This window comes from Perognathus longimembris, chromosome 2 (assembly GCF_023159225.1).
Source record: "Perognathus longimembris pacificus isolate PPM17 chromosome 2, ASM2315922v1, whole genome shotgun sequence".
NCBI lineage: Eukaryota > Metazoa > Chordata > Mammalia > Rodentia > Heteromyidae > Perognathus > Perognathus longimembris.
Genome location: NC_063162.1, coordinates 84,915,309 through 85,203,666, shown reverse-complemented (window position 1 = coordinate 85,203,666; position 288,358 = coordinate 84,915,309). Strand labels below are relative to the sequence as shown.

The following is a 288,358-nucleotide window of genomic DNA, read 5'->3' as shown; positions in this document are numbered from 1 at the left end:
TTCTTTGATTTCCCTTATTAGATTTTTTTTTTGGGGGGGGGGACCAGTCCTGGGGCTTGGACTCTGGGCCTGAGCACTGTCCCTGGCTTCTTTTTGCTCAAGGCTAGCACTCTGCCACTTGAGCCACAGCGCCACTTCTGGCCATTTTCTGTATATGTGGTGCTGGGGAATCGAACCCAGGGCCTCATGTATATGAGGCAGGCACTCTTGCCACTAGGCCATATCCCCAGCCCGCCTTATTAGATTTTTATAGTTCTCATTAAATAGGTCCGTCACGTCCTTGGTTAGGTTGATCGCTAGGTACTTTATTCTTTTTTTGGCTACTGTAAATGGAATTATATCCATAATATCCTTTTCTGTTTGTACATTGCTGGTGTACAGAAAAGCTGCTGACTTTTGTGGATTGATTTTGTATCCTGCTACTTTGCCAAAGTGGTTTATTAGGTGTAGGAGTTTGGGGACTGAGTTTTTTGGGTCCTTCAGATATAAGATCATGTCATCTGCAAATAGGGATAGCTTGATTTCTTCCTTGCCGATGTGGATCCCTTTGATGTCTTCCTCTTGCCTTATTGCTATGGCTAGGGATTCCAGCACTATGTTAAAAAGAAGTGGGGAGAGTGGGCATCCTTGTCTTGTTCCTGAGTTTAGGGGGAATGATTTTAGTTTCTCCCCATTTAATACGATATTAGCAGTTGGTCTGTTGTATATGGCTTTTATTATATTGAGGAATGTTCCATCTATTCCTGTTCTCTCCAGAGCTTTTAATAAGTATGGATGTTGTATTTTGTCAAAGGCTTTTTGGGCATCGACTGAGATAACAATATGATTCTTGATTTTAGCTCTATTGATGTGGTGAATTACATTGATTGATTTATGAATGTTGAACCATCCTTGTGACTGTGGGATGAAGCCTACTTGGTCATGATGTATAATTTTCTTGATCAGTTTCTGGACCCTGTTAGCTAATATTTTATTGAGGAGCTTTGCATCTGTGTTCATTAGTGATATTGGTCTGTAGTTCTCTTTTTTTGTTGGGTCTTTGCCTGGTTTGGGGATGAGTATAATATTAGCTTCATAGAATGAGTTTGGGATTTCTCCCTCTGTTTCTATTTCGCAGAAGAGTTTGAGGAGTATTGGTATTAGCTCCTCACTAAAGGTTTTATAGAATTCGTTGGTGAATCCATCTAGGCCTGGGCTTTTCTTTGTTGGGAGGCTCTTGATTACCCCCTGTATCTTGCTGTAAGTGATTGGCTTGTTTAGTTGATTTATTTCTTCTTGGTTCAGTCTGGGCAGTTTATACTTCTCTAAGAATTGATCCATTTCTGTAAAATTATTATTTTTTAGTGAGTACAGGTTCTGGAAATAGTTCCTTATGGTTGTTTGAATATCGTGTGTATTTGTTGTAATTTTTCCGGTGGAGTCCCTGATTTTACATATGTGAGTCTCTTCTCTTCTTTTTTTTTTTTTTTTTTTTTTTTTTTTGCTTTTTTTTTTTTGCCAGTCCTGGGGCTTGGACTCAGGGCCTGAGCACTGTCCCTGGCTTCCTTTTGCTCAAGGCTAGCACTCTGCCACTTGAGCCACAGCGCCACTTCTGGCCGTTTTCTGTATATGTGGTGCTGGGGAATCGAACCCAGGGCCTCATGTATACGAGGCAAGCTCTCTTGCCACTAGGCCATATCCCCAGCCCCTCTCTTCTTTTTTTTTGTAAGTCTTGCGAGGGGTCTGTCAATTTTATTTATTTTCTCAAAGAACCAGCTTTTAGTCTTATTTATTTGTTGAATGGTCTTTCTATTTTCAATCAGATTTATCTCTTCTTTGATCTTTGTGATCTCTCTCCTCCTAGTCATTTTAGATTCTATCATTTCTTGTTTCTCCAGTTGTTTTAGTTTCATTGTGAGGTTATTCACCTGCTCTGCTTCCATTCTTTTAATGTGAGGGCTGAGGGCAATGATCTTGCCCCTCAGTACTGCCTTAGCTGTATCCCATAGGTTTCTTTGTGATGTATTTTCATTGTCATTGTGGCTTATGAATTCATTAATTTCATCCTTAATTTGGTCTGTGGCCCAAGTGTTCGATAACAGTGAGGAGTTTAGCCTCCAAGAGTGTGTATAGCCTCTTTGGTAACAGTTGTTATTGAGGGTTACCTTTATTCCACTGTGGTCAGATATAATACATGGGATGACGTCAATACTTTTGTATTTGCTGAGGTTCTTTGTGTGGGCTATGACATGGTCTATTTTGGAGTATGATCCATGGGGTGCTGAGAAGAAGGTATGTTGGGTCTCTGTAGGGTGAAAGATTCTGTATAGATCTGTCAGATCCATTTGGGATATGGTGTTACTTAGGTCCTCAGCTCCCTTGCTAATCCTCTGGGTGTTGGATCGTCCCTTGGAGAGAGTGGGGTATTAAAATCACCCACTATGATTGTGTTTGGGTCTATCTTGTTCTGTAGTTCTGTGAGAATTTGCTTGACATATGTAGGGCCTCTTTTGTTCGGTGAGTATACATTTATAACTGTGATGTCTTGGTTCTGGATTTTTCCTTGTATTAAAATGTAGTGTCCTTCTTTGTCTTTTTGAGTTGATTTTAATGAGAAGTCCAACTTCTCTGAGATCAGGATGGCTACTCCTGCCGTTTTGGTAGGTGTATTTGCTTGGAAAATCTTGCTCCATTCTTTCATTTGGAGCCTGTTTTTAATCCCTTGCTGTAAGGTGGGTCTCTTGTAGACAACAGATGGCAACTTTTTGTTTGTGGATCCACTCTGCCAGTCTACTCCTCTTTATGAGAGAGTTTAAATCGTTTATATTCAAAGAGATCAAGAATAAGGGTGTTTTTTCCCCTTCCATTTTCCTGTTAGGCTGTTTTTCCTCTCTCTCCCTCTCTCTTTTTTTTTCCTATCTTTAATGAGCTGCTCTTTCTGTTGGGCTCTGGGTATTACAGTTTCTTTCTGTTTCTGTCTGTGTGTCCTGTACGATTTCTGTTGGGTGGGGTTCCCCTCTTAGAATTCGCTGTAAGGCTGGTTTTTTATTCACATACTCCTTTGCTCTGGAAAGATCTGGTTTTTCCCTCGAATATGAATTGTAGCTTCGCTGGATATCTTATTCTGGGTTGGCAATTGTTGGCCTGTAGGACTTGGATCCTGTTCTTCCACTCTCTTCATGCGTGGTAGGTTTGTGTGGAGAGGTCTGCTGTTATTCGGATCCTTTTCCCATTGTAATAAATCTCTTTCTTCGCTTTGGCTGCATCCAAAATTTGCTCTTTATTCTTTATTTTTTTGGCCAGTCCTGGGCCTTGGACTCAGGGCCTGAGCACTGTCCCTGGCTTCTTCCCGCTCAAGGCTAGCACTCTGCCACTTGAGCCACAGCGCCGCTTCTGGCCGTTTTCTGTATATGTGGTGCTGGGGAATCGAACCTAGGGCCTCATGTATCCGAGGCAGGCACTCTTGCAACTAGGCTATATCCCCAGCCCTGCTCTTTATTCTTGAGATCTAAAGTCTTGATTATTATGTGCCTGGGCGAGGATTTTCTAGGGTCTGGTCTGCCAGGCGTCCTATAGGCTTCGGTTACCTGGGTGAGGTCCCTTGTGAGATTGGGGAAGTTTTATTGAATCACTTTATTGAATCACTTTATTGAAAATATGTTGAAGCCCTCTGCTCTTCTTCTTCTGCCTGCTCTGCCTTCTTCTGCTCTGCCTCTTCCTTCTTCTATTCCAATTATGCACAGATTATATCTCTTGTCTTTGTCCACTAGCTCCTGGATTAGTCTGCCCTGGAGCTTTTCTTGGAGTGTGATCATTTTTGGTCCTTGTCGGCTGCATTGTCATCCAAGAGAGAGATTCGGGATTCAATATGGTCATTTCTTTGTGCAGTGGATTCAAGTGTGGAGTTTATGGATGTCAGGGAGCTATTTATGGTTGCCAGATCAGCTCTGATGGTGGAAATTTCTTCCTTTAAAGCGTTGCATTTTACATCTATTTTTTCATGCATTTCACTTCTCAGGATGTTAAGGTCTTCTTTAACAGAGGTTTGCACTGTATCCATTTTTGCTTCCATTTCTTTCTTGATTTCCTGAAGGTCCTTCCAGGCTTCCATTCTAAACTCCTGGAATTGTTCTCTGAATTTGTTCCTGAGGATTTCCATTATTTCTGCTATCATAGCCTGAGTTGGTTTTTTATTCTCCATCTCCTCTTCAGTCGTACTGCTTTTTGGAGCTGGTGAGCTGGCTTGCCCTTTGATATAATTTGTAATATTTCCTTGTAATTTGCACATCTGGAGATCTGGAGTATGTGGCTTCCTTGGGTTGGCTTTGTGCTGTTCCCACTGGTCCATCAGTGGGAGAGTTGTTTGTGTCCTGGCTCTGGGTTTGAGTTTGGCTGTTGAACTTACTGCCCAATGAGTGAGTGTGACCATCCTGGTTGTTGCCGGGGCGGTCACCCTCCCTGCGTTTGGGGGTTGGTAGGTTCTGTGTCTTTCTCTGCAGGATAGTGACTTGCCGCTGTGTTGTGCTGACCCTAGTGTGCCCCTGGTGGGGGTTTGCGGGTCGCTGATTCAGCATGGCATAGAGTCTTTTCTCTTCTTTGGTTCTTTTTTCCACTCAGTACCTTGGTTAGAGGAGCTCACGTCTCAGATTGAGATTTGCCGCTGAGAGGTGGCTCGCCCCCGTGAGTGGGTGCTGTCGCTGGGGGGCTCTGCCCTCCTGTGCAGTGTGCGCCTATCAGAGCGGCCACTGCCTTTGGCGGGGGGGGGGGGGGGGGCTGCCCACCTATGTGGAGTGCGCCTATCAGAGTGGGCGCTGCCGCTGGAGGGCCCTGCCCACCTGTGCGAAGTGCACCTATCAGAGCGGGTGTTGCAGCTTGCCAGCTTGTGCGTTCCTACGGAGGTTTGGGTGGGAGATCCTCCTGCTGGGGGGCTAGCACGCTGGCCCACACTGGCCCTCCGGGGGGCACGTGCATGTGCACTCTAGTGCTTCCTTTGGGACGTGTTGTCCCGAGTTGTTGGAGAGTGCTTGTGACCTCTTGCGAGTTTGCTGTTGGGGGCGGTATGCATGGGCCCCAAGAGGATCAAGTGTCTGGGCATGGGTTGGTGCCCACAGACTCTGCACCTCCGCTGTGAGGGGGGGCGTGTGTTCGAGCCCAGGTGTCCCTGTTGGGCTGGTGTTGCATGCCAGCGAGCCTGTGACTATTGTTCAAAAAGTCCGTGAGGGCCAGGAGCCTCAGGTGGGGCTTCCAATGCCTACCAGTCCCTGGGCCCCTGCTGGGGAGTTGGCAGGGCCAGTGAGGCCAGGTTCTGGCTCCTCTGTTGGGGCTTTGGGTGGGGGGGGGGATGCTTGGCGCTGCTCCTTTGTTCCCTCGGTGTAGGGAGGGGGAGGGAGGGAGCTCTAGCTTCTTTGTAGGTTTTGGGTCTCTGAGAGCTGGTCTCCTGTTGCAGCGGGGGTGGGGGTGGGGGCAATGGAGAACTTACTGGTCCTGGATTGTGTGTGTGTCCCGCGCTGGGGTGTGGCGATCGGTCATTTGGTGGTAGCGGCCCCGGCTCTCCCCTTCTGCACCGCCTGGTTCCCCTGCCGCTCACGTCTGATCCCAGCTGTGCGGTCCCACACCTCTGGTCCCTCGCTGGTCTGTCTTGGTCTGTCCGTGCTCCCCCTGGGGTCCGTAGAGTCCTGTTGTCTGGGCTCTGTGCTCCTGGCATGACTTTTTGGCAGTTGGTTTGCCGGCGCCAGATCCCCTTTCCCAGCCTGGCCCTGTTCGGGCCAGGGTCGGCGGGTGGGGTGAGGGTACCCCAGAGATTTTCCAGCTCTGTGCAGCTTATAGGCTCTTCTTTTTTTGTTTTGTTTTTTTCATTTCCTATGTTTCTCTGTTGCTTCTGGCTGCTGGGTTTGCTGGGTTCTTGATGGGGTGTTGGGTGCTGGAGTTCCCAGCTCGCTATTCCATTGGAGCGAGTTGGGGTACCTCCCTACTGTGGCGGCGCCATCTTCCCTCTCTCCCCTAGAATGAAAATTGTGGCTCAAGTGGCACAGTGCCAGCCTTGTAAAAACTCAGGAACAATGCCCAGGTCCTGAGTTCAAGGCCCAGGATCCCTCTACCAAAAAAAACCCCAAAACAACAAACCACCACCAACAAAAATCCCCAAACCAAACAAAAATAAAACAAATGACTTGCTATAAAAGCCTCTGACGTTGTATATTTTAAAATCTAGACAGTATCCTATAAAAGACTGGGGTTAGGAAGTGCAGCTGTGGCTCAAAATGGTAGGACGCTAGCCTTAAGTAAAAGAGCTCAGGGACAGCGCACAGGCCCTAAATTCAAACTCTATAATTGACAGATGAGAGGAGAGGGGTGTTAAATGATTATTTTACAATCAAAGATGATTACAGAAGATTTCTATTTTTATGACTGGATTTTAGAATACAGTCTATGAAGCATGTATTAGAGTAACCTCTCTGAGATCTGATCTGAGATCAATAATGGAATTGCACTTTGTTGGCAGAGTTTTGGTTTCATTAAATGTACTTGGAACATAGACTTTTACTATGTTAGAACTAACAGTAACCTGGAAGATAATCCAAGGTACAAATGTCTTGGGCACACCTTCATAGATAAGAAGCTGAGCTACTGTGCAGGAAATGACTTCCCTTTTCCCCTGGCTGACAGCTCTATGGCTTTCATGCTGTTTTTATTTCAGGAATTCTGGCTATCTCACAGCTCTCCAGAGGCTGCTTGTGGACTGATTTGTGTAATTTGCCAGTTCTTGGTCAAGAGATTGCCACCAAGGAAGGGTCAGCTCATTTCCGTCGCTGAGGTTTCCTATTTGTTCCCATGACTTTTTGTTTCATTGTCTGAGCATTTGAAAATCCATGAAACCAACATACACTGGAGGAGCCAGATTTAGGGCCTGTGTCCTGGGAGTGAAGTCACAAGGAGTAGACCAGGGCAACAGTGAAGCTTTGGAGAGGGTGAAGATAAAGCAAGGCAGGGAGGGACCTTGGCCCACACTCGAGGAGGAGGCCGGGAAGCCAGACGAGAAGCAGAGCTCTCTACTAGCTAGAGAGTAGACTGTGCCATGTCTAAGGCACCCCTCTGGGTCTATAGGAAAAATGGTTTTGAAGATTTACCATGGGGAAAAGAAACCAAGACATTGTGGGAAGATAACATTTATTTTATTTGATCTGAGGTTTAAGACAAAGCAAACCTCAGCCGGTTCTGATGCATGGGGCACTCTGAAAATGCAGGCTCCACTGTAGGCCTTGCTGTGAAATGGTTATACAGGCACACAATCTCGCTCAGCCCCAGCTTCTTCATCTGAAAAATAAATGGGGAGGGAGGTGGTGGAATCCACAGGTTCCTAATACCAAGGATTCTATGAGTTTAGGGAAATTTATACAGACTGTTTACTATAGAAGGAAGTAAACAACATAAAATTCCTGAATTCTGTCCTACTCTGATCAGAACTAGGTTACAGCTTTATAAAGCTGAGAGGCATAGGTAATCAGACTTCCCAGTAATTTCCTTTCCTTTCTTTCTCCTTCCTCCCTTCCTTTCTGCCCCTGAGCTTTGGTGCTCAAGGCCAGCAACCTATCACTTGAACCATGGTTTTATTTCTGGCTACTTAGTGGTTAATTGGAGATGAACGTTTAATGAACTTTCCTGCCCAGCCTGGCTTTGAATTGTGATCTTCAGATCTCAGCCTCTTGAATATCTATGATTACAGATGTGAGCCACCAGTACTTGGCTTCTTTTTCTTTTCTAAAGAAGAGAATGAATATTTATATTTTATTGTCTTTTAGGCATTTTTGTTAGCTATTAAAATAATGTTACAGCTTAGATATTACTCCTTTCATTTTATAAACAAGGGAGTTGAACTCTTATCACACATTGAAAGCAGTGGTTCTGGGATTTGAACCTGAGTCTTTATGAGCCAAAGCCCAAATTCTTTCCATTTTACCATTTCAAGGCAACTTTCTATTAGAAAAATCCTTATATAAGAAATATAAGGATATAAGAAATATCTTGCAAAGAAGCCTTTCATAGAGACAAGGTCCTCAGAGTCATCTTCCCTATCCACCACCAATCCCCTGGGCCCATTTTATTTGCTCACTTACTTTCTGTCTTAATTTTCCAAACCATCACATTGTCTGCTGTAGGAGTTGAAGTTCCTGTTGTTGAGTGCAAAGGAAAGAACTAGGCGCTCTAGTAGAGCTAGTAGACTGGGTAGTTTTCTTAGAGATGCTCTTTCAAACTGAATGCAGCTGCCTTTGTGCTTCTCTTGAACAATTTTCTCGTAATCCAGAGTAAAGCAGACATCCCACCATTTCCTGAGTTTTCAGCAGCACTCACTCAGCAAGCCATTTCCACTTCTATTTTTCCTTCCTGCTCTGTCCAAGTCCCTCTCCTGATCACAGAAGTGCTTGACAGTTTGACCTGATTTATAAACCTTCAAACAACAGACCTACTCAAGTAAGTTCAAGAAGGAAGTCGTTTGTGTAAGGATTAATATGAAACTTCATGAAATTTAAACAACATAGTTCACACAGAGAACTGGAGGACATTCCAGGATATAAGGTGGTTCTAAGGGTTTATGATGGCGAGTTTAATGGGCCCTGGCCCTGCAGTTTTCTGGTGATCTTCTTCCATAGTCAGGATTTCTGCTCATCTTTATCTCTGATTGCAACTGGATCCATGAATTTATCCTTGAAATGAATTTATAGTTTTTATTTTCTCATAGTTTTGGCTCAATCATAATTGCACCCTGGCAAGGTCCCTTATAGCCCCTACTCTACTTCCCTCCTTTAACTCCAATCCCACCTTCTCTTCATATATCCTTTGCACTTCTATTCTTCCTGCCAATTGCCTATATGTCTCCATGTTTCCCTAACAAAATCTCCAAGGAACTGTCCCATCTTAACTTTTACATGAAAAATGTAAATCTCCCTAGTCTTCTAGTGACCCCCCTTCTCCCATCAAATATGTAACTTGGCTCAGAGGGCACAAGTCATTGGCCAATCATGACATCTAACATGACCCAAATGGAAATATGAGTTGGGTTCTCATCAAAGAGAAAGAAGTTGAGAGCCAGGCACCAGTGGCTCATGTCTGTATTTCTAGCTACTAAGGAGACTGAAATTCGAGGATCATGGCTCAAAACCAGCTTGGGCAGAGAAGTCTGTGAAACTCATATTTACAATTAACCACAAAAAAGGTGGAAGTGGAGCTGTAGAGAGTGGTAGTGAAAAAAGCTCAGGGATAGAGCACAGAACACACACACACACACACACACACACACACACACACACACACAGAGAGAGAGAGAGAGAGACTAAAAATAAGAATAAGAAAGGAAAAAGAAAAAAGGAAGGAAAGAAGTTGAGGTATGTGTGACCTTCTTTATATGGCTACTTCATCCAGAGTAACTTTTCCCAAAATAAAAACTGTTCATCAATAGCCCTACTTGGTGCACATTTGAGGTATGAATTCAGGTTTCCTAGATAGATGTTTGGGCTTCCAATATAAAGTAATATGCATTGTGACTGACTATGTGGGAGAAAAGAACAAGGTGTGTTCTTACAATGTTCTCCTGAGTTCCAGCCAGCAAAGAGTGGCAACTGACCTGATAAAGCATCCATACCTGCTTGGTCCCTCCCTGCCCTGCCTCCCTACTCTGCTATTGCTACATCCTGAAACTGCTTCCTAAGTAAATTATTTGCACTTTCATCCTTGACTCAACGCCTATTTCTAGAAAATCCAAACCAAGACATGCCCCTCCCTTCCCCCCCCCCACTGGAGGCAGGGGAAGGGAGGGGGGTAAAGAAGGGACCATCAAGGCATCACATCTACTAACATCCAATAAGTCCAAAGAATATTGATCTAAAGTACACAAGAGCTGGAGACAATGACCCTCATCTCAGAGCATTTTATTTTCCTGAGATTTGTGGATAAAATGTATGGCTCAAGCATCTTTGACTCAAGGTGTTCTTCATTGGTAGTATTATGGCATCTGTGAGGATATTTGGAGCTTAAATGTGTAACCATTTCATTTTTAAAATTTTAACTCTGTGTTACTCCCTCTCTCTGTGTGTATGTGTGTGTTTATGTATGTGTGTGTGTATGTGTGTGAAATATGGCGTACATTGCATTCTTTTATATCACTGCAACTTACGAGGAAGACATTTTTTCCTCAGTGTGGCTGTAAATCCTTATTGTGTTTTTTTTTATTTATTTGTTTTGTTTTTGTTGCCAGTCCTGAGGCATGGACTCAGGCCCTGAGCACTGTCCCTAGCTTCTTTTTTCTCAAGACTAGCACTCTACCTCTTGAGCCACAGCACCACTTCCAGCTTTTTTTCTATGTATGTGGTGCTGAGGAATCAAACCCAGGGCTTCATGTATACGAGGTGAGCACTTTACCACTAGGCCATATTCCCAGCCCCTTATTGTGTTTTTGAGACTGGCACATTTTAAGTGTTATTTTGGGAACTCTATGAGCTACTTTGAACAGGTTTATGATATTAACAGATGATATAGTTTCGCCCATCTGTATGAGAATTTTCTCCAATGTAAAGCTAAAATTATAATGGTTTTCTTAGACTAGGTTATCCAAAACTTCAATCAATAGTTTTATTTGGAAACCATTACATTATTTTTATTTCCAAATTTATAATCATATATTATTTTAAAATATTGAAATGACAATAGCTATATCCATATGATCCTATAAAATAATATTTATCAAAATGAACTCCAAGAAAGGAAACAGGTGTTTTTTTTTCTATTTTACTTTGTCGTTGGTTTTGTTTTCTGTACCTTTTGTCTTGTTTTGTAAGCTTATCTGTTTTGGGGAGAGTAAGAGGGGGGCACAGAAAGGGTGGGACAAAGGGTGAACAAATTCAGCAGTGGTACTCACTAGACACTTGTTGAAAATGAACTATAAAACTTGTGGGTGGGATGGGAGAGAATGCCTGGGAGAGAGTGAGGGAAGGGGTGACATTATCCAATGTACTCATTACCTGACTTACATAACTATAACCCCTCTGCATATCATTTTTACAATAACAATAAAATATATATTAAAAACTCGGAGATGGTTTTATATTGAACCCTTCAGATACTTTCAGATCTGAAAGCATTTTCAGATTTTAATTTGAGAAAATAAGGTGTTTCAATGGAATTTTATGCCTCTATCAGAAAGAATGACTTTGCCCCATTCATAAGGAAATGGAAGAACTTGGAAAAAATTATACTAAGTAAAGTGAGCCAGACCCAAAGAAACATGGACTTTATGGTTTCCCTCCTAGGGAATAATTAGCACAGGTTTAGGCTAGTCACAGCAGAGGATCACAAGAGCCCAATAGCTATGCCCTTATGAACACATAAGATAATGCTAAGTGAAATGAACTCCATGTTATGGAAACAAGTGTTATATCACAGTTGTAATTACTTTCAATATGCCATGTGAAACCATAGCTTCTTTTGTTGATGATCCTCTTGTATCCCCTTCCTGTGGTTGTACTCACACTATTACTGTATCTTATCTGAGTACCCTGGATACTGTATATACTGGTATTAGAACTAGAGAAGTGAAAGGGAATATCAAAATCGAGAGACAAAGGATAAAAAGTCAAATGACTTCAAAAGCAATACTTGTAAAACCATTGGGTGTAAACCAACTGAACAACTCATGAGGAGAGAGGGAAAGGGGGAGGGGGAAGGGAGAATGAGGCACGAGGTAACAGTACAAGAAATGTACCCATGGCCTAACGTATGTAACTGCTACCCCTCTGTACATCACTTTGACGATAAATAAATAAAATAATTTTTAAAAATAAGGTGTTTTTCTTAAGGATGATGGAGCTTTTCACAAATATAGTAGCATCCTAAACGCAGTAGGCAATTGAAGTACACTTGACCAGTTGTAGCATAACTTTAAATGCCCTTGAATAGAGGTAAATATTTAATTTGTTTACCTGAACTAATTTCCTAGCAGGAGATGTTTGGCAGCTAGTTTAAGAAATCACAACTCAGCTGTTTTAAATAAATGTAATTCATTTTCTTCTATAGTAAAAAGTTCTGAGAACTATCTCTGTCCTCAATATATTGGCTTCTTCCTGAGGCTAGCTGACCTTATGATAATGAGGTCATAACACCCATTAACAAAAGTAAGAATGTTTCTTATTGTCCTTCACTTTAAAACTGAGGTACCCTTCCTGAGAAAATCCCTGATAGACTTTTCCCTTGAGTTTCATTGTGTAGAATTGTGCCACATACTTCTTTCAAAACCTGTCACTGGAGGAAGATGGCATGGTATCTTGATTATGAGGGGAAAGCAGATCCCGGGACTCAAGGCTTTCAGCAAGAAAAGGTGGAAGGGCCTCATTGGGCAGCCAGCCCCTCAGGTTCATTACTATCACAATACTATTTCTCTCTAGATGGCTGGTGTGAGCGAGTATGAAAAGTAATAGTTTTGAAAGCACTGTCTTCTGTAATATCTATACAAACAAAATCCAACCAGCCAAGCAAACAGAAAACCCAGACTATTAAAGGATTAGCCGTGATGAACTGTCTCAGGCGGTGACATAAAAATGGCTACTGAGGGGACTGGGAATGTGGCTTAGTAGTAGAGTGCTTGCCTAGCATGCATGAGGCCCTGGGTTCAATTCCTTGGTACCACATAAATGAAATAAGTAAATAAAATAATAATAAAAAGATGGCTGTTGAGCATCATCTGTATTCTTCCAAACTCCATTCTTAACATTGAGTTTTCTGTGAAGATAGATGACCTAAGCATGTTACTTGACTTTGACAATGAAAGCCTGACCTCAATCAGCTTCCTGAGTCTTAGTTTTATCATCTGTAAATAGTGATAGTGTGCTGTAAAGACTAAATAAAATTGTATGCAAGGGGAAAGTGCTTTCTGAACCATAAAGTGGCACACATATGATGGATTTTAGTTAATTACTTTTAATTGGTCAACATTGTTTGTATATAAATGTTTTTCTTTTGTTGTTCTTTTGGTGCTGTTCCTGGGGCTTGACCTCAGGGCCTGGGCATTGTCTCTGAGGTATTTTTGTTTTGTTTATAAAGGCTAGTGATTTCCCACTTGAGCCATAGCCTCATGTCTGACTTTTTGGTGGTTAACTAGAAATAAAAAGTCTCATTGACTTTTCTGAATGGTCTGATTTTGAACCAAAACCTTCAGGTCTCAGATTCCTAAGAAGCTAGGATTATAGGCATGTGCTTAATTGACAGGGCATTTTTAATATATGTGTGGTTTGGAGAAGGGCTAAACCAAACCAATTAATGTATCTATTGTGTCACATATGTGTCTTTCCTGTTGGAAAGTGGGAAGGAGAGCACTTAAAATTTACTGTCTTATGATCACTTACTTATGCAGTACTTGTTCTTAACTATAGTTACAATGTTATGAGGAAGCGTTTTTAAAAGAAGAACAGTGAGATGTCATTTGTAGAAGTGAAATGCCATACTGAACTTGGCTGTGAACTTGCAAAGGGGCCAAAGAAAAACAGCTGGCAAGATTAATGGATTAATTTTCAATGATATAAATAAAACTGATCTATTAACAACCTAAAGACACTCAATCTTAGTTTTACTAACTTTAAGTTAGTAAGTGCAGGAGGCAGTTTAGATGTATAAATGTATTAGCTTTCCTTCCTTCTCCAAGGCCTAAGGGTGACCAATACGCAGGAAGGAGTATTCCATGTGAAAGTAATGGTGGAGTGTGCTGACTTGTATCTTCACAATTAAAATTGGATTCCAAAGCTCCTTATCTCTATGGAAGTTTGATTGCTCCTTGTATTATGGCAAAGTTCTCACTCAAGTCTGTTCCTGTGTAGGAAGGCTCAGTCACAGATAGTCTTCTATCTCACTCAAACACCCACAGCTAGACTGTTATGCCCAAGTCATGAGAAGACCACCAAGAAGACCACCGAGAGCCAGACGTTCCAAAATGCAAAAGCAAGGCTTTATTCAGGTGAGGCCTCGTCCTACACTCCGACTCAGTGGAGGTTAGGAGGCAGCCCCGAACTGTGATTTCACAGAGCTTATAAAGGCAAAAAACAAAGTTACAGCAATCAGGTGTTCAAGCAAGATTAGGATACGGGTACAAATCTGATTGGCTCAGGACTCGAGGCATTCTGGGGGCGGTTAGAGTTAAGCATTCCCAGGTGGTTAGAGTTCTTGACTGGCTGGGCCCTAATAAGCTTGTCCTGGGTTTGCTCTCAGGGCCTGCTTATCTCAGGTTTGCGTGGTAAAGTGGGGCCTGACTTCAAAATGGCTTTAGTCTGGCTCTTCAAGACCTCCAGAGGGCCGGCCCATCAGAAAAACACTTTCTCTTAGTACATAAATGACTGTGATTCAGTTTCTCTCCAACTCCCTTGTCTCTTCAGAGCCTGAATTATTACTCCTCTCTAGTCTGAGTGCAGGGCTCAGGCTTCCCTGGTTGAAGAAGTCTCTGTTGACCTTGAGCTGGAGAATATGTACATGTTATAACACGGATGCCATTAAAATATAACATTTACCTGCTAAGAGCAACATTATACTATTTATGAAACCATATAATTTCAATAACTAAACTCAGCAAGATTTTATTGCTCTCTCCACCTGTAATCCCAGAAGTGCTGAGTCATCACCGGCGGCCGCTGCTCACCAGTGTGTGGCTTCAGGAAGATTCTGTAGCCATTCTTTCATTCATCATTTCTAGGCAACATTTTCCTTGGTGGGGAGAGGAGAGGTGCTCATCAAAATATTCCCTTTTAAAAAGGTTATAATGAATGAAAGGCTCACATTAACACCAGGAAATCTTTCATGTTACAAAATTCTCAATGCCTCTGTGGTTATAGCTATATTTTTAATATCATGATGATAAATTAAAATTCATGAATGTCTTTAAAATTTTTATAGGTATTTTAACAGTCAATTTCACTTTCTCTGAAGATACGCTAAAAGAAGAAAAGGACTTCTTGAATGTACTGAAGTGGTTTCTTCCCCTATTTTCTTACCTGCCAATCTAGCTTATTCATTTTTGTCTACTTCATGTTACAGTCACCCCACCCCCCACAACACACACCACATGCTGCATACTTTTTCTTCTAAATAGCACTTTTTACCAGAATGCTTCAGTGAACTTGTAATTTTCGCAAGAGCCTTCAGATACACTCAAATTACAACTTATATTGTGTTACCTCTTCATTGCCCTTCCTAAAAGGAAGAGAATTTTTAAAAGTGTAAGCACTTCATGTAACTGTAACCCCTCTATGTATCAACTCTACAATAACAATTAAAAAAATAAGGTGTAAGCACTGATAGAATTAACAATTGCTACTGTGCTCTGGTGGCTTACGTCTATAATCGAGGATCAAAGTTCAATAACAGCCTGGTCAGAATAGTCTTTGAGACTTATCTTCAATTAACCACCCCCAAACCAGAAGTCGAGCTGTGACTCGAGGTAGAGTAATAGACTTGAGTGAAAAAGTCAAAGGAATGCCCAGGTTCTGAGTTCAAGCCCCAGTATTGGCACCAGAAAACCCCCCTGCTAAATAGCACTCTTAATCTAAATTTTGTTTTTAGTAAACTTTTAAACTCAATCACCCTGGAGTAGTTATTTCCACAGATTAATGACATGTTATATAAAGAATGATTTCTTTTTCATTCTTGGTGAATCTCCTTCATTGAATTTAGTAACCATTTTGTCTTATGTCTTAACTCTCTAAAGATTGATAAACATTGATGCCTCTTAGCTGCTTTGAACTACACTTCAACCTTATAAATGGAATTTGCTGTTTTCTTTTTGAAAAGGAAAGTCATAAAGAATATTTGATTATTTTAGTAAAGACAGACTTCCCTTAGTAAAAGAGATGGTATGTAATGGAATGACGTTTATAACCTAATGTTATTTAGATAAAGTGAAAAGAAAAAAAACCCACCAGGAACTCAATGAAGGAAGAAAATCTAGAAAATAAAGAAATCTGATAAAACATAGAGCTCCTATTTTTACCTGGCTGAGTGGGCCTTGTTCTTACCTGCCTGGAAAGTCCGTTCAGTAAGAGGCTAAAGGCTGGCCAGCGATTTATTCATCTTTTTAGGAAAAAATGAAGACCTCCTTCTAAGACAACACCCTCTCCTCAGTTTCACGAAATCTTTTTAGGTTTTACTGTTAATAAGATTAAATAGGAGATGAGCAGTAAAGATATTGGAGTCGAGTTTATTATGAGAAAAAGTACACATGAAACATGGGCTCCCCCCACCACTTAACTCAGCACTCTGTGTACACATTCTTCCATTCAGATTTTTTTTATTGCTGTTTGCTTAGGGGAAAAAGTCCCCACTGAAAGAATGTGGCAGGAGTACATTAGTCGTCTTCTCCAGGGCTCTTTCTCTTGGTTGGGGCCATGGATGCCTCCCAACTTTGTAGTTCCCTGCTAGTCAGGGCTGGAGGCCATTGCTGGCTGAAACCCAATCTCCTGGCAATAAAGGAGCCATCTGACCACATTATATTTGCTGGAGCCTCTTCTGAGCCAATCAGAGCCTACCCTTGACAGAGGGGATGAGGAGAAGTTTATAATAGGATCACTTTTGTTTGCAATTTGTTTCTAATAGATGCCAATAAGCCAGTTAACTAGGCTCCAGTTAATGGACATTTTATTGTTTCTTGCTGCACCCCCTCGCCTGCCGTACACATGACCTTTCCTTAGAAGCATTTGGGATGCCTGAAAGCAAATATGGGCTGCCCTGTAGCTGGAGGGCTCTCTCTACTCTAGAAAACTTGTTCCCCGGCCCCGTGTGGCCTACCAGGCCCCAATACTTTGATCATCCTGTCAGTGGGAAATTTACAACAACATTCTGGCTTTTGTTCCATGTGTATTTCTCCAAATATAATATCTCCCTCAAGAAATCAATGATAAGCTGTTAAACTAAAGAGCATGGTAACATCCACAGAGCAGTAAATTAATGGTCTTTTGTGGATAGATGGTTACAGATTTCATCATAAAAAATGGATAAAAGATTACATATCACGCAGAGCGAAACTTTTAATAACTCAACATGACTTTTCTTAATGGGTTTTATTCATTTTAATCATTATAGTGTCAATGATGATTATAGCCTTATTAGATTGTAGTGATTGAGGGGCCTGTTTATGAGATATTGAAAATCTCAGGCTGCTCAGAATAGCCTGGCGGGCTGTGTGGGTTTGATGTGCAACTTTATCTGGAAGAGCAAGGCTTGTCAGGAGAGTTTCAATGAATACTTTTGCTAAATTGCTCCTGTCTTGAGTGACCTAGGTCACAGATGACTTAAGGATTCCACAACATCAGCTTTTCAAAACAGTTGAGCTGCAGCAGTGTAAATCATAGGAGGCTATGAGTAAGCGTGTGTGTTTAAATAAGGAAGGGCCAGGAAGGGCCTTTGGCAAAGTGGCATACATCTCTCCACCTCTTTGTTAGCTTTGATGGAGCCTCCCTAGGACAGAATATTTAATAACATTTTAATAAACAAATTAAAAGTTGACCTATGAGATTCTAGAAGAATCTAGAGGTTCTCAGGGTTTTTTTCCCTCCATATCTGAACACATGATCCAAATTAAAGCCAGGTTTCTATTAGTAATCAGAGGAGAAATGCATCAGGTATAGTCATTCTGAAGAAAAATACATAATAAAGGTGTCAATGATGTTCTTAAATTAAAAATTACATTAATAATAATAACCTTCCTACTAATGAATGCTTCAATGGAGCCAAGACAGTAACACCTTGCAGCTGATATCCCCTTGATTCAATATTGATTCTTCAGAATGTCTATTTCCACCATATGCAATTCTGTCACCTAAAAATTATTCCAAATGTTTCACTATAATAGGAGTCATCTATAACAGGCCTGTGAGTAGCAGTCTGTCTCAGTGTGATAGTGGGAGACCTGGGTTTGAAATTAGGCTATTTCCTTTACTGGCAGTGTGGGTATTTTTTCTTTTTTCTTTCTGTGTTTTGGTTTTACTTTCCTAACTTCTATTTCTTCATCAGTAAAGTAGGAAAATAACAACAACAATAATAATTAAATGTTTTGCCTGTTTTCTTCATAGGACTAGAAGATTACTAAAGAGAATCAAGTGAAAGCTGGGTGTAGTGATACATGCTTGTTATCTCAGCACTGAAGAGGCTAAAGATTGTGAGTTAGAGGCCAGTGAAACTCTGTGTCTCAGAGACCGAAGTGCTGGAGATAAAGCTCAGTAGTAAAGCATTTGCCCAACATGTGTAAGACCCTGGGTTTGATTCCCAGCCCTGGAAAAAGCATTACTATGATTTTTTAAAATAGGATCAAACTCATATTAATCCTAAAGGAACTGTTTTTTCCAGTTAATCTTTATATTTCTACTAAGCCAAAAGGCCAGGCGACCAGGTTTTTTTTAAAAATAGGATTATATAATATTAAATAGAAAATATCAAGAGACTGTCATTTACAGAAGTCAAGTACAGTCAGAATACAGCGATTTAGCCCTATTCATTTGAAAAAGAACAAAATAAGTAAAAGGAATCCACCAATGTTCCTCTTTCTTTTTATGTGAGGAGACTTAACTAGTAGAATTACAAGGACAGGAGGATCACTAGAAATGTCTTTGAAAAATACAAGGATACTTGAATTCTCTGTCAAATGGGCAAACCTTGGCATCTAAATCTCAATAAGGGAAAAAGGGGAGGCCCAGAAATTTAGAATGGAAAAGAAAGAGAAGGAAATGTATTAAGGAAACAAAGAATCTGAAAACCCCCACAATATTAGAAGAAACCAAGGGTAGAGAGCTGGGCACTGATGAATTGAAGCTAGGTATGGAGTACCAAATGTGCCTGTTCACAGAGAACACCCTGGAAGGAAGGAGGGTTAGGGAGGGGAGAATAGGGACAGACTAGGCCAATCCTTCTCTATTGTTATCATGACAGCATCCAGCTGCCAGCTCTGCTTAAGATTCACTCACCTACCAAGGATGTGCCCCCTGAAACCAGTCACATATCATCTGCTTGGGATAGATCTAATCTAGAGACCAGTTGAGGACACTCACATGACTTGAAACCCTCATTGCCTCTATCTACTTCTCTTCTTGATCTACACTCTCTCCCTAGGAAGTCTCATTCAAGTCTAAGCTTCCCTGAATAGCAAAGGTTCCAGCTTTCTCTCTGTAGCTCAAACTACAAGAAATGGCTGCCAGAGAGATGCTGGTGGCTCATGTTTATAAACCTAGCTACCTTAGGAGGCTGTGATTTCAGGTAGGAAAGTCTGGGAGACTCTTATCTTCAATGAACTACCAGAAAACTGGAAGTGAAGCTATGGCTCAAAGAGGTAGAGCACTAGCCTTAAACAACAAAGCTCCAGGGCTGGGGATATGGCCTAGTGGCAAGAGTGCTTGCCTCCTTTACATGAGGCCCTGGGTTCAATTCCCCAGCACCACATATACAGAAAATGGCCAGAAGTGGCGCTGTGGCTCAAGCGGCAGAGTGCTAGCCTTGAGCAAAAAGAAGCCAGGGACAGTGCTCAGACCCTGAGTCCAAGTCCCAGGACTGGCCAAAACAACAACAACAACAAAGCTCCAGGAAAGTGCCTAGGCCCTGAATTCAAGCCCTGACACTGACAGAAAGGAAAAAAAGAGATAACTGTCTACTACCCTGCTTGTTATTTTGACTTAGATGTGTCCTACGTCTATCTTTTTCTCATTAAACAACTTTTTCTTCTCCTTCTCCTTCTCCTCCTCTACCACTTCCCCCTCTTCCCCCTCATTCTCCTCCCCCTCCTCTCCTTCCTCTTCCTCCTCCTCTTCCTTCTCCTCCTCTCTTCTTTCTTCCTCCTTCCCTTTTCTTCCTCCTTCTCCTCCTTCTTCATCTTCTTTTGTATGTGCCTATACTTATGCTTGAACTCAGGGTCTCAAGCTTTCTCTTAGGTTTTTTTTTTTTTTTCCTCTCAAGGATGGCACTCTACCACTTGAGCCACATCTCTGCTTCTGGCTTTATTGCTGGTAAATTGGAGATAAGACTCTCACTGATTTTTCTGTCTGGGCTGGCTTTGAACTGTGATCCTCAGCCTCCTGAGTAGACAGACTTAGAGGAACAAGCCACCAGTGTCTGTTTTGTTCTTGATTTCCATAACTTATTAACATGCCCACTGACCCAGATGACTAAATTGAGAATTGTCTTTCACTCCTTACCCTGACTCTCCATAGCTAATCAATCATTAAACCTCTCTATTCTGATTCCTAATTGTGCTCAAAATTCTTTGTTGGTACTATTCAGAAGTGGGTATATCTTCCCCTGAAAAGTAGGCTCCTGTGACTATTTTGACCCTTAGATTGGTGACAGTGACACAATGTGGCTTCTGAAGCTAACCAACAAACAGATTCATCTCCTACCTTGCTTTGTCCTTAGTATCCCATGGTAAGAAAACCACAAGCCCTCCATATTGTGAGGAAACCCAAGCTAGTGCATGGAGAAGAGTCACATAGCTGGGTCTGAGACTACTTACACAGAGAAAGGCCTGTCAGCTCCTCTGCTGTTCCAACTCCAACCACCATCTGCTTATCACTAGAATAGACCCCACCAAGAGGGCAAGCTAGTTTAGTTCTTTCCAAAATTACAGAAATAATGGAATGACATCATGATTGTTGTTTTAAGCCACTAAATTCTGGGGCAAACTATGACATTCCAGAGTGATCTAGAATACTCACAATCCATCCTTCTCTTCCTTCCCACACCACAGCTTAGGTCATCATCATCTTTTCTGTCCCAGTGGATTGCATTCAGGAGGCCAAATCAGCAATACTGGTGAAGGAAAGTTGACTCTGACAGTGGATTCTGTGGCTGAAGTTAGGATCTTGAATCTAATTAGGCCAGAATTTTGCCACAATAAATTTATCTCTGTCTTATAAAACTGCTGATGTAGGACCCAATGGGATCCAGGAGCTACTGCGAAGATACATGCCTCCCTCAGAAATGAGATGACAAGGAAATGGGATAAATTGCAAGTGATATTGATGTTTTTAAGGTTGTTCCAGATTATTCTTTTATTCCAATTTTTGTCATTATTGTGGCTTAGGGGTTAAAGTCAGCTGGGCACTCATGTCTTTACTCCAAAAAAGGTAATACAAAGGTTGGCTTGTGATTCTGTTCTCAAACCAACTGGGTGCTTCCCAGTTTCATTTGGAGACATTTAAGATTCAATATCTGATAATCCTTACACAACACTTAAAGGATCTGGAGAGTTTATGATTTATACATTCAGTGAGAAACAGCCTTACAATCCTTACAGTCTTTTTACATGCTCCATTTTTCAATTTTATCTATTGCAATGTAAAATTTCATCCTCTTTTTAAATTATTTATTAATGTTTAATTTTTTTCATCATTGTACTGTGATGAGATAACCACAATCATTACATAGAACAATAACAGAAGATGCATTAACTATCACTGGATGAAGCCCCAAATAGATAGCAAAGGTAATATATATGAAAAATAGTCTGTCAGACAACGTCAGCCTCAATGAGCATGAATTTACAGTTGCATACAGTAGCTGCAATGGCTCTCATTGTTGATTCATCTTCTGATTATTCCATTTTTGCTGCAGACAAAATTGTCCAAATGAATACCAAGTTAATATGTGAACTATCTATCACCTCTCTTATTTTTATGCCAAGCTAGAAGAACTGGCAGAAAGAGAACAGTAAATGTAGATTCCTGCTGGTTTTGTGTCATAGGGCCCTTTTAAAACACTGAAGGTGTTGTGAATTATTGAAGACAGAATAGAAAGGAGGACTTTGCAGTTTTACTGAAGCTTAATATTCCTCCCCTCCCCATTCCAACCCCAGCCATCTCAGCCTACAGGATTCTTATTGTTGTTCAAAAAATAACTACCACAAGAATGTTTGCTTTCAGTAAAATAGTGTCTGGTGGAGTCAGGAATTAATGAAAATATCAAGAACAGAAACACATACCGCAGATGCAGGTTAAGAACTCAAAAAGATACCTTTGGTTCATCAGAGAATCACACATAGATCATAGGCCATTTTGCCTAATTGACATCTCTCAGGATTATCACATTCTACAGGCATCTTTAACTCACCATACCTAAGATATGACTCCCTGATATAGCCTACCCTAATCATCCTTTAACAAACAGAAGAAGCCCTGTGACTTTTTAATCTGGATTAACCTTTTTTTTTTTTTTTTAGCTCCATGACATCACAATTTTCCTCCCTTTTGAGCTCAAGACCTTATTATTTTTACTAATGTTTCCATTTACTATATTCAGTAATTGTTAAAAGACAAAGATTTAGGCTGAGCACCAGTAACTCATGCCTGTAATCCTAGCTACTCAGGAGGCTGAGATCTGAGATCATAGTTTGAAGCCAGCCCAGACAGACAAATATGAGACTCTTTTCTCCAATTAGCCATTAAAGCTGGAAATGGAGCTGTGGCTTAAGTGATAGATGCCAGCAAACTGAGAAGCCCTAAGTTCAAGACCCAGTACTGGGGGCGAGAGGAGAGAGAGAGAGAGAGAGAGAGAGAGAGAGAGAGAGAGAGAGAGAGAGAGGGGGGGGGAGAAACAGACCGATAGGCACAGACAGATTTTCCATGAAGCAGATGAAGCTTCAGACTCCTCTGGTACACAGAACTTTTCCAGACTTCCTTCCCAGGGAAGCAGCAGGGGTGGGGTTGCGAGAGAGGCTCATTGTGTTCATAGGGCATAAATGATGTGAAGTTTGGAAATGTAAGATGTTCTAGTCAATGTCTCTTTCCATTCCAACTTCTCAGTACACTTTCACACTTGTTAAATTCTACTCAGGGTACTCTGTGAGGATGAAGGAGGAACTAAACGGGGACATGTGAAGGATCGTCAATTCTCTCTGTCCTCTGGCATGTAGAATGTAAAGTAAGCTGAGAATCACTCTCATTAAGACCTGGTCAAAATACCAGTTCTGTCCTATTAAGAAAATACTCTAAAGCTGGGAGCCAGTGGCTCATGCCTATGATCCTAGCAACTCCAGGAGGCTCAGATCCAAGGACTTTAGTCCAATTCACCACCAAAAAGCTGGAAGTGGAACTGTGGCTAGATGGTAGAGTGCTAGCCTTGAACATTAAAGCTCAGAGACAGTGCCTAGGCACTGAGTTCAAGCCACAGGAACAGCACAAAAACAAAAAACACCCCTTCCCTCCAAAGAAACAACACTTAAATGCAGATTGTATGTGTAGATGATGATAAATTGTATGTGTATAATAACTCAAATAAAAGAAACTTAAAGCCGGGTGATGGTGGCTCATGCCTATAATCCTAGTTACAAAGGAAAGATGGAATTATCTTTGGAAAATGACATCACAAAATACTTGTCATTAGAAGAAGTGATCAGAATAGCCAAAAGTGTGTGAAATAAAAAGCCTTATCAGGGCTGGGAATGTGGCTTAATGGTGAGATTACTTGCCTAGCACGCATGAGGCCCTGGGTTGGATTCCTCAGTACCACATAAACACAAAAAGCCAGAAGTAGCTCTGTGGCTAAAGAGGTAGAGTGCTAGCTTTGAGCAAAAAGAAGCTCAGGGACAGTGCCCAGGCCCTGAGTTCAAGCCCCAGGACTGGTACACACACACACACACAAAAAAAAAACACCCAAAAAACTTACCAGTTTTTAAGGCAATTCATTAATAATATAAGTCTGAATACCAGTACTTAGGAGGCTGGGGTAGAAGAATCCTGATTTCCAGACCAGCTACATAGAGACAAAGAAAGAAGGAAGAGAGGGAGGGACGGAAGGGGAGGGAAGGAAGGCAGGAAGGCAGGCAGTCAGGCAGGCAGTCCGTTCTTCATTGACATTAGTATTTGTCACAGTTCTCAGTTTTGTAACTTGTGATTTCTTTTCTCTTTTCAAAGAAACGCTCACTTTGGACTTAATATTTTATTTTCTTTCTTTAAAATAGGCCCCAAATTATAAAGACTTCCTATCTCACCAAACTTGGAACCGCTTTGGCCCAGTCCTATGGATTCTTTCCCCAAAGAGACTTTGATTCTGACTCTGCCTTCACTTTGCACTTTGTCCAACTTCCTTTCTTTTTGGGTGGCCTAACAGAAGAAGGGCCTAAAGTGATTCTTGATTCACTCTGCTGTCATTCATCTTACTCCCTGACATCATTTGAGCTCTCTCTCTCTCTCTCTCTCTCTCTCTCTCTCTCTCTCTTTCTCGCTCTCTCTCTCTCTCTCATACCAAGACTTCATTCTTCTGTTTAGCTTTTTCCAAAATGCCAAACCAAAATGGTTTATCACTTAAGCCATCCTTCCCTCCCTCATTCCCTCTCCCTTTTTCCCTTCTTTCTTTCTTTCTTTCTTTCTTTCTTTCTTTCTTTCTTTCTTCCTTCCTTCCTTCCTTCCTTCCTTCCTTCCTTTCTTTTTTCCTTCCTTCCTTCCTTCCGTCTTTCCTTCCTTCCTTCCTTCCTTCCTTCCTTCCTTCCTTCTTTTTTTTCTTTCTTTCTTTCTTTCTTTCTTTCTTTCTTTCTTTCTTTCTTTCTTTCTTTCTTTCTTTCTTTCTTTCTTTCTTTCTTTCTTTCTTCTCTTTCTTTCTTTCTTTCTTTCTTTCTTTCTTTCTTTCTTGCTGGTTAATTGGATATAAGAATGTCTTGGATTTGTCTCCCCAATCTGGCTCCAAGCTTGTAATTCTCAGATCTCAGCTGGGAGTATAGGAGTGAGTCACCTACACACAGTAGTGCAACTTGTTCAGACTCCTAAAGTAATCAGAGACAAGATTCTGACAGAAACTTAGTTCTAATTCAAATAATAAAACATGGCCTCTCTATTCCAAAGCATCTTCCACAAAGAACTATTCATCCCTTTAGTCCTATAAAATCTGGCCTTCCTTCCAAGCAAACGTGTCAGCTTTCCTGTATGTATGTCCCTGATCCAGCCAGAGAGGATCCCTTGATGGTCTCTAAAATATGGTGTCTCTCTCTCTCTCTCTTTTTTTTTTTTAACTTTTCCCTTCATAGTAAACCTTTCTAGTTTCTATTTCACATGCCCCATTCATATATTCCAGAATAAATGAGACAGTTCTTTTTCTGTGGTTCCTATAGCACTTCACTTCTTTGTAAGAAATCCTAACACTGATTATGTGTGAGCCACATGAGCTTTTCTCTTAATACTGTGCCCATTGCATTTTGTATTGAAGATATCATAGACACTTTCCTTATTTCTGTCACCAATCATTTCCACACTGAATGGCTACATGTCTTATTTTATTGACATAGCTTATTTACATATTTCTCCAGTATTAGACATTTTTTCATTTCAATTTTAATAGTGTTATTGTTATTCATCTTTATTAGAGCTAGCATTTAGCAAAGCTAGTTCATTTTTACAGAAAGAACACCTTTGGAATATTGATTTTTCACCCCTATATAGAACTGTTTTCTCAGGATACAACACTAGAAGTGATGTTACTCGATTAAAGTCCAGGACATATTATATCAGGTATGGCTCTGCTACTTCCCAAAGGCTTACGTAATTTCCATCATCATTAGCATAACATGAATCTATTAGTTTCACATTGAACTATTACATGAGATTAATTTTTATGTTTTTGTTTTAGCAGATTGTTCCCTAGGATTTCTTTTTCTTTTCTTTGCCAGTCCTGGGGCTTGAACTCAGGGCCTGAGCACTGTCCCTGGCTTCTTTTTGCTCAAGGCTAGCACCCTACCACTTGAGCCACAGTGCCACCTCTGGCTTTTTCTATATATGTCGCGCTGAGGAATCGAACCCAGGCTTTCACGTATATGAGGCAGGCACTTTACCACTGGGCCATACTCCCAGCCCTTTTTTTCTTTTACTTTCTTTTGTTTTATAAGTTGAGGCCAATGGGAAAGGAGATAAACAAGATAAACTATATAAATAAAATTGATTTAAAAAATTTAACTTAAAGATGAATGATGGAAGAAGGATACATGAAAGTATGAGCTGGGCACTGGTGTTCACACCTGTAATCCTAGCTGCTCAGGAGGCTGCAATCTGAGGATTGCAGTTTGAAGCCAGCCTGGCCAGGAAAGTCCCCGTGAGACTCTTATCTCCAATAAACTACTAAAAAAAGCCAGAAGCAGCACTGTGGCTCAAATGGTAGAGAGCACAAAGAGGCTTAGGGACAGTGCCCAGGCCCAGAGTTCAAGTTCCAGGACTGGTAAAAAAAGAAGAAAAAAAAAAGGAAAGTATGAATGAATAATTTGATACAAATTATAAAAATACCTTGAAACAAATATGTACCAAAAACTAGGATCTAGCCTTTGCTAGTAGCTCTCAAAATTGTAGCCATTTAGGAAGCTGAGATCTGAGGATGGCAGACTTCTCTCCAAGTAACAACAACAACAACAAAAGCCAGAAGTAGAGATGTAGCCCAAGTTGCAGGGAGCTAGTCTTTAGCAGAAAGCTAAAGGATTGCACCTGGGCCCTGAGTTCAAACACCAGTAGTGGCACAAAACAAAACAAATTAAAAAAAAATCTACAATCTTACAAGCAGGCTTACTTGTCTGGCTGTAGATTTACTGATGCAAACACTGCTGTTCCAGATGTGAAGTTAGACATCCACTGTCCATTAAAAGAGGCAGGAAATTAAAAGGGTCCAGGAGATAATTGATTCTCCAGATTAGTAACTCAATTGGTCAAAATTGCAATACCTGTTGAAGTTACTTTAAATTATGCTCTAATAGTAGTTAGAGGCTTTGCCCCATGTTCTGTGAAATATTTCCCTTTGCCAATGAAGTACTAAGGGACTGGTAATTTAGGCAAATAAATGATGATTGCCTGATCAAACTCATTAAATTAATATAAAATGTAACGGTAATAAATTCTCTGATAAAAGAAAATGGTTTAATATCTCTATAGGGAAGAAGCCAAAAACACATTCTGCAAATATTTGGATACATTTTCCTGCAGTCCAGTAGCCCATTTCATTTTGTAGATTGGCTTGATAGGTTCATAGAGCTATCTTTTTTCTTTTACTATGGCAATAAGTAATTGTGTCTATTCTACTACTTTGTCATACTTAATTGCCACTTTATTGTTCCCGAAGGGCAACTGGATGAGGACTTTTAAAAAGCTGAGTTTAAAATGACTAATAAGGACTGAAGAAAGGAGCTCAGAGGTGGCAGAGCCTGCTGAAGCTGATACTATTTCCTACGGTTATATTTTAAGGTAATTAACAATAGCTCCCATAATCACACGTTCTTGAAATAGTAACTGTGCTTTGTCAAGATTTAAAATTTAAAAACCTCACAGTCATCCCAAAGTCCATGGTTTATGCCTGGAATCCTAGCTCCTCAGGAGAGTGAGATCTGAGGATCACAATTTGAAGCCAGCTCAAGCAAGTAAAAACAAAAAGCTGAAAATGGAGGTGTGGCTCAAGTGGTAGAGTGCCAGGGACAATGCCCTGGCCCTGAGTTCAAGCCATGATATCAACACAAAACAAACAAACAAACATAAACAAGCAAGTAAGTAAATAAATAAAACCAAGTAGTCACCCCAACTGTGACACAGATAACATGTTCCAAGTCTCATATATCACAGGCCCTATTTTCAGATGCAACACCATCGCTCACTAAGAGGAAAAGAAAAGCAGAATTCACAAAGGCAAGTGAGTCTGAAATAGTAACAGCTGTTTCATGTACTAGCTGTTCTTCTATGTGTAGCTCTGTACATGTAGTAGAATTTGCAACACATTAATTGTGGCTCTTGGTTGCTTTGTAGGAAAGATGATTACAGCCCAGTGCCTGTACCCTAGAACACATATATCCACACAGTACTTTTTCCCTCACAAAGGAAACACCATGAACACCTTTAAGACTTGCACCAATGATGTTTTTGCATACATGAGCAATTAGGCTGTCTTGAACAAAAGTTGTAGTCAGAATATCCCCAGAATTGGGGATGTAGCTCAGTAGTAGAGCATCTGCCTAGCAGAAGAGCCCTGGGTTTAATCCCCAGCACTAAGAATGATCCCCAGAGTCTAGTATATGTAAACATTGCCTGAAGTGCAATGTAAAGCCAATGTAAAGATGAAATCTGATTTCTGGAGTGTTCTTTGCAAATCAAGTTGCTCCTGGCTCTGGGTGAGGGCAGCTCAGATAGAGGCTGCTCATTGCTAGGATTTGGGAATGAAAGGAGTTGATGAGTCTCACCCTCCTCAATGCAATGCCAGCCGGTCTGCCCAGAGTAAAATACACCATCGTATTTTAAAGAGTGAGCAGATGCAGTAAAAATGTTTTCAAAATAAATGTTCTGAATGTCAGTTTGGTTTCTGGGTTAAATCGCCTCTAAATGACCCAGTCTTAAAGCAGCATTCAAAAGCTTCGGGAAGCCTGTCTGGGGCTGTCTAGACCTCAGCACTGGTCTGGTTTGTTTTAAGGTTTCAGCAAGGACCCAGCCTATTGGGCTAACCTACTGCCAGAGGCGACCCATGTGTGAGGTGTGATGCTGGTTTCTAAGGCACCATATGGTTTCTTTGTTTTTTTCATTATGCCTGGTGTGGAAAAACAATTTAAAAGTGATATCATGGAGCATTTCTACAATTGCATCATCCCTTGGTTTTGGGGCTTCTTACGTGAAAAGGGAAAAGTGGTGGATCAAAATCAGTGAACCAGCCAGGCGCCAGTGGCTCATGCCTATAATCCTAGCTACTAAGGAGGTTCTGATCTGAGGATTGAGTTTAGAACCCAGCCCAGGCAGAAAAAGCCTATGAGACACTTAGCTCCAATTAACCACCAAATGGGCCAGAAGTGGAGGTGTAGCTCATGTGGTAGAGTGCCAGCCTTGAAAGAAAAAGCTCAGTTGTCTGTGGCTAGGCCCTGAGTTCAAGAACCACTACTGGCATAAAGAAAAACATGTGATCCAATGGCACAGATCCAGTGGCATCAGAGTCTTGGGTCCCAGTCACATCATAGTGAACCCATTGTGAGATTTTAGAGAACACACTCTATTTCTCCAAAATGAGGCATTTTGAGTATAAAATCTACAGTCTGAATCTATGACTTTATGAAATGTGCTGACAGGTTGTCTAAGTTTTATTATACGCTATATGTTCTTACTGGAAAACAAACCAAAGTTCAGCAATAATTATATAGTGAGCAAAACAACAAAGGACAGCTGGGGCAGTCCCAAGTTAGTAAATAAGGGTTTATGGAGACAGGGAAGTCTTTGCCATTGGGGCATTGAGCCAACCGGGTAATGACAAAAAATTCAAACTGAATACACACTTTTCAAACATAGGCATTTAAAAAAAAAATAAGGTTTTAGACAGAAGTAGAAACATTGATCAAATCAATTAGCTCATAGCAAGCAGTTCTGCTTTGCCTACATTTACAGAGTGGAACATTCATAAACAGACACATGCAAGCCCAGGGCAGGGCTCAATTGTATCATAGTCTGGCATGTGGGACTTCTACATTGCTTTAATTACTGCTTCCTGCAGCACCTGCAGGAAAAGCCAGGCGCTGTGTGTGTAGTGAATTGAAGAGATACAGAGCATTTGTGTGTGGCATGGTCCTTTCTTTTCTTCTCTTTCTTTCTTTTTCCCTTCCTTCCTTCCTTTGCCTTTCTTTCCTTCTTTCTTTCTTCTTCCTTTCTTCCTCTCTCCCTCCTCTTTTTCTCCCTCTCCATCTCCTTTTTTCTCTCATTTCTCCTCCCTTCCTTCTTTTCCTTTTTTCTTTTCTTTCTTGAACTCAGGGCCTGGGTGCTGTCCCTGAGCTCTTTTCACTCAAGGCTAGCACTCTACCACTTTAGCCACTACTTCTCCTCTAGCTTTTGGTGGTTAATTGGAGATAAGAATCTCGCGGACTTTCTTGCCTGGGCTGGCTTCAAACTGCAATTCTCAGCCTCCTGAGTAGCTAGGATTACAGGCATGAGCCACCAGTGCACAGCCTGGCCTGTTCTTTTCAAGTTGGACATACAAGTGATTTGTTTGTGGGAGCCGGAGCAGTGAGCATCATACTGGTGGGCATCATTCTAGTTAGCAGTGTAACGTGGGCTGCTAAGGGTTATTCACACACTAGCTGTGAGCAAGGAAGTTCAGAGCACACCAAAACACAACTGCTTCTCACCTGCAATATGTGTGGTTCTAGCCGCATGGGAACACAACTTCATCCAAAGACAGACATCTTTTTTAAAAAAAGTTATAATTGTTAACCTACTATTCATTGTAAAACTGAATAAAATGATGAGATACTTAAAAAAAGAAAAGCCACATGGTATTAGGCCTGGAGCTCTTCTTTGCTTTTTGCTGCTCTAGGATTTTTTGCTGTTTAGTCTGAGGTAAGAGTCTGGCTCCAGGGTGGCTCCAAACAGAGATCCTCAGATCTCAGTCTCCTGAGTAGCTAGGGTAACAGGTATGAACCACTAATGTTCACCAAGCTTACAGTTTTAACTTTTAACATAGCAAGGAAATTCACACAACAAAACAATCAACCACCTTATTCATTGTGTTGGTGGTAATTCTAGTGATTGAACCCAGAACACATTCTAGGCAAACGCTATACCCTTAAGCTACATCCCCAGCTCATTAGCTATCCTTTGTTTTTTTTTTTTTTTTGGTCATACAAACTTGCTATCCGACACTTTTGCTCATTGGCTCGCACTCTACCAACCCCATAACTAACCATTTTAAAGGATCCAGTTCAGTGTCATTAAATGCTTTCACCATGTTGTACAATTCCTACCTCTTTCTAGTTCTCATACTATCCTCATCCCAGAAGAACAACCCTACCTCTGAACAATCTCTCCCCACTCACCCCTTGATCAATTTCTTGGCAATCATTTTCTGTCTCTACAGTTGCCTGTTTTGGATGTGTTTTTTGTGTTGAGAGACTCCTTTTATTCCAAAGTTCTCAACTCCCAAAGGCTATGCAGGAAAAGAGGGTAACTCTGGTTATATAATTATTAAATATTTACCTGTCAAGTTTCCTGCTTCCTTCCCCTGAAGTAAACCACCTGCAGACCACCACTGGCTACCAAGCAGCTCCGGGAAGGGTGCCTAGCAGCCCAGCCGTGGCGAAGAATGATGTCCATTTAGAATTAGTTCCAGGAACAGTGTAAGTAGGGCCAAATAAAATGATTTTATTTGGAGTTGGGCCACATTCAAGGGCTAATTAATGGGGATTATGAACAAAGTGAGGAATGTGCTCTTGGCTGCCACTGAGTTATCAGTGCCATGAACTTGGCTGTGACACTCCTAATCCCTGGAGAAAGGCACCCTTGTGCTCTAGTGAGGCACATTGAATCTGTGAAATGCTAAAGAAAACCTGACTTCCAGAACAGGATGTGCAGGTTGTTTTTTTTTTTTTTGTTTTGTTTTTTTAAATTTCATTTCCTCATTGCAAAGTCACTGCTTAGATCTGCAGGAACCTGGAGAAGCAACTCTTTGATCTTAACTCTTGGGCAGCAGTGCTTTGGGTAGCAGACACTTTTCAGATGCCATTCTTAAGCTTTAGAAGGCCAAAGAGCCTGGGTGCTGGTAGTTCATGCCTGTAATACTTGCTACTCTGTAGGCTGAGATCTAAGGATCACAGTTCAAAGCCAGCCAGCACAGGAAAGTTGCTAAGACTCTTGTCTCCAACTAACCACCCAAACTCAAGAGTCGATGACTGCTGAAAGTGACAGAGTGCCAACCTTGAGGGAAAATCTAAGGAAGAGCACTCAGGTTTTAAGTTCAAGTTCAGTATTGGCATACATCCATTTCCCCCCCTTCCCCCACCCTCCTATAAATGTAGCCATAGATTAGGACCAATAGTTCACAGATATCCAAACCCTTAAGTCCTTGATGTAAAATGACATTATATTTGCACATCCTTATACACATTCTTTTGTATACTTTAAATATCTCGATTACTTATAATATCTAATGCAATTTAGATGCTATGAAAAGTTTTCATTAATGTATTGTTTTGATACTCCTAACAACTAAAAACATCTGTATGTATTCATAGGGACACAGTTGATTACCCCCTCCCCCCCAAGATTTTGTCTGTGATTGGTTGTATCTAAAGATGTGGAACCCAGGATACAGAGAGCCACGAGTACAGGCGAACCATGTTTTGTACACCTATGGTTGGGGAAGCTGGGAAAAGCCTTCAGATGCCTGGCTTTCCATTAGAACACTTGCTTTCCAGAATTTACTTTGAAGGCAGAAAGAACTCATCAGAGTTGTAAACACACAAATGAGCAAGTACCCTATGTCTTCCTTTCCTGTAACTTAGATACTTAATGCAATGAAAAGAAATTGGTAAGTTCACATGATGCATCATGTTCACTGTCTGGATAAGAACCAAACACAAAGGCACATATGAGGTACGAAACATGGATTGTGTCACATAGGCAACTTTGCATGTAAGTGAAATCTTTTTCAGATTAGCATTTAGAACTGACATTGCACAATATAAAAATGAATGGCAAAATCTACCCTAGTAATTTAAGAGTCGTACATCTTTCTACCCAGAAAGAAAAAAGGCTTTATGATTTAGTACTTTAGTTTCATTTCTTCTTGCTTTCCATTTATTTGTTTGTTTTAGTAAGTGGACATTTTATTGTTTGACATTGGATCTCACATTATTGCCCAGAGTTGCCTCAATTTCCTGGGCTCAAGCAGTCTTCCTCAGCCTCCTGTGTAGCTTCAACTATTGGTGTATACTATCACACTTGTCTCTTCTGCGTGCGTGTGTGTGTGTGTGTGTGTGTGTATGTGCTCATTCTGGGTTTTGAACTCAGGACTTAGCAGGCACTGTCCCCAAGATTTTTTTTCACGCTAAGGCTAGCACTCTACTTCCAGCTTTTTGGTGGCTAATTGGAGATAAAGGTCTCTTGGACTTTACTCCCTGCATTGGCTTTGAACTGTCATCTCGGCCATCAGAGGAATATGTTTAAAGGCATGAATCATTGGTGCCTAGCTTCCTCCCTCCCTCCCTCCCTCCCTCCCTCCCTCCCTCCCTCCCTCCCTCCCTCTTTCTTTCTTTCTTTCTTTCTTTCTTTCTTTCTTTCTTTCTTTCTTTCTTTCTTTCTTTCTTTCTTTCTTTCTTTCTTTCTTTCTTCCTTTCTGAAGCAATAGGCTCATAAGAGTGGCATGTCCTCAGCTTCTCTCAGGGCATTTAAATCACCTTTCCTTTCTATGGAGTCTTATTGGTTCTTGTAACCAATTTTCTTTTTTTGCCAGTTCTGGCCCTTGACTCAGGGTCTGAGCACTGTCCCTGGCTTCTTTTTGCTCACGGCTACCACTCTATCACTTGAGCTGCAGAGCCACTTCCAACTTTTTCTGTTTATGTGGTGCTGAGGAATTGAACCCAGGGTTTCATGCATGCTAGATAAGCGCTCCATTGCTAATCCACACTCCCAGCCCTCTTGTGACCAATTTTAAAGTCCATTAAGATTTTTTCTTATAAAAATCTTTTAAGCTGGGTGCTAGTTGTTCATTCCTATAATCTTAGCTACTTAGAAGGCTGAGATCTGGGACAGAAATATCTTATTTCTTATTATTTATCTTATTTCTTATTTCTTTTATTTCCAATTAACCAGCAAATAGCTGGAAGTGGAGTTATGATTCAAGTGTCAGAGCATCTACCTTGAGGAAAAAAGCTAACAGAGAATGCAAGGCCCTGAGTTCAAGTCCCAGCACCAGCGCACGTACACACACACACACACACACACCTTATTAAAAAAACAACAAAATGTTGTAAACATAAAACAGAATGATAGTATAAAAGTACTATTTTGTGATTTTTTTTCTAAAGGCTTAAAAGCCATTAGTCGTATCTTGCACTTGTTTCCATATTTATGATGGTGGGATTTACTAATCTCAGACTTGTAATACTTTTTACAACTATAAGTGGAAGCTGTTCCTAGGTTTGATTTGTTAGTCCTCTCTCCTGCCATTAATTTATTGGTTTGTTCCCTGAATTTTATTCACAAAATCTAAATCTTGAAAAACAAGGCTTGGCAATTTAGCTCCACAAACCCTTCTAAACTTAAGAAATGGTTAGATGTGTTTCATTTATATTCTTTATTATTCATTTGACTTACAACATATATAGGCATGGAAATTGCCTGTCAGTTTTACCACTGAAAGCTCCAGCTACTCTTAGTTAAGATTTTTTATAGTCACTCACTTTCTTCCAAGAAAATTCCCGATGTGGGGGAGAGGGCCAGTGGAGGACACTGTGTGTGGACCTCCAACCATTTAACCTGCATTAGAGTCAAATAGGAAGTCAGGAAATGACTTATCAGGGCAGGAGTCAGTTTCCCTCCCTCCCAAGTCTATTTTAAAACACTTTCCATATTAAATATAGCCATAAAATATCAGCCTCGAAATGTCTGATAAGGATAAGAGCAATAGATCCAAATCCAATCTAAATCTGACACTGCCAGGAACAAGAATTCACATTGGTAAGTCAGGGCTCATTTATGGGGCCATAAATGGGTGGGCCAGCTATAATTTGGGTATTAAACTTGTAAAATATATCGATGGTATGGAGGAGCTAAATAAATAATTTACTACAAGAAAATTGGAAATCTTTACATGGTACTTAATTGACCAGTCGGTCTCTCAGATTCTCGATGGTCCTTACTTTGCATATATGTTTTTTCACAGGCTAGCTTTTTTCTTTTCCTAACTGGAGTTTAATTTCCCTCTGCAGTGAATGATCACAAGTGAGAGAATTTCTGAAAACACATACCATTTCCATTTAAAATTCTGCCAATCTATCACATGCTTTTGACAATTTCATTTACCTTTTAGAAGGATAAATGTACCCTATACTTGCTCTGTTTTAGGATTAAGGTTCACATCTAAGGTTCCTGTTCTGAACAAAGAACAGGACAGCCTGAGAAGGGGGATGCTTTAAAAAAAATTATTGAGCCTGGCACTTGTGGCTCAGCTACTCAGGAGGCTACTCAGGAGGCTAGGATCTGAGGGACACAGTTCAAAACCAGCCCCAGAAAGAAAGTCCATACAATTCTTATTTCCAATTAACTACCAAAAGGTGGCAAGCCTTGAGCAAAAAAACTAAGGACCAGTGCTAAGGACCTGAGTTCAAGCCCCAATTTTGATACACCTGAACACAAAAATAAGACAATATATTGTTTAACAAAAAAAAATTACCAAGTCCCCTTTTTTTTTTTTTTTTTTTTTTGCTATTTGGAGGATCTGCTGAATAGGGAGAAAAATTGTTAGGAATCTCTATCTTTATCTGCCACACATCTATGAGATGCTAAGTACGATTGGGAAAGGGCAAGGAGAATCCTATTAAGGTATTGTGAGAAAGCGACATGTACCCAGGAAAGCAAAGCAGATTGCTCAGCTACCTTTTAAATATATGTATTCTAGGGCTGGGAATATGGTCTAGCGGCAAGAGTGCTTGCCTCCTATACATGAAGCCCTGGGTTCAATTCCCCAGCACCACATACATAGAAAATGGCCAGAAGTGGTGCTGTGGCTCAAGCGGTAGAGTGCTAGCCTTGAGCAAAAAGAAGTGCTCAGGCCCTGAGTCCAAGGCAAAAAATAAAAAAATAAAATAAATATATGTATTCTAAGAGTAACAGCACCTCATGTATAGCAATTATATATTTAAAATATTTTTTAGTCCTTTTATCTTTTCTTTTCTTTTTTTTGGCCAGTCCTGGGGCTTGGATTCAAGGCCTGAGCACTGTCCCTGGCTTCTTTTTGCTCAAGGCTAGCACTCTGCCACTTGAGCCACAGCGCCCCCTCTGGCCATTTTCTGTATATGTGGTGCTGGGGAATTGAACCCAGGGCCTCATATATAGGAGGCAAGCACTCTTGCCACTAGGCCATATCCCCAGCCTTCCTTTTATCTTTTCAACCTTTATGGCCTCCCCATTATAAATGAGACAAGTTTTACAATGGTCAGTTTTACTACATTAGAAAACTGAGGTCTAGGGAAGTTGAGACCTACACAAAGTAATTTAATGCATTGACTAACTAGTCTAGAGCTTAGAGCTCAAATATTCAGAATCCCAGGTTGACTCTAGTGTGAAGGGTCATTCTGACCATTCCATGTAGTCAGTAGAAAGCCCAACCCAAGGAAACTGGCATGTATAATGGAAGCCTAGATGAGATGGGCTTCAGACCTGGTTCCACTCACATTGGAACTCAACAGACCTTTCTGCTCTTAGATCTGAACTTGGCTTCAGACTGGCTTCTATCACGGTGGCAAAATATGGGTCAGAAACAATCGAGGCAGCATGTTTTTCAGTATCTGTGTAGGTGAGAGAGTGGTTTCACCACTGTTATTTCTTAAGAACAAGGTAGAACTTTTCTATAAAATATTAGGGCCCCTTGTCCTTCTCCACAATTGGAATACATACCATCCTCAGCGAATGACTAGCAAGGACCATGGGATTATTTGCTTATCTTAGTCTAATCAAGGGCAATGTTGAATCATATGGGACATTTAGAAGAGAACATGCTTTAGCAAAATCAGGGATCTTGGAAGAAGGAAGAGTGCATGTTTTCTAGTAGAGAATTTTTTTTAGGCAATGGAAGTGCTTTCTCTACAGACACCTAATCTAGGTCAGTAAAAAATATCAAGAAGCACAACTTCAAACCCTAAACACTGTTTTTTTGTTTCTTCCAAAATTGAGAATTGAACTCAGGGCCTGGGCACTTTTCCTAAACTTTTTCACTTAAAGCTGGCACTCTACCACTTGAACTACAGCTCTACTTCTGAATTTGTGTTAGTTAATTAAGAGTCTCATTGATATGTCTGCTTGGGTTGGCGTTGAACTTCAATCCTCAAATTTCAGTCTCTCAAGTAGCTAGGATTACAGGCATTAGCCACTAGCACCTAACATCATTTTCTTTTAAAATGTTATTTGAGACTTAGTTATTTACATGTTACTAACAGGATTGGTGACAAAGTTTGTAGGGCCCTGTGCAAAATGAAAATGTGGTCTTCTTGTTAAAAATTAATTTATCACACAGTGCCAGTGGAATATTAAATCATGCACAGAGCTCTTTAAAGTCCTTTTAATGCATATGCCTCATAATCAAAAGCCAAACTTGGCCACGCTGCTTTTAAAAATTACTGAACAAATTTTCTGTCATTATTTACTTACTACTATCTTAGGCAAAATACTGATTTTTCTTTTCAGAGAGCTCACAATATAGAAAACTCATTGTTTTAATGAGAGGCAGAGCCAACAAGCAGATACAGGAGAGGATGAGCTTGTCTATTATTATTATTATTATTTTTTTTTTTTTGCCAGTCCTGGGGCTTGACCTCAGGGCCTAAGCACTGTCCCTGGCTTCTTTTTGCTCAAGGCTAGCTAGCACTCTTCCACTTGAGCCACAGTGCCACTTCTGGCCATTTTCTATATATGTGGTGCTGGGGAATCGAACCCAGCACTTCATATATTCTATGCAAGCACTCTTGTCACTAGGCCATATTCCCAGCCCTGTCTATTGTTTTTTTCCCCCATGCTGGAGTTGGTTTTGGTTTGCCTAGTGCCAATCTGGTTTGTGCTTTAATTGCTGAAGGACCTTAGGTAAATCTCTGAAACCTTAGTGTTAGGCTTATTTTCATACAGGGGCAACAGTTGTACTACTTACCTTACTGAGTTGCTTTAGGGACTAAATTCTACATTGATTACATGGTGTGCTAAGTATAGTGTCTGTTTCATAGTAATTGAGAAGTAAGAATTAGCAACTTTAATTATAGTAATTATTAACAATTCCCTAGAAGAAGGGGTATTTGAGGGCTGGAAATCCCCGAAGGCTATTTTAACATCAAGAATGTCTTAGTGATATCAAGCTATGTTGTTTTTTCTTGAGCTAAGTAAGCAGCAAACTTTAAATACTTTTTTTTTCTGATAACATACTATTTATTTGCAGAAATTCCAGAAAATCTCAAATAAAAGTAGAGTCTGGATTAGTTATTAATCATTCATTCATTGTTTTGGGGTCAAAACAATATCTTGCTATGTAACCCATCAATGTCCTCCTGCCTTTGACTCCCAATTTCTGGGATCATGGGCATTCACCACTATGGCAAACAGAAACAACTCTTCATATTTTGGTGTATTTCCCACAAAATTTCTTCCTTGCATATGTGAGTCTCATCTTGTATTTTTGTTTTCCCCTCCCAACTGTAAATATCATCTTCTATTATTAAATTTTTGTAATTCTATAGTAGGCAGATATTCCATAATTTGTTTCCTTCTATCTTAGACATGCAAGTTGTTTCCAATTTTCTACCATTATAAATTACATTGCTGTGAATCACTGTGTGCAAATTCCTCTGGTTACCAGTAACCATCCCTCACCTAAAGAAGAAATGTTCTCTCTTAAGGAAGGGTAAGGAGCAAAACCCAGTTAAGCCCCTTGACTCAACACTGTACCAAAGAGATTGTGCCATTTTCTCTTGTATTGGGTGTGATAGTGGAATCCTCTCCATCATCAAGTATTTGCAAACTCTTGATCATTTGAAAAGCACAAAATTATCATGTCTAGAATGCTGCTTTGATCAACAGTAAGATTGGACATATTTTCATATTTAGTGAGTATTTGTATGACCAAATTAAAAGCTTACAGCTTTTTTGCATCTTTCTGCCTAGAAATTTAATTTGTGTGCTATTGTATCTTTAATCTCATATTCCCATATTTTCTCTAAGTAATGTATTTTTAACTGCTAAAAATGTACAGGACTGGAGAATAGGTCAATGTGCTAATGGTAATATGGTACAAGATTTAACAAATGTATCTACAGATAACTATTTACTATTGTACTCTTACTAGGTAAGCATATCTTCTTTATAAATTATAGCACTGTTAACTGAAAGCAATGTTAACATAGTTACATGACTTTGAGAAGGCAATGAGTCATCATCAAAATGTTAATAGTAGCTGGACTAGAAGGCCCAGACTGTAATCCTAGCTACTTAAGAGGCAGAGAGTGAGATCAAGGGATTGGTAATTGAGGCCAGTCGAGTCAAGAAGATGTTTGTAAGTGTCCATTTTTTGGCAAGTGACTGGGCCTGGTGGGGCTCACCTGACGTCCTAGCCATAAGGGGAGGGAGCACCATGGCTGAGTGTAGTGGCACACATCTCTTATCTCCAGCCATGGGGAAGCCCAAGGAGGAAAATAGCAGCTCAGACATACCTGGGAACAAAGAAAGACCCTCTCTCAAAAATAAACAATGCAAAATGAGACTAGAGGCATAATTCAAGTTGTAGGGTATCTACCTAGCAAATGTGGAAGCCCTGAGTTCAATTCCTGATACCACACACAAAAAAGCAAATAGTAATTTCTTTCTTTGTTTTGGCAACAGCTGATTTTTATTTTATTTCTTGTACTCTCTAAAATTTCTGTTGTGACCACATATTATCTTTTATTGTCTCTTTTATAGCAAAAGTAAATAATAAAAATAAATCCAAAGACCTAGTAATGATTAGAATAAGCCTATAATATGTTTGCTTCCTATGAATTAATAGAACTGCAGTTACATGTTGAACTAATTATTTGACAAGTCACAAATGAGCTTCTTTGGCCCATTACCTTCTTAATCTTTTTACAACAGTTTCACAGTTGCCTGATAGCAAATCACTACTGTGCAGAGTGGATGTCAGTGGCTCTCACGATACAGCTTCGGGTCTGTGATGCCTGAGGTCAAGTCTACATAACTTCATAATGGTGTATGGCCCTAGATATCAAGGTTTTTATGCCTCCATTTTGTGTCTTTAAAATGGGAACAATAATGCCTTTCTTATGAGGTTGTTAGGAGAAATATATGAGAAAATAATTAACAGATCTGTTTGCACACAGTAAGTGCTCAGTAAATGTATGCTGTTATTGTTATTAAGCCCAGCTAGTAACAAGTCTATTAGAGAGAATAAAATCGACTCAATAACAGCACTGAATGTCTCGACTACAGAGGCCTTATTTTATTTATGTTCTTTAAGCAAGTGATGTTAAGGGATGAGGTTCAATAGAGAGGAAGGACCACTTCTCACAGGAAAGGCCCCATGTGGTTGAGTGTGTGTACCTCTTGTTCCATCCCTAAGTTTTCCTGACCGCTCAGCTCTGTCTCTCACACATCACAATCTCTAATCCCAGCAAGCTCACATAGTAGAGGGAAAAACTATCTTTTCCTTCTTCTCATTTAGGCTCCTTGAGTGGGATCTTTATAACAAAACATTGATTCAAGAGAAAAGCATGCACAAAAGTTTACCAGAAGTGTACCAGAAGTTTTACATCACACAGGGGCTTTTTATTAGGAAATAAGACCCCAAGAAGCAGTGAATCCTGGGTACTTTCAATATTATATATGAGAACTAGTGTTATGGAGAAATATGACATAACAAAGGAGTTATCAGCTAAATGTTAGAAGCTGGTGGGAATGTCACAAAGCCTTTTCTTCAGACTCCTCACAGCAACCCTGTGTATTCAGTGTGTATGGCAAAGGATAGGAAGGCTGTCTTTCCTATGAGTCTCTGCTTCAGGCAAGGTCAGAAAGTTCCTCTTGAACTTACTGTTTGTTTCTCAATCCCCTTCTGCTCCTGATATACAATATGCCCAGGTGCTTGTTTTGGGGAACAGCATGTCCTGAGGCAGATCATGTGCAGGATGTGCAGTATAAATTAGTTAATTCACTTTACAATACTTGCTAGTGAGCACAAATATGGTTAACTATTTTGAAATATGGTCAACTAATTTGAAGAATAATGGTGACAATAAATTAAACTAAACTAAATTATGCCTTTTAAATGTAAACATGTTACTTTTAAGCACACTAATATTAAGCACCGGAAATTAGAATTAAACATTAGAAAGCAGAGGTTGTGCCAGATCTGCTGGGATCAACAAAAGAAACTTTTATTAAAGTAGACACCCAGGACGCCAGAATTCTTAATCCTTCCAAGTAATGGGCACCTCCTACAAATTTAAAACATTACTCATCAAATTGGAAAAAAAAATCCTGCCAATTCTAATATTGGTAAGGAGAAACAGATATTTTTCTTAGTAATCTAGTGTAGAGGAAATTGAGTTGTTTTTTTTTATAATGGTTAGCATTGATTGTCAAATTGATTTGATTAAGGAGCTCCTAGATTAGTAAAGCACATTTCTATGAATTTTCAAGGAGTATTAATTATGCAGGGGAAGACCCACCCTGAATGCAGGTGGCACCATCCAATAGGCTAGGGGCCAGCCTAATGGAGCAAGATGAGAAGGAAGAGGCCCACTGGCCATTTCCTGTCCATTATGATGTAAGCTGCTCTGCTGTGCCACATCCCTGAAACCATGAGCCCAAATAAATCTTTCCTTGCTTAAATTGTTTTGCTCACATATTTTTGTCATAGCTTTGAAAAAGTAACTAAAACAACTGTTTTCTGCAGGTCAATTTGCAGTGCAAAGCTTGACCATTAAAACCATGAGATCTCATCAATAAAGATACTTTAGATTCAGGTAGTAAAAAGCCCAGAGGTAGGTAAGGTTTGGGCTTACTAATGGAGTAGCACTACAGTTATCAATGTCCAATGTCCTGTCTATCTCCCTATTCTGCCATCCTCAACCTATTATGGTTGTTCTCATGATTGGTTCCTTATGACCACAGTGTAGCTGCAGTGTTTTCAGTCATCGGGGATTTGTTTGACTATTTCCAAAGGGTGACTGTCCCTATTGAAGCAGTATAAAACTTTCCAGAAGCCCTTTTGTCTGTCCTACTCTAAAATTTTCCCTCTCATGGCCTATTGACAAGAGTCACATCATGTGCCTATATCTGACCTATAATTAACAAAGAGAATGGAATCACACAGTGAGCTTAGGGCTGGGGAAGACTTAGCTTCTTCTGAATCATAGGTCTTTCCAATATCTGAATCACGTGTAAGTTCAATTGACAAGGATGATGCTGGTGAATTGTTTCTAACTTGGTTGCCAATCACAGGATCATGGTTCAAATGCAACCCAGGTAGAAAAGTCCATGAGACTCTTATCTCCTATAAACTACCCCCATGCCAAAAGTGGAGCTCTGGCTCAAGTGGTAGAGTGCTAGCTTTGAGGAAAAGACTTCCAGGAACAGTGCCCATGCCCTGAGTTCAAGCACCAGGAAGGGCACCAAAATAAAGAAAAGACTCAATGTTTCCATTAGAAAAAAATTCAGCCCATCATTATTCTTGAACTTGCATAAAATTTTTCAGTAAAAACGGTAAAGTCGATTTTCTGTGGGTTTTTTGTTGTTGTTGTTGTTGTTGTTGTTTTGGCCAGTCCTGGGCTTTGGACTCAAGGCCTGAGAACTGTCCCTGGCTTCTTTTTGCTCAAGGCTAGCACTCTACCACTTGAGCCACAGCACCTCTTCTGGCCATTTTCTATATATGTGGTTCTGAGGAATTGAACCCAGGGCTTCATGATACGAGGCAAGCACTTTTGCCACTAGGCCATATTCCCAGTAGATTTTCTGTTTTGAATCATAGAAAGTCAAACGGTTAACTGAGCTTTGAATGTAGGGGTCCCCAAAAGAACAGAATTAAGACCAGGCTATTATGTTAAGGAAAAAAAAAGCCTCTTTGTTTATACCCAATATCCTGGGGTAGTTCTGAGAATGAGATTGAGAAATAGACACAAAGCCTGTCCCAACAAGAACAGTTACCATCCCTTCCTTTGCTATGGAATTCTTCCCACTAAAATTCTTCCTTTTTGTTCTGAATGGCTCCTATTATCCTAGTATTCCTTTCTGAGTTGCTGTGTAAGTCAAAATTTTCATCATTGTGACAAGTACATGAAGGAAACAATTCAATGGAGGAGAGGCTTACTTTGGCTCAGTGTTTCAGAGCTTTCAATCCAGTGTCAGTTGGATTCATTGCTTTGGGCTTGAGGCAAGACAGAATATCATAGCAGTAATGGCATGTAGCAGAGGCTGCTTACCTCATGGCAGCCAGGAAGCAAAGGAAGCAACAGGAAAGGGTCACGGCCAAGAAATACTACTCTTCAAAGGCATGCCCACAGCAATCCATTTCCTCCAAATCAACACTGTTTTCCACACTTCTGTCACCTTTCCTTAGTCTGCCCAACATTTGAATTCTCAATGGATTAAACTCATTAGATCAGAATGACCCTGAATCCAGTCATATTAACAAACAAAATTAACCATCACAGGAGCTTTTTGTCCCTTATCTCCCCACTCTACTAACTAAGGAGATATCTCCCTCCTGAACTCTGTCTGAATGCATCATGCATCATACTTACATGTTCAGCCTGATCTCCTTCCTTCCCCAGACTGCAGATCCTTGTGGGCAATGACCTTGTTTCATCCTTCATTGGCTCCTAGTCCTGCCTAATAATGGGCCTGGTTCTTAGCTGCTCAATATATAAGTATTAAGTAAATGAGTTGGGACCCTATTAGTGCAGATACTTTTTCTTTTGTTTGGATACTTTTTATTCCCTCCAAAAGAGGTAACCTGACCTCCCTACATTGGTGAACATAATTAGAGCATTTTCCCTCTGACTTCCCTTCTTTAATTAGGTGGATCATGAAAAAAAATCATAAACTATGGTTGAGAATCATTTATCCAGAGGATCCTTTCCATTTATTAGCAATTCCCAAGGATTTTCTATGAGGTGCTTTTCAGAGCACCCGCCTTTCCTTGCTAATGTTTTGTCTGTTGGCCCAGAAAAAGAAAGCAAGTCTAAGAAGCAGAATACCTGGCCCTGCTGTTCCATCCCAAGTTCCTTCCAGGCCTTTTGCTTCTACAGTTTCCCAGAGATCAAGCCAGTGGCTGCTTCCTGCCCCCCTGCTAAGTTGGGCCTGAGGGTTGATGGTTTTACTGTTCTTCAGTACACATGCAGATTAACAGCTGCCTGTTCAGTAGCTTGAAGACTCCCTTAAATTGAGAGGGTTGGAGCTGCACATTCCACAAGCAGTTGGAAATGTCTCTCCCTTTGGTTCTTTATTATGAGAAGGCTACTGTGTGGCTCTGGGCTACACAAGGAATACAGAAATGGTTTGGATGTCTTTTGTTTCATGCAGCCCATAAAAAAGCAGCCTGGCCTCCCTGCCCACACTTGGTATGAGCAGATGGATCTTCTGCTGTGCAGCCAACTCTGGCTCTTGCTTGCCCTCATTAAGTTACCTGCAACGGAAATCTTACACATCACATTTTATTTTACAATGCTATTGTACCATTTCCATGATACCCATCCCACCCACTCATTTGGAGACCCCAGTTCTGTGTGTTCCAAGTTAGTGATTCTTAGACTCTTATACAGGGCACTGTGGCTCCCTGGTCTGTTCATGGTGGCCTCCCTCTATTAAATAGTTGGATGTTGTGGCAGACTTTTCCACCCTTGAAATGATTTTTAGGGACTACGGGCAAGTCTGAATCTCCTGCTGGCCGACAAGCAAGAGCCAGGCACCAGAGGCACAGCAGTTGATGGGGCAGTGGAGTCTTTTTCATTCTGATTAAGCCCCTAGGGACTCATAGTCCAAACATGAAGGACGAGTAGGTTTTAAGTGTGTGCTCAGGATCCAAAAACTCTGGCTGCAAGTACAAAGAAAGAGGTTAATGGTCTTGGAGGCATTTTTTTACTTACATCTAATTTTTATAGCTGTGAATCCTTACATGGGCCTACATGAGCCTGGTTGGTCAGGGCTGCTAGAGAACCACCTAGGAATAGCAAACTGCTGTCAGGATACTTAGTGATCTGCGGAAAAACTATGAAGGCTCTCTTGACTTCTATCAACTAACATACCTTGTCACTGGGATGAGGAGTAGGCAGACCCTCAAACTCCCATTCCAGCCAATGAAAGTGCTTAGTGGATTGCTGGGGATGAGGCACAAGTGGTAGAGTGTCTACCTGGCCATTTAAATCCCTAAGTTCAAACCTCAACATAAAGCCTACTAGGGCCCTCATCGCAACATCTCCCCCCTATTCTAATGAACTATCCACAGGTATGGCCCAACAACTTTAAAAAACAATTGAGCTGGGTGCTGGTGGCTCACGCCTGTAATCCTAGCTACTCAGGAGGCAGAGATCTGAGGATCACAGTTCAAAGTCATCCTAGGCAGAAAAGTCCATGAGACTTATCTCCAAAAAACTACTCCCAAATAGGTAAAAGTGGCCCTCTGGCTCAAGTGGTAGAGTGCTAGAATTGAGCAAAAGAAGCTCAGGGACAGTGCTAGGGCCGTGAGTTCAAGCTCCAAGACCAGCGATACACACACACAAATACAAAATGAGAACCAACAGTCAAGCCAGAATTCTAAACAATGGACTTTCATTACATAAGGAAAAGCTCTTCTGGCAGATTTTTGTATGCACTTATTCATTCAGTATGAAGTTAAATATAACCAGCATATACTAATAGGTAAGCAGAAGGAATACATGATTTTCCCAACAAGTATCAAAGAAAATGATAAAATACCATCAGATAGCTACAGCAAAATTTGTAATAGACTTTGAATTTGTACATCATCCATCTCTCAGCTCAAATTAAGGCTTGAAGGTTTGAACACATTGCCACTAGAAGCATTTTCAGATGCCAAAACTGAAAGCAAAATTTCAAGTGCCATAATGAAATCCACTGCAATAATATAAAATATAGAAGCTTCATTTACTATTACAGAGATTATCCAAGGTTCATTGCTCTTTTTAGTGTCAGTGTGCTTTAATGTTGGTATGCTTTTATATCTCTGGTTGAAAAAAAATGTTTTATTCCAGTGGCTCAAAAATAGGCCTACTGAGCACATTTCACACCTTTGTACAAGACACTTGGGGATTTGGATGGGGAGAGTTCATTTGGTTGGTTGAAAGAAATTTCGTTTGGAAAGGCTGGCAGTACCTCCACTTAACTAAGGCCACAAGAAGCTTCCTTTTAGCTATGGCACAGCAGTAGGACAGAGTTCTATTGAGTTGGTGAAGTCAAAGATGGAGGACTGTGTAGAAATGCCAGTTGTCTAGCAGGGAGCCTGTATCTAAGCTCTAGAAGATAAGGTGCTTTAACAGGGACAGGGGAGTAGGGTCCGTCCTTTAAAGTCAAAGCACTGTACCTGTGCTATACTGGGAAAGCAAAGTTTATGAGAGCTGTTGGGGTTTAGTGATGTACTTAGGTAAGATGGAGGTAGGCTGTATATAGGGCTCCTGTTCTTGGGATATGGAGACAGAGAATAAAGTCATCTAGTTGCCTCCTGTGCACATGAGCCTAGATCAAGACAGTGTGACCTAGTTCCCTCTGCACTAATATCAGCAGGTATGTGCTCAGGTCAAGGTTTATCAGCAGCTAAAGTGGTGGGAGCTGAAGAGAGCTTCTTTTGGTTTATTATATTCCTTCAGACATTTCTACATTGAACCACATAGGAATCAGGAACATGCTGATCTTGGACAATTTCCTTAACCTCTCTGAGTGCTAACTTGTTCATACCTGGAGAAAGAAGGTGAATGCCAAGATAACATAGACAGAGCTTCAGGTCAGAGGCCCTGGACCCTTGGTGGCAGACCACCCCATCCTGCAACATCACTGTGGATTTTTTTATCCTTAAATCTCTTCCCAGATACTACCAACTCCTCCAAATACTAGCTTGCTTCTTTCTTTCTTTCTTTCTTTCTTTCTTTCTTTCTTTCTTTCTTTCTTTCTTTCTTTCTTTCTTTCCTTCTTTCTTTCTTCCTTCCTTCCTTCCTTCCTTCCTTCCTTCCTTCCTTCTTCTTTATTATTTCTTTCTCCTTTCTTCTTTTTTTTTTTTCCTTCTTTGGTACTAGTTCTGGCACGTGAATTCAGGGCCTGGGAACTATCTCTGAGCTTATTTTGCTCAAGGCTAGCACTCTACCATTTGAACCACATTAGTTCCTGGCTTCCTTATTGAACTGGACATATGTGTCCACTTTAAAAGATGGTCAACTGAAAAATAAAGGCATGCTTTAGGAAGGCAGACCCGCCTACAAGCCCTCAAAGTTGTTAGAGACTTTGCATTGAAAATGAGCCATTTGATCCCATTCACTGGAACAAAAGAAATGCATTAAAACCTTGTGTCCAAGAACATGTATGATCCACCTGACCCCAACTTTTGAGTAAAACAAGCTGAAACTAAAATTGATGATAATGGGATTTGAACTCTGGGTGTCTCACTCTTACCCAGCTTCTTTACTCATGGCTGTTGTTCTATCACTTGAACTGCATGTCTAGTTCTGCCCTTTTGTTGGTTAGTTGAACATTACAATCTCAAAAATTTGTCTCTCATGCTGGATTTGAACGGGATTCTCAGATTTCAGCCTCTTGAGTAGCGAGGCTTATGTGCATGATCCAACAACACCCTGTGACATTTAATTCTCATATCACCCTAAGATTCTTGCCAACATCAGTGGGGACTATAGTTAAGAGATTATGTCACATCTTTGACTTGAACTTTTTGTTTTGGTTTTATTTTTAAATATGTTGTTAATAAATGATTTTCTATTTCCCTCTGTCATATATCTATTAGGTCATGGCCTTGAAACTTGATTTTCTCTCCACCAAGCAATCTAATTTACCACTTGGCCAGAGGAGATGGTGGAGGTGGCTGCAAGCCTGTTTCCCAACAGTAGGCAGAGAGTGGAGTCTTCATGCACCTCTGTACTAGTGCTACTCAAAGTGAGAGCACTGTGGGTGGGGTTCCTGGACCTTAATTGGGGGATTAGCACAATGCACTTTGGATAGAAATTTTCCAGCACAAAAAGCTAATGTCTGCTCTGCAGAGCTATGGTGTTCCATGCTCAGGGCCTTGTGGCAGCAGTCTTGAGTCATTTGGGTGAGAAAACTGGAAGGAGTGATGTCCTGTGCTTCCAGAAAGAACATAGCCCAGCTCCCTGCACACTTTAGTGGTAAATTCATAGAAACATCTTTAAAGGGCAACTAAGGGACTTATTAACTTTTCATAGAGAATGGGTTTTTGTCCTAGTATTAAAAAACACTTCTTTATCACCCCCCCCTACTATTTGAATACAGGATCTTGCACTTGCTAGGCACTACCAGTTGAGCTTGCATGTTATCTTTTTATGGTCATCTTTCTTAGTGGTAATTATCAGCTCCCTTCTACATCCTTTTTTTTGTTTTTGTATTTCTATCTCCAAGCCTCCCATCTGGCTTTAGAAAAATTGTAGTGTTGCTCAAGCTTGCCCCAGGGCAGTTCAAATGCCCTGTTTGTGTTGCTCTTTCTCTCTTTGCCCCTCACCTCACTTTCTATACCCAGGAAACATCCTCAGTAACTGACTACCCAGTGGTAGAACACAGGCCTACAGTGACCTTGCCCTTGGACTTCTGTCATTTACCACAGTCACCAAAACAAACAAACTCTCTTTATGCCTCAGTTTCTCCACATATGTAGGGGATAATAAATCTCATTAAGTCAGTAGAGTGTTTCATTGGCGAATTACAGAACACTTAGCTGGTGCAGTGACTCATACCTAAAATCCTAGCTACTCAAGAGGCTAAGATTTGAGAATTTAATTTCAAAGTCAGCCCAGTCAGACAAATCTGTGAAGCACTTATCTCCAACTAACCAGCAAAAAGCTGGGAGTGGAGATATGTCTCAAGTGATAGAGTATGAGTGGTAAGCAAAGAAGCCAAATGAGAGCATCTGAGTCTAAGCCCCAGTACCAACACACACACACACACACACACACACACACACACACACACACACACACACACACACACTGTTCAAGACAACTTGATCTTAGAATAAAGATTATATACTAAACCCAGGCAGCACAGCAGTAAGGTGGGGTTAGCCTTCCTTTGGCTCTGACTTCCTCTCTTGGCATCTTCTGTCTTTTTTCCTTTGTCAGCTACTTCCTTGAGCTGCTAGGAAAATAGAGGCAGCCATTTACAAAATGGCATGGTGTCAGGCTTTCCATGATTTTATGGAGAGTTTTGACCCACGAGGGTTCTAGTCTTTAATGACACACAGGCATGCATTTGCGATTCCTAGTGTACTTCCAGTATCTAAACATCATGGCTTGTATGAGAAGCTGAAGTCAACCTTGCTTCTTTTGATATTCCAGAATGTGTCATACCCAAGGCAGGCATTCACCTAACAGCCAGAGCTGAAGAGGCAGCCTGAAGCTGAACTTGAAAGCTTGTCCAGCGATATCCAGTTGTGTTACCATGGGTTCCGTGAAAGGAAAGAGTGCAGATGTCAGTTAGGACTTACTCTTGTTTAGTGCTGTTCCGGACTAAAGCAGTGATATATAAGTGAGCACCTTGGAATCCCTTTGAGCGCTGGCTACAGTGCAGATTGCCAAGTCACACTCCCTCTGCAGTTCTGCAATGAGGCAGGATCATTTGCATGGCTAACTAGTTTCCAGGAGAGGCTGATGCTCCTGGTTGGAGGACCACACTGAGAACTGATGACCTAGGAGACAAACACTGGTGTATGAGTTACAGCAGAGAAAAAGTAGCAGCAATACAGAACTGGATGAAGTCCTCCCTACTCTGGTTTTGTTTATGTACTCTCAATGTACGCCCTCCTCAGTGATTGCAATGTCCTGAGTGAATTATCCATGGATGTAGGTAGCCCCATATATATTTTTAACTTACAGGCTGAAGCTTTCTGCTGGGAGAGTGGTTGACTATGTAGTTTATCGGCTTTGGAGAAACTTAAGATTTTTGTCTATAATGTATGGGAGAAGAACCTAAGTCCTACAGGGCCTCTCTCTGCAATGGTTGTTCAACAATGGGGCACAAGGAAGTTACATCTAGGAAAACCCCTACACAGAGGGGCGTCTACAGTGGCTCTGCAGAAATTTTAGCTAATGGGCACTTGTAAATCTAACAGGATTTCCTACTGGCATGAATGCTTTGGGTAAAATGCTCATTAAACTGTCAGCCAGCAGAAAGGTGTTGCTCCTGGGTAGAGGTTCACAACATCCTGAGGAGGAAAGAGACCACCTAAGGCCACCAGGGTCCTCCCCTGCCCCAATCACCCACTCGCCATCCCAGACTCAACCCTCTTCTCCAAAGCCCTTCCAACCATGTTATAGCTCTCCTCCAATTCCACCCAGAAAGGATTCTTTTTCTCTAAATCCAAAATATATGTTCAATTCAAAATATATTATTTCTTTCTGTTGGAGAAGATTTCTTTTGTAGAAACTGAGAATAGCTACCTATTGTCCACAGTAGATATAAAATCATTCCATACTTTACTTTTTTCTTTTTGTTTCAACACTTTAAAAATGAACATTTATAGACCTGAGATGGATATAACTCCATGGCAGAGTAGTTGCTCACTATGTACAAAGACCTAGATTCAATCTCCAGCACTGATGCAAAAAATTAATGTTAGTATTGTTCAAATAGAATTTGCAACAAATACAGTAAAATACACACACACACACACACATACACACATACACAGAAAGAGAGAGAGAGAACAAAATAGTATACAATGGAAAATGTGTCTCCTTCCCATCAAATGGCTGGTTTATTATTTTATCCAATTTGAGTCTTTGTCTTTTAAAAAGGAGAATTTTCTCATTGCATTTACATAACTGTTCATCTTTACTTTATCATCTTGTAATTTATTTTTCTTTTTAAAATTTCTGCTACATAGCTTAGGTTTTCTTATGTGTCCTATGCTGCATTATTGTACTTACCTTTTTGTTGTTGGTGGTTGTGAGACTTGAACTCAGGGCCTGGGCACTGTTCCTGAGCCTCTTTGTGCTCAAGGCTAGCACTCTACCACTTGAGCAGCAGCACTGCTTCCAGTTTTTGAGTGGTTTATTGGAGATAGGAGTCTCACTGGGACTTTTCTTCCCAGTCTGCAATCCTTAGATCTCAGTTTCCTGAGTAGCTAGGCTTACAGGTGTGAGCCACCAGTGCCTGGCACTTCCAATTTTTTTTTTTTGGCACTTCTAATTTTTAAGATTAGTATTCTGGTGTTTTTAATTCAAATGAGATCACCAGGAATTGTGTGTGTGTGTGCTGGAACTCAGGACTTGGGTACTGTCTTTTAGCTTCTTCACGCAAGGTTGGCACTCTATCACTTGAGCCACAGCTCCACTCCTGGCTTTTTAGGGGTTAACTGAAGAATCTCATAGACTTTTCCCATTCAGGGCAGCTTGGACTTGTGATTTTCAGATCATACCTCAGCTTCCTGAATAGCCACGATTACAGGCATGAGTCACAAGCACCCGGCCCCAGTAACTTTTAATTATATACTGAATATATATATATGTATATATATATATATATATATATATATATTCTTAATGTGCCAGCTTCAATGTATTTCAAAACCTCCCAGTAAAGATGAGGCAAATTAATAAGACTTCCCTCCTTCCACACCTTTTCACCCTTGAGTATTATCCTTTTCCACAGGAATACTACATTTAAATCTGCTCTTCATAGCATTTATTGCAATGTGTAAATATGCTATTTATATATTGGCTCACTCACTAGTTCTTTGTTTCCCTTGCTAGTCTATAAAATCTTTGCAGCCAACAGTCTGGTGTGATTTGGAAGAACTGATTACAGAATTAGAGCTCATCCTCCTTTTTTCTCCCACATTGCAAGTAAAGAAACACAATCCAGTGAGTCTTCATCAGAGAGCTAGTGAGTGACAGGTTCTGGAGCAGGTCTTGGATCACTTCATTCAAGCTTGTTCCAAGACTCCAAGACCCCTCAAGGTTCATTACAGCAAATTTACAGTCTAACAAGGGGCAGCTCACACTTATACAGAACCAACACAGATAATATTTTTTAAATTCTATTCCTATCATTTGCATGATAATTGAAAATAGCTTCTTTAAAATGTGCAGTTTAGAAGAATCATCACTTTACATGTCTATAACACTTTATAGATTCAGCCTAAGGCTTTTGACCTCAACTGAGGAAGCTGGAGAGGGAGAATGGCCCTGCCCACCCACACTCACACTGTAAGTTAGCGACCAAGATTCTAATCAGTGACATACTCAGAGTCACTTAGAATGTCAAGAATTGATTCCAGAAAAGAAATTTTGTTTCCTGGCAACCGGCTCTGTCTCCCTGAAGGGAACTTTGTAGGAAAGTTCAATCAATGGAAGGGTCAAATGTTTTCTTTGCCAAACGTCCATTGTGCATGTAATGGCAGCTCTGTGCAGAGTTTGCTGGGTATTCTTCTGTTGTCCATAAGATCTAGAGTCTTTCAGCACAAATACATGTGCTGTGGGTGAGAAATTACCTCAACTGAGTTTATTGGCATTTCTTAGAGCATATGAGTTCAAAGAAAATTATTACAGGTAAGGGCTCTGTCTGTTAAAACACCACTGTATGGATTGCATAGTGATAGATGTGGACAGAGAAACATCCAAGAAAAGCTCAGCACAGATCTTGCCAAGAACCAACCTCTACAGTGAATCCGTAAGGCCTTTGAATCAGTAAGGTTTTCTTCTGACCCCAAAGCCACCTGTGTGGCCCTGATTATTTTTTTCAATCTAACTGGATTCTCTCTAGTAGAAATAAATGAGAGGGTGCTGGAGTCAGAGGGAACCTTGGTTTGAAGTTGAACTTCTGTGTGCCCTTGGGAAACATACCTTATACTCCAAGCCTTCATTCTTTTATGTGTCAAATAAGTGTAATACTATTTGCAAGGCTGGTATAATATTTCAGCAGGATTATAGGCAGGAACTGCTGTTTGGTATATACTTGAGTACATTTTCCCCTGATCACTAGACATTACTAGTTGTCAAAGAGGCATGGAAGTTTGGACCAAATCACAAACAATATACTAACCAATGCTATATCTTCATTTGTACTCAATTAGAAACCGTGTCAGTTTCTGTGTCAGCTCTCAAAGCTCTATATTAAGCATATATAATAACTCCTTAGTTCTTAGAAACATGGATTTCCAGTTAGCAGAAGAAGTGGAATCATCAATATGTAAGGCAATAAACTTCAGGCTAATGAGGTGCTGGTCAGCTCTGTGCATGAGCTGCTTTCACAAGGGGCACTTTGTTACTCTGGGGACCATCTGTGTGGGGGCTAAGGGAGGTGCCTGGCTCCTGCAAGGGAAGAAACAGATCCCACTGACTCTCGGTGTCTTGGAAGGCCCTCTGTTTATGACTGATATGAGACATTTCCTTTGATTCCCAATTGTCACAATGTAGACATTCATTCTGATTTATACTGTGTACTAAAATCATAAGTTAGAGGGTATAGGGAAAATTTCCATAAGACAGGCAAATGAGGAATAACCCCAGGGAGAAACAATGATCTGCCATTTCTCTTTCCCTCTCTCAGCACGCGCATCCTTGAGCACAGTGTGCTAGATTGTGCAACACAGGCATACCATCGGCAAATGAAAACCAACCTTCTACAAGACAGCTGCAAAGAGCTAGGAAATACATGGGGCTAATCTTGGCCAAGTTAACATGTTCTCAACTTCTTTATGTATAAAAAGGGAAACCTGGGTCAGGCAATTAACCAAGATCCATTTAATTTCTCTGATTCATATTTAAATGATTTTTACATCATCTTAAAACTTACATCATCTAAAACTAAAAAACAATAAAATGATGACTTCATCCAAGAAGAAGATTTTAGTTCAATGTTCAAGAGTCTTTGTGGAAGTAGCTCAGGAGTTTCTCATGTTCATTCCTTCTTTCTTCTTTTGCTCCTTCTGATTGCTGCTAGTTTTCCTTGTAGATATTGTCCCCTTTCTGTTGTCAACTGGTTCCTCCATATTGTTTATTGCTCCTATTACCCACTTTAATTTGTTCCTTAGCAAGTTCTTACATGTCCATTAGTGTATCACTGTTTCAGTGTAACACACATATATACATATATATGTTAGTGTAATAGGTTCATTATACTCATGTATATGTTAGTGTAATAGATATGTTATGCATAATATACATATAACAGTATAACATCTGTATCTGTATCTGAATCTATCTGTCTATCTGTCTATCTATCTACTTATCTTTGATGTGGAGGATAGCAAAAATATAACCAATATCTTCCATGGTTAGGAGTCAATAAATATTGTCTAAAACTGCAAAATTTAAGAAAAAAGTAGTAGAAACATGTTATTTAGAACTATGGACTCTAGACATTCACACAGTGAAACCAAAGCAGGATATTTTAAAGCAAGGATTACAAAGGCTCCATAGCTATGTGCATATGATCATATAAAATATGCACTCCAAGAAATGGAAGCAAGAGATTTTTGGTATTAATTTTTTCTCCTTTGTTAATATTTTTGTTTTCCATACCTTTTGTCTTCTATGTAATTTACCTATGTGGGGGTAAGGGAGAGCACAGAAATGGTGGGATAAAGGGTGAACAAATGCAGCATTGATACTCATTAGACACTATATTAAAATGAACTACATAACTTACGGGGTGGTGGTCAGGAAGGAAAAACTGGGGGAAAACGAGAGAAAAAGTGACACTGTTCAAACAGAAAGGTACTCATTATCTGACTTATGTAACTGTAACTCCTCTGTACATCATTTTTACAACAACAATAAAAAAACTATGGGGCAAAAACCAGAAAGACATGACTGAAAGTTGTGGCCTTAGCAAAGCAGGATTAAGGGTAAGGAAGAGCAGACAGGAATCATAGTTGTTGTTGTTAGCCTTAATTTGTTAATCTATGTCTACATGTTATCATTTGATTTAAGCAAAAATAAAATTAACAGGAATTTATGCTTTCATTATTAACCTTAAAGGAAGAAGGATCTTGAGGTAAGGTGTGTTTATCTTTTATCTCTACACATAAGAGATCGTTGATAAATGCTGAATGAATGATTGAGAACTGTCATGAATTTGTCTAGAGCTCAGAACATCCTGGTCAATTATAGAATGATAAGTCTTACATAGGGAAGCCCAGAAAAGATTTGCAATTGTGTACCCCACTACAATGGAGCCTGGGGTTTCTGCTCAGTTTAACCTATTACACAGTGGAAGGCTGGCAAAAATTGCTCATTTCCATAGAGCTGACTCCACAGATTTCAAAAGTCGTGAATGGGAAATAAATATGCTGCTCTTAATAAATGTCTAGTTAAGGTATAGTTAATATAGTTAAATGTGAAAGTGTATAAATGATATATTTTAATAGTATTCAGAGCACATTTCAGGATTGAGATAAATGCAAATTTTAAAAAAATCCTAACATCTTCTAAACACATTGCCTTATCATAGTAAATGATAAATTACTAAAGAAAAATGTTATTCTGCAATGTTTTGAAGATTAAGTAGAATATGAGTGAAATTAACATTGTGTGTAAGTGAAGCTGCGACTATATCATGTCAGGGTGGTAATAAAATTGCAAAGGGGAGAGAATTAGAGTTTTTTATGCCACAGAAATGGAAGTAGTTTTCATTTTAATTGTTTTTCTTTAAATGGATTGTTTCTGTAATATACTACACTCTTTCTAGTTCACAGATGTTCAGGAGGAATAAAAGAGTTATAAAATATTCTAATGTGAGCCTGTAAAATAGCTGTTTTAGAGCAGAAAAGAACAGCCTAAAGAATTCAGAATTTTTTCAAGTACAATAAAGCATTCGGATTGCAAATTTAGTGTTCACATTTTGTGATATGGAAAAACAAATGGCCTCTTAACATTTATGCCACCACTGGCCTTTTAGTGAAGTAAATCAGTGTAAGTTATGATTTCCTTCCTTCCTTCCTTCCTTCCTTCCTTCCTTCCTTCCTTCCTTCCTTCCTTCCTTCTCTCCCTTCCTTCCTTCCTTCCTTCCTTCCTTCCTTCCTTCCTTCTTTCCTTCCTTCCTCCCTCCCTCCCTCCCTCCCTCCCTCCCTCCCTCCCTCCCTCCCTCCCTCCCTCCCTCCCTCCCTCCCTCCCTCCCTCTCTTTCTCTCTCTCTCTCTTTCTCTCTCTTTCTTTCTTTCGCTCTCTCTCTCTCTTTCTTTCTTTCTTTCTTTCTTTCTTTCTTTCTTTCTTTCTTTCTTTCTTTCTTTCTTTCTTCTTGTGCTAGTCCTGTGGCTTGCGCTAGTCCTGTGGCTTATGCTAGTCCTGGATGCTGTCCTTTAGCTCCTTTGATCAAGGCTAGTACTCTATCAACTGAGCCATAGCTCCCCTTTTGGCTTTTTTGAGGGGAGCTTAATTGGTGCTGAGTCTCACAGAATTGGAGATAAGAATCTCATAGACTTTCCTGCCCAGGCTGGCTTTGAATCACGATCCTCATATCTCAATGAGTAGGTAGAATTACAGGTATGAGCCACTGGCACTAGGCTGCCTTCCAGCCTGCCTGCCACCTTCCCTCCCTCGCTCCCTCCCTCCTTTCTTTCTTTCTTTCTTTCTTTCTTTCTTTCTTTCTTTCTTTCTTTCTTTCTTTCTTTCTTTCTTTCTTTCTTCTTTCTTTCTTTCTTCTTCTTCTTTCTTCTTTCTTCCTTTCTTCCTTTCTTCCTTTCTTCTTTCTTTCTTTCTTTCTTTCTTTCTTTCTCTTTCTTTCGTTCCCTTTTCTTTCTTTTTTTAAAGTCAGGTTATCATAATGATTCACATTTTTCTCTGTCTCATCTCCCAGAATGGTTCTTCATTTCTGGCATAAGAAAATTCCACCTGTTCTTCATTAATCAAATGTGGCTCTGGGCTATGTCTGAGCTAACCTGAATGGATAGACTTGCTGTGCTGAGGTACCAGGCCCATCTTGGTCCCAGGTCAGAGTTGTTGTCCCATCCAGTCTTTCATCTGATCCCATCCTGGGGCTACTGAGAACTCAGATAGTCCAAGACACAGACACTTTGCACTTAGAATTTCTCTACTCCAACCCTTCTTCATAACTTTCTCCAGAAAGCTACTGTTTGTTCAACATGCTTTCTAAGGTCCCTTGTATCCTTTGTGCTGCATATACAAATGCATGTATATATGCATGTATATATGCATATATATATATATATATATATGTATATCTGGTCCTGGGGCTTGAACTCAGGGCTTGAACTCCTTGAGCTTTTTTGTGCAAGGCTAGCACTCTACTACTGTAGCCTCAGGTCCACTGCCACTACTTTTAAAAATATATAATTTTTATAACTTATAATTTTTAATTATTTTATAATTTATAATTTTATAATTAAAATTTATAATTTCATAATTGTTATTATTAAGATGTTGTACAGAGGAGTTACAATTTAATAAATCAGATAATGAGTATATTCCTTCTTTGGGACATAGTCTCCCTTTCTTCACTTTGCTCATTTCCCCTTCCCTCTCCTGCCCACAGGTTACATGGTTCATTTTCCACATAGTGTATACCAAACACTCCCAGCTTTTTTACAGTTAAATTGGAGAGAAGAGTCTCACAGACTTTCCTCTCCAGGCTGGCTTAGAACTGCAATCTTCAAGTCTCAGACTCCTAAGTAGCTAGGATTGCAGGCATGAGCCACCAGCACTCAATTATAAAACATTTTCTTTTGTAATTGTTTTTCTTTTCTTCCTGAGCACATGACATCATGGCCTAATAAATAACATCTCCAAAGCTCAGAGACAGGAACCTCTTCTCTGTATGGAGGAGACTTCTGTAAAGGTTAACACTAAGATTAAACACCACTTTACTCACTTAGCTTGTCAACAACGACAAAACAAGTATTTACTGAGCTCCTACTATGTAGCACAGGCATTGCTTGGTTTACAGTGTTGAACGAGAGACATATGGGCTCTGCCCCTGGGAAGCTTTTTATCTGGTGAGTAAAATATACATGAAATAAACCATTGTGATGAGTTCATCTACGACTCCATTAATTTGAAGTACATAAATGCAGAGAAAGAAGTTTAGGGTTATTCATATGAATAGAACTAGGTCATTTGGGCTAGTCAGTTTTTTTTCATTACTGGGACAAATAACTGAGACATACAGTTTAAGGGAGGAAGGACTTCTTTTGGCTCGAGTTTTCAAAGGTTTCAGTCCAGGTTGTCTGGTTGCATTGCTTTGGGATTGAAGAGAGGCAAAACAATGTGATGACAAGAGCCCCTGGTAGAGGAGGCTTCTCACCTCACAGCAGCCAGGAAGTAGAAAGGCAGACAGGAAGAGGTTAGGGTAAGGAATGTCCTTCAAAGATATGTTTCCCTTGACCTTCTTCTAACCAGGCCCCACCCATTCAGTACAATTTATCAGTGGATTAACCTATTAATGAAGCTAGCCTTTCACGCTGCAATTGCCTCTAAATGATTAGATCAGCTGAGGACCAAACCTTCAACATATGAACCGCTTAGAGGACATTTTTTTTTTTTTTTTTGCCAGTCCTGGGGCTTGAACTCCGGGCCTGAGCACTGTCCCTGGCTTCTTTGTGCTCAAGGCTAGCACTCTACCACTTGAACCATAGCTCTACTTCTGGCGGTTTGCTGTATATGTGGTGCTGGGGAATCGAACCCAGGGCTTCATGTATAAGAGATGAGCGCTCTACCACTAGGCCACATCCCCAGCCCTTGGAGGACATTTTTTTTTGGCCAGTCCTGGGCCTTAGACTCAGGGCCTGAGCACTGTCCCTGGCTTCCTTTTTGCTCAAGGCTAGCACTCTGCCACTTGAGCCACAGCGCCACTTCTGGCCGTTTTCTGTATATGTGGTGCTGGGGAATCAAACCCAGGGCCTCATGTATATGAGGCAGGCACTCTTGCCACTAGGCCATATCCCCAGCCCTTGGAGGACATTTTATATAGACACAAGAACAGCATCTGCCCTAATTTAGGGGCTAGGAGAACAAAAGTTCCCCTGAGGCAGTTACATTTAAAAGTAGAAGTAAAGGAATAAGAGTCAGCCAGTCAAAGAATGGGACATTCTCCACAAAAAGAGCTTCAGAAAGGAGGCCTGAGGCAAGGGAGAAAAGACCCTTTGAGAAGATAAAAGCAGCCTGATGAGGCAGAACACACAGAAAGAGATGTTTGATTCAAGGCTGAGGCTGGTGCTGGAGGAAGGAGACCTTAATATTGGGATGGTACAGGAAGACTCGGAAGCTGAGAGGAAACATGGCATCAGGTTTGACAAGACATGTTGTTTAGAATGTATTTGAACAGTGTCATAAGGGAGATGGGGAAGATCGACTCCAAGCTCTCCCAGAGCAGAGGTAAATGGGTCCTTCAGGAGGTATTGGCTGTGTCCTTTGTCTCATTGTAGTTTTGCACTCCATCTTTGTAAAGTGTTCTTGCCTCACAGGAATGCAGCTAGTAGGAGGCTTTGTAGATTTTTCTTTGACAATGACTGTCTTTCCTTAATGGCTAGGCTTTCCTAAAGACCCTGAGTCTTCAACACCTGTGATGATGAAGAGGATACACAATGGGATTCATGGCTCATGCCTGTGATCTTTGCTACTGGGGAGGATGAGATCTGAGGGTCACAGTTCAAAGCCAGACTGGGCAAGAAAGTCAGTGAGACTCTTATCGCCAATTAGCTAGCAAATAGCTCCAAGTAGAGGTATGGCGCAAGTGGTAGAGTACCAGCCTTGAGTGGAAAAGGCTAAGAGATAGCACCCAGGCCATAAATTCAATCCCCTATTCAATCACACACACACAAAAGACACACCAGAGTTCACCCTTCTTTAGTGTGAGGGTTGTAGCATCAACTAGAAAAATGACGAAAGGAAGGAAGGAAAGAAGGAAGGGAGGGAGGGAGGGAGAGAAAAAGAAAGAAGGGAGGGAGGAAGGAAGGAAGGAAAGAAGGAAGGAAGGAAGGAGAAAGAGAGAAAGAAAAAGGAAGGAAGAAATGAACAAATGAAAGGAGAAAGACTCTGTAGAGAAAAATGGGCTACTTTGAATGGAAAGCACTTGTTAACTATTTATCTGTTATCAGCAGTTAATTAAGAACTACCAATAGATCAAGGATAGAATGAAACATTAACAGAAAACACCATCCCCAGAGTTTACATTTTCTCCCATCTCAAAATTGTATTTTTTCTGGTTTTGAAATTCCATCAGTCAAGCCAGAAGGTTAAGATGACCCTCACTCCTATTCTATCCTCCCTTCCACAGCCCAATAAAAACATATTCTCTGTGGGAAACAACATTACTGGGTTTTATTTTATAACAGCTATTTAGAGAAATCAGCTCATCATTCCATGTACAGTTTTCAGCTTCAGAGTGTTTTTTAATTTTTTTCCCTTGTAAATCACTATGCAAGTTTTATTGGGCAAAAAATGCTCTCTTGAGAGCAATAGCAAATTCCTTTGTCTTCAACCTTGAATCAGTCCTTCCTTCCTTCCTTCCTGGCTCCCTTCCTTCCTTCCCAACTCCCTTCTTTCCCTCCCTCTTTTTTCTATTCCTTTTCTGATTTTCATTCTCCCATAAATAAATTTTATTGATGACATTCAAAGAACTAACTTTTATTTTGGTACCCTGGGTATTGCATATACCTTTATCTGAACTAGTGAAGGGAAGGGGAACATTAAAATGGAGAGACAAAGTGTAAAAGGTGAACCAATGCAAGAGCAATACTTACAAGACAATATGCAGTAAACCAACTGTACAACTCGGGGGGGGTCAAGTTGGGGAGGAGGGAGGGTGGGAGTTTAATGAGGGAGGAGGTAACAAGTTTGACAAGAAATATACTCACTACCTTACATATGTAACTGTAACCCCTCTGTATACCACCTTAATAATAAAATTTTCAAAAACAAAGAACTAACTTTACCTCTAAGTTAAATTTGTGTAAAATAGTTTTGATCATAATCACAATGTTGCCTTAAAATGGCTCCCTAGTTACTGATAACCCATTCTGCCTAGTCAAGTTAGATGAATTTGGTCTGTATAATTTGTTTGTAGCCACAAATGCTGTCTACCATGTGCATGTTTATTTTGGTTTACTTGGGTGCTTTTTGTGCATGTGCTTTCTTTGGAGGAGTATGAGGAAAGTGTTTAGTTGAATGTCTATTCTTTTCTGCCAAATTCTTTTGAAATTTTGCCTATTTTCTTCTGAGAAAGAAGGTGACAGTGTATGTAGAACTAGGGAATTCCTAGGTACCTGAGTGGGAGCCAAGTAACACTGGAAGTGAAGCTGCGAAGAGTGGACTGTGTGCCTCGGGTAAAAGGTAGGAGACATTTGTGAGGAAGAGGGTGGAAGTCAGAGAGCTTGGGAGAGTGGTTTGTCTGACACCGGGCAGTTCTGGACCAGGACAATGGTGCCTTCCTCACCTGACAGTGGAGGGACTTAAGATGTCACATAGCTCCCTCAACCTCCACATCTGGACACTCGCCATGCACTCAGCAAACATTTATTGAGCACCTTGTTTGGTTATGACATTGAGGTGATTACACATTGTTTCATTCCTTAGGGAACATAAAGTCTAGTGAGAAGGAAATCAACAGACCATTGAACTAAATCCCTGGCAGAGGGAATAAAGAAGGGACTAACAGAGGGACATCTGGAGACATACAGAGAGTAGAGAGAATTCTAGTTGAGTTTGAAATTCAACTTTAGACTTGTATGCTTAGTCACATGACAATGTCATAGAAGATGAGCCATCTGAGATGTCTTGTAAGCATGTCAAAGACATATCAAAAACAATTAAGCTATTTGGGAAGCTGAGACAGTAAAATTGCAAGTTCAAGACCACCAGCCTAAGCAACTTAGCAAAAATTTGGGCCAAAGAATTATTATTATTTTTTAAAGCTGGAGCTGTTACTCAGTTGTGAATCACTTGCATGTGTGAGGTTCTGGATTCAATCCCCAGTAGCCAAAGAATAAATACATAACAGGTGCTTTACAAAAAAGGATTCCTAGAGGAACAGTGTGTCTTCTGCTCATACAGTAGTAAAATATGAACTAATTATCAGAAGGCCTGAGAGGAGAAGGAGCATGTGGAGTCAGGAGAGACTTTCTCTGGAGCAGTTCATGGTAAGGTGGCATTGAGCCTCAGCCTCCATAGCAGTGGGAGCACAGAGTGGTAGAGGCAGGGAGGGCTCAACTCCCTGAGTGTGTCAGTGCAGGGACTGAGGGCCTGCTCAGATGCCTTCAGAGACTGAGTGTCCTTCCAGCAGGCCTGATGTGACTAGGCAGTACAGGGGGAGGATGTGAGGTAGAGATGGGGTTCCTTTTCAGAAGAACTCTGTGTGTAGGAAGCCCTTCCCCTTCCTACTGTGCTAATCTCTCTATGTTCTCTTCTCATCACTTTTCCAATGTTTGTTTCTTCTCTCTCCATCACATGTGGGATAGATACAAGTATATGATGGGTCTACAAGCTATGCTACTTTTAAGTAGATACTTATCTTTCCTTGGCCAAAGCGCACAATTATTGTTATTTGTGGGGACAACAGACAGCCGACATGGCCCACATAATCATTTGAACTGTTGTTCAAGGAATTACTGCCAGTGTCTAGCAACTTACTATAGTAGAAAATAGTAATTTCCAGGGAATTTTAAGTGAGACCAAGTTTCCAAACCACTCTGCTGATGTCTATACCAGATGCACCTATTACATGATAGAGTCACTCTTTTTTGTGTGTATATGTTTCTGCTCTTTTGTAAGCATGGCTCCCTGAATGAATATATTATGCTTTCTAAGTAGAATGCAGATGTCACACTGTTCACATCCTGTGAAGATTCTCCACGGAGACAAAGAAACTGGGCAGTACCACATTCAATGTCAGTAGTTTTCATGTAGAAAAGCAGAGACATGCCTCACAACCAGTTACCACCTCCACACTGCTAATGTGTGAAAACTTAATACTGGACTTCTCTGCTTATAAAACTTTCAGTAAAGAATAGAACTTATAATGCATTCACATAAAGGCAGCATTTCCAAAGTTAGTCTGCTCTACCATAGGATGCCTCTCATCTGCAGGAAACATTCCAACTATGCTTAATCATAAGATCTGGGTTTAACTGCTTTACAAGGAAGGAAAAAAACCAATGTTTTTATATTTGTGATCAAAGTACTGAGTGCAAGGCCCCAAATCATCTTTGGAGCCAAGATCATTGAGTCCTGGAGAGGAAACAAAGCATATCGTGATTACTGCAAGCAGCTCTGGCAGAGTTGGGAGGCTCCAGGCTAGAGACCTTGGTTCAGGTCACAGCAGGGAGCCAGTTTGAGTATTTAGCCCCACTCCTTTTTCTGGGACTTCCTGAAGAATGACAAAGGAGTCACTCTGGGCAACATCAGTCCTTCATCAGCATTGTCCCCACAGACCTGGTATATTCATCCAACAGGCCTAACTGGGTAATTAACACCATTCTAGGGGAAGTAGAGGCATGGTTCAAGAGAATGGAAAGACAAATAGGTGTCATGATCTTAACCCAAAGGAAGGTCTTTGACTTCTAATCCAAGACTGCATGTTAAGAGCACTTTTCTGGCTTTGAGCTCCAAAATGAGGAGAGTGCCATTAACTTGTTCATTGCTGAAGGATGATCATTGTCAAACTCTGACTTTCTATGGCCAGAGATGGGCTCCTTGAGCCAGTGTCATTCACACCCCACATCTCCCCAGCTCACCTCTCCCAAGTGTACCTCCCTCAACAGTCTCACTCCTTGTAGGGTTCCCAGCCTGCTCTAATTCTCTTCTGACTTGCCACAGCGAGTCATTCGAGTCATTCATGCTGCCTTGAGGCCCTCCCCCAACATACAATACCTCAATGAACCTTTTCTATGGGCTCCAGATGGCTCCCAATCATAGCCATGGCCACAAGAACTACCAGCTCCCTCAACAAAATTGGGAAGTTTGGTGGACCCCACAAGAGACCTTATTTATTACCTCTCCCAGAGAAAGCAGACTGGGGCAATAATCGTCAAAGTAATATTTACCCCTTAATAACTGTCTATTTTTATACCAGTGTTAGAGGTTAATAGCAGTGTTATTTACTCCTCTGCCAAAAAGAACTGAAGGATGTGAAATGTAGCAGTCAATAAAGCTGAGCAGTCAGATAAATAACATTCATATTATTTCCTGACAAATCCTTCTGCAACCTAGGGATATAAATAACCCTAAGAAAGCAGTTCCTGAATTACAAGTTTACTGATGTGTAAAATGCAATTTTAAAAAGGGCTTAGAGCTCTGGAAGCATTGGAGTCTATAACTATATACACCATTCATTCTCAGATACTCTTATTACCATGCACACATGTGAATAATGCAGTTGGGGTGGTTATTACCTCTCATTTCCTGTGCACTCCCATAATGGGCACTTCCCGTTGCTCTTTCTCAGTCCCCTCTTATTCTCTTATGTTGGAGCTCATGAAGGCTTCATCCCAGCCAGGCTTTCTGCTTTGACACCTTTCTCTGAGCTCCACCCATTCTCATGGCTGACTCACAATGCCTGTCATATTCTCCATCTCTCCCAATCTCTTAACTTCTACAGAAATGTGTTCCCTGACAGCCTTACCTGGATGTAGAACCACTCCAGATGTGGTACCACAGTCAAGGTCTTATAGTTCTGAATTCCACTTCCAACAACCTCCCACTCCCCTATCCCTTGATATCTACCCCAGTCAGCAAGTGGCACCAACACACATGTGCGGGCATGCCAGTCTTGGGGGCTTGAACTAAGGGCTTTGGCACTGTCAGTATAGTTTTTTTGCCCATGGCTAATGCTCACTTGGGCCACTGCTCCATTTCTGGCTTTTTGGTGGTTAACTGGAGACAAGACTCTCATGGACTTTCCTGTCTAGGCTGGTTTAGAACCATAATCTTCATATCTCAGCTTCCTGAGTAGCTAGGATTACAATCCTGAGCCATGAACACCTGGCCCTAGCTGCTGTTTAATCCCTTGCTATACTAATCTGCCCCTACCCTGCATGCATCTAAGCCTCAAGTCAGTCTTGCAGACTCCTTCCATATATGAAACATAGCGGGTCTACTCATCTATCTTCTTTCTGCCTCTACCTCACTCCCCAGTCCACTTTCATTTTCTCACTGTGTTCTCAGCTTCCCCCTCAGCCTTTCCATTTGGTATCTTTCTAGCAGAGTGGGTTTTTTTTTTTTTCTACCAGTAATGGGGTTTGAACTCAGGTGCTGTCCCTTAGCTTGTGTTCACTCAAAGCTGGCACTCTACCACTTGAACCATAGCTCTACTTCCAGCCTTTTGGAGGTAAGAGTCTCACAGATTTTCCTGCCTGGGCTAGCTTTGAATTATAACCCTCAGATCTCGGCCTCCTCTGTGGAGCTACAATTGTAGGTGTGAGCTACCAGCTCTTAGCTTGAGATCTGAAAACATGAATCCAGATGGTTTTCCTCAGCCTGTAAATGTGTATGTGACCTAGCCTGCTATTTCCCTGGCCTCCTTTCCTGCATTTGTTCCTCTCCCTTATTGTCTTCCAGCTACTATAATCTGTTCTTTGTTGCTCAGCCAAAAAGAAGTATGTTCCTTCTGTGCAGAATTCCCTGGACCCAGTGTTTCCATATTGGCTCCATCTTGTCATTTGTGAGAAGGCCTTTCCTGACTCTCCAGTTGTCTAGTCTGAATAAGAAGGGGGTAACTCTGTCCCATCACGACTGTGATTTCCCACATAGTACCTGTCATTTCTTGAAGATATGTTGTTCATAAATAAGCATACATATTTATTATTTATCTCTAATAGAGTATAATCTTCATGAGAGCAGGGGCTTGTCTGTCTTTGTCACCATTATGTATCCAGTGCCTAGTAGACAACCAGGCACCTCTATATTAGTTTTCTAGGACCAAGCATCACAGGCCAAATAACATGAACAACCATAGTACATCTTCTTAAGATACTGGAGGCTGGGGCTGGGGATATAGCCTAGTGGCAAGAGTGCCTGCCTCGGATACACGAGGCCCTAGGTTCGATTCCCCAGCACCACATATACAGAAAACGGCCAGAAGTGGCGCTGTGGCTCAAGTGGCAGAGTGCTAGCCTTGAGCGGGAAGAAGCCAGGGACAGTGCTCAGGCCCTGAGTCTAAGGCCCAGGACTGGCCAAAAAAAAAATAAAATAAAAGATACTGGAGGCTGGAAGTCTGAGATCAAGCTGTCAGCCTGGTTGGTTTTCTGTAGCCTACTTTGCTTGAAGACAGCCCTCTTCTCCCTAACTGTTCTGTGTGAGACTTTATCCAAACTTTTTTTTTTCCCCAGTCCTGGGGCTTGAACTCAGGGCCTGGGAGCTGTTTCCGGGCCTCTTTGTACGCATGGACAGAACACTACCACTTGAGCCACAGTACCATTTCCAGCTTTTTATGAGTAGTTTATTAGAGATAACAGTCTCACAGACTTTCCTGCCTGAACTGGCTTCAAACTGGGATCTTCAGGGCTGGGGATATAGCCTAGTGGCAAGAGTGCCTGCCTCGGATACACGAGGCCCTAGGTTCGATTCCCCAGCACCACATATACAGAAAACGGCCAGAAGCGGCGCTGTGGCTCAAGTGGCAGAGTGCTATCCTTGAGCGGGAAGAAGCCAGGGACGGTGCTCGAGCCCTGAGTCCAAGGCCCAGGACTGGCCAAAAAAAAAAAAAAAAAAAACAAACTGGGATCTTCAGATCTCAGCTTCCTGAGTTGCTACAGATGTGAGCCACCTGCACCTGGCTTTTGAACCTCTTCTTATAATGACACCAGGCATATTGCATTAGGGCCCCAAATGTTCTCATACTAATTAAATCACCTCATAAAAAAACCTATATCCCAAACATAGTCTGAGGAACTGGAGGTTAGGACTTCAACATATGAATTGGGGAAAGGGGAGGTTTCATCTTATAACAACATTTAATATAGAATAATAGTGGTCAGTGGGATGTTGGTGGCTCCTGCCTCTAACACTAGTTACTCAGGAGGCTGAGATCTGAGGATCAAGGATAGAAGCCACCCAGGCAGACATATCTCAAGATTTTTTACCTCATCCAACCAGTAGGGATCCAGAAGTGGAGGTATGGATCAGGTGGTAGAAAACCAACCATAAGTGAAAGCAAAACTAAGCAAGGGTTGGAAGGCCCTCCCTCCCTGAGTTCCAGCTCCAGTACTAGTACAACAAAGAAAAAGAAAAGAATAACAGTGGTAAAGATGAAAGCTACCATGACTGCAATCTTATGTGTATTGTTTCAAATACTTTCCTTGTATTATCTTAGTACGGGAACAGAAATATCCTACCTCTTAAAAATGTCACCACTATCAGTTTCACTTTCCAGACTGGAAAATCAAGGCACTAGGAAGTCAAGTGACGTGCCTTAAGTGACAGTCTTTAAGTGGTGGAGCCTTCTTTTTCCTTTCTTCTTCTCCAGCTCTTTCTCCTCCCCTTCTCCTTCCCCCCTCTCTCCCTGTCTTCCTTTTTCCTCTTCTTTTGTGCCAGTACCAGGGCTTGAACTCAGGACCTTGTGCTCTCACTTGGCATTTTTTTTGTGCAAGGCTGGCACTCTACCACTTGAAAAATCACACCTATGCTTTTAACTTTTGTTGTTGTTGGTGGTGGTTAATTGGGAATTGAGTCTCATATTCTTTTCTGCCCAGGCTGTCTTCAAACCTCAGTCCTCAGATCTCAGCCTCCTGAATAGCTAAGATCACAGGTGTGAGTCACCAGCAATGGCTTATTGCAAAACAATTGCAAATGAATAGGTCAGCTTAATGAATCACACAGAAAGCATCTGTATACTCACCATTTCAATTTAGCAAGACAATATTTTTTTGATAAAGGCTGGAGAGGAGCCCATGAAGAACAAACTAATCCTAGTTTCTTACTGGTGTAAATTTTTTCAGTTTTTGGTCTGTTGTATATTTGTAACTAATCATCCCATACATATATTGTTGGGTATATAAGTAAATTGATGCATAGTATAAATTCTTGGAGATGGGAACTGTGAGTCAAACAACTATAAAAATTATGAGGGAGAGAGAGAAAAGAGAGAGAGTACCATAGCTCCACTTCTGACCTTTTGGATAGTTAATTGGAGATAAGAGTCCTATGAAGTTTCCTGTGTGGGCTGGCTTTGAAAGCATTGCAGGCATTAGCCACCACTGCCTAACAATTTTTAAATATTTCATATATATTCTATATTTATATTTTATATTATATATATTTTATTCGAGATGCTGTTACACACTGCCATGTGGATTACTGAAATGACTGTCATCCATGAATGGGAAGACATTTATCTCATCTCACATTTGTCAACACTGGATGTCATCAAACACTTTAAATACTTTAGAATCTAAGAGATGAAAATGTGTAGTCTTCTAAGGCTGCCATAAAAATGCCATAGAGATTATATGGCTTAAACAACAGAAATTTATTTCTCATGATTCGAGAGCCTGAAGGCAAGATCAAGTTGCCAGTGGGGCTCTAGTGAAGATCCATTTCCTGGTTTTTAGGAACTCCCTCCTCAAGTGCTGTCACTTTATGAGCAGGATGGGAGGGGGACACAAGCAGGGCTTTGGTATTTCTTCTTCTAAGGGCACTAATCACACCATAGGGTCCCATCCTTGACCTCATGTAACCCCAAGGTTCAATGTCCAAATACCCTTAGGGTTTAGGGATTCAACATATGAATTTTGGTAATTCAAACATTCAGCAAACAACAGTGTTCCATAACTGTCTCGGTTTTTTTTTTTTATATATTTGTATGTTTATTTGCCACTGTATTTATTTTCAATTAACTCTTGTAGTAGCTGCTTTGTCTATTTTCCTACCCCATTGATTACTAAGAATTCTTTAAATTTTAGAGAAACTAGCCCTTTCTCTTATGTAGTGATCATTTTCCTGAATTAGTCATTTGCCTCCCAAGTTAGTTTACATAGATTTTTGTGCAGAAATTAATTAATTAAATTAGTGGTGCTGCGGATCCAATCCATAGACTTGGGCATTGTAGGCAATTATTCTACCACTGAGCCACATTCTTCGCTCCAGCTTTTTTATAGTTGTATGATAGTATGAGAGATTGAAGTCAAGATCTTGAGCTCACTCTGTTCTACCACTTGAGCCATGCCTTCAGTCTGACTTTTTGCTATCATTTAGAAATGGAGTCTCTTGGACATTTCTGCCCCATTTGGCTATGAACTACAATGGTCTGAGCTCAGCCCCTGGAATAGCTCATATTATACCCTAAATTTTTTTTATATATAATTAAATTTATTCATCCTTTCTTAATGACTTGTTGTCTTGCTTAGGAAGGGCTTTAACTTCTTCAAGGTTTCTAAGTTTGGGGATAGATTTTCTTCCCTAATCTCAAGGTAAAAATTGTAACTTAAATTAGTCATGAGAGTAATTCAGGGCAGCTTTGTGAACATTTTTCTTAATCACAGAGCTTTAACTTTTTTGTCATGAATATAACAGTAGTGGTGGAGACGCAACAATGTGCTGTGTCTAAACCTTCTCCAGGACTTCTTCCCAACAAACCTCCCTTTCCACATTGTTAGCCACTTGGTAAGTGATAATGGCCCTTACATTTTATAAGCGAGAAGTCTCCAAACCTTTTGAGTTCTGTGAAGCTATGTTTGAATTCTTTGAAATCTTCAGAAAAGACAGGCATATGAGGTGCATGCAAGTGTATGTGTGTGTATGTGTGCATGTGTGTGTGTACACACTCCTGAGAGACAGAAAGAGCAACAGGCAGAGTGGCCGCTATGAACAACTGATGACTCCTCCCCTTCTGTCTTCAGTTCCTGCAAGTCATGGCAGATGGAATGGTAAGAGTACCCTCTAAATGAGCATGTTGGGGAAACGGAGGGAAGAAAAGAAGAAAAGATACTCTAAGAAAATGGTTGGCCTAGCAGGCTTGGAGGTTGACCTAGTAAAACCTGAAACTTTACTAGTTATAAATATCTTAGTCTTTTGCAAACCCAGATGCTACTGGAAACTGGGGGTAGTGTAGTTTGCATCAATGTGGCATATTATCGTGGTCTTTTCTGAAAATTTCTGAGAATAAAAGGAACTGATTGAAAAAAACCCCTCACATCTGCATCAGTTTGTAATCAGCGTATACAGTAAGTGCAGGGAGTCGGTGGCTGTGGGCAGAGAACATTATTTTATACATCTTATGGGAGAGTTGAGAGGATCCTGTTTAAAAAGGCTCCCCCAATAAATGATTTACCAGGGCAGCCAGAGATCAAAGAAATTGCTCAGAAATTGCATCTCAGGGAACCTAAAATTCAATGTTTATAGAAGTCCCCAGAACCCCAAACCTTTTTATGACTTTTATATTAGTTAACCACTAAATTTTCAAAGCAGCGTGACTGCAGTGGGTTTTAATAAGGGCTGCATGAATCAGTGACTCCTCCCTTTAATAAACGGGAGGGTGATACTTCTGAAAAGCATTTTGAAAATATGGTACATGTCATGGAAGAGCAAAGTTCCAGCTGCATGGTGAAAATTTTAAATTCTGATGAAAAAACAATGGAAACAAAACATTATAGGACCTCTGCTTTGGATGTAGCATCTTGCTAGAGTCTACAAGTCAAAACACCAGGAAAAGAACCCACAGTTCTAGAGATTGGAAACTGAATTTATAGCCTCCACAATGGGCTGGCCACTGGCTTGCTCCTGATTGTCAGTTGACATATATAGAAGTTCCCTAGCACCTTTGGGACTTTGACAGTTCCCTAGGACTAGGTGGTGTCTGTCCTCTCAGACAAGCCAAAGTCCAGTTTGAAAATGGAGAATCAGAAACAGGTAGGACAGTGGCTATCAAAGTGTGGTCTACAACTGGGTGCCAGTGGCTCACGCCTACTCAGGAGGCTGAGATGTGAGGATTGTAGTTTGAAGCCAGCCTGGCACAACCTCCATGAGACTTTTATCTCCAATTAACCACCAGAAAACTGGAAGTGGTGCTGTGGCTCAAAGTGGTAGAGGGCTAGCCTTGAGCAAAAAGCTCAGGAACAGTGCCAAGGCCCTAAGTTCAAGGTCCATCATCTTCCTTTGCCTCAACACCTTGACTCTTTTTTTCTCTTGGAGGAGAATGGAGAAAGACAGTACTGAGGCTTGAACTCGAGCCCTTAGCTTTTTTACTCAAGGATGGTGCTCTACTACTTGAGCCACAGCTCCACTTCAGCTTTTTGCTGGTTAGTTGGATAAGAGTCTCATGGGCTTTTCTACCCAGGCTGGTTTCAAACTGAGATCCTCAGATCTCAGCCTCTTGAGAAACTAGAATTCTAGGCACGAGCTACCAGTATCTGGCAGCAACACCTTGACTCTTAATTTTTATTGGACATTCGTAGAGGAAACTGCCAGACCTTCAATTCAGCAACAAAATAACTTAGAGTATATTCACAGAGAAGGTAATGATAATGTTGATGCTGGTGGCAGTGTAGGTATGAAGATCATAATGATTTCATGATAAGGAGGAAGCATGTCCAGGGACTCCTCCAGCTTGAATCAAGGGAAATGACTTGGGGAGAACATTCTGGCATAGAGAGAATATAGACTTTGGCATCAGAAGGCAGCACCCAAGTCTTGGCTTGATAATCTTGGACAGTCACACATCTTTTATGAAGTTCATGTTCCTAACTGCTAAATGGGGTGATTGTACTCTCTGCCCTTCCCCCAGCAGTTTTCATGACAGTCAAGCGACAGAATGAGAAAGTACTCCATAAATTGCTATGTGAAAGGAAAGAGTATTAAGATATATGAGATTTCTGCTAGAAGGAATCTTTGCTGCACTTAGAAAGTTATTAAAGGAAAAAAGAAATCCTAGATTTAGTGATCAAGGCCTTTTGCAAAACGGTTTTGCATTGGCTTGTGGGAATTTCTGAGCTTACTGTTCCAGACAGCTGCTAGAAAGGGGATGAGACTCAGCAAATAAACACATGCTCTGTTTCTCCATATTTGGAGGGTGTGGAATTCTCTGTTTTGTTCACCACCACCATGAATAAACCAGTCAGTGTTTCCTATAGGCTCAATATTTTGCTAAAAATTGGGAATATGGCCAGGTACCCGTGGCTAACACCTGCAATCCTAGCTACTCAGGAGGCTGGGATGTGAAGATTGCACTTTGAAGCCTGCTTACAGAGAAAAATCTGAGAGACTCTTATCTCCAATCAATCAGTAAAAAGCCAGAAGTGGAGATGTGGCTCAAGTGGTAAAGCACTGGCCTTGAGCAAAAAAAGCTAAGGGAACAGCTCAGGCCTTGAGTTTAAGCCCAATTATGGGTTCAAAGATGAAAAAAATAGGTAAATTTCAAAACATAGAAATGTGACTGAATTAAAACTACCTTTCCTTTCTACCTGTCTATGGCATGCAGAAGAATGCTCTCACCCCAAGAGACGGGAAATTCCTAATCCCAGGACCCTGTGACTAGGTGAGGGTACATAGCAAAGCAAGCTAAGTTTGCAGATGGAATTACGGTTGCTATCAGCTGACCTTCAGATGGGAAGAGTATCCTGGGTTCTCCAGGTGAGTCCAATGTAATCACAGGGCCCCTAAATCAGAAGAGGAAATTATGAAGATGGAGGACTGACCACAAAACAAACAATGTGAGCAGTTTTTCAATGCTGAAGGAAAGCAAAGACATGCTCCCCTAAATCTTCTGGGAGGAACCAAGTCCTACTCATACCTTGATTTTTAGCTCCGTCAGACCTACATTGTACTTCTGACCTCTAGAGCTGTAAGCAAATAAATTGGCATGTGTAAATCACCAAATTTGAAATGACTTTTTGTGACAGCAATGGAAAATTAATATATTGCCTGACACCTTAGACAAGCTTTGTGAAAGAATTAGGCAAAGGAATGGGAAAATTTGACCCAATAGCACCCGTGATGTCAATGGAATTTTGAGATTCATTTGCCATGATAAATCCAAAGAACGAAAAGTGGCAGGCTACTAAAGCAAGCTTGAGGACTTTCCCATGTGTGAAGCTACATTTCTATATACAGGAAGAAAAATGTATGCCAACAGGCAACTCTACACAATGAATCATTCATTGTGTGGATTTACTTGCTTGGTTCACCTTCTCCTTACTAGGACATCAGCTGTGTCAGGCTTGCCGCTTAGAGCTTCAACGCTTAGAATGATCTATGAGCCAGACTATAAGCGTTTAATACAGTTCATTAACAAATCCATGTACTCAACACATTTTTGTTAAGAGTATACAACAAAACTGGAATATAAGTTAATGGAGTACAGAGATTTTTATGCCTGTTATGTGCCATATTTCTGTCCTTAAGACAGTACCTGGCACTCAAAACATTTATGAATGAACCAATGAAACACAAAAGCCCCTGGCTCTTGAGAAATTTGTTTAGTGCACAGTGGCTCTCAGATTTGTCAGTGAAAGCTACAGTTCCCACAAGGGATGGTGGTTTGTCAAGTCAATGAGTACAGGAAAGATGAGGGGCAGCCACAGAGAGGGACCAGTGTGGGGTTCTTGAGTTGGTGATATGTTTTAAAGTGGTACAAAGAATTCACCTACACAAATGTTTTCTCAGACAATTCATTTCTAATTTTATGGTTTTTACATATGTACCTATGTTTGTAATTTGATGACATTCCATACTGATCAAAACAGTCCCAGGCATTTGTCTCTCCCCACCCTGCAGTTCTGCCTCTGTCCCTCCAGACATAGCCACTGGGCAAAGTTTGCTCCACATTCAACTAGCATAGTAGATGCCTCCCCTTTAGAACTGCTAAAAACAGACATGATCTAAAATTGCTGAGAAAACAGGTTAAAAACCCAATGTTCAGGCTGGGGACATGGCTTAGCAGTAGAGTGCTTGCCTTGCATGCATGAAGCCCTGGGTTCAATTCTTCAGTACCACATAAATAGAAAAGGCCAGAATTGGTGCTGTGGCTCAAATGGTAGAATGCCAGCCTTGAGCAAAAAGAAGCCAGAGACAGTGCTCGGGCCCTGAGTCCAAGCTGCAAGACTGGCAAAAACAACAACAACAATAACAAAAATGCACAAATGAAAAAACAATGTTCAAACTGGGTACCAGTGGCTCACACCTATAATCCTAACTACAGAGGAGGCTGTGATCTGAAGATCATGGTTTGATGCCAGCCTGGATAGGAAAACCCTTGAGACTGTTATCTCCAATTTAATCAGCAAAAAGTCATAAGTGGAGCTGTGGCTCAAGTGATAGAGCACTAGCTTTGAGCAAAAGAAGCTCAGGGACAATACCTAGGCCCTGAATTCAAGCCTTAGGACTAGGACACACACACACACACACACACACACACACACACACACACACAGTAACTAGGAAGACAACTGTGCAATGGAAATTCCTATATGGGAAAAAGATTGTTTTTTCAAATTGTTGCAATTTGGACAGTAGCTATTTTTCCTGTGCTATGTATTTTTATCCCTTTACATTTTTTTCATGTCTTTAAATTACTAGAAGTCTCATCTATCTCCCTGGAAATTAGCAAATAAGTCATTTTACTGTCAACAGCAGCAAAGAACCCTTTCTGACATCAAAAGGAATTCTATTTTTGTGAAATGTTGAATAAAGTACTTTGGAAACCTTTTGTGTTGCTTAAAATACAGCATAGTAAGGTTATTGGTCACTATTATCATAATGATTGTCAACTACGCTTGACAAGAAGAAAGGTCAGCAAATAAGGGGGAAGCCTAGTCAATGATTAACGATATGAACTTCTTACATTCCTCTTATACTTCTTCCTAATCTTATATTACCCAACATTTGAAGACTAGGTTTATACTATTATAATATTTCATCTTTGCACATTTACTGTTATTACTGCTGTTGCTGCTACTTTTAGCACTGCTGTTAATGAGTCATGGAACACAAAAAGAAAAAAATTGGGTAGTTGGAATTCACCAAAATTAAAAATATTTGGGCAAAGAACATCATTGAGGAAGTAAAAAGACAATGTATGGAAAGATAGGAGATTGGCAAATCATACATCTGATAAGAGTCTAGAGTCAGACACCAGTGGCTCACATAAGTAACCTAGCTACTCAGGAGGCTGAATCTAAGGATCATGGTTCAAACCCAGCTTGAGTAGAGGAAAAAAAGTCTGTAAGGCTCTTAACTCCAATTTACCACCAAAAATCCAGAAGTAGAGCTGTGTGGCTCAAGTTGGTTGAATGCCAACCTTGAGTGAAAAAGCTAAGGAACAACACCCAAGACCTGAGTTCAAGCTCCAGTTCTCTCTCTCTCTCTTTCTCTCTCTCTTTCTCTCTCTCTTACACACACACACACACACACACACACACACACACACACACACACACTCCGTAATGGAAGAGTCTGCTTGAAGCAAACCTTGAGCTACCTAAGCAACTAAGAAACTAATATATTCCTCTCCTCCCCAGAAGCCAATGTACTTCCTTTTCCTTCTCTTTCTCCTCCTCTTCCATCTGCTCCTCCTTATTAGGCTTCAGCTTGCTGTCAGAAAGCATTGGTTGTATGAATATACATGGTGCCTCTTGCTCTTATTTGTTTATTTATTCATTTATTCATTCTTTCTGGTGCCAGTACTGGGCCTTGAGTCCAGGGCCTTATGCTCTTGCTTGGCTTTTTTGCTCAAAGCTGGAGCTATACCACTTTAGTCACACCTCTACTTCTGGCTTTTTAGTGGTTAGAGATGAATTTCACAGACTTTCCTGCCAGGACTGGCTTGGAACCACGATCCTCAGAGCTCAGACTCCTGAGGAGGATTAAAAGTGTGAGTCATCAGTACCTGGCTGACTGTTTTTCTCATTCATCCATCCAAAGCACCTAGAATAGTGCCTAGTGCATAGTAGGCCAGCTATATTCAACAATCACATGAATATGCTGTTTTAAAGATAAAAGTCAGTAAATGTGAAAGCATTATACAAATATACTTCATCATGGGGCTGGGAATATGGCCTAATGGCAAGAGTGCTTGCCTCACATACATGAAGCCCTGGGTTTGATGACTTAGCACCACATATATAGAGAAAAGCCAGAAGTGGCGCTGTGGCTCAAGTGGTAGAGTGCTAGCCTTGAGCAAAACGAAGCCAGGGACAATGCTCAGGCCCTGAGTTCAAGCCCCAGGACTGGCAAATATATATATTTCATCATTCATGTCAAAGTAAAGTTTACTTCAACACACCAAGGCAAGGTTAGAAAGCAGTAACAAAAATTTGAATTCTCACTATGTAGGAAGCTGCCAAGAGCCTCAAAGGATGGATTTTAGACCCTCTCTCAAAGGTGACTGATAAGGTAATTGTCCTCAGATTCACTTATCAACTTCAGCAAGGCAGACTTCCAATGAGCAGGTGCGAACTGGAGAATATGAGCTAGAGGAGTTAGTTATCTCATAGCTGTTGTGGAATTTTATGAACATGTCAAGTTGGCTTTTAATTTGTTACCACAGAATTAACTAAATTAGGAATCAAAGTAATTTGGTTCAATGAAAATAAAAATAAAAACCAACTAAACTTACAATTGGTCGGAGGAAGGCCAAATCACAAGAGGTCAGGCTGCTAGAAAGGATTCTTCTTCAAGCCTTATAAATAGAAGGTAATTTCTAAAATGTCAGGGAGTTCTTGGCTCAATTAAAATTATTTGTGGCACAAATGGCTGAGACTAGGGAATGCTTGAAGCCAGAGAAATGCAGTAACAAGAGTAACAAGCACGGGAGCAATGTGTTTGGAGGAGTCTTATGTAAATGCTGGGACCTTCCATTACATCAGATGACAGAAAAGTACAATGATAAAGGAAGTGAAGCTGTCCATTTTGAGCCTATTCCTTCTGCCTTTGCTTAGCAATATGAAACAGCCATGAGCCATCTTTGCAGTGGAAACGACTTCATTTCCTGTGTTCATTTGCAGGAAACACTCATAACTCAGTGAATCCACACTTAGGACAGGTTGGAGGACTGTCTGGGAAGCTCCAGCCCTGAACTAAGCCTGTAATTGCTTTCTAAATGTACTTCTCAGTCGATGGCTGGCATCTACTAAAGAACAAATTTTGCAAACATTATAAACTTATGCATTTGGGAAGCAAAAGCAAATAATATCAGATAGACCCAGCTTTTGGCATAGATAAATAGTTCTTTACCTAGCCTGCCCAGGAGTGTTCCAGCCCAACCTCTCAACGTCCAATCAAGTGTCAATTCAATCCATATGTGTTATCATTTATTGTCAACATAGATTGTCATCACTTACGGCCATAATTGGAAAAAAATTACTGGTGATTGATATAGATGGCAATGATAATTACTCTTACAATAAGCTTAATTAAAATAATAAACTCCTATTGTGTGCAACTGAACTTGTGGCAACTGCAGGATAATGTATTTGTACCACAAGGAAGCCAGCATTCACATTTCAATCCTCACACACTTGGGGTGCCCTGGAGGCCTTGTGCAGGATTCCTGTGGCCCCTCCCTTCTCTCTCAGACTCATACTTCCTCATTCTCATGCACACATAATTGGTAGACTAAGTGCTATGACAGAGGTCTGCAGACCACTGGATTTGAAGCAAGTTCAGCCCAGCAAATGGTGGAGATTCTCTCTTCTCCATCAGCCTTTCCAAAATGAATTGCAGCTAGGAGCTCCCTATATTTCATCTCCCTCATCATCAGAGGCAGGGTGAACCTCCAGAGAAAAATACCTCCTCTCCTGGCATACTAGCTGGGAAATCTGACCCTGAGTCATTCTTTCTTCTTAGAGCTTCTTGCTGCTAATGTTTCCTCTGTCCATTCAGCACCTGGGGTGTAGGGGAAACAAGAGGAGAGAGAATAAAACCTCTGAGGGACTGTAGAACCACCCAGAAGGCCAACCTCAAACCCAACCTGCATCCAGTTCAAGTAATTGGTGAAGGCCTTAAAAACACAAATAGCCCTCATCTACCATGGGAAGATCAAAGGAACATTTACCCACTCACTTAACTCAGAAAAATAAAACACCCAGCGCAAATTGTAGGCTTTTAACTATCTTATGGGACCAAAAACCTAATCAGAGTGCAGAGGACTATAAACATCTAGGAAGGGAAGCAGACAGTCATTAAAATTTGATTATGAGCCTAGCAGCTCTGATCGGGCCTTCTGGACTCATAGAAGAAAAGACCCAGATTGACAGGCCACCTTCCCAGTGGAGGGGGCTGGGAGAAAGCAGAGAGAGACAGCCAGATCAGCAGGTCCGGCTAGCCTTCACATCTGTAATAATGTGCAGCCGAGCAGGCCACTCTAACTTGCTTCCTGTCAAGTGGAAGACCGCTCTTGGCAATACAAAATATTGCTTGCTTACAGAACATTTGCCGTCTGCCAGTCAGGGGAAAATGCAAATTTTACACAGCACACTGTTGTAACTCTCTGGCTACTGGGATCTGGGGTTTATTTCATTTACTCACTCCATCAGTCGACAAACTTTTATTTTGGTGCCAGTTCTGGGGCTTGAACTCAGGGCCTGGACACTATGCCTGAGATTCTTTTCTTCAAGGCTAGCACTCTACCACATGAGCCACAAATCTAGCCTGGACAAACATTTCTTGAACATGTTTTGTGCCTGGCTCTGTCATGGGTGCTGAGGATGTAGTAGAAAAAAGACCCTCATCTCAATAGGGATTGTGTTCTAGGAGGGGGAGACCACAAAACACTTGAGGATGAACTATGAGCAGGGACATGGAAACACGCATAAGGAAGAATGCAGAAGAGGGGGAAGGGCTCAATCAAATATGACAGCCAAAGTAAGCTTACTTAGAAGAACTAAGTAAGCACTTCTTGGAAATACCAGGATTACAATCTGGGGGGAAAAAAATATATCAGGACACATGAGTAAAAGGAAGGAGTCACAGAACAGTAGACAAGAGATGGTCTGAAAACTTGGGAAAGCCTGAGAGTTTGAAACTTCAAAGCTAAGCATCAAGAGAACCTTGGGAGAGTTAGAACTTTTGCCCTGGATCTAAGGGATGCCTCAGGATTAAGAAAAAGTCAGTTTCTGGAAGTCAATTGTTTCCCATCCAGATTTACTTCTGGACAGAATATTGCCTTTTGCTTTGATGTCCCTTGAAGGAGGCACTGGTGAGATCACAGTGAATCATATGCTAGTGGCTTACACCTGTAATCCTAGCTGCTCAGGAGGCTGAGATCTGAGGTTTGCAATTCGAAGCCAGCCTGGGCAGGAACAACTGTGAAACTCCAATTAACCATCAGAAAGCTGGAAGTAAAGCTGCAGCTCAAGTGGTAGAGTGCTTGCCTTGAGCAAAAATGGTAAGAGACAGCCCACAGGCCTTGTGTTGAAGCCCCAGGACTGGTATACAAAGAAGGAAAGGAAGAAAGGAAGAAAGGAAGAAAGAAAGGAAGGAAGGAAGGAAGGAAGGAAGGAAGGAAGGAAGGAAGGAAGGAAGGAAGGAAGGAAGGAAGGAAGGAAGGAAGAAAGAAAGGAAGAAAGAAAGAAAGAAAGAAAGAAAGAAAGAAAGAAAGAAAGAAAGAAAGAAAGAAAGAGAGAGAGAGAAAGATGGAGGGGAGGGAGGGAGGAATGAAGGGGAAGGTGGAAGGTAGGTAAAGGAAGGAAGGAAGAAAAGAAAGAAAGAAGGAGAGAAAGAAAAAAGAGAGAAAGAGAAAGAGAAAGAAAGGCCATGGTGAAGAAAGAACAGGAACTTAAAGGGACATCCCTGCCTGATTCATGTCTTCTACTTCTGAATTCCTGTGCTCTTCTTCCTACTTGTCAAATGCCCCCAGCCCTATTGCACATAATGTCTGTCAAGCTTCCATAATGTCACCCATATGGATTGAAGGTTTATGTCCCCACAAAATTCCTATACTGAATCCTGATCCTCGATGCAATGGTCTTTTGAGGTGTGGTTTTGAGGTGGTGATTAGGTCATGATATGGAACCTCATCAATGGGGCTCTTGCAAAGGGTGAAGAGGCCAGAGTTCTCCTTGCTTCTATGTGAGGATGGAGCATGAAGGGCCACTTACCTGCCGGTAAGCAGGTCTTGACTAGATATAAACTCTGTCTTGATCTTGGATGCTCCACCTCTAAACCCATAAAAAAAAAAAATCTGCCGTTGATACACCAGCAATTTATGGTATTTGGTTATGGCAGCCCCAAGGGATTGATTTTGACCCTTTGAGATTCTCCAGGTATCATAATGGCTAGCTCCCAGGACTCCCTGTAAAGCAAGAGGTAGATCAAAAAGTAGAGCATAAAAAGCCAAAAATCACTCCAAGAAATTGTCACCAAATCAACAAAGAGCCCAAGGGTCCCACTTCCTTATCTGTCTTCCACGGCTTGTCTGAGTGTCCCCTACCTCCCTAGCCCATGCTGCAGAGATGCCTGTTGACTTTCATTTCCTTGAAATAGTGAAGCTTTGCCAACAAGTTTCCAAATGAGAGGTTTAAACTGGAGATCAACTCGGTCTGCATGCAGGTCACTTAAGAGGGCAGTCTCATCTTTGAAATATAGATGAACCAGGAGAACATGAGCTCAGCATTTCTATCTAATGTCGTTTCATTGATTCTGCAGGCCAACTGGACATGGCTTTGGACAGATCCCTAAAAATTAGTTTTAAAACTTTCCCATCTTTTAATATTTTATAACCTGTCAGAAAATCAATGATGGACTCTGCCCCCTTTCAGTGCTTGGTTTCAAAGGAGCCAATGTTGAACGAAAGCGAGATTCTTTCCTTTCCTTTGCAAAAAGCCAAGGGTAAGTTCAGAGTGAAAGATGACTTCAGGGAAGTTCTTGGATTTGTAAAGATGTAGAGATGAACTGAATAGTATGGACCTGCCAAAACCTGTCTCTCTTTCTCTCTCTCTCTCTCTCTCTCTCTCTCTCTCTCTCTCTCTCTCTCTCTCTCTCTCTCTCTCTCTCTCTCTCCTCCAATGATTAGAAAATGTCTACCTGAAACTTCCAGAAACATGAGTTTAGGGCTAAGGGTACCCAGCCATAATTGAACTTAATAAATATTTTAATAAATTTCTTCAAAGCCAATGAATCACAAGAGCTTTCTCTAAGTAGGGTCCTTCTTACATACACATGTATATGGAACACCCTCTCTCAATCTTTAAAAATGGTTTTCTTTTTTTGTAGAGGAAGATTTACATGCAAGAAGGAAAGATTGAGAAATATGCAAAAATGATTGTTATTTTTTTATCTATTTGTATTTTATAAAATTTGTCTTATGAATATATTTTCAGTAAGAAAACCTAAAACTTAAAAAAAAAGTTATAGGTTAGAGATGAGGCTCAAGTGGTACAATACCTGCCTAGCAAGCACGAAGCCTTAAGATCAAACCCCAGTATGGCACAAAATAATAATAACAATAACAAACTTATATAAAGTCACAAAAATCCTGATCAATCATGATGCATTTTATTCAAAAACTGACATGTTAAATGGAAATCCCTTTGTACCACTACTTAAAGATAATTTTAAAATAATATGAAAAACTCACAAACATAGCACAAAGAATCCATGTGAAGAACATAAATTTTCTACTGCAACATCAAAGGCACAATTAAACTTATTTTCTTAAAAAACAACAACAACAAAAAATGGAGTGACCTGGAAAAAAAAATTGTTAAAATGAAGTAGGTCAGGCCCAGAGAGACAAAGGATACATGTTTTCTCACATGTGGAAGTTAAATCAAATTTATAAATATACAAGTAAGAATATACAAGGTCATATGCATATGTACGTAAATGTGCTGTCTGAAGTGTGATGTATATGCAGGGGAGAATTCAAATGGTGTAATTTCTTAGAACAACTATCTATCAAAATGTGTATCAGCAGGTACTTGAGATGTGGGATGGGGGAGGAGAGAGAGGAGGTAGAGGAAAAAAGAGAGGAAGGAGGGATGCATATTCAATGCATATCCTATAAAACTAGGAAAACAAATGATGAGTGTGGTTGAAAGGACATGGGGAGAACTATAGAAGGGGTGACATTGATCAAGACGTATTGTACTCATAAACTGACTCTTTTTTTTTTTCTTTTTGTAGGTTCTGGGGCTTGAATCTAGAGCCTGGGCTCTGTCCCTGAGCTTCTTTTGCTCAAGGCTAGTGCTCTACCATTTGAGCCACAGCACCACTTCCAGCTTTTTCTGAGTAGTTGGAGATAAGAGTCTCATGGACTTTCCTGTCTGGGCTGGCTTCAAACTGCGATCCTCAGATCTCAACCTCCTGAGTAGCTAGGATTACAGGCCTGAGCCACCATGACATCTTGAATTGTGACCTCTTTGTACATCTACTAAAAGATAATAAAAATATAATTTAGAAATTGTGTGTGTGTGTGTGTGTGCGCACACGCATGCACGCTCATACAGAAACTGGGGCTTAAAGTCAGGACCTGGAATGCTGTCCCTTAGCTTTTATGCTCAAGGCTGATTCCCTACCACTTGAGCCATAGTTTCTCTTCCAGTTTTTTTGCTACTTAACTGAAGATAAGAGCCTCATGGACTTTCCTATCCAGACTGGCTTTGACCATGATGTGCAGATCTTAGCCTCCTGAGTAGCTGTGATTATAGGCATGAGTCAACAGCTTCCCACAAAACTTTAACAATATGGGCAAACAAATCACTTTTGAATGACTATAGTTATTCCAATAAACTAACATTTCTCCTTAGATTTTAGATTTATTATCCATTCATATTCAAGAAGTGGGAAGGGAGAGAGGATGGGAGGGAAGACAGGGGAGAGGAAATCCTGGGTCAGGAAGAAGGGATAAGTTAAAGCGGATATGGGAGCTGGAACAGGTAAGTGGGTAGAGCTTATGTCTGGTGACCTGATAAAGTGTCAGGATTCACGCAGGAACATTCCAGCTCATATTACACACATGTTAATTTCAGCCAGTATAACACCTCTCATCCTTGGTAATATCCATGGCACAACAGCATGTTGTTCTTCAAATGGAAATAAAACATTCACTATCTTTATTATGACATTTAATAACCTTAAGAAGCCAATGGAAAGACACTCACAAGTTGTTGCCTTTGGCTGCAGCTCCCAGAATAGGAAGGCCAATTCCTTGCCTGTCTTACACTTGAAAGTGGACAGGCCAGGGTTTAGTCACCAGGTAGACTCTTCAGATCTCCCAGTGCCTAAAAAGTTGGGGGAAGTGTCAGGAGGAAGTTGGTGTATTTAGCTTGGGGAAAGCCCAGCAGGAATCACCTTGAACTTGAGTTTACCTCACAGATTAACAAAGGGCACATTCAATTTCTGTTTCCTTACTATCTCTCTGGTTGGTTCTGAGAATTCCAGCTTTCCTTCCTTATTGAAGTCACCAAATTTGCCAAGTCCCTGAAGTGTGTTACTAGGTAAATTAAGCCAGTTTTCCCCCCATCAAATGGAAAAAACCATGGAATTCTCTCTTTCCCTCCATCCCTCCTGTACTTCCTTCCTTCCTTCCCACCTGGAAACCCCTTCCCACTTCTTTGTTAAAAAGGTGCTATAGTGTCACTCCCAATTGTAAATGCATCTCTCCCTGTAGGACCTTGGACAATTAACTTACCTCCCAGTACTTTAGTTCCCTAACTTCTGCAATACAGAAGTTATCAGTACCTCTCCTGGAGTCATTACTGAGATCCTGTGGTAATAGAAGTGAAATGTTTAGAACTATACTAGGATAACACTCTGTGTTCACTATGACTACTTTTATCATTCATGCATATTTCTGATTACCTATTTTGTGCCAAGGCAGCATACTGAACCAGGGATGTCTTCAGAGTTTATTGTCAGTAGAGTAATAAAATCAAAACGAAGGCTGGGAGCTGGTGACTCACACCTGTAATTCTAGCTACTCAGGAGGCTAAGATCTGAGAGATCAAGGTTTGAAGACAATTTGGGCAAGGAAGTCCATGAGTCCATATCTCCTCATGTTAGTGAAATGTAACTTATTTTCAAATAACAACCCTGGTTCCACTTTGTGTATGTGTGTGTGTGTGTGTGTGTGTGTGTGTGCGCGTGTGTGCATGTATGCATGCACACACCAATACTAGGACTTGAACTCAGGGCCTGAGAACTGTCCCTTAGCTCTTTTGCTCAAGGCTGGTTCTCTACCATTTGAGCCACAGCTCTACTTCTAGCTTTTGGGTGATGAATTGGAAATAAGAGTCTTCTGGACCTTTCTGTCTATCTGTCTTCGAACTGCAATCCTCACATCTTAGTCTCCTAAATAGATAGGATTACAGGCATAGCCACTGGTGCCCAGGTCTCTTCATGTTATTCTTAAAGAACAATTGCCCTTCCTCCCATTTATTTAATGCCAGGCACTGCGTTTTTGATAGCTATTCTTTGAACATGATAAAATTAATCTGCCCACTATAAACCATTTTGTCCGCTGGTCAGAGAAACAATGCTGCACTTGAAGAAACCTTCTCCTTTAGATAGTGATGGCCTTCATGCTGAGAGACAAGCACACTTCTCTGGCCTTCCCAAAGCCAATCGCTGGAGAATGGCTAATTGGTTAATCATATAAATTACACTCACTTAATCATTTTAAGCACCATCAGCCAATTAGCGCAGAGTTATGGGCTCTGAGGTAACAGTTATGCAAATGTTTGTTCCACTGCAAGCTATTAACAGCCATATTTTCTCTATCAAGATGACAGAGATTGATGGGTGAGGGAAGAAAGGGAAAGTGAGCATTTGTTTAGTTTAAACTTCTTTCCTGTTGGGTTATAATGAAGTGTTCAGTGGGGAGCAGCGCAGAGCCTAGTGATTTCTTTATCTTACTCTGTGTGAGAGGCCCCCAAGGGAGATGCAGGAAGAATTCACTAAGAAACTATTGAATCAAAACTGTACAGGATAATGGGCCTGGTGCAATGCTTCCTGCCTGTCATCCTAGATACTTGAGAGATGAAGGTCAGGAGGATTGGAATTCAAGACCAGGCCAGATCAGCAAAAAGAGAAACTGGGCACTGATGGCTCACACTTGTAATCCTATCAGAAGGCTAAGATCTGAGGATCACTGTTCAAAGCCAGCCCAAGCAGAAAAGTCTGTGAGATTCTTATCTCCAATTAACCAACAAAAAGCTGGAAGTAGGGAGGAGGAGGAAGAGGAGGAGGAGGGAGGAGGGGGAGGAGGAGGAGGAGGAGGAGGAGGAGGAGGAGGAGGAGGAGGAGGAGGAGGAGGAGGAGGAGTTCTCATTTGTTTAATGTCTTGGGCTATTCAAACATGCCTGAGTAAGCATGCAGCCTTCTCCCTTGTACCTAAGGTAATAGAATTTGCTGCGGGTGCTCCATGGAATGAATGCTCCCTAGCATTCAGTGCTTCAAGCCCCCCCCCCCCCCCCCCGCCGCCATTACCCAGACAGAAACATGCAACAGGCTGGTGGCAGATTTTCATCCACTGTGTGTGTGTATGTGTGAGTGTGTGTGTGTGTGTGTGCATGTGTGTGCTGGTACAGAGGCTTTAACTCAAGGCCTGGCTACTGTCCCTTCGCTATTTGGCTCAAGGTTGCTGCTCTACCACTTGAGCCACAAGTCCACTTCTATACTAGTTAATTGAAAGCAAGAGTCTCATGGATTTTTCTATCTGGGCTGACTATGAACTATGATCCTCAGATCTCAGCCTCCTAAGGAACTAGATTACAGGCATAAGCCACTGGCACCTGGTTTCATCTGCTTATTAAATGATAAGAATTGGACTTTTTTTGTGTGTGTGCCAGAGAACAAACAAGTGACCCAACATCTTAGGAGGTTCTAGTGTCCCAGGATGCAGAGAGGAGAGAGAGATTCTTTTTTTTTTTTTTTTTTTTTTAGTGCTAAGACTCGTTTAATGGCAGCAACGAGCTGTTCTTTTAAAGGGGTGGGAGGGCAGCGGAAGGGGATGTAGGGGCTGGGATTTGATGCCTGAGCTGTCCATCAGGGTGGAGCGCTAAGTGACCTCCCAAAGAGGCGGCCTACATCTACATCACGGCCCACAGGACCGCCTCTGGGTTCACTACTCGTGGTTCCCAAGGCTGGGAGGCGGGGCCAGCTAGAACCGCCTCTTAATGATGCAAGGCATCAGGCAGGCACGCCCGCTCAGAGAGAGAGATTCTTATAGACTGACATAGTAGTGGAGAACTTCTGAAAGCAGGTAGAGTTTGACCTAAGGATGGAATAGACAGACATGAAGGTAGGCAAATTCAAGGAAGAAATAGACTAGGCATCATAATTTGTGATACTAATATGGGATATCTTAGTGATCCACATTGTTAGTATCCTTCTTTTTTAAAAGCTTTCTGTGGCCTTGTGTTATCTTGTTTACTATGGCCCAGAGGTGCCCTACCCACAGGCAGGGGCCGGAAAGAGTTTACAGTGGCTTCCAGTAAGACCTGAGCCAATGACCTTGCCTCCCTAGCTTTGCATTTTATTTCCTCAACCAAGGAAAATGATGTTGACTTAACCTATCACTGTTGGGAAGAAAAATCAATTTAAAAACAACAAGAAGAAAAAAGGTAAAAATGGAGGGAGGGAGGAAGAAAGGAGGAGATAAAAAGAAACAAGTGTATAGCAAAATACTTCAGAAAGTGAGGCTATCTATACTGGGACAAAACTTAAAAAAAAAAAAAGAAGACCTAACAATAAGTACTGAGTACACTAAGACACACAGACAAAAAAAGGGTAAAAATAGAAACTAGGGCCAAAATCATATAAAAAGCCTTTAAAGATTTTCTTCCTTCAGCATTTACAACATTCGGTACTGACTTAAGATTTTTTTTCTTGCACTTAATTAGTCAAAAGCAAGCAGAACACTTGGGAATCCTTTTATAGGTCAGTCACTAGTCAGAGTCCATATTCCTGACAATGTTGTGGACCACTCCCAAGTTTGATTGCTTCTCTTCCAGTTTTCATGCTTATTCAGCTTGTGATGTATTTATTTGCCTTCATATGCTGGATGTCCTTTTATTTAAAAAAAATACTTTAAAAAATTTGCGCTAATCCTACCACTTGCACATTTTTGCTCAAGGATAGCTATGGTCTACCACTTGAGCCACAGCTCCACTGCTGACTTTTTTTTGGTAGTTAATTGGAGATGAGTCTCACAGACTTTCCTGCCTAGTCTGGCTTTGAACTATGATCCTCAGATCTCAGTCTCCTGAGAAGGTAGGATTATAGGCATGAGCAACCAGCACCCAACTGGCTGTCATTTTATTTCTAGGGATTACCCCTACCATCACCCCCAAATAGAATCCTAACATCCTGGGGGGAAGGTTGCTTCTTGAGACTGTCTTAGGAGACAAATCTCTTAATAGATCTTTCAAGAAAAGTGCAAAATGAAGCCAGGTGCTAATGGCGCACACCTGTAATCCTAGCTAGCTACTCAGGAGGCTGAGATCTGAAGATGGCAGTTTGAAGCCAGTCCAGGCAGGAAAGTCAATGGAAGTGGACCTGTGTTACAGTGCCAGTCTTGAGTAGCAAAAGCTAAAGGCTGGTGCCCAGCCCCTAAGTTCAAGACACAATACTAGCGCGTGCACACATGCATGCGTATGCGCATGCACACACACACACACACACACACATATACACAGGTTGAGTCTTGAACACTCATGAGATGTAGTCACTCCCAGGCCAGGGTTGGCCCCACTTCCTTCCATCGTGGTCTTTCCTATGCAGGGCTTTCAATCCACTTGAATTCAGAATCATTTGTGTTTCAGTTTGAGTCCTTCACAACCCACACCCACACTCCAAGTTTCCCCAAAGGCAAGGATTCAAGAACAAATTAAATGATTTGAGGGGAACAGGGGACCAGTAGGGGAGAAGCAGCCTGGAAGGCAGCCAAGGAAGGGCAGAGAATCAGCCTGAGAGGAATCTGGGGCTGGGGCAGGATATGGCTTCCTAATTAGTCCACCGGAGAGGCAAGTGAACCGGGGTGTTTAGAGACCAAATCCTGTCAGTTACTGGCTGAAAAAGTGCTGGGTTAATTCTAGGCAGAGAGCTCTCTAGAGTTCCAGAAAAAACCTTTGGGCTTTGAGCTTCTGGCAGTTTAAAGACCTTCATGGTCTCAGAAGCACACAGAAATGTACGATTTGAGAGGACCTCTGCTACAGTGTTCATGGTAAGATTTGTAATTTCTTGCCCAAGAGTGCAAATGGACAGGAGGCTGCCTCTTTCCTCTATCAGCTGTACAAGGGGCAAGGTCATCTGGACTCAAAGTTGGCCATGTACCTGAAGAATGCTCGAGTCATGCCTCAAACATCTGGAAGGGCCAGGAATGCAAACTTTATGTTAATATAAATGCACATCAGGGCTCATAGGATGGTGCACAACAGCTGTGTGTGTGTGTGTGTGTGTGTGTGCATGCGCTTGCATGCATGCACATGTGCGCACATGCTAGTATTGTGCCTTGAACTTAGGGCCTGGGTACTAACCTTTAGCTTTCACCACACAGTTACTGGAGCTTGAACTCAAGGCCTGGGTACCTTCCCTTAGCTTTTTTCACTCAAGGCTGGCACTCTACCACTTCCACCTTTGTGGTAGTTAAATGGAGATGAGTCTCATGGATTTTCCTCTCCCACTAGCTTCAAACCAGGATCATCAGACCTCAGCACCCCACTCCACCCAGTAGCTAGGATTACCATTGTGAGCCACAGAGGCTCAACTCTAACAACAGCCTTTTATTCTTCCTTGTAAGCACTTACCAGAGAAGGGTGGGCCCTGCTCACTGCTTTTAGTCCTCTTGCTGACCATGCGTATTGACAGCCAGGTGACCTTGTTCTGGCCAATGAAATCTGAGGGAAAATTGGGGATGGGGTACTGGACTCTGAGCAATAATTTTTGGTCAGAAAAGAGATATCTTCTTTTTCTGGTAGACAAGTTAGATTCTGCTTCCAAAGCCTGGAATTGGAGTAATCACCAAATTCTTGGGTCCCTGAGCCTCTGACACCCTTCCCTAAGACTTATTCTTTCAGTTCAAGATACTTTTGATTGCATTTCTTTCAACTTAAGAAGCTCTTATATTCCTTGTGAAAAAAAGATCCTAAGTGAACTGGGTACCAATGGCTCACCCTTGAAATCCTAGATAATTAGAGGGCTGAGATCTAAGGATTTCAGCTTGAAGCTAGCCGAGATGGGAAAGTCCATGAGCCTCTTATGTCTAATTAACCAAAAGAATGCTGGAAGTGGAACTGTAGCTCAAATGGTAGAGTGCCAGCCTTGAGAAAAAAAGCTAAGAGACAGGGCCCAGGTCCTGAGTTCAAGCTCCAGTACTGGCAAAAATAAATAAATATCTTAAATGATACCACAATTCCAGCCAATTGGTCTTAAAGAGATTCTTCAACTCTCTTCTAAAGTAATCTAGTGTGGGTCTGTGGTGAGTGAGTGGGGCTGTTCTCACATCTTCTGCTTAATTGTCCCTTCAGCCAGGGCTGCCATTACAGAATACCACAGACTGGAGATTAAATAATAGGAATATGCCAGTTTGGGGGGCTGCAAGTTCAAAACAAGGCATCAGCAGGATTTGTTTTTGGTCAAGACTGTCTTCCTGGTTTGCAGAAGGTTGTCATTTCCCTTTGTCCTCAAGTGACCTCTTTGAGCATGCATAAAGCTCCTCTAGATGAGAAAGTGTGGCAGATGTCTTGGAGAAAAGAGCTTGTGTGATGGATGAGAAGGGAATTAATAGTGTTTTTACTACAATATAATAAAATGTTGAACATGTGTTTTCCAAATGACCAATATGTGAAGTCTCAAAATAATGTGACCATATATGATCTATTGAAAGTGATAAAGATGCCTATAAATTTTAATGTAACTGAGTATAAAAAGTTCAGCAATAATGGTTTTAGATTTCACATTGCAACTAATACGAGAGTGTTACTTCTCATGTTTTGGTATAGTATCAAGAATGAATACCTACAGTTATCTTAAAAGTTATTTATATCTGCTTTAGACAAGGTTTGCTTTGTATACTTCAACCAACACAACTACATTACAACCAATTAAATGTAGAGGAAGATAGAGAAATTGAGCTAGGTCGTATTTATTCAGTTATCAGAAATTTGCAAAATAAAAATTAATACCACACTTCTCATTAATTATTTTTTGTTGTAGAAACTGAGTAATCTTGTATTGTTTATGTTTGAAGCAAAATAGGCTTATTACTATTATTTATGAGTTAATACATGATTAAAATTTTGAGATATAATGTAGAAAATATTGATAAATATAACCTAAATAAAAATGTTATAGTTCTTTCTGAGAGCTGTTGTCTTAGACCTGTAATCCTAGCTTGTCAAGAGGCTGAAATCTGAGGATTGAAGCCCAAAGCCAGCTACAAGAGAAAAGTGTGAGACCCTATCTCCAATTAACCACAAAATGCCAAATTGAAGATGGGGTTCAAGTAAGTGGTAAAGTGCCAGCTATGAACAAAAAAGCTGAGCAAGAGAGAGGTCCTGAGTTTAAACTTGTGTACAAGCCCAAAAGAAATAAGCAAGATAAAGAAAGGGAGGGAGGGAGAGAAAGAGTGGAAGGGAGCAAGGGAGGGAGGAAGGGAGGGAGGGAGAGAGGGAGGGAGGGAGGGAAAAAATTCCAAGGATGAGGGGAGAGATGGAGTGAAATTTATTCTGTGCATATTTTTAACATATGAAACGTATATATCAGGATTATCATTGCATATGGCAAGACATTAATTTTTAGCATTTGATATTTTTAATTTAGTGGCCATATAATATACCACTAAAAGGGAAAGTAATTTATTAAATCATGACACGTTGCTCTAAAAATGTATTCCATAAATACCTCCACTTCAGTTGCCCTCTGCTCTTAAAACTAAAAACATAGAAGTCAGTTTTTACTAGTTCTTGCTTTGTTTGTTTGTCTGTTTGTTATAGGACTCATTAACTGTTCCAGGCTGATCTTGAATATCAAACGTAGCCTGTTCTTTGAACTTGAGATCCTCCTGCCTCAGCCTCTCTAGTGCTGGGATTATTGGCATCTACTGTCAGACCCAGCTTATCTTCTTGTTTTATAAAGCTTACCCTTTCCTTATTATATTCACAGTACTTAGCATTTAGTAGATAATTCAAAAATCTTGGTGACTGAGAAACAGATATAGTTTCAACACATACAACTCCAATGTCAAGTTTCAGGATCCCAAGATCTGGAAGGAAAAAGAAGAAAGGACATCTTCAAGAAAATGTCTCCGAGGCTGGGAATATGGCCTAGTGGCAGAGTGCTTGCCTTATGTACATGAAGCCCTGGGTTCGATTCCTCAGCACCACATATACAGAAAAAGCCTGAAGTGGCGCTGTGACTCAAGCGGTAGAGTGCTAGCCTTGAGCAAAAAGAAGCCAGGGACAGTGCTCAGGCCCTGAGTTCAAGTCGCAGGACTGGCAAAAAAACACAAAACAAAACAAAAGAAAAAGAAAATGTCTCTGGTCATTGTGATCATCTTTGTGATAACGCAGCAGTTACAGAAATAACATTCTAAATTGATCCAAGTAAAAATGTCACCTACAAATATTCTACAGGACACAAAATGGGAGCAGGCAGTGAATTTTAAACAGAACAATAAAACTGAGAAGCATTAAGAGTGTGAAGAGCCATTATAAGTCTTGATTTAGACTTTCATACAACTAAGACTTGGCATTGCTGCCAACAGGATAATGGCCAAAAATTCATTCTACCTGTAGGTAGAAAGAGGGAAGGAAAAGAAGAAGAACAACTGAAAGAGAAAATAAGGTGCATGCAATGTGGCCCACACCTGTAATTCTAGCCATTCAGGAGACTGAGATCTGAAGATTGAGGTTTGAAGCCAACCCAGCAGACACATCTGAGAAACCCTTATATCCAATTAAGAAATAAATGAATAGCTGGAAATGGAGCCATGGTTAAAATATAGAGCAAAAATAACTGAAGGACAGCATCATGGCCCAGAGTTCAAGTCCCAATACTAGGACTAATAATAGTCAAATTAATACATGGATACCTTACTTTTAGAAAACAGTAGTTGAATTTGTGGCATCTACTAATGAAAAGATCTGATTGACACAATGTTCAAAAGAAATTCTGGTTGCTCTTTGGTGATGCTCTCGGGAGAATAGGCATCCTATTCTGGACCCTATTGCCTACTGTAATGTCTGGCATACCACAGACATTCAGTGAACACCAGCCAAAGGAGTGAGTAGTGAAAGACAGACTTCTTTGCCTTTCTCCTATCCTGCCACCATTCTGCCTTCTCCCAAAGCCCTAATACTGTCATAAAGACATACCTTTGCATAGAAACCCCTCAATTCAGTGCAACTAACTGAGCTCCCACGAATGTATGTGTCATAGAAAGTGCAGGGACAAACTACCTAGGCACAGATCTACATACAAGGATGTCTTGACTGCTCAGTGTAATGGCAACGTTTTTCACACTGTCATCACTGGGGTCTTGATGGAATGCAGATTCCACTTCCAGTTCTAGCATAGCCTGAGATTCTGCCATCCTTCCTTCCTTCTTCCCATACTCGCCTGCCTTCCTTCTTTCCTTCTTTGCCTGCCTGCTTTTCTCCTTTTTTCTTAGTACTGGAATTTGTTTTTGTTTTTGTTTTTTACTGAATAAGTAATTTTATTTCCATGATCTATTTACACTGTACAAACACTGATGAAAAGCACCCACGAGTTCACAGTACAATATATTTACTTTAAAAATATATTCCTTTATAAAAGGTTCATAGAACACAGGCAGAGCAATATGTGACAAAACTTTCAAAGCATGTCACTGATTCTGTGATACATAACAAGAATGCTTCCAAGTCCAGTCCATTTCACAATCACAGGTCACCATTGGAGTTTGAAATACGAATGGTTTTAAATTAAAACAGAACAAAAGAATTCTACAGTGGAAAGTTCTGGGGCAATACATATTCATTACTTTCAGAAATATTTGTCATAATCCACAATCCCACTTTAATCTGTTCAACAACACATGTCAACAAGTTCAGCAGTCCAGAAATTCTTGTCACGTTTTCTACTTTTTCTTCTTTGTTGGTTCTCCTGCTTCTACTTTGCGCTTTTTAGCAGTGTGTTCATCTTTTTCATCATCTGATTCCACCGTCTCCTCCCCTTCCGGGAGAAGCCTAGCTTTCTTAGCATTCTGTGGGGCATCATCACCATTGTCCTCATATATGTTGGACCATTTTATTGCCATATCCAACTCTGAAGGCGGGGCTTTCTTCTCTGCAGTGTAGGTTTCCGGAGGAGGTACATAGTTTGATTTCCATACTTTGAATTCCTTTGGAGGCTCCTCGGGCGCCTTCACCACGCGCCTCTCCCAGTCGATCTGCTTCTTGAGCGGGGCGGGTCATGCACCCGAACAGCTCCTCGGGCCCCGGCAGCCGCTTCTCCACCCGGTTCCCACCGCCGCCCGCGGACTTCGCCGGATCCGAGGTCTTGCGACTCGTCTCCTCTGGCTCGCTCTGATCCTCCTCGCCCGAGGACTCCGAGCTGCTGCTCCCGTAGGCCGCAAAATAGCTCAGGGGATCCTTCTCCTCCGCTGCCATGACGGCGGCGCGCGACGCACAGTACTGGAATTTGAATTTAAGGCCTGTGCTTGCTAAGCATGTGCTCTACCATTTGAACCATGCCCCTTTTTACTTTTAATTGTTTAGATAGAGTCTCATGTTTTTGCCTAGGATCAGCCTTGATTTGCGATTCTATTACCTTTGCCTCTGGTGTATTTGGGATTATAGATGTGAACCACCAAGCCTAACTTGTTCACTCTCTACCTCCCACTCCAGGTCTGACACTGAACTAAAACCCTCCCATCTCTCCCCCTCCTGCCTAGCTGGTATTACAGGCATGCACTATCAGATCTAGCCCTAAGATTCTAACAGGCTTCTTACCATACAGAGGCTGCAGAACTGAAGCACTTGGGGGAACAAAGCATTCTGCTGCATCTGATTGTAGTATGGGAAGATAGCTCTGTCAACAAAATGACTCACACCACATAGTCTCTGATTCCTTTACCACATATAAACAGCTCAGGCCATATCATCCTCTGAGGTCTTCATGACCCAGGATGCATGCCAGTGGCATGGGTGACCTGAGGGCAAGTCAGTACCACTTACCACTCCATTGAGGTGAAGGAGAGATGAGGTGGTAGGTAGTGTGAATGCTGATGGAAATGAGGCATCTAGAACTGATAATGGAGTTGGAGTCTTTCTCACCCCTGAAGGCAGCTGGGCATGTCTCATTGTCATGCCTGAGATAGTTCCTACATCAACAGGAAGAAAGTCCAAAATTTAAATTCTTTTTCTAAGTGTTTATTTTTTATTTTTTGCTGATACCAGGGCTTGAAATCAGCCTAGAAACTATCCCTTGGCTTTTTCACTGAAAGAAAGCATTGTATTATTTGATTCACAGCTCCACTTCCAGATGTTTTGCTGGTCAATTGGAGATAAGAGTGTCATGGACTTTTCTGCCCAGCCTGGCTTCAAACTTTGATTCTCAGATCTCAGCTTCCTGATTAGCCAGGATTACAGGTGTGCACCACTGGTACCTGGAGCTTCTAACAGTTTTTAGTTAAAACGCTTCAGATAGGATGCAAAACTTGACAAAAGGCAAAGGTTTTTATTTCCTTTCACATCATAAATGTGCTTCTTCAGCAACTAACAAGCTTTAAATGATCTGTCAGACTCTGCACAATTAAATTTCAGTCTTAGTGACAATGACTCAATGCAGGAATGGTTAGACAGCACTAATAGAACATAAGATGCACAGGAGAAATTCTTGGTTGTAAATTTCTCTTGAACCAGGCCAAACACTGCACAGAAGAGACTGGAGGGAAAGGAAGCAAACTGTCAATTCAGATCCCACAAAAGAGCATCTATGGGTGCCAACTGGATGATCCCTGCCCATTAGGAGCTTACCTTCTTATGCAAGCCAATAGATCCAACAACAAAAATGACTTTCCTGGTGGTATTTCCAGGGAACCATCCAGAAAGTGATACAACAATTTAGACTAGCTGTGATAAGGGCTATTTCACGAAGTGTGATTTTAATTTGTTGTGTATGTTTTTAAATTTTGTGCAGGTACTGGGATGAATTCAGAGCCTGAATTCACTCAAGGAGTTCTACTACTTAAGCCACAGCTCTTGGCTTTTGCTGGTTAATTGGACATAAGAGTCTCTCAGACTTTCCTGCCCAGACTGGAATCATGATCCTCACATCTCATCCTGCTGAGTAGTTAGGATTACAGGAGTGACCCTCTAGTGCCCAGCTTTAAAAGTAGCTTTTGTTTTGTTTAGTTAGGTTTTTTTTTTTTTTTATATTGGTATTGGGGATTGAACTTATGGCCTAGCATGAATGATTTACACACACACAGACACACACGCACGCACGCACACACACACACACACACACCACCTCTTGTTTGCTTTAGTTAGTTTTTAGATAGGGCCTCGAGTTTTTTGCCTTAGGTAAAAACTTCAGACGACAATCTTCCTACCTGTGCTTTTGAAGCAGCTAGGGTTACAAGCATGAGTCACTGAAGTTGGAAAGAGTTGGTTTGTTGTTGTTGTTGTTGTTGTTATTGTTGTGTTTTAAATCACAGCTGGCACCCTATCACTTAAGGCACCCTTCGGTCCTATGAATTTTAATAAGTGGAAAATATACAATAACAGTAGCACACACAAACTAGAGCATTTATGACATATCAGGCTCTGCCCTGTGTATCTTTTCTGATTCTTCCAACCCCCTATAAGGGGAGAGCACAATAAGAGAGATGAAGACACCGAGCTGTGGCATGGCTAAGTCACTTGCCCTACTGCCTAATATAGAGCTGGGGTCCAAGGAGATCAATAGTGAACACCTCAACACAGGAGATTCGATTTTATTTAAATAATATATACATATACGTTTTGACTCTACATCTAGTAGACTGAGTCTGATATCTCTATCTATCTATCATCTATCTATTGTTTGGCTTTTTTTTTTTTTTGGCCAGTCCTGGGGCTTGAATTCTGGGCCTGGGTGCTGTCCTTGAGTTTCTTTTGCTCAAGGTTAGTTCTCTACCACTTGAGCCACACTGCCACTTCTGACTTTTTAAAGTAGTTTGTGGGAGATAAGAGTCTCATGGATTTTTCTGCACAGGCTGGCTTCAAACCTTCGATCCTCAGATCTCAGCTTCCTGAGTAGCTAGGATTACAGGTGTGCACCACCTGCACCTGTTCTGAGTCTAATATTTTTAAGCAGCAGTAGGAACAGAATTTTAAAGTTAAAACAAAACAGCTGCTGTCCCTTGTTCTACACTCATTTATCTCTGTACAAAGAAATAAGAAGAGAAAGAAAATGTAGGGGATAATTGACAGCATTTTATAGTGTGTGTGAAGGCCAACAACTGTCTAGCCATGTCATATGCTAATATTGATTAAATTTAATGGTCAGAGTCAGAGTTTGCAGTGAAAGAAAAATCCTTCAATCTGTTTGTATCAGTGTAATGGGGAGCATAGATAGAGTTCTTGCTGCTTATAATGGATGGCAGGTGGCGCAGGCACTGGGATGTGGTACATTTTGTGACCATTCACAGAGCAGTGGTGCTCCCAGGGGCACCAGCCCAGCCTGTCCCGGCAAATAACAGCACCAGATGAGGCGCTAGCCAGGCCAACACAAGACCACCACACTCCCGCCAGCATAACCACATTGGCAACAAAGAGATATTGACTGCTGCTCAATTAAACTTGGATGAAGCTGTCACTCACTGAGGTAGGACTGAAAATTGTCTTATCTAGTCCTCAATAGTAATTTGGGTTTGGAGACATTCTTTTACAGTTGTAATTACAAAGGGAAATGAAGCCTGCTTTTGCCACATTACCAGTGTTCTTAGAGCCTTGATGAACAGGGCCCCACCTCCCCCACAACTCTAGCAACACACTGACGGATTTTCTAGCTGGTTCTATTACACACATAGTGTTGAAATAAGCACAATTTAATTGAGACCCCATCTTAGAACTGGGGAAGTAGCCATCTGTTTTCATGTTCCATGTAAATTTTGTTTGGTAAGTGATATAAAGTACTTTTAATAAAGCAACAAAATCATTTTAAGTTGAGAATATGGCATTTCTAATCTAGATTTTGTGTGTGTGTGTGTGTGTGTGTGTGTGTGTGTGTGCATGCCGGTACTAGAACTTGAACTCAGGGCCTGGGTACTTTCCCTTAGTTTTTCCCCCAATGCTACTTCTCTACCACTTGAGCCACAGCTGTACTTCTATTTTTATTTTTATTTTTGATGGTGGTGATGGGTAGAGATGTTTCATGGACTTTCCTGCCTGGGCTGGCTTTGAATCTTGATCTCAGCCTCCTGAGTAGCTAGGATTACAGGCCTGAATCACAGGCACCTTGCTCTGATCTAGTTTTTTTTTTTTTTTTCCTGTTAGTCAGTTAATGGATTTGAACTCAGGGCCTGAGCACTGTGTCTGATCTTTTCTGCTTAAGGCTCTTCCACTTTAAGCCACAGCTCTACTTTCAGTTTTCTGATGGTTAGTTGGAGATAAAGGTTTCACAGACTTTTCTACCCAGTCTGGCTTTAAACCATGATCCTCAGATCTCAGCTTCTTGAATAGCTAAGATTGCAAGCATGAGCCATGAGCACAAGGCTCTATTCTAGATTTTTTAATTTAAATTTTTGATTTCATGAATAGGATGAACATACTGGCCATCAGCCAAACTCTTATCAGAACTTGCGTCATATCTGATGGGACCACTTGTGACAAGGGCCATTCCACGACAAGCTCCAGGTCCTGAACTGCATAAGGAGAACAGGAATTGCCCTGGGTTCTTCTGATCTAGGCCAGACCCCAGGTGCCATCCTTTCGTGTGTGTGTGTGTGTGTGTGTGTGTGTGTGTGTGTGTGTGTGTGTGTGTGTGTCAGTTGTGGGGCTTGATCTCAGAGCCTGGGCACTGTCCCTGAGCTCTTTTGCTGAAGGCTAGTGCTCTATCACTGGAACCTCAGCTCCACTTCCATTTTTATGGTGGTTAATTGGAGATAAGAGTCTCCTGGACTTTCCTGCCCAGAATGACTTTGAACTGCAGTCCTCAGATCTCAGCCTCCTGAGTAGCTAGGATTACAGGTGTGAGCCACCAGCACCTGACTATCCCTTCATTTTTTTGCATGCTACTTTGCCTTCCTGATGAACAGCAATCCCTTAACTGAATCACTTGGAAGGAGAGAGATTGGGAGAGATTGTATAGAACGCTGGAGCAGCTGTATGCTGGTGGCTCATATCTGTAATCCTAGCTACTCAAGAACAGGCTGAAATCTGAGGATTGTGGTTTGAAGCCAGCCTGGGCAGGAAAATCCATGACACTTTATCTCCAATTAACCACCAAAAAGCTGAAAATGGGGCTGTGGCTCAAGTGGTAGTGTTAGCCTCAAACAAAAGAGCTTAGGGACAGTGTCCCGGACCTAAGTTCAAACCCCAGGACAGGCACCAAAAGTAAACAAACAAACAACAACAACAACAGAAAGAAAACCAGAGCTAAGCTCTGGCTCCCTCATACATTAGATGGGACTGGAATGTCCAGCCATCAGTTCGAACCAGAGATACAGAGTGACCATATCCTATAAAGTCAGACACAATAATAAAGCTAACCAATGAATATCCACCTCCCAAATATTTCAGAAACTCTGCATCTCTGGGTGGCCTGAGTAGGAAACCACTTTCAGAGGGGTGGATTGGTGCTCTGAGAGCTAACCTTCTGACCCTTGCCATAAACAAATAGTAAAGTTGTCTTTTGCCAGTCAGTATAAAACTCCCTCTTGCTGCTCTAAAAACCATTTGGAATTGGTCCAACTTACATATCTGTAGGCTGTTTAAGAAATAGATTAAGAGGTCAGCAGAGAAAACGAGACATCTCCAGATGGTTGTCTAAATGGACAATGGTAGACAGAAAGGAGAGAGTGGGGGAAATTTCATTGTAGTCAAACTAAAGGGGAAAAAAATGTCAAGAGAATTAAACCAGAGAAGCATAGAGTCACCAGAGGGGGGAGCTGGGAGAATTAGGACTTGTTAAATAGAGTTGAAGAAAACCTCTTTGGGATTAAAGTATATTAGCTGGAGCTTTTAAACTAAAATGCATATTCATTAGCTAGAGATATTATTCAAATGAAGATTATGATTCAGTAAATCTATGGTGGGAGAGGAGATACTTTTTTCCTTTCCTTCTTTCATCCTCTCTCTCTCTCTCTCTCTCTCTCTCTCTCTCTCTCTCTCTCTCTCTCTCTCTCTTTCTCTTTTTGTCTTTCTTTCGAGATAGTACTTTTTGGTTGGGTTTCCAGATAATATTTGAACAGAGTATTGCTAAGGATTAGATCTGGTTTGAGTTTTTCCCCCCAAGTGTGGAAAACCTGGTCTACAGTATAGCAATGTGGAGACAGAGTAGAATCTTGAAGAGTTGGGGTTCAGAGCAAGGTCATTGGGAGTCTTGCCCTTGGAAAAGATTGGTGCTGGTCTTGTCTGGTGAGGTAGTTGTTTTCAAGAGAATGAGGTACTATAAATGCAAGACAGACTCCCAAATCTCTCCCTGCCTGTCTGACTTACCATGTGACCTCTTCCACATTCACAATCACCATCATCACCAAGGGGACTACCAGAAGGAGTTATTATCCCAAACTGTGACCCAAATAAACTTCTTTTCTGATTGTAAGTGTCCAGCCTCAGGTATTTTGTTACAGCAATGGAATACATACAAACAAATATTTCCCAATCCATATGAATGACAACCAAAGGGAAGTGCTTCGGGATTCCTCATTCTCCTGGACTCAGTTTCTTTCTACTTCTCTATACTGTGGGCTACCACTTTGGCTGCTGCAGAAGGTGCATCACTGAGTGCTCCACAGAGCAGATTCCAGTTGCCAGGTGTGTAACTTACCTCATCATTCTCATCTAACACGTGAGAGCATGCCAAGCCAAGCTCTTCAGATTTACTCTGATTAGACTAGCTCAGGTCCCAAGCTCAACTGTCAGTGGTGCTGGCCAGAGGAGTGCAATATGCAAAATATGCCTGAGCCCAGACTCCACCCCTGAAGGCGGGAAAGAAGGGAAGCTCCCCTGAAGTACAGGGTTTAAAGGCAAGAAGTAGCTGTCAGGTAATGAAACTAGTGTGTGAGGGGGAGTACATGGAAGAAGGGACTCTGGGTAGTCATTGAGCAGGGACTTTGTTTACAGAGCTGGTGAAGAATGTGGACTCCTCCCTTCCCTCTCTGTATCATCTATCTATCTATTTCCCCCAGTGTTGAGTCCTTCCATTCCCTGAAGTTTTCACTGTGAGAATTTCATACCCTTGAAGATGTCTGCCAAGGTTTACCCACTCCATTCCATCCCACAACTAAACTACTCAGTTAAGAGTACTGTTTGTATTTGTGATGACGTCTGCTTTCCGATCTCCTGCTCCTGTATGGTGGACCTTTGTCCTTTCCAACCCACTTCCATTGTACAGCTATAAGATTCCCCATGCTGTCTTGGGGGAACCCAGTATTTTGTGTTTCCATTTCCAATGGTAACATTAAGCTTCATGAAAAAACTCGATGTGATCCCAACAATGAAATGTGCCTTCTTTCACAGGGATCATGTGTGCATTAAATTTTGTTTTGCTTTGTTTTTTGGTGGCACTGGGATTTGAACTCACTGGGATTTAGACCTTGTGCTAAACAGATGCTCTGCCACTAAGTCACATCTCCAGTCCTTTTGAGCACTGATGATTTTGAGATAGGATCTTATTTTCTGCCCAGGCCCAGCTAGCTCTTCTGGGTTTCTTTTCTCTTTCTGATAACCTAGTCACCTGCAAAGCTGCACTGTGGTACTGTCACAATGTGCATTAGACTTGAGAACGTGGATTGTGGAGACATAAGTGATCTGCCTATTGCAAATTGTGCTATTTTGCAAGCATCTTACTGAACAATATCCTAAGAGGAAATGAAACAACTACTCCTCCATGATTGATTATTAAATGTCTTTCCTTTTTTAAAATTTTTTTATTTTTTTACAGTTTCATATGTTAGGCCATGGGTACATTTCTTGTACTATTTGTTACCTCCTCCCTCATTCCCCTCTGCCCTCCCAAATGTCTTTCAACATGAGCAGAGGATATTATTCAGCACTTGCCAAATAAGGTCTAAAGTTAAGTTTGAAAACAAATGTTTTAGTGGTACTAGGGTTTCATGTTAGGGCTTTGAGCTTGCTAGGTGAGTGCTCTACCACCCCTAGACCTTTATACTTTAGTCAATTTTTGGAGAAATTCTCTCTCTCATTGTTGCCCTAGCCAGCTTCAGACCACAATCCTCTTACCTAGGGCCTCCCACTTAGCTGAGATCATAGGCTTATTTACCTACTCCAAGCTTTTCAGATGAGATGGGGTATTGCAAACTGTTGTTGTCCAGATCTCTCCTCAAAGAGAAAAAGGAAAGCTTCTTTCATCTTTTTCTAGAAATGATCTATTGAGCCACAACCTTGAGTGTCTCAGTACACTAATGCCCCAAGAGATTGGCTTTCAATATCACTCATTAACATGAAAGTGGTTTAGCCATCTCTGCACAAACACATTTCCACAGCATGAGGGCTTTGTGAAAAGAAAATCATAGCTATGTCTTGGGGGACTGGGAAAGCCAGTGATGTTTTTGGGAGTTTATATTAAAGGAATGTGTTCTCTTTTTCAGAAGACCAGTTAGACCTGCACTTGAAAACACCAGCATGTTAGCCTTTACTATCTGTGGGATGGGGGTAACTTATTTTATCCTTTTTGTATATTCAATATTGTATGTTTTCTACAAAGGGTGTGTACAGATTTTGTAATTCAGAACTAAATTTATTTCTAACAGCTTTACTGAGATGCAATCCACATATCTCACAATTCACCTATATGAAGTGTGTAATTCAATGGTTTTAGTATATTTACAGTTGTGTATTTTCTGCCACCAAGTTGGGAGCATTTTCCTCCCCTTCCTTCCGTCCTTCCTTCCTTCCTTCCTTCCTTCCTTCCTTCCTTCCTTCCTTCCTTCCTTCCTCCCTCCCTCCCCCTTATCTCCCTCCCTCCCTCCCCCTTCTCTCCCTCCCCCCATCTCTCTCTTTCTTTTTTTCATTTTATTTTTTGTCTCTTGTAAGGCTTTAACTCAGGACCTAGGCACTGTCCGTGAACTTTTCTGCTCATGGCTAGTGCTCTACAACTTTGAGCCATACCTCCACTTCCAGTTTTCTGGTAACTAATTGGAGATAAGAGTCTCACAGACTTTCCTGCCCAGGCTGGCTTTGAACTGCACTCCTCAGATCTCAGCCTCCCAAATAGCTAAGGTTACAGGCATAAGCCACCATCACTTGACCTTGGAAACATTTTCATTATCCCAGAAGAAATCCTACAACCCTTAGCTGTAATGAACTGAGCTTCTTCTCTTTCCCATTTAAAGCTATTTATCATGAAATTTCCAATGCTGATCTTGGTTTGTATTTTATCTTTAAATAATCAAGTTGAAGTATTTCATCCTAATTGTGAGCATCCCCCTCATCTAGTTTCTGTCTCCAGAGCTTTCCATGTTCTGTGTTCTGGACCTTAATTGGGAACATTTAGCACTTGGTCTTTTGTGATTGCTTTATTTTGTATATCATAATGTTTTTCAAGGTTCATACGTGCTCTACTCCATCTATTGACAAATAATATCCAATCACATAGATGCATCACATTCTGTTTCTCCGTTCATCTTGGTGGTTTTTTGTTTGTTTGTTTGGGGCTTGTCCTGGGGCTTGAACTCAGGGCCTGGGCACTGTCCTGGAGCTTCTTTTTGCTCAAGGCTAGCACTCTACCACTTGAGCCACAGTGCCATTTCTGGCTTTTTCTATATATGTGGTGTTGAGGAATCGAACCCAGGGCTTCATGTATGTGAGGCGAGCACTTTACTACTAGGCCAAATTCCCAGCACAAGACTTACCCACTTTTTAACAATAGTTGGGCACAATGGTATATACTCATCATCCCATAGGAGGCTAATGTCAGGAGAACCAGGTTCTGTGTGGCCAAAAATATGAGACTCCTTCTCAACAGAAGGTGAGTATAGTGACACATGCTTGTCATCTCAGCTATAGAGGGAGGCATAAAATAGGATTGCATTTAAGGCAGGGGCTGGTTATGCCCTTTCTCTTTTGTATTTCTTTCCTGTGGTTTTACTCCTGATATCACTGTAACTGATTTTAGTACCCTGGATATTGTATATACAATGTACTTTGTACTGTTTATACATGTATTGGTACTAGGGAAGGGAAAGGGAATACCAAAATCAAGAGACAAAGTATAAAAAGACAAACCAATGTAACAGCAATACTTACAAAACTATATGGTGTAAACCAACTGTACAACTCATGGTGGGGAGGGAAATGGGAAGGGGGGTGGGGGGAAATGAGGAGGAGGTAACAAGTTGTGACTCCTGCCTAGTAGTGTGAGACCAAAAACAAACAAACAAAAATACCTGTACCCCTATACCAAGGTCATAAAGACTTTTCCCTATGCTTTCTTTTAAGAATCTTTTTGCTTTTACATTTAGTTCTTTGAGATGGTTTTTATATGTGCTATGAGATGTGGGTTCAACCTGACTTTTGTGAGTGGATATCCACTTGTCATGGCACCACATGTTTAAGGGACCATTATTTCCCCTATGAAATCATCTTGGCATGCTTGTCAAAGCTCAACTGGCAAAAGACGCAAAGAACCATTTATGGTTTCTTGATTTCATTCACTGATCTGTTTATCTGTCCTTGTGACAGTCATCTCTTATCTTGAATGTTATAGCTTTATAGTAAGTTTTGAAATTGAGATGAGTTCTCAGACTTTGTGCTTCAATTTCAAGATTGTTTTAGCTATTCTGAGAATCAGCTTATCAATTTCTGCAAGGAAGTCAGCTGGGATTTTGAGTAAGATTGTGTTGAATCTGCAGATCAATTCAAGGGAATGTGGCTTTCTTAATACTATCATATCTTCCAAACATAGAATATCTTTCCTTTTATTTTTGCCTCCTTTAACTTCTTCCAGCCATGTTTTGTAGTTCTCAGAGTATGAGTTTTAGATCTATTTTGTTAAATTTACTACTATTTTATTATTATTTTTTGCCTGTATAATAAATAGAATTGTTTTCTTAATATTATTTTTGTGGGCTGGGAATGTGGTTTAGTGGTAGAGTGCTTGGTTAGCATGCATGAAGCCTTGAGTTCGATTCCTCAGTATCACATAAACAGAAAAAGCTAGAAGTGGCACTGTGGCTCAAATGGTAGAGCACTAGCCTTGAGCAAAGAGAGGCTTAGGGGCAGAGTCCAGATTCTGAGTTCGAGGTCCAGGATTGGCAATATATATACACATATAATTTTTGTTTGTTTATTGCTATAATTGATTTTTTTGTGTATTGATCTTGTATTCTGCAAGCTTGCTATACTCATTTATTGTGTCTGTTTCTTAAGTAGATTTCTTAGAACTTTCTTTACATGAGATGAGGTAATTTGCAAACAAATGTAGCTTTACTTCTTTATCTTCAGTATGCATATTTTTAAATTTTATTTTCTGTCAAATTTCCCTGGATAGACTTTCTTTTTTTAAACTTTAATAATAATTACTTATTTATTGTCAAAGTGATGTACAGAGGGGTTACAGTTTCATATGTAAGGCCATGGGTACATTTCTTGTAATTTGTTACCTCCTCCCTCACTCTCTCCTCCCCCTCTGGATAGACTTTCTAACACACAAAAAAAGAGAAGTAACAAGAGAAGATGTCTTTGTCTCAGTCCTGATTTTAAGGGGGAAACACTCAGTCTTTTTTTAAAAATCAATAGTTATGATATTAGCTGGGAAGTTTTCATAGATTTTTTAAAAAATCAAATTGTGAAAGCTATCTCTATGCCTAATTTGTTGAGTGTTTTATCAATGGAGGTGTTTTGAGTTTTGTCAAAGATTGTTTCCCCATAGCTATTGTAATGGTCATGTGACTTTTGTCCTTATTCTATGCATGTTGTACTTTACCCTAGTTGATTTTCAAGTGTTAAGGCACCTTAGGATTCTCAGGATAAATTGCGCTTGAGCATAAAGTATACTCATTTTTCTATATTGCTAGTACCTTCCCAAGGACTTTGATATTCATGGTCAAAGAGATACTGGTTTGTAGGATTTTTCTTTTAATATCTTTGTTCTTAGAATTAGAATTAGTTAGAAAATTATAGCACATTCAGGTGGCTCTGTAGCTCAATGGATAGCACATTGGACTTCTAGTGACAAAAGAGAAAATTATAGCACATTCATACAATGCATACCCAATAGTAATCAGTCAATGTAGTGATGCAACATACCAGTTTGTGTATAAACTTACAGTCATAAAGTTGAGAAATAAACACATCATAAGGGCTAGCAGTGTAGCTCAGTAGTAGAGTAGCTGCCTAGCAGGCATGAGGTCTTGATTTCAAACCCCAGTAAAGCAAAAAAAAAAAAAAGAAAGAAAGAAGAATATGTACTGTATAATTTTATTTGCATAGAGTTCAGTACAGTTTTCTGTGTAAGCACTGGGTCATGACTAGGCTGGTGCATATGGAGACCTGGGATCCTGATAAGTATACGTGGGTTACGTTCCTTGAAAACAAGTTTCTTAATAAAAATCTATTGAGTTGTCACATTGCAGTGCATGCACTTTTCTAAACGATACAACTGGGCAATTTTTAAAAAGAAGGAAAATGGAGTTTTTGAGAAAACGTGTTCATGATCCAGCATTTGACAGCAAGCTTCCTGGAGATGCTTTGCTTCCCACTTACTACATTCAGACAGGTTTTCCTTTGTGCTATTACATATGTTCTTTATGTTTCTCTTCGTACTGCAAAAATGAAAACCTTATCAATATTAGGTCTATAGCAGAGTTGAACTTTTTCTTTGGGGTGGACTGCAGATACCTTTGCAAATAGCACCATCTGAGTTCCCAAGGGCTGGAAGCTTTTCAGCTTTGTCCCTTGCCATCAGTCCCCTAATTCTGAACCCAAGGCTCAGACAATGAAATGCCACTGCATCCCCTCAGGAATTCATTGTAAAAGGGTCTCACTGTACTTTGTGAAGCAATTTCAAATCTTTCACGATGAAAGGTTCTATATAAAGAAGGTAATATAATGGACTTGGCTTTCAACTTCTTTCATTTAAGCCTGAACAGACACATGAATCTACTATATTAGCATCATAAACCAGTAGGTGCTATATAAATGCTTTATAGAAATATTCTGGGTGAATTAAATTGCAAATGTGGCTATGAATTAGATAAGTGCTTTACCAAGTAATATGCAAATGTTGATTAATAACATAATTATATTCAATTAAAATCATAATACTATATTTTTCTATATTCTCCAAGTTCTCTGGGCATCCACTGTCTCAGTTATTTGGTGTGAGTCTTCCACCTAAATTCCTAAACCAAACGTAAATATTCAGTCCTTCCTCTCAGCTGGTACCAAACTGGAACGGGGGCAAGCAGAGGGGAGGGTGAAGAGGAAGAGTCCTCTAATGCACATGATTGACTTCATGCTTTGAAGAAATGAATGATATGTACCAAAATACTCCCAGGTCCTGTGAAATACTCAGAGAGGTTTTTTTCATGCTCCTTTGTGTTTCCTTAGAGATCATATTTGCCAGTGTCTCCCAACATTGTGATCACCTGACATCGTCTATGTCTTTAAGAGACTACTGTACTTCACTCCAAAGACAATGGTGATCAGAAATGCCTTTGCCATCTCTACATGGATTCATAAGTTATTATACTGCAGTGGCACATGCTCATAATCTCAGCTACTTAGGAGGGAGAGATTGGGAGGATTGAGGTTCTGAGCCAGTTAAGGAAAAAAGTTAGTGAGATTGCCATCTCATTGAATAAGCCACCATAATGACATGTGGCTGTCATCCCAGCTCTATAAAAGATGTAAGTTGGAGAATCGCAGTCCAAAGCCACCCTGCACAATAACAAGAGATTCGACGTGAAAAGCAACTAGAGCCCAAAAGGGCTGCAAATGTGGCTCAAATGCTATAGCACCTGCCCAGTACACAATGAGGCTCTCCCTTTAAACCTTGGTACTGCCAAAAGGAAAAAAAAATTACTGGAAAGCTTTTGTTGAGAGGTCTGTTAGCATGAATCATTATTATGACTATTTTTGTTCCTTTAAAAATATTGTCTTTGAAGATTGGGAGATATTTCATACTTCTATAAGGTGCAATAAGGAATTTGTATCTTTGAGTCCAGATTTAGAGAAAGCATTTATGAAGAATTATATTAAATATGTAATGACCTATTTTGCATATATGCCAGATCAAGTACTCAACTTGGTAGATGAAACTTCTCTTTCACTGTCCCTTGTAAAGCCTTTCTGGGATGAGACAGAGCACAGTAAATTTCTTTTTATTTAGTGTGGGGGGCAGTGGGGGGCTAGTACTAAGGTTAGAAAACAGAGTCTCTCATTCCTACTCAGCTTTTTCCACTGGTGCTCTACCACTTGAGTCACACTTCCCCTTTCCGTGTTTTTGCTTGTTGGAGATAAGAATCTTACCAAGTTTTCTGCCCCAGCTGATTTCGAACTGTGATCCTCAGATCTCAGCCTCCTGAGTGGCTAGGATTTCAGGCATGAACACTGGCCCTGGCTTACAGAAAAGTTTTGTTAGAAGAATCTCTGTACACCAACCCAGTTGCAGAATGTTCAAAATTTCACTTTGGATGAACACACATTTGAACATTGTGGGGGGTGGGGTAGGGAGGAAGCCAGAGTAGAGAGAAGACAGTGACAGCTGCTTACCATCTCACTGAAATTAGTCAGGCCTACCTGAGCCAGGAAGGGCGGACTCCAAAGGGACTCTCAGTGAAACGTATTAGCCCTGTGCCTCATGGATGACTCGCAGACTTTTTCTTTTACTTACATCATCATAAATATCTAATAAATAGTATATTCTATGCAAGAAGATTACTGTTCTAAGAAAAATGTAATGGGGGTGCAATGCACTTGCATCTTTGGAACATTATTCAAAGATACTCAAGGGGCTGGGAATATGGCCTACTGGTAAGAGTGCTTGCCTTGTATACATGAGGCCCAGGGTTCGATTCCCCAGCACCACATATATAGAAAACAGCCAGAAGTGGCGCTGTGGCTCAAGTGGCAGAGTGCTAGCCTTGAGCAAAAAGAAGCCAGGGACAGTGCTCAGGCCCTGAGTTCAAGGCCCAAGACTGGCAAAAAAAAAAAAAAAAGATACTCAAGCATAAAATCCCAGATAGAAAAGAATAAATTCTGGATACTGGTGGCTCAGACCTGTAATCCTAGCTGCTCAGGAAGTTGAGATCTGAGAATGGTGGTTCAAGCTAGCTTGGGCAAAAAAGTTTGTGAGACTCTTATCTCCAATTAATCACTAAAAAGCCAGAAGTGGAGGTGTGACTCAACTGCTAGCCTTTAGCAAAAAACATGCTAATAGATGGCAAGATGGCACCTAGGACCTGAGGTTAAGTCCAGTGCCACTATGAGAGAGAGGGGGGGGGGAGAAACAGGGAAGGGAGGAGAGGAGAAGAATGGAGAAGAGAAAACTAGAGAATAGAAGGAAAAGAAAAGAAATTAAAGCCCAGGCCTTTTCTTGTTCTCTGCCCTACAATAGCCTGTTACCACAGCACTATTTTACGGGAATGAAGATCTATAAGATGAGGGCATCATTTGTTAGACTCACAGAATCTTCTGTGAGGTATATTAAAATAAAACAAAACAACAACAACAAAAAAAAAACACGATTGAATCTGAACCAGGACTTAGATATTTGGTAGACTGTGCATAGGTGATATATATCCCAAGGTTCTGTGCAGGAAAGGCTTGGGGAAGGGGCACTCCAGGCACATCAAACAGAGAATGATGCCACACAGGGCAGCGAGTGTCTACAAAGCCATTTGAAGGACTGGAGAAACAAGTCAGGAGGTGCCCAGGCTAATGATTGGCTACAAAATCCCACCACCATAATTCAGAGATCAGGAACCCATCAGAAACTGAGTTGCCACTGAGCTGGCTACTGCCACAGCCATGAAGTGCCTGAGTCCAGCTGCTGTCAAGAGACTGATGTATGCACACTCCATGCTGGGCAGCATCATGGCAGAAAGAGGCCTGCATTGCTCTGCCTTTGGATCTTCAAGCAAGGGCATCTCACCACAGAACCCAAACCATATCTTGAACCACAGCCTCACGAGAGTCTGACAAAAATCACTGGGAGCCTACCAGCTCCATGACACAAGAAGGAACTAGAAGGATCTCACTGGAGCTGGCGCAGAACTGAGGGAGAGGCAACATTTGGGAAGCTCTGAGCAGAGTTGGAGCTAATGCACACTAGGAAGTGATTTCTGGAAATGGAAAGCCACAGTCCTGTGCTCCTCATGTCTACACTCAATGCTGACTTCAGGGAGGAGCTTCGGCAGCATTGAGTGTAGACATGAGGAGCACAGGACCTCCTCCAGAGAAAAGTGCCAGAACAGTAAGGGTGGCTTTTTTTGAGAATGATTTGAGATGCAGTCCTTGATATCTTTCTTATATTTTCCCCAACTGGACCTGGGACTTGAATTGAGGGTGTAGGTGCTGTCCTTGAGCTTTTGTGCTCAAAGCTAGCACTCTACCACTTTGAATCCCAGCACCATTTCTGGCTTTTTGGTGGTTATTTGGAGATGAGAATCTCATGGACTTTCCTGCCAAAGCTGGCTTCAAACAGATAATCAGATTTAACCCCCCCTCCCCCTCCCCCCCTCCACCCCCTAATCCCTCCACCTCCCCCCCCACCCCCCCACCCCCCCCCCCCCCTCCCCCCCCCCCCCCCCCCCCCCCGGTAGCTAGGATGATAGGCAGGAGCCAGTGGTGCCTGGCTTATCTTTCCTGTTTTTATAATGCAGGAAATTTACATTGACCAGAAAAATATTAGAAAACACATTAACCTGACAAATAAAAATAAAATCCATTTATAATCCAACTATCCATAGATAATCATGTTTGTGAATCTCCTTCCAGACCTTCAATGGTAGTTTACATATGTATATGTGTGTCTTGATGCATGTGTGTGCATTTACTATAAATAAAATCATGTTCATATTTTTCTTTACTTCTACATTCAGAAATGCTCATCCCATGACATTATCAATACAAATAGTTACATTCTTAATACAAATCTGTAGTTAGGGGTATCCCATAGCTTATTTAATGAAATTATTGAAGATTTCCATTTCATTGCACATATCGGTATTATAATAGCAATGGAATCAGTGCACACCACAATATTGCAAAGGAGTTTGGCTGAAGCAGATGATCACTGTGTTAAGGGTGGAAGGAGCTCAAGTTATCCTCACTGTCCTTCCTCATTGAACAGCCAGAGGCTAGTGACATCATGGTGCCCAAGCCATTTTGTCTGTCTTTCTTTATTCTGTCCTAATATACACAAACAATTTCATTTATTAAGATTCTTATCTAAACAATAATTCACAGAAAATATGACTTAGTGAACGAGGCCAACAAAAACTGAGTTAATAACAATGCATTCCATTCAGTCCCAATCCATCCTGTCCTGTCCCATGACCCATTCCACTTCACCCCGGTCTATTACATCCCATTCCATCCCATCGAGATTGCTCGGTGGCTAGTCCAGTGCTGTGGAGGAGGGGATTCGAACCATCAGGTGACGACAGACTCAGAGAGACCCTGCCCCCAATGTACTTACTAGCTTACAAAGGAGAGAACACAAGAAACCTGTCTATCACTTTGCAGCAGCTGATTGTCCTCCACCTGGGAGTACTCTGGGTCCCAAATCATTTCTCCCCACAATTTCTCACTTCCTATCTCTTGTTTATTAAAAAAAGGAAAAAGACAAAGAACTTTCTACATAGGTTTCGATCTTCCAATATAAGAGCATTTAAGACATGGCATCTAGTATTTTTCTTGTGTGGATATCCTATCATTTTACTTTTTATAAGGCAAAAGGCAGTTGTCCCTTGTGGTTTGTAATAAGAGCTCTGTGTTAGAGGTATAGTTGGCTTTTAAATGGTGTAAACACTAATATCCTCTCCTCTTGTCACTTTCTAAGTTAAGTATTCTTCATCTTGATCACCTCTTCCTACATATTGATTACCCATTGCATGTTTAAAGGTTCACTTAATCATTCTACTTTTTCCAAGACAGTAGCTAGGTCTTAATATGCCATGGGTTCCCCATTATACTTCCAGTGCCTTAAAACCACCATGAAAGAATACATCTGCTAATAAATATACCACCCAGACTAACAGGCCCTTGCACAAATTCTCCCAAATGGAGCTAGACTATAAGTGGAAGGGGGTTAGCAGTAATAGCAACATAGTACTTGGGGCTTCTGGGCCCAGGATCCATGGACCCAACTCAAGGCAAACAAACATCAGCCTATACTCCCTCTACACTCGACTCAAACCTTCTGAGATGGTAGCCACGTGTGCTGGAAGCTGTTTGGGGATGATGAATTCCAAGCATGGTTTAAGATCTGATCATTTTGCTCTGTTGTTTCTACAGTCTTTCTACTCAGCCATTTTAATCTTTAGTTGGGGGAGGGGGCATTGGAATCACTCAGAAGCAGATGGTTGCGATTGGTCCCCAGGGGTGAGCCTGGGAGGAAGGTTGGCTGAGACTCACTCCCCAATGTTCTAGGACTTTGTGACTCACCCAGCTTGACCCCAGGCCAGAAGAGAAGGAGATGATTGCCTCCAACCTGTTCTTTAGTGAGTAATAAATGTCAGTTGATTTTTCCTCATATGGAACTGATGATATCCATATAAGAGAACATGAAAAATAGTATTACTGGAAATGTATTCACGAGAGCCAAGCCCATGCGTGCTGAGAATTAAGTTGTGGCTTCCAGTCCATTTGTCTTTTCTTTTTTTTTCATTGCCAAGTTTCAGTAACAGGATGTTTTCAAATAGTTTACATTTCTCTTGGGATATCTTCCCTAACCAAATGTCATACTAGCATTAGCTGGGAGTTACTTGGACTTGCCAATCCTTGTGGTTTGCAACAACAAGATTTAGGCCATTTCTGCAAGCAGAATCCAGTTTTGAAGACAATGAGCTTTTCCTACCCTTCATAAGGAGACAAGTTCCTAGAACAGTGAGAATTTTACAGTGTAAATTACTAACTACTTGGATGTTAAATGATTTTGTTACTTAGAATGCACATATTAGAAGCAAACTACAACTGACAATCCAGTGCATGTTTGATAAAAATGTTAAGATTGACATGTATTTTCAGGTTATTATTTTATTTGTTCATTTATTTTCGGGTACAAGGGTTTGAACTCAGGACATCATGCTTGCTCCACTTGCATTCTATGACTTAAGCCACTCCGCCACCCCTGATTTTAGTTACTTATTTTGGACATGGAGTCTAGTGAACTTTCTATCTGGGTTGGCCTCAAACCACAGTCCAAAGTATCTCAGTCTCCTGAGTAGCTAGGGTTGTAGATTTGAGACTGGTACCCAGCTATTTTCATAGTAAACTGTTTTATGTATTATTTGATGTTCTCTATCAAAATTATATTTATTAGTATTTTTACTTTTAAACCAGTTATGGCTCTCCATAGCTTTCTTTTCTGATTATAGAATGATGGTATAAAAAGAAATTTAAAGTACCAAAAGTCTTCACACTAGTTGGCTCCTCCTCCTTCTCTTCCTCCTCTTCCTCCTTCTCCCACTCCTCTTCCTCCATTTTCTTCCTCCTCCTTCTTCTCCTCTTCCTCATCTGCTTCCTTTTATTTTATTCTTCCTCCTCTTCCTCTCTTCCTCCTCTTCCTCCTTCTCCTTCTGGCTCATCTGCCTCCATATTGATAGTGGAGCCTTGTACTTGCTAGGCAAGCACCCTACTACACCCCTGGTACATTTTCTTTTTAAGTTATTTCCCAGTAAGGTCTTGCATTTTTTGTTCTGGGCCAAACTCTCCAACTTACACTTCCCATGTAGCTGGTATGACAACCCAGGCCCCATAATGCCCAGCTTTATTGGTTAAAATTCAGTCCTGCAAAGTTTTTACCCAAGTTGGCTAAGTACCATGATCCTCCCAGTGTCTACCTCCTTAATAGCTGAGACTACAGACATGAGCAACAGCATACAGCTAGTTCTTCATTTAAAAAAAATGACTTGGTGAAGATTAATGAATATCTCATAAAATTTAAAAGACTCTTCTAAGTTAAATGTGTCCCAATCAAAGCCCTGATTTGTTCTCCTGACAGAGATCTTGCTCTAGCATCAAGGCTCCTGATGTCACACTTCCAAGGAAGCTTAGTTCTAGAATAACTCCTAAGAAAGAAGACAAGAAGAAATGGGCAAAGAATTATTTAGTCTGGTTCATCTCATTGGAATCAATTAAAACTACTATTTCTGCTGGATGCCAGTCCCCACTAGCTACTCAGAAGGCTGAGATCTGAGGATTGCAGTTTGAAGCCAGCCCAGGCAGGAAAGTCTGTGAGACTCTTATCTCCAGTTAGCCACCAAACAGATGAAAATTGGGCTGTGGCTCAAGTGCTTCAGCTTGGAGCAAGAAAGCTCAGGGACAACACCCCAGCCCTGAGTTCAATCCCCAGTACTGGAACACACACACACACACTCACACACACACACACTCACACACACACACTACTATTTCTTATGTTATACTGTTTAAGTAAAATGAAGGTTTGCATCATGAATCTAAAGAATATATTTGACAAGTTAGACGTTGAAGTAGCAAAGAGAGTTTGAGGGGTGAGAATTCTGACCAGGATGCAGTGCTGCTCTGGGCAAAATGCTGTTTCTAAGATGAAGTGCCCGGATGATTGGGAATAGCCTGGAAGCAGCTGTGGTGTCTTCCAAGGAGACCATCCCAGAGCCAACTGGACAAATCTTGGACTAACCTAGGACCATAAGCTCACATCCCATGAGCATTGAGCTATAAAGAACTTATTTGCCCATTCTTTTGGCGTGTAAACCAGCAGCTAAGTCAATAGATAGTTATACTGTAAAATTATTCAACACAAGTTGTTAAAAGATAAAGTCACTTTTCTGTGAGGATCTGTGGAGTATTTACTGAACCAAATCATGCAGATGTACTTAGGGCGAATTCATCTTCTCTCTCCAGCAGACTTTTTAGAGCCAAGTGTTTGAGAAGGAAATTCTTTCCAGATGGAACTCTCCTAGGAGATCAAGAAATGTTTGTTCTAGACCACTAATCTTTTTCACTCAGCAATTGTATTGCTACACTGAAAAATCTAGCCAGGGTAACAAATATCTTGTAGGGGGGGAAATTATTTAGTCAGCTCAACAGATTGTGTGTTTGTGTGTGGGGGTGTACATGTGCATGTGTGCACAGGCGTGCTGGTATGTGTGTCCCAATGTTGGGGTTTGAACTCAGGGTTGGGGTGCTGTCCCTTAACTTTTTAACTCAAACCTGGTGTTCTACCACTTGAGCCACAGCTCTACTTCTAGCTTTTTAGTTAACTGGAGATAAGAGTCTCAAGGACTATCCTGCCACAGCTGGCTTTGAACTACAATCCTCAGATCTCAGCCTCCAGGATAGTTAGGATTACAGGAAGGAGCCACTGATTCCTGGAAAGTTCAACAGATTTTTGTATTGATGTATCTTGTATATAGATATGACTTCATCTTTCAAGACATCATGCATTTAATGTTCTTCAAATAAACCTAGAAGCTGAAATTCTCTCCAATACTGAAGGTTGGCCTTTTTTAAGGTTCCATATTGCCAGCTCAGTTTAGAAGTAAAGACAGTCTTCAACTCATAACCTTGAACCCACTCTCAGCTGAGAATCTACTCATTCTCCATCACCTTTCTGAACTTCCCCTTTTTTCTCCTATTCATTACCTCTTCTACACTAAAGCCTTAGATTGGGTGACATTTAGAAGCATAAAGTGAATATTATTTGTAAGAACAGCTGCTACAACAAGGTTTTGCTTTATGATAGCCTTGCCCTTGTTTTTTTTCTGCAAGAGAGTGGCTAATTGCCCAGAATTTCTAAGATCTGGTTTAAAACTCCACTGTCTCTCAGCAGCGCCTGTTATGGGATGAGGTAACTATACTTGGCAGAGGTACACGGGGCTGTTTTGAGAGCCGAGTACATTAATTTGCAACGAATGAGGCCCACAGCAAAGGAAATGCAGCTTCTGTCCTCCTGGGACAAGCCACTTAGGCAAGAAAATAAATAAGAGTATTGTAATTCTTTTCAAAACTCTCAAGTTTTCCAGGGATGAGCCATCTTTAAATTTTGTTACTTCACATTTAAACAATATTACAAGCTGGGCGCCAGTGGCTTATGCTTAAAACCCTAGCACTCAGGAGGCTAAGATTTTAAGGATCATAGTTCGAAGTCGAAGCCAATCTGCACAGAAAAGTCCATTAGGCTCTTTTTTTTTTTTTTTTTGCCAGTCCTGGGCCTTGGACTCAGGGCCTGAGCACTGTCCCTGGCTTCTTTTTGCTCTGCCACTTGAGCCACAGCGCCACTTCTGGCTGTTTTCTATATATGTGGTACTGGGGAATTGAACCCAGGGCTTCATGTATAGGAGGCAAGCACTCTTGCCAGTAGGTCATATTGCCAGCCCCCATTAGACTCTTCTCTCCAACTAACCAGCAAAAATAAATTTTAAAAAACTGAGGTGTGGCTCAAGAAGTAGAGCAGCAAGTTTGAGCAGAAAAAAGCCAAGTGAAAGTGTGAGACCTTGACCTTGACCTTCCAGCCCCAGTACCTAGCATACACCACACACACACACACACACACACACACACACACACACACACACACACACACGATCTGTCCTCTATCCAGTTTAAATCTGTCTTTGTCCTGATGGTCACCACCCCCCCCCCCACACACACAGCTGACACCTGCAATCCTCATGAAGACCTGCGGGGCCTGACTTGCGAGAGATGCCCCTATATTTTGTCTCCTACCTCTTCCCTTTCTTCCAGAAAGCTGACACCCTTACCAGGCACCTAACATTTCTGACTAGAAGAAGATCAGCAATCAATTCTCAGCAGAGCTTTTGAGAAACAACAACTTTTGGTTCAGGCAGCCCCAAGAGACCTCTGCCCAGCCATTCTAAGAGTCAACAGCAGCCTCTCTACCTTTGTCTCTTAAAGCAAAGCACTCACACATGGTGGCTTTGTGACCTTTAACACATAGCTTCAGTGGTGTGAGGGGATGTTGGGGCTGAAGTTTCAACTCAGCATCTGGAAAGGGGAAGGGATTTTTGTAGCAAAGTCCTTTGGGGAAACACCCACAATTGTGGGGGGGGGCACTTCTCATGCCAGTGAGATGTGGCTCCTTGATATGTTCAATGTTTAGGTCCCAGGAAGTTCATTAAATCTTTAGATTTTTGTTTGCTTGTTTGTTTTGCTGGTCCTGGGGCTTTTTTTCTTTTGAGGTTAGCGCTCTACCACTTGAGATAGAGCACCACATCCAGCTTTTTCTGAGTAGTTTATTGAAGACAAGAATCTCACAGACTTGCCTGCCTGGGCTGGCTTCAAACTGTCATCCTCAAATTTCAGCCTCCTAAGTAGCTAGGACTACAGGCATGAGCCACCAGCACCTGACTAATCTCTGGCTTTCTCGTGCATAGTCTGTTGGTCTATCACTATGGCATCATAGGCCTCTGTAAATCTAGAGAGATGTGTCTTGTTCTAGTCTTTCCAAAGTGAAATTCCTCTTCCCCTATGACTCCATTTGGAGGTAAAGTCAAATATTCAGGCAGAAGGAGTCTATAGGATCCAATTGTCACAACATACTTAGAGAAAAATATTAGAATTCTCTATTCTACACTTGAGGGAAACTCAATATCATGCCCTAGATTACATATTTTGTAACACTATTACAGGATTGAAATCCAGGTTGGGGCCTAGGGTGGAGCTCAGGAGGAGAATACTTGCTTAGCAAGTACTGGCCTGGTGCAATTCCTCCTCCATCTCTGTGCACCAAAACCAAAACAAATGAAATACCAGGTCGATGATGAGATTCCCAAGCCTATTCTTTCCATCACACCCAGACAGAGAAGAAAGCAAGATCATCTCAGGATCTGCAGAGCCTGTGGAGGGCCCCAGCCTCTGGTGGCTGGGTGCCCCAGCAGGCTGCAGTGGGGAAGATGGAAGATGGGTCTGCAGAGTAGAATCAGGTGAAACCATGGCCCTCCATGGGAGATATGAATGAAAAAATAATGGGCAACTGTAGACACTGCCATAGATAGCTTGGGGGTCATTCAAGATTTCATTTGTTGTTTGTTTGCTAGTACTGGGGCTTGAACTCAGGTCCTGGGTGCTATCACTTAGCTATTTCACTTGTCTAGCATGCTGCCACTTGAACCATATCTCTACTTCTGTGGGGGTGGGGGGAAGAAGAGAGAGAGCAAGACAGAGAGAGAGACAGAGAGAGACAGAGACAGAGACAGAGAGGAGGCAGTCCTGGTGCTTAAATTAAAGGCCTAGATACCATCTCTGAGCTTTTCTGCCTAATGCTAGTGCTCTGCCACTTGAGCCACAGCTCCGCTTCTGGCTTTTTGGTAGTTTATTGGAGATAAGAGTCTCACAGACTTACCTGCCCTAGATTAGCTTTGAACCTTGACCCTCAGACCACAGCCTCTTGAGTAGCTAAGATTACAGGTGTGAGCCACCACTGCCCAGCATATTCAAGTCTGGAGCAGGCAATCTCTCTCTTCTCTGCTTCAGAGACAATCCAAGTGGTAGAACGGAGGGCATGGGAGAGGCAGAGGCATTGGGCAGCGGTGAGAATGGAGATGATGTCAACTAGGCAGCCACACCGTGCTGGGTGCTTGGGGGAAGAAAGGGTCAGGGAAAAAACCAACAACCTGTGGCTCTCTAGGTCTTCACTCACACAGGGAAAATAAGGCAGGGACAGGAAAGGAGCATGGTGCTATCCATGGTAGCCTGGGTTTCAGCAGACCCAAGGGCCTTTCTGCAAGGCCAGCCTGGTCCAACCAGCACATGTGACCAATGGAGGGGCGCCAAGCTCTGCAAAGGCAGGCTATGTGCTCAACAAAGCTCGTTCCTTGAGCAGCCTGCCCTGTGGACATATGTTTTTAATGGATTCCCAGGCTGCTCTCAGTTAACATTGCTAATGACCTATGGAGAGTTCAGATCTCTGGATAAGGACTACCTGCAAATCTCGGTTATTACCTTGAAAGTACACAAAGAGAGCCATTTCTTCTCTTCTTTGTTGGTCATGTCAATTCTGGAGGCTTCAGATGTGTGTGTGTGTGTGTGTGAGAGAGAGAGAGAGAGAGAGAGAGAGAGTGTGTGTGTGTGATGGTCCTGGGTCTGAATTCAGCGGTTAGGCACTGTCCCTGAGCTTTTTTGCTCAAGGCTAGCACTCTACCACTCCAGCCACAGTTCCACTTCCAGTTTTTTGATGGTTAATTGGAGCTAAGAGTCTCATAGGCTTTCCTGCCTAAGCTGGCTTTGAACTGTGATCCTAACCTCCTGAGCAGCTAGGATTATAGGTGCCCAGTAGCACCTGACTTTCATGCCTTTTTAAAAAAAAGTTATCAGTTCTTTAGAATCTCTGAATATATTGAACTTTTCTCAGTCATTACTAATCCTTGTCTTTTTTTTTTTTTTTTTGCTTTTCCAGAGTATATAAAAATGTAAAATATATGCATGGACTAAATATTGGAAAGAAATGTATCAACATACTGATCATGCTTAGCAACCCAAATTCACTGAGTTCACTCTAAAGACTTGAAAGCTTTTAAAGAAAATTTGGGGGAAATTTACCATCAAGAGGAGAGTGTTTTTAAAATGCAGTGTCAAAGGCTGTGAGAAGTCTGTGTGAGTGCATAAGGAGTAAAGTGTGAGGGCTTCCTGGAAGGGGTGTTGCAAACCTCAGAGTAGCTTAGAGCACTTTAAAAAATCAAATTTCCAAGCTCTCATTTAACAAAGATGTTCTGCAAAATGGATGATTAAACAAATCTGTTTAAATAGTATGTATTCTATTTTTAATTAGCACTTTATTGGAAAATGCATTTGTATTCCATAATCTTGTTTTATAATTCTCATTTTATTGCAGTATTTGCTTACTTTTTGGTACCTTTAGTAAATTGCAAGCTTACCTTCAGGCAGGGCTTGTGATTGCATCATTTTACATCTAATATGAAACACAGCTTGAGTGGTAAGTACATACTAAATTGAGGAGTGATCACCTCCACCTTCCTTAATTCTTTACTCAATCAGCCAACTACTGAGAAGTCCAGCCACTATTGCCCACACAGCTGGGAGGCCGGTCTCATTGCAGTTAAGGGGAACCACTACCAGCCGAAAGCCTTTAGAGACTACATCACCCCAGGCAGCTGCTTCAGCGAAAGTCACCTCCTCTCCTGGGTGCCTGCATCCTTTAGGTGACCATGGAGGCATAAAGGGGGTGCTGCTGCTGCTGTTCCAATGGGGAGCTATTCTGATAAAACCTACTTCAGAACTCATTAGCATCATCTGCAGTTGCCATGGGGACCATATCCCACGTGAATAACTCCCTCCTGTTAGTCCTGCTTCCTTCTTCTCCCTTCCTCTAGTGGCATTCTAAGAGCACCAATCAATAGTCCTGCTTCTTGAGGGGCTCAAACTGCAGCAGTGGAAATGGGATGAAGCTCAGACACAGCCCTAACTCAAGGTGCCATGTATGTTTCTGGCTCGTGGATTGTGAATTCTTGCCAGTGGCTCCTTGCTATGCAGAAGGCTGAGATCTGAGGATCACAGCTTGAAGCCAGCCCTGGCAGAAATGTCCCCATGAGACTCTTATTTCTAATTAACCACTCAAAAAACAGAAGTGGAGCTGTGGCTCAAAGTGGTAAAGCACTAGCCTTGAGCAAAAGAGTTCAGGCCCTGAGTTCAAATCCCACAACCAAAAAAAACCCCAACCAACCAACCAAATAAACAAAAGAAACTGAAAGGAGCCTCACTGCAGTTCCTATAGTCTAGAACTCCCATGAGTGGGTCCATTGATAGAAGACAATAGTAAATGTGTTAGGAAAATGCTGATATCAAAGAACAAATAAAATAAAACAGACAAAACAAATATATCAAGCAATTTTTTAAAAATCAAAGCCAAGTGCTGGTGGCTCATACCTGTAATCCTAGCTACTCACAAGGCTGAGTTTACAGCTCAGAGTCACACCAGGCAGGAAAGTTTGTGTGCCTCTTATCTCCAATAAATTACACAAAAGCCAGGAGTGGAGCTGTGGTTCAAGTGGTAGAGCAGCAGCCTTGATCATGAAAAGCTTAGGACAATGCCCAGGCCCTGAATTCAAACTCCAGGATGGCATGCACAAGCACGTGAACGCACACACACGCACACACGCACACACACACAATTAAAAATAACATGAAAAAAGAAAAATCTCTTTAAAGAAAGAAAATGGAAAGTTCTTGATGCACCAAGTGAAGTGTGTGTGCGTGTGCGTGCGTGCATGTGTGTGTGTTTGTATACTATGTCTTTGGAAAACCATCACTTATTTAGACTTGTATGAAGATCTGACTAATACAGATACATGATTAAAGAAAGAAGAGGCATTAAAAGGAAAAAGAAGCTAGCACCAATGGCTCACATCTATAACCCTAGCTACTCAAGAAACTGAGATGTGACGATTGAAGTTTGAACCCAACCCAGAGAGAGAAGTGTGAGAAACTCTTATTTCCAACTCATCAGCAAAAACCTGGAGATAGAGTTGTTGCTCAAGTGGTAGCCTTGAGTGGAAAAATCTAAGCAAAAGTGAGAATCCCTGAGTTCAAACCCAAGTACCAATACACACACACACACACACACACACACACACAGGAAAAACAAGTGTGTTATAGGAAGACAGTATGAAGCATTGTCTACCGAGGCAAAAAGAAAAAAAAATGAAGTTTCCATAGTGACATTCTTCTGTAGGTCAGGCTCAAATAACCATGTTTTCTATCTAGGAAATAGGACAGCACAGCAATTAATAGACTCCAAGAGAAAATCAAATCAAATAGTAAAAAGAAGGAATACACAGAGAATGAGACAGGCTTCTGGAAATTAAATACATGGTAATGGATGTTTTAAATGTCATTGATGAATTAGAAAGCTATTGGCTGTCACAGAGAATAAATAGGCAAAGATATAGAGAAAAAAGAATTGGACAATAAATTTAGGAATTTATTTCAGTGGGGAATTATTAATGAAATTACATAGACATTTTCCATAAGACAGTAAGTTGTTGACTGAATGGGCTTGAAGCCTTATCATAATGAATTGAAAATGACCAATAACAAAGCACATAATCATTTCTCAAAGTTGTGGGGATAATGTAGAGATCTAAACATTGAGAAAGAAAGAGAGAGGAGGAGGGAGGGAGAGTGGGAGAGACAGGCAGAGACATAGACAAGGAAGTATGATATCAGACTTCTCAATAATAATCAGATGACAGTAAATCCTAAGGGAAAATAAGTTCCAATCTAGAATCTTACAAGCTTTCAGTGTAGTATGACAGGGCCTGGGCAGATAAAGTCTCAAAATGTACCTTTCATGTATTATTTTTCAATTATTTTACTGAAGGATATACGCCACCGAGAGAGGTTTGTTACAGTGCTTCAGTGGCTCCCACCTATAATCCTCGCTACTCAGGAAGCTAAAATCTGAGGATTGCCATTGAAAGCTAATCCAGACAGGAAAGCCAATAAGACTGTTGTCATTTAAAAAAAAAAACACAAAAGCTAGACATTCATACAGTGAGACCAGAGGATATTCTTAGGAGAAGATCGCAAAGGCTCAACTGCTATGTGCTATATGATCATGTGAAATAATACGTATCAAATTATCAAAATAATATTTATTGAAATAATATTTATCAAAGTATTTATTGAAAATTTATCCAAGAAATGGAAACAAGAAGGTTTTCTTTTCATTGTTGCTGTTTGGGTGAACAATGTAGCCACGGTACTCACTAGACACTGTGTTGAAAAATGAACTACACAACTTGTGGATAGGGATGGGAGGGAAAAACTGAGAGAGAGGGAGGGAAGGGGTGACACTGTTCAAAAATAAATATATTCATTACCTGACATATGGAACTGTAACCCCTCTGTCTATTACCTGTTACAATAACAATAAATAAACAAATAAGTATTTAAAGCTGTAAGGCAAAAAAGCTAACTTGAACTCAGGCTCTGAGTTCGAGCCCTAGTACCAGCACACACACACACACACACACACACACACACACACACACACACACACACACTTGTTCTTAAATGAAGGGAAGAGGTGAAATTAACAACAAACAAAACGAAGGGACCAAATTCCAAGGATGCTGGTGGGGGAGAGGCTGGAATGGTAGAAAAGCCCAAGTTCTGATCTTTCATGGCAGGAAGTGAGTAGGTAATGTGTGCCAGTAGAAAAATAATTCAAACTGTGATGTTGTTATTTAGAGGTAAGGAAGTAAATTACAGGAGGAACTTCTAAAGAGCTGCAGTTTTGCTTTGGGAAGCAGGAATTTGGGTAGGGGATAAGGCAGATTGCTGGTTTTCTTTATAAGTTGTGTAGTAGTACTTGACGTTTAAACGGAGCACATTTACTACCTTTATACAAATTAAATTTAAATAGGCAAAAGGTCTATTAATGTGCCAGAAATAATTTGTAAATTGTGGGTGAAAATAGTCCCTTTATCCATTCGATTAGAAAGAAATTTTCCAGAGAAAGGGCATCCCCCTCTGTGTGGCCTTTTCCCTCTGCAAATAGGTTTTAAGCAAATTCTTGGAAGGCCATCAATCTGTCAATTAGAAGAAAACTGCAAAAGGAACAACAGGACTCATGGATGCAAGGGAACAGTTTACCATCCCATAAAATTATTGCCTTTATCAAATTAGAAGAAACCTGTCAAGACAATGTTTAACTATCGTTATGTAAAAATCAGAATGGTCTGACTTCAACTGTCAAACAGACTCTTCCAACTTGTCTGTAACAACATCTTGTGGAAAGCTGAGTCGTACATGCAGCTTTTGCAGTCTGGGGAAATGAGGCCACCACAGCCTGTAAAGCCAGACACCACCCCATGCTTCTCTGGCGGAGCACCAAACAATGACTGGCTCCTTCAGCAGGTCGGGAAGATGTGGCTGCAGCTCCTGCAGGAAACCACAGGCAAAATAGCAATGCACCTGCCTTACTGCTCAATACCTGAAAATGAAAGATCTGGTATCCCCCTCCTTCGTGTGTGTGTGTGTGTGTGTGTGTGTGTGTGTGTGTGTGTCCACACTAGGGCTTGAACTCAGGACCCAGAAGCTGTCTCTTCATTTTTTTTCCACTCAAAGCTATAGCTCTACCACTTGAACCACAGCTCTGCCTCCAGCTTTTTGCTGGCTCAATGGTCATAACAGTTTTAGACACAAAGAGTGGAGAAAGAGGGTGGAGAGACACAGAGAGACAGAGACAGAGACTCAGAGAAGAGACAATGAGGGACAGAGGAAAAGTCAGTCACATAAATAACTGTACTAGGGCTGGGAATGTTGCTTAGTGGTAGAGTGCTTGCCTGGCATGCACAAATCCCTGGGTTCGATTCCTCAGTACCACGTAAATAGAAGAAAACTGGAAGTGGTGCTGTGGTTCAAGGGGTAGAGTGCTAGCCTTGAGCATAGGAGCTCAAAGACAGTGCCCAGACCCTGAGTTCAAGTCCCAGGACTGGCAAAAAGAGAAGAAAAAAAAGAAATCGCCGTACTACCTTTTGTCCTTATGAGTTTACTTTTGCTGAACATTTCATATTAACAAAGTCCTGCAATAGTCAGTTTCCTGACATTGATTTCTTTCTTTTCTCAAGCTTCATCACATGTAGCATATCAATACCTCATTTTAATGGCAAAATAAAATACATTTATTTATCACTTGATGGGCATTTGAGTTCTTTCTACTTTTTTCTATTATTGATAATGCTGTGCTATACATTTTTCTGTACAAGCATGTTTCCTTCCTTCTTTCTCTCTTTCCTTCCTTCTTCTTTCTCTGTTTTAATTCCTTTCTGCCATGCCTAACATTTTGAGAATCTGCCAACTTTTCTAAAGTGGCTACACCATTTTACATTTCCATGAGAAACATGAGTGTGCTGATTTTTTGACATCCACACTTATTATTATTATGTCCTTTGGGGCAGGGGATAGGAGGACTTTTTTTAACTCAGCTAAGATTACAGCTACTGTGCCCAGCTTCTCAAAAGAAACTATTTAAACATGCCCTTCTGCTTTGAGTAGAGCTCTTAAAAAATAATTAGAATCTAGCTAGGCGCCAGTAGCTCATCCTATAATCCTAGCTACTGAGGAGGCTGAAATCTGAGACTCGTGGTTCAAAACCAGCCCAGGCAAACAAATCGTTAAGATTCTTACCTATAGTTAACAAACAAAAAGCTGGAAGTAGAGGTGTGGTTCAAGTAGTAGAGTGTTAGCCTTCAGCAAAAAGACAAGATTGAAGCCCTGAGTTTAAGCTCCAGTATTGGTACAAAATGGAAAGTAAAGAAATGACTAGAAAAAAAAAAGGAAAAGGAAAAGAAGGAGAAGGAGGAAGAAGAAGAAAAGGGAGAATCTACGATGGACATAACATTGTTCAGCCATACATGTAATGACAACAAAATAGAAGTATACTTTGAGCCTCTTGTCACCCAATAGTCACCAATAGCAGTGAGCTAGAGCCCCATTTCTGAACTTAATTCTTCCCTACAGGAGTAGGAGACCTAAAGTAGGGAAAGTGGGAGAGATTGTCTAAGAAATACAGTGTATTAATCCTTCTGTGAAAGAAGTGGGCAATGTCAGAAATGTGTTTTGTGATACAAGGCCTCCTCAGAACAGAATTAATCTCTGCAGTGGAAAATGTCTCTAGTAAACGAAAGATGGATGGCTGTAGACTCTTCGCCACTCATCTTATGGAGAGGTGAAGTCTATCCTTTCACTGGAATCGGGGCCGGCCTGTGCCTTGTCTCATCTAATAAAATATAACAGCAGTGACACTGTATAACTTCTGAAGGATCTGCAGTTTCCAAGTTCATGAACTGGGAAGGCTTGTCCCGGCATCCAGACTAGGTGTGACAGGTCACATGGAGGAAAATTAAAGTTCTCTGGTCTCACCCTCAGCTCAGCTTCTAGATGATTGCCAGCACCAGCTGCCAGCCATGTTGGTGAGCCAGCTTATACATTCCAACCCAATGGGTCCGTCAATCCACATTCCAGCCCAGTGAGGTGTCTAGGTGACTTCAGCCCCAGCCAGCCCCTTAGGATTGTAGATGCCACAATGACTGTTATCTGAAGCCATTGTGTTTTGTGAGCGTTCATCATATGGTAGTAGATCATTAAAATAATTCTTGATTTGTATCTGCTTGAAAGTGATGCCAACTCAAAATCATCCACCCCACTTGTAATAGCAAGGTGTGATAGTGATAAGGACTTCTGCCTCTCAGCAGCTTAGTTGGCAGTGGAAGAATTAATAAGAACAAGGCAGTGAGACAAAGTGCTAAGTCAGCAGCATCACATGGCAAAGTGTACAAAAGCTTATTGTGCCATTAATGTAAGCAATTCAATTACCACAATATGTACCCAGCAAAATAATAAACCTGCATGGTGAGGAGAAGGTATATAAAATCAGTGGCCATAAAGAGCATGTGGAGTCAATAACATTTATGAAAATGAAATTAGTTGTGCATAAATGTGAGCAACAAATGTTACTGTAGTTAGCAAATAAAGAGAGGGCCCTTGAAGAGTTCAAAATAACCCCCAGGGATGAGGGTGTAGCTCAGTGGTAGACTGCAAGTCTACCTTGATTTGATCTCTAGAACCACAGGAAACAATCAGACTAAAACCAACCTCCTCCTCCTCCCCCCTAAAACCCTCATATACTGCCTGATTTATTTTGAGTACGTCCAGGAATGTATCCTAATTTATCCAGGTTTATCTTGATGATTTGTGTGCTGGCACTGGGGTTTGAACTCAGGGTTTTCTGCTTTTGCTTGGCTTTTTATTTTTTTCTGAAGGCTGGTGCTCTACCACTTGAGCCATACCTCCACCTTTGGATTTTTGCTGGTTAACATTCTCATAATAGAATAACATTCTCAGACTTTTCTGCCTAGGCTGACTTTGAACTTTGATCTTCAGATATCAACTTCCTGAACAGCTAGGATTACAGGTGCCCAGCTCTCTTAATTTTATTAAGCTCTATTTTTCTCACATATCTGTCACCTGTCCCTTTGTCTTCCACCCAGTAGATGTCCAATTTTAAAGGTCCTACTAACCCCAGCTCTGTAGACCCTTCCTTTATTTCTTCTAACACTTCGTTGTTGGAATTTTGTTTGTTTGACTACATTAGATAATCAGGCATAGGACTAAACTTTATTCAGTTTTGTGTGTCATCTGAAGGTGCATTGTATTTAAGTGTATGGATGGATAGACAAATGAATGGAAGGATGAACAGAAGATTCAGTGGGCATGTATGTTTCTGTCACTTGAACTGCTACCTGTGGAATATTCTAAGAGCTGGAAAAATGGAAGGAAATGACTAAGTGGTGGTTTGAGTCGTTCTCCAAAAGAAGGACCCAAATGTGGGAATACGTTTAGAAAGGAGAGGTTGGAGGACTTTCCTTGAAACACATACATATACTATTCATTTAGATTTTATGTTTATTTGGGTTGGATTAGAGACCACTGTCCTAGACTATGGAAAGGCTAATATTGTCCCTTAGTACACCCATTGGAAACATTACTTATATAATTAAGTTTTGTTGGTTTTCTAAAGCTTATCAGGTAGTTATTAGTAACAATGTTTAAAGTGTTCCCAAAAAGGTAAATAAGACTGAAACCAAGATCATAAGGTTAAAACTCTACCACGGTACAACAGCACTGGGCATAGAAACCCTGGAGGACAGTGTATCTCCACCACAGCTGGCTCCAATCCTTCCAGATGTGAATTTGATTGATTTGAATGCAAATCCTTCAGTAAGTTCTACAAGCTTCCCAGGTGTTTCTAATGGGCAGTCACGATTGGGAGCCCTGCAGTATTCTGAAAACCTACATTGTGATCCAGACACAATGACAAAGACCACAGTGTGTACAGGACACACTGACAACAGAATAAAAACATCGTCTGCTTATGAAGAGAGCCACATTGACTACTCATGAATTCAGCTGACATTTATGGAGTGCCTATGATGTGCAAGGCCCTGAACCAGGGTGTAGGATATGAAGATGGGCAGCTCTTATGGAGTTTATAAGTCTACTTAGGGTATTAATCATTAAATAATAAACACATGTATAATTACACATGCTTGTAAGTGCTATAGAGGAAAGAACAAGATGCTGTGGTATAGAAAAATTCAGTTGTGATGAAGTATCCCCAGAAAAAGGAAATAGGAAACAAGTGCTGTGAAAAGCCAAGAACACAATTCAATGATACATGTACCTGGTGAGTTGGAGGTTAATATATATGCAGGACCAATGTATTGTTCCTATTTGCCCATTTAGGATCTTTAGAATGACATTTTGGTGGCTCAAGGTAATACAAATGTGTATTCCTGGCAGGAACAGGAAAAAAAGGTATAGAGTGCTCTAATTCATCAAAGCAGAAATGGATGGCTCCAAGATTAAAAAATACTAGGAAGACAACTTACAACCCCATGTTATAAAAAATACCACTGGAATTTTGGCGGTCAAATCTTTACATTCTAAAATCTTTTTATTCTAAACCTGGAGTGCATGATTGAAGAAAAATAAGATCTCCCATTATCTTCCCTCCTTCTAAAAATAGAGGTGGAGGCCAAGCACCAATGGCTTACACTTGTAATCCTAGCTACTCAGGAGGCTAAGATCTGAGGGTTGTGGTTCAAGCCAGGAGCAAACAAACCCAAGAAATTCTTATTTCCACTTAACCAGCAAAGACCCAGTAGTGGGGCTGTTGCTCAAGTGGTAAAGTGCTAGCTTTGAGCAAAAAAGCTAAGGACAGTACCCCGGCCTTGAGTTCAAACATCAATACTGACACATAACAAACATAAAATAAATAATAGAGTAAAATGGAAAGGAGGGTGCTGCTGGAGTTTGGGGAGCTGTGTGTTTCTAAAGGAATCAACCAGCACAGTAACTACACGGTTGGGTTTGAAGTGTGCTCAGGTCCAATTTACTATGAATGAAAAAAATAGGCCATTGCAATCACAGTGGTGCAAAACAATGACCATTCCATTTGTACTGTTGGAGTCCAAGGGTTCAGTATAGACTGTTTTCTGGGTCAACTATGTCTGGGGCCTGAGCTGGGAAGATCTGAACTGCAAGGGGATGGAGGATTTGGAAGTAAAAGATCCAAGAGTTCTGCAACTAGTCTGGTGCCTGGGGTGGAATGCAGAGCAGGCTGGTTCAACTAAGGCCAGGGCCTGAGGCATCCTCCAGATATCCTGTAGATATCTCACAGCCTGGCCACTCAGTTCCGAGAAGGGCTCCAAAGAGGGACCTTGTGCAGAGTAGGGTTCCAAAGTCAGCCAGGATTGCATGGCCTTTCCTGACCTAATTCCCCATCTCACTACATTGTACATCATTGGTAGAAGCAATCAGAACTACTCAAACCCAACCCAAGGAGGGTGGATGCATGGATAGGACAAAAACCTCACTTCTCAATAGCAGAAGTCTCAAGATCACATTGTAGAAGAGTGTGGGGATGGGAGCTATTATTTTATCCATCTTTGAAGCTGGAAGCTGGTAGCTCACACTTGCAATCTGAGCTACTCAGGAAGCTGAGATCTGAGAATTATAGTTCAAAGCCAGGTTAGGCAGAAAAGTCTATAAGATTATTTTTGTTGTTGTTTGTTTTGTTGTTGTTGTTGTTTGTGCTAGTACTGAGGCTTGAACTGAAGGCCTGGGCACTGTTCCTTAGCATTTTTTCATTCAAGGGTGGCATTCTACCACTTGAGCGACAGCTCCACTTGTGGCTTTTTGCTGGTTGATTGAAGATAAGTATGCCTTAGACTTCCCTGCCCACACTAGCTTGAACTGTGATTCTCAGTTCTCAGCCTTTTGAGTAGCTTGAATTACAGCATGAGCACTAACACGAGATTCTCCATGAGATTCTCCCAGCTCCATGAGATTCTGATCTCCAACTAACCAACAAAAAGCCAAAAGTGGAGGTATGACTGAAGTGGTAGAGCACCAGCCTTACCTGAAAAACCCAAGTGAGATTGTGTGGCCTTAAGTTGAAGCCCCAGTTCTAGTGTGTGTGTGTGTGTGTGTGTGTGTGTGTGTGTGTGTGTGTATGCATGCACACATGCACGCACGCGCAAGCAAAGGCAATCTCACATGAAGTGATTAAAAGAGAGGAATTTCCACCAAGGAGCCATGTAACAGTTATGCTCAGAATTATTGTGTGTCTACACAAAATGAAGATGAGGAAGTAGACATAAGATTACAAAAGGTTTAGGAGTATAGGAAAATATATCATTTTTTAAAATATAATTTCATTGTTATTAGTAAGGTATTATACAGAGGGATTACCATTTAATAAGTCAGCTAATGAATATATATCTTTTGGGGTCAATGTTACCCCTTCCTTCACTTTCCCCCAGTTTCCCTCTCCCATCCCTGCCCACAAGTTGCATGGTTCATTTTCCACATAGTATCTACTAAGTACCATGACTGCATTTGCTCACCCTTCCTCTCTCCATTCCTGTGCTCCTTTGCCCTTTGCCCCCTAAAATTACAAAAAAAAAAAAAAAAGCAAAACCAAATACCACCACTAAGATCCCCCATGTTTCCATTTCCTGGAATTCATTTTGATAAGTAGTATTCAAAATGTTCAGAGGAGCTATGGCTTTGAATTCTTCCCCTAAGTGTATCCTCTTTAGTCAGTTTTTGTGTGAATGTCTAGAGTCCTGTATAGGTTATCATGCCTGGTTATATTTTAGATATCGCTTCCATATATGAGAGAAATCATGCACCATTTATCTCTCAGTGCTTGACTTACCTCACTTAACATGATTGGTTCTAGGTCCATCCATTTCCCTGCAAATGACACAATATTATTCTTTCTAATGGATGAGGAAATTTTCATACACCTATTTTGATCCATTCATCCATTGAGGGACATCTGGGTTGACTCCATACCTTGGCTATAGTGAATACTGTGGCAATGAACATGGTTGTGCTGGTGGCTTTACTGTATCCTGGTTTGTAATCTGTTGGATAAATGCCCAAAAGTGGGATTGATGAAGAAAAGATATAATCTTTTTCTTGTTGTCGTTGTTATTGACAGTTCTGGATCTTGAACTAAGGGCCTGAGCACTGTCCCTGGCTTCTTTGTGCTCAAGGCTAGTTCTCTTCCACTTGAGCTACAGCACCATTTCTGCCTTTTTCTATATATGTGGTGTTAAGGAATTGAACCCAGGGCTTCATGTATACGAGGCAAGTATTCTACCACTAGGCCATTTTCCCAGTCCCCAAAACAAAATTTTTAATCAGCCTCTTTCTTTTCAGCTTCTGTAGCAAAATGTGGGCTCTCCCAGAAAGGTTACACTCACTCAAGAGACAGAGCCTTTTGTAGACAGAGCTGGAATTTTGCAGAGCACAGTAGAGAAGTTTCTTTTTGGAAACTGTTCTCAGAGCAACTTGCATAAGCAGTATCTGAGACGTAGTAACTTAAAACAAGAGGCAAATGTCCAGACTTAGACATTGTAGACCAGAACCCAGCAGGGAAGGAAACAGTAGATGAAATGGCTTGACCCTTTCCAATTCCTGCCATCTAGTCTCCTGCCAGTGTCCAAATTAACCCAGAGTCAGTGGGCAGAAAGCCAGTAAAACAGCCTCGGGGGGCACAAAGAGGGGTGGAGAGGATGGGTGAATCTGAGCATAGGTCTCATATAAAAGTGCCTAGCACCTGCAGATACCTGGACTAGGCTGGCCTGATCCAATGACAACAATCATAACTTCAGTTAGAAAGAGTAAAGCTGATATGTCTTGTCTCTATTTTGCATCAGCAAGGCTGACTTCTGACTGTAAATTGAAGCTCTAATGAATATCTACTGTGGACACACATAGTTCATGCTTCTGTGTCCATCATGTAGGCAGGCAGTTTGGAGCTGGGACTGAGGCTCTATAAGCATAGTTTGAGTTCAGTCCTGACTCTGCCATATATGCTATGGCCTCAGGTGAGCTATTTAAACTTCCTTGCCCCATGCAGTTCCCTCTCTAAGATGACACATGAGGACTCTAACTCACAGGGTTTCTAGGCTCAGAGGAAGAGTAACACTCATTTTGTTGTTACTGCGTTGTTATAGATGGCAAATAAGCATATTTCCATTACATATGTGGAAACCTCTGGACTTCTTCAGTCCTGTTTAAAGTTGTTTAAGACACACTTTAACCTAGTACCAGTGGCTCACATCTCTAATCCTACCTATTGAGGAAGCTAGGATCATGGTTCTAAGCCAGCCTGAACAGCCAAGTTCATGAGACTCTTATCTCCAATTAATCACCAAAAAGCTGAAAGAGAAGCTGGGCTCAAGTGGTACAACACTAGCCTTAAGCAATAAAGCTTAAAGACAGAACTCAGACTCTTGAGTTTAAGCCCCAGGACCCAAACAAACAAGCAAACAAAACCCCGTATTTTCAAATGCTAATTGAATAATGTGCCTCTTAATCATTCCATAACCTTTAGCTTCAATGCTCTTCAGATGGACAAAATCTTTGCCAGTTAAAACTTAAAGCTCTGCTGAGACCCTGTAATCCTAGCTACTTAAGAGGCTAAAATCTGATAGTTGCAGTTTGAAGTCAACCTAGACAGAAATGTCTTTGACACTCTATCTCCAATTAACCAGCAAAAACCAGAGCTGGAGCTGTGGCTCAAGTGGTAGAATGCCAACCTTGAGCCAAAAAGCTGAGGGAGAGCATGAGGCCCTGAGTTCAAGCTCCAATAGCGGCACAAAACATGAAAAAACAAATTATAAACGGCAGAGAATACCCTTTTGCATACTTCTTAGGGTACAACATATTATCTGTGCTCAGGGCACAGCTACTTTAAAACAAATTATAAAACCCCTAACACATAACAGGAGAAAACCCAGCTAGCCCTGTGTATGATAATGTTTTTTTTTAGATACAACTCAAGGGCATGATCTGTCAAAGAAAGAATTTTAATGGACATCATTAAAATTATATTTTTGCTGTGCAAGAGATAGTGTCAAGAGAATGAAAGGCAAGATTCAGAGAGAAGATATTGAAAAAGGCCTATTTGGATTGTTACCTAAAGTGTGCAGAGAACCCTTAAAACTCACTAAGAAAAAGAACATGATTAAGTGGATCAAAGGCCTTAAGAAAATACTTCACTAAAAAAAAAGAAAGAAAATACTTCACTAAACAAGATATACAGGTAGCAAATAAGCTCATGAAAAGACACAATACTAACCATCATTAGAGAAAACAGCAAGGAGATGCCACTACACACCTATTAAATGTCCAAAGCCCAGAACACTGACACCACCAAATGCTGGCAAGGATGTGAAGCAACAGAAATGCTTGTTCATTAGTTTTAGGAATGCAACATGGCACAGCCATGGTGGGATAGTTTGACAGCTTCTCAGAAACTAAAGACACTTTTTTAGTTCATTTGAGACAGGATTTCACTATGTAACCCAAGCTGCCTTGAACTCTTAATTCCTCTATCCCAACCTCCAGAGTGCTGGGATTACAAACTTGTACTACCACACCAATCTACTAAACATTCTCTTACCATACAATCTAGTGATTGTGTGCCTTGGTATTTTCCCAAAAAGGAATTGTACACAGATACTTCTAGCAACTTCATTCCTAATTGCCTAAATTTGGAAGCAACCCAGGTGTTAATTAGTAGGTAAGTTGATAAACAAAACTATAGTACCTCCAGACAATAGAAAAGAAAAGGTGTTATCAAGCCATGACTAGACATGGAGGAAACTTAAATGTGATCATCAAATAGGAGACATTCCTTCACATTGTATGCTTGTAACTACATGACATTCTGGAAAAGACAAACTCGGGAGACTGTGTAAGGATGTGCAGGCAGTGAAGGTGGGAGATTGTGAGAGAGAAAAGACAGAACACAGAGGTTCCGGGGCATTAATATCACCCTGGGTGACATTGTAATGGCAAATGTTATTACACATTTTTCCATACCCATACAATGTACAACAAGAGTGCTCCCCGATATAAGTTATATGTTTTGAGTGGTATTTAGGTTCCAGGGAAGGCTCATTACTTGCAACAAGTGCCCCCCGGTGGGGCTGTTGATAACCAGGAGATCTGCACGCATGGGGTACGCATGAGACTATAGGAACTTTGCACTTTCTGCTCAATTTTGCTATGAATCTAAGGCAGCTCTAAAAAATAAAGTCAAATTTTCAAAAAACCTAGAATTTCTGGGTCAGAGAGCAATATGTTTTAATTTTGTATGTGAATGTGTGTGTACCAGTACTAGGGTTTGAACTCAGGGCCTCACAGCCTTGTTTAGCTTTCTTGCTCAGAGCTGATGCTCTACCAATTGAGTCACACCTCCAGCCCTGCTTCTGGTTGGTTAATTGGAGGTAGAGTCTCAAGAGAATTCGCTTCAAACTGTGATTTTCAAATTCCAGCCACCAGAGGGGCTAGGATTACAGATGTATGAGCCACCAGCACCTAGCTATTTATAATTTCAAAAGACAAAGAATAAAAACAATAGGGGACTGGTAATATTGTAGATCTCTAGGTGATTCTACCAATACCAAATCCAAAGCTAAAAATCTTGGAATCCATTTCTTGACCCGAATGTTGTGATTTTTTTTGCGGGGGGAGGGGGTGTCTCGGTTATGGGGCTTGAACTCAAGGCCTAGGCACTGTCCCTAGGTTTTTTCACTCATGGCTAGTCCTCTACCACTTTGAGTCACAGTACCACTTTCAGCTTTCTGGTGATTCATTGGAGATAAGAGTCTCATGGACTTTCCTTCCTGGGGTTAGTTTAAAATCATGATCCTCAGATCTCAGCCTCTTGAGTAGCCAGAATTACAGGCATGAGCCACGGGCCCTGGGCTCCATGTCCTTATTTTTGTCTTTTTTTTTTTTTTTTGCCAGACCTGGGGCTTGAACTCAGAGCCTGAGCACTGTCCCTGGCTTCTTTTTGCTTAAGGCTAGCACTCTATCACTTGAGCCACAGTGCCACTTCTGGCTTTTTCTAAATATATGGTGCTGAGGAATGGAACCTAAGGCTTCATGTATGTGAGGCAAACACTCTACTACTAGGCCACATTCTCAGACCATCAATGTCCTTATTTTTGATACGTCAACCTGTTCCCACAATCCAAGCAATGCAGTGCGGAGGGAATAGGGTAAATATCTGACAAAGACAGTCCCTTTGCCCAGGTGAGAGAAAGGATCTCTGTCTTCCTCTCTTCCCTAGAAATGCAGCTTCTCCTGTTACGGGGTTTGAGGGAGGCGATTCCACAGCTCTCCAAGAGTCTACCACTCAGAGACAGTCTCAAGCAAAAAGATGGATTTATTGGGGAAGCAAAAAGCGAACTGACTGGCCAGGGACACAGCACAGACTTGGGCGCTGACACTGTGACCCTGAGCAGTGCTCAAATTGGGGTTTATAAAGGTAAAAGAGTGGCACCGATTTGGGGGTTGACACAGGGGGAGAGCAGGCAACAAACAAGTTAGCAAGCCATTTAAAGAAGCAGAATTTTGAGGTCAGGTTGTCCTAATCTACCCTCCCCCACAACATTTCCTACCATTTTTCACTAGTCAAGATGGAGTCAGCTGTACTCCCTACAATACTTCCTCTTCCCCTGGGGCAGTTAGGGTCCCAGGTGATCTGCCCCACTGAGGGGCAGTTCTGCTACAGCAGCCCAATGGTGCACAGGAGCTGTGACGGTGAGCACACCTGTCCTGGAGGTGGGGACGCCCCCCCCCCCCAGCCACACCGGATGTTCACCTTGGCCCAAGACTCCTGCCTCTCCGTGGGCAGGTCCCCAGGGGGACTGTCCTTGAACACAGCTCTAGTCAGGCTTCTGCCAGCCAGAGATGCTTGCCTTCATCCCCTCCTCATTTAAGAAGATGCCAGCGCTTTTCCCAGTGTTCCCGAGTCTTTGCAAATCTTTGCTTTGAAATCTCTGGAGATAATGAAAGGTGCCCTCAATGTCCTTCTTCCTCACCTTTGAAGAGCTTCCCTCCAGCATCGGCTTGTCTCCCCTCTTTCCCTCCACACAGGAAGTGCATGCTTTGCCATCCCTCTAATTAACAGTTTGTTTTTCTTTTCAATATTTCGTGGGTTGATTTAGGTCCTTGGGGAATTGAAACTACCTGGGTTTAAGTAAGCAGCTGGAGGAGGGAGGGATTTTCTGCAGCTCCCCAACCCTCATTAATTGGTAGCACTACAAACTGGAACAAGGTGAGTCTAATTCCATTCTGCTGAGGGAAGAGGAAAGTTTTATTTTTATTATCCTTCTAAGACTATAGAGCAAATTGGCAGGCAGGGCTGTCCTTTTGCCTTAATATTATAAAAAGCAGGAAAGCCAGTTTCTTTTCCTTTCTGGGCAGTGGGGGAGGGGCAGTGAGACTCTAACCACCTCTCTTTCAGCAAGGCTTTACCCGCTCCAGAGCCCTCTCTGGCTGCTGGTGCCCTTTTGATCCTGTCCAGTGTGCATTGGCTGCCTGTTCCCCAGTGAGCTCCCAGCCAGCCTGGCTCAGCCCTGCGCCTGTTACCTTGTCCCATTCAGCCATTTGGGGCACACACCTACTGAGCAGGGGGGCCAGGTATCTGCTTCATACCAGCTTCTTCCTCCATTTCTGGATTCTTTGGTCAACTGACCACTTTAAGGGCTTCCTCCAGCCCAGCCTCTACATGAAGCTTTCCCAGGTAGAGATCAGCCTATCAGATGGCTCTCTTTCTGTGAATTCATTTGAATATAATCCTACACTGAAGGGACCCAGGCTCTGGGCGTGACCACAGCAACACAGAGGGCTCTGAGCTGTCACACAGAGACTGTGTATGCTCAATGTTAGATATCACCAATGCTCTTAATCCGTCCAATTGAAAAGCAACTAGACACAGCCTTAATGGAGGACAATTTGAAGGAATTGAAGCTGTAATATTTTGAGGGCCCTTTGACCCACCAATGCTACCTCTAGGAATAGAGCCACAGGGAACAAACATGTCCACAAGAATATTCTTTAGGAGTTTTGGTTTGTTGTTATTCTTTTATTTTCTAAGTAGTTGTGTGGGGAGCGTGTTATAATTTAGCAAGTCCATTTATGTGTCCAGTGCTTCTTCTTTTATTGTTATTAAGTAGTTGTATAAAGATGTTACAATTCCATAATTAAGGTTATAAGTACAAATTCTTTTCAACATCCTTCCTTCATTCTCATTCCCCCCCTCCATTCCTACCCACAAGTTCCATAATTTGTTTCTTATATACATTAAATACAATACAAGGGTATTCCTGCACCCCTTGCCCCTCCTCCAGAAAGGTTTGTATTTCCTGGTGTCTGTTTTGATAAACAGTACTTTAGTTGTTCAGAGGAGTTACATCTTTGGATTCCTCCCCTAAGTAGATGTCCAGTGCTTGGCCAGTTGCCTCTTTCCACTATTCTCTTCCATCCCACTGGCCCCTTCCTCCCAGCTTCATTTCATATTTCACATTTCTCTCACATAGGAGCATTGAGTATTCTGACTATGTTCCTTCCATTTCCCTTTTCATTCATCCACTCCCTCCCACTGGCCCCCTCATTCAAACTCATTAGGAGTTTTTATTACTTCTGAAAATTGGAAACAATCCAAATGTCCAACAATAAGAAAATGGCTAAATGAATTATAAAGCAGCTATACAATGGACTATTCTACAGCCACTAAAATATTACAGAATACTATTTGATAGCAGAGAAAGATGAAACAATATTCAGGTTACCTTGCTAAGTTAAAAAAAGATTTCAAATTAACAGCAAATTTTACTTTTAATCCTCTATCTCCAGCTCCAAAGAACTATAAAAGGAAAAAGCAAGTCATAAAATTAGAAGAGAGAGCTCTTTTGATGCCAAATGATCCATTTTAAGTATGTTGGATGAAAAAATTAAAATATCTCTATCTGCTTATGAACACAAGGAGCATTTCTGGGGATGTGTATTGCATCTTATGATTTCTGTATGTGTCTGAATGCATAGGTATGAGAGTAAATACCAAGTGTTATACACTACTATTTCCATAACCATCATCCTAGAGATAAAATTTGCATTCTTGATTTATGAAAGTCGGTTATACTGTACTTTCACATATCCTATCATAATATGATATGATACTGGTTTAATTTCCCCCTTTCACTATGACACTACCTGATACTGTTATTATTCATTTTAATTTGATAGATAGTATACATTCACAAAGAATGGTCATACTTAATACTTATCTATTTCTGTACATACTTTTACTTTCCAGTCTCTTAATTTTTTTCTATATCTCAGTCTTTATCTTTACTTGCTTTCCTTCTATGGGAAGAACATATTTTAGTATTCCCTTTACTGAAAGTCTGTTGGTGACAAATTCATTCTCTTTGACTAAAACTGTGTTTATTTTACACTTCATTTCTGAAAAGTATTTCTATTGAGTATAAGATACGAAGTGGGTAGTGATTTTCTGCCAACTCTGTAAAGATGCTTTGAATAGTTTTACTCTGATGTACTAGGCCTGGCTTTTCTTTGATCAGTTCTTGTTGCCTCTTGAAGATGTAGTTCAATGCTTTCCATCAGTTTATGAATTCAATGGGTAGCCTACAAAATTAAGAAGAGCAAGGGAAAGAGTAGGTAGTGGAGGGATGGGCAAGAATGTTAAAAGGGGTGACATTGATATTGATCAAGATGTGTTGTATTCATAAACTGCTTTATTAAATGGCAACTCTTTTGTATACTACTGAAAGATAATAATAAAAACATTCCCACCTAGCATCTCTTCAAATATTGTCTCTGCTTTGGGGACTCTAATTACACATTGTTAGATCTCCATGTCTCTCATTTTTTTCTCTGTCTCTTCCACCTTCCAAAAGATCATTCCGAATATGTTTTCATGACCTATTTTGCAGTTCATTAATTTTCTACCCAACTATATCTAATCTTCAATGAAACTCACTCAATGAGTTCTTAATTCTGGTAGCTGCAGATTTTCAATTCTATGAATTTCATTTGATTTTTCTCTACCAAAAACCTTGGAGGTAGCCTTTGAACAACTAACTGATACTAATAAAAATATGCAAAGGTGAAAACTTTGACATTATCTTTTGTACCTTTGAGCATATTAAACATTTTTTTCATGCTGGTACTCAGTCTTGAACTCAGGGCCTGTGTATTGTCCCTTAGCTTTGTTTGCTCAATGCTGGTGCTTTATCAATCTAGCCACAGTTCCACTTCTAGTTTTTTACTGTTTAATTGGAGATAAAAGCCTCACAGTCTTTCCTGCATGGGCTGGATTTGAAACATGGTCTTCAGATCTCAGCCTTCTCAGTAGCTAGTATATAGCTTTAAACATAGTTATTGTTAAAGTCTGCTTGTAGCTTTGTTATTTCTTTTATTTTTATTCTTTGCTATTTGAAAAGTTGTTTATTTTGTGGGTTTTGTTTGTTGGTACCTGGAAAAATTTCTTGAAGCGCCCCCAAATTGGTTCTGAACGTAGCAATTAATTAATTCACTAAAGATTAAGTTTATATTACTATTCTCCCAGAAAGGATTGTTTTTTGCCTCTAGACAGCCAGGAACATTACCAATCTAGGATCCCCTTATTTCAAATCCAGGAAGGAGAAAGTTTGAGGCTGGGTTTTATTCACTTTGGAAAGCCTTAAACTCCAATGCCTATTGTTACAAAGCTTCCTTCAAGTACAATATAGCATTTAAGCTTTCATAAATCAAGAATGCAAATTTCATCTCTAGGAAATGATTCTAAGGAACTTTCTTTCAAAACTATTTTTCATCCTCCTCATCCTCTATCTCCTCCTGCTTCTCTTTTTCTTGTTGACAAGGTCTCAGACTATATAGCCCAGTCTGGCTTTCAACTTTGTGTGTGTGTGTGTGTGTGTGTGTGTGTGTGTGTGTGTGTGTCAAAGTGTGATACAGAGGGGTTACAGAATGATATGAAAGGCAGTGAGTACATTTCTTGTTCTACTTGTTACCTCCTCCTTCATTTCCCTCCTCCCCTTCCCCCTTCCCCTCTCCTCCTAAGAGTTGTGCAGTTGGTTTACACCAAATGGTTTCTAAGTGTTGCTTTTTGAATGGTTTGTCTTTTTGTTCTTTGTCTCTCAATTTTGGTATTCCCTCTCTCTTTCCCAGTTCTATTACCTGTATAGACAATATCCAGGGTACTCGGATGTAATACAGTAGTAGTGAGGGTACAGCCACAGGAAAGGACTACAAGAGAAACAAAACTAGACAAACCACTCAGTCAAACAAACAGACAAGGAAAAAAAGAAAAAAAAAGTAGTACAAGTTCACATGGCATGTTGAGAATAATTACAACAGTGGTATAACTCTTGTTTCCGTTACCTGGAGTTCATTTCACTTGGCATCTTCTTATGTGGTTATATGGGTGTAGCTATTGAGGTATTTTGGTCTTCTATTATGACTAGCCTATTCCTGTACTAGCATATTCCCTATGAGGGACACCATAGGGTTTATGTTTCTTTGGGTCTGGGTCACTTCACTTAGTATGATTTTTTTCCCCAAGTGCTTCCATTTCCTTATGAATGGGGCAGTGTCATTCCTTCTGATGGAGGCATAGAATTCCATTGTGTATATGTACCACATTTTCCTGATCCACTCATCTACTGAGTGGCATCTAGGTTGGTTTCATGTTTTAGCGATGACAAGTTGTGCTGCGATGAACATAGTTGTGCTGGTGGCTTTAGTGTGGTATCCTCCTGCCAGCCTCCCAAGTGCTGGGATTATAGGTGAATACCACGATATCCATCTTCAAACATCTCTTCTGAAGCTGGCAGAAGTGCTCCTAAATGCTCCATTGCTTGGTGGTCCAATCTTCTTCCAACACTTAAGTCAATTGTTTTCTGACTTATTAACTCTCTAGTACATTTAGGAAGATTTTTTTCCATTTTTTGCAAGTTATTCTATCCAACTTTTCTAATTATCCTCAACAAGTAAGTTGTTTAGATTTCCTAATCCACTACTATTCAAAATGGGAATGTGTGACCTATTCTGAAATTCAGAGTTTTTTTGTTTCTTTGTTTTTGTTTTTGCTGGTCCTGGGGCTTACTTGAGACTTGGGTGCTATCCCTGAGCTTCTTTTTACTCAAGGCTAGTGCTCTACACTTGAGTCACAGTGCCACTTTCGGCCTTTTCAGTGTAGTTTATTGGAGATAAGAATCTCACCGACTTTCCTGCCTAGGCTGGCTTCCAACCATGATCCTTAGACCTCAACCTCCTAAGTAGCTAGGATTATTCGTGTAAACCACCCAACAGCTTGAAATTCAGTTTTTAAAGGGCTCCCATAACTTTTTCTACCCCATGCTATTCTTTAATTTGCAACTACCTGCTTCTTATAATCATAGTTTGCTCTCCATTCCTTTGATTCTTAAAAGTGTTACCAACCCAAACTGCAGAGAACCATGTGTGCCTGGGAAAGTTTTAGTTCAAAGATTCTTTCTTCTGTGGTTCTTTTACTTTGTATTATAATATTGCTTGGGAAATCAGGTCCCAAGATGAGAGTGATTCCTGACCTTTTCTCAGTGAAGCCCACCCAGCCTCTTCCATTTCACATCAAGGAATAAAAGTCCAAAGTGGGCTTTTGTACTAATTCTAATATACCCAGGCTATGGAGAAGGGAATATAGGGACTGAAGTTCCACATACCAAAGCCCCACAACTATTAATAATGAATATCAACATTTATTAAGCACTTAATATTTTAATGAAGCTGTTAATATTTAATGTGACTAATGAAAATGCATAATTTAATCTGCTTTTGAGCTCTTCTCCCTGGCACTGGTGAGGGCTGAGATTACTGCCCCTCCTTTTTGTCAGTGACATGTGATCTTGTTGCTAGCACTGATTTTCTCAGCTACCAGGAAGAGAATCTAATGTTTCTTTTCCAAAGGTCAGGCCTATCACAGGTATTATTTTCCTGTTTGAGCTGATTTTGGGGGATGGCATTCTATAACTGTCCATTCCCCCCACCCCCCACGTTAGAGCTCCTAGGACTACAGAGGGTCTGGGGAAGAGGCACAATTTTGTTTCTGGACTCTGGTGTGTGTGCATGCATGCATATGTGTGTGTGCTCTTCCTGAACTTTTTTGCTCAAAGCTCATGCCCTGCCACTTTAGCCTCAGCTCCACTTCTGGTGTGTGTGTGTGTGTGTGTGTGTGTGTGTGTGTGTGTGTGTGTGTGTGTGTTTAATTGGAGATAAAAAGCCCCATGAGCTTCCTTGCTCAGGTCAGTTTTGAGCTACAATCCTCAGATCCCAGCCTCCAGAGAAGCTAGGATTATAGGCATGAACCACTAGCATCCAACGTTGGGCTTTGGATTCTTAAGGAAGCATAATGCCTATGTGAGTTAGTGACATTTCAACACCGGATTGACTCATGACTGCCATAGAATTTCCAGAGAACTGGGATTGTGTGACAAGGAGGCTTCCCTTTTATCCTTATCATGTGCCCTCCCTCTTTCTGAGACATAGCAGACTCCATAGGCTGCAAAGGTACATCCAGAGCAACATCCCTACCCACCACCATCACATTGGAAATTACGTACTAACATAATTGGGGAAACATAAACATTCAGACTATAGCACCCATTTACTCTTTCATTGATTTATATACTCACTAAGCATTTATTACTTACAGGAACTTATGCTAAGCACTTCAGGGAAGAAAGATGTCAGAAAAATCATTCTCACCTCTAAGCAGTTCATAATCTAACAGAGGCCAGCAACTTGTTTTATCAGCCTTCTAGATGACACTGACACACACCCAAACCATTGCCTCACAGCACCTTCCTCTGGCTTTTCATCTCTACAAGAAACAAATTCCATTTCACAGCTTGAAGTCATGCTCACATCTCAGAAGCCCAGTCCTGTCTGTGTTCCCAAGGAGCTACTTCATTGTTCAGGTGACTCCTTCAGCGGAGCCTGGACCCACCTCCTGACATGTTCTAAGCACAAAACTAAAGGATCAACAAATGCCTCAAAGTTAAAGTATCCTGTGAAAAAAATGGTACACTCACCCTTGGAAATTTGTGTTAACCTCTTTCTTTTTTTCTTTTTTTTTTTTTTTTTCATATAGATGGTTAACCCCTTTCTTAAGTACATACTTTTTCCCACCTGAAAGCTTTTGACCAAACTTTCCCTATTAGTTACTATTTTAAGAAAAAATAGCCCATGGCCCTTAGGCAAATATTAAGATTTCATTCTTTTTCTTAAAATTTTAAAATTAAAACTGACATGCTGCCAGGCACTGGTTGCTTATTCTTGATATTTTAGCTACTTAGGTGGCTGAAATCTGATGATCACAGTTTGAAGCCCGCCAGAGCAGAAAAGTGTGGGAGGCTCAAGCCCCAATATAGGCACCAAAAGAAAAAGCAAAACAATAATGAACCCCCTGACCCGTTGAATCAAAATAGTTTTGTGTACAACTACTTAAGAATAAAATAATTTTTAAAATTTCTGAATTATAAATATCCTGACAAATCAACACAATGATAAAAAAAAAAAAAGATTGTGGTATTAAAAGGCTCTGTTTCTGGGCTAGCAGTGTGTGTGCCTCAGGCTCCTTCTTTGGTAACATGGCAGCTATAGCCCATCTAAGGCTCTTTCAGCCTTTTCCAAAGCATTCTGTGGCTGCTTCTTCTGCCCCTTCACCTGCCACTTTTGAAGGTACTATGCTTCCATTTCTCCATGCTGACAATTTCTGACCCAATGTCAGTGGAACCACAAGAGAATAAAAATGTACAGTCCACATATGAAAGACTATCACTTCAAATTATGTTCAATTTTAATAGACTACCCTGAGTGATCTAATAAAATAAGCAAAATTAATTTTTGACACATTATTTGCAAATGTATAGGGTTATGAATATCAAGATAAGGAGTATTTTGTGAAGTGCTGAATTGTCACAATCTCAACTCCCAACAACTTTTCAGGGGCTGCAGTGGGGGAATTTGAACTACTGATTGCTCTAGGCTGGTGGGTGGGAGGTGGAGTTGTTGGCAAAAGATAGCTCATCAAGCTCGTTTCTGACGACTCATTCCTTTCATACTAGCTACTCAGGAGGCTAAGATCTGAGGATCATGGTTCAAAGTCCAGGCAGGAAAGTCCATAAGACTTTTATCTCCAATTAAGAACCAAAAAGCTGGGCTGGGGATATAGCCTAGTGGCAAGAGTGCCTGCCTCGGATACACGAGGCCCTAGGTTCGATTCCCCAGCACCACATATACAGAAAACGGCCAGAAGCGGCGCTGTGGCTCAAGTGGCAGAGTGCTAGCCTTGAGCGGGAAGAAGCCAGGGACAGTGCTCAGGCACCTGAGTCCAAGGCCCAGGACTGGCCAAAAAAAAAAAAAAAAAAAAGAACCAAAAAGCTGAGGCTGTGGTTCAAGTGGTAGAGTGCCAACTTAGCTTTGTTAGTGAAAAGGCTAAGGAACAGTGTCCAGGCCGTGAGTTTAAGCCCCAGTACCCATGTGCAGGTGGGGTGACTAGTCTATACGAGGGGAGTGTTCTTCAAGGCCTCATCCTTCCCTGGAGCACTCCAGTGGGCACCAAGAATGGGGGTGAAGCCCATGGAAGAGGAGGTCTGTTTCTTCCTTTGCCCATAAGTAGGGTGCAGCACCCTCTCCTTTGCCTGCCTGCCTGCCTGCTCTGGCTACTGGCCTATAAATGGGAGACTTGAGTCCACCAACTGCCGATGCTTCGGTTAGGTTGTCACTTGCCAGGAACACTCTGTGGCTTAACATTTCTGTCAAGGAGGTGATCAGTAAAAATAGAAACTTGTCCAGAGGAAGAGCAGTTATTAGCTCCAGGTAGACACTTATTTATATGACCCCAGAGAAGTGGGGAGGCAGAATGACCCTTGCCCCTTGGACGCTGCACAGACCTTCTTCTCTCGGTTCCAATGGGGGCTAGTGCTGGGTGCTAGGTGCTCATTATGCCCCTGCTTCTTCCACAGCAAGGGCCCACCAAGCTCCTCCCCTGCCTCTCCTCCACCTCCCCTGCTGTCTACCTTTTGGACAAGTCACTGCTCATTAGCACCTACTCCAGAAGGGGACCTATTAGGGAGAGGAGGGAAACTCAAACCCAGTGATTTTCTTACCAGTTAGCAGCTCTTATAAAAGCCTTGATGGCCAAGGAGTTTAGTGCAGTAGGGTAAGCCTGGGGCCTTCAGCATCCCTGTCCAGAGGTGGCCCAGGGACTTGCTCTTTACCTACTATAATCACCAGGGCAGGGACTCACTCAGGGACGGAGGGGTGCTTCTGAGGTCACAGGGAACTTCAGTTGAGCTGTGAAACAAGCCCTTGTTTACCTATTGTACAGATATTGAAGCTGAAAGAAATGAGCGACTTGTTCAACAGCACATCAACCACTGCCAGGAAATTCTGACAGAAATCTGAATCTAGGCTCTCCAGGCCTTGCTAGGCCCTTCCACTCTTCTTCCATACCACACTTGGGTTGAGAATTCCAAGGGCCACTCTCAAGTGAGTCCCTCACATAAATGGGGGAGGAAAGGTATTGTGGAGGAGAATAAAGAGAAATGGTGTGTGGGAGCCAGATGTCTTGAGGAAGATGAGACCATGGGGAGGCGTTGCTGAAGGAGGCTTGCGCAGAGGAAGATCAAGACTGGAGGCAACCTGGACAGTGAGCAGCGGGAGCCCTTGGGCCAGTGCTCCTGGGAGAAGCAGCTCTACAGAGCCACAGGAGGGGTGGCACAGGTAACGGATTGTGGGAGACATGGCAACCATGGTACAGAGCATGAGTGAAGACCCCACGCTGGAGCGCGCGTGCCTCCTCCCGCTTCCCTCACAACCTCTGTGTAGTAGGACAGTGAAGCAGTAGCTGCAGAGAGAAGCACAGGAGAGAAACACTGTACAAAACACATTAGGCACCTTCACAGCAATGGAGGGAGCTCTAGTTGTATCTTGAAGGGCTTAGTCTTTGGTTCCCAAATAACTGATAGCTATCTTGAGCTGAATCCCTGGAGATCTTAAATGATTTCAAATATTCGCTAGTATGGGTTTTTGTTTTTTTTAATTATTGGTCATGGGGCTTGAACTCAGGACCTGGGCACTGTCTCTGAGCTCTTCAGCTCAAAGCTAGTGCTTTATCATTTGGAGGCACAGCTCCACTTCCAATTTTCTGGTGGTTAATTGGAGATAAGGGTCTCATGGACTTTCTTGCCTGGGCTGGCTTTGGACCACCATCCTCAGGTTTCAGCCTCCTAAGTTGCTAGTGTTGCAAGCCTGAACCACCAGGAAAAAATATGTTTTTTATTACTGTTGGTGGTCGTTTTTGGTCTGACACTTGGGGTATGAATTCAGGACATGGGCTCAGTGTTTTTAGCTTTTTTTCCTCAAGGCTAATGCCCTACTACTTTAACCACAGTTATATTTCCCGATTTGGGGTGGTTAATTGGAGCTAATAGTCTCGTGGTCTTTTCTGCCTAGACTGGCTTCAAACTGTGATCATCAGATCTCTGTCTCCTGAGTAGCTAAAATTGCAGGCATCAATCACTGGCACCTTGCTTCACTAATAATGTTTAAACACAAATTTCTTTCTCCAGTAATTGCTTCTAGTCATCATAAACTCAACTATGTTGTAAGAGTCTGTGAGAGATACAAAGGGTGCTCTGACTTTTGAAGAGTAACTCATGGTGGGACCTGCCTGTAATCTCAGCTACTCAGGAAGTTGAGATCCCAAGGATCATCCTTTGAAGTCAGCATGAGCAGGAAAGTCCTTGAGACTGTACCATCAATTAAGCTGCAAAAAGTTGGGGGGGAGGAGGAGGAAGAGGAGGAGGAGGAGGAGGAGGAGGAGGAGGAGGAGGAGGAGGGGGAGGGGGAGGGGGAGGGGGAGGGGAGGGGAGGGGAGGGGAGGGGAGGGGAGGGGAGGGGGAGGGGGAGATCCATATTCAGTGCACCCTTCTTTCTTTCCTTCTTTCCTGTAGCAAATGAATTAAGAAACCTCTCTATTTTTTTTCTTTGCCTCAAAGTAACACTTGCTTTGGGAAACAGGTAAGAACATTTCCCCAAGTAGTATTTTGGGCTTCCTGTTGTGGAACCTACAAGCTGTGATGAGCTGCTTTAAGGCTGGTGAGAAGCCAACCTCATACAGGTCCTCGGCCTCCTCCTTGAGGAGGGCAGCTTTCATCCTGATCATTGGCAAACATCCCCCAGTAGATCTGAGAGTCTAGTTCTAAGCTGGCTGGTAGGATAGACAGAAGTAAAGCATGGATTGGAGCCAATCAGACTCTAGTTCTTGAGAGTTTGTTTTGAGAAATGAAGCATCAACTAAAAGGAGGTGATGGGGAAGAAAGTAGTTGAGGGAAGCCATGATGGGCCATGGGAAAGCCAGAGCTTTGAGACATTAGAAGCCCAAGGGGACATAATCAGGGGAAGTAGAATGGAGCAGACCCAGGGAACGATGCTGGGGATGGAGCAGATCCAGTCCCTTAGGGCTGCATAGTGTCTTAGTTTAGGACTCCAATCAAGGTCCTTGTATGTCCTATCAGCAAGTTCGTGTCTCTAAGCCTCTATTGTTGTTACTATATTTTTCTCCCAAAGACAAAAGCAAAAGCTGCCAAGAACCATAAGACACTGGTATCTTCTAGCAGCACCGAGTATTCAGATCTTAACCTGGCTCAGAACTGAGCCCCATGGGGAATAGGGCAGATGCTAGGTGGGCAGGTGTAGGCTGAGTTTCTACACTTCAATCATGATCCTATGTGATGTCAGGCTAATTATCCTCATTCCACAGGAGCAAGAAAATAAGTGACACAGAAATATTCCTGTGGCTCAACTGGACAGAACAAAAAAACTACACCAACAATAAAACAAGTGTACAAAGTGTACAAAAGACAGGAAGTCAAGAGGAAATGTAAATGATAACTCCTTGTTCTTTTCCTTCCTGGGATATTTAGAAAGAGAATAGATGTAAATGCTCAGATTGGAGGTCCCTTGAAATTTGAGGGCCTATAATGTCTTAAGGCAATCGTGTGTGTGTGTGTGTGTGTGTGTGTGTGTGTCCTTGGGCTTGAACTCAGGCCCTGGGTGCTGTCTCTGAGCTTTTGTGCTGGCGGCCAGCACTCCACCACTTGAGCCACAGCTCCATTTCTGGCTTTTTTGGTGGTTGATTGGAGATAAGACTCTCAGCTTTTCTACTGGGGTAGCTTTGAACATGATCCTCAGATCTCAGCCTCCTTAGTAGCTAGGATTACAGGCATGAGCCACTAGCATCCTGCTGTTTGTTTTTAAGAGCAGAATTCCTATTTGGTATTACTAAATTTACCTAGAGAGGATTTTTTTTACCCTATTGGTTTTGAATCATTTCTATGCCTGTACTAAGAAACTACTGGAGGAAGTCAAAGTGTGGCTAGAACAATAGAGTTCCAGCCTTGAGTGAGGAAAAAGAATCTATTGTATTTTACTAGCTGGTAATATGATTGAATCTGGTATTTATTCTAATCTCAGCAATTCACTTTCTAATGTGCAGTTCCCAGACTTGCTCCTTCCCATCACTGCTAAGGGATGCTATTGAAATGCTTAGTGCAATTTTGTTATTAAAATGAGAAGGCTGACTCCTGACTGACTGGGTGGAGATGTTAACATTATTTTCCTGGCATAGGTTTTCTGTTCTGCCTACAAAGATAGATCAAACTGTACACTCAGGTAACTATGAAATGGGAAATTAAGAGAAAACAAAGGGCACATACTCTACAAACCCCAAAGCCAACTTTGGATCCTATTTAAAGAAATCAAAAGTATAATATTAAAAAATGTATGGCCAGGTATTGGTGGCTCACACCTGTAATCCTAGCTACTCAGAGGCTCAGATCTGAGGATCATGGTTTGAAGCTAGCCTGGTAGGAAAGTCTGTGAGAATCTTATCTCCAATTAACCACCAAAAAGCCAGAAAGGGAGGTATGACTCAAGTGATAGAGTGCCAAACCTTAGGTAAAAAATCTAAGGGACAGCACCCAGGCTCTGCATTAAAACAAATACCAGCATACACACACACACACACACACACACACACACACACAAACAATATAATGTAAAAATGTGAGCTCTAAAACATCCAGTAGACTAGTCAGTAGTCATTCTCAGTGAAAAAGATTAATAAATACTCTGCCTCAGTGATCTCTTCTGGGTTAAACTTTAGGCAATGGCTCTTTTAGTATAGTATAATTTGCTAGTATTCACTTCTGGTGATAAATGAAGAGTTCCTACTTGTTTTACTCCCTCAGGTAGAATATAGGTAATCACTGCTTTCCTAACTGTAAATTACTTTAGCAACTACTTGGGACAGAAGGAAATAAAACCCGGAAGACCCAAGCTTACAGGGCCATATCTTATTCTTCTTCCATCCTGGTGCTTATCTTTGTGGGGCACTGGTGGGCCCAGGCTTTGTCACATCCTGCCATGACAGCCTTAACCTGACCAGCCTTGTTTTTGAGTAGATTTTAAAGCCATGTGTGCTTTAGGCAAAATATGTGAATATATCTCACTATGGTATTATACACAAGTGTTTCTTAGAGGGTGAAATAGAATTTTTGATATAATCTGTTTCCTTTTGGCAGTGCTTGGGTTTGAACTGAGGGTCTTATACATGCTAAGCAAGCAATCTACCGCTGAAATACATCTCCAGTCTTGCTATATAGCTCAGGCGTGTCTCAAACTCACAATTCTCCTTCCTTTAACCTTTGTAATAATTTTTCTAAATACTTGTTCATCTACTTTTTCACTGTCAATCAATTTCTACCTCTTCTACTGTTTTTATTCTTTGGTAGTATTGGGGATTGAACTCAGAGCCTTTGCTCTCAAGGCAGGTACTCTACCAGTTTATCCACACACATCCCAGTCCTTCACCAACTTCTTGATCAATCAAGAACAGAATCCAAGCTGAGTACCAGTGACTTATGCCTGTAATCCTAGCTATTCAGGAGGCTGAGATCAGAGGATGGTGGTTTGAAGTCAGCCTGGGCAGGAAAGTCCATGAGATTCTTTATCTCTAATTAACCACCAAAAAAGCAAGAAGTTAAGATATGGTTCAAATGGTAGAGTGCTAGTCTTGAACAAAAACAAGTCAGGGGCAGCACCCAGGCCCTGAGTTCAAGCTCCAGGAGTGTCTCACAAGTATATACAGACAGACAGACACACATATACACATACACACACATACACATACAGAGAGAGAGAAAAACAGACAGAGAGAGACAGAGAGACAGAATCTGAATGGAAAGTATCTTAAGAATTCAATTTAGTCTTAAAATACTTTTTTTTGTTTGCCAGTCCAAGGGCTTGAACTCAGGGCTTGGACACTGCCCATGAGCTTCTTTTGGTCAAGGCTAGCACTCTACCACTTGAGCCACAGCACAACTTCTGGCTTTTTCTGTTTATGTGGTACTGAGGAATTGAACCTAGAGCTTCATGCTTGCTAGGCAAGCACTCTACCACTAAGCCACATTCCCAACCCATAAAATACTTTTAGAGACATTACACTGAATGTGTTTTCTGAATCTGAAACACACATCACACAACACTCAGGGTTCTTAAGGATCACACATAATACTTGAGAAAGGAGCTCTCTTTAATCAGTATCTTCTATAGAACAGATGATCTACATATTTTCTCTTATCTCATTTCCAGCAACTCTCTTCCATTTTACAGAAAAGGAAACCAAGTTTCAAGGCTGCTGTGATGGTACATGCCTAGGAATGCTACCACTCAGGAGGCTGAGGTAGGAGGACTGTGAATTTGAGGCCAGCATGAGCTACATGAGAATCTTCCTCCCATCCTCCCCAAGATAAGTACTGTTTACCAACAATAGAAATGCGATATTTCAAAGCCCCTATTCTTTCCTTGTCTGCAAAATACTTTCCCAAGATGATGGAAGTTTTTTCTCTGATCATCTCTCTTTCCCCTTTCCCTCATTTAGTGCCACCTGGCTGGATATAGTAGCTCTATATTACTTTGAATGGTTCTATTATTCTGAGGCCATATTTAGTTGTCAATATACAATAATTTATGTTCCCTATCTACTAACTAGGAAAACCATGGGTGGCTTACAGGTAAGAATGAGTAATTTTCATTAGCCATTTCATGCCCCTCTCCCCACCCCTTATAAACCAACAGATAAAGGGAACTTTCCAGTGTTGCCAGAGTCCTCTGGTGGCTTTTCCCACCTTACTATCACCTTCAGAGCCAAATCTGCTCACCAGCTACTTCTGGGCCTAATAAAGCTCATCTGGAAAGATTAAGCCTGGGAAAGGATCTGAGTCACCGTAGACACTAGAAAACAAGATAAGATGAACTATTTCCCCCAGAAAGATTTCCTAAGCAATCAATCTACGCCCTTATCAGCTGTGTACCAACTTTGTCCCCAGGTTTGCGGACATTTTGCTAGCAATCCCCAGCCTTCCTTAGAGTGAGGTATGTTTGACTGACAGCTCCACAATGTTACTGGGAAAGACACAGGAGTAACAATCCTATTGGTTGGGGGTGGGACAGATTTGGAAACCACTTTTGCATAGCACTTGATAGAAGATTGACATTTCCTACATCAAAGAATAAGGGAGTGTATCATTGTGTTGGAAGCAAGACTTCAGACTACCATTTGTACCACCAGGCACTGCCAGCCTCTGTGTGTGCCAAGTTCCCAGTTGTGAAGGTGGACTTAACTCAGCGAGGACCAGCACTCCACTGTGACCTAGCTAACTTTTTTAGCTGATGTAGGCAGTGAAGTCTACATACACACTACCCATGGACTTCTTTGATGTCAAGTTTGAGATAGTCAGGCTTTCCTATTCCCTGTCATATCCTATGAGCAGATTCAATCGAAGACCTTTTTGCTAACTGACCAGAAATCTTAAGTAGAAGATGGTTGGCTAAGTCTTGTGTTTATCAAGTCTGCTTTTTATTGGCTGGCCTGTTGATTATCAGCAACACATAACACCACCATTGGTTTTAGTGAGCACTCACTATGTGGCAGATGTCACTTTCTGTTTTCATCCCTGTTTTAAGATGAGGAAACTAACATTGAGAGACAATGAGTCAGCTGCCTGGGGCTTACACTAGGAAATAGTATAGAGCTGGGATTAAACTCAGGTCTGACTCTTTCATGGCTCAACTTTACTTATCCATTTGCTTATTTTGATGCTGACCATCAAATCCAGGGCTTAAACTCAAAACCCAGGTGCTATCCCTTTGTTTTATTCAAGCTCAAAGCTGGCACTCAGTCACCTGAACCACAGCTCTATTTCTGGCCTTTTGCTGGTTAATTGGAGATAAAGAGTCGCATGGACTTTAGTGCCCAGGCTGGCTTCAAACCGTGATGCTCAGATCTTAGCCTCCTGAGTAGTTACGATTACAGGCATGAACCAACTGCACCTGGCTGGCCTGACGTTTAATACTTACTCAGTGTTTTCACATAAAAAAATGCAAGAGGCAAGCAGGGCAGCAATGGATGAGTCTATGAAATTATTTTCAAAAGCCTCACAAGTTTGGAACAAACAGGAGGGTTTAGAACTTAACACCCTGGAAAACAAGACAGAGCAATGCCTCATTCCCTGCTACATTCTGTTCACTATGTTATCTGAGCTTACTACAGAGCATTTCAGGGTAATAGGCTGTGACTCCAGGAGGATTCTACCTGCCGGCTTCAAGCACGGACAGCAGGAGTATTTATTGAGCACCTACTGCAGGTCAAGTTGTGCCAGTGGGCATTTGTGACTGGGTGTTTTGAGGGCCTTTTCCTGACGCTCTGGAAGTGGCTGTGGGCCCATAACTTCAAAGGCTATTGTAAATGAATGACAGCTCCTGAACTTTGAGACCCTGCTTCCTAAGAATGGGCAAAGCTGCTACACTATAGTTTCCTTTCCCTCCAATCCTTTCCTTTCCAGATCCACAGGAAGCAGGGCTCATGGGAGCTTTGTCTTTGACTTTATTCCTGGTGAGGCAAAGGAAGAAAATTACTAATAAAATCAGGGACGCTTAGATACAAGAAAACCAAGAGTGTTTGTGTAAGCAGTATGGGGTCACATTTATTTGTTTATTCACTCACCAAACAAATGCAGCATCTGGTAAGTCCACAACTATGTATCAGTCACTGTACTAGGTGTTTGTGAAACTTCAGTGGCACAAAACCAACAAAAACCTATGGTCACTGACTTTAAGAAGCTCACATTTAAACATCAGCTCTGGCAGTGGCCTTCCTGCTCTACCATCTGTCAGCCTGGGGCAAAGATGAAGGGGCTGCTACATGCCTAGAGGGTACATAAAGGGAAGGTAGGTAGGTTGGAGTGCCCATTCAAAGGGCAGCTCCAGGGAAGGGGCCTGCCTGTAAGAAACAGGCTAGGCCCATAGGCAATTGGAGGCACTTGTGGGAAAGGCAAGCTGGAGGCGCTCTCCCCATCAGGAAATAGGAGGGTTGGAAGCAGTTGCCAGCATAGGGACTGCCAGGGACCAAAGTCCTCATCTATGTTCTCTCACTTGATAGAGAACTCCTGTGACACACTTTTCCTAAAGATAGGACAAGTAGTTACTCCATCTCCAGTAGATTTTACTGGAAGGCTCTCCCTAGCCATTTTCACAGACAAGCAACCTCCTCTTCCCCCTTTACCTAATGGAATCCATCTGGAGCTGCAGAGGGCATGGCCTCTCTTTATACCCCCATCCATCTGAATTACCTGGACAGGATCTGAAGTTTTGTTTGAGTCACTATGAAATTGTCCCCAGCCTGTCTTCTAACACTTCCCAGAATGGTGTCATTTTCTCTGGCGTGGAAAGTATCCAAGGTGACATTTATAGGAATGTGTTGATTGGGTCTCACTTCTAGAAAGCAGGGCGAAGCTGAGGCCCTTGGCCTTGATAAGGCAGGACACAAAAGCCAAATGTTATTTAAACCCAGGTTCCTAACTGAGCAAGTTAGTGGGACCCCTATTTGTGGAAAGCACAGCAGCACAGCAGCACAGTACTGTCCACCGCATTTCACTGCTTTCTTTTTCTTCTTTCTTTTGTCAGTTGTGGGGTTTAAACTCAAGGCCTGGGTGCTGCCCCGAGCTTTTGGGGCAGTGCTCTACTGGTGGAGCTACATCTCTACTTCTAACTTTTTGGTTGTTAATTGGAGATAAGTGTCTCACAGACTTTCCTGCCAGGGCTGACTTAGAACCATGATGCTTACATCTCGGCCTCCTGAGTAGTTAGGATGACAAGCGTGAACCACTAGCACCCAGCTCTCTCTGTACTTTTGCCAGGCCAGTGTCCACCACCTCATATATCACTTTCTCTTAGGCAGAAATCATTTATTCCCCAAAGTTACCCTTTGTCTCTCCTGAGCTTCTCCATTTGTTAAATATTTAGTAATAAGAATAAACACAGATTATTATTTTTTTTTTTTTGCTAGTCCTGAGGCTTGAACTTTGAGCCTGAGCACTGTCCCCGAGCTTCTTTTCCTCAAGGCTAGCACTCTACCACTAGAGCCACAATGCCACTTAGGATAGTTTATTGGAGATAGGAGTCTCACTTTTCTGCCCAGGCTAGCTTTGAACCATGATCCTTAGATCTCAGTCTCCTGAGTAGCTAGACGTACAGGTGTGAGCCACATGTGCCCGGCTTCTTTTGACTTTTTCTTCTCCAAAAAATTTAAGGAGAGATTTTTCTGACAGGAAGAGGATTGCCAGTTGTTCTGAAAATAAAACAATAAAAATGTTGTAAGATTTGCCTCTGGAAATACTGATCTCTCAAGCAAAATGCTGCTACCTGGTCGAGATTTCAGAACCTATGCTTGAATTAGCCAAATCCCTTTCTCTACCATTCCTAACTGTAGTGGGGTCTGGCAGGTAAGTTGTAAGGACACAAACGTGGTCTGTTTTGAGCTCAGCAGGACCTGGGCCTAGAATACAGCTTGGCCCTAGAATACAGCTTGGCGTGAAGGATAAACATGTGGATAGTGTTTGTGGTCTGCTCTGCACTTCACCGTACCTTCTCTGTTATAATTCAGACTCATCGTCCTTTCATTCTCAAACAGGAGTAAGGCCTTGTTTGTAACCTGAAGTTACACTGACAACCTATTTCCTTCAACATTTACTAAGGGCAAAGCAAGTTTTAGGTCATCATTTCCTCATAAGCTGAGGACAACAAGGATTTTTTCTATATAAATATTCTTTCCCTCTCTCACAAAGTCATTTTCTAACATTTCTAGCTTAAAAAAAATTGTTTGTTTCCATCCTGGAATCAGCATTGCTCATTAAGGTAAATAAAAAAAAAAGTGGGGTTCCTTGAATCCTATGCAAATCAATCCTGATGAGCCCTTAACTAATCTGTTTACAAACCAGACCTGCTAGACAGGCCTCAGTGATTTTCTATCAAAGCAAAGCACTGCTCTTTATGGGCATCTGGCTGTCCCTGAATGGGTAGTTTAAACATAGACTCTTTCCTTCAAAGTAAGATCAAAGGCTTTATTACTCCTAAATGAGCACATTATTTCCACTTACTACCTTCTTGTTTGCAATTTGTGTTTATTAACAGCACTGTCTCAGGTTTACTTTGTGAATTACTAGTTTCTGAAAACAGTATGGCAGTTTTATAGACCATAGTATACATTTGTGGAGATTATGCAGCATATAATACATAGAATGGCTCATCAGATAAGACATTAGGCAAAGAAAATTCTCTGCAAGGATGACAATTCCTGGCCATACAAAACTCATTCTTTTTTTTTTTTTTTAAAGGAAACCATCTGGCATAATAGGGCTAACAGCAGAAAAGATTCCCCAATTCTGAAGAGCTGGAGATTTGACAACTCTTTGCCTGCATGGGAAGAATTTTCTTTGAAGGTGGTTTTCTTGTTTTTATTTTGTGCAGATCCTGGGGCTTGAACACAGGGCCTAGGCACTGTACCTGAACTTCTTGTGCTCAAGGCTAGTACTCTACCATTTGAGCCACAGCTCCCTTTTGACTTTTTTGGTAGTTTATTGGGGATAATAGGCTCATGGATCCTCAGATCTTAGTCTCCTGAGTAGCTAGGATTACAGGCATGAGCCACTAGCACCCATCTTGAAGTTATAATTTAGTTTCTTCCAGTAAGTGCTAATTACATAAAGCTGTACTATAGATGAAGGATGCCACTGATAATCACATATTTCCAAAGAGAACAGGCAGATAATTTAAAAATAAAATCTATTGAGTGTCTACTGGCACTCACTGTCCATCTTTTCATAGTCCCAAAGCAGTGGTTTTCTTGTGCTGCTCCCACCTTCTTCCTGGTCCTACACTGAGATTAGAACCATGTCCTTCACCCTCACCCTCCAAGCCATCTAAATCTAAGGAGGATGAAATTGCCAAGAAAATTGCATCTTTTGAGATTTGTGGTGACCCAAATATACAAGCTTCAGGGTGTCACTGACCTATGACAGGAGCCAGACTAAATGGCGTGTGAGTACAGTGTCATGCAGGGCACACCCAGCCACAGAAGGGGCAGCTTTTAATGTCCTTAGATGGTCCAGCTAGAAATTAAATGGGATGGCCAGAAGAGGCCGTAATCAGGGACTAAGCCACTGTTCAAAGTCATACCCATTTCCAGTAGTTGGGCTGTTTGTTTTTTGTTTGTTTTTTTTTTGACCCTGAAGCAAGCATAAATTCACAAGGATCAAAACACATTTGTCAGACCCTGTAGACAGACATCTTCCAATCCAAAATGAATTGGGCTCAGAGTGGCAAGTGGGACAACAGGGGACTCAAACCTGTCATAAATCTTCTCTTTAAGAGTCTCTTTCTGCTGATCACCTTCTAAGTGTCCTTGATGGGCCAGTTATGTCATTGCGACTCTGAAGACAAAAATTAAGCTCCAAACACTATTTATTAAGTCCAAGCCAAAGTAACAAAGCATTCCTACACATACCAACAGGATCAGAAATTATGTTCTGGAAGCTAGAGAAATAAGATGTTCAACCCACAAAATCACAAACAGGAGAAAAAAAAAATCACTGGAGCTAGGATGATTCTTAGAACTCACAAGAGGAAAATGGTCTGAGCAGAAGTGCATTAGGCCGTAACTGCAGAGTGAAACATGTTTGTGAACATTTATATCATATCTCTAACACTACAGCTGTGCAAAATATATACAAACTCATCTTCTCTGGCAGGTTCCTTTATCTTTCATTTTAGTGAAGTAGATTGTCTCCCGACTCTCTTATTTACCTGAACTGTTTGTACTCCTTTGTCTAAAATACAGATGTTTTATCTCTAAGACCAAAGGGTCATGCTAGGCAAAAATAAATGAGTTAAGACTTAGCTAGCAGAGCACACTTGCATTAGCACAAATAAGCTATCAGGTCTCTCTGGCCATTTTGGCTCATTAAAGGAACTAAACTAAACCAAGCAAGGAGAATGAATCATGTTGGGCACTTATAGAGCGCAGACCTGGGGTCAGGGTTAAGGTCATTAAGGGGTGGAGGGTAACGGGGAGTGAGAGAGAGAAAGAGGATAAAAGCTCCATTTTGATCTGAGGATCTTTGAGATTAGAATCTAAGAAGGTATTTCTGGAAAAGGACTTAGATGAAAATGACCAAATAATCCTTCCAATCCATAACTAAAAGAAAAATAAAATTCAAGAGGCATACAACAAATCTAAAAGAGCAGTGAACTTGATATCATATGATTCTGCTCATCAGGAAGCAAACTAACTCTTTCAGGGCATAAGGCTATCTCTTAATGAAGTCAGGAGTATTTCACCTCCAAGAAGCCCAAACCATTCATTTTTACAAGGAGTATGTGCAACAATTATGTCTAATTTCATATGATTCAAGGGAAAATAATGAAAGATTTTTAAAATTTCTGATTTGGCAACTTCAGTCTCAAGTTTCCTACTCTTGAAATATTGCTGAGTATTGAAACAATATTTGTTCAAACCTCCAATAATCCAAACTAAAGCATTTTAGGCATTTATCATTTTTAATGACACTGGAAAATGCCAAATTTTGTCCTTTCGAAGATAAAAATGCTACACTCAAAAAGTCATAGGATTTGCGTATACAGCCAAGGCTGAGAAACACACCCCAAAACTGCCCTTTGATTTTATGAGTCTGGCTGTGAGGAAGGTTTCCAGAAGCTCCCCTTCTGCCAATGTCATTATTTTACAGAGAGGCCTGCCAAAATGCAGCTTGTAGCTAAGCTTGTGTCAGGTTTATTCAAGTGGCTCATGCTAGATGAGCTCTCTTGCCATCTAACTTTACCAGGCATGACGGACTATCATTAATAAGAATGTATTGATCTCTGAATCTATTCCTGGCTATAAAAATACCTTAATAAATGAGATGGCTATATGAGCAATAAATAATATCTAACAAGAGCTAGTCCAAAAACTGTCAGAAAAACATGTCTCATGTTTTCTTAAGACCTTAACTAAGGAGAATTAGAGTTTCAGAGCTAACACAAATCTTGAGACCAGAGCAATATGCTGATTGTGAAAAGAAAAAGACTCACATTACTGCACAGCTCAGCACTGACCCAGGACTAGAACTCAGGTCTCAGGCCTCTCAGCCCTAAGATAAGTCTTAAAAACAAGACATTCTAAAGCACTGCAGTCTGGTTACCAAGGACTTCTTCTTCGCTGTATTTTCCTGTTAACTTTCTAAAAGAGTCTAATTCTACCTTGAATGAAGATTTTATCCTTTTCTGTAGTTTTGAATTATTAACTGATGAATACAATTAAATAGTAAAAGGTCATCTTCAATCTACTGTCGAGAGAGGATTCCACGTGTGCATGGTATGAGACATACTGGTTTATGGGTCTGACACCTTGCATGGAACCTTACAAATCCCTATGATGTCCTTAAGCTCCCTCTTCAATTGAACTGAAAGATGGCTAAAAACCCCACTCGGGCAGATGACTCCCCATTGGCTGGCCATTTGAGAATGCTCAAGGGTGTAGTTACTGCAGCTGAGACTGGTAGTAACTGGCTGTTTTCCTAAGTAGCAGCCTTCTGACAGCAGCCGGGGTAGAATTTATGCACACAGATAAAGTGGGCTCATCCTTTGCTCACATTCGCCTTTTCCCACACACAATGTGGGTTGAGCATATGCATTTCTGATCGCTTAGAAAACAAGCAGAAACCAAAATCTGTACAATGAGAAAGCCAAATAGGAAGTCCAGTCTATTTGGTGTTCACTTAAATTTAGATGCCGCTGCAGCTGAGTTACATCATAATAGTGGCAGGTAACAAAGAGTCTCTCCAGCCTTCAAGTAAAGTCAAATTTGGTGCTGAGATTCACCATAAACCTCAAGGTCTACATAGCAAGACTTCAGGATTACCTGTGGAACTGCTGTGCTCCACAAGGGAAATAGGTACAGGTTTCATCTGCATGCAAGTTGATAAAGTATGGACTGGACTAAGCTTGCTACCAAAAATAATGCACGTTGCCCCCACAACTTACTTACCTCCCTCCCTCCCATCTTCCTCTTCCTTCTTCTCCTCATTCAATCTAAAGTTTGCTAGGCAAATGGCCCTACCACTTAAGCCATGCCCCTCTTTTTCTTTTTTTGGCAATAGCTTGCTTTGGACAAGACCCTTCTACTTCCTAGTCTGTCCTCTAGAACATTTGTCCATCTGTCCTCTAGAACATTTAATCACTTTTAACAGCATAAGCTAAACTTTTGACTAAAACAACTTTGTAAAAGAACTTCATTCTGACTTCGTGTGTGTGTGTGTGTGCGCACACGCGCGCGCACCCATGCATATGTGACAGTACTGGAGCTTGAACTCAGGGCTTCATGCTTTTACTTGGCTTTTTTGCTCAAGGCTGGCATTCTATCACTTGAGAGCCATACTTCCACTTCTATGGTGGTTAATTAGAGAAATAAGTTTTCTATATTTTTCTGCCCTGATTGACTTCGAACCTTGGTTTACCAGGAGCTGGTGGCTCATACCTGTAATCCTAGCTACTCAGGATGCTGAGATCTGAGGGCCTTAGTTTGAAACCAGCCCGAGAAGGAAAGTTTGTGAGACTCCTATCTCTAACCATCAAAAATGCTGAAAGTGGAGCTGTGGCAGAGTAGTAGAGTGCTAGCCTTGAGCAATAAAGCGCAGGGACAGCACCTAGACCCTGAGTTCAAGTCCTATGATCAATAAGATAAAAACCCCAAACCAAAAGAATCCTTGATGCTCAGATGTCAGCCTTCGGAGTAACTAGAATTATAGTCATGAGCTACCAGTGTCCAGCTATGAAAGACTTTTTGAGCAACAGAAGGCTATTTGTAACAGACTGTAAAGCAAAGTGAACTTGGCTTGCTGGGTAAGAATATTTAAGAGAAAAAAAGTTCACCTAAAATAAATGTACTACTATAACTTCTACTCATTCAAATGTTCAACCACTGAGCTCTTAATGTGAGATGCTGAACTCCATGTGGATACTCAAAGCTAATATGACACATTCTGTGCCCTCACAGAGGGCTTCCTCTTTTGGAAGACAGATGAGCAAGGCAGCATATGATGTAACCGGTAAGATCTGTAATGAGAAACTCACTAAGCAGCTATGAAAGCAGGGGAAATGACAGCCTCAAGTTGTTGAGGAAGGCTTTACCTGAGCCAGGCTGCCAGGGCAGGTAAAGGGCATCTCAGGTAAAGAACATGGCATGTGCCAAGGCAGTGAGGTATGAAAAGCACAGAAGATTTAGGAAACAGAAAAGTACTGTGGGTCCTATTTTCCTCCAGTGCTTGTGGAAGAAAAAAATAGAAGCAAGAGCACAAAGGAACCTGAGCACTGTGTTTAACAACCAGCTTCCTATCGGCTAAAGAATTTGATGTAGGACACAATTGGATGGGATCGCCACTTCAGAAAGACCTCTGGAAGCAGTGTAAGGAAAAATTGAGGAAGAACAGCCTGGTAGCCAAGAAGCAGCTGTACATCAAGAGACAGAAAGATTAGCTATTGCTGATTGCTTGGTGTAAGTGAGAGGAATGGTGAGTGACTGCAAATGGACCCCAGGGATTTTAGGAGGGTGATGCAAATGTTGTAACATTACACTATAGTGGTGGTCAAAGAACTCTAAATTTACCAAAAGCTGCTTAATTGTGTAAGAGAAAATTTTATTGAGAGTAAATTATCCCTCAATAAAGCCATTTAAAAGACTAAAAGGAAGCCAAGCCCAGTGGCTCACCCCTGTAATACTAGCTTTTTGTGAGGCTGAGATCTGAGGGTTCCAGTTCAAAGCCAACCCATGAAGGAAAGTCCATAATGGCCTTATCTCCAACAAACTATCTCCAACAAAAAGCCCAAGTGGAGCTGTGGCTCAAGTGGTAGAGTGCTAGCCTTGAGCAAAAGCAGCTCAGGGGCAATGGCCAGGGCCCACCAAAAAACTAAAAAGAACAGTATAGCCAAGCACCAGTGGCTCACATCTGTAATCCTTGTTACTCAAGAGGCTGAGATTTGAGGACTGAGGTTCAAAGCCAGCCCAGGCAGTAAAGTCTACGAGACTCTTATGAGCATGAAGCCCTGAGTTCAAGAGACTCTCTCCTATTAACTAGCAAAAGGCCAGAAATGGAGCCATGGCTCAGGTGGCAGAGCACTAGTCACAAACAGGACCAAGGAGAGAAGCCCCTAATTACTAACCCTATGCCAGCTGAGTGAGACATTTAGCTCCTGATGAATAAAACAGCCAATTTAGAGAATCTTGAAAAGTAACTTTGTTGTTTTAAGCCACTAAATATTGGGGTAGATTGTTACTTAGAAAAATCTAATCATCTACTGCGCATTTCACTTAGAATAAACTCCAATGGCTTGCCAAGGCCTTCAAGGCCCTACATGTAGGCTCCCGTCACCTGAACCACTTCCCTGACCGCCTTCCTGCCACTCGTCATCCCTGGCACCACCCTCCAAAGAACCTCTGCCCCTCCCACCCTGGGTCTGAGGTGTTCTGCACGGCTTGTTCTCTGACTTCTTTCTCTGCTCAAGTACTACCCACATGTGAGAGACCTTTTCTCACCCCCAACAATCACATCTGCTCATTATTCTGCTTTATTTCTCTTGTAAGTTCTTATTATCACCAGACATATACATTAATTTCTTTCTTGCACAAGCACACCCAAGTTTATAATCCATAAGGGCAGCAGCTCTGCCTAGCTGACCTCTGTATCCCTAGTACCTCTGATAGTGCCTGGAACTTTTTGATCATCAGAAAAATTATAAAGGTAACAAATAATAATTTTTCCAATTTGATGTCTAGGTCTAGACATTACTTGGCATGTTTCTTGGGATGGAGGTGGAAGAGTGGCAACCACACTCCATACTGAGTCAAGCTATGCTGAATGGAGGCTTAATTCTGTAACTCCTACGAATAGAAAAATTCAAATGTCCATTACACAGTTAAGCAGGGCAGCAGGGCAGCAGTTTGCCACTGGTCAACTCTGAACTTCATTCCCTTTGACTTCCCATCCTGCCCCCTTCTCCCCATCCTTTCCCAATTAGTTTGTAATACTGCTTTGGTATATATATATATATATATATATATAAACAAAAACTCCAAGAAAATATTATCAGCATAGAAATTTATTTGAATTCAAAATAAGGTGGGTTGTTATATTTAGAATAATATAATAATTACCTAAAGGAACTATCATCATTGGCTCTGAAATGGTTTAAAGTTGTTATTCTTTTGAAGTTAAAAATATGTATTAATAATGTACAAGGAAGCAAAAAGTATAGAAACATGTCTGTGGAAATGAACAAGAGGGATATGCTTAGATACTGTAATGCAGTCCAAGTTATAAAACGTGCTAACAGCTCTTTTGCTTTATTGCTAACCTGGAAAATAAATCAGTAGCCTCAGGAAGGTAAGCATATCACTTGGTTAACAGGACAAACATCCCAAGGATACACATAGTAATTCACTATACTTTCTCTAATTCCTCTCAGTACATCGATTTCTTTCCTTTAGCATGAGTTTCATCCTGTTGACAAAATGTTTGGTTTTATTTGCAAAGTGACTCCACTCCTGATTGAAGTATCCAACAATTTAATTGAAGATGTCCAGGGATCAAACTTTTTAAAAAGGTCAATTCAGCTAGGTAGCAGAAACTATCAGTGACTTGCCGAGGGGAAAAATTCTGATAATATGTTTGCTAAACAGATGAAAAGAAGAAGCAGTTAAAAATCATAGCGATTACTGTAACGTAGACCATCGGAAGCTGACAGATGACCTTTGATTAAACCCATTTGCTGTGGAATGGGCTAGAAGAAAGCTCCAAGACAGTTTTGGTTCCCATCAGTGTTCAAGGCCCTAGGGCTCACTCAAAGGCTCTCCTCCTCTCTCAGAAACTGGAACACCGCTGAGAAGTCTTTCTTTGAGTAGCCCTTTGCACACATCATCCTGTAGATCTGATGGGCCACGCTGCCCAGAAAGATTGGGGTCTTCGTGCTGGTTGCAGAGTCTTGTGCCAATCCCAGGTCCTAAACCAAGCAAGGACATGAGAGAACACATTGAGACTGGTGGTAAAAAGGTCTTACAATACTTTAGGACCTACTTCCTAAATTTTGAGAGTGCGACAAGAGTAAAAGATTCTTACATGATTTAAGTTCTTCTACATGAGCATGTACATTTTTGTACACACATACACTCACACACATTTCCATTCTTGATTTTCTTTTGATGCTGGTGATAAAAACTAGGATTTCATGCATGCTAGACAAGAAATCTACAACTGACTGAGCTGGTCCCTTAGCCTTTAGATATTCTATAAATGCTTTCATACAGCTGCAAAACTGCTCTAAACAAACTTTAATTTCTTCTTTTTTTTTTCAGTGCTAGGGTTTGATCTCAGTGTATTAATGCTTGCTAGGCTGGCACTCTAGCACGAGAGCCATGTTCCAGCCCTTTATGCTTTATTGTTCATACAGGTTTTCACATTGCTGGTAAGGATGGCTTGGATGGAAATCTTCCTGTTTATAGTGGGAATGACAGTGTGGCACTATGCCTAGCTTTAGATTTGTTGAGATGATATCTGGAGAACTTTTTGCCTGGGCTGGCCTTAAACCCCAACCCTAGGCAGGATTACAGGTGAAAGCCACTGTACCTGGCAAAACCTTGATTGCTACATGTCTCCACAATTACTATGTTATTATACAAGGGAATGTCTTTTCTAATTGGTTTAAGTCTGTAAAACCGGTATAAATTTAAAAAAAATGTTTTTAACATGAAGGGATATAAAATGTTAAAACAGGGGACAGTTTCAAATAGTATACCATCCCATAAATATTTGAAGGATGCTGACAATGTGCCAGAAGCTGGGATGCGATGATGAACATGATCACCTCAGCCTGCACAAACTGTCTACTGAGGAAGAAAGACACAAGGACAGTCATTTATGGAATCTGATAGAAACAGTGCCATCCTGGGATCCAGGGAGGCACACTCCTGGGTGCTAGGCGAAGCTTTCCAGAGGAAGAGATGGCTGGTCACAGATCTGAAAGATGAGTAGGTGTTAGGTAGGTAAAAGCTTGGGCAACAGGGAGGCAGCAGGCAAGAAAGAATGACCCTGGCAGAGGCAATAACCAATGGGAAGGTTTGTGAGTAAGAGCGAACAATAGGCAGAAATGAGTTCAATATGGTTGAAGCAGAAAGAGAAAAGTAAAAGCACAAAAGTGGGTTTGGGGAGGGAAGCAAAGGTCAAATCATCCAGTGCATGTTAGACAAGAGATGGAGTTCAATCTGCCAGTAAGTAGAAAGGAAAAAAGTCAATAGGAAAGGTGACATAATCAGGTTGTTTCAAATTTGAAAGCCTATTTCTACTCCAGTGTGGAAGATGAACTGGAGAAGATGAGGACAAAAGGCAAGGTCCCTAGCTAAGGAGGCTTGTGGCCTATGTAAACAAGGTGCAGCCCAGGGAATGGTTGAAGAGGAAAAGGTAACTGGATGGATCCAGGACAAATTCAAGATGAAAATGGAAGTAAGCCATGGAGAATGAGGGAAAGTAAGCCAACTAGGCTATTCAAGTGATGTGTTACTAGTTTGTAATCAGAAATAAAATTAACCAGGGGCAGGGAGGAACTCTATACAGAAATCTCCAAGTTTACTAGTCTAAGAGAATATTCTACAGTTGATATCACAAATGTAAGTAAGCCAACAATTTGCTTTTCAAATGATGTAATTTACACATAAATTATATATACTCTTAAAGCAGAAACCTATATTTAGAAATAATGTGAACATCCCCTTCTCTTGTGATATGCATGTATAATGCCATGTATTAACAATTCATTAATTCCTACTGCTCTTACACTAAGAGATTGGTAAAGTTAGTAATTAATATAAATTTATGATGAAGAGCAAAATATTACAGCTCATACCATAAACAAATCTGAGCACTGAGGCTTGAACTCTGGGCCTGGGCATTGTCATTGAGCTTCTTTTGCTCAAGGCTAGCACACTAGCAGTTGAACAACAGTGCCACTTCCAGCTTTTTCTGTGATTAACTGGAGATAAAAATCGCCTGGACTTTCCTGCCCAGGCTGGTGTTAAACTGTGATGCTCAGACCTTAGCCTCCTGAGTAGCTAGGATTATAGGTATGAGCCACTGGCACCTAGTGCCCAAAACTCTTTTAATTCACAAATCAAGGAATAAAATTATAAAATAAACAAGGTAAAATTTTTTACCTATGCTAAGTTTTTGTTCACTTCTAGTGAAAATGGGAAAGTGAGTCACCATTCCAGTAATTGTGCCTTCTAAATAGACATAAGTATGCTTTATTAAGTTGGCGTTGGCAAGGAGAAAATGAGACACAGGGAGAGAGAGAAAAAAAGTAGTCCATGAGGCATTTCTTCTTTTCTCGATTAGTCTTTACATTTACCACTTTCATACCTTAGCCATGAGGGTTGTTCCAAATCCGCCTTGATAGTTATTAGCTGAGGGAACTCCATCCATCACCCCAGGTACAGGATTGTAAGTGTCGCTTGACCAACACCGTCCAGAACTCATATTGAGAATTTTAGCCAGTAGTTTCGGGTCAAGCCCTAACCTGTCAACAGTCAAAGAAAAGGAGTGTTAAATGTCAAACTGTACAAGGCATATGTGATTTATTTGCAAATGAGGCAGCTCTGTCTTCTCTATCTATTATACGTCTTCTAAAATTAAAGCAGACTGGTATCAGTAAGAATCGCAGTTTGAATTAGAAGATATTAAAAGATAATGATTCAACAAGATCATTTCTGAGCCAAGACATTGTGTATTGAGAGAAACACTTCTGCCCTATTCTACTATTAAGAAGAAATAATATGCGACTGTTTAAAGACATTGTTGGCTTGTCACACTCATGGGTTTTCTAGTCTTTTGGACATTACTGCTTTTATGTGTCACTTATGAACTTTAAACCAGTAATATCATCTCAATTTTACATTCGTTACATACAAATGTTATATTTCAGAAGTACTGACAGGTAAATGATACATCATGGGTGTGTGCGTGGATGCATTTATATGTATGTATGTTTACTCCTTTGGCTTTTATGAGAACACATGCAAGAGATGAGCCATGAGCAGTAAAATGTGTTGAAGAAAAGTTGCCACTATAAAAGAAGACATTTCTTGCTGCACACTTTTCCTTATTTATAAAATCTTCATTAGACAACCTTGCTTATGAAGCAAGTCTGTTCACCCTTGTGACATATGCTATCTATTCAGAGACATACATTATAGTTCTGGGTCAACTGCTGATAAGGTTACTGATCCTGATGAAACAAAGCTTGCCCAAGCGGAAACATCATTTGTTCTATCACTAGGCTGATGGCATAAACGGCTGTTCAATATGAATCTTAGGGGGGAAAATCCTCAAAATGCTCTATTAGTTTGATTGTAATGATCTCAATACAGTTTGAGAGCACAGTTTTGGTAAGTATCACTCAATGAAGTTTCAAATAAAACTTTATATCCATAAGTTTATTGGTTTCTTTCATGCAAAGGGCTATTATAAAACAGCTGTCATAAAAACTTTGTATTGTCTTAAAACAAACCTCTTCTAGAAAATAATAAAAGATTGAAAAGATATACTTATGTTAATAGCAAACAAACTACATTTTTATACACTTAAAATGTTTCTTACTTTGTGTGAGTGAAATATGCACATTTCAAAATCATTCAAAAGCATTAAGCCCAGTAAAACATATTTCTGATGCTAAAGCTGGGGTAAGAGCTAACAGCCAGAATATGTATGGACTTACCATATAATACAGCTGGTACATAATTAGCCCTCAAGGGTAGCAGTAGTTCACAGAATTCTATGTGGCATACTGTGTGTCTGAATTCACACAGTGGCAATCATGTGATTCTTGTTACAATCATGTGTTCTTACCACAGATTACAACAGATACCAAAGATCCCATCTAAATGAACACCATACACTTAATTTAGGTGCATATTGCCAGAGAGATAGCCAGCAGTTACATTCATACTTTTATAAAGATCCATGTCTATTGCACGTGTAGTTTGCCATGGATGCTTTTTTCCTATTTGAATAAAACCAAGCAGTCAGGATAATGTGTGGCATATGCCTTAGGAGAAGACAGAGCCAATGTGCTCTGAGAATAATTGCAAAAAATAAAATAACAAATAAATAATTCATTTACTGTATTTGCAAGTATATTCTCTAAGCACAAATGTTTAAGAACATATTTGTCTAATGCGCTCCATAAAGAGAGGATATTTCAAAGACCTTAAAACATTGTTTTTCCTGTTCTTTTGAAATACTATTTTAGGGGCATCCTAATTCAGATATTCTCTAAAAATGATTCAACATAGTTAAAGCAGCAGCTATTCCCCCACTCAACAATCTAGCAGGTTATGCCTGGAACCTGTTTTAGCAAACACATTATTATTTTAAGGCATCTGGAGGGGTACATAAAAAAAAAAAACCAGGTGGCAGTTGTTGCCTGTTCACTTTTTAAGCCCGATGCTCCCTTCCATCGTCCTGTAGATCCCCTTCAAGAAACTGCTACTCCCTTGTGCTTTTCCTCCCTGCCCCCCAACCTGCAGCAAAGTGTATCATTAAAAAGAGCAAGTGAGAAGTGTTTTGCATTTCATCTTTCTAAGGATTCTTTCCTTGGCACATTCATAACTGACAGTTAGAATTAGACATGATATTAAAATCAGTTACTGAAGTCTTCTGTCTTCCTCTGTGCCCAAGGCTTGTAATGGTCTGAAACCAGCTAGAATACACAGTAATTGTCATTCAGAGAGTCTACCCTAGAACGTCATGCTTCACTGGAGAAGACTGAGTTTCCATTTGAAATCAACAAATTAATCCAAGACAGGTATCTGAAAGGGCAAGTTTAATAGGAAGCAGCTACTGGGCTCTCAACCATGATAAAATGTTATTGCTGTTTCCCTGTAAATTGGCTGGGAACATATGATACTTTCTGCATAAGAGCCCCATTGCCGTTCAGGAGATATACAGCTCAAGTCATCAAAAGGATGACAGTCTGTCAGTCCCCATAATAACTTGCCACTGGATGTGGTTCGAGAGTGTGTGTGTGTGCATGCATGTGGCTTTACAATTGCTGGAATGTTCTCTGAAATAAACAGAGAATTAGTTCATTGTTCTGCCTGCATATATAATGCAACTCAAATAAGCATCACTGTGTCAAATCTGCTCACCTCTCAAACACATGAATGTTAAAAGAACTTTTGGGGGAGGTAAAAATAATACACAAACTATTAAAAATTAAAAAGAATGAAAACCTTCTGCCTTCACTATAAAACCAAGATTCTAAGGATCAAAAATGGTTGTTTGCTTTACAGTCTTTGTACATATCTACATTGCTTAGTTTTATGTAAGAAGAACAACAACAAAAACCTGAGATGTATGCATCATAGAAACAGATCTGAAAATGAGCATAGAAAGCTGAGTTGATTTTATTGAGTCATTCACTTATTCACCAATGCCTATGCGAACCTGCATTGTGCAAATGCTATACAGGAGCCAAAGGCACAAGAGGTTAATAGGGGACTATGGCTGCCACCAGGAGTGGGTGAGTTAACATACACACCCAGATAACATGTGACTAAGGCAGAAGTGCCATGTTCTACCCTTCCAGGAAGTTCCTTCCCTCTTCTACTCACTCATTTCTTCACGGAGGGTCTATCATCTGCCCGTTCTTAAGATTCAGCCAGGAGGACACACAGCCATTCTCCTTCATGGCACTGATTTTCTAGATATTAGAAAGGCGTGCGTGTGTATGTGTGTGTGTGTGTGTGTGTGTGTGTGTGTGTGTGTGTGTGTTAGAGAGAGAAAGATAGTGTATACAGTAAATTCAAACTACCTCACCAAAGCCACAGATATTAACTACCATGCACTGAGTACCTATTATGTGCCAGAAACAGTTTTTAAAGATTTACATAGATGAACTCAGTCTTTCACTACAATCTAAAGCTTACTCAACAACTTTTATTATTTGTTTGTTTGATTGTAGTACTGGGTTTATTGTCTAGCAAGCACACTACCACTTGAACCACATCTCCAGCCCTTTTTGCTTTAGTTACTTTTCAGATAGTCCTATGTGTTTGCCTGGTACCAGTCGTGGACCACAATCCTTCTACATATGCCTCTCATATAGATGGGCCTATAAACCTGAACCACTGTGCCAGAGTTGGTGGTTGAGACTAGGGGTCTCACTAACATTTTTTTTTCTTGCTAGCTGGTCTTAAAGTGCAATCCTCTCATCTCTGTATCCTGAGTAGCTAGGATTACATACATATTATTATTTTTTAAATGAGAAGATACAGAAATCTGTCCAAAGTTAGACTGTATAACTAGACAGATAACCCAAACTCTGACTAACTTAAGTCTCACTGGGTCCTACAGGCAGTGAGAGATCATAGTCAACCAGCCAATTCAATGGTATTTTATCACTTATTTAAAAATCAGGTCAAAAATTGGTAATAACCTTGTTGCCATTTACTCTAATATGAGGGTATATAAATAAGAAATCTTATTAATCGCATGAAAGAAAAGACAACTTCTAGGTGAAGTAACCAAAAAACTAAAAATTTGCTTGTGAGAAAGTTCTTGTCGTGAATAGCTTTCAATTGTTCAACAGAAGCTAAACAATTTTAGGTTTCACTTGGTTGAAAAAAACAATGTGGTGGTTGCTGGAGGAGCCTAGGACGTTGTTAAAAATGTAAATACCTTGTTATACCACCAATGTTTAAAAAAAATTGATTCCCAGTAGAGCAAAAAGAAAACAACAAAACTCACATTAACAGTGCTGTTTTTCTGTGTCACATAGGAACAAAAATCTCTGTAATGCAACGAGGGCATTTTCGGGACCATAAAACTATTTTGGAGCTCTAGCTAGGAACTCAATTAGAAAGTAGAAAGGTCTAATAAAAAATAAATCTAAAAATATATATACGCTAATATTTTTTACTCTTTACTTTTTTTTTTTACAACATTTTAAAATTTCACTAACATCCATAAAGACTCACTGTAAAAGACTGTGGGGTCATTAAGAATTTTAATCTGTAAGGTTTTCTCTTCTATTAAAAGAAAGTGAGAGAGAGAAACAGTGCTTAGGAAAAAACACTGACTTACAAGAAAGAAATTAATCAGAAATGATCACCTGATGGGAATATGTAACTTAATTTGTAAATGTTGACATTAATACACTAAAAATATTTCACTTCAGAGTTAACAGAATATAAATGTGGCTGAACCACTTTGATGCTTTACTACTTTGTGGGAATTTACTACTTGGGAATTTATGCTTGCTGATGCCAATTTTCTCTTTCACCTTGCGTAGCTCAATAAATTGTGGGCACTCTATACTCTATTAGAGAGCAATCCTGTCATTTTAAACCATGTCTGTAAACCACAGAGAAAAGACAATAGCAGAAACACTCATTTTTAGGGCTTTCAAACTATGAAGAATCTCTGTAAGATAAAGTAATAAAATCTTAGTTATGAAAATAAGTCATTTATTAGCACATTTTGAAACTCTCATAATTTTAAACTATTAAATGAATTTCTACCTTGTTTTCCAAATTTATGTACATAAATATCATATAGATCAATCTATACCAGTATATAGTTTTAGAAAAATTAAACATTTATTTACAAGTTTTATGTTTTCAAATTTTATTTTTATCATAGTGGATCAAGGCCAAAAATAAGTAAAACTATTCTTTTGTTCTTAACTGCCTCTATTTGGAACTATATTACTTTTCATTTTCTCCTTGAAAGAAGCCAATAGTTTCCATTACATTATATATATATGTATACATATGTATACATATATCTACATATGTATACATATATATACTTCAAATTAATATTGTTACTAGTCTTTTTTTAGCTGCTTTTTGTTGTTGTTGTTTTTGTTGTTGCCAGTCCTGGGGCTTGAACTCAGGGCCTGAGCACTGTCCCTGGCTTCTTTCTGCTCAAGGCTAGCACTCGGCGACTTGAGCCATAGCGCCACTTCTGGCTTTTTCTATATATGTGATGCTAAGGAATTGAACCCAGGGCTTCATGTATACGAGACAAGCACTTTACCACTAGGCCATATTCCCAGCCCTTTAGCTGCTGTTTGGAGGAGAACTTCTATAAGCACTTTCTCTAGGCAAAGCTTCATTTTAGAAGAGCAAATGATCAACTAGTCAAAGTTTTGACAGGAAAACTATTCAAAGAATACCACAAAATTTATCTCTATTGTAAGAAACATCTTGATACAGTGTTGCTCAAGTTAAGGAGTAAAGAATGAATTGGCACTGGGCACCAGTGGTGATAAACAAAGCTCAGAGCCAGGCCAAGAAGACAAATCTACCAGACTATTACGTGTAGTTAACCATCAAAAAGCCAGAACTGGAGACAAAACTCAAATAGCACTAGTTCTGAGTGGAAAAACCCAAGCAAGAGCATGATACCTTCAAGTCAAGGCCTGGTACTGGCATAAACAGAAAAATGAACTGGTAAGAGAAATGTTAGAATAGGATAACCCAGATACATCTAGGCTTTTGGCTTTTTATGGTATATTCACTTAAAGACAAAAAATGAACATAAAAATAAGATGTATATGCATATGAATCCTGTTGTCAATACCAACTTATTTATATGTAATTTGGGATCCAGAAATCTACTTTCCTCTTCCCTGAAATTAATCTACAGAATGGACATAAAAACAAGTGGCCAGTAGCAAGTTTTTCAACTATGACAAGTTACCCAAAGCCTAATACTGACAAGCATATGACATACTGCTGGGAAGAGCTTGCACATATACTACCAGTTTTTATTAAGGATTTGTACAGATATGTCTTACAATATTATAGACATTTGATTTTAAAATGTAAATGGTACAGGATATTGATAAACCAATTAGCACTGATGCAAAGCAAATTCCTCTTTTATCTCAATTACTACATGACAACTTAATAGGTCAAGATAGTTTAACATCTGAGACAAGGGCAATTCAATAAAACAACAGCATCTTGATATGGTAATTAAGAGGAAATGTGATTCCATTACCATGTTTTAGAAAATATCTCAAGTACTTTGGCTCTTTGTATTGCTTTTATCTCCTAGTGATATGAACCACTATTGTGCTTTGTAATATTTTTGATGAAGCAGTTTGGGGGAATGCAAAGAAAGCATCTGAACGCATTAAGTATTTTCTAAAATAAGAAATATATGTTTATTATAATCATGAAATTAATTAAAAAATTAATCGACTATCATATGTAACATTCTTAACCCAACAGACTAAAATTAAGATATTTACCTTTACATTAGCAAGGATGATCATTTGGAGGAAAAAACCTTAACTCCTAATTCACTTTAAGCAAAGAATGAATAACATTTATTTTAAAGATATATCCTTAAGTAACCAAACCACAGGCATATTAAAATCAGAGTTAGGCATGAGTTATACCTTTAGGAATGTAAGCAAATTTATTCTAACAAAGCAACAACAATCCTTTTGGTACAACTTTGAAGGACTATATATAAAATAGGTACAGAAAACAGTCCCATGATGGCATGGTGCTTTAAATCACTAACATTAAAACCATTTCATATAGATCTGCCAGACACTGGCAAAGTATATTTAAATTTCAGAGTTTTTAGCATTACCAAACTAATAGAAGAAATGGGCTTCCAAATAAAAAGGATAATATAACTTTAAATGCTCACTGCAGTAAATTTTATGGTTACGGCAAAGAATATCCATGCTCTCCAGGGTCCTATTGCTCGTCCAATAAGCAAAATCTATTGAAGTTCAATAATGAAGGATTTTCAAAATGCCCCCAAACCAATGCATTTCTCTTTCACAAACATCATCTTTTACATCAGAAAATCAAATAGGAAAGCCAATAAAAATTGTTAGTTTATGAAAATGAACTACTGAACAAACCTGATTCCAAGATTCATAGCTTCAGAAGTTCCAATCATACTAATAGCTAATAGCATGTTGTTGCAGATCTTTGCAGCCTGGAAATAAATTGAATATATGTTCAATATCCATGTTTTCAAGTTATAACTTGGTCCTACTATGGGCTCAGAACTACAGGGAGTACTGATCCATGTTCAAGGGATAGGACTTACATATGACTTGGGAAATGGAAATAATATACTACATGAAAGGCAACAAATGAGTAAACAAAAACAATTACATGGTAACATGTATGGTAGAGAAAGCAGGACTTCAGAGAAACAAGAAAACTAAACACAGGAGGATAGAGGAAATAATTGGAAATCATCTCCTAGGACCAGACATGGTGGGATTTTTGGTTTATTGTTTTTTTGTTTTTGTTTTTGTTTTTTTGTTTTTTTTTGCTGTCTGTCTGTTGGTCTGTCTGTGTGTGCCTGTGCATGTGCACCCGCGCCATTCTGGGGCCTGAACGCAGGTCCTGAGCACTTTTCGTGAGCTCCTTTTGCTCAAGCTAACACTCTGCCACTTGTGCCACAGCTCCACTTCAGCTTTTTTCATGGTTAACTGCCATTAAGAATCCCACGGATTTTCCTTCCTAGGCTGCCTTTGAACTTTGATCCTCAGATCTCACCTTCCTGAGTAGCTAGGATTACAGCTGTAAGCCACTGGCGCCCAGCCTGAGAAGTGATATCAGTAGGCAAGGGGAAAAAAAATGTAGAGAGAGGGAAAAAGGTAAATGTAGGAGGAATCAAATATATCAAGAGCAGAGACTATTCTTGGAATTAGTAGAAAAAATGTTCACATGCATTGGCTTTAAGTAATACTAAAAAATTTGATGGCTAAGACTATGTCTTGTGGGGTAGGGAGTTAAAATTTGACATGGTAAAAAGCAGAGACCTATCTGGTTAAGGATGGGGAAATTCACATGATGGTAGAAGCAACACTGATGGATTTGCTTTTAGATGGTATGGTGATAAATTTAGCATCTAGAGACTCATTAGATCCCCTGAGTAACAAATTAGGTATGAGATAATAAAAGAAAGATTGGGTCTGGTAATGTAGAAAAGATGATTAGTAATAGGAGTCACTGAAGCAAAACTCAAAAGAGCTAAGAGAATGATTAGACAACAGTGTGGGGACAGTAAATATATCTCAACAAATATATCTAAGATAACACAAAAGTCTTGAGTAAGACAAAGGAAGTCCTAGTGACTAGGACTAAAAGAGGAAGACTAAAAAGGAAGAACTGAAAGAGTTAGAATACGTATCAGAAATTTGATTTGAGAGTACAGTATAGTTAATCACTTCATATTTCTCAGTAAAAACAACTTGCTTTTCAAGGAAAAGATTAAACTACATCTTAATGCCTCACAAAAGTAGATGAAGGATAATATTCACTCAGACAACATGAGCACTTCATATGGAAGTAGTTTTAAGGATGATTTCAATAGTCACTGGGATGATATATCAAGATTTTTTTTTTTTTTTTTTTTGGCCAGTCCTGGGCCTTGGACTCAGGGCCTGAGCACTGTCCCTGGCTTCCTTTTGCTCAAGGCTAGCACTCTGCCACTTGAGCCACAGCACCACTTCTGGCCATTTTCTGTATATGTGGTGCTGGGGAATCGAACCAGGGCCTCATGTATAGGAGGCAAGCTCTCCTGCCACTCACTAGACCATATCCCCAGCCCCATATATCAAGATTTTTTTTTTTTTTTTTGGCCAGTCCTGGGCCTTGGACTCAGGGCCTGAGCACTGTCCCTGGCTTCTTCCCGCTCAAGGCTAGCACTCTGCCACTTGAGCCACAGCGCCGCTTCTGGCCGTTTTCTGTATATGTGGTGCTGGGGAATCGAACCTAGGGCCTCGTGTATCTGAGGCAGGCACTCTTGCCACTAGGCTATATCCACAGCCCTATATCAAGATTTTTGATGTCTAAAAAATATAAATATATTAGCTGGCATCGGCTAAATGAAAGAAAACCATCTTAGTCCCAATTAATTTTAGAAAATTTGCAGAAAGGCTCCATAGACAAAAAAATAAAGAGGAGTAAGAATGTGGTCAGGAAAGAGAAAGGAGAACTAGCCAATTTTCTATGAAGTCAAAGTCAGGTGACAATCTTACCTGCCCAGTCCCAACAGCTCCACAATACACCACATTAGAGCCCATGCACCCTAGCAATTGTTGGGCAGCAGCAAATTCCTCTTCGACTCCTCCCACCATAAATGTGAGATTCCCAGACCGAGCAGCTCCTACACCTGTATTATTTGAGAGGAAAGAGCATCATAAGAATACATTTCTTGGGGCTGGGAATATGGCCTAGTGGCAAGGGTGCTTGCCTCCTACACATGAATCTCTCGGTTCAATTCCCCAGCACCACCACATATATGGAAAACGGCCAGAAGGGGCACTGTGGCTCAGGTGGCAGAGTGCTAGCCTTGAGCAGGAAGAAGCCAGGGAAGGTGCTCAGGCCCTGAGTCCAAGGCCCAGGACTGGCCAAAAAAAAAAAAAAAAAAAAAAAAGAATACATTTCTTAAATGCTTTAATAAAATTTAAAAAATGAGAAAAATATCAAAACAAAATGAAAACATCTTGTCTCCAAAATGTACCTATGGTAGACATATCTAAAACAGCCATACAAATACTTCAATAATCAAGTAACATGGAAGGTAATCACAAAAAGCTAATCACCAAAAGAAGACATTCAAACAGTCTTAGTCTCATCCTCAATACATATTAAACCTTTTGGCATGATCATGGCACAGTATATATGGGGATTTGGAATATGCATTTTACCCTAATTCACCTACTCCTTCCTTCAGAACCTACTCAGTAAGAGAAAGTATTGAAAAAGGGTTCTGCGGGCCCAGACCCTCACAGGAGCAGCCTGAGAGTCTGCTGCTGAATCTGATTTGAGATCACTGGGCTCCTTTGATTCTTCTCCCCATCTTATCACCTGGGAGGGAAATCTATGGTCCAGGACAAGGAGGCATGCCAGGTGGTAAGACTGTAAGGGAAAGAAAACTTCTTATTTAGACTGATCACTCTCATGTGCGCATTCTCATATTTTCCTGTTCCTTCCTACATCCCTAGTTATATGAGCAGGAAGAAAAAATAACTTTTACACTGGTTTGGTGACTTATTTATAGCTTTTAACAAAAGCTTTAATACATGTTCACTGGTGAAATGATTGGAAAAACAACTTATAATTTAGCACAGAAAATTGGCTTAGGCTTATCTTAAAAGGGGAAGAAGAATCTCATTCATCTAAATTTTTATTAACTATAAAATAAGATCAAGAATATTATTAGTTTTTATTATTGAGAGAAATCCTAATTCATAATTATCAAGTTAGATTTTGTTATTCAACAACAGGAGAGCATGTGGGTAAGATCTATTAGTACAATGTTCACTTTTATAGCTTATTTTACAGGACAATTAGAAACTATTATACAATTACAGAACAGATAGCTACAAGTAATGTCTTGCTTTTGAATCTGATTTACTCAATGAAATATAGTTTTTACACATTTTTAAAAAGCCCAAGTAAAGAGTACCCTATTTCATTCAAATTGTGAATGATTTGTTATTGCCAAATTAAGTAGCTTTTCTTTTATGATTCATACTATTATTAACTGGTTACTAAAAGCAAAAGAAGTCAGCACAATGTCAGCCAAACAATCTTGGAAGAGTGAGTACCCACATGTTGTTAAGAAAGCCTGAAGCGCTCACACATATGCTTAAATTATATTATTTCAGAATATCTTCACACAGTTGGCAAAAGATTATATTAAAAAAAAATTCAATTTGCCAGGCATTGGTGGTTCATGCCTGTAATCCTAGCTACTCAGGAGGCTGAGATCTGCGGATCATGGTTCAAGGCCAGCATGGGCAGCAAAGTCCATGAGACTCTTATCTCCAATAAACCACCAGAAAACAGGACGGTGCTGTGGTTCAACTGGTAGAGCACCAGCCTTGAGCTGAAGAGCTCAGGGACAGCATCCAGGCCCAGAATTCAAACTCCAGGACAGACCAAAAAAACAAACAAACAACAAAAAAAACCCTCAATTACAAAATATTTTTCAATTGGCCAATCTATGGCATTTGAACATTCTGATACTGTTGACATTTACGTGATTGTCATTTTGCTAGTTTCTAATTTTCTTCACCAAAATAGTGAACAATTAGTTTTATAAATACTTTCCTCAATCTTGTTAGCCATTTTTATTTTTATTTTTTTAATGTAACTACCTTTTCTCCTAGTCTTGTTGATCTAACCTAGAGAAATTAAGTGGACAATATAAGTCAAAGCTTACAAACAAATCCAGCATCATCCATCATAGGTCACTAGCCGTATATCTAGATTACAGAAAGCTAAACAACTTTAGAGAGTCATTTATTAAAGGAAAATTAATGCTGACAATGGTTCTCAGCTGGTTAATCTTTTGACAGGTATACTTTTTCACTTGTTCAAACATGTATTTCAGAGAGAAGAAATAAGTTACTTAAACAAGAGAAGACTTAACATGAAAGAATAATAATTATTATTACTATTAATCTATTGATAGTGGGAGGGTAAACTCAGGGCCTTGCTTTTGTTAGGCAGGCATTCTGACACGTGAGCCACATCCCTAGCTCTTTTTACCTTTTGAGTATATGCCTGGGCTGGAGAGTGATCTGCCTACTTACATTTCCTATGTAGCTAGGAGGACAGTCACATTTATACCAAGGCTGGTCTTGAACTGTGATACTCCTGACTCTTTCTCCCAAGTAGCTAGGATTGCAGGCATGAATCACCAATACCAAAATACTTCATTATGGACAATGCAAATATTCCAGACTCCCAAAATCCAAAACTCTGGTCTCAAATATTTCAGATTTTTTAAAGAAGATTCATCATGCATTTTAGTTTGTTTTAATAACTGAACATACAATACCTAAATAGTGCTGTGTTTAATGCTATTATAAGCATTCATCACTGGTAGAATGTTACATTTTTGCCATTTGGTTCCTCCTACAAAGTAAACACTGGGGTTCTGTCTATGTCAACATCCCCATTACTAGCACAGTGCATGATATTTAACAGATGAGTGTCTAGAATACAAGTGAATAAGAAGAAAGAACCTATGGAAGTAAAATGAGGTTTTTCAGAGTGCTACTTGCTGCCTGTGTAATTACAAATTATTTGACTTCTAGTCCCAGCATAGGAAATGGGAAAACCATTACTAACCTCTTCACAGTGTGACTGAAAATGTGAGCAAACGTAGGAAAATAAAATGCCATTTAAATATGCTCAATACCTTGGGTAGGGAACTGGCAGTTTTCCTATTTGATTATCTAAGCCATTGTCTCCTAGATAATTTTAGTCTTGCTTGCCAACTATTAGGCACTGTGGGCTGAACCTAACAGTAATAGAAACAAGCTGGCCTTCTAGGTGAAGAAATGCTATAAAGAAGGCCATGGAAAGTGATGTTAAAATGCAACAGTGATACGTACAAGACAGTATGTTGGAAATTACCTGTACAACAAAGGAGAGGGATTAGGGAGGAGGGAAGGTGGGAAAAAATTGAGGGAAGAAGTAACAAGATCGACAAGAAATGTATTCAGTACCTTACGTATATAACTGTAACCTCTCTGGACATCACCTTGACAGTAAAATTAAATTAAAAAAATAAAATTACATCACTGCAAAAGCCTCTTGCAAAATCTCTAAAGAGAAATCTGCATGTGGTTGTCATCCAACACAATGAATGGTATAACTAGAAAGTATCAAGTAACCAACTAGTTAGCAGTATGGTAAAGGCTAAATTACATAGGCTAAGAAGCTATACACCTGTGATGTGGCCACTCTTCTCCTTGTCCATCACTACCTTCCTGGGTCAGAGCCCACTGTCACCTCCAGGATGCTGTGTTAATGACTGCAATGGCCTTCTACTTGATCTCCCTTCTTCTCTTGCCTCTTGTTCAAGTCCCCATGCAGTAGCCTCTTAAAACACACATCTAGTCATGCTTCTCTACTCCAGACCTTCAAAGCCCTTCTGTCAGTGTCTGTACAATAAAGTTCTAAAAGGCACCTTGACATGGCCATTGGCTTCCTCTCCTAGCTCATTTAACTCATTCTTTCTTTCATTCACTGATTCCCAAATACCAGCTCCCCAAACAGGTAAAGCATAATTTCCATCTTCAAACCCTGCACTTGGTATACTTTTCCCATCTACTCATGACTTTTGCCCTGTGCTAATTTAGGTCCCTGATGAAAATTTACCTCTCCAGAAAGCTACTCCATCGAACGACTTCATCTAACAATTCAGAACAGCACTTTACTAAACTGGGTGTGGTAGTATACACCTATAATCCCAGCAGTTCAGAGTCTGAGGCTGGACAACTGTGTGTTGAAGCTGGGACTTCATAGCAAGTCTTAAAACCCTTAGAAAATTAGGACTTTATCACTACTCACCTTTTCCTCTTTAATTTTATTTACAATGTCTATTACCCCTGGATTCTTTCAACACCTCTTATTTTGTTTCTGTTGTACATTCTCCATATGAACATTAGTTCATGAAGACAGTGACAGCTGGCTCAATAATCCCACATTCACACAGTCTGGTTTGAAAGAGTTGCTCAGTAGGCTGACTGTTTAAACCAAGAGAAAAGGAGGAGGTGTTATCATTTGAATTTGCCCTCTAAAAAAATGAGTGCTAGAAACTGCATCCTCAAGGTCAAGTATTGAATGGTGGAGCCTGATGACAGGTGATTACAATATGAAGACTATCATCCTAAGTGGACAGATGCCACTGTCAGGGCAGTGGATTCCTAATAAAAGGACAAGTTTTCTCCTTTACAAGCACTCTCACACTCTCCATTTCTCTTCCCCCTTCAAATTCTCTCTTTGATCTTCCATCGTGAGATAAGATGAGACAAGAAGGCCCTTCCTTGCCAGATGCTGTCTCCTCCATCTTGGATTTTCCAACTTCCAGAATCATTTAAGAATAAATTCTTAGATGGGCACTGCTACATTTCCTAGTTATTCAGGAGGCTAAGATTTGATGATGCAGGTTCAAAGCCAACCCCAGGAAAACAAATCCACGAGACTCTTACCTCCAATTAACCAGCAAAAAGCCAGAAGTGGAGGTGTGGCTCAAGTGGTAGAATATCAGATCTGAAGGGGGAAAAAGTAAAGCAAGATTTCAAGGCCCTGAGTTTAAACTCCTGTAGTAGCACAAAATAAATTGGAAAAAAAAATAAATTCTTTGTAAGTTATAAACTCAAGTCTTGGGCTGGGAATATGGCCTAGTGGCAAGAGTGCTTGCCTCCTACACATGAAGCTCTCAGTTCGATTCCCCAGCACCACATATGTGGAAAACGGCCAGAAGGGGTGCTGTGGCTCAGGTGGCAGAGTGCTAGCCTTGAGTGGGAAGAAGCCAGGGATGGTGCTCAAGCCCTGAGTCCAAGGCCCAGGACTGGCCAAAAAATAAATAAAAAAATAAACTCAAGTCTTCTGTTATAGCAGCACAAAGTGGAGTAAGACAGTAGACTATAAGGAAGGAAGATTGAGGAAATAAATAGCCATAACACTAAGTGACAACAGCTCTCCTAACAATATGAACAAGAGGCCAAGAATTACAAGACATTTTTATCACTATAGCAAGTCATTAAATAGCACTTGCCCTAACTTTTCTCATCTCTGAATTAAGGTTGTTAGACAACATAACCACTGAATTACTTTCATGCTTTTGAAATTCTATCATTTAGTTAAAGATGTTCAGATTCACATGCATCCATATTCAAACAATTATCACTAATAACATATGGAATCAAAGTATGTTTCACACTTGTATAAATAACATATATATTAGAAAAAGGAAATTAATTTTTGTATGTAACTGCATTAAATTTAACAAGCCTAAACACTTGTGGCTGTCTTTAGTGGTTTATCTTACACATTTTATCCTATAATCAGAAAAAGACTACTCATTTGTACAAACAAAAAGGAAAATGCTAACCCTATTCAGCTGAGTTCCCTGCTTTTAAAATAAAAGACAACTGAGATGGTCAAAACCAGCCCAGGCAGAAAATAGTGACAGACTCCATCTCCAATTAACTAGCAAAATACTGGGGTAGAGGCATGGCTCAAGTGATGGAGCACCAACTGTGAGCAAGCAAGCCAAGCAAGAACACAGGGTTCTGTGTTCAAGCTTGGGTACCAGCCCACACTCAAAAAATAAGACTAAGGCTGTGGTCAAATGTGACAACACTATCTGGAAGCCTGAATTCAATCCCAAGTCTCTAAACCAGTATATCTCTTTTTAAAGAGATGTATTATACTGGAGGTTCCTGAAAAAAAATGAAACATAGATCTTCCCTACCACCTAGCCACACCATTCCTGGGCATCTACCCTGAACATCATGAGCCAAGATAGGACAAAGACACCTGCATATCACTGTTAATTGCTGAACTATTCATAACAGCCAAAATAAGGAAACAGCCCAGATGCCCAACAATAGATGAGTGGATCCAAAAAAAAAAAGTGGTACCTATACACAATGGAATTTTACACAGAAAGAATTTAACATTAGAAAGAATAAAATAATGTCATTTGCAGGGAAATAGATGGAACTAGAACAAATCATGTTAAGTGAGGTAAGCCAAACACAGAGAGACAAACAAATGGTACATGTTCTCTCAGATATGCAGAAATTAGATCTAAAATACACTGGGATATGATAAATTATACAGGATTCTAATTCTAAATACTCACACAGAGTGAGACCAAAAGAGGATAGTCTTAGGAGAGAGAAACACAAATGCACAATGCCTATGTGCCTCTTTATATAAAATTATATATATATAATATATGTAATATATATAATATAATATATATATAATATATATATAATATATATATAATATATATAATATATATATAATATAATATATATAATTATATATATATAATTTTATATAAAGACTCCAAGATGTGGAAACGAGATATTTTTAAAATTTTTGATGACTCTGTCTTCTTTTCTTTATGTATGGTGTATTTAAGTATGGCAGGGTGGTGGATAACAGAACTCGAGGGGAAAAGAGTAGAAAAGTGCAGTAGTAGAGCTCATCGGACATTGATGAAAGTGAACTATACAACTCATGGGCAGAGATGGAAGGGAGGAACTGGGAGTGAGGGAACACAAGACATTGTACAAAAGGAAATGTACTCATTACCTGATTCATGTAATTGTAATCTGTACATCACGTTTATAGTAACAATAAAGTAAATTAATGTAAAAAAAGAAAAGTACTATTTACCTGACTTATGTAACTGTAACTCATCTGTGTATCACTTTTATAGCAATAAAAATTTTTAAAAAGATTTATTATAGTTGACAAAGACACAAAACTGATGAGTGGGTGTCCATTCTTAGTTTACAGACCTGAGAAAGAAGAAATAGTTCTTGCCCCCAAAGAGGATGAAATCGAGTGTTTGTAATGGTGGTAGTGGTGGGGTAGGGACAATGGAGGAAGTCAAAGACTTACGTGCAAGAAAGATAGAGTTAGATGTATTCTACAGGAGAAACAAAAATATAGTCACTTATAGGTTCAAAACGAAGAAAAATATTGTCAGCAAGTATCTATTCAGTGTCTTCAGCAACTTTTTAGGGATTTGTGCTATATGCAAAGATTAAATGGATAAGCATCTGTTTTCTGACATATCAGGAAAACATTTAAAATATCACTATTCCAGAAAATTAAAAAATGTATGTGAAGTTGGAGTAGATATAAAACATTGTCTTTGTCCTCAGAAGATCTAAGTTAGGGAAAAAGAGGGGTAAATGCCAAAAGGTAGCATTATTTACCAAGTGTCCAGTGAATGAGGGAAAATACCACCACTTTTTTTCAGGGTGGGGTGGCATTGGAGTTTGAACATGTGGCCTCTTGATTTGAGCTTGCCTTCAGCCCCTTTCTATATTAGTTTTCAAGCAGGATCTTACATTTTGCCCAGGGATAACTTCAGATCATGAGCCTCCTTACCTATGGCCACCTACTCTGGAGTAACTGAGACAATAGGTGTGCCCACCACACCTGTCTTGTTAATTGAGATAAAATCATGTTAACTTTTCGCCTTGGCTGACCATAAACCTCAACACTTCTGATTTCTAACTCCAGAGTATCTGGGGCTATAGGCATGAGTGCCCACAAAATCCAATTCCTTCTTTAACACCATTTTTCAATTTTGGTCATTGAAACACATTTCTTAGAAAGAGAAAGGGTGAAAAAAGGAAACAAGAAACGGTTGTCAGAGAATAACAGTCTTCATGTCAACTGTAGGTAGGCTTGTGAAAACTTCAGTAATCTGAATCCACTTGCAAATCTGGTTTGGGGCAGTTTAAACAAACATGAGCTGAGCAAGTTATCTGGTATGATTTATTATGTGGACACTAAGTTCTGCTTGTTCTTTAAATGTAGTTAATGCCCTACCTCTCTCTTCACAGAGATCAGTTTACTTATCACAGCAAATCAATTAGAAAATAGAACCAGGAAAAGGAGGAATAATTTCAAGAGATCTCATATACTCTTCATATATATGATTAGTACAGTTGACAACAATGTGCACACGTGTGCACACACACACTTTGTGTGTGCTAGTTTGGGGGCTTGAATTCAGGTCCTGGGTGCTGTTTCTGAGCTTTTTTGCTCAAGTCCTTAGCACTTTACTACCTGAGCCACAGCACGACTTGCAACTTTTTGGTGGCTAGTTGGAGATAAGGGTCTCACAGACTTTGTTACCCCAGATGGCTTCAAACAGATCGGAGCCTCCTGAGTAGCTAAGACTATAAGCTACTGGTACCTGGCTTTACATACTTAATTATTCAAAAATATGCTAAGGCTTAAGTGCTGGATTGTGTATTACATGGACATTATAACCAGAAGTTAAGAGCGTTCCTTATAAAGTCACAACCCCATCTATTTTCCCTATTAAATAAAAAATACTTTTGATAAACTTATATTTATGTTTCTGCAGAAGAACCACAAAACCCACTGCATCTTCCCTTCTGTTGAGTTACAAGAAGCAATGAACTATCTCTTCTCTTTTTTAAGTCATTCCTCTTATTTTCTTTTGTTTTGTTTTATTTTGTGCTGGCCTTGGGGCTTGAATTCAGTGCCTGGGCAATGTTCCTGAGCTTTTGTGCTCAAGGCTAGTGTGCTCTACCACTTTAGTCCCAGCTCCACTTTTGGTGGTTAATTGGAACAAGATACTTGGAGACTTTTCTGCCTACATTGGCTTTGGACCACAGTACTCATATCTCACCCTCCTGAGTAGCTAGGATTATAGACATGAGCCACCACTGCCCAGCTCATTTCTATTTTTTAATGCTTTATTTTTCTTGTCAATAAATCTGAATTACTCCTGTAGTTTAATTATGTATTGCCCCCTACCCTCCAGAATTTCCTTGCTATGTATTCTAAAACCTTTTGGTAGTGGCTAGAATGTAAAATGATTGCTTATATACATTCATGCCTTTCCTTTTATGGAATCCCCTTCACTTCTTTGCCTGGCTAACTCCTGCTTATCTTTCAAGATTCTCCTCCAACTCTGATTGCCATTTCATGAGCATGATCCCCTTTTCCAACATTGAGTAGTACTTCTAATAAAGCACTTAAATTAATTAAATACATGATTTTTCTATGCTTCTTGTTAAGGTCCTTACAGCCATAAGCGGTTTGAATGTTAGTATCTACTGCATAGGATGTGTCTCACAAATATTTTTTTCTTAGAAGGTAAGCAGAGTTGAAATTAGTGATGAATAAAATCACCAAGCATACTAATTAAGATAATAAAGACTTCGTGCTTTCTAGGTTAACAAGAAAGCTCAACTTTCTAATAACAAAATATTACTTTCTTAAAAATTACTGAGAACAGGGGCTGGGAATATGGCCTAGTGGTAGAATGCTTGCCATGTGAAATTATGCCATCTTCTTTTGTCTTTCTTCCCCTGGGTTTTGCCCCTGATGTCACTGTTACTGATCTTGGTATCCTGGGTATTGTATATACATTTATTGGAACTAGGGAAGGGAAGGGGAATGTCAAAATGGAGAAACAAAGGATAAAAGATGAACCAATGCAACAGCAATACTTACAGAACTATATGCTATAAACCAACTTTATAACTCATGGGGAGGAAGAAAATGGGAAGGGGGAAGGTGGGAGAAAAATGAGGGAGCGGGTAACAAGTTGGATAAGAAATGTACTCACTGCCTTACAAATGAAATTGTAACCCCTCTGTACTTCACGAATTCATGTATTCATGAAGCCCTGGGTTCTATTCCTCAGCACCACATAAACAGAAAATGCCAGAAGTGGCACTGTGGCTCAAGTGGTAGAGTGCTGGCCTTGAGCAAAAAGAAGCCAGGAACAGTGCTCAGGCCCTGAGTTCAAAGGATTTGGCAAAAAAAAAAAAAAAGAAGAAGAAGAAGAAGAAAAAAAAAGGGAGAAAGATAATAATAGTGTTTTCACTGCAAAAAAATAAGAATGTGGTTAAGAAACATGTTAGTTCTGTCAAGCTGTCCACAATGTATACATATTCCAAAATATCGCCTTATAGAAGATAAATACCATTTTAATTTTCCAATTACATATACAAGACAAAGCTCAGTTTTGGAGTAACATGTGGTTAATCCTTCAAACGTGTTACTAGCATTTTCACCCATTGTTGAACAAATAGGCATGAGCATAAGTGCACATGTATGAGAACATTATGAGGAACGGTTAAAAAATGAAAAACGGGTTTTAAATCAAGTTATCCAAAGTGAAATCACAAATCAGGTCACATCCCTCAGATAAGTCAGACATCTCTCAGTCCTGGTTTCTCCACTCAGAAGCGGCAATGAAAAGACTCACGTGTTTATGTGGAGTAGATACAGTTTGTATCATAAAGGTATTTACATAGTTATCACAGAAATGTTACAAAAATTTTAATACAACATGAAGTAATTCTACTTGGTCTACACCCATTTAAAGTCCTTCACAATAGCAAAGAGCAGAAATTTGAGTTCTTGCCTCAGGATTACAAAAGTGCTGATAACCTAAAATAAACACTTTTGAATCACAAACGAGACCATTTTCTACTCTATTCCTATTGGAAGCAGGCCTTCAGATCTATGGAGGGAAGAGATGGAAAGCTAAATCACAAATTATATTCATCTTTAATACTGTAAAACCTTGCTGCCAAAGCACTTCCGTTGATATATGGCAAAACATAGTAAATCACTTCATTTACTCCAAAGAACTTAAATGTTTTAACCAGTCTGCCATCAAAAGAGATCAAGAAGAGGACCAATGGGACTTGGGCTGCAATGTGAGCCGTCTTTAAAATGCAATTGTTCTAATCATTTTCTACAGATGCAGCCTCACAAGGGGCTGCTGTCACAGGGGCCATTTACGACTTGTTATGGTGTCTCTATTGTTTACCAGCGACATTCTGCTGAAAAAGGCGACAGCTGGGACAGAAAGCTGCTACTCAACGAACAATATAATCCCGAGAAAGTAATCAACAAATTTAAGGGTGTTAATTAACTTTACACTTTATCATGTTCAATTAGTTGTCCTTTCTAGAAAAGATTGCCGTGCACAATCAGTTTAGAGCGTGCCATGTTTGATTTGTAAGTGATCACTGTTTCTGTTGCAGAGTCCATGTCAGATGTTCTCTTGGGTTTTGGTGACACAGATGAATGGCTCTGCACATGTTAGGGGTGATCTGGTTTAACATAAGCCAGCATAACATAACCCCTTGTTAACACTACTTCTGGCATTATCTAAGCTGGAAACAGAAAAGCAAAATCATTCACAGCACTATTCTGAAGTCAGATAAACAAAGTTGGGTTAGTTTATTTCTGAAATAAACCCAGACAAAAACACAAACACAAAAAATAAGCAATTTTTCATCATTATTTTTCAAAGTAAGACTTCTCTTTCAGGAGCATGTTTGGGATCATTTCCTCCCAGCAAGATCTCAGAAGCTCTGCTGCATTCTACACAAAGCACTCTATCCTTGCACTTACATAATGCAGAGTGTCTTTTCCATGGCAGCTGAGTAAATGCTAGAAATATGTTAAGTACTTGTGTTAAATTCAAGAATATGATTTTTACCTTTAATGCACCTGTTTTGACTTACTAAAGGACAAGGAAAAGTTCATGATGGGGTATAAAGCTCACTATAGAGAGAAAATATTCACTATTTACATTTTAATGAATAAACAGAACAGTGTGTCAAAAATACTTGAAAGTCATTGATGAGGAGAATACAACCCCAAACTGAGGTTTGGCAAGAGATATCATTAAGAAAACAAAAGCAATGGATATCTATCCATCTATTTCATAAAAATATTATCTATATAGGATTTTGAAACTTCTTCAAAAGTATACATTGCTACTCTTGACTAGCTATTTCCTGCACAATAAACAAATTAAATGCATATAAATAATCACATTTGGTTAACTGGATATAGCATACATAGGACAAAGCTGAACTCCTTCAAAATAGAAAAGTTAACTCTGAAAGCTAATAATGTCCTGAGTTAAATATTAAAGAAGGAAATTATAGGCTATATCTGAAACAGCTGAAACCACAATACACAGCAGCAGAAAACATTTGTTTTCTACAGAAGATCTGCAGGGAGAAGAGAAGCGGTCGATAGATCCTTAAATTGGAAGCAATAGCTGTTCTTCTATCCCAAGTTGGCAGCTGCTACATTTGCAGACCTGGTTCATTATTTACCCATAATGACCATCAAGCTGCAGTCAAAGTCAGATCACAACAACTGTCAGAAGCTCTTTTAATTAGCCTTGTTTGAATTCAGATAAATTTCACAATAGCCCTGCTTATGCTGAAAGAGCAACAGAATGTTCTGCGTGGAGCGAGGCTGGTTTGGGAAGAACCAGGGTGCTACAGAAGCTCAGACTAAAATGAGGGCAGGGCTTCAAGGGTGGGGTAAGTCAATGAATCAAATGGTTTGCTTTTCATTTTGAAAATCACTTTATAAAGCATTTGTCCACATCAAGATGGTACTCGACATAGTACTACAATGAAACTTAAGTTTCTGAAAGCCAAATATCTGGGGCCCAAGGAGAATTAATGTAATACCTTTGGGAAATATGATTTTTAAAACACTACCTTAGAGATGGGGGTGTCACTCAGTGGCTTACAGCAAAGCACCACAAAAACAAATATAAAATTCTATCTTGTAACTAACTGATCTTTCAGCCTGAAAATGATTTTTAAATGCTAAGAAACCTCTCATTAAATTGCCTACAACCTTAATATGCTTCTATTTTGCTTTCTTTAGGAGTTGCATACTTTGGTACATCTGTGATAGGGATTGATACTTTTCCTATAAATCTCATATTCTTTTCATTCAGCATTAACAATCATAAAGTAAAAGAAAAAAAGGCCAATAGGCAAATTTTGAGTAATTCAATTACTGTCATATTCCACATATGTTCCAAGCTTCCTAGAGAAGAAAAATAAAACACCTCCCTATATTTATCGTAACTGAGGGAAGGGAGAAAGAGTTATGGTTAACATCTAAGAGAAGGAACAGTGAGGAATAAAATAGGAAAAAACAAGACAAAACAAAGCAACCAGCACCTGAGCAGGCAGAGTTACAGGAATGAGCCACTGGCATCCAGCTTACCTTCTTTGGTGAACTTAGAATTTTGGTTTTCAGGCTCATTTTGAATGATGTGCTTTTTGTTTAATCCCTAGTCCCTATCCCCCACACTGGCTATCTGTGCTTACCTCTCCCTCTAGGTGATTACAGTTGTCTCTTGGGGTCTTGGGAACGTGTAGTTTAGGGTTATTGCTTATACTGGTGGGTTGGCGCCCCAGCTCTAGGGAGGTATTAGTGATACTGCAGATTGATGAAGGAATCAGCAGATAGCTTAGTTCCATGCCTGGTTTTAACATTCTAGTTACGTCCTCCTATGTCCAAGGTTCAAAGTTTGCTAAAAACTAGCCCGAGGCAACAGTCACCAGATTTTTCTGTCTTTAGGCTTTGTGGCTAGGACTTAGTACCTCATTACTTACATAGAGTACTTTTCCCTCTTTGTTATCCAGAAACAGAACTCCTAGTCACTACTGCCCGGTTCTGGACTTAGACCTCAGCTGCCCGGTAGTGTTCTATTTTTGGAATATGGAGAAATGTATCTCATCTTGGAGCATACTGTTACTTGTTTTCTCATATTATATTACTATATTTTATTACTTTCATGTACTAAAGAGCACCTATATAGAAACACAAATTTATCATCTTGATAAATCTCTACATCTTATTTTCTCCCAATTCCCACATTATTGCCCTAGTTTTGCTATGTTCATCTTTTATCTAAAATATTACAATAATTTATCTGTTCTTCCTCTGTATATCCCTTTGAATCCAATCCTCACCAATACCATCTAAATGGGAATACATCTTAATTGTGTCTGTATCTATAGAAATTCCTTAGTAGGGCACACAAAGTCCTTCAATGTCTTGCTTTGGCACACCTTTCTACACTCATTTTAATACCTACCACTTGATTTTCTAGTTGCCTTTGTCTTTTCCCTGTATAGGAAAGATAAACTTCCATGTTTCTTGCCTCCTCATACCCATGCTGCCTTTTTTTACTGATCTGCTACATCTTATTCTACACTCCTGTTATAGGTCTTAGCAAGTTCTATTACAGTTGCTTAGCTCTTTGCTTTCCCTGAACCTGAGCTCTTTGCTTAATAACCACTGAATAAACTGATTCTAAGAAACCACCAGAAAAAGAGGTAGGAGAGAAATAATGTAGAAAAAACTTCAGAGAAATAATGAATCCCATTTTAAAAAATATTTTGTTATAGAAAGCAAACCAGAGAGTCACGGAAATCTGCATGATTGTTATTTATAAAATGCTAATGAGATCTGGTCATGGGTAACATCGGAAAGCAATTACAGTACTTTAAAAGATAAAATAAAAGGTCAAAAGGCTAATCCTAGGATTAAAAAGAATAAATCTTGATGACATGAAAGACCCTTTTACCTACAAAATATAAAAATACATGTGTAGCCTTTTGGCCAGAACCACCATCTTTCAGTAATTTGCCAAAATGACGAACACAAAGGGAAAGAGGAGAGATACCCGATACATGTTCTCTAGGCCCTTCAGGAAACATGGAGTTGTTCCTTTGGCCACATGCATGAGAATCTATAAGGGTGATATTGTAGACATCAAGGGAATGGGTACTTTTCAGAAAGGAATGCCCCACAAATGTTACCATGGCAAAACTGGAGGGGTCTACCAAGTTACCCAGCATGCTGTTGGCATTGTTGTAAATAAGCAAGTTAAGGGCAAGATCCTTGCCAAGAGGATTAATGTGCATACTGAGCATATTAAGCACTCTAAAAGCTGAGATAGCTTCCTGAAACAAGTGAAGGAAAATGACCAGAAAAAGAAGGAAGCCAAAGAGAAAGGAACTTGGGTTCAACTGCTCCATCCAGAGAAGCATACATTGTGAGAACCAATGGAAAGGAGCCTGAGCTATTGGAACCTATTCCCTATGAACTCATGGCCTAAGAGATGTTAAAAAATAAATAAATAAATAAAAGACCTCTGGACTTTAATAATGAAAAAAGTATATATGTATATACACACATAACAAGTAGTAATTCTACCACTCACCACAAAAATACCAAAGGAAAATGATAAAGGAAACAATGCATTATAAATAATTAACAGGTTGTTAACAGACTCCCTATTACGTTTAAAAAAAAAAAATCAACCGAAAGCTAATTCAATACCATGCCATGAAGTTCAGACAAGCAACGAAAAGTATCCAGTAAGATAAAACCTAGAGATACAATTTGCTTTTGCCAAAGTAAAATGTAAACATTAACACACATGAATTTGTGTCTTGAAAGCTTAGTTTGTTGGAGAGTCTGATGTTAAAAGTAATAAGCTGCATTTCTTTAAAAAAAAATTATTGGCTGCACTGGTGTTTGAATTCAGGGCCTTCCTTGTGTTTACTAGGCAGGCACTATACCACTTGAGCCATTCTCCTACCCCTTTTTACTGCCCATTATTTGAGTAGGGTCTTGTTTTGATGTCTGAGCTGGCCTGGTTTGCACTCTTATTTACCTTATCCACATAGCTGGGACTCAGGCTTGCATTACCACATATAGCTTTTTTTTGTTGGTGGTTGAATGGGGTCAAGAACTTTTTTCCTGGGCTGACCTCAAACTGTGTCCTCGTGATCTCAGCTTTCCAACTAGTTGGGATTATAGGCATAAGCTATCCTGCCTGGTTTATTGTTTTGTTTTGTTTTGGTGGGGAGGGGGTGGCACTGGGGTTTGAACTCAGGGCCTCACACTTGGTAGGCTGGTGTCATGCCATCAACATTATTTTTCACTAGCTATTTGCAGAATAGGGTCTTGCTTCCCACCAGGCATATACCTGGACCATTGATACTACTTTTAGCCTCCCCATCATTGATGGGATCACCAGTATGCCAGCATGGTCCATTCCCTTACAAATTTTTTTCTTTTTCTTTTGATTCCGTTTTGCTTCAGAAGGTTTGCTCTATGCTAACACAATGAAAATATTCTGTATTTTTCACTGGCCTTTTTTGTTTTTGTTTAAAATTTAGTTCTTCAATCCAGAACTTATTTTTGTGTATAGTGTAAGTAATTTGCCAACCCCATATGCACTATGAATGGCACTAACACATATCCTTACTTTAACATTTCCCCTACTGATCTGACTGCCTTACTCAGAGACTAAGTGCCGATCTATTCTTCGGTTTGTTTGGAGGTTCAACTCTTTCCCCCAGTGTATCCCCTATACTCAAGCAAATACCACCAACACTGTTTTACTCATTGTCATTTTATACTATGTTGTGATATCTGGCAAAGTTCTAGTGGTATTATTAAATATAGCCTTTTGAAAATGGATTTATTCTTCCAGGAAGGAAGTTTAAGATTTTTTTAAAAGTAAGAAATATAATTTTGCATTTAAGTTAATAACACATTCTTTTCTGAGAACTTTGTTGTTTAACTGTTCTGTAACCCAGGGTGGCCTCAAACTCTCAATCCACTGCCTCAGCCTAGTGAATGAGATTATAGACAAGCACTACCATGCCTAGGTGATACTGGATATCTTTATATGCTTTTTTTTTCAAATAGCTGAGTGCTAGGGATTGAACCCAGGGCCTTGTTTGTGTTAAGCATGTACTGCACCATTCATTCAGATTCTAGTTCACCTCCATATAATCTTCCTTATATGTCTTGCAAATTTTTTTTTTTTGGCCAGTCCTAGGCCGTGAACTCAGGGCCTGAGCACTGTCCCTGGCTTCTTTTTGCTCAAGGCTAGCACTCTGCCACTTGAGCCCCAGCGCCACTTCTGGCCATTTTCTGTATATGTGGTGCTGAGGAATCGAACCCAGGGCCTCATGTATACGAGGCAAGCACTCTTGCCACTAGGCCATATTCCCAGCCCCATCTTGCTAATTTTTTATTTAATTCCATAAATATTATCCTAAAAGTTCTGAATATTAGCTATATTATATATTTACTCATCAGTTTAGTTCATTTTGTGCTGTTTTAACAGAATAACAGCCTGGGGAATTTATAAAGGAAATTTATAAAAGAAATTTTTTTCTTACACATCTGAAGGCTGGGAAGTCCAAGATGAAGGTGCCGGTAGGGTCAGTTGTATAGTGAAGGCTGTACTCTGCATCCCCTCCCCTCCAGATATTACATCCCCACCAGAGGGGAGAAGTGTGGCAGAAGACAGAGGCAGAAGGGGAGGAGGGATAAACTTTTCTTTCACAAAGTTACTTCATTCCAACCACAAGATGGGAATTCCTCATAACCAACTACCTCTTAAAAGCCCCCCCCCCATTAAAACCAACATATTGGCCACTATGTTTCAAATCTAAATTTTAAAGGGGACACATTCAAACTACAGTGCACATGTGTACACACATGCATGTATATGTGTGTGCAGACATATGTATCTATATTATTTGAAATTTACTTAAAATTTTTCCCTGAGTGCTGGGGATTAAACCCAGGGCCTTGTGTGTAATACCCATGTACCACACCATTGGTGACTCCTCTAACTCCTTTGCTCTTTGTTTTCATTAGTATTTATATGTCTTTAAATTTTTTTAATTTACCTATATTGAATTTTAACTAGATTTCATATAAACAGCAAACCATTGATCCTTTTCTTAAAGAAAAATCAATCTGATAATATTTTATCTCTTAGACTTTAAAAAAAAAAACTCGTTTTCAATTGTTTGACTATGATAAGATGGACATCAGTCCCTGTTTGAGATTCACTAAATTTCTTGAATTTGAAATCTTGCTTTTTCACAAAATTTAGGAAACTCTCATTACTTTTTTCTTCAAACACTCTCCTGGAACTTGAATGGCACAAATGTTAGATTTGACCCTGTCCCACAGGATCTTGAGCTCTATTTTTTAAATTTCATTTCATCTCATTTTATTCGTGTGTGTGTGTGTGTGTGTGTGTGTGTGTGTGTGTGTGTGTTATTTGAGACAGTATGTATGTAGCCTAGGCTGGCCTCAAACATTCAATGCTCCTGCTTCAACCTCCTGTTTACCAAAATTATAGGTTTCCACATCTGGCTTTTTAAACTTTTGAAATCTTTTTCTGTGGTGTTCAAATTGAACAAAAGTTATGCTTATGCAATTTTTTCCTTGAGATTCACCTCTTCCTTTATCATATCTACCTTGCTTTGAACACAGTGCAATGGTATCATTCACATTTTTGGTAACTGTTTTTCAGTTATAAGATTTTCATTTCATTTTTTTAAGGTTTTATTTTTTAGCACTAAGACTTTCTATCTTACTTTTCAGAGCATGGTTATAATGGCTATTTCAAAGCCATTGTCTGATATGAAACATCTGGGTAATATTAGGGTTGACATGTTCATTGTGTTTTCCCCTGAAAATTGATCAGACTTTCCTCATTCTGTATCAAGTAATTTCTATAGTGTCATGGACATTTGGAATATAAGACATTATGAAACTGAGACTCAGACTCAGACTCTGAAAAACACTGTGTCTTGGTTATTGTGCTTGTTTCGCCAGACAAATCCAACCAATTGTCGGGCTATATATTTCAACTTGTTTTTAAGGGGGAGATAGTGCCCACTATCAGTTCAGTTTTCAAAACCCTGATGCTATTTGAATTTTTCTATATATGTTCAACCATGAGGCAGTCTGGAAGACCATTTCATTGCTAACCTTACAGAGTCTTGGTATACTGTTTAGGGTCAATTTCACATTGTATGGCTCAAGGGTTGTTCATACACAACATTTTTTCATAGTCTCTCTTATCTGTGAACTGTCTCCCTCCTCTAAATCTCTCATACCCTACCTCAATCTCCCTCTGATCCCCAAGACCAAACAGTAAAAAAAAAAAAAATCAGGAAAAAATGTTAAAAGATTCCACACCCTATGTGGATTGTAGTTTCTATGATGCAAGAGAATTCCTCTCTCAGATTTTAAGTACTGGCTGCTCAGCTACCACAGCTACCAGGAAACTGCAGCTTTAACCAACTCATCAGTGAAACTCACTAGAAACTATGCTGGAAATGAACCATACAACTTGGTGGCGAGGAAAGCAGGGAAGGGAAAATACTGTGAGAGAATGGAGGGAGTAGCCCTATTCAAAAGGAAATGGACTCATTACCTAACTTATGCAACTGTAACCCCTCTGTATCTTATCTTTACAATAAAAATTTAAAAATCTAAAAAAAAAAAGTGAGGCTCTAGTGGCTAAGCTATGGGGAGAGAGAAAATGAAGGCAGGCAAACACCCTCTTTCTGCTCTTGAACTAAAAATTTTTCTTCTCTTAGAAATCATTTTGCTTGTACCCTGTGTTGGTCCCAGGAGGGCTATGCATGATACAACTGATAGTATTGGATGTGAGGTGAGGGAACTCAGGGTATTTGTTGCCAGAGCTTCTGTACTTCAAGTTCTCTTGTTAACCTCCAATATACCTATTCACTTTTCAGAGTTTGCAATAGTCACTCCATATATTCTATTGAAGAGTTTAAGTCATGTTCAGCAGGAGAGAATGGGCAGTGTGTATTTATTCCAACTTAACTAGAACTAGATATTATTATTTAATAAAAGTTTTGCTGGATGTAAATTCTAAGTTGACAGTTACCTGTTAGTATTTTGACAATACTGTTATTTTCACATATACACAAACACACACACACACACACACACACACACACTATTTCAATTATTCTTATGAAATCTATTACTGACACAAAATATCACATATTTCATGAACCCTATATGCATATTTATAGGATATAAATATCTTACATGGTCTTCCAGAAAGGCAAAAACTTTCTTTCTTTCTTTTCTTCTTTTCATGTATTTTATTTTTTTGTTGGTCATGGGGCTTGAATTAATGGCCTGTCAAGGCTAGCATGCTACCACTTTGAAACACAGCTCCACTTCCAATTTTCTGGTGGTTAACTGGAGAAAAGAGTCTCACAGACTTTCTTGCCTGTAGTGGGTTTGAACCATGATCCTCAGATCTCAGCCTTGAGTAACTATGTTTATAGGAGTGAGCCACCAGCACCCAGCTCTGTAAAGCCTTTTTTTTGCTCAAAACTAATGCTCTGCCACTTTAGCCACAGCTCCACTTCTAGCTTTTTTGGTAGTCAATTGGAGACATGAGTCTCACAGACTTTTCCTGTCCAGCTGACTTTGAATCATGATCCTCAGATCCCAGCCTCCTGAGTAGCTACCATTACAAGTATGAGGTACCAGTTCCCAGGTGATACTTTGTACTTTTACTACCATAAACTTAGTGAATTTCGGGGCTGGGGATATGGCGTAGTGGCAAGAGTGTTTGACTCGTATACATGAAGCCCTGGATTCGATTCCTCAGCACCACATATATAGAAAACGGCCAGAAGTGGCACTGTGGCTTAAGTGGCAAAGTGCTACCCTTGACAAGCAAAAGGAAGCCAGGGACAGTGCTCAGGCCCTGAGTTCAAGTCCCAGGACTGGCAAAAAACCAAACCAAAACAAAAAAAGAATATTATGATGTAGGGATTCATAGGTTGAACATATTAAGTCAAAAACAAAGATCTAAAAATATTATTTCCCAAGTGTAAGAAAGACTGAGTGAATAGATTGAGAAATGGAATGAAAATATCTATACAAGAGGCATATCCTCTTTATGAGTTCAAATAGTAGACAGAAAAGAAACACTTAATATAAAAAATTATTGTTTCCAAAGAAAAGAATGCCTCAAACTTCAAATAGATAACTATCTACTTGTTTGACTTATAAACAAACAGAAAAACCTCCAAGTTAGTTTCTATCATAATAAAGTACATACAAAAATTTAGGTATGCAAAACTTTAAAATTACTACTCTCAGTAATACTGAAGAATAAAGAATTGGTTATATGTGTCTCTTTTCTAATAATGGAAATATTTGAAAAGATTTGAAGAATAAACTTTGAGTTCAAAATCCATATATCCTCACATTTTTAACTTTTTATCAAAATAAAAGAAATTTGAGACTTATAAGCAAAATATATCTTAACTATAGTATCAAGTGCCTTAAAGATACACAAATATTAGGCACATCATTTAAAAAACATAAAAAAATCTATATTTCTCTCAGGGGATTCAGTAGGTTATATTCCCAGTGATTTTAGTAAGCAGGCATAATCAAGGAGGGTAAGTTTCCTATTATCCTCACATGATCAGATAGAGCTCCTCTTATTGGACAAAGATCGATTTTAATAGGAAAAGTCTCCATGGAGTATATCCTATAAGCTTTCCCCAAACACAAATCTTCACATTATAGAATTATCTAAATTTCCCCAGAATAAAACTGTATAACCAGACACTCGGCCAATTAGATTTCATACTGACAATTTTAGCACTTTTGTTTTTCAAGAACCTTTGAACTCATTGAGTTTACAATGGATTTTCTCACACTGAGAGCAAAACACAGTGATTAAACTGGAGGTAGGGTAGCATATGCCCTACGTGTCATGGTTGTTCATAGAAAGGGTAACCTCTATCTACACAGACATCTAGGTTAGGCGAGTCCTATGGGTAAAAATAAAATAGGGAAAAGATAACAATAATTTAATTTTTAAAAAGCATGAAGGGGAACTAAGGAGTTCATCAATAAGCTGTAATTTAAGAAATACTTGTCCAGTTAAGGAACATGGAAACACAAATTGGAAAGAGTTGAATCCAGGTTGGAAGGCCTGAGATGACAGGCTGAGAAGACTGGAGTGGATTGGATACACATCTGGGATGGATACCTCAGACACATACTTTGGGCAGACTGAAGCAAACCTCAGAACAGTGAAGTGTCACATCTAACAGCAGAGCAGTCCTAAAGCAAGCATCAGGGGTGGTAGACAAGGAAATCTGGGCAGCAATGTGCTGATGTGTTTGCTTTCTAAGCAAGAATGTACAAGACTGTCTTCAGAAAGGGCAGTACACATGCATATGTTCAGTTTTTCCCTGCAATTAGGAGGCTTCCTCTTGGGCAACTAGCCTAGCTTTTAAAGAAGGAACACCTCCCACCCCCCCACACATACACCCCAATCACATGAGTAGGGAAATCTGCCTTTTCCGGAACAGATTCTGGGCTGGCCAGGCTGAAGAGAGCCATCTGCTCTCAACAACAGCAGCAGCATACTTGCTTACAAGATGACCATCTTGACTATGTTCCCATTGCTGGTTGGCTCAGCCCAAGTTGCCTAGATTCCTTTAACATATGCAGTAAAAGTCATATTCTCCTACTCACTGAATCAAGGCTGGAAAGCTTGAAAATAAAAAAGATCAGTCATTGACTATATAAAGTGACTGATTAAAGGAGAGAAGAAAGAAATCAGGTGAAGACAGAACAGAGAAGAACAAAAGAGGGGCTGGGGATATGGCCTAGTGGCAAGAGAGCTTGCCTCGTATACATGAGGCCCTGGGTTCGATTCCCCAGCACCACGTATACAGAAAACAGCCAGAAGTGGCGCTGTGGTTCAAGTGGCAGAGTGCTAGCCTTGAGCAAAAGGAAGCCAGGGACAGTGCTCAGGCCCTGAGTCCAAGGCCCAGGACTGGCCCAAAAAAAAAAGAAAGAAACTAAAAACTATAAGATTTAAGGGGAAAAGAAATTACCAACCATCTATGTTCACTAATATGTAACTTTATTTACAATGAAACTATTTTAAAAGAATTTCTGGCCTATGAGGTAGAGGTGGTTACATAGTTAATTATATCTCATAATTAGTAATTAAAATTAGATAACAAAGCCTTTGATAATGTACTACTCTAATGATGGAGGACCAACATCTGAGAAATATAATAGTGTATTAGCATAACCATATATGCAAAGTATATAGAATCACTTCCACAGTTATGTTGTCATTGAATGATTAAATATGAATTCATAATTAGAAAAATCCACATAGTAATTTATTGGCTTTCCTGACTGTTCTGGTTCATTAAAAGTTGATTACTAAACAGTGACCTCTAGTGGCCCATAATTTTCTAATGCTACATTATTTCTCAGAGACAATATAGGGCCAAAGGAACTAGTTACCCAAAATATAAATATTCCTTCTTTATTTTTTCCTCCTGAAAACACAATTTGTGTGACAATGTGAAGTGCTAAAAAGCTCTTCAGCTTCTGCCTAAATATCACACATTCATTACAAATTAGAATTGAGTGCCTCCCAATAACGATTCTAGGCTGGGTATTTAGAGTAGTTTGTTACCACAAAAAATAAGCCAACTGTCAAGCAATTACCTGTTTCCTGCCTATACACACAAAGTATTCAGAAACACATTTTAAATTCAAAGATAACAGTAATTTCTGGTTCAGAGACACCAGTAAAATTTGAACTACTGAGAAGTTATCTTCAAAGGTAACTATCAGCAACTGTGGGGAAAAAACCTACAAAAAAAAACAAAAAAACAACCAACCTAACTGGTTGGTAAAGGGAAGAAAAAACAAACAAACAACCAGCAGGCTAATGGAGGAGAGTCAGGAAGTAGCTCAGTGGTAGAGAATATGGTCTTGCATGAGACCCTAATTCACTCCCTAGCTTGCATATATGTAATATATATTTCTATAATTATAATTCAATAATTATTATATTATATAATGCTATGGTCATTATAATTGTATAATTACAATACATATTATAACATATCTATTATGTATATCTTATATTCTCCTTAAAGAGGTCTTAATATCAATTCCCTTTCTCAAAAAAAAAAAAAACTACTTCATTACACATGTGGACTGTCCATCTCTCCCATCTTTTTCTATTATCGCTCTTTTGAAATAAATATATATAAAAAAACTATCTATCCATAGTGATAATTTGCGTTAAAATTAAACCCCATTTCCAAACTCCTAAACATACTTTGCTTTTATGACTTGCAACCAGGTATACTTTTATTAAACAAGATCAGAGAAAGGCTAACAACATGGTGAAAAGACTCAGCAAAAGTTACAAAAAGGTTTATATATTTCACCCTCCAACCCTAAACAAACCAAGCTATTGGGTCTAGTTCTCTAAAGAAGTGGCAAAGCTGTAGCATCCTTTGAGAATCTAAGCCTCAAATGTAAGATGTAAACAAAAGAAACATATACACTTCCCTCCTGTATCAGTGCTGTGCAACCCAAGTGTGGATGCCAGTTGTTCTCTATGATTAAATATAGTAGCTGGATAATGAGTTGTACCTTCTGTAACAACTGAATCACCATTTAATGCTATTATCAACAGTTCATGACCCACCAGCAAGAAATGTCAACCTGATTAATCTAAACACTGCTGACCTCAAAAAAAAAAAAAATCCCTAAAACCACCTATTCCTCACAGTAGATACTTATTAACATTTACTGTTTTTAGTATGGAGATATATAAGTCAAATCACTTAATTAAATAAAAAGCAGTATTTTAGAGAGTTCACTATGCTAATTTTGCTAAGTGAGAGTTAATAGCATTCTAAAAAGAGAGATGATAACATTGAACATAAACATTTATTACAGCTTTGAGAAACCTTTTTTTTTTAATGCTTGTCTAGACAATATGTTGTAAACTAACTGTACAACTTAAAGAGGGGAACTGGGGAGGAGGGAAGGTGGGAGAAAAATGAGGGAGGAGGTAACAAGTTTGACAAGAAATGTATTCACTACCTCATGTATGTAACTGTAACCCCTCTGTACATCACCTTAATAAAAATAAAAGTAAACATAAATTTTAAAAAAGAAAATGACTACAGAAGTCCACTATCATTTAAATGTTTATTTCCTTAACACTGCAAATTAACATTATAACTAAGATGTCATTTTGGTTATAAAGTTCAACATTAAACTCCTAACCTAAGTTTCAATAATAACCAGATTAGAACAGAAAGATACAAACATGGATTTTGGAATTTGTCTTTTTCTTCAATGACCACAAGTATATGAGAGTACTGGTAGAAAATTTCATTTGCACAACACAATTGGTGTGTATCTTCTTGCAATTCAGCTACTTTTTGTTTCACACAATGGGCCTTTTTTATGGGATATGAATTTGAGAGCCCAAATTTTCAGAAGAAATCATTTAATACTCTCATTTTAAGATTCCTATAAGGTCATAGAAAAGCACATCCTACCATGTTTCAAAAAAAAATCGCTAGAGCACAAATTGGACAGCCGATTTTCACTTAAAACAAAAATGAATTTTCTTACTATAACAAACTAGGTTTCCAGTATCTGTAAAAAGCAAATTTAATTTCAGCTTCTTCATATTTGAAATATAAGACTTTATATTTGAAGTATAATGCTTTGAAAAGCATTTGAGACTATGCGGAATAATTCATGATTTTCTACAGCTGAATACCAAACTTAATTTTTTTTTTCCAGTCATAGCACCACTACCATTATTTTTGGAGGAGTTTATTAGAGATGAATCTCATTGACTTTCCTGCTCCATCTGGCTTCAAACTGCAATCCTCACATCTCAGCCTTCTGAGCATTGGCCACCATACCCAGTAGATTTAAAAAAAATTTTTAATCAGGGTCAACATATGTGTCAAAAAGATTTAATTTGAAACTAATAATAAGGAAACGGCCAGACAAATAAAAATGAAGACTATTTCATAAGACAACTGGGCTAGACTCTAAAAATGTCATAATCATATTTTTTTTCCCTTTTTAACAGAGGGCAAAAGACCTGTGCTAGATTAAAGATGAAAGAAACAGGACAACCGCATGTAATATGCCTGGGCTTTTAGGTAAATATTGGATCAAAGAAAATGAAGTCTAATTACTTGGAGGGTGAAACAATTAAGTATTGGTTATATATTATTAGATGACACTGGATGAATGTCAAAGTCTTGGAGATATATAGATGAGTACCCCTCTAAGAAAATATATGTTCAAAGGAAAAATGGCTCTGCTTAAAAGCAAAAGCATGTGAGTGTGTGTCTGTGGAGACAAAGAGGCAAAGAGCATAAAAAATGAAATTGAAGATAATCACCAGAGCACAAAAATAAATTCTATATATTCATTACTTAGATTGTTCACAAATTCTATTTTCCTGCATCTTAAAAAAGCAAAAAAAAAGGGAAGAAAAATTCTGACCCAAAGATCAATAGCTATCTATTGATTTTTAAAATTAAGATGCTTCCTCGAAAAATCTGAGTTAAATATTTCCCTCCCAAGAAGAAAACATAAAGGGATCCAAATAGGAAAAGATGAAGCTAAACTCTCTCTCTTCACAGATGACATGATCCTATACCTAAAGAACCCCATAGACTCTACTCCCACGCTACTAAAGCTGATCTAAAACTTTGGCAACGTAGCAGGATATAAAATAAACCCTCAAAAATCAACGGCCTTTCTATATGCCAATGACCCGAAGACCAAGGCCGAAATCAGGAAAGCAACTCCTTTTGCAATAGCCTCAAAAAACAAAAAATATCTAGGAATAACCATAACCAAAGAAGTGAAAGACTTCTATGATGAGAACGTTAAAAACATGAAAAACAAAATTAAGACAGTGCAGAAGCTCTGCAGTTTGATGCAGTCCCATTTGTCCAACCTTTCTGGGTCATTGTTAAGGAAGTTCCGTCCTGCGCCAAGGAGCCCAAGTGTGTCTCCTACTCCTTCCTTTAGTGTTTTCAGAGTGTCTGTTTTGATTGAGGTCTTTAATCCATTTGGAAATGATTTTGGTGCAGGGTGATATATAAGGATCTAGTTTTAGTTTGTTGCATGTGTTGAGCCAGTTTTGCCAGCACCATTTGTTAAAGAGGCTATCTTTCTTCCAAGCTATTCGCAAAGGACATAGCTCCTAAGATAAACAGAAAGACCACAGACTGGGAGAAGATATTTACCAGGCTTTCAATGGACAAAGGCCTCATCTCTAAAATATATGCAGAATTTAAAAAAATTACCTTCTTCCAAAACAAAATCGCAAAGAACCAATAGCCCCCTCATCAAGTGGGCTAACGACTTGCAAAGAAACTTCTCTGATGAGGAAATGAGAATGGCCAAGAGACATATGAAAAAGTGCTCTACATACTGGCCATAAAAGAAATGCAAATCAGGGGGCTGGGAATACGGCCTAGTGGCAAGAGCGCTTGTCTCATATACATGAAGCCCTGGGTTCGATTCCCCAGCACCACATATATAGAAAATGGCCAGAAGTGGCACTGTGGCTCAAGTGGCAGAGTGCTAGCCTTGAGCAAAAAGAAGCCAGGGACAGTGCTCAGGCCCTGAGTCCAAGGTCTAGGACTGGCAAAAAAAAAAAAAAAGAAATGCAAATCAAAACAACATTGAGAATCCATCTCACCCCAGTAAAAATGTCATATATCAAGAAACCTAACAATAACAATTGTGGGAGGGGATGTGGCCAAAAGGGAACCCTACTTCATTGTTGGTGGGAATGTAAACTGGTTCAGCCACTCTGGCAAGCAGTATGGAGATTCCTCAGAAGGCTAAATATAGAACTCCCCTATGACCCAGCAGCCCCACTTTTGGGTATTTATCCAAAAGACCACAAACAAAATCACAGTAATGCCACCAGCACAACAATGTTCATCACAGCACAATTTGTCATAGCGAGAGTCTGGAACCAACCCAGATGTCCCTCAGTAGACGAATGGATCAGGAAAATGTGGTACATATACACAATGGAATTTTATGCCTCTATCAGAAAGAATGACATTGTCCCATTTGTAAGGAAATGGAAGGACTTGGAAAAAATTATACTAAGTGAAGTGAGCCAGACCCAAAGAAACATGGACTCTATGGTCTCCCTTATTGGAAATAATTAGTACAGGTTTAGGCAAGTCATAGCAGAGCATCACAAGAGCCCATTAGCTATACCCTTATGAACACATAAGATGATGCTAAGTGAAATGAACTCCATGTTATGGACACGATTGTTATATCACAGTTGTAACTACTTTCAACATCCCATCTGTATCTGTAGCTTCTATTATTGATGATGTTCTTGTATCACCTTCCAGTGGTTGTACCTACACTATCTCTGTAATCTTATCTGAGTATTTTGGAAACCGTGTATACTGGTATTAGAAGTAGGAAATTGAAAGGGAATACCAAAATTGAGAGACACAGGGTAAAAAAAGACAAACAACTACAAAAGCAATACTTGCAAAACTGTTTGGTGAACACCTGGGGGGGGGGAGGGAAAGGGGGAGGAGGGAAGTGGGAATGAGGGACAGGGTAACAAACAGTACAATAAATGTATCCAATGCCTAACGTATGACACTGTAACCTCTCTGTATATCAGTTTGATAATAAAAATTTAAAAAAAATTAAGACAGAACTAAGGAAATGGAAAAACCTCACATGTTCCTGGATTGGGAGAATTAATATAGTCAAAATGGCAATATTGCCAAAAGCTATCTACAAATTCAATGCAACACCCATTAATATCCCAACACCATTTTTAAATAAAATAGAGGAAGCAATCCAGAAGTTCATATGGAACAATAAAAGACCACGAATAGCAAAAACAATCCTAAGCAGAAAGAACAGTGCTGGAGGAATTACAAGACCAAACTTCAAGCTGTATTATAAAGCTATAGTAATAAAAACAGCTTGGTATTGGCACAGGAACAGGCCTGAAGACCAATATAACAGAACTGAAAACCCAGAAATGAACCCACAGAACTATGCCTACTTAATCTTTGATAAAGGAAGTAACTAAAAAAATAGGATGGAAGAAAGACAGCCTCTTTAACAAATGGTGCTGGCAAAACTGGTTCAACACCTGCAACAAACTAAAACTAGATCCTTATATATCACCCTGCACCAAAATCAATTCCAAATGGATCAAAGACCTTGAAATAAAAACTGATACCCTGAAAACACTACAAGGACTAGGAGAAACACTTGGGCTCCTTGGCACAGGACGAAACTTCCTTAATAAAGGCCCAGAAATGCTACAAATCAAAGAAAGGATGGACAAATGGGACCCATCAAACTGCAGAGCTTCTGCACGGCAAAGGACATAGCTGGCAAGATAAACAGAAAGCCCACCGATTGGGAAAAAGTCTTTACTGGCCATACAACGGACAAAGGCCTCATATCTAAAATAAATGCAGAACTAAAAAAATTAAATTCCTCCAAAACAAAACTGCAAAGAACCAAAAGCCCCCTCATCAAGTGGGCTAAAGACTTTAAAAAGAGACTTCTCGGGCTGGGGATATAGCCTAGTGGCAAGAGTGCCTGCCTCGGATACACGAGGCCCTAGGTTTGATTCCCCAGCACCACATATACAGAAAACGGCCAGAAGCGGCGCTGTGGCTCAAGTGGCAGAGTGCTAGCCTTGAGCGGGAAGAAGCCAGGGACAGTGCTCAGGCCCTGAGTCCAAGGCCCAGGACTGGCCAAAAAAAAATAAATAAATAAAAAGAGACTTCTCTGATGAGGAAATGAGAATGGCCAAGTGACATATGAAAAAGTGCTCTACATCACTGGCCATAAAAGAAATGCAAATCAAAACAACATTGAGATTCCACCTCACCCCAATAAGAATGTCCTTTATCAAGAAAACTAACAATAACAAATGTTGGAGGGGATGTGGCCAAAAGGGAACCCTACTTCATTGTTGGTGGGAATGTAAACTGGTTCAGCCACTCTATAAAGCAGTATGGAGATTCCTCAGAAGGCTAAACATAGAGCTCGCCTATGACCCAGCAGCTCCACTTTCGGGCATCTACCCAAAAGACCACAAACAAGAACACACTAAAGCCACCAGCACAACAATGTTCATCACAGCACAATTTGTCATAGCTAAAATACGGAACCAACCCAGATGTCCCTCAGTAAACGAATGGATCAGGAAAATGTGGTACATATACACAATGGAATTTTATGCCTCTATCATAAAGAATGACATTGCCACATTCGTAAGGAAATGCTTCCATTTCCATTTCCAAGTTCTTCACTTGGAAAAAATTATACTAAGTGAAGTTAGCCAGTAACAAGGAAGCATGGACTCTATGGTTTCCCTCACAGGGAATAATTAGAACAGGTTTAGGCTAGTCACAGCAGAGGATCACAAGAGCCTAATAGCTATGCCCCTATGAACGCATAAGGTGATGTTAATTGAAATGAACTCCATGCTATGGAAACTAGTGTTATATCACTGTTGTAATTACTTCCAACACACCATGTGAAACCGTAGCTTCTTTTGTTGATGACCCTCTTGTATCCCTTCCTGTGGTTGTACTCGTGCCATTACTGTATCTCATCTGAATACACTGGATACTGAATATACTGGTATTAGAACTAGGGAAGTGAAAGGGAATATCAAAATTGAGAGACAAAAATTAAAAAGACAAACGACTCCAAAAGCAATACTTGCAAAACCATTTGGTGTAACCCAACTGAACAACTTATGGGGGGAGAGGGAAAAGGTGAGGGATGAGGGAGGAGGTAACAAACAGTACAAGAAATGTACCCAAGGCCTAATGTATGAAACTGTAACCCCTGTGTACATCAATTTGACAATAGAATTAAATTAAATTTTTTAAAAAATTCCCCTCCATTTCCCTTTCCTTCTTCTTTCCTTCTTCCCTCCCTCCCTCCCATCTTTTCTCCTGCTCTTCTACTTGCTTTTGCCTCCTCCTTTCTCTCCCACTTCCTTTTCTCTCTTTTAAAGATAAGGCTGAACTTGAACTCTGGATTCTGCTGCCACAGCCTCCAGATGTTGAGACAGTTATCCACACCGTGCCAGCAAGGTGAAAAGTCATTCTCTGTAGAATGAATTTGGTGGAGGAAAGGGGGTTGTTTTGTTTTGTGTGTTCTTGATTTTGCAGGGCTAAGGATTGAACCCAGGACAGGTGAAATATACTCTCAGCCCATTCTGGGTCAAATGTCTATGAACAGAATTATTCATTAACTTGTATTCCTACCTTGCAGAGTTGGTATACATTTCCACTTTAACAATCAGGTTTGAACATATGCCTTCTGTCTGTAGATCTGAATTTACCATGATAACTGCTTGCTACATGAAAGATTTATCACAGTAACTGTGTTTGGTTTAGGTTATCTATAAAGCAGTATATGTAGAAATAACCTAGCTGAGTTTCATTATAAGATGTTCTGACAAATGAAAACTCAGTGATCATGAAAGAAGCTAAGATTTTTATCAAAATAAAATTTGACTGACATTAGTATGAAAAGCAGGATTCACAGACTGGTTTTACACGACTCAGTAGTAGTTCATGAAAATCCTTAATGCTTATTCCCATACTAAAACTGAATGCATATGCATACACACACACACACACACACACACACACACACACACACACTTCACTCATACATATTTTAAAAATACAAAAAAAGTTTGAATGATCAAATTTCTTTTATTTTCTTCTTTGTGCTGGTGCTAATGACTGAATTAAATAGCTTAGGTGCTATCTCTGACCTTTATTTGCACAAGGCTAGTACTCTACTACTTGAGCCACAGCTCCACTTCTTGCTTTTTGGTGGTTAATTGGAAGTAAGAGTCTCAGGGAATTTCCTGTCCAGGCTAGCTTTCAACTTTGATCCTTAGAACTCAGACTCTTGAGTAATTAAGATCATAGGAACGAACTACTGAAGCCTAGCCAAATAACCAAATTTCTACACATTAAGAGCTTGTGGGGCTAAGGATGCTCCTGAATAGGAACATGAGCCATATTGCTCCCACTCCTTTGAAGGAGATGGCCTATGTCAGCCCCTCAATAAACTTCCTTCTCCTGTAAAAAAAAAAAAAGTTTGTGGGAAGTTACAGAATCAAATTTAAATATATGTGGTTGTTTTCTCTTGATTTTTTTAATGAAATAGAGGTATCTAACAAATGTATATGTTTTCCCTATGTTTATATTTATCTTGCTTTTCAAGACAGGATCTCACTACGTAATCCAGACTCCATCAAACTAATAATGAACCTCCTAAAACCTCTAACTGCTAGGACTACAGGCATATACCAACCTATTGGTCTTCCTTTGATTTTAACTAAAGACATGCAATCAATTACAGCACGATCATAATAGGCATTTCTCAAAAAAAAGAACCATGGGGAGGGGTTGGGAATATGGCTTAGTGGTAGAGTACTTGCCTACCATGCATGAGGCCCTGGGTTTGATTCCTCGGTGCCAAAAATAAATAAGTAAAATTAATTTTTTTAAAAAAAAGAATCATTGAGGCTGGGAATGTGGCTTAGCAGTAGCCTAGCATGCATGAACCCCTGGGTTTGATTCCTCAGTACTACATAAATAGAAAAAGCTATTAGTGGTTCTGAGGCTCAAGAGGTAGAGTGCTACTCTTGAGCAAAAAAAAAAAAAAAAAAAGCCAGGGACAATGCTCAGGCCCTGAGTCCAAGCCCCAGGACTGGCTTTAAAAAAAAAAAAATCAGTGGCTGGGGATAGGGCCTAGTGGCAAGAGCGCTTGCCTCGTATACTTGAAGCCCTGGGTTCGATTCCCCAGCACCACATATACAGAAAATGGCCAGAGTGGCGCTGTGACTCAAGTGGCAGAGTGCTAGCCTTGAGCAAAAGGAAGCCAGGGACAGTGCTCAGGCCCTGAGTCCAAGGCCCAGGACTGGCAAAAAAAAAAAAAAAAGAAAAAAAAATCATCACACTGTGTTTCATATCATAGATGAAAAAAGATGAGAAGAGCAGACAGGTCTTCTAAGCATCCAGAGTGAGTAAAAAGAACAGATTGGAACAGTTCTACTCCATCAATGAAATCCATTTGAAAATAAACGCTTACTCACTTAGAAATTGGAATATTAGCTATCAGTAATAAAAAACTGTCCTCATAACTAGGATTTCTTTTATTTATTTATTTATTTTTGCCAGTCTTGGGTCTTGGACTCAGGGCCTAAGCATTATCCCTGGCTTCTCTTTGCTCAAGGCTAGCACTGTGCCACTTGAGCCCCAGCACCACTTGTGGCTGTTTTCTATATATGTGGTGCTGGGGAATCGAACCCAGGGCTTCACGTATGCAAGTCAAGCACTCTTGCCACTAGGCCATATTCCCAGCCTATAACTAGGATTGCTGTCTGCACAAATTTTACTAGGAAAACTTTTCTATTGCTGTTATCTGTAGTATTTAGATAAAGATCTGTTCAAGCCAGCACTGCCAGATACACAGATTTAGTTTCCCATATGATCATAAAATATAGGGAAACTATTAACTAGGCATATTTTGTGCTCTTCAAAGCTTATATTGTAACTTACATCTTTTCATTTTTTTTTTTTTGCCAGCCCTGGGCCTCAGACTCAGGGTCTGAGCACTGTCCCTGGCTTCTTTTTGCTCAAGGCTAGTACTCTGCCACTTGAGCCACAGCGCCACTTCTGGCCATTTTCTGTATATGTGGCACTAAGGAATTGAACCCTGGGTTTCATGTATACAAGGCAAGCACTCTTGCCACTAGGCCATATTCCCAGCCCTACATCTTTTCTTTATAGAAAAAAATTCCTTCCTTCATCCATCATTCACTCATTAGGTCACGTTGCATACTACATATTAGGAACTTAGAGCATTTGAGAATATAGCAATCAGCAAAACAAAAAGATTCTGACTGTATGAAGATTACTGTTCTAGAAGAATAGCATCAATTCTAACTGCATAGTAGATAGAAAAAAACTGCTGATACTGCTTTAAGTGGGAAGGAAGATATCTGCAAACAAATGCATGGAGGCTAGAACACTTGGTGGTAGGATATGGAACTTTTGTCACAACTGTGTCTGTTCCCTTAGTGAAAGAAAGGAGATCATCAGCTGATACTGGGAATGGGTACTAGAAATATGTAGTCAGTGTGAAACAATTTTTCATTATGTAATGAGTTAATGGACTAAGAAATGAAGGAAGGGCAGCCCACTTGAGATCAGTGACCATTGACTTAAAATGAAACCAGGGCAATATGGCCATCTATTTATGCCAACCATGTCTGGCTACTTAAGTGCAGATGTTGTGATCTGACCAAGGATGCGATCAAATTTAAATAAAGGGAAAGAACAAGGGGAGCTGAGAACACATAATAGTGGACCATAAGAAAGAAAAGGAGCACACAAGAGGGCAGGGATAAGATTGGCTGTTTCATTATTCTGCTTAGGTTTAGCTCCAACAGGCACTGCTATTGCTTATCATCCTAACATTTAAAATTCACTTCCTTTAAAATTACATAACTCAATTCTTTTGCAGAGGTAGATTTACTTTCCCCCTAACTTTTAACATTTCATTGACAACTAAAAATGTTAAATATTTATGGTATGTAACATGCTTTTAAGTATGTACCTACTATACAATAAGTAAATCAAGCTAATTAATATATCTATCACATTGTATACATATATTTTTTCTTAATTACTTTGGTTCAGCAGTGTCCAAACATGACCCATAATTTAGTCTCTTTCACAGCTTAAGAGTATTTGGTTCTTGTAGATATTTCAGTACATACTAGACCATACATCTCACCCAAAGGAAAGGAAATTCTATTACAAAAAGGAATCTGGAAAGAGAAGACAATTCAAATGGATTGGGTCTGTGTGATAAAGAATAAACAACAGCTGGATGCTGGTGGCTCACACCTGTAATCCTAGCTAGGAGGTTAAGATCCAGAGGATGAGGGTTCAAGGCTACCCTGGGTAGACTCCATCTCCAAAGTAGCCAATTGAAAGCAGGATTGAAAGTGTGGTCAGGTGGGAGTATATTAACTGAGCAAGCAAAATGCTGTGTCCAAATTCCAGTATCCAGAAGAAGAAAAAAATACACACTTTAGAAGAAACATGATACTGGATATTAGCCCCCAACATCATTTAAAATAAAGCATATTGGAGAGATGGAATCTTCTCTCCTTAGATATAATTATTATGAGACTAGGGACCAATAAAACATACTACTTTAACTGAGGGCTTCAAAGTTCCTTTTGAAGACACTCATCATTTCTTTATTCTCCTTAAGCTGAAACAATAGTTTGCTTCACTAAATCTATAATCTTTCTTAGAGCATGATTATACATCATACAATAATCTCTATAAACAACAGATTTTAAGTTTCACTTATATGGGAACAAAACTGATATGAGACTATCATTTTTCTTTGTTTAATGCAAATTTTTGTATATTTTGCTGCAAAAATAATTAATATGGCTTCTGTATAGCTCAAGTAGATCAAAACCTGTCTGGCATACTGTGAAAAAAAACAAGGGGGTGGGGAAGAGAAGGAAGGAAGAAAGGAAAGAGGAAGGGAAGGACAAGAGCCCACAAACTCAAGAGTATCAGAGTTATACAAGCCAACCCCTTTTTTGGACGGTTATTTTCAAGGCTTTATCTTGCTTTAGTTACACCATCATCAGTCTAATTGCAAAACTCCTATATGTGCATTTTTCTATTCATGTTTGTCACTGGAATAACAGGAATGCATGCCCATTGTGACCAGCTATTGTGCTTCCCTCTTATCTGGGATAAAAAATGCACACCACCATGCCCAGCATTAGTTGAGATGGCATCATCAATTTATGCCTTTGCTGGCCTTGAATCCTGATCCTCTAATCTCTACTTCCCAAGTAGCTAGATTATTGGCTTCAGCCTTTTACATGTCACAAAAATACAGTATAATTTCTCAGGTTAAGTATTTGTCTTCATCAATTTAATTCAGAGCATGTAACCTAATCATTTCTCTCTTCTTGGACATTTGGCTTATTTCTAAATCACCACTATTTTGAAGCAATCATTTTTTAAATTAAATTTTATTGATAAGGTGATGAACAGAGGGGGTACAGATACATAATAAGGTAGTGAGTACATTTCTTGTCATATTTGTTACACCCTCCCTTTTTTCTTTCCCTTTCCTAGTCAGGTAAGCATATATAGGATATCCATATACAGTAACCATGTGGGGAAATTCACTTAGAACATTAAACATAACGACAACAATAGAATCCTCCTGTGTCCTTCCCTTGGAGTTCTTCTTGCTTATTCTCATCTTATATAATCATGTGTACATAGCTGTTGAGCTATTGTGATCCTCTGATAGGTCTATTCTAGACCTTTTTGTTTAGTACTTGTTTGGTTTTAGATACATAATGTAAAGTCGCTGACCCAAACATGTGGAAATACCATTAGAAAAGAAGTTTGTTATTTTGCAGACCTGGTCTATACTGTTCTCTCCTGCCCCCCAACAGTCATATATCAAGGAGACCATGTGCCTTTGTTTTCTGTGTTCTGGGCTTGTCTCGCTCAACATTATTTGTTCAAGCTCTGACCATTTCCCTGCAAATACCAATATTTTAGAATTTCTAATCGCTATATAGTATTCCATTGTGTACAGGTACCACATTTTTTGGGATCCATTCATGTGTAGTGGGGCATCTGGGTTGTTTCCATATTTTGGCTGCTGTGAATTGTGTAGTGATAAACATGGATGTACAGATGTCTTTATGGTATCCTGAGACCTGTGGTTCAGGATAGCTGCCTAGGAGTGGTATGTGAAGCAATCATTTTTAAACCTTTTGGTTTTGTGATAGCATTATTACCTATCATTGAATACCACAAAACTTTTAATGTGAATTATACCTGATTAGTCTCCACAGTATTAGAACTTAAAACTGAGAAATGCTTGGATTCTTTATTTCTTTTCTCTTTTCTTTTTGCCAGTCCTGGGGCTTGAACTCAGGGCCTGAGCACTGTCCCTGGCTTCTTTTTGCTCAAGGCTAGCACTCTACCACTGGAGCCACAGTGCCACTTCTGGCTTTTTCTATATATGTGGTGCTGGGGAATGGAACCCAGGGCTTCATGTATATGATGTAAGCACTCTTGACCCAATCTACTTATAAACATCTCTTAACTATCAGGAAGCTGTCAAGTTCAAACATTTAAAGCTCCAGAAGTCTAATTTTTGCTTAAAAGATTGTTCTATTGTTGGCAACAAATACCACCAAATACAAATACTAACAAATGCCAATACTAGCAAATACAAAATAACATTTTTCTTTGAAGTAAAAGGCCCACCTTTTTTTTTTCTTAACAATATCTTGTCAGTGTTTAGGCTAGTCATAGCAGATCACAATAGCCCAATAGCTATGCTCTTATGAACACATAAGATGATGCTAAGTGACATGAACTCCACATTATGGAAACAAGTGTTATATCATTGTTGTAATTATTTTCAACATGCCATGTGAAACTGTACCTTTTATTTTTTGTTTCTCTCGTATTCCCTTCCTGTGGCTGTACCCCCACTATCATTGGATCTCATCTGAGTACCCTGGATACTGTATATACGTGTATTAGAACTAGGGAAGGGAAAGGGAATATCAAAATCAAGAGACAAAGGATAAAAAGACAACTGATTCCTAAAGCAATACTTAGAAAACCATTTGGTGTAAACCAACTATACAACTCATGAGGGTGGGGAGAGGGAAAGAGGGAAGAAGTAAGTAGGCGGGAGATAAATGAGGGAGGAGGTATAACAAGTTGAACAAGAAATGTACTCACTGTCTTACATATGAAACTGTAACCCCTCTGTACTTCACCTTGACAATAAAGGGGGGAAAAAAAAACCTGTAATCTTTATTCTTCAAAAAAAAAATGTCTTGTCAGGGCTGAGAATGTGGCTTACTGGAAGAGTACTTGCCTAGCATGCATGAAGGCCTGGGTTCAATTCCTCAGTACCACATAAACAGAAAAAGCTGGAAGCAGTGCTGTGGCTCAGTGGTAGAGTGCTAGCCTTGAGCAAAAGAAGCTCAAGGACAGTTCTCAGGCCCTGAGTTCAAGCCCCTGGACTGGCCAAAAAAAAAACAATAAGTCAGACATTCCTTCAAATATTAAAAAAAATAGCAGGCAACTCAATCACATAAGTACTTTGTCAACAACCACAGTACTAACCGTAGCAAAAGAGCTTCATGTATACTTCCCATTTCATCAAATAAGACCTGTCCTCAAAATCAGGACTTAACAAAACAAGTAATTTTTATCACTTCATTAAGGCCATTCTTAACTGAAAGCTTGTATGTGTGTGTATGGCTGTTAGGAACACAATGTGGCCAACCTGATTCATGCAATAGTTCAATGCAATAGTTGTACCCAACATTCTTATCAGTGTGCTATGGCGGGGGTGGGGGGAGGAATTGACTTCATGGTCATCCTGGAAGTTCATATATAGCACACTAGGAACCAATGTTCTTGGCCATGTGTGGCTGGCTCACACTTGTAATTCCAGCTACTAGATAAGAAGAGGCAGATGGATTAGAGTTCAGGCCAGTCTATGCTAAAAATTAGTGAGACCCTGAACCATTAAAAACAAAACAAAACAAAAAGACCCAGTGTCTTAGGCCAGGCATGTAGCTTGCTTGGAATTTGTGAGGCTCTGGGTCTGAGAGCCAGTGAACATGTACACATGTGTTCACATTCACATTCACATTCACACACACAGCATTGTTCTTAACAATGCTTAAAGAACATTCTTACAACTCTTTATACACGGTCTTAATTGGTAGGAATAAATTCGTAAAGAGTGTATACACTAGGTAAGTAATTACATATTTTTGAAAGTTTTAATTCATACTGTCAAATGTTTTTCTGAATTGGCAAAAACAATTTGTATCCCTAAAGCTGTCTTTAAGATTACACATTTCCCCTACCTTTGATAAGAAAGACCCCATACCTTTACAAATTCACAGGTTAAAAATGGCAACTTTGTTAAGTACAGTGATTCTGATTCATGGCTAGAAGCTTAGCTACTTGGGAGGCAGAAATGGGAACAGTAAGGTTTTCAGGCAGCTGGGGTTAAAAAACTTAGTAAGACTATATATCTCAAAGAAAAAGTCAGACACTGTTCCACATCTGCAATCCCAGCTATATGGAAGGCATAGGTGGGAGAGTTGAGGTATAAAACTTGCCTGGGCAAAAAGTAAGTGATCCATCTGAAAAATAAAGCAAATAGGACTAGCGACAGCTTTGCATAGCAAGTACAAGACTACTTATTTTCTTTCTTTTCTTTTTCTTTTTAGTTAGTTATGGGGCTTGAACTCAGGGCCTGGGCACTGTCCCTGAGCCTCTTTGTGCTCAAGGCTAGCGTTCTACCACTTGAGCCACAGCACCACTTTCTGTTTTTCAGTGGTTAATTGGAGATAAGAGTCTCATGGGGACTTTTCTGCCCAGGCTGGCTTTGAACCATGATCCACAGATCTCAGCCTCCAGAGTGGCTAGGATTACAAGCATGAGCTGACTTTTCTTATACCTTCACTTTGGAGTCATACTCATTTCACATAATTCCTAGTCCCAGATGTACCATTGGCCTTGGTTAGTTTCTATTTACCATAAAAAAAGACGTTTCAAAATTTATGAAAAATTCATTCATTTAGCTGCATTTTTTAAATTTTATTTTTGGTGCTGGTCCTGGGGCTTGAACTCAGTGCCTAGGCATTATCCTTGAGCTTCTTTTGCTCAAGGCTAGTACTCTACTACTTGAGCCACAGCTCCACTTCCAGATTTTTGTGGTTAATTTTTGAGATGGAGAGTCTCATGAACTTTCCTACCTGGGCTGGCTTTCAAACCATGATCCTCAGATCCCAACCTTCTGAGTAGCAAGGATTACAGACATGAGTCACAAGCACCCAGTTCATTTAACTGTATTTTATATCACTATTTGAGACTGTTATCTATTTCTTCCATGTCCTGATAACACACTTAACTTATCTAAAGGCTTGTTAGGTTCTTGACTCCTCATTATAACACTTCTTCTAAATGGTGCATTTGTCCATGTACCTGAAGGAGTATAGTAACAGAGAACAAATTACTTCCTAAGACAACCTGTTCACTCCTTCATTAAACCCTAACTTTTTAAATTTTTAATTTTATTGTCCAGGTGATGTACAGAGGGGTTACAGTTACATACATAAGGTAGTGAGTACATTTGTCATACTTGTTACCCCCGCCCTCAGTTTTCTCCCATCTTCCCTCCCCGCCATGTCCTCCTCCCCACCCAAGTTGTACAGTTTCTAACATATTATCTTGTAAGTATTGCTGTTGCATTGGTTCCCCCTTTATCCTTTGTCTCACCATTTTGATGTTCCCCTTTCCTTCCCTAATTCAGATAAATGTATATGTAATCCAAAATCCAGGGAGAGTACCAAAATCAAATACAGTGACAACAGGGGATAAACCATAGGAAAGAAAAGCAATGGGGCTGGGGATATAGCCTAGTGGCAAGAGTGCCTGCCTCGGATACACAAGGCCCTAGGTTCGATTCCCCAGCACCACATATACAGAAAATGGCCAGAAGCGGTGCTGTGGCTCAAGTGGCAGAGTGCTAGCCTTGAGCGGGAAGAAGCCAGGGACAGTGCTCAGGCCCTGAGTCCAAGGCCCAGGACTGGCCAAAAAAAAAAAAAAAGAAAAGCAAAAGAAAAAAAAAATAATTTCACATAGCACATTAAAAAACAACAACAACAATGAAAACCTCTTGTTTCCATATCTTGGAGTTTATTTCACTTGGCTTCATCTTATATGACCACAGCTATTGAGCTATTGCAGTCATCTGCTAGGACTATCCTAGACATATACTAATTATGATAAATGAGGGAAAATACAGAATCTATGTTTCTTTGGATCTGGCTTACTTCACTTAATATGATTTTTTCCAAGTCTTTGCAATTTCTCACAAATGGGGCGATGTCATTCTTTCTGATGGAAGCATAGAATTCCATTGTGTATATGTACCACATTTTCTTGATCCATTCATCTACTAATGGGCATCTGAGTTGGTTCCATATCTTAGCTTTGGTAAATAATGCTGCAGTGAACATGGCTGTGCTGGTGGTTTCAGTGTGGTCTTGTGAGCATTTGGATAAATGTCCAGAAGTGGGATTTCTGGGTCATCGAGAAGCTCTGTGTTTAGTCTTTTGAGGAACCTCCATACTGCTTTCCACAGTAGTTAAACGAGTTTACACTCCCATCAACTGTGCAGTAGGATCCCTTTTGGCCACATCCCCACAAGCATCTGTTGTTATTAGTTTTCTTGACAATGGCCATTCTTACTGGGGTGAGGTGGAATCTCAAATTTTTTGTGTGTGTGTGTTTCTTTTATGGCCAGAGATGTTGAGCATTTCTTCATGTATATATTGGCCATTCTTATTTCCTCTTCAGAGAAGTCTCTCTTTAAGTCTTTAGCCCACTTACTGATGGGACAATTGTTTCTTTGAGGATTCATTTTGGCAGGAGATAATGTTTTGAGTTCTGAATATATTTTACATGTGAGGCTTTTGTCTGTTGTATGGCTAGTGAAGATTTTCTTCCAATCTGTGGGCTTTCTATTTATCTTGCTAGCTATGTCCTTTGCCATGCAGAAGCTCTGCAGTTTAATGCAATCCCATTTGTCCAACTTTTGTTGGATTTGTTGTGCTTCTGGGTCTTTATTAAGAAAGTTTCAAACTCCTTCCAAGGAGCCCTAGTGTTTCTCCAATCCTTCTTATAATGTTTGCAGGGTACCTACTTTTACCTTGAGGTCCTTGATCTATTTGGAATTGATTCTGGGTGACATGTAGGGCAATATGTAAGGATCTAACTTAAGTTTTCTACAGGTGTTTAACCAATTCTGCGAGGACTATTTGCTGAAGAGGGTGTCTTTCTTCCATCCTACCTTTTTTTTTTGGGGGGGGGGGCTCCCTTTTCAAAGATTAGGTGGCTATAAGTGTTCGAAATCCTGACTTTAAATTTCTTATTTATGGCAAAACAGCAGCAATGCTGTGCAATTGTAGAGAAACTATCTTTACATAGATAGTGTTTTCTGAGCATGGAAAACTGGAATCATTTTCAAGTCTAATGCTTCCTTCCCCCTCAGAAACCTAACTCTTGGGCTAGGAATGTGGCTTAGCAATAGAGTGCTTGTCTGGCATGCATGAAGCTCTGGGTTCAATTCCTCAGCACCACATAAACAGAAAAGGCTGGAAATGATGCTGTGGCTCAAGCGGTGAAGTGCAAATGGAAGCCAAGAACAATGTGGCCCTGAGTTCAAGCCCCAGGACTGGCAGAGAACGAACAAACAACAACAAAAAAAAAACCTCTAACTCTTCTGGACCATCATTACTGCCACCAAGTCCAGCTGCCGCACAATTAGCAGGCAACACTGCCCACTGACTTCCTTTCTGTCCCCCATTCCTAATCATTAAAATAGTGACATCTACCCTGCTTAACTCATTGGGATGATACAGGAACTAATAATAGAAAAAAAAACCTGAAAACTTAAGAAAGCATTAGTAAGACAATCCAATAAGAAACATATCAAGTATCAGTGACACTCAGCAGAAGTGTATTACTTTTTGTTAATTTTACTAGAATTTGGAAGTACTAAAAGGGAGTTTTAGGCTTATAACAGCAAATCTTTCACTCAAGGAAAATGCATATAAGCAATTTTCCTTTGATTTTTTTTTTAAAGAGAAGAAATGTTGAGAGATGGCAAAATTCTCAATTTTGGATCATAGATGTAAAATCCATTAATAGGAGCCTTAGGCTGGCATTCTTCCATGCTTAGTCTAGTCTGAGAAGATGGGAGGTTTAATTCCTCCACATAAATGCAGACCACCTGGACACAGGGAAGAAGGAGGTCATCTGAACAAACCACTTTAGTAGCTGTGCAGTTTATTCTTTAAGCATATTGTTTTCTCCTATAACCAAAACATCCAAGATAAATTATTAAATTATCACCAATTAAAAAAACAACACATCTGGGGCTGGGGATATAGCCTAGTGGCAAGAGTGCCTGCCTCGGATACACGAGGCCCTAGGTTCGATTCCCCAGCACCACATATACAGAAAAGGGCCAGAAGCGGCGCTGTGGCTCAAGTGGCAGAGTGCTAGCCTTGAGCGGGAAGAAGCCAGGGACGGTGCTCCGGCCCTGAGTCCAAGGCCCAGGACTGGCCAAAAAAAAAAAAAAAAAAACATATCAACATGCCCTTGTTGCTAATATGCAAACATGGGGAAAACATTAAAAGGAATACTCATTTCCCTCCCAACTTATGGTCCTAGTGTATTTCCAGAAAGGCTGGCAACTTGGTCTCACCATTTTGAGAGCAGTACAAAAACTCAAAATGACAGTAGTCTAGAGCAACCGGGGGGTGGGAAGGGGGGACAAGGAGGCTATCTTCTCTGAACAGGAAAGGAATCACACTGGGAGGTGTTAGTTTTGTGGCTGCAGTGACCACCCCAGGATAGATTTCTTCTGCTTAACAACCCTCATTGGTGACTTGTGACATTTTCCTGCCAGTCCCTGCAGGTCCAGTACCCTGACAGGCCATTATAAAAAGGTTCACTAACAGGACCACTGGCTGTCAGAAGCCACCAGCTGGCCTGCCACAGCCCTGCAGTCGCCAGGGTCCAGCTGCCTGTCTGGGCAGTGCTGTCCATGCTGAGCAACGTGCCACCCAGCTGCTGCGTGGTCATGTCCATCTGGAGCTCTGCAGCTAGACAAATCTCTATGCCTGTCAGATCTTTTCAGGAAGCCTTGTTATGCAAATTCAATTACTCAAGTGTGCCCTATTACTGCTGGCTAACTGCTCCTAGAACCAATCTCACACTGACAGTCAGTTCACATTTTCTGCTCACCTAAAAGTACCTCATTTATTCTTGCTTTGCTAGCTCCTTGTATCATTAAAGCTGAACAGCTAAAGTCCGTGGTATTCTAACCTCTCTGCAGTGGGCTCCTGTTCTCCACAAAGGGCTCAGAAGAAAATTAATTATGAAAAAAAAGAAACTTTCCAATCAGACATGAAGCAGTGTTAAAGCTGCAGATTTCCTACAACTGGCAAAAATGGTTTTACAACCAGAAATATGAAACCTAAATCTCATTGCAAAAAAATATGGTATTAACAAACTGCACTGGGAAAAAAAATTACTAGGGGAAATGCTATCACACTACTTTTACTAAATACTCAGTTAAAGGAAAGAAATCATAGGAAATTTCATCCAGGTTTGTTGCCTTATTTAAATTTCTCTCTTCTGCTATACCTTTTCTTCAACCATAAGCTACCCGTATACATCCTTTCCCCTCATTGCCTGCACTCCCTTTTGTCCCCCCTCCAACTGTGTTTCTTTCTTCCAGTAACTCCCTTGAACCAACCAGTGATTTGAAGATTCACTGGAATATAAATATTAAAAGACATTTAACTATTTCTAATTCATTCAAAGACAACTGAGGGATTCCACCATAGTCAAGCTGTAATTTAAAGATTCTCACCCAAGAAATGTCATTACAATGTAGACTTGTAAATCAACTGAGAGTAGGAGAAAAAGATGAGTGCATTAGTACATGCATTTTCAAACTGGCAGTTTCCACAAACTGAATATGGCAGTGAGGAAGGAAAGTGTCTAAATAAATGTTTGCTTATCATTCATGCAAGAAATTCAACTAAAATAGTATTATGACAAATGCTAATATTTAGATCAGACCTCAAGGAATACTGGGTGTATAGGAACACTTAGGATATTTAACCTGAAAAGTAACAATTCATTGTTGATTGTAAAATTGGAAGATTTCTAGCTAAGTATAAGTCAAATTTAAACATATTTCAGGTTTTAAAATCTATGGACATGATAGTTCTTTCTTTAATTGTTGCTTGTTTATTACTTATTTTGCTTTATTTTCCAACTTGAAAAATAGAAAGAGGGCCTGAATACAACACAAGGCAGGAAATTTTGAGGCCAGTAGAGTATTTTTAAATGTATATGAAACCATGCTGTTATCTACTAAAACAATTTTACAAATTCCTAATTTTCCTTCTAAAAACATTAAAATTTCCTAATTATAAGAGGCCATATATATTGGGGCTGGGAATATGGCCTAGTGGAAAAGTGCTCGCCTTGTATACAAGAAGCCCTGGCTCAATTCCTCAGCACCACATATAGAAAAAGCTGGAAGTGGCGCTGTGGCTCATGTGGCTTGAGCAAAAAAAAAGCCAGGGACAATGCTCAGGCCCAGAGTTCAAGCCCCAGGACTGGCAAAAAACAAAACAAAACAATAGGCTATATTTTTAATGTCTTTTCTATTGTTCTAGATCAAACGGGGAATAAAGCCTATGTGTTTGGTCTTAAACTTCTAAAACAAACTACTTACCAAATGCCTTTTGCATTCCTATTTTTAATTGTTTAGAAATCAAAAATACCGTTTAGCTCTGAAACATGAAAAATTATAAAAACTGAAACTGAAAGCAAGTTATTTCACTCAAGCATGAAAAGACTAACTACCTTAGTTATATAAGTAAGAACTATTTGCATTATAGAAAAAATAGCTAGCCCACCATAATGACAATATTTTGTAATGTAGAAATGACAATCTTAGGTAATACAGGGAGGAACAGATAGATAGATAGACAGATAGATAGATAGATAGATAGATAGATAGATAGATAGATAGATAGATACGAATATGTATATGTGTGTGTGTGTGTATGTGTGTACACACACACACAGTCTTGAGGCTTGGGCACTGTCCTTGAGCTCCTTTTGCTTCAGAATAGCACTCTACCACTTGAGCCACAACACCTCTTCCAGCTTTTTCTGTGATTTAACTGGAGATAAGAGTCTCACAGACTTTCCTGGGGACTGGCTTTGAACTGAGATCCTCAGATCTCAGCCTCCTGAGTAACTAGGATTACCGGCATGAGCCACAGGCGCCCAGCTTCAACAGGTATATTTTTATCTAATAAACTGATTTTATCATCATTCTGTTTCTACTCATAGAATTGTTTTAATTTCTATGATGGGAAATCAGTAATTGTGATTTATCTTGAACTCTGCTACAATCTCAAAATCAACTAAACAGAAACTTCATTTTCCCCTTTAGTAATAATTCCAAACTAGAAAGACAGCCAGCATATGGGAAAGGATCTTCACCAGCACAGCAACAGACAAAGGCCTAATATCTGTCATCTACAGAGAACTCAAGAAACTAACCCCCTCCAAACTCAGTAAACCAATTATTAAATGGGCAAAGGAGCTAAAGAGAGACTCCACAGGAGAAGAGATAAAAATGGCAAAGAAACATATGAGGAAATGTTCAACATCCCTGGCAGTAAAGGAAATGCAAATAAAAAACAACCCTGAGGGCTGGGGATATAGCCTAGTGGCAAGAGTGCCTGCCTCGGATACACGAGGCCCTAGGTTCGCTTCCCCAGCACCACATATACAGAAAACGGCCAGAAGCGGCGCTGTGGCTCAAGTGGCAGAGTGCTAGCCTTGAGCGGGAAGAAGCCAGGGACAGTGCTTGGGCCCTGAGTCCAAGGCCCAGGACTGGCCAAAAAAAGAAAAAAAAAAAGTAACCTAAAAGTACAAGTTAACTGGAAAAATTAACGTCAAGGAAAAGGCCAGAAAAAGTGATGACTATGACTGGGTCCCAAAAATGTAGAGCTGAAGCCAGGCACTGGTGGCTCATGCCTGTCATCCTAACTACTCAGGAGGCTGAGATCTCTAGGTCAGGGTTTGAAGCCAGCTGGGACAGGCTCTTCTCTCCACAACCACAAAAAAGGCAGAAGTGAGCTGTGGCTCAAGTGATAGAATATTAGCCTTGAATAAAAAACAAACAAAAAAGCTCAGACAGTGCCCAGGCCCTAAGTTCAAGCCCCAGCACGGGCACACAGAAACTTACACACAATTTTTTAAAAAGCAGCTCTGTGCCTTCTAAGAGCCACAGTAAAGAAGACAAATGTGACGCTGGGAGTTAACAATATTCCAACAGGCACAGAGCAACAGCACTATGGGAAGTACTACTAGAGACTCCCAAACAAACTCTTCAGTTAAAGCCTTGAGTAGACCTCAGACATCATTGATACTACCTACTAATTTGATTATATGTTTAAGACTATCTTTCTTTACCTTGTTCTTAACAATTGAATGTATAATACAGGAAAGCTAGGATGTAAAATATAAAGGTGCTTCAAGAAGGTTTGATTCGGGGCTGGGGATATAGCCTAGTGGCAAGAGTGCCTGCCTCGGATACACGAGGCCCTAGGTTCGCTTCCCCAGCACCACATATACAGAAAAGGGCCAGAAGCGGCGCTGTGGCTCAAGTGGCAGAGTGCTAGCCTTGAGCGGGAAGAAGCCAGGGACGGTGCTTGGGCCCTGAGTCCAAGGCCCAGGACTGGCCAAAAAAAAAAAAAAAAAAAAGAAGGTTTGATTCAATAACAACCATCAAGTTTCAATTACTTATATTAATGTAAAGAGGTACTAATGGGAGTTATTGAAATGTCAAAGTTGTAATTTGTAAAAATTCAATCAGAAATGTTTTGCAATCCAGTAGCTAGGTAGCAGCTTGCATCTATTAACATCAGTGTAAACAAACCACAGATTGTATAAAAACTATCAAAACTGCACAGTTATCTAAAAAATCCTAGTAGTCAAATTACTCAGAATAAAACTAACAAAAGCAAAGTCAAATAGGGAAATACCTTTAGAAAACAAGAAATATTCGCTAGAATAGCTATGCTGTGAATGGAAAATTTGCAAACAAATAAAAATTTTTGTCCTGAATTAATTTTTCTGTAACCCAAGAGAATCATGTAACTTTTCTCCTTTTATTCTTCTTTAATAAAATAAGGAAAACCACTTATCTAGATATTTTTCCCTGGAAACTCAAAAGAAAAAGATTAGACTATTTCTATCACTGATATTATTTCAGACAAAATTGTTCCTCATTTCTGGTTTTTATGGTTAAAACTTCATTTTAAAAGGAAGAACATAATTATAAGCATCAATAAGAAGCACACAATATTGCTGTGATCTGCTCATGGGCTCATTTGTTTAATAACTGAACTGTGATTACATTTTCAGGAAATTGAGAGGAACAGTATCTTTCCAGATCAAACTTCCACCAAACACAGTTTTTAGTACAACATTTATCATACCTAGCAAAACCACCAGAGGACAACTCCATCTGCTACAACAAAACAGAGAAAGATAAAGGTCTCCAAACACTTAATAGCACTTTCCCAAAAAAGGGCCATAAACCTAACACCAGTGAAAGAGAAATGCAATCTGCACTTTGCAGACCTAGACAGGAATTGCCTCAATACTATCTTTTTCCCTCTTCCTCACCATAAAAACTACACACTCCTAGTTGTGATGTACAGATCTACATCCCAAGACTCTTAGGAGATTAGCAACCCACATATACCAACAAAGACAGGAAACAAGGACTTCTTTCCCACAGAATCCTAACCACCATTTCACTCCAATAATTACACACTGAGGGAACACAGAAAAGCAAAAGACATGCCGCCCCCCCCACCCCAGCATAACCAAAACAAAACAGTTACAATTCAAAATAGATGTAAAAACATAATCATCTCTATTAAACAAAGGTTTTAAACAGACCACCTTAAAGAGACATGCAACTGACTCCACACATTTCAGATCACTATGGTGAAGAAATAATTGACAAGCCTTTCAGGAAGCAAACATTATATGTATCAATAACATGTATGGGTTCACCTAAAGGTATCTACCTACTACCAATAGTACACCATAGTTGTCTTAGGTTCAAACCAAAAAGTTTATTAAATGCCTTCTTTGGGTCTCACTTGAACAAAGGCTTAAGTACAGAAAATGGATTTAAGAAATTTCGCTAGAAAACAGAACAGTGAATACAATTAAATTTTCTATTTGAAACTTTATTTTTAATCTTTTATGCTTAAAAATTCTGTTAGCTTTTAAAACTGACAAGAAGTAAAATATACTTAAGATTACATAGTGGGTCCTCCATATATTAGTTCTTTTATAAGGAAAAGTCTCTTCTTCTCCCTCCACAAAATAAAAGGATTTGCATGGAAAATCACAAGTAAATGTTTGTTGGTCCTTTTTAAACTGTATGTACTGTACTGGGAATATGGCTTAGCAGTAGAGAGCTTGCCTAGCATGCACAAAGCCCTGGGTTTGATTCCTCAGCCCCACATAAACAGAAAAGCCCATAAGTGGCACTGTGTCTCAAGAGATAGAGTGCTAGCCTTGAGCAAGAAAAAGCTAGGGACACTGCTCACTCAGGCCCTGAGTCTAAGCCCCGGGACTGGCCAAAAAATTAATTAATAAATAAAAATTCTATGTAATGTGATATAACCATATAAAAATTTAAGAAGACATAACAAAAGAAAGGTATACAGCCTTCATTTTTATTGCCAATGAAAAAGAAATTCAGTCTCTACAGAAAGTGGAGAAAATAATGATAGACAATATCACACAGGTTAGGCTCTTCTCTCCTACCTTTTGTTTTGATGGGGTAGAAGCGAAGAACCAGTAAAGATGCAAATACACACACACACACACACACACACACACACACACACTTATCCAATGGGAAATAGCCAACTGTTATGACATGAAACCACAGACATTTCATTTCCCACACTCATTCCCAAACTGTAATCCTTACATACAATTTGACATATACTGCAGATTAAAGTAAGTATGCTGCATTTCAAAGATTCTTATGGATGCTCAGTTCCAACATCAAAATGATCATTCCCAGTCATTTTTATCCTATTCATCTTTTGTTGTTGTTTTCTTTTGCCAGTCCTGGAACTTGAACTTTGAGCCAGATTCTAACCCTGAGCTTTTGTGCTCAAGGATAGAGCTCTACCACTTGAGCCACAGCTCCACTTCCAGCTTTTTATGGTTAATTGGAGATAAGAGTCTCATGGACTTTACTGCCCAGGCTGGTTTCGAACCATGATCTCAGCCTCCAAAGCAGCTAGGACGACAGATACTAGCACTGGCTTGTTCTATTCATTTTTCAAACCTCTCATCTATGTTACATACAATCAAAAATATGCATAGATCTCTCCCTTAAACAGCAGAAACAGTATTCTAATTTTATGTTTCCTATTTTTCTCCAACGTCCTCTCTGGTTTTCCCATATCTCTCCTTTATGAAAACCTTGCCTTACAACCTCATTATTATACTTCCTGAAACATTACAATTTGCCCTTTTAAATTTGCAATAGCTATATGCCAAAAAAAATACTGCTTAAAAGTAATGCATAGATAGATCAAGTATTTTTTTTCTTAATGAAAAATCTATCATATGGCATTTTGATCAGAAAAGATAACATCAGTGAAGGTGGGAAAAACTAAACTTGACCTTGGTCCTGCCATAATCTAATGGATCAGGAAGGGTCCCTTTCCAATCCACTCAACAACAGGAAGAGAGTGAAAGAAACCACACATAAATGAGATTTGTCTGAATTCCAGTTCTCATCACACCAGTGGGTAATTTTATTGCTAGCAATACCACCATTTCCTTGGAATTTTATCCTAATAAGATTTAGAGTCATAAAATCTTCTTTCCAGGAATTTCTTGCTAATATTTGTTACCTATCCTTTCCCTTCACAGCAATCCATGTACATAAGTATTATTGAAAATGGGTGTGAGTCAGGTGCAGGTGGACCAGGCTACTTAGGAGACTGAAATCTAAGGATCTCATTTTGAAGACAGCCAGGCAGATATTCCAAGAGACCCTTATCTTCAATTAACTCACCAAAAGGCCAGAAATGGAATGGTGGCTAAAAGATAGAGTACCATCTCTGAGTGAAAAAGCTAAGGAACAGCATTCAGGCCCTAAATTCAATCCCAAGTAATGGCACCAAACAAAACAAACAAACAAACAAAACAAGAAAGGAAGGAAGGAAGGAAGGGAGGGAGGGAGGGAGGGAGGGAGGGAGGGAGGGAAGGAGGGAGGGAGGAAGGAAGGAAGGAAGGAAGGAAGGAAGGAAGGAAGGAAGGAAGGAAGGAAGGAAGGAAGGAACAAGCAAGCAGGGAATCATTGGAGGAAGAAAGACAAACTGAAATGAAAAAGATAAAGCTGAATATATTATTTCCAATTATTATATGTTATTACATATTATTTCCAATGACTTGGGAACTGGAGCTAGAAATCTGTGAATCATAAAACCAAACTATTTTAGAATATACAAAGAACTAGGCAGAGTTCAATTTGTTTTTTAAATATGCACTAGTAATATTCACTTCTGGCACACCTGATCTTCCCAAAATTCAGAGAAATTCAATGAAATCTGCTTTTACATTTAAGGATTAATTGTCTTTAACACAAGCCGAATTAAGTATAGAAATTATCTTCCATTGCATTCTCTTCAGGACAAAATTACAAAACATACACATACTCCATACATTCTTTTTTGTTGGTTGGTTGGTTGGTTTTGGGGCTTGAGACCTTTTGCTAGCTCTCTACCACTCTGAGCCACAGCACCACTTCCAGTTTTGAGTGGTTAGCTGCAGATAAGAGTCTCAAGGGCACTTTTCTGCCCAGGATGGCTTTGAACTGTGATCCTCAGATCTCAGCCTCCTGAGTAGCTAGTATGACAGGCTTGAGCCACCAGCTCCTGGCTGAGGTCCACTCTTAAAAGCTGTTGAGATAGATTTCTTCAAAAATGCTGAAGGATTATATGCGCTGAATATACTGATGATGAAATAAAAATTATCAATTATAACTCTTCCAGAAAAACAAAATGATAGTGGTGGTATAAAATTAGAACTTAATAATAGGCTATATTATTCTTATGGAGCAATAAGTTTTAGACACTGTTAGTCGTAAGTCTTCATTTTAAATACTGTGAACATTTTTAAAGTATACCACTGATCAATCACACACACTGAAATTCTCATACTGCAATTTTTCATACTTGAAAAAGTTGTAAGTTTCACTTAGTGACTTGAAAAATAAAACTTTAAAAGTGAAAATTAAAGCAGTAAACAAGTGAACTCACAATATGACTACATAGCAAAATAAGATGATGCTCTAGTTACTTTTAATACTCTAACTCCTAAAATACCTACCAAAAAAAAGCATTTAGGAGATTAAAATAACTGGTTTGTACTTTTGATTCCATAAATTTTCTTGGCCTTCTTATTCTTTTAGCTAGTTAGACTCAAGCAGTGAAAGCCAAAATTAAAGTTGCTTTTAAATTACCTAATTGCAAGTTTTTAGTTGGCTAATAATTCTTTCCAGTTTTGATGGGGCAATATGGGTGAGAAGATGTCACTAAATGGAAGTACCGAGAAATCAAAAAGTCCAATTTGTTTTTAAATAAAATAACACAAAGCTTTTCCTTCATTCTAGCAACCAAAAGAAAATCTAAAAAGTACTACCTTAGTAAGTTCTACCTTAGTAAATGGAAATTATCTACCTAATGTTTTATTTTTTCAAAATCAGGTAAATTACTACAGTGACTCTACACAGTCATCCTTTCCAAAACAAGCCTTGCCTTCCTCACTATATTTCACAGGGATTCCTGGAACATACACAAGCCATTCAGCCTGACAGCCTAAGACAAATTAATAAATATAAAAATTGTCTGCATCTATAAAGCTTTGTATTATGTAACATTATGGACTAAAGTTAAGGTATCCCGATAAGACTGTACAGGTTTCATTTGAGGAGACTGCCACATTTAGCCCCCGGCAAGAATGGAGAGAGGCAGGAAGCAAAACTGAACGTAAACACTTAGTTTCATTCTCTTAACTACTTAAATAAATTTACCTTTTTCTCCAAGAAATACAATTTTCCTTAATCATCAAAATCCTATCTAACCTTAAGCACATACTGTGCCAAAAGGACATTTAAAAGTGGGTACCACCGTTGCTTTACATTTTACACTTAAAAGCCAAAGTCCCTTTAAAAAAATAATTACCAGAAGGGATAACAAGTTTGACAAGATGTACTTATTACCTTACAAATGGAACTGTAACCCCTCTGTACATGATCTTAACAATAAAATTAATTTTTTTTAAAAAAGGAAAAAGAACCACAAAAAAATGATTGCCAACAACTAAGCATGCTTCTAACAATTATGAATTGTTTCATAATATTTAAAGGTTTCACTTGGCCAATTTTACTTGGAAACATACTTTCTCGTTCTTTGTTCTCAAACCTAATTATGTCTTTTATGCCCCCCCCCCAAAAAATAAATTCCCTTACAACTAAACTTCTGCATGTCACTCCAATTTCAAGGGTCCTTTCTAGCACCCTCCATCACATATACCCAGCACTGCTTAGGTGGACTAGAAAACAATGCTCTGCCCACAGCTGGTTAATTTACATCAGATACAGCCAGACTCTGAAGCAGTGATTGTCTTTTTAACCCTTCTCAAGAGCACACCTCCTTGCCTCTCTTAATTTTACTCTTTAATTTCAAAACTCTTGGGTGTTTTATTACTTTGGCAGCTTCACTTTTCCCTAGATTAACTGAAAAGGTAAGTTTAAACACCTTGTCATGTTAGTGTATTTTCTCTTTTGTATAAGTATTTGACAACCCGAATCCATGCTACTATAACTGTACTGATGTTGTTTTTACCATGCTAACTCAAGTTGAACACTTTTTGGGGGGTGGGTAACATAAAAAAACTGAGTACAGTTAGGTTGGTTGATCCCTAATCATCTTTACCAGCAATTAGACTTAGTCACATGTATTCATAAAGAACATAAAAGGATCTAATGTGTGGTTGAACTGTTTTTATTATATTTTTAAAAATACACTACATAAGCAGGTATGGGAAGTCATGGCTTCCTTGTGTAAATATTTATAGTAAAGTACATAAAATATTTAATAGTAAAAATTTAATGTTAAAAATTTTATAGGGCTGGGGATGTAGCCTAGCGGCAAGAGTGCCTGCCTCGGATACACGAGGCCCTAGGTTCGATTCCCCAGCACCACATTTACAGAAAACGGCCAGAAGCGGCGCTGTGGCTCAAGTAGCAGAGTGCTAGCCTTGAGCGGGAAGAAGCCAGGGACAGTGCTCAGGCCCTGAGTCCAAGGCCCAGGACTGGCAAAAAAAAAAAAAAAAAAAAAAATTTATAAAGCCTCAATGCCATATTTATTTGAAAACTACATTAATTATCTTCTAGTCAGTTTAGTTTTACTTTAAATTTCAGATACTTGAAAAATAATTAACCATAATGTTAAATAAAATTTATAAAGCCATTTCAAAGCCAAAAATCCTTGTTCCTGAGACAACAAATTTTACTGTTAATATTTTCACTTAAAACCAAGTAAATCAAAGTTCATAGATGCATTTTTTAAATAAGATATATAAAGATTCCCTTAAAATACCAAATGATAAAATAAATAAGAATCATATTTATATCAAAATTTAAAATACTGCCACCTGTGAAATTCTAAAAATATGAGAAAATGATTTTAATTCCTCACATTTATTTTTGCATTACTTTCTCTCTTCTCATCTTAGGTACCCCCCCCCCAGTACCCACCAACCCACTAACATGCTCACAATAGATCATTTAGGCCAGTGGTATTTTAGTACATAACCCCCCCCCCCCCCCGCCTCCTCCACTGAAGACAGTCTTGCCTTTTATATCTATGTGGAAGTTCCCATGGCAACACTGACTCACAGCAATACTATTTCCAACTGAAATGAGAGCAGCCAAAATCTAAATGCTTCATTACTAACTAGCACATACCCTAATGAGTAAGGATTGTTTTTTCCTAATGACTATTATTTTTTAATGAAAAAATAAAAATGGATTTCTAGAATTTCAGTAAAATGTCATTTAATATTAGAAATAATATTAATAGAAATAACTTGAAAAAACACTGTAGGCAATTACATATATGTATATTATTACATTAGATTTGCATGTGTTTACTCATATTACATTCTGGACCAAGCAGCCTATTCCTATTATGAACAGTAAGTATAGCTTTTGCTAATTCAATTCCTTGTATGCATCAAGTTGATTCTTTTTAAAATGTTGGCTATACAGTTCACAAAAACTCTGGGGAGAATATTCTAATACAACAAGCCAAGAAGCAATTCATGGACAGCAGGAGGCAATTCCAGGACACAGGCACAATCTATAAAGAGAAACCACTACAGCTTTTTGATGTTGAGTAAGTAGAAATATTAGTATACAACAAAGCTGAGAAGCAGACCATTGTATCAAGTTTAAAAGTAAAATATTAAAGATCAAATATCATGAGTACCATTGTCTATAATACATTCAAGTATAAAATCAAATTTAAAACAAAAATGTCCCTTTTATAATACTGAATAATGTCATGTATATTTAGTTTCAGTACAACACATACTCTAATCAAGTTATTCAAAATTTCAGGGAGAAAAGAGTTTTGTTTTCAAATTAGAATGTCAAGGTGGGAGGTCAAATATTTACTTTGAAAACATATACATTTCGTAAATAGACTGTACACATTAAGACAGCTCAGAGAAGAGGCAAGAATTTACAATGAGTAAAATTTCATAAAGCTTTTTGATAAATGATCAAAGCTAAGCATTAAACATCTCTCTGCATGGTAAACACACATTAAAAAAATAAAAATCAACAGAATGTACAGTAAACCTTATTTATTTGAACAACATACTGTAACACCTGGATAGCTGTATTAAATAATTTAATTGTTTTGCTACAGTTTATTAACTTATATTTATAGGCTCATAAAAATAGAACATGAATCCACATTTTAATGAAAAATATCTCACATTTATAAAATTTATAATGAGGCCTTTTTTTGGCATTACATTATCACTTTTTTAAAAATGAGCTGATTTGAAAGACTATAAAGGCTCCCTGAAAACCAGTACACGAAACTCAAGAAGTTACTTCTCAAAAACAGCTTTTAAGACATGAACATGAACTGCCTAATGAATCTCATAGTTAGGCTTGTGAAAAGGACCAACTTGCACCTATCAAAGGTCTCTCCCTCTTTTTAAAATTCTCATACAGTGGAACTTGCTAACACTTTTTTTTTAACAAGGAGGGTGGGGGTAGGCTGTAATTTGCAGCACTAGGGGTTTTGAGTTATTTACAAGTATTTTTTATGTGCAGGATTCTCTCTCTCCTGTTTAAACAAGCAAAAACCAAAATATTCTATATTCATTTTATTTTTTTTAAAGCAATCCCTCTAAAAGCTTAATTCTGACATCAACAACCTAAAAGCAAGTATCTGCATAAGTCCCAAATCTTTTCAATTCTGTGGAGATACTTCATCAGCCTTGGTAACAGTTATATTTTTAAGCCCACTGCAAAAGGAAAAAATTTAAGAGAACAAAAAAAAAATACAAACAAAAAAATAATGAATTTTAAACTCCTTTTATCACAAGCAGGTTTGGGTATAATGCCACCTGGTGGCACAGATAAACTCTCAACAAAGCATGAGCTTTTAGAAACAGCCATTATGTGAAATGCCAAACCATCCCTTCTCCTCCTAAACATGTTATTCATCTCATGCTTGAGAAATTATTTTAAAATTTTTAGGATCTTTAAGCAATCAGCTGCACATATACATACCATGATATTTTTCTCAGTGTATAAATACCATAAAAAACAAAATATTTTTTCATAAACCAAAAATTTACCAAAGCTTTAATTAAAAAAAAAAAATGTTTAAAAGGGGTGTGTGTGTTATGGATGGAGTAACTGAGTTGCTTTGTAAAATTACACTGTATAATTAATTCCATGGTAAGAATGTTTTTATGGTGTGTTTTGGTGACCTTTTATTACCATCAAGTTCACAATGCTGGTGGGCTGCCTTTTAATCCCTCCGCAGACAAAGGCCCTAAATAAACACAGATCCCTTCCTGGGAAAAAGTCCACTCTGGTTAAATGGTAAGGAAATGAGTAAATCATTAGTAATCTTTAAAGCCAAAGCTATAAACTCAAGTTACCTTAAGTTGAAATGAAAGTGTCTTGCAAGAGTTTCAAAGTTCTGTCACAGATACAAATCTCCAGCTCTTGACTCCAGACTAGGCGCCAGCTGATAAACAAACAATTTAAGTCAAGAGCTGGAGTATTCCCAGCTTTTTCATTTAATGGCTTTGGCCAACAGTATTTATTGCCTTCAGTTTTATTCTCACTTAGCTCTAAGAGGAAATTTAAACTCATCATTATCTTAAAGCCACATATGGGTAGCAAGCAGTCAGCTCACCTGATACAGCTCCTCTTAACTTAGTACTAGTTTGAGTCTACTAGAAGTGATGTAATAATATAAACTAATTAACTACAGTTTTATGTTGACTTTTTAACAAGCTAAGTAAATTTTGTTCAATATACTTTATATTCCCACTTGGGGTAGTAACAATTCCAAAAAGTTTAACTTTACAGTTTTCAGCACAAACTAGCAGTTAAAATGGAAAAGGACAGTCATCTATCACTCTGCGCATGCTCAGACTCCTTCTCAGACTAGCTTACAAGGTAATTTTTTGCATCATATGTGGACTCTTTCTATTAACTTCAACATGTCCAGTGGCGATGGTCTATTTTCTAACAGGGCAGAGTGCAAAGTCAAAGATGTAAATAAAAACCTGTTGTGTTTATATGCATATTAGGAAGAATATAAAAGTTCAACCCAACTCATGACCATGAGCTATTATCAGACATGTTTTTCAGAATTTGCTATTAAAAATTACAGGTCTCCAAATCAGAATTCTATGGTAGTTCTCAAAAATATCACTTTTTAAAAAAAATAAAACTTCATCTCAACCCAGCATTTTATATCAAATAATTCTTTTAACTATGTGAACGCTGCAGATATTTAACAATTACAGAAAAAAAAAACTATCCTTTTCCTCCAGATGCTTATCTAATGAAAGAATGCTGGCACAAAAATAATTTATAGCCTAAGGTGAAGGGGTGATAAAATGTGTCATTATTGCAAAAAAAAAATTCTTTTCCTCCCATTTATTAATTTTCAGAACGTTTTACAAACTTACCTTGGCTGGAAAAGCCAATTAACTATTTCAGTGTCTGCCAAGTTTATTTTTCTACTCTTTTAAGATATGGACATAGTATATTAAAAAAAGTTGGCCATTTAAAAACATATATTACTCTCACGCAGAAAAAGAATTGGGAGCAATGAAATTAATTAATGATACCATACTTGTATGTCTGCTCTCATACTGTTTTATTTTTTAAAACTCCCTAAGAACAAGGCACTATTAGAAGTTACAATGGATAATGACTTCAACTAACAGCTTATAATTATTTTTTAAAATGTCAGTACTGCTTAAAATTTTTCATATTTTTCTAAGGAAAAAAAAGTCCTTATCTCTCATATGTAGGATGTAACCTGAGCTAAATACAAAACAACCTCTACCTTCAGGTCAGATTAAAATACCTCCAAGGAAGGAGTTGGACCCGTGCCTAGACCTGAAAGGAAAGATAACTGATGAAATTTGCATGTAAATTAAAAGACAACTAGCACAATTTGTGCATACCACTAATCCCAACACTTGAGACACTGAAGAAGGAAGATCTCAAGTTCAAGGCTATCCTGGCTATAGAATAAAACCTATCCCAAAAAGAAAATCAATAGAACACCCACTCTAAGGGATACAAAACAAACAGATTATATGGAAAATATAGAAACTGCCTTAAACTTAAACTTCATATACTTTTAGCTGCTAGCATTATAAAACTCGCTATCTTTCCTTAAGAAAATCAGACACCCGAAAACTGCAAGTCTGATGAGGTCCTGGGTTTAACCACAGTAACAATGCCCTTGTCAAATTCTCAGTTCCATCCCTTCCTCCAGCCTTTTGCCAATTCCATCCAGCAATCCCACATTAAATTGTAAAAGAGACATAAAGAACAAAAAGTATAATGGGAACTAATTTTGTTTTATTTAGGAATCTAATATTTTTTAAAGGCATCATGCATAAGGAATAGCTTCAGATTTATTTGCTGAATCTATTTCACCCTTATAAAAACATGGCTAGGAAGCTCTAAACTGCGTGAGCAGACCCAATTGTGTCTGGTCTGACTTGCATCCTGAATGGCTATTAGGAGACACTAAAAATTCCCTGGGATTACTCTAGGCAGGACTCCTCCCTCTCCAGCACAGCCATGGGAAGAGACCACTGTCCCTCCACCACAAGGAAGCCTGGCAAAAACCACCTTTTCAGTGAGCACTTGATATTAGATATTTAATGGATATAGGGTCTTGCGTGAAAGTATGGAAAAATGTAAATAGCTAACACAGTTGACTCAATTTTGTGGTATTGGTGTTTAAACTTAGTATACCACTTAAGCCACACCACCAGCCCCTTTTTGCCTTTTATTTTATTGGATAGGATCTCTTCCTTTTATGGAAGACAATTTAGAATAGCTGTCCTTCTTCCTATACCCTCCTCCATAGCTGAGATCACACAGAAGGGCCATAATGCACAGCTTACTGATAGAATTGGATTTTCACAAACTTTTTGCTTAGGGTGGCCTTAAATTGCAATCCTTCCAATCTCCGCCTCCCTAATAGTTGGAATTACAAGAATGCCCCACCACACCAAGACTTTGATGAATTATAAGTCATTTAAGTAAGCAAATTTGTCCAAACATAATTAAAATATTTCAACTATTTGAATTTCTAAAAGTTTAAATAATACCAAATCAGACCAAGATGAATTTTACTACTTCATATTCAATAGTTTTGAAGATAGAGTTACCCAGATCTCTTATGCAAAAGTTAATGCTAGCTGGGGATATGGCCTAGTGGCGAGAGTGCTTGCCTCATATACATGAAACCCTGGGTTCAACTCCCCAGCACCACATATACAGAAAACGGCCAGAAGTGGCGCTGTGGCTGAAGTGGCAGAGCCCTAGCCTTGAGCAAAAAGAAGCCAGGGACAGTGCTCAGGCCCTGAGTCCATGCCCCACGACTGGCAAAAAAAAAAAAAAAAAAAGAAGAGTGGGGGGAGGGGATGGGGGAGGGGAGGGGAGGGGAGGGAAGGGAAGGGAAGGGCAAGACTGTAGGCATAGCTCAAGTTTAGAGTACCAGCCTAGTGACTTTTAGGTTCTGAGTCAAACCCCAGAATCATAGAAAAAAAAAAAAAAGAAGTGAATGTTAAGGATGACAAAAAAGGAAGTCAAAGTACTTTTATATTTTAATTAAAACTAAAGTTGTCAATTAAAAGTAACTAAAAAAACACTGTAAGAGTAACTTGGAAGCACAAGACATAAGAAAAGAAATTATTTTACCAATCTATTTCAAAATATCTTAACAACTTTATTGAAACATAATTTATATACCAAAACCCAAACATATTTACTATACAGTTGAATGGGTTTGAAAATATGCATATGCCATGAAGCCACCACCATATTCAATGTAATAAGAATTCATCATCTCTAATAGTTTTTTTTTTCTTACAGGTCTGCTTTTATTTTGAAAGAAAAACCATGAATACATGACTCACCCTCTTAATCATTTTTCATTTTGTGTTTTGAAACTATGTAGCCCAGACGAGCCTCAAACTGCAGATACCCCTGCCTCAGTCTTAAAGTATTCATTATATAAGTGTACAATGGAATGTTTGGCTCCCTTAGCATTGTTTTAAGTATATAGAACACAGTGTTAATAACCACAAGCACTAAGCTATACAGATATTACTGAAGTAAGAATGAATATCACATACAACATATTATGTAATCAAACAGCTTGTAGTAATGTCAAAGAAAAACTACTGCCAGGTGCTAGTGGCTCACGCCTGTAATCCTGCCTACTCAGGAGGCTAAATTCTGAGGCTCATGTGTAAGAAAAACTACCTTACAATTCTATCAAAGTACATTTTTTTTTCCAGTTCTGGGGCTTGAACTCAGGGCCTGGGCACTGTCCCTGAGCTTCTTTTGCTGAAGGGCTAGCACTCTACCACTTGAGCCACAGCACCAATTCTGGCCTTTTCTGTTTATGTGGTACTGAGGAATCGAACCCAGGGCTTCATGCATGCTAGGCAAGCACTCTACCACTAAACCACATTCCCAGCCCCAAAGTACATTTCTTAAAAGTTTTTCCTTTGGCCCAGTGGCTTGATTATCCTGCAAAGGTAGTTTGAGCAAATACAGGGAGGAAAAAGAGGAACTGCTTGGGGGTAAGAAAGGATTTTGAAATGTAAGATTTTGTCTTAACTGGTTTTCCAAGATGGAATTAAGACATACCTCAGAAGATACAGCACAATTTGTACAAAAAAATAGAGGGCATGGGTAGCCTTTTAGTGGTCACCTTATATAAATACATCTTACCCTACTCAAAGTAGCCAGTCACAAGCAAATTATGAATGTGACAAGCTCAACCTATCTGAGTGGCAGGGCTTGCTGCATTAGGGAAACTAGGGTAGCAGCCTTCCTGCTTGTGTGCTTGCCTGCCAGGTTTTTGATTAATGGTACATCCTTCTGCAGAAGTAAATTTTGCCTTGCTGAGACAATTCTTCATTTTTATGTCTATCATTGTGACTCTGATGGTTCTTTTTTTTTTTTTTTTTTTTTTTTTGCCAGTCCTGGGGCTTGGACTCGGGGCCTGAGCACTGTCCCTGGCTTCTTTTTGCTCGAGGCTAGCACACTGCCACTTGAGCCACAGTGCCACTTCTGGCCCTTTGCTATATATGTGGTGCTGGGGAATCGAACCCAGGGCTTCATGTATACAAGGCAGGCACTCTACCCACTAAGCCATATTCCCAGCCCTCTGATGGTTCTTGTAGAGCACATTTATAACACTTGATTCAAAGCCAGCCCAGGCAGGAAAGTCTATGAGATCTAATCTCCAATGAACAGAAGTGGAGCTGTGGCTCAAATGGCAGAACACCAGCCTTTAGCAAAAAACCTAAGTATTACCACCCAGGCCCTGAGCTATGACTGGCATGCACAAACAGACACACATAGACACACACACACACACACACACACACACACACACACACACATTACTGTGATAGTTCTTCCCCTTTAATACATTGTAAGCAAGGGCAAATTCAGTTCTATGAAATTTGATAAAAAAAATAATAATTTACTTGTGGACAGAAATAGCAGTGCTTCAGCCCAACACCAGGTAAAAGTGCCAAGTTACAAGCTTCTCTAAGAAAATGTTTTAATTGAAATGCCAACAGGCCCTTAACTATAAGTCTTAAGTGCCAAAATAGAAATAACTTTTATTTTTGTGGTCCTTTTACCACAGATTAGATTCAGATCTAGCGGAAAAACAGTGCATAACTAATTCAGTGAGCAGTAAAAGCCAAGACCACATGCTTGGTTTTTAAAACAATAATGGAATCTATATTAAACTTTCATTGAGATTTAGCAAGCAAGTCAAGCATTCTACGGAAATAGGTTTTACTTACTACTCAATAGTCTCAAAATACCTCAAATTACTAAAATATAACCCAGCCAAATAACAGAGTCTGGTTTCTTGGGTAGCAAGCTGTTATACAAACACATATGCGCAGTTAAAATATTTAACAGCAATTTCTAACTGGAACAATACAACTCAATCAGGCTTGCCAGCATAGAAACATGAGCTAACTACAAGTGCCACTTCAGTCACTTCAATTTAAGCTCCCTGAGGAAATCAACAGACATATTAGGTAATCAGTGAGTTTATCTGCCATTATTTAAGCACAGTTAAGTGCCATAATGATGCCCTTGGAGCAAAAAGAATAGTATTTGGTTGCTAGTAACAAACAATACTTTTAATTTTGCTTTATGTCTTGTGCTGGGTATAGAAAAGACCTGATCAAACTGGAGCCAAACTCTGTGGTAGCAGAACCCCTCACCACACACAATTCCATGTATCCGAAGTGGATTGATTACACAACACTTGACATTATATGAGGATTACAAATTTCATGAGGATGTGATTTACATCAAATAGATTTGAGTATCACATTTACAGAGTCCTATGTCATAGACTACTTTGCATAAAGCCTACTTAGTTTTACTTTTTTTTTTTTTCCAGCCAGTCCTGGGGCTTGGACTTAGGGCCTGAGCACTGTCCCTGGCTTCCTTTTGCTCAAGGCTAGCACTCTGCCACTTGAGCCACAGCGCCACTTCTGGCCATTTTCTGTATATGTGGTGCTGGGGAATTGAACCCAGGGCCTCATGTATACGAGGCAAGCACTCTTGCCACTAGGCCATATCCCCAGTCCCCTTAGTTTTAGTTTTATAGACACAAAGTGTTAAATGAAGGTTGGCATGAAACATAGGATGAGTTCCTAAAGGTTAATCAAGAAACTCCAAGTGAAACTACCATGTAAATCCTGGTGATACAGTGATCAAAGTTCCACAAACATACCCGTTTATTCATGCTTCAGAGCCAGATCAGAGCAGCTTTCTCCACACATACTATTCCTCTGGACCTCTACTTTCATATCTCTGCTTAAATGTCACTCCAGAAACAGAATCCATCTAGTTTACATAAATGGACCTACCCATCAGTCTCTTTCTTCTATGATTACTCTTTTCTTTTTACTCTGAAAAAAAGGCACTAGTTACTAAAATTAGTTTTGTTTGTGCCGTTTATTCCTACTAAACATAAACTCCAAGCAGCAAAACCCTAACCCTAATATGTACAGAGAGTACTCAGTAAAACTGGGAGTCATTGTTTCATGCCTATAATCCTAACGACTCAGGAGGCTGAGATCTGAGGTTCACAGTTCAAAACAAGCCCAGGCAAGGAAGTCCATGAGACTCTTACTTTCTCCAATTAACTACTAGTAACAATAATAATAATACAGTAATATCCTAATATTAAGAAGTTCATTTTATCTCAAGAATGCAAAGATAGTTTAAACAGAATTCTTTTTGTCAGCTTTGGGGCTTAAACTCAGGGCTTGGGCTCTGTGCCTGAGCCTCTTTGTGCTCAAGGCTAGCACTCTGCCACTTACTTGGGCCACAGTGCCACTTCCATTTTTAAGTAGTTAATTGTAGATAAGAGTCTCATGGGGACTTTTCTGCCCAGGCTGGCTTTGAACTGAGATACTCAGGTCTCAGCCTCCTGAGTAGCTAGGATTACAGGCATGAGCCACCAGTGCCCAGCTAAAATTAAAAATTTTAGTAGTGCAATTCCGCACATAAAATGACAAAAGGGAAAAACTATGAGATCATCTCAATGGACAAAAACTCATTTTGTAAGACTGAGATTCAACTAAACATTATTTTTGTTTGTTTATTTGCTTTTGTGTTTTGAGCGGTCATGAGGCTTGAACTTGGGGCCTGGGCACTCTCCCTGAGCTTTTCTGCCCAAGGCTAGTGCTCTACCACTTTGAGCCACAGCGCCACTTCCTCAACTAAATATTAGCAAAATAGCAGCAGGAGACTTCAAGATGTTCATTGCACATCATACTGCACACTCAAATGTTAGACACATTCCATTTAAAACCTCAAACATATCTATCACTATTTTGATTCAGGCACAGCACCCAGGCCCCAAGTTCAAACCCCAGGACTGGCACAAAAAGAAACCATGAAGTATTCAGTAAATGTTTATTGTATGAAATGAGAATGATCAAGGTACTGTCAACCCAACAGGGAAGAAAAGGAATGTGTCAAAATAAAACAGTACAGAATAATGTAAATATTACATTAAATACCATAACTTTAAGGGCAAAATATTTTGATTTGACTTCTCTTTCTAAAAGTTTCATACTTTCTCAAATACCCAAGGGAACTTCTTTTAATTTCACTAACAGAAATATAACAAAAATGAAAATAAAGCTAACAGTGATAAAAACTACTCGACTAACCAATTCATTTTCTTCTTCATTTAAAGACCATTCCCAGGAACCTAATCCTACATAGAGATCAAGGCCATAGCTACACACACACACACACACACACACACACACACACACACACACACTATTTAAACATAAAGAATAATTATTACTAAAGAATTGTAAAATCCAAGTCCAAATGCCCCAGTTAGCCTAAATATTGCTGGGAATTATCTATGATGTTTCTAGTTGGGTCGTATGTGCGTGTGTGCGTGTGTGCATGAGTGTGTGTGCGTGCGCATGTATTTCCTTTTTCAGATCTAAAACTCCTACTCTTGTTGCAGAATCAGCTACATGTTAAATACAGTGTTACCTTCAATCCATAAAGCTGAGTATGAGACAAAACTCCAAACAAGTACCAAGAATGAAGAATATTTGTCTACAGTGACAATAGATCAAACTACTACTGAGAATTTCCCTTTCTGTTTGCTAAGTACTGAGAATAATATTGCTGTTGCATTATTTTGCATTTCACAACCACTCACATATTATTTGTATGTCTTCCTAAATTCCAGATGTAAGGACTTCCTCCTTCAGTTGCTGTGAATAATACATACTCAGGAGTGAGGAACAACTGAAAGATATGGCTCAGTGGTAAGGCACTTGCCTAGCATGGGCCAGGCCTTGAATTTGATCCTCAGTACAGCAAAGTAAGTAAATAACAGTACAAATGAAGTTTTTATTCAATCAGCTATACCTTGGTAAATGCCCACTAGGATTATATACTGGAGATATAGAATGATACAAAGTTGAATAAAATAGTGTCTTCCCTTCACTTAGGTAGAAGAAACAGGAACAAATATAGGCATAACACAGTGGTCTCTGAAATAGCAAAAATACACTACTACTCAAGTAGAGAGGAAAGAGCCTCATAAAACAATCTTCTCTTCCCTCTGCTTCCTGGTCAACTAAGCATAGATCCTACCCTAGCTAAACTCAAACCCTGTAGATAGTGCTCACTTCTTTCTCAAGAGGTTTGTTTCACTAATACCAGTGAGGTAATCCCAAACAGAAAAAAAAAAAAAAACTGTTACAAGAATGTTAACTTTCTTCCAGGTTAGAAAATAGTCTCTGAGCGTTAAAAAACATGACAATACTTCCATGGTTTCACTACATGCCAGTTTAGTGGTAGTACATAGTAGGTAGACTAGCCACTAGGGTAGATAAAATTGATAGAAACAGAGTAATCTGAAGACCACAGAATGCTTTGGAAAAGAGAGAAAGTAACCAAAGAATGAGACTGAAAGGAAGAAGGTCTGACAGAATAGAAGAACTTGAGAATGAATTGCAGAAACAGGTTTCTAGTTCTAGATTTGTAGCTGATAAAACAAGTCATTTGCCCTCTTAGAACCTGGAGTTTTCCACCTATAAAATAAGAATAAAACTAAATTATTGATAAGGTCTCCTTCAACAAAAAACTCAATTTCAATTTTAAAGAGACATTTAAAATCTAGACAGATATACAGCCAGGTGCTGGGAGCTCACACTGGTAATCCTAACTACTCATTAGGCTGAGCTCTGAGGATCCCAGTTCAAGCCAGCGGGCAGGAAAGTCTGAGACTCTTACATCCAAAAAATTCTAAAAAGTCAGAAGTAGAGATGTAGGTCAGTGATAAAGTACTAGCCTTGAGCAATAAATCTCAGGAAGAGTGGCCAAGCCAATTTCAAGCCCTAAGACAAGTAAATACACACAACCCCCCCCCACACACACACAAAACCTAGATATATTGTCTAACCTCAGCAGTTTATAAGAAAACTCTTCTACTGAATTTTCATAAACTATTTTTCCAGATCTTACTATGTATATTTCCTCCTATTAGCTCCCTAGGGCAGCTACTTGGGCAATATTTGGCTTGGTAATCAGAAATAAAGAGACAAGTTAGGGAACTGTTTACCACAAACAATTCTTTGGACATTTTCTCTGGCTTCTTGACAAATCTTGGACTAGACCCATTGTTTCCCAACTTAAGTGTCCAAAAACCAGTTAACTATTACTGTGTAGCACTATACAAACTCAGTAACTTCACTTGTTCATAATTACTGGGTCTATCTGCCAGTTTATCTGATGGTTGGTTGTGACATCAGCAGTGCAGTTGGAAGTCATCTGGCTGTCTGGCTGTAGTATGGTCAGAAGACCCCACTTGCTTATGTTGGTAGTTTAGTGCAACTGCTCCAGCAGACCAACCCTGGCTTTGCTGGTAATATGGAAAGTTACTAGCCGCAAAAGAGGGCATACTTCACTTGTATAAAAATTCTCTCCTTGCCTAACATTTGCTAACATACCACTGGCAAAAGCAGGTCAGATGGCCAAGCCTGCAGTCAATGCAAGGAGTGTACAGAATAGATACAAGATGAGTCATGAGAGGCCATTACTATACACTATACCACAACAAACATTAGTCATTTTAAGCATGTAATGAAAAGAATTTATCATTTACAAAACATTCTTATGGCTCCCTGGAGGTGCTCTCCATCATGGCGGGTGTGCTGAAGAAGACCACTGGCCTGATGGGCTTGGCTGTTTGCGACACTCCGCACTACAGGCTAACAATATTGTACACAAAGATTCCTGATGTTCTTGAACAACTCCCTAAAAATGCAGCATACAAAAAATTCACAATGAGAAATTCAATGTGGTTAAATATGGTTAAAGCTGAACCAGATGTTAAGAAGTTGGAAGACAAACTTGAGGGAGGTCAACTAGAAGAGGTGATTCTTCAGGCTGAAAAGGAACTGAGTCTGGCAAGAAAAATGCTAGCGTGGAAACTATGGGAGCCATTAATGGAAGAGCCTCCTGCGAACCAGTGGAAATGGCCAATATAAGCATTATCAAAAGTCTTTGATGGGCTAATGGGAAACTAATATAATTAAATGTTCTGTTATATTAAAAGTGTGTCTATTCTGATTAAGAAAATTGACACAAGACATACTTAGGAGACTTGTTAGTGATTATGGTACTCGTGTTTTGTGAATTGTACAGTATTCTCTCAGATTATTTCAAAGATGGTATTTCTTTGAACAGGAAAAGTGTGGTAAGATTGGACAGTTAATTGATACAGTTTCTACAGATACACTATACACAGAGCTAAATTTTTTTTATTTTGGAAAACAGGCAAAATGGAATTTAATTATTGTCTAAATGAACTTATTGGTAACTCAAAAGCAACCATGAGTGAAGATGTTCAAGTACGAGAAAAGTGTCAAAAAATAATTTGTGATAAAATTTTAAATTGTGGTTAACCTTGTTGGCTTTGATTTTATATACAAAGCAAAATTAAAATATATAAATATGTATTGACTCAAAAAAATATTCTTCTATTTAACAATCTTTATTTTCTCCTGAAATAAATTAGGACTTTTTAGCCTAATGAACAACATCACATCACTCCTCCACTCTACCACAACCAATAGTTTAGGTCTTGAGAAAAGTTGCTCAACACTTTTGGAGTTGCACTATTTCTAATAAGGATATGTCCCTAGAAGCCATTATGCTGGATCTAATAAATATCAAAATGGAACCTGAGGGAAAACTTCAATCTGTTATCCCAGGAGCTGATAAATGATATAGTAATAATTCTTTTTATGTTACTCCCAGAATAATACTTAACAGAATAGAGTAAAATACTGAATTGAGGAAACTTTTCAAAAATGTATACCATTTAAAATGTATCTAAGCTAAAAACATATGTCTTTAAAATGCTTACCATGGAAAAGTATATTATATAATTTGTTTCTTTTAATAATCTTACTGCATTTGAATGGTTATATAAAGATACATAATATAGAAAGATTTTGTCAGATGGGTCTTTTCTATTTTAATTGTACATTTACTTATTTTTGCTTTTTTTTTTGAGTGAAAGTCTCACTAGGTAGCCTAGGCTAGCCTCAAATTCTCAATCCTCCTGCCTCAGCTTCTCAAGTACTGAGATTACAAGCATGTGCTAGCATATTCCATATAAACATATTTTATAAAAGTATGACATAAGGAATAAAAAGGGCTTGGAGAAAGGGATAGAAAGGAGAAATTTTTTAAACGTTTTATATATTTTTTTTTATTTTTAAAGGATCGCAAAGATTCCATATTTTAAGACTACTGAATATAGAACTTCTATAAAACTACAATATTGAGCATTTAATTTCTTATTTTCCATATTCTTATTTTATTTTACTTCATCTTATTAAAATACATGATTTTTAACTGAGTAAAGATGGCTCATGCCTGCAATCCTATCTACTCAGGAGGATCATGGTACCAAGCCAGCCTAGGCAGGAAAGTCTGTGAGACTCTTCAATTAATCACTGAAAAGAAAGAAAGAAAAGCCAGAAGTGGAAGTGTGGCTCAAGTGGTAGAGTGGTAGCCTTAAGCAAAAAAATCTCAAGGACTGCATCTGGCCCCCAAGGTCAAGCCCCAAGACCAGCATGGATGTACACGCACATGCACACACATACACACATATATATATTGTTGTGAGGTAAATTATCAGAGAAGCCACATTTTGAAGAATCAAATCTTGAAGTCTTTATTAGAATGCTAGCAGCCTGTAGGCAGCCAATTGTTACAAAAGCCTGCAGTCCGCAAATACCCTTAACACTGTGAGCAAACAATCCAGAGAGGAAAGAAATAACAAAAATAATACCAACAAACCAATTCAGCTCCAATGGAGAGCTGAAGTGGGACACCATGGTGACTGGAGACAAGCCTGGAGACAGGACACAGGAAACAAATACAGAGACATATGGCATGGCTTAATGGCACCTGAGCTGGTCTGACCCTAAATAGGGTCAGGTCAGGGGGCAGGGTCACAGGAAGCTCCCAGTGCCAGGCACTGGACTGACATGTTCAGTAACCTATAGGCCAAGTGCCCACCCCTGTCTCCAGGGATTCAGGCACACCCATCACCTAGGGGTGGGACTTGCCTAACTCTAGGAATTCAAGCACATCCATGAAGACAAGATGCCAGACCCTACAATTCATCAAGTGGCTAAGACGGCACAGGACAGACCTGACCTCCTTACTTCAATATAAATAAAATAAATAAACATTTTTTATTTATATGATTTTTAAACCAGTTTGTTTAATGTACAGGAAATAGGGTTCAACTAAAAAAGTGAAACTATTGGCTGGGTGCAGTAGTTCAAGCCTCTAATTCTAGTTAGGAAGTAGAGATAGAGGGAATCATAGTCTAACACCAACCCAGGCACAGAAGTTGACAAGACTCCATCTCTACCAAGAGCTGGGTGCAGTGGCAGTGACTGTTATCCCCAGTAACACAGAGAAGCGCAAGAAGAATAGTAGCCATGGCTGCTCCAGGCATAAAGTAAGACCATACCTCCAAACAACCAACCACAAAATTGCTGGAAGTGTAACTCAATTACTAAAGTACCTACCTAGCAAGCCTAAAGCCCTCAATTCAATCCCCAGAACCACTAAAAAAAAAAAAGAAGTTAAGTGGAACTGGTTGTTACTGTTCTTGTTCTTGCTGTGTATATGCTGATCCTAGAGATTGAACTCAGTACCTGGAGTTGTCCCTGAGCTTTTATGCTCAAAGCTAGTGTTCTACCTCTTGAGCCACAGCTCCAATTGGTGCTTAATTGGAGATAAGAGTCTCATGGACTTTTCTGCCAGGACTGGCTTCCAGCCATGATCAATGCTCAGATCTCAGCCTCCTGAGCAACTATGATTACAGGCATGAGTTACCAGGGACCAGCTAGGAGTTGTTTTTAACTAATCACATTAAAAATATAAAAATAGGGCTGGGAATATGGCCTAGTGGCAAGAGTGCTTGACTCCGTACATGAAGCCCTGGGTTTGATTCCCCAGCACCACACATATAGAAAATGGCCAGCGCTGTGGCTCAAGTGGTAGAGTGCTAGCCTTGAGCAAAAAGAAGCCTGGGACAGTGCTCAGGCCCTGAGTCCCAAGCCCTAGGACTGGCAAACACACACACACACACACACACACACACACACACACACACACACATAAATATATATACAGCCAAGTACCAGTGTACTGTAATCCTAGTACTCAAGAGGCTGAGATCTGAGGATTGCAGTTCAAAGTGAGCCCAAGCAGGAAAGTCTGTGAGATTTTTTTATCTCTAATTAACCACCAGAAAACCAGAAATGGAGCTATGGCTCACAATGGCAGAGCACTCACCTTGGGCAAAAGCTCAGGGACTGTGCCCCCTTAGTTCAAGCCCCATGACCAGCAAGAAAATAAAGTAAAAATACCAACTATAGGACCAATATAAATAAGCTGCTACTATACACTAAAGAATACATGCCAGAGCTAGGAGTGTGGCTTAATGGTAGAGTGCTTCCATGGCACGCATGAAGCCCTGGGTTTGATTCCTCACCATGACATAAACAGAAAAAGCTGGAAGTGGTACTGTGGTTCAAGTGGTAGAGTGCTAGCACTGAACACAAGCTCAGGGAAAGTGCCCAGGGCCTGAGTTCAAGCCCCAGGACTGGCAAAAAACAAAACAAAACAAAACAAAACAAAAAAAAAACCCACATGTCAACCAGTTACTATTACAAACTATCCCTACACAAAGCTTTTAATTAATAATAAAGATACAGATGTGCTCCCAGTTATATCAGAATGTAAAAACAGCTTCATATAAAGAAAAGAGTAATTTCAAAGTTTTCACACAATTAACAGTGCATTTTAATAGGTAAAATAGCACTTTTAAATCAAATGAGGCATGGTGGTGCTCACCTGTAATCTAAACTTGGGAGACCGAGGCAGGAGGACCTGATCTCAAGGTCAGTCTAGGCAAAACATAAAGACCCTGTCTTAAATAAATAAATTTGTTATTGGTGGATGATAGCATCAGGCTGCACTTTTGAGGCAAAAGAACACCGGCTACATCACAAAGCAAAGGAAACAATAGTGAAGAGAACCTACAGAATAGGAGAAAAGGTCTGTATACCATACTATTCATAGTATTAAAATAATAATCTGACTTAAAAATGGGCAGTAAACCTAAATAGACAAATGATTAATAGGTATACTTATTAAATGCTCAATATCACTAATCATCAAGAAAATACAAATCACAACCACTCTCCATAGTTATTACCTCCCCATAGTTATTCAACATGCTGGTGAGGATAGAGAAAAGGGAACACTTACACACCACTGGTGATAATGTGATTTGGTAAAGCCATTACAGAAAACAGAATAAAGGCTCGAAAAATTTTTAAACAAAATGACCGTAAGATTCAGCAGTCCCATTCCTGGATATAAATGCATAGCCAGTGAAATCAGTCTGCTGGAGAGACATTTGTACCCACATATTTACTGCAGTACTATTTCACAACAGCTGACAAATGGAAACAACCTAAGTGTCCACTCACTGATAAATGAATAAAGAAAATGTATTATATACACAATGGAATACTGTTCAGCCATAAAAAGAATTAAGTCCTGTCATTCATGACAATTAATTAAGTTAAATGAAATAATTTGGGCATGGAAAGGCAAATGTTGCATGATATTATACATATATAGAATTCAAAAAGGATGATCTGTCTTGCAGAAGTTGAGAGTAGTATAGTAGTAAGCAAAGCCTGGGAAAGAAAAGAGGAGGTCAAAAGGGAAAAAGGTTGTTTAACAGGTATTAAGTTATAGACTAGAAAGTTTTAAGTGTTCTATTGCCCAATAGCGTGACTACAGAAAACCATAATATCTTGGACAGTTCAGAAAAGCTAAACGAAAAGATTCTGAGGGGGAGGGGGAATGAGGGAGGAGGTAACAAACAGTACAAGAAATGTATCCAATGCCTAACGTATGAAACTGTAAGCTCTCTGTACATCACTTTGACGATAGATAGATAGATAGATAGATAGATAGATAGATAGATAGATAGATAGATAGATAGATAGATAGATGAGGAATCCTGTGCCCAGGCCCAGAAATCAAGCCCCAAAACTGACAAAAAAAAAAAAAAAAGATTAGGAATCCTCTAATAGTAATACCTTGGGTAACACAAAACCATGGCTGCTACTGTTGACAAACAGAAATGGGACTGCACATACTTTAGCTACCACTTACCTCCGGAAACAGGGGCATCCATGAAAACAGCTCCCATTTTCTCAACTTCTTTTGCCAGTTCTTTTGAAACTGCAGGATCAATAGTACTGGAATCTATTAATAATGAGCCTTTCTTCACACTTCTAAGCAAATAAATGAAAATATTTATAGTTTATAAATCTGAACATTTCATGCAACTACCTACACAATGAGGATCAACTAAAAGCTATCTCGGACATCAAAGAAGTCATTGGCTTAAAATTAAACACACTAATAATTAAAACTGGCTCAAAACCTCATATTTATTTTTACTTATAGTTCAAAGAAAGTCAAACTTCCAAATAAAACAAAAGAAAAAATTCAAATATACTACATGGTACGTATTCTTGTTTTAGGTGGAGTGCACACTAACCAGACTAATTCAAGTAAAGCTAAAATGTCAGCAATTTAAAGCATCTATTAGGGCTGGGGATATAGCCTAGTGGCAAGAGTGCCTGCCTCGGATACACGAGGCCCTAGGTTCGATTCCCCAGCACCACATATACAGAAAACGGCCAGAAGCGGCGCTGTGGCTCAAGTGGCGGAGTGCTAGCCTTGAGCGGGAAGAAGCCAGGGACAGTGCTCAGGCCCTGAGTCCAAGGCCCAGGACTGGCCAAAAAAAAAAACAAAAAAACATAAAGCATCTATTAACTTTAATAAGGTATTTGAATTTGATAGGATTGAAATTTTGGTTCACTGGATCTTTAAAAAAATAATTTAACAAGCTGTACTGCAAATCTCATATATCCATATCATTCCTACTACACAGAATAAACATAAGCAACTGAAAATTGTCTTTAGGGTAGCATATTCTTTATGTATGAAACTTTTTAAAAGACAAAATAAAATATTAAGAATATTAAGGAAAAATAAGAATGAATTTAGAAATTTCATTTTTCTGTTTTTCAGGGTGAACTAAAACATACATTGATAAAGAGGCACATAATCTTTTCATGTATGGTATTTTACATAATATTTAAATGAGATTTGGTTATAAGTACAGAACACATACATACCTACGTAGTTCCCTTATCATCTATAAGACAATGCCTCCTTTTAATAGCTAGGATATGTTGAGCTAAGTTATAATTTACTGAAAGAACAATGGCTAACCTTCAAATCAAATTTCCCTAAGTTCTCACTTCAGATATACTAACCTAGAGGACACAGAATCATGAGAGGAAAATTAGAACTTAATAAATATAAATATTAAAGTAAAATAAAGAAAAAAGTCATTGATAAGAATTACCGGGCTGGGAATATGGCCTAGTGGCAAGAGTGCTTGCCTCCTATACAAGAAGCCCTGGGTTCGATTCCCCAGCACTACATATACAGAAAATTGTCAGAAGTGGCACTGTGGCTCAGGTGGCAGAGTGCTAGCCTTGAGCAAAAAGAAGCCAGGGACAGTGCTCCGGCCCAGAGCCCAAGGTCCAGGACTGACCAAAACAAAAAAAAAAAAAAAAGAATTACCAAAAGTAAAGTATTTCTATAGGAAAAAATATAACACAAAATTAGTTAAGTTTTAGGCATATTAACTGTTCTACTTCAAATACAGTGATTATAGAGGGAATAGAGATGATGGAAGGAGGGGCTGGGAATATGGCCTAGTGGCAAGACTGCTTGCCTAGTATCCATGAAGCCCTGGGATCGATTCCCCAGCACCACATATATAGAAAATGGCCAGAAGTGGCGCTGTGGCTCAAGTGGCAGAGTGCTAGCCTTGAGCAAAAGGAAGCCAGGGACAGTGCTCAGGCCCTGAGTTCAAGGCCCAGGACTGGCCACACACACACACACACACACACACAAAAGATGATGGAAGGTATGACTCTGATCAAGAAGCATTGGGCACTTAGATGGCCATTTTAACTTGTAATCTTCTTGTAACTGCCCCCCCATTGCAATTTACAACATAAAAGGAAACAAAAAAATGTAGTGATTGGGCATATACCACAAAAGAAACACAGTAAATTCTACTAGAAATCACTTCAGTATGGAGATTTCACTTTATGTAACCTAAAAAATATGAATTACATTTGAGAATTAAGATCTTAAATCTTTTTTTAAATGGGAGATTATCTTAAAAATTACATATGCATTAGATGTGAGGAAATTATCCTGACCCAGAAGAAAATAAAGAATCACCCATAAGAAACAAATCACACGAAATGTAAAGGCAAAGTTTTGCAAAGGACTACACAAAGTTGATCTTGTAATGGTCCAATAGCCTCCAAAGTAAAGATATTAATAAATGTAGGGGTGTGTCTCCTTACAAGTTTTTCATAACTATTCCTTGAGAGGTAAAGCAGGGCCATAACTGAAACAGGCTGGGTAATGAGTCAGCTAAGATACCTCAGGACCACACACACTGTAAGCCTGGCAAGCTCCATGCAAAATGAATGTCTTTCAACCATCTCTGAAATCTAAACATTTATCTTATCAGTTTTCTGCCTAATATCCAAGTGTCTTTCACTTCCAACTTCCTTAGTTTTCCAGAGCAACTCAATTTCCAAAAACCTCAAATGCCATATGTTATAGTTTCCTGAAACTAAACTCTTTTTCTCATTGTATGTGTCTACAGGTCCTAAAGACTTGGCACTAGCTCTTTGCTGAAATTCAACAAAACAAGTTAGGAAAAGGAAAAAAGAATCTAAACATTGTCTTCCTAACATAACCACAAGGATTTAGCAATAAGAAACAATTAACCAAGAAGATCACAGAACCAGGAAAGATAGGCACTGACTAGGAAACTCTGACCTACATTTTATTTTATTTCAGGAGCTACTGCTAATTTTTAAGTCCAACTTCCCTATATTTCTTATTACAGATGTACTAACCCAGAGGATATACAATAACCTTTTATTATGTTATAAAATGTCAGTAGTGTTCCTTCCAATGTTTGGTTTTATTTTTCATAGAACCCTTTTTCTATGAAAATTATGCTTTTAATAGTTGTACAGTGTAAAATGTAAGCTTTAAAAGTCTCTTAAACATGTTAGTCATGGAAGGCTAATTTTAATGCAAAAGTTAAAGGAAAGAAACAAGAAAAGTTATTCCCAAAAGTCATATACATCACTTCCATGAAAAAAAAACAAACCCTAATAATGAGAAAGAAATCACACTGTTCAATTTATGAAATAGTAAACCAGTATAGAAAGGTTTAACAAACATAATTGTAATTTCCCACTAGTTCTAACAGAAGTAAAATTCCTGAAAAGGAAATATCTATAGTTGAGAAATACATACTTGAGAATTCCATGTGCTCCAGAATAAACTTCTACCGTATTAATACTTGTGGGCAGCATTGTAATAATTCTGTCAGCTTTTTCAGCTACATCTGCTGGGGAAGACACTACCTTTAAAAGAAAAAATACAAAGGTATATATTATTTAAATTAAAATATAAGCAGTTTCTAGTACGTAAATTGGATGTATCTTTTTATATGTGTCTATAACAATGTACATAAAAACCAATTCTTATTTTCTATTGATAAAAAAGAAAATAGCTTACCAAGTAAAATGAAGCCTCTACTTCTTGTATATTTAAATTCAGTGTATATGGAATCAAATCTGCTCATTTTATTTTATTTATTTATTTTTTTTTTTTTTTGGCCAGTCCTGGGCCTTGGACTCAGGGCCTGAGCACTATCCCTGGCTTCTTTTTGCTCAAGGCTAGCACCCTGCCACTTGAGCCACAGCGCCACTTCTGGCCATTTTCTGTATATGTGGTGCTGGGGAATCGAACCCAGGGCCTCATGTATAAGAGGCAAGCGCTCTTTCCACTAGGCCATATCCCCAGCCCCAATCTGCTCATTTTAAACTATGAAGACAGTTGACGGGACAGAGGCATAACCAAATAGTCTTGCCTTATTTGCATATGTAACCATGTGTTGTCAAAACATAATCAATTTTAAACAATATTTTTCAAAACCAAAAATTTTAAATTTCTGTACATGCAAAGATACAGAGAAGCTGTTATTCAGTCCTGCATTGTTGTCAGTTGTGCTTAAATACTTGTGTAATTTGCTGAGTGATCTCTGTTCTGAACTGCACAAAGGATGCTCAAAAAGCAAGACAAAAGTGGATGTGCTGGCTGGGAATATGGCCAGTGAGTGGGAAAGTGCTCACCTCGTATACATGAAGCCCTGGGTTCGATTCCTCAGAACCACATATATAGAAAAAGCCAGAGGTGGCACTGTGGCTCAAGTGGTAGAGTGCTAGCCTTGAGCAAAAAGAAGCCAGGGACAGTACTCAGGCCCTGAGTTCAAGCCCCAGGACTGGCCAAAAAAAAAGTGGATGTGCTTAAGTGATAAAGTGTTGAAAGATATGTCATTATGGGTAGTTGAACAGTGCTGTGGGAAAAATTAACATGCATCCACGGTATCATACTAAACTCCATTCATCCTAAGCATTCATGGTTTTCCCTCAAGGGCAGTATTCTCGCAATCATAGACCTGAAGATACCAAAGGCCTACTGTACATACTTTTATTAAAAATAATAATAATGTAGTATAACCACCCAATTAGAAGATTCAGCAAACTCTCAAACTAATCCCCATCATCCTCTAATCTCTATTTCCAGAGCCTAATAATAATAATAATAATAATAGTAATACTTCCTCTTTTTTGTCTTGCTCTGTTTCGTACCAGGCTTGAACTTACAGCCTGGATGCCATCCCTTTGCTTTCTTATTTTACCACTACTTCCTGATTTTTGCTGGTTAACTGGAGATGTGTCTCATGAACTATCCTACTCAGCTGGCTTTAAACTGCCATTCTCATACTCAGCCTCCTGAATAGCTAAGATTACAGATGTAAACCACTGGCACCCAGATTCCAAAAGAAATTTCTGAATAAAAATCACTGTCTTTTGGAGAAGAAAGGATCAGGATCCAGACCAGGACATAAACACTACTGCCATGAGTGAGCTGACCACTGGAAGACTGGCAAGTATGAATTACTTAAACTCATCTGGAAACTACACACACACACACACACACACACACACACACACACACACACACCACACCACACACACCACACACACACACACCACACACACACAAGACAAACATATATACAAGCATCAAGGCACCCTCTCAACCCACTTTCATGCTTTAAAATGACCATAAGCATATTATGAAGTTGTATTTGTGTACACTAGATTTCTCTTACACTACACCTTGATACTTTGGTTGCCTACTACTGGCAACCAAAAAGGTCAGAAAAGACCAAGAGTTCACTCAGATTCAAATTCTTCTCCAACAGAAGGAATCCATCACTCAGAAATTTCCCTAATGTCTTTCCTTTATTAAGAAAAAAAAGACAATGATGAAGGACCATCAAGCAGATAGTTGAAGACCTCTTTCCAGAGTAATTTATGTAAGCAAAAACTGACTTAATTCAACATACATTATGTACATAAAACTGATATATGTTCTACCAGAAAGAATGATAGATAATCATTTTAGGAATGGTAATGACTTGCTTTTCATGTAAGTTTCCATATTTTTAACATGTGTTTGATGCATATGTTGAAGAATGGAAAGTCAAATACAGTGTATTATCTAAATATAAGCAAGAAAAAATTACATTGCAAATGTTCATAAAAGATTATGTTTCTTCAAAAAACAAAACCAAAAAAGAAAAAAGAAAAAAAATGAAGCCCTGGGTTCGATTCCCCAGCACCACATATATAGAAAATGGCCAGAGGTGGCGCTGTGGCTCAAGTGGCAGAGTGCTAGCCTTGAGCAAAAAGAAGCCAGGGACAGTGCTCAGGCCCTGAGTTCAAGACCCAGGACTGGCAAAAAACAAAAACAAAAAACAAAAAAGATTATGTTTCTGAGTTAAATTCTGAATAAAACATTTTTGCAAATCATTCTTTAAAATTCCACATAATCAAATATCTTTACATTTTATGAATTAACAGAGTAGAAAATAACATTATAAAACATTTTAGCCTTGGCTGGCTTAGCCTTGGCTAAGCCTTGGCTTAGCAGTAGACTGCTTGCTTAGCATGCACAAAACCCTGGGTTCCATTCCTCAGCACCACATAAACAGAAAAGGCTGGAAGAGGTACTGTGGCTCAAGAAGTAGAGTGCTAGCCTCGAGCAAAAAGAAGCCAGTGACAGTGCTCAGGCCCTGAGTCCAAAGGACTCAGTCAGTCCCAGGACTGACCAAAAAAAAAAAAAAAAAAATCAAACAAACAAACATTTTAGCCTTTAAAACAAATTTCAATCTAAAAATGCAGCATTTTAGAGAACGTACTGAAGTACATTGAACACGTATATTGATATAAACAGATTTGCCACAAATAATTTTAAAAATTCAAAATCTTCCCAACAAATTATAAATAAATATTTAATTACATGAATTTTTCTATATAAATTAAATACTAATATTCAGAATGAGTCTACTATTTCCTGGCAACAGTTCAAGTTTACTTAAGAAACACATAGTTCAAGACTTGCACATGCCTGTAATCATAGCACTGAGGAGTTTGACACAAGCCTAGGCTATGTATCAGCTGTCAGCCTGGGCTGCATATGATACCTAATCCCAAGAAAAAAAAAGAAAAGAAAAAGGAGGAGAGAGGAAAATGGGAGTGAGGGAGAAAGAAGAGAAGGGGCGGGGGGCACGCGCAGGGCCGGCACAGAGAAGAAAGGAAGGTGGGGGAGAGAAACAGCTCAGTAATTCTCTACTCCTAAACTATCTCAAGAGCTTGAATTTCTTAGAAGACCCCATTTGCTCATCTCCACTTTAACAAAGTAAATAAAATACAAAATGATGGCATACCTTTCGGTGGCCTTTCTTTCTACTGCAGTTCCATCTCTAAATCTTCCTGGGATATCAGTGCGCCCTATTAAGAGTCGATTTCAAGCTTCCTTTTAGGAAACGCAGGTTTCTTTCATTGAAAGAAAGTCAGTTCCATTTAAATAATTCCTTGAGAGGGCCCCTAAAGGGGACCAACAATTAACTCACAGATCATATACTTCACCTCAGCTTCATACTTCACAACTCCAAGCTTTTCATGCTTATGAAATGGCAGTGCCAATTCATCCAACTGCCAACTACATGGTGTAGTCATCAGCCCCCTGCATCCCTAGCATCTGCTTCATAGGATGCTTGGTTTGCCAGAGTACTGCTAACCCCTCAATTATAGAACAAAGTACTGTCAAAAGCTCATAGACCTGGAAAAAACACACACTGATAGTAACAGTTGGAATGGCACTACTACCCTTGCCACAACTTCTCTATATCTCATGACTATTGAGTACATTACAGTAAATCTCTAATTTGCACTACAGAGGCAAGTGTCCTAAGACAATTCAAATTGATGTGATGCCTTCAAAACTCTGAAATAGCTGAAAAAATTTGGCCACAACTCAAAAGCTGAGAGGAAAAAACATCCTTGCCAATCTGACACTAGCCACAAAACCCTTTAGCAGCCAAACTAATTAGAATCCCGTCTATTACATTTGCTAATTGAGTGAATAAGCAAAAACAGCAGGAATCAAAGAAAGGAACACTAATTTGGAAAAGACGGAGACCCAGCCTTAGTTACAGTTCAGCCAAGAAGTCAAGTGGGATTTTGTACAAATCATTCACTCTCTCTAGCTTTAGATTCCCGATAAATAGTACTAGAGTAGTTATTTGAGTTATCTTAAGGCTATCACCAAAGTAGAAAGGAAGCTTAGAAATATATTTTATATTTAGTAACCTTACATTCTAGGAAGATTGGTCTAGGGTCTAATGGGAACTGAAGTACCTGCAATGAGTCAAACTCACAGGACATGCACAATCTAGGTCCTTAGTACTTAATTCAGATCTTAGTTCTATTTGTGAAGCTGTCCAGACAAATCTACTGATTCCATTTCTTATTTTGCACTACTATGAATAAAAATAATTCTACTTTTCTATGATCTCAGGTTTGACTACAGGAGACTGGTTCCCATGTATGCATCAATTCCTCTGGATTTTACATGTATGCATCTATATGCTAGCATACATTACCAACAAATGTGTAATTGAAAGAATAAAGGACTGAATACAGCATGGACAAAATCTTCTTTGCTGGAGAGGGATAAACAAAAAGGACCAAGAACAATTTGAAAGCCATATTTTGTTTCTGTATATTCAGGAGGAAGTCACTTATATGAAGGGAAAACTTGCTGTCTTTTCTAGACAAAAATCACCTCCATTCAGCCCTGCTACAAAGTAATCTAACTGGAAACAGAAACTTGCAAAGAAATGGCATGAACAAAACTTTGTTAAATTTAATCACTCTTACCTTCAAAAAGTAGAAATGCACACTCTTGCTTCAAAATTATACTACATTTGAAAACTGAAAAAAATGGTTAGTGACTACATCTTGAAACTTGGTTAACAATGATGAAGTCCTCTCAGCAAGAAGCTTTTAAAAAGTTCCCATTTAATAAGAGCTGAGAAGATAAGGTCATAAGAGACTTACTTAGCCAAACATCTCAGCCTGCAAACCCAGGAACAACAAAATGGTTTCCAAATTTTTAAGGAGAAAACAAAAGAAAAGAAGATATAATTGAGCTTAGTACAACCAGAAAACACACACAGAAATTATGCATATGTACTAGACTTTTGGTATGGATCAGAGCATCTCCAGGGGAAATCCTAAATTTGCAAGGCCTTAATGCTAAGGCTTAAATTACAAAGAAAGATAAGTCTCTTTTACAAAGTAAAAAAGGGAATGAAGGGGAAAGAAACAGGATAGATCTTTAAAGCAAGGCTGCTGTCAAATCATATTATCTATTAGTTGTTTTTTTTTTAATTTTGATCACTGTTCTTTCATCTAAAATAATGTTTACCATTCTCTTCCATAGCACTTTGGACTTACACTTGGTAACTCGGCCATCACAAAAGTATATTTCTATGCAGCATGTTGGGAGAAATATAGTATGGATACAACCATCACCACCATGGTAATAATAGCGGCAGGAGCTGAAATCATTTTTTTTTTAAATGGTCTTGGGGCTTTAACTCAGGCCTGGTGCTGTCCTTGAGCTTCTTTTGCTCAAAACTAGTGTTCTACCCCTTGAGCCACAGCTCTGTTTCTGGCTTGGGGTGGGGAGTAGTTTACTGGAGATAAAAGAGTCTCACAGACTTTACTGCCCAGGTTAGCTTGGAACTGTGATCCTTAAATCTCAGCCTCCTGAGTAGCCAGGATTTCAGGTGTGAGCTACTAGTGCTCGGCAGAAATAGTACTTTCTGTAGTGTCAGATTCTATAGAACTAAGCCAGAGCAAAGGAAAGGAATAAGCAGAGAGAGAGAGAGAGAGAGAGAGAGAGAGAGAGAGAGAGAGAGAGAGAGAGAGAGAGAGAGAGAGAGAGAGAGAGAGAGAGAGAGCAAGTAATTTGCTTAAAGACAAACAGCTAGCTTAAGACAGAGTTGAGATGTGGGCCCAAGCATCTGGTTTAAAAGTTTGTGTTCTTGGGGCTGGGAATATGGCTTAGTGGCAGAGTGCTTGCCTTGCGTGAAGCCCTGGGTTCAATTCCTCTGTACCACATAAACAGAAAAAAACCAAAAGTGGCACTGTAGCTCAAGTGGTAGCATGTTAGCCTAGAGCGAAAAGAAGCCAGGGGCAGGGCTGGGAATATGGCCTAGTGGTAAAGTACTCTCCTCGTATACATGAAGCCCTGGGTTCAATTCCTCAGCACCACATATATAGAAAAGCTGGAAGTGGCGCTGTGGCTCAAGTGGTAGAGTGCTAGCCTTGAGCAAAAAGAAGCCAGGGACAGTGCTCAGGCCCTGAGTTCAAGCCCCAGGACTGGCAAAAAACAAAGCAAAAACAAGGGAGGGTGGGGGGTGGGGGTAAGGGAGAGCATCTGAGTGGGTTGAGTCTGATGACACAGTGTATACAATTATGGAAATGTTACAAACGAACCTTCTCCCTTGAACAACTAATGTAGACTAATACAAAATCCTTTAGAAATACATGCATTAAAAAAAAAGAAGCCAGGGGCAGTGCTCAGGCCCTGACTCCAAGCCCCCAGAACTGGAAAAAAAAAGTTTGTGTTCTTAAGCCCTTATATGTTCATAATTTACTGATTCCTGACTTCTAGTATATATGAAAGCCTGATGATAATCATCAGTTACATTCTTAGAAAAAAAAACACTAAAAGTTGAGATTATGAGCTATTGTTCATATATAAGAATCCAATAGGAAAAAAAAGGATAAAATAAAGGAGTATTGATGAACTCAAAATTAGTCCAATTGTAAATACCTTATCAGAATAGGTAAGCATTTAAAGGCAAAAATAAAATGGTTAAATATAGTCATGTGAAGCAAAGTAAGGATGTCAAAATGTACTGCCTTAACATCCTTAGAACCAGCTGATTGTTCTTTGAACTACATAAATTTTTGGAACTCTTTGTTCGCTGAAAATCTTCCCCTGAAAGCACAACTATGCTATCTTTCTATAATCTTTGAGGGGAAAAAAAACTACTTGTTTTCCTTGGCTTCAACCTCATTCAATTCATTTTAAATAGTAACATGGGAGGACAAGCGCAGGAAGATGAACACCTATCACTAAAACGTAGGTATCAATTCATGGATACTCAGAACTTTTTAATCTTTAATGCCTTCAAGACACTGTTAAATGCAATGGCAAGAAGTTTCAAGATTTTCACATATATTTTTTTCTATCTCATTCCAGGCCTTGTCTTTGCTTTATAGCAATAGAATGAAATTAATTTTTGCTTTTAACCAAGACTTTTTAAGATGAAATATAGGCATAAAACAGTAACACTGGGGCTGGGAATATGGCCTAGTGGCAAGAGTGCTTGCCTCGTATACATGAGGCCCTGGGTTCAATTCCCCAGCACCACATATATAGAAAACGGCCAGAAGTAGTGCTGTGGCTCAAGTGGCAGAGTGCTAGCCTTGAGCAAAAAGAAGCCAGGGACAGTGCTCAGGCCCTGAGTCCAAGCTCCAGGACTGGCCAAAAAAAAAAAAAAAAAAGACAGTAACATTGACATTTTAATATATCAGAATTTAACTCACCCAGATTAGTAGTACTTTTAAAGTAGTACTCCTAAGAATTCATAATGGTTCAAATACACTGTTCCTATCCAAACATTTCCTAACCTTCCAACATGAATCATTTACCAACCAGTGTTTTCAGAGTGGAGGCATGGCTCAAAAGGTAGAGCACCTGCCTACCAAAAGCAAGGCCCTGAGTTCAAACCCTAGTATCACCAAAAAAAAGAAAAGAGAGCTTTCTTTTTATTATGACAGGATATTTACCCTCAGGCCCATTGTTTTTTTACCTTTCAACCTTAACACTTTATTCACTGACATTTCATTCTTCTACCTACTTCTCATGACCACTACTAACACAATCGATGTTAGGGCCATGGAAGGTGGGAAAAGAGGATTCTGTCTTATAGGCTACCTGCCTGAGTATGAACTACATATAGAATATTTCCCACTAGATGTTGAGTCCCAGAGATGCACAGAAGAAGGGAAAGCAAGTCTGCACTACTGGGTAATTTGGGAGGAGTGGCTCCCCACAGCCTGTCTTACATCTTTCAGTATACCCACTTACTTATCACAAGGAGAGGAAAAAAGGAAAAACTAGTGAGTCTACGTCCCAGAACTTAAGTTACTTGTCTTCATGATTTCCATTTTAGACTACATCATTTCTGCTAGAGGGTAAGCAAGATTACAATATTTCTATAGTTCTCATCAGAAACAAAATGACTCTTAAGATTTACCTTTCTTCTTCAAAAACTGCCTTATCATATTGTTACAGTCAAATGACTATTTCAATACAAAATTTCCTATAATATTAGTTCTTGCCAACACCTTGTCACATCTAATTCAACTTGTCTAACTACAGCAGTAGGGAAACTATAGACCTATGGCAGGCACTCAAGCTTCTACTGCCAATCTACCTAAAAAATCCATCAAATGAAGTTAAAGGCTTTTTTTCTTGAAGCAATTCTTCTCTGGCCTCATTCTTAACCTGAGTAAACCCTACATATTCTTTTGCTGCCTGCCTAAATATCTAGACTGTACAGAGAACTCTCTAATCTGCCTCACACCTGAAGAAATGCATTAAAAAATCTAGTATGATCTTTTAGCTTTTCTTTCACATTATTAAATTTGGAATCACACATGTGTGTGTTTTACTAATCTAGTTTGCTAATCTACTGATCCCCAAAAGACGATGACTCTTGTTACGGGCTATTGTCCAGTGCCTGTACACAAAAAGTACTCAAGAAACATCTGTTGAATTCATGATTTAAAGAAGGCCCTATCCCCTACTTTGCTAAGGTAGTTTACAGGAACCTTAATCGACAGCAATCATTACAACAAAAAGTAACTTTGGGGGCGGGGGGCTAAACTATGACATTGTCATTTCAATAGAATGTAATACACAAGAAGTGACAGCTGGATATAACAGTGCAAAAAAGACAAAATTTCTACCTAACATTGACATACAGTATTTACTATGTGTCAAACACTACTCTAAATTTTCTCTATATTAACTCATGTAAGCCTCTTAACATCCCTATGAAAAAGGGATGATCTGTTATCCTTATTTCACACAAGGAAATCAAGGTTTGGAGACACTAGAGAAAACAAAAATAAAAAATAATATTCCCCCAAATCACACAAATACTACATGGTGAAGGCAGATTCCAAATCCAGGCATCTTACAGAGTTCCAGTACTTGTGTTTTATATGGCTGTGGCAACAAATTGCCACAAACACAATAGCTGAAAACAACAGAAACTTAGCCAATTATAGTGACTGGACCTTACAATCTCAGCTATAGGGTAAGCATAATGGCTGGGTACAATGACATGTACCTGTCAACCACAGCAAAATGGGGAAGCACAAGTAGAAGGATCACAATACAGGCCTGTCTGGGTATAAAGAGAACCTTTCTCAAAAATGACCAATGCAAAAAGGGCCTTCAGGCATGACTCAAATGGTAGAATTCCTGCCTAACAAGCATGAGGCCAGAAGTTCAATCTCCAATACCACTAAAAAATTAAAATTAAATACTCATGTATAGTTCTGAAGAGCAAAAGTCTGAAATCAAGTTATTAGCATGGCTATGCTTCCTCCAAAAACTCTAAAAGGATCCTTCTTTCTTCTTCTAGCTACTGGTGGTTTCTGGCATTCATTGACCAGCAGTAGAATAACTTTAAAGTCGTCATCCATGTTCAGTGACCTTCCTGTCTATGTCTGTGTCTTCTCCCTTCTTGTCTCTTGGAAGGACATTTCAAGTCAGACTTAGGGAGGATATCTTCTCAAGATTCTGGTCTTACTCCCATCTTTAAACACCCTGTTTCCAAAAAAGGTAATATGTTTTGGAGCTTGGTAAGAACTAAGAAAGACCTTTTTCTTTGGTGGTGCTAGGATCATACTCAGATCCGTATGTATGCTAAGCTCATGCTCTACCAGCTACCCTTCATGTCCAGCCCCCTGCCCCACTTCTAATGGTTTTACAAAGATATAATTTGTATATCATATAAAATTTGTCCACTTAAGATATATTATTTGGCCAGGTATCAATGGCTCACGCCTGTAATCCTAGACACTCAGAAGGCTAAGATCTGAGGATTGAGGTTCAAAGCCAGCCTAAGCAGGAAAGTCAGTGAGATTCTTATCTCCAATTAACCACCAGAAAACTGGAAGTGGCACTGTGGTTCAAGTGGTAGAGCGCTAACCTTCAGCTGAAGAGCTCAGCGACAGTGCCCAGGATCAGAATTCAAGCTTCACTACTGACCAAAAAGAAAAAAAAAGGATATATTGTTTGATGCACAAGTTAGTTGCACAAGTATGTGCAACTTATGTGAAACTATCACCAGGGTCAATTTTTGAGCCTTGAACTGTTGCTTCTCTATACCATCCTCCATTTCCTCCTCCACATGAAGCAGCTAATGTGCCTCCCATCTCTGCAGATGTCCTTATTACAGAAGTAGAACTCCAGAACATATTTTCTTCCATTTAGCCTGTTTTCTAACAGTTCATCTATGGTAGAATAAACATCAGTACTTCATTCTTTTTCATTAGAAATAATATTCAAATGTATACATACATTTTGTTTGTTTATCCACTAACATACATTTGAGTTGTTTCCACCATTGGGCTATTATGAATAATGCTGGTAAACAGAACTTTCTGTGCGGATTTATGTTTCACTTCTCTAGGTATATACCTAGGAGTGCAATTGCTAGATCTAACTCTACACTTATTTATTTTTGAGAAATTCTAAGTCTCTTCAAAAGTGACTATATCATTCTACATCATACCAGACTTGTATGTGGGTTCCAGCTTCTCCACAAGTCCATATAAAACCAGATTTTTTACTTTTTTATTATATTCATCCTAACACGTGTATCTCATGGTTATGACGCTATTTCCTCTTAAGAGTAGCTTCCCTTTGACTTATCTAAAATTTACACAGAACAAGAATTTTGTTGGCGAACAAAGTTAAAACAGTAAGGTAAATTGAGAGTATATGAGATTCTAGAGGCATAGGGTCAGAAAGCTCTAGAAATCTGAGGAAAGGCAGAAAATATTTACAAAACAGCCATTTTAGCTGTTCTATACATAACCTCTAAGTATTACTGACATGGAGAGAAGAGTAAAAACATTAATAACAATTTAAAAGGCTATAGGTTCTTTTATCAGTCCAACTAGTAGCCATTCAATTTCACTTTTTGGTAAAATTACATTTTAAATTTTATTTTATTATCTTTAAGTAGTTGTACAAAGCAGTTATCGTTCATAAATCAGTTTTTCAAGTACAATGCATCCTGATCACTATTACCCTTCACATCATTCTTCCCCACCCCTCCCAACCTAAGTCCTACCCAAAACTCTGCATTTAACTGAAGACATTTCCTCAGTTAAGAAACTAACACTGCTACTCTTACATATTCATAGTGTGTGTACCAATTTATAGTAATATCAAACAGATGTGCAATCCCCAAAAGCAGATATCTTAAAATAACTGACTCATCCTATAAACTAAAACTGCTGGGGCTGGGAATATGGCCTAGTGGTAAAGTGCTCGCCTTGTATACATGAAGCCCTGGGTTCAAGTCCTCAGCACCACATATATAGAGAGAAAAAAGCCGGAAGTGGTGCTGTGGCTCAAGAGGTAGAGTGCTAGCCTTGAGCAAAAAGAAGCCAGGGACAGTGCTCAGGTCCTGAGTCCACACCCCAGGACTGGCAACAAAAACAAAACAAAAAAAATTTTCTTTAATTTTAAAAATTGTTTTACTATATCTGAGAATGGCAAAAGATCACCTTTCCCAGATTCTCTAGCAAAATAAGTGATTAAATCTTTCCAGCATTCTTTGGCATGGGCCACGTGGCTACTGTATATGTTCTTGGTACATTGTGTATTGTATATATGTCTACCTGACCTAGGGAAGGGAAAGAAAAACAGGGTGTAAGATATCACAAGAAACGTACACACTGCCCTACTATGTAACTGTACCCTTTTTGCACAACACCTTGTCAAAAAGTTTTTGTTTAATTAATAAATAAATTACAAAAAAAATAGCTATGAAGAAAAAAAAAAAAAAAGAAAAAAATCTTTCCAGCAAGACTACTAAAGTCCCTATGTTATTTCAGGTTTCTACAAACTATATTGTCACAAAAGTTTCAAAATACCCTGAGAACTTTCAAGATTATATTCACATTATCACACAACACTTCTGCCATTTCCAGATGGCATGAAAGCTATGGCAGGAATGAAGAGACAAGATGCTCAGGCTTTCCGATGGCCTCTCTGTAAGTTAACTAAATCTGTTTTTCACCTAGGCACTGAATTTCTCATTGTATTTACTTTCAAGTCCACTATCTAGGAGTTGGGTATTTAATTTTATTTTCTCTCACTTTACTCTGAATTTCTCAGAAAGTTTTTAGTACTCTTCTTTTTTTTTTTGGCCAGTCCTGGGCCTTGGACTCAGGGCCTGAGCACTGTCCCTGGCTTCTTCCCGCTCAAGGCTAGCACTCTGCCACTTGAGCCACAGCGCCACTTCTGGCCGTTTTCTGTATATGTGGTGCTGGGGAATCGAACCTAGGGCCTCGTGTATCCGAGGCAGGCACTCTCGCCACTAGGCTATATCCCCAGCCCTTTAGTACTCTTCTAGTTATAACATTTCACCCTTAATTACCATTCTACAACTTGTAAAAAATTTCCTTCATAACTAAGAAAAAATATTCAAAATTCATGGAGAAAAGAATGTGGCCTAGTGGTATAGTGCTTGCCTAGCATTCAGGAAGCCCTGGGTTCAATTCCTCAGCACCACATACACAGAAAAAGCCAGAAGTGGGCACTGTGGCTCATTGCTAGCCTTGAGCAAAAAAGAAGCCAGGGACAGTGCTCAGGGCCTGAGTCCAAGCCCTAGGACTGGCAAAAAAAAAAAAAAAACTTCAAAATTGAGGTACTAATACATGGTCTTGTCTTTTGAGATACAATAGAGTAAAACATCCAAACAATACAATAGTAGATGCTATCATCAGACAAGATTCTAGTCCCAAAATCCTGAAAGCATAATCACCTAAAACAACACACTACAAGTCTGTCACAATTCAACTTCTCATTATAATACACATTTGTAGATTGTCTCTTGGTTTATAATTAATAATGAATGTATTCACACAGTGCTATCACAACATTTACAAAGTACAATCACATATACTCTCTCCTTTGAGCATAACATAGTTGTCATCATTCATGTGTTACAGATGAAGAAAGTAACTTAAGTAAAATAACTTCCCTTCATTAAAACAGTATGTAAGCATATGATCTGGGAATCAAGCTAAGCTTTCTATCTCTAAACCTACTCTTGTTCTAAAACAACAGTGCCTTAACATGGGAGGCTACTTCTACCAAACTAACTCTTTAACAGTACAAACAATAAACAAATGAATGGAGCAAAGTAAAGCCCTCAGCTCAAACTTGGAAAACACTGCAGCTAACCTGCTTAAAAAAAAAAACAGACCCCTTTCTGGTAACTAATGGAAGCACTCCTTTGTTGTACATCTCAATATTGAATCAATGGTAAACACAAATTTTTGAAAAAGTTTACAATGAGTTAAGTTCACAACTCCACCAAATATACATCTAATAAGCTCTCACATTTTTAAATGTCAAAATCTAAAATAAATCAAAAGAAAACGCCATACCTGTTCACCTGCCTCTTGAAATTCTTTGCATGCCTCAGGGAATACATCATAAACAACGAGTGGATAGCCATGTTTCATGAGATTTTTTGCCATTGGATTCCCCATGTTGCCCAGTCCGATGAATCCAACTGGAGTCTTAGAAGCCATTGACCTAGAACACACTGATTTCAATATATTACTTTCAATAGGGGTAGATAACATTTTTATTATAAACAGTCTTTCAATACCAATGGATCTTTTATTTAATCTTTCCTATTAAAAATGTTGAAGGCTATTTTTATACTAATAACCAATTGTATTTAAACATAGAAATGTGCAAGCAGGCTAAATTCTATTTATTTCTTCAGGAAATAATCACAAAATTTTAAATAATCTCACCCACTTGCTACCTCAAAAATGCTCCTTTCTCAATTTTAACAATAAACTTAATAATTATCATTTATAAACTACATGAGTGACCTATTATGTGAAGTATTTTTTAATTTAATTTTATTGTCAAGGTAATGTACAGAGAGGTTAAAGTTACATACATAAGGCAGTAAGAACATTTCTTGTCAAACTTGTAACCTCCTCCTTCATTTTTCTCCCACCTTTCCTCCTCCCCAACCTCCCCCAAGTTGTACAGTTAGTTTACAACATATTGCCTTATGTGAAGTATTTTAGTCTTTGTGCTTATATTATATATTTTAATAACATATAAAAAAAGACTGAAAGACCTTTATACTGAACAGAGCCCAAGAATGTGAAAAGTATTACCTTCCTACTCCCAGAATTACAGAAACCGTCCCTTCTAATGGTATTAAAAGAAATTTTGGTCTAGGCGTATAGATTAGTGGCTCAACATGTGCCTAGAATGTAAAAGGCCCTGGGTTCAACCCCTAGCACCAAATAAATGAATAAAATGTTAAACCCAGGAGAATGTATTTCAACCATAGTTAGTCCTGGGGGTGGGGAAAAGAATGATTCCCTAAGCTTTAAATGGGAAATGTAATAGTATCAAGACTTGACCTAACCCCTTTCACCTTCAGAAGAGGAATTCCCATTTACCCACCCTACCCCTTAAAATAAAAGTGAGCAAGGAAAGAAAGAAGTAGAAATGAAAGAAGGAAGTTAAAACTGTATATAGTTTGTTTTACTTATCCTTTTCTCTTTCATAAAAAGATTTATGAAATCACCTTGAGACTACACAACCAAGTAATGATTTGGTGAGTAAGAAAGCTTTACAATAGCATGAAAGTAACATTAAAGACAATCTTTCAGATTTTAGAACTCGAACAAATAACCACTCAACAAATATTCACTGCATGATATACTGGCAGAGTTTAGAGAAAGACACAAGCAAGATATGATACCTGCCCCTGGAGAGCCCACAATCTACTGAAAGAGGAGAAATGACTCAACTTGCCCTTTTAATTGGTACAGTATTCTTCCTTTCTCTTTCAAGGACTCCAGTTTTAAAACTACATAATGCTGGAGATGCTAGTTTTGGAGGGTAGGATATAAGGGCTAGAGATTGATTGAAATACAGTTTAAACATGTCCAAAGATGAAACAATGAAAATCATCTCCCCCTGTAAAACTGACATAGGCAAAAACTTTTTTAAATGTGCAGTGCAACAACTAATCATAGTCACCCTTGTTTTAAGTTTCAGATCCTCTCCAATGACTGACCCCTATTCTTCCTGGAACTTAATATAATGAGATTTCCTAAAATCAAGCTATTTATTTATTTTTTATTTTTTTTTTTTTTTGCCAGTCCTGGGCCTTGGACTCAGGGCCTGAACACTGTTCCCTGGCTTCCTTTTGCTCAAGGCTAGCACTCTGCCACTTGAGCCACAGCGCCGCTTCTGGCCGTTTTCTGTATATGTGGTGCTGGGGAATCGAACCTAGGGCCTCGTGTATCCGAGGCAGGCACTCTTGCCGCTAGGCTATATCCCCAGCCCAAATCAAGCTATTTAAAACTCTAATGCTTAAGAGAGTCTCACTGGGTTAGAAGCATTATTAATTCCTTTTAATTTCATGTCTGGCTCTTTCACTACCATTAAATGTGAGTGCTATTCTTGTGCAACATCACAATACTGTGTTAAGTTTAACATACTTGGCATAGCAGAAGCCTTCTGTTTAACTTTCTGGCCCACAGGGGTTCAATGACAAAAACAACACCTAACTGAAATTTTATTTTGAAATCAAACACAATGAGATGTAAGGTAAGGTAAAAGAACTCTAGGGCTTATTAGAAAATTAACAAGAATAGTCTGAAAGAAAATGTGCCAGACCACTATGTTAAGACTAGAATGATACGATTTAACAATCTCCATAAGAAACCAGGAACAACTATATTTTAAAGGCAGTTAATTTAACAGGCACTACTCTAGGTTCAACACGTAACAAATATGGCAAGGGAGAACTAAAATTCATTCACATATTTAGCAAGAATTAAAAAGCAACAATCATTCATATATAACCATACCAGAGGCATAAATGACACACACTTTGCCCTCAAGCAACTTAAAATCTAAGAGGACATAAAGCATACAAATAACACAAGACTGTGTGTGTGGAAGTGGCACTGTGGCTCAAGCTGAAGCCCCATGACAAAAAAAAAAAAAAAAAAAGACTGTGTGTGCATACATATGTATTCGTGTACATACACACACACACACACACACACACACACACCCTACTGATAAAGGAGACAGATAAAACTTTATTTAAATAAAGTAGCATTTGACTTAAGCATTCTAGGAGGGTTAAGATTTCAAATGGCTAGAAAAACGATAAGGAAGAGAACTCTACATAGAAAATGAAACATGAAGGCTGGGAATATGGCCTAGTGGTAAAGTGCTTGCCTCATATACATGAAGCCTTGGGTTCGATTCCTCAGCACCACATATATGGAAAAAAGCTGGAAGTGGTGCTGTGGCTCAAGAGGTAGAGTGCTAACCTTGAGCAAAAAGAAGCCAGGGACAGTGCTCAGGCCCTGAGTCCACGCCCCAGAACTGGCAACAAAAACAAAACAAAACAAAGAAAATGAAACGTGAGTACATTCAAGGAACTAGAAAAGAAATAGTAATAGTTAATATTTATTACACCAGGCACTACTAAACAGTTTAAAGGTAATAATTTTATATGCTATTCAAGTCCATCTTTCAATTGGAAACACTGACACATTTGCAATTTTAAGTAAACTGCCTAAACTTTATAAATTTTTGCACCAATCTTCAAATCCAGCTAGTGTAACTATATACTTCACTTGTAACCATACAATGCCTCCACTCTTCAAACAACACATGCAAAGAAACAAAACAGCAGCCAAGACTAGACTAAATAATGTGAGCATAATATGGAAGGCTAGAAAGCATGCTAAGCAATTTGATGGTATTTTACATGCAAAAGGTAAATATTGAAGGGTTGGGCAACAAAATAACAAAATTAGACATATGCTTTAGAAACAGAAAAGAGGCAATAGTGTATAGATTGAAATAGAATAAAGAGCTTCACTGTAGGAAGATCAATATAAAAGTGACAGTAATACTCCAGGTCATAATTCAGGCTGTTAAAACAAACATACCATAGACTAGGTGATTTAAACAATAATTGATTTCTTATAATTCTGGAGGCCTAGAAATCCAAAATGAAGGTATTCAATATGTCAGATTCTGAGTCTTCCTGGTTTACATCTAGCCCTTTTTCTCATTGCATCCTCACATGAGAAGAAAAGTTCTCATGTCTCTTCTTACAGGGCTCTACCCTATAACCTAATCCTCAGAGGTCTCATCTACTAATCCTTTGACATGGGAGGGTAGGATTTCACCATATGAACTTTGGATGGACAAAACAGTCCTTAACAAACATAAGTTAAAGGATAGAAATAGAAAAACCAAGTATGAAAAATAATTAAAAGCATGCAAGAATGTAAAAATAAATTGGATTATGGACTAGAGTTTACTGGTCTCTACACTATAAACTCTGAACAACACAAAAACAGACTTTATTATAACACTGTTTATCATAGCAGAAAAACTGAAAATAAGCACATAACAGGGCACTTAATTCATAATCAAATACATGTAACAGGGCACTTGATAGGTCATACTAAATCAGGGCAATGAAACACAGTTATCTAAAATCATAGGAAATAGCTCCAGGATAAATTACTGAGTGGGAAAAAGATTATATTGTACTTGTTTTTCTGACTTTCTATATGGATACATGAGAAACATATTTCCATCCAGGAATTTAAAAGTAATGGACCCAAACTTGAAGAGAAGATTCTTACTCCTATTCTCTAGCCCAAGGTTCTAACTACTTTCATTAAAAAATGAAATAAATGAATTGGCACACTATGAGTGTTTAATGAGTTATACAGATGAAAAAATAACCATATGGAAATAAGCTACTTTATGAAGCAATTAGAGTAACAATAGTGATATAAAGTGGATCCAGTAAAAGTGAACTGTATTACAACAGCCATTACACACTGCAAGTTGGGGCTCCAATATCCTCTCCTCCTTCATTTAGGATCAGGTTCCCAACTGTCTAAGCAATATATGGTAATGCTATTTCTGACAACTGTCTGACTTAGGAGCTGCCATAACTAAGTTAAACACACACACGCACGTGCGCGCCTGAAGAGCTACAGAAAATCTGAAAACTTAATAGGAAATGAATGAGATTATGAAAGAATTGTATCTAATCAGTAAACTTCTGTGACCTAAGGGGCAGCTGGGGAAAGGTCCAGAGGAGAGAGAACAGACATTACTCAGAATCTGTGCAGCAGGTTGACAAAAATATTAGAATCTAAAGCATCAGTGAAACTTCCTGACTATAAATAAGTTTGAGATTGGATATATACAAACTTGGGGAGGTACTTTATGGAAATGAAATAAGAGTAGTCAAAGGACCAGTGTAATGATGAAAATAAAAAGCATGGTTAGTCAGTAAGTTCACAGAGGGAGCTCTAACAACCAGAAGACTAGTTCTCATGAAATCTGGGCAAAAAAAAAAAAAAAAAAAGAAACTATAATAAGATTCTAGAAGAACTTAAACCTAGTGTTGTAGAGGTTGAGGAAGAAAAATGAGGACATGACTGTCAATCAAGATGAAGTTTTCAATGATGGGTTCAATATTCCCTATTTAATCTTTGTTTGTGGCAAAGACAGAGAAAGAGTAATAGTATAACTAGCTGAACTGTCAAAAGAACAATAAGTAATTTATTGAGGATGATAAAATTTTAAATTGTCCCTGAATTTAAAAGCTCTAGATGAGGGGCTGGGGATATGGCCTAGTGGCAAGAGTGCCTGCCTCGGATACACGAGGCCCTGGGTTCGATTCCCCAGCACCACATATACAGAAAACGGCCAGAAGCGGCGCTGTGGCTCAGGTGGCAGAGTGCTAGCCTTGAGCGGGAAGAAGCCAGGGACAGTGCTCAGGCCCTGAGTCCAAGCCCCGGGACTGGCCAAAAAAAAAAATAAATAAATAAAAAAATAAAAGCTCTAGATGAGATTATTTCTTAGATGTTTGTCCTTGAAGTAAAAAGTTACTTCTGTAGATACCAAGTTTTATCAACCAGAGGACCTACTTCAAAAGGTTATTGTAAAGATTACTTAAGATAATGCATGCAAAACATTAAACAATGCCTAGCACATGTTAAGTCAGTAATACTACTTTTATTAGCAAGAAGTAGTACCATGGGACAAATATTATGCCAAATGGTCCTTTTGCCTACTAGGTTAAAAGAGCCAAAGAGATTAAAGATATGGAAGCATTTAGGACAAGACAGTTTTTAGTGAAGACAAAGCAGCAGGAGAGCCTAGAAAATAAGAGAATTTGCACATATGGGGCAAAAATGCAAAGGAGAGTCATGGAATCATTTCCCTGAAAATTTTAAAACCTAAAAATGCTTGTTCCTTCAAGTAAGTTCTAACAGTGGTATGTAGAAAGAGCAAAGTCAGACCACAGATAAAATGGGAGGGGTGGGGGATAGGGGGAGATTGGTAAATAAACTAATTTGATAATCTGGTGTTAAGTTTCTATTTCAATAGGTGCAAACTTACAGAGACAATTTCTCAAACTCAACATGAGCAAAGTTATCCACATCTTGGTAATCCGATATACTGTTTCAAAATATGTAATGGACTGTTTTTACATACCCAGTTTTTTCCTAATCAAAATAATACATGGGGCTGGGGATATGGCCTGGTGGCAAGAGTGCTTGCTTCTAATACATGAAGCCCTGGGTTCGATTCCCCAGCACCACATATACAGAAAACGGCCAGAAGTGGCGCTGTGGCTCAAGTGGCAGAGTGCTAGCCTTGAGCAAAAAGAAGCCAGGGACAGTGCTCAGGCCCTGAGTCTAAGGCCCAGGACTGGTTAAAAAAAAAAGAAAAGAAAAACACACACACACACACACAAAATAATACATGTTTATTGCACAAAACTGGAAAGCATGAAAAAGTACCAAGTTGTGTGGAAAAAAGTTAATCTCACTACACAAAAATAAACACTGTCAAAAGTTTTACAAAGCCCTTTTTTAGTCTCTGAACACATTTTTCCCCATTATGTGTAAGATTATACCATACAGTAATTTATCCTTATGCAAGGGAGGATATAGATATACTCCAGACTCTTAGTGACTGTCTGAAATTGTAGACAGCCCCAAATTCTATACATAGTCTACACATATACATATAGTTTTTCTTTTTTCTTTTTCTTTGGCCAGTCCTGGGCCTTGGACTCAGGGCCTGAGCACTGTTCCTGGCTTCCTTTTTGCTCAAGGCTAGCACTCTGCCACTTGAGCCACAGCGCCACTTCTGGCCGTTTTCTGTATATGTGGTGCTGGGGAATCGAACCCAGGGCCTCATGTATACAAGGCAAGCTCTCTTGCCACTAGGCCATATCCCCAGCCCCATATAGTTTTTTTTCTATAAATACATATATATCTATAATAAAGGTATGTGTGTGAGTTTTAAACTAGACACAGTGACAGACTAAAAATAACTAATAATAAAGCAGAATGCTTCTAACAATATATTTTTTAGTTATATGAAGGTGGTCTCTCTTCCAAAATATCTTTTCATTTAGTCTTTTTAGAATGGGGGAATAGCAGAAATGCAAAAAAAAAGGGGGGGGATGGGATGTCAAAGAAGAGATAACTACAGTACCTGCAATGTTGGGTCCTACTTGATGAAATAATATTCTATAATGAGCACTAATTTCATGCTAAAAGTTAGTGAAGTAAAGGTAGTGACTTATTCTAGACAGACCCTTCAATCTGAGTCAAGCTTTTTTAATAATAAATATTCCTTTTGTGTCATTTCACAGTTAAAGATAAACTTCACTTCTAGGATCACATGTCACTTTTCAGAACTTCATGTTTTACCCTGGAAGCTAATAAAAACTTGGGGAAAAAGTCATTATGTTTTTGATTTATGCTAGAATTATGCTGCTTTGAATATCACATATACACGAAGGACCAATTAAAAAATATTATTCCCATTGCTATATACAATATCAGTTAATGTTCCCATCCCACCTATGGTCAGGTGGTCGGTCAGTCACTTTAAGTTGTCCTGATAGTTATTTTTCCATGTAAGTGCTGATGAATCACAAGAAGTGTAGAGGGCCTCTGTATGTGGAGCTTTGTTTTCCCTCTGTACAGAAATAATCTAAGCCTAGCACCTTTGGCTCATGCTTGTAATCCTAGCTACTCAGGATGCTGAGATCTGAAAATGACAATTCAAAGCCAGCCTAAGCAAGAAAACTCCTTGAGACTTTTGGAGAAATAACTAAGAGACAGCACCCTGGCCCTAAATTCAAGCCACATCACTGGTGCACACACATATATGCAAAAACAAAACAAAAATAACAAAAACAAAAGGTGCTGGGAATATGGCCTATTGGCAAGACTGCTTGCCTCATATACATGAAGCCCTGGGTTCGATGCCCCAGCACCATATATAAAGAAAATAGCCAGAAGTGGCGCTGTGGCTCAAGTGGCAGAGTACTAGCCTTGAGCAAACAAAAGCCAGGGTCAGTGCTCAGGCCCTGAGTTCAAGCCCCAGGACTGGCAAAAATAATAAGTAAATAAAAACAAAAGGTTCAAAAGTAAGTTAGATTTTAAAATAAAATACAAATTTGATTTTTATTAAATGGGCAATGTAACAGTAATATGTACATAGTTTAATAGTTCTCTTTTTTTCTATTTTCTTTGCAAAGCATTAAAGACATTAAAATTAAGATGGCACTACTGACCAGTGACTTTAGGTATAAGTTTTTTTATTTGGTTTTGGATTTTTGCCTATACCAAGGTTTGAACTGGGGGGGCAGGGGAGGAGAGGACAGGCTTGGTTGGCTTGCTTCCTGTGCTGGAAAGCCACCAGGACCCAGAAAGTCTCTTTTCTATTTTGTTTTGTTTTGTTTTTGTCGATCTAGGAGCTTAAACTCAGGGCCTAGGTACTGTCCCTGAGCTCTTTTGCTCAAGGTGCACTCTACCACTTTTGAGTCAATGCACCACTTCCGGTTTCAAAGTGGTTAATTAGAGCTAAAAGTCTCACAGGAACTTTTCTGCCTGGGCTGACTTTGAACCACAATCCTTAAATCTCAGCCTCCTGAGTAGCTAGGATTACAGGCATTAGCCACCAGGGCCTGGCAGATGTCATCTTTTTTAAAATAATAAATTATAGGGCTGGGAATATGGCCTAGTGGCAAGAGTGCTTGCCTCCTACACATGAAGCTCTCAGTTCGATTCCCCAGCACCACATATATGGAAAACGGCCAGAAGGGGCGCTGTGGCTCAGGTGACAGAGTGCTAGCCTTGAGCGGGAAGAAGCCAGGGACAGTGCTCAGGCCCTGAGTCCAAGGCCCAGGACTGGCCAAAAAATAATAATAATAATAATGAAAAAATAAAGAGTTGAAATTCAAGGTGAAGTATGTAACTTGAGGATATGGATAGGTTTGGAAAAGATGGGGGAGAAAGCTGAAAGGGGTGACATTGATCAAGATAAATTGTCCTTATAATCTGACTTGTTCAAACTCTTTTGCACAACTCCTTTTTTTTTTAAGTTGAAATTAAAAAGAAATTAACACTTAGTGGTAAAAACAATGCTAATAGAAATGGGCCATAGGGCCCATATTCCTAACTATTCAGGAAGCTGAGAACCAGAGGATTTTAGTTCAAAGCCAGCCTGGGCAGTAAAGTCCATGAGACTCTATCCCCAAAATAACCAGCAAAAGATGTTAATAGAGTGTCAGCTCAGCAAGCAAGCCTGAGGAATGCAAAGCCCTGACTTCAAAACCCAATATCCAAGTGGGGAAAAAAAATTCAACAGGGTTAAAAAAAATTATTATAAAACTAAGACTTTTCAAAATGCTTTTCACATACCTTTAGGCCAAAGAACCTTAAGCAAAAGGTCATATGCTAAAGTGGTCTAACTAGTATTTTGAATTAGGTAGGCCCTTCCAGCTGTCAAAAACAAATACTAGAGTTTTGGGACACAATTTCTTCCATCATAAATTCTACAAACTTTCGTAGCTCTAAAAAGCACATCGAGGATTCATTACATATCATTAAAACACCTTTCAAAACCACTAAGCAGCAAATACATCTTCCTCAGCTAATCAAATCTGAAAGAACTGTGTATTCATTTGAAACTCTAGTTCTTTCAGTTGCTTGGAAAAGTGACTGATGCTATTGCATCTCCAAAGTAGGAAATATTTTTTGCAGCTCAAATAAATTCTGTGAGTGTACCCCTTGTTACTATGATTGTCTACCAGACTCATCTTTTCACCACATAAAGGCTGTCTTTCTGTAGCATGAAAAGAAATGTATACGGTTTCCTTAGGGGAAAGACTAAAAACTATCTGTTCAGAACTTAATTTCTCAAAATTTCTCAATATTTTTGTTGTTTCACTTTTTTGTGCCAGTTCTGGGGCTTGAACTCATGGCCTGGGTGCTGTTCTTGAGCTGTCTGTTCTACCACTTGGGCCACAGCTCCACTTCTGGTTTTAGGTTAACTGGAGGTAAGAGTCTCTCAGTCTTTCCTGACCAGGCTGGCTTTGAACTTCAATCCTCAGATCTCAGCCTCAGCTAGGATTACAGGCATGAGTCACAAGCACTTGGCTTAACAGGATATTTTTTTAAAACAAAGATCAGAAAAAGTTAATACCATGAGGATTTTTTCCCTTCACTGCTAAGGATGAATCTAGACTCATGCATGTTAGGCAAAACTGAGCTTCATCCTCTAGCCAAATACCAATAATTTTTTGTTAATCCTGAATATGGCTGTGCCAAACTGTGCCTTGTTCAAAACTAGCTTTTATACATACACAATAACACTGCCCCAACAAGTCAACCAACTTTTCTTTGTTTCTTGCCTCAACCCCCTGTAGTACTGGAGTTTGAACTCAACGCCTTGCAAGCAGGCAGTTTACCACTTCAAGCGTCTCAATTAAAGCAGCACCGAGATGTCATTAAAAAAAATGTAGATTTTGAAGAATCAACACCTCCTTTCTAGACAGCTGGCTATACCCTAGTTCACTTCTTCAAGAGGCAAATTTGTCTCCTGAAAAATGAAAAGACTGAATTTGTTTTCTGTGGATCTTCACTTATCTCTAAAAGCTGCCTCTGCTCTACGTCCCGGATTAGCTGGAAACTTCAGGGTTTGGAGAGGGGGGAGAGAAAGGAGGCGGGATGGATTCGGCCCTCATTTGGTTTGTTTTTTTAAATGCTGTGGTTAATAATTGGACCGAAGGGCCCAACTTTCTGGCAGCAGAGTTACAGATCTGGGGGTGAACCCGCCTCCCTGGTCAAGAGTAACACGCTTTGCAGGAATGGTAGGCTGTGACTGTGACGGTCGCGTGGACTAAGGGGATTAAACACCACTCCGCCCCTGAGTCCCCAGGCAGCCCACTCAGGGTGCAGCCCCGGGAAAGCAGGCGGGGTCACGCGAGTGGGTGCGGGGTCAACCCTGGCAGCTGGGTCTCCCAATGTCCCAGGGCCCTAACTCCAAAGACGCAAGCCCCGGACCCAAGCCCTCCTCCCTTCACCCCGAGCTCCCCCCACGGCGAAGAACGTTGAACCCCGCAAACAGGGCACGGGTTACGGGTGAGAGACAAGGAGACGGGATTTTTGGTCACACACGGAGGCGGGCCTTTGAGACCAGTCAAAATTTTTGTTTTTAACCCTCAATCCAACCATGGTACCTCCCGAGGAAAGACCTCTCCGGGCCGCCGGGTCGCGAGAAGCGGGCGGCCAGAGGAGAGATGTGGGGAAGAGGCGCGAGGTCCTTACCCGCTGCAAGGCTGGCGGCTGCCGGCTGCTGCCGGTGGGCCCAGTACCGGAGGCCGGAGGCGGCTCCCCGGAGCCGCAAGGAGGCTGCCATGCTGCCCCGCCTCCCCCCTCGGTGACCTCCGCCGCCTCCCAGCTGGCCCGCACACTGCGACTGTGCGCGGCCAGGCAGGCACTGCCGCGGCCGGGGGGCGGGGGTGGGGGGACACTCGCGCACGCGCCCTCGCAGCTCCGGGCTGGCGTGCGCCCGCCCATGAGGGGAGGGACACCAAGTCGTGAGGGGTGGCCCAGCGAACGGAGACTGTCAATTCCCTTACAGGCAGGGGAACTGACCAATCAAAACTCGAAGACTCCTCATGACCCCGCCCCCAAACTGCTCACTGTTTACTACGCGAGGGCGGGAGTCTCCTCATTTACTCAAGGCTGAGGACGTGTAGGTGGGTGGTGGTGGCTGCAGTGTCCTCAACCCACTGGTCCCCAGAACCGCCCCTTCGAGGATTGTAACTACGTGTATTTCTTCCCTGAACCAAAGGACAAAGTTTGGCAGTAGCTTGCTGCAATTTTTAGGCAAGAGCAGAAATCCCCAGTCTTTTCAAGTGTTGAGCATTTCCAACTAAAGTAATATGTGGATCCCCTAACGTTTCTATTTTCAGAGTCTGTTTGTTGAAAAACAACTACAGAAACCTACCATGTATGTAAAAACTGGATTCTCTGTTAGTTAACCCAACGGTTTCTTAATAAATTTGTAAAACAGTAGGGGAAAAGTTAATATTACTCTTGTTGAAGCAGAATTTCTAGGAATTTGCTTTCTGCATTTCAAGACATACTTCTTTAATGTTTGCAAATTCTACACCCTACAACTATTTTGCAACTGAATAACAAAGTAAATTAAAATCCATGACCCTGTAAGAATGTATATCCAGGAGTGTTAGAAGCCACACTTATTCATTCTTCTTTATGTGCCCAGAGTATTTACTTGCATTTCTTGAAGAAAGTTACAGGGTTTCCTTTCTCCATTGAAGGGCTGGGATCCCTAAATACAACAAAGTTAAGCTTCAAGCCTTCAAAGAGGTAGTAGTCCAAATAAAAAAGAGAGTGAAATATTCAAGTATTAAGAACCCCAGAGGGGTTGGGAATGTGGCTCAGTGGTTGAGTGCTTGCTGTGCCTGCTGGGGGAGTCCCAGTTTGAAGCCAGCCCAGACAGAAAAGTCCATGAGACACTTTATCTCCAACTACACAGAAAAAGCTGGAAGTGATGCTGTGGCTCAAGTGGTAGAGCACTAGTCTTGAGCAAAAGAAACTCAGGGACAGTGTCCAGGCCCTGACTTCAAGTCTCAGGACTGGCAAAATAAAAATTAAAAAAAAAAAACAAAACAGGGTCAGCCCAAGGCGGGGGTAGCTTATGCCTGTAACCCTAGCTAGTCAGGAGGCCGAGATCTGAAGATTTCCATCCAAAGACAGCACACACAGAAAAGTTCACAAGGCTTTTACCTCAAATTAATCAAAAAGACAGAAGGGGGAGGCATGACTCAAGTGGTAGAACACCAGCTTCAAACAAACAGAACAAAAAAAGCTAAGGGAAAGAATCTAGGCCTTGAGTTCAAGCTCCCCTCACCACCCAACTTCAGGGTCTCTACCCCATGCCCTACTCCAAATTTACTTTATGTTCATTTGCCAAGGGTGGTTTTCACCCAACCTTTTCATCTAAACAGCAGAATCAAGGTTGATTTTGACCTTTTCCTTTTTAACTCCTGGTTTCTCATAGAGTCAGAAGCCACAATAGGGAAAGCAAAGGTTTTAGATAATCTCCACGCAGACTCCCTCCTGGTTGTAGGCATATCAAGAATTTTCCAGGAGCTAGTAGAGTGCCAGGACTCATCTGTAACTAGTAGGAAAAATTTTCTTCATGTGTTGACTCTGCACCACACTTCCCCACAGTAACAAAAGATACCGCAGAGAGGAAGGTAGGAATTCATTTCAGGTATTGGACAGTTTCCTCAGATTGGTACCCCAACCCTAATAAGATTTTTTTTCTGGTCCTGGATCTTGAGCTGGTCTTGAACTCTGAGCCTGGCTTTCTTTTGCTAAAGCCTAATGCCCTACCACTTGAGCCACACTGCCACTTCTAGCTTTGCCTCAGTAGTTTATTAGAGGTAAAAGAGTCTCACACTTTCCTACTAGGCTGGCTTCAAACCTCAATCCTCATTTCTCAACCTCTTGAGTAACTAGGATTACAGGTGTGAGCCACCCAGCACCTGCTCCTAATAGATTTTCAGTAAGCTTCTGAAGTATTTTATGTTTCTTTTTTCTCCTTTGCTTAGGTTTTAACTGAAATAGACCTACCATAACTAGTAAACACAGCCCAACAAATTTCTTTATTTAACTGCTCAAATAGTCTTGCTTCCAGCTATGCCAAATCTCCTTAGTAGAGCTGTTTACAATACACTCAATTGATCTCCAGGCACTGGTCCCTGAGATAAAAGGATTGTAATCCTTGCTACTCTGGAGGCTGAGATAAAAGGATTAAGATTCAAAGCTAGCCTGCACAGGAAAGTCCTTGAGACACTTATCTCCAATTAAACACCAGAAAACCAAAAGCGGCACTGTAGCTCTAAGTGGTAGAGCACTAGCCTTAAGCTGAATTGCTGAGAGACAGTACCCAAGCCCAGGGTTCAAGCCCTACAACTGACCAAAAAAAAAAAAAAAAAGAAGAAGAAGAAAAAGAAAAAGACATCAATTGATCACTCTAGTTCTCAGTCCTCTTGAGATTTGATTTTCAGACTGCTTTTGTCATTGTTATTATTTCCATACAAAGGCTGCCTCCTGTGAACAACATCCTCCTAGAAGTAGAAAGAAGGGACTTAGTAAAAGCAAGCACAGGGGCTGGGGATATGGCCTAGTGGCAAAAGTGTTTGCCTCTTATACATGAAACCCTGGGTTCAATTCCCCAGCACCACATATACAGAAAACAGCCAGAAGTGGCGCAGTGGCTCAAGTGGTAGAGTGCTAGCCTAGCAAAAAGAAGCCAGGGACAGTGCTCAGGCCCTGAGTCCAAGGACCAAAACTGACAAAAAAAAAAAAAAAGCAAGCAGAGCTAATCCTGAATATGTGTGTGCATGTGTGTGTGCATGTGTGTGTGTAGGTGCATATGTATTTCTGCACTGATAGTCGGGTTTGAACTTGGAGCCTGGGCACTGTCCTATGTTTTTTTGCTCAAGGTTGGTGCTCTACCATTCAAACCACAACTTCATTCTGTCATTTTGGTGGTTAATTTAGAGATAAGAGTCTCACAGTCTTTCCTGCTGGACTGGTTTGAAAGGTAATCCTTAGATCTCAGCTTCCTGTATAGCTAGAATTACTCCCAAGTAGTAGGCATATTTATGCCCTGTGGTCTGATTCTCTGTATATTTCTTTTCCTATTACCTTTACTTATGTTTGCATCTTGCCTGAATTCTCTTGCTGGCCACATGGACTGAGATCAACTTAGCAACTGCAAATTCCCCCATAACAACCTGACATTCTCTCTGTGTCTCTGTTTCAGTTTCTGTCTCTCTGTCCGTCTCTTCCTCTCTCTGTCTCTGTCTCTGACTCTGGTAATAAGTTATGTATCCCAGTGACCATGAACTCAATCCTCTAGCTTCTACCTCCTGAGCACTAGGATTACAAGTGTGCACCACGATACCCAGTTTTTTGGATGATTTTCACAAGCAATGTCAAATCATCTTAAATAAATAAATACACACACATACCACACACACACACACACACACACATATATACATAGAGAGAGAGAGAGTAATATGGAGGTCAGATCTGGCCAGCGCCATCATTGGCTGTTGAGGGGTGTCAGATTGATTCCATCTCAGTTAAAGAGAGCTGACTGCATCTTTACTAAGCTCTCCCCTGCCCCTGAACCTCAGGGTTGGGAGTGTGCCCTGTCTGCTCAGAATCCAAGGAAGTTCCCCTTCACTATGATAAGATTGGGTAAACTGCTTGACCTTCTAAGTTGTGGAAGGCTCAAGGAATGTTCAAGGTTAAACCTGTGTCCTCCCATGAGTAGGCGTTTCTACCTGCATCATGTGAGCCCCCCCCCCCCAATCCATGTGCCAATTCTAACTAGAATGATAGGTTGGTTCAAACAGACACTGTGGAGGCTGGGAATATGGCCTAGTGGTAAAGTGCTCGACTCGTATACATGAAGCTCTGGGTTCTATTCCTCAGCACCACAAATATAGAGAAAAGCCGGAAGTGGCGCTGTGGCTCAAGTGGTAGAGTGCTAGCCTTGAGCAAAAAGAAGCCAAGGACAGTGCTCAGGCCCTGAGTCCATGCAACAAAAACAAAACAAAACAAACAGATACTGTGAGACAGACTGTAATTCCATTGGCCACCTGCGTGTGACCTGGCATGCTCTGTAAGTGCGTGTGGCAGGTTTGACTATGTGATGTTGGCCTTTATAACCCGGCCCAGAAGGCTGCTCCTGGTCAGTTTCACCTCCCGAATCTGGGCTGTGACCCTGGCTGGTCGGTTTGCTTTTTACTTCCCCAATAAATCCATCCTTTTATCTTTTTGCTGGAGACTGAGTGGTAGACTCTTGGAGGAACCAGGAATCCCCTCCCTTGGGGGTGGGGGGGGACTCCATTACATATATGACATTCACAGACGTAGAAGTACTTCATTCTTTCTCTCTGTTGTTTTGTTGTGCCAAGTCGCAAGATCACCACCAAGAAGACCACCGAGACTCAGACATTCCGAAATGCAATAGCAAGGCAAGACTTTATTTTAGCGAGCTGCAACTCGGGCCTCGTCCTACCCACCGACATAGCAGAGATTAGGAGGTAGCCTCGAGTTTATAAAGGCAAAGAACAAAGTTACAACAATCAGCTGTTCAAGCAAGCAAGATTAGGATACAGGTACAAATCTGATTGGCTCAGGGTTTGATTCTAGGGGTGATTAGAGTTAAGCATTCCCAGCGGTTAGAGTTCTAGACCGACTGGGCCCTAATGGGCTTGTCCTGGGTCTGCTCACAGGGCCTGTTTAATCTCAGGTTCGCGTGGTAAAGTGGGGTTCACGTGGTAAAGTGGGGTTCACGCGGTAAAGTGGGGCCTGACTTCAAAGTCTGGCACTTCAGTTTGTTCTTATGGCTCTGGGGTTTTTAAGCTTGGGGAACTTGGGGCTTGGTAAGAAGGCACTTTGTCACTTGAGCCATGCTTAATTGAGAGGGGGTACCCCTCTCTCAGTGAAGTGAGAATTTGAACTCAGTGCCTCTCTTTTGCTCTACTGCTGAGCCATGTTTGTAGCCCTTGTTTGCAATGTTTTTGTTTTTTTAAATAAGGTCTCATTTCCTGCCTAGGTACAGGCCTGGGTTGCAATTCACCTATTTTAGGCTGGGATGACAGGCACAGATATTGCTGTCATGCACAGCTTGTTCCATGGAGATAGTCTCAGACTTTTCTTTCCAGGCTGGAGGAAAACCTCAGTCCTTTCGATCTCAGCTTCCCAAATAGCTAGATGTGAGCCTCCAGTCCCAGCTAAAACGTATTTCTTTTTATTTATTTATTCTTGGTGCCAGTCCTGGGACTTGGACTCAGGGCCCGAGCTCTGTCCCTGGCTTCCTTTTGCTCAAGGCTAGCTCTCTGCCACTTGAGCCACAGTGCCACTTTTGGCCATTTTCTATATACATGGTGCTGAGGAATCGAACCCAGGGCTTCATGTGTAAGAGGCAAGCACTCTACCACTAGGCCATATTCCCAGCCCCACGTATTTCTTTTTATAAACATGTATATCTGTATTTAGAACACAAGTTTTAAGGCAAGAAAATGACTCAGATTTCAGTATAGAGGTTACCTCTGGGATATAGGGCAGGGCAGGTTTACTATTACTTTAGCACAACAGTGTTACAACACATTTCACAGGGCTTATTCACAAGTCTGGGCCAATAGGAAATCTGAGAAGACCAGAATGTACTTCTAAATGTGGTAATACGATGAAATCTAGATGTAATATGGAGGTCAGATCTGGCCAGCACCATCATTGGCTGTTGAGGGGTGTCACATTGACTCGATCTCAGATTAGTTAAAGAGAGCAGAAGCCAACTCCATCTTCACTAAGATCTCCCTATCCAGGGAAGTTCCCCTTCGCTATGGTAAAATTGTGTAAACTGCTTGACCACCTGAGTAGTGCAAAGCTCAAGGTTAAACCTGTGCCCTCCCATGAGTAGGCGTATCTGCCTGTATGATGTGAGCCTGGCCAAATTCATGTGCCAAGTCTAACTAAAATGATAAGTTGGTTCAAACAGTTGCTATGAGGCAGATTGTAACACCATTGGCCACTTGTGTGTAACCTGGCATGCTCTGTAAGTGTTGTAACCTCATTGTCCACCTGCATGTGGCAGGCTTGACCCTGTGATATTTGCCTTTATAATCTGACCCGGAGCATGGCCTGGGGAGTGTGGTCCCAGTTCCCGAGTCTGGGCCGTGACCCTGCTCGGTCACTATGCTTTTTGCTTCCCCAATAAATCCATCTTTTTACTTGAGACTGTCTCTGAGTGATGAACTCTTGGAGGGATGGGGGATTCCCCGCCCCCTCGGGCCCCATTACATTGTGGTTCCCTCCCCTGGGGGGACCCCATTACAGTAACTAGTGTTAGAAGTAGAACTCAAAAACTAGGCATTACATTGGACATGGTAGTACATGCCTGATCTCAAAAGTTTAGCCTGAGCTATACAGATCCTGTCTGGAAGGAAAAGAAAACAAAACAAAAACAAAAAACAAGCTGGGCATCAATGTCTCACACTTGTAATACTAGCTACTTAAGAAACTGAGAACTGCCAGACTGTAGAAAACTCTACAAGATTTCCTCTCCAATTGACTGGCAAAAAGTTGGGCTGGAGGTGTGTGGATCAAGTAGTAGAACAAAAGAAAACTGAGTAAGAGAACTGAGTAAGAATATAAGACTTCGGGGCTGGGGATATGGCCTAGTGGCAAGAGTGCCTGCCTCATACACATGAGGCCCTGGGTTCGATTCCCCAGCACCACATATACAGAAAATGGCCAGAAGTGGCGCTGTGGCTCAAGTGGCAGAGTGCTAGCCTTGAGCAAAAAGAAGCCAGGGACAGTGCTCAGGCCCAGAGTCCAAGCCCCAGAACTGGCCAAAAAAAAAAAAAAAAAAAAAGAATATAAGACTTCAAGTTCAAGCCCTTGGTACTGACACAAAATAATAGATAAATAAAATAATAATAAAGCACAGGCATGTTGATAAATACCTTATAGAATCTCTTTTTTAAAAGCAAGGCTAGGGGTGGAAATGTAGCATCATGGAAGAGTGCTTGCTTAGCATGTAGGAAGCCCTGTATTTGATTCCTAAGTACCATATAAACAGAGAAAGCTGGAAGTGGCACTGTGGCTCTAGTGGTAGAGTGCTAGCCTTGAACAAAAAGAAGCTCGGGGACAGTGCTCAGGCCCTGAGTTCAAGCTCTAGGACTGGCAAAAAAAAAAAAAAAAGAGCAAGGGCTGGCTTCTATTAGAAAACTCTGGTTTTCTGTGAGACAATAAAACTAAAGCGCCTCAACAACTCTTTGTTTACTGTTTCTTAAATATTTGGTTCTCTCTCTCTCAATCAACCAGTCAATCAATGCTAAACTTAATCCATTCATACACAAACAAATGAAAATATTTTTCAATCACATCATACTCTTTGCATTCTTCTTTTGTGAACTTTTTGTCCCTAAGCTCTTTTTTTTTTTTTTTTGGCCAGTCCTGGGGCTTGGACTCAGGGCCTGAGCACTGTTCCCTGGCTTCTTTTTGCTCAAAGCTATCACTCTGCCACTTGAGCCACAGCGCCACTTCTGGCCATTTTCTGTGTATGTGGGGAATTGAACCCAGGGCCTCATGTATACGAGGCAAGCACTCTTGCCACTAGGCCATATCCTCAGCCCTGTCCCTAAGCTCTTAACTCCAATTTTATCAAGAATAACATTCTTTAAGAAAGAAGCTCAACTACCAGAAAGAGTAGGAGAGACACTAGAACTTAAAGGCATAGTCAGGAACTTTCTGAGTCCCAGAGGCACAACAGATAGGAGAGAGACTTAACAAATGGGACTGTATTAAAATAAAACATTTCTGCACAGATACAGACATTGCTACTAAACTAGAAAGACAGCCAACCAATTAGGAAAAGCTATTTACCGGCAATGCAACAGACAAAGGCCGAATATCCATTATATACAGGGAGCTCAAGAAACTAATCCCGGGCTGGGGACATAGCCTAGTGGCAAGAGCGCTTGCCTCGTATACATGAAGCCCTGGTTCAATTCCCCAGCACCACATATACAGAAAATGGCCAGAAGTGGCGCTGTGACTCAAGTGGCAGAGTGCTACCCTTGAGCAAAAAAGAAGCCAGGGACAGTGCTCAGTCCCTGAGTCCAAGGCCCAGGACTGGCAAAAAAAAAAAAAAAGAAAAAAGAAAAAGAAACTAATCCCTCCCAAACCTAATAAACTAATCACTAAATGGGCAATGGAACTAAACAGACACTTCTTGGAAGAAGTAAAAATGGCAAAGAAATACACGAGGAAATGCTCGCCATCCCTGGCCATAAAGGAAATGCAAATCAAAACAACACTGATACCACCTTACCCACATCAGAATGGCCTATATTCTGAATTCAGACAACAACAACAAATGCTGGTGAAGATGCAGAAAAAGAGGAACCCTAAAACACTGCTGGTGGAAATGTAAACTAGTACAACCACTCTGGAAAGCAGCTTCCTCAAAAGCTAAACATAGGGCTGGGAATATGGCCTAATAGTAGAGTGCTTGCTTCGCATACATGAAGCCCTGGGTTCAAATTCCTAAGCACTGCATATATAGAAAAAGCCAAAGTAGCACCGTAGCTCAAGTGGTAGAGTGCTGGCCTTGAGCAAAAGGAAGCCAGCGACAGTGCTCAGGCCCTGAGTTCAAGCCCCAAGACTGGCAAAAAATTCCCCACTAAACATAGACATACCCATGACTCAGCCATTCCACTCCTAGGCATCTATCCTGAGCAACAAGAACCAGGATACGACAAGGACACCTGCACCTCCATGTGCTGCAATGTTCACAATAGCCAAGATATGGAAACAACCCAGAATGCCCCACTACAGAGTAATAGATTTTAAAAATGTGGTACCTATATGCAATGGAATTTTACACTGCCATTAGAAAGAATAAAATAATGGCATTCGCTGGGAAGTGGATGGAACTAGAACTAATTATGTTGAGTGAGATAAGCCAAGAACAGAGAGACAAACAGGTATGGTCTCCCAGATATGTGGGTATTAGATTTAAAACACAATGAGATAGAACAAAGTAAACAGAACTCAAGATATCAAAATACAATGAGAACAAAAGAGGACAGCCTTGGGAGAAAAGCACCAAATACCAAGACCCCAAAGACAAAGAAACAAAAGACCTCTTGTGAAAAGGTCCTATTATTTTTAGTTGACTATGTTCTCTACCTCATATATGGAATATACATGAGCACAACTGAGGGAAGCTTGGAGGAGGACCCAGAATGAGTAGAAAGTGGGTGAAAAAAAAAAAGTATAGCAGAGGAAACTATCAGCTACACTGGACATTGATGAAAGTGAACTAAGCAACTCATGGGCAGGGATGGGAAGTAGGGAATGAGGGTGAAAGAGGGAACAGATGTTACTAAACAAAAGGAAAGGAATATACATATCGCTCAAAATGGAATAAATGATTTTCTTGTTAAAGTTCATAGAGTTTGTAAGCTGTATAGAGTAGAAAGATAATTTCCACCATTGTGAAGGTTAAAATGTGTACTATGAAATATATGTAGTAACTTAAACTCAATTTAAAAAAAGAGTAGAAAGAAAGAAAGAAGTTCATACTTATACTGACCAGTACTAGACTTTTGAGGGTTTTTTAGTGTCTCGATAAACTTCTTGGTTAGTCAGCCAGTGTGCCCAAAACAAGAGCAGCTCTTATCTCTTCATTCCTTTCCCTAGAACCTAGCCTAGGAATCTTTTTAAAGTAATGTCTCCCTTTCACTTCAGATTTCTCTTGGTCTCCTTCCACTGATCTCTCTAGGGCATACCAATGTATAAACATAACATTGACCTCAGCGTTAGTGCTTTGGGATTCCTAAACATATTTTTCCCAATATTTTTGTTGTTATTGTTATTGTTGTAAAGGTCCTAAACACATTTTTATAACTCTCAGTGTATCTAAAAGTTCCAACTCTTACATGGCACCAGTGGCTCATGCCTGTAATCCTAGCTACTCAGGAAGTTGAGATCTGAGGATTATGGTTCAAAGCCAGCTGGGACAGAAAAGTCCATGAGACTTTTATATCCAATTATCCACCAGAAAGCTGTAAAAAAAAAAAAAAAGAAAAAGAAAAAGAAAAAGAAAGAAAGAAAAGAAAGTGGCACTGTCGCTCAAAATAGTAGAGAGCCTTGAGCATAAAAGCTCAGGGACAGTACCCAGCCCCAAGCCCCACAACCAACCTTCCTTCCTTCCTTCCTTTCTTTCTCTTTCCTTCCTCCCTCCTTTCTTTCCTTTGCTCTCTGTCTCTGTCTCTCTTTCTCTTTTTGATTGAGTCTCACTGTGTAATCCAGATTAGCCTTAAACTCAAGATCACCCTGCCACCGCCTCCAAAATGCTGGAATAACAAATTATGTACTCTATGAGAAGGATAATCAAACCACACTTTCCTATATTCAATGCTTTCTCCAGTAGGTTCTGTCTATTACCTAAACATTACCTTGGAATATATCCAAGACCACTTTCTGGGTTAGTTATTCACTGGGAGGAGTCAAGCATCAGCATGTGGTCATAGTCATGCTATTACTTATTAGAGCAGAAGGATACAAAGGAAAATTGCACATGTGAAGGGCACATGGGACCTAGTCCAGAGGAAATCAAGTGTAAGATTTTAATTATCCTTTCTCAATTCAGTTCCAGGGCATACTTAATTCCTCAGCAAGGAGTCACAGCAACACATGGGAAATGTTGTCTGCCAGAGCTCATTATAGAGCAACCAGGGTTTTTACTGGGGACTGGTCATACAGTTACCCTCTGCCTTTCACAGAATTCCAGAGTCCTCAGAGGAAAGCATACTTTTAGCATAAAATACATTGTTTGCACAGAGTTTAGTATAGCCAGCCATTTTGTTTTATCTTGGGAGGTTGTAAGAAATTTCCCACAATCCAACTTTGTAGATATCAACCAGTGATCAACTTTGCCAAGAGGCCTTCTTAAAGATAACTGTCAGGTCTGTTGAGTTAACTCTTCTCTTTTCTTCATAATATAAATAAAGGAGATCTGGGGGCTGGAAATATGGCCTAGTGGCTGTTGGGTCCTCTCCCTGAGGGCTACATGCAGATGCCCCCACCTCATTAAGTCTCCACCCAGTTACCTGGGTAACCTGCAGACCTGGAGGCAGTTACCTCCCCTTTCCCTGAGGTCACCTCCTAATCCACCTGGCCACACCCCTTGCCGCTGCCCTAAATAAAGCAGGGCTGGGTGGGGGTCTCTCTCTCTCTCTCCCTTCTCTCCGGCCGTGGATCATCTTGGCCACAGGCCAGCAGTTCGGTAATAAACTTTCTTTCCTGCCTGAATACCGCGTGGTGTTCTCCTTTACCGGCTACCTACTTTAAAAACCTAACAATGGCAAGAGTGCTTGCCTCATATACATGAAGCCCTGGGTTCGATTCCCCAGCACCACATATATAGAAAACGGCCAGAAGAGGCTCTGTGGCTCAAGTGGCAGAGTGCTAGCCTTGAGTAAAATGAAGCCAGGGACAGTGCTCAGGCCCTGAGTCCAAGCACAGAACTGGAAAAAACAATAAATAAACAAACAAATAAATAAATAAAGGAGATCTGGCAGAACAGTTTTAAGGGAAAAGTCCTTGAAGGAAAGCCAAGAATCTGAGGCTATAGATATCAGCCATCATTGTCATGTGCATAGGTCAGATAATGATGGGGAAAAAAGGCCTTACCATTTTGGTCAAAGGTAATTGTTACTATAATGAAATATCTGGGACTGCTAACCCTTTACAAAGAAAAGATTTGTTAAGCATATGGATTTGGAGGTTCCAGGTCCAAAACCAGTCATGCTACACTGGTGTGGCCTCAAGTGAGACTAGAAGATGAGACTGGCAGATGCATAGAGTGAACAGTCATCAGCCAACTGAAGCAAAGAGAGAAAGATGATGAGCATGGTCCCCTACTGCGTGTGTGTGTGTGTGTGTGTGTGTGTACAAGTGTGGGCGTGGATGCACATACACATACCAGTACTACTTCTTGAATTTAGGGCCTCTCATTTTGACGTGGCTTTTTCTACTCAAGACTGGTGCTCTAGCCATGTGCCAGTGGCTCACACCTGCAATCCTAACTATTCAGGAAGCTGAGATCTGAGGATCAAGGTTCAAAGCCAGCCCTGGGCAGGAAAGTCTGT

General features: G+C 39.9%; 2 protein-coding genes, 1 long non-coding RNA gene and 2 pseudogenes across 3 annotated transcripts; 3 read left to right on the top strand and 2 right to left on the bottom strand.

The window, feature by feature from the left end:
* Positions 1–92,260: 92,260 nt before the first annotated feature.
* On the bottom strand, positions 92,261–93,150 carry LOC125345780 (annotated as a pseudogene).
* Positions 93,151–161,830: 68,680 nt separating this feature from the next.
* Hibadh (3-hydroxyisobutyrate dehydrogenase) lies at positions 161,831–276,080 on the bottom strand. The gene is made up of 8 exons (XM_048339623.1): positions 275,904–276,080; positions 264,615–264,775; positions 250,669–250,778; positions 247,408–247,529; positions 174,357–174,490; positions 172,221–172,297; positions 164,690–164,846; positions 161,831–162,281 (listed from the first exon to the last, which is right to left on the bottom strand). Exons 1-8 carry the CDS (start codon positions 275,992–275,994, stop codon positions 162,123–162,125), a joined length of 1,011 nt encoding a protein of 336 aa, XP_048195580.1. The 5' UTR covers positions 275,995–276,080; the 3' UTR covers positions 161,831–162,122.
* LOC125346783 lies at positions 184,880–189,834 on the top strand (annotated as a pseudogene).
* LOC125346784 (NADH dehydrogenase [ubiquinone] 1 alpha subcomplex subunit 5-like) lies at positions 241,805–242,439 on the top strand. The gene has a single exon (XM_048339624.1). The coding sequence runs from the start codon at positions 241,824–241,826 to the stop codon at positions 242,169–242,171; it is 348 nt and encodes a 115-aa protein (XP_048195581.1). The 5' UTR covers positions 241,805–241,823; the 3' UTR covers positions 242,172–242,439.
* On the top strand, positions 263,020–263,612 carry LOC125346785. Its single transcript, XR_007210031.1, has 2 exons — positions 263,020–263,340; positions 263,557–263,612. It is a non-coding gene; the product is annotated as an uncharacterized LOC125346785 (long non-coding RNA).
* Positions 276,081–288,358: the final 12,278 nt, after the last annotated feature.

Bases quoted from the DNA above. Each gene is read 5' to 3' on its own strand.
- LOC125346784 (XM_048339624.1), top strand. From the start codon at position 241,824: ATGGCGGGTGTGCTGAAGAAGACCACTGGCCTGATGGGCTTGGCTGTT.
- Hibadh (XM_048339623.1), bottom strand. From the start codon at position 275,994: ATGGCAGCCTCCTTGCGGCTCCGGGGAGCCGCCTCCGGCCTCCGGTAC. The intron at 264,776-275,903 runs GTAAGGACCTCG...TATTGAAATCAG, and splicing joins AGCCGCCAGCCTTGCAGCGG to TGTGTTCTAGGTCAATGGCT. The intron at 247,530-250,668 runs GTATGTATTTCT...TTATTTGCTTAG, and splicing joins GGAGCACATGGAATTCTCAA to AAGTGTGAAGAAAGGCTCAT.